A 258,200-nucleotide genomic window follows, 5' to 3' on the forward strand; every position below is an offset into this window, starting at 1 on the left:
GAACCGGCGGCCCACACAGTTGACCGCCAACAGGAAGTGCAGAGAAGCGTAACGTTGCTTGGAAATAGAGACGCGAGCGGGCACACATGCGCACGTCAATGAAAGACCCTGGAGGAAGAGGACGGTGTCCCGCTGTTTAGCAATGGGACAAGCTACCGGCAAAGGAAGGTGTTCGTCCCTGGCACCGATGGTGAGTGCGGGGACGGCGCTTGACACTTATTTTACGGTTAATAGAGGCTATAATTATTTGTTATGGTTTCAGTGTTCACTGTAAAATGGTCATAATAAAATGTTATCTTGATTTAATGGGAGATAGTTTAGAAACAACTAGTAATAAATGTAAATCACTGATGGATTCTTGTATATAAAAAGAATATGGCCACTCGAAAATAATTTACCTGACTGCTACTGAATATTACTAAATAAACAAGATGGAACATTCTTAGGATTTAAAACAAGATATTATGAATATGTTTGCCAAATGTATCAGCATATGCATCATTAAATTAATATGACTTTCATTATAGAGACTTCCATATTGTAGAAATAGTAGATTACCTTCACTATCAGGAATGGCTCTTGCCTTCCTGTACTTTGTCTCAGAACATATGACTGCTTCACAGACCGTACAAGGTATTTCAACTGATCAATTTTCCAACTGACAACATCCTGTAGACGCCTGTAGTACCTCACGTGTGGCATATCACAAGTATGGTGACAGTATATTCCTCCGTTTAATGAATGGCATGTTCTTAGACCACTAAAATATACTTGTGGCCAATCACTGATTTTTCCAGGGGACAAACTAGTTCCATTGCTATCCACTCCAAAGGAACTTTACAATAGGTGTATAAAGTGTTGTCTTCTAACTGAGGTTGCATTGACAATGGGCCTAATGCCTCCTCAGATAAATAGGCCCACAGCCAGGGCGAGGACTTCATTTTTATGTAGTTTTTTTTTGTGCACAACAGTCACCGCTGCTTTGATGTGGTAACCTCCCGGAAGGACCTGTGATGTGGCAGTGGCACGTGGGGCCAGAGAGGAGAAAGTCATTCTCCGGCAGTGGCAGACCTGCTTGTTATGGGTCATATCATCGTCATTTATTTAAATAGCGCCACTGATTCTGCAGCGCTGTACAGAGAACTCATTCAAATCAGTCCCTGCTCCATTGGAGCTTACAGTCTAAATTCCCTAACATACACACACACACACAGACAGACGGGGAAAGAGAGAGACTAGTGTCAATTTAAGATAGCAGCCAATTAACCTACTAGTATGTTTTTGGCGTGTGGGAGGAAACCGGAGCACCCGGGGGAAACCCACTCAAACACAGGGAGAACATAGTCATATGACTCATAACATAGGCACCCTGGCCTAGTTAGCTGGCTGTAATCACGTGGTGTGAATAGCCTGCCCCACAAAGGAGTGGTTAATTGCGGCGTGGGTGTCTGTTCTTCAGATTCCACAGTCTGTTATCGCCCTGCAAGAGAAGAAAGAGCAGCTGCAGCCTGAGCCATCGGATTTGCATTATAGTGGAGATGTGCCCCGGAGCACCGCCCAGCAGGAAGAGGCTGAAGATGGATCCCGCTGCTGTGCCTGTAAAGAGGGTGAAGAAAGAAAAGAAAACTTACCTTTCCTGCGATCCAGTGCTGTATTTTTCTTTTTCCGCAGTGAGCAGGTGAGCCAATCAGGACTCGCCTCCCCCTGCTGGCCAATCTGAGGCCAGATGGGTGAGCCAATCCTGGCTCCCCTCCGGCCGTTTAAATTATTGGCGGCGCTGCGAGCCAATCAGCACTCTCGGCGGCGCCAAGTGATGACGTTATTTAAGCCGCCGGGCGGCGCCATCTTGGCAGGAGTTCGCCGGCAAAGAAGAGAGGACGTCATGGCACGTCCAGAGAGAAGAAGACAGCGGAAGACGTCAGATGCGGCAGGGTGCCCTTGTCAGGTCAAGGAGTTACCCTGCTACTGAAGAAAAACGCCGGAGACGTCGCCAGTGAGCCTTTGTAAGGGCTAAGAGCGCCCCCGCCCAGAGATCAGCAGGAGACCAGCACCGAAGACGTCGGCGGAGAGCCCTTGTAAGGGCTGAGAGCACCCACACTCAGAGTGCAGCCGGAAGCCCCGCGCTGAACAGGAGAAGAGGCACAGCCGGCTGGAGGGTCTGGAAGACCCGGAAAAGAAGACAACGGGAACAAGTTTAATATCCTGTGCAGCGCAGGTAAGTATACTCTACGCGTAGATAGGTCGGGCACAAGGCCCGTGGCTAATGTTAGTGTGCACAAGGCCCTGGCGCAGGTAGGTATAGGTAGGGACTTATAAGGGCACAAGGCCATAGTTAGCTGGGCTCGGTGCCCATAGTCAAGAAGGGCACAAGGCCCTGTAGTTAGTGGGCTTTAAGCCCAGTGTCATTAAAGGTTACAAGGCCCTAGTAAGTGGGCTCAGAGTCTGATAGGGCACAAGGCCCTAGTTAGGGGCATAAAGCCCATAGTTAGAGGGGCACAAGGCCTTAGTTAGGGGGCATAAGGACCATAGTCAGGGCACAAGGCCCTGTAAGTAAGGCCACAAGGCCCTTAGTAGTTGGGCAGAGAGCCCATGGTGTAAGGCATAAGGCCCTTGGTAAAGAGGGCACCAGACCCTGTAGGTAGCGGGCATGAGAGCCCTGATCTAGAATAGGGTGCAGTCCCAGAGTTGTATTGTGCGAATCTAGGTGATAGTCCTAGGCATCAGTCGAGCAGAAGGCTCCTGTTAGTGCTATACTAAAACATCTGGTTAGATAGCAGAGGTGTGTATTCCGAGGTCATCCTTCCAGATGCAGCAGCAGAGTCTTATTCCGCCTGTGTGGTGAATACTGTATTGTGCATTATATTTGGTTGTGATGTGTGTTTATTTACAGGTGCAAGACGTCAGGCCCCTATTGAAGGTAGGCTCTTGTTTCCTTACTGTTTTCCTGTTATAACCTATGTCTGTGGGAACTAGGGGTAGTTAGGAGCACACACACAGTTAGGGAAGAACACACAGTAGTCTTCCCGTCCCGTAGGTCCCTGGGGTTACGCTGGTTTCCTGTGACATTGATTGGGCACCTCACTGGCAGTGCAGCCCAGCCCATTTGAGTTCCAGGGGTGCATCCCGTGGTTACATTTGGGTGCTCCAATCTAAGTTCCGGCAGGTTCCCTGGTGGTTCCAGATTGGAGCGGTGCTCCGCTTGGGTGAAGGCGGCCGTTTCGAGTTCCGGTAGTGATGACTGGCTGTTTCATGCGAAAGCTGCCACTCTCGTGGTGCGCTGCTCCAGTGAGCCTCAGTCGTGCAGGTAGTGACTGGTCCTTGGGATTCCGTGAGTGACCCCATAGTGAGAAGATAGTCTTCTCGGTACGACCTTAGTGAGGGTTTTAGGATCAGCCCTCCGGAGTAGAACGTAAACACCGGCTGGTGTTCCCCGTAGAAGGGGGAGGCTTACGGAGTATACTACACCCAGTTTATAGTAAAGTTGCATTCCTGACCATTAGTTAGTTGTTTGTTTTAGGGTCGGGCTGCCTGTTGTGTCAGTTGTGTGGGTTGTACATACTAGCCTCACTTGTAGAGTAGAGGGAGGCTGTGTTGTGTTTCTGTCTTCCACAGGTGATGGAGAAGAGCAGGAGAGAAGGGACCGGAATTTGGAGTGCCCGGTGAGTATATCGCTCTATTTCTACTTCTGGTTAGGCCCTCGCCGAGAGGTGAGTGGAGTATTTGGGACGGGACTGTTCCTGGTCCCAAGTACATGTAGTCCCGTGCCCTTAGCAAGAACAAATCGAGGTGGCGACAAGCGAGATTGACTCAAGTGTCTCTACTCATTGCCGTGGTCTCGGACAGTCCTTCCCTGGTAGGCATGGTCTTAATTTCTGTTTCATCTGTAGAGGGAGGTGGAGTGAGGTGACAGAGGTTCGGTTGCTGGTCTGCTGGGATAGGACAGCGGCTGGGGTGACTCAGAAGCGGACGGAAGGTGGTCATTGTTTGAGAGGTAAGTTATCTGTGTGTGACTGTCCTGTTCCCCACAGACGTTACATTATCTTTTTTTTTTATGTAATAAGAAAAAGCTGCAGACCCATTTTTTATGAAGAGGCACAGTCTGAAAAGGGGGTGCACTGTATAATAAGGGGACACAGTGTGATAAGGGTGCAGTGTGATGAAGGGGCACTATGTGACATTTTTCTGGACACTAGTTATTGCTGGGTACCACTACTACAGCAAGGAACTTCTGGCATATATTTGTCTGGTTTTTCACATGATCTCCAGTGAAGATCCTGAGTGCTGGTGACCCACAGTAGTAGTGCGACCCCAGCTATGCAGCAAACAATTTAAGGGTTCACATTTCTTTTCTATGCTTAGGCACTTGCACAGCCTGATATGTGCAGACAAACAGTGGGGCTAATGTAGAGTTGGTTTTACATGTTTATTTGCATAAAAACACCTTTAAGTACTGCAAATTTGCATTAATGTATACAGATTTTGTTGTATCTTATACTTACTAGCACCTCCACTGGGCTGGCCACATCTCTGGCGGGATGGCACTTCTCACAATAGACCCGTAATAATTTTCAGCCCCACGTAGCCCGTAATCTGGCACTGTTTCTAACAGATTGCTTTTTTTTTTGGTATTTTGAAAGGTCAGTGTCACGCGCCGGTCCTGTAGATAGGTGCCAGCATTGTGACTTTTTCCCTATGAACTATGTTTTGGACTTGTTCCCACTCAGAGACACTACTTTCATACAGGTGCTGCTGGTTGTGTGATCAGGACCTCCTCCGATTCTTATTGGTCTTGAGTACTATTTAAACTACCCATGACCTTTGGGTCATTGCCTGTTCTTCGTGTTACTCAGATTGCCTGGCTCCTGGTTACCATTACCTGTTCCTCTGTTTGGGCCTCCTGAGTCTATTGTTGCTGTGACCTGCCGGCTGGACTTACCTAATTCATCGTTACACTTGGTACCTGTAGTTCTACACTGTGCCCAGAGTTTGCTGCTGCTGCTGTTACCTGCTAGCTGGACTTCCACTTATGACATCTTCGCATCTTGTACCTGTAGTTCTACTACGCCAAATCTACTATCATGGATGTCTGCTGATTGAACTTTTGCTTTTACATCTATGCACCTGGTACCTGCAGTCCTCTGTGGTCCGTGGAACTTTACCGCTGTCAAGTTAGATTGGAAACATCTTCCGTGAGTTGATCGCTGCATATTCAAGTTGATTCTATGCAACTGTGCTGTATGTTCAAGCTGACTCCCGTTTAAGACTCTCCTGTGATTCTGCTCGCTATTCTACTGTGACTGTGTTCCATAGCGAGCTTGCTATTAAGTTTACTACTATTGAACTTCTTTTCGTGAACTTTGCTATATATTAAGATATCTCTGTGTTGGATTGTTGCTGGAAGATATTAGCCTTACGGGGCGGCATGCGGCTGGGATTCTTGCTTTTCTATTACTTCTAAGTAACGGACTGTTTAAGGGCTTTCTGCTCTATTTGATCATATTGGGATTGATATATATTGTCCAAGAATTATCGTGATACCTGTGACCACCTGCTATGTGGAATATACCATCTTCATGTCTGGACTATTTGCTATTTCATCCCATAACAGTTGCTCAGAGTTACTAACAAACTGAAGTATATATTGTGAATTGCATTGTTTGTATTCCATTGCCATGTATGCTTTCCATGTTATATATATTCATCCATTGCTATTATACCATCAGCATATATACCTGTTGTGTCATCAAGCAATATATCCTTCAATTTTATCATCTCTCCAGTGTCTTATTGCTACTGATATTCAATCTGAGTGTTGCCTCCACTATCCTCTGTCACTTTTGAGGTAGATCATTATAGACAGAGGCAACAGATCATTAAAAAACTACTCAAATCGTGACAGTTAGGCTTGGATATCATGATATTGTCTATATTCTAGGTAACATGAACTAAACCACAGAGTGGATGAAGGTTCAACATATTGACAACTGAGACTGCAGTGTTAATGTCTTGTGTTCCACAGTCAATAAGACAGAAAGGAAAGTATTAACAGCATCAAACTTCTTTTTCTCATCTCAGTGCCAAATTAAAAATGTGCAACATAACTAACCTATTTTTTTTTAATAGTAACTTTATCCACAATCTTTAATACAGTAGGCTTTGGTTGGTAATGTATTAAACTTACAATGTTCCTTCAATTTTTTTTATTTTGATATATGAACACAAGGTATTACTACTTTTTTTTTTTTTTTTTTTTTTTACATTTAAAAATGTACACACTGCATGGAAACAGCAGGTAGTATGTTAATCCAATCAATATCCAGGCAAGCAGAAAAGAAATGTACAATATATTTTTCAGCTGTTTGCAATATGCCTTAAACTGCATTTCTGTTTATGTAATGTAAATATTATCATGCTGTTAGCCTACAGTAAACAGTTACTGTAAGTAGAGTACATCTATACAGCAATATAAAACTCTTTGTATATGATTTATAGAACATATCCGGCACTAATATTCCATATAATATCTGTAGGACAATGTTTATCGCACAAAGCACATATCGTAAAACGGACATTTAGACTTTTACTGTTAATATGCTTTCAAGTAAAGAATCCTATACTGTTTATTTTTCCAGTGAGCAGATGTTTAAATTAATACTTGTCTGTGCAGTAGATTGAGAAAAATGGGTTTGAGTATTATTGGGTTGAGTTTGATTTAGAATATACAATATACAATTTAATAAGTATGATCCTCTGTTACTTTTGCTAAAGTTTTAGTAAAATGAAAGAGCCACATTGCAGGTTGAGGTGTCTGTATCCTTAACAAAGTAAGTGTAACAATTATATTATTTATTGCCAAAGGCATATTGAGAGAATAAAGCACTTCTATACAAATGAAAATGATTAAATAGGTTACAATACAGGAAATTACTGCAAGGGGCCTTGGTGCTTTTAAAGGTCTGTACACTTATGTACGCTTTGAACGGTTGTTAATAGAAGGATCATTTATCACTAATAGTAAATACTGTTTCAGCATACAGTACAGTGCTTGATGGATATAAAATAGCATACGCTGTGTTCCTGCTCTTATCAAGCATTCTTAATTTTTATTTCTGGAAATCTTTACTTTTCATTTTTAATATTTACCAATTGTCTGTACTTTAACTTTGCTGTTGGATGCTGTGCATAGAAAAAAAATCTTAGAATCTAGTGCGCAGCAGCTATTTTCTTTGCTGCACGTTTCCAATGCTAACTTTTGAACAACAACTGAATACAATGATAGTGATAAGTGATCCTTATAACAGAGCACATAAGATGAAAACACTTTAAACCTAAAAATACATTTAAAACTAATATTTTTGTTTAGCAGTCTTTTACATATTTATTTTTTCTCCATTACAATGTTCAAAATATGTATTTTTGGTTACGGTTTTTAAACATTACATTGTCTTTACTCTAGTTCTGAGAATATGCACAATAAAAATGTATATAAATGTGTCTTTTTAGTTATTTATTCCATTTCCTCTGTACTCCCGTTTCACGTAAACAATGTGTATTTTTTTTTTTCATTTGGTAAAATATTTATCCCAGAGACAAACAAATTTAACATCCAGCAGGGTGAGTGCCTGATCACCCCCACCTCTGAGACCGTTGCTCCCGCTGATGCTTGCTCTCTACTCTCAAAAGAGCAAAGGCCTCTTCTTATAAAGTGCCTGACAGGCACATGTGCTGGACCGCACATGCTTAAAAGAGCAGTGAGAAGGGCCCAGGATGTGACAATGGCACAGCAAAAAAAAACACCATATCTCTACCCTAACACTCTCTCCAGCTACCAACCCATTTTCCTCCTTCCCCTTCCAACTTACTTGAGTGGCTTTTATACAGCCGCTGAACCCACTCTCTCCACTCAATTGAGATTGCTCTCACCAAAGTGACCACTACTTCTACTCCTTGACCTTTCCACCGTTTTTGATACAGGTGCCCACCCTCTTCTCCTCCACACCATTCGCAGTATTGTTCTCGCCTACCAGTCTGAATGCTACTTCACCATCGCTACTACTACATCCTCTCCTACACTCCCTTTGAATGATGGGGTTTATCATGGTTCTGTTTTTGGCCCTCTGCTTTTTTTTTTTCTCTCTTTATGCCTCTTCTCTCTGTGAATTCATGCGCTCCTTTGGCCTCCACTACAAACTCTATACAGACAATACACAAATCTACCTCTGCTCCCCTGATCTCTTCTTCTCTCTTATCCCATATGTCCAACTGCCTCTGTCAGCTCCACCTCAATATCTCAATGTTACCTAAAGCTCAATATGTCCAAAATGGAACTCATCATCGTCCCCCTTACACCCTCGACCAGTCTCCCTCGTAGTTGACAATATCTCCCCTGTTCTGCCGCTTTGTTGGCATCACCTCCTCCTTAAAAAAAAACCTGTTATAATACATCGTTTTTTCACCTAGAATGTTACAAAAGCCCTGTGACTACTGAACCTCTTGCTATGTGGCATTCCCCTCACTAGTCACTCCCCTCTATAATCTGTCCTAAATGCAGTGGGTAGACTGGCTGTGAAGTGGTCAGGGAGAAAGATCACAGTACCTCCAGAATTCAATTCAAGATTCTCATCCTCACCAACTCCTCCCCTTCATACATCTCTGACCTCATAATGAAATACACTCTCTCCTCCCTTTTAACCACATCTTTCTTCCATACTATCCCACACTTCTGGAACTCCCTATCCTGCCTAACCAGACTCTCCTCTAAGTTTCAAATAGTCTCTTAAAACCTGCCTCTTAACAATAGCCTATCATGCCCCCACCTGATACTACTCCTTTTGCTTGTTCTACCAACTCCAGTCCCACTAGCTCCTATTGACACAGCATTGCCCTGTCCCATTTCGTATGAAATTTTATGATTTGTAACTGTCAGACACTTCTGAGTTTTGTAGTGCCTTACAAATCAACATTGATTGGGGAAGGGTGGAGAGAAGGTGACAAGGTGTTTGCCTTTACGTTGTGTGTGTTTAATAGCTACCCCAACCAAAATGATTCTCTCCTCTTATGGGAGAAAACAGCACCATGCAACTAAAAAGGAGTTAGAAAAGGCTATGGAGGGTAGTGTGACCAGTATACCATGGAATGCAGCTCGGGGACTATATGAAGTGCTCTATCTAAATTAACATTAAAAGGGAGTATAATAATAATAATAAAAAAAAAAAAGGGCAGTTCTTATAAATGTATTGGCCATGTACATTTTTAGTCTCACACAATGCAATTATGACTTATACCCCTAAAGTGTTTATACTAGGTTTTGCCAAGGAGCAAGGATCTTAAACTGTTTCCTTTCAGGGTCGTGACTTGACTGCCAAGATGTCCAGATTCTTTATTTGAGAGCTACAGTATCTCATTTAAAGAAAATCTGATATTATAATCTATCCAGCCCTACATGACCCAGCAAGACTGAGAATTTTCAATGATAAAGGACAAAAGAGGATTTTTATACTTATGTTAAATCCTTTTCTCTGATTCCATCTGGGGGACATTGCTACCATAGGGTTGTATGAGGGCACATGGAGTTGGCACTTAAATAGTTAAACTTTTAATGTAACGGTTGACAGAAGCTCCTCCCCTCTGCAACCCCTGTAGCTCCTCAGTGTAATTGAAAAGCCCCAAAGAAGGGAAACAGGATAGTTTGCACCCAACAAAAGCAAGAGAAGAGCAAAGGGCGGGAACGCAGGGTTTCCCAGATGGAATCAGAGAAAAGGATTTAACATAAGTACAAAAATCCTCTTTTCCCTTTCATCCAATCTGGGGTACACTGCTACCATGGGGACATTCTAAAGTAGCCGTTTGAGGGAGGGAAAGCTCTGTCAATTCGGGCTGCAAGACTTCGCAGCCAAAACTTGCGTCGGGAGACACAAAAACATGAAAATGGTAAAACAAGGTAAAGTGTGGACAGAGAACCTGGTTGGCGCCAGGCATGGCTACTCTGCCAATGCACAGTTCCTCCAAAGAACTGATGGAATGCACGGCGACACGTTTAAGTACAGGTAGATGAGAACTAAAATAAGCCTGCCCGACGGGGAACATTATCCACCTAGCAGCAGTTTGTTTTGTAGCCAGCCAGCCACTCTTGTGAGCATCATACAAGAAAAGGGAATCCGACATCCACATAGTGGACGTCCTGTCCACAACCATTCTTAGAGCATGGACCACATCCAATGAAGTTATGGATCACTTATCTGAAGAGGCAGTCACCTCCAGAAGACTGGGAACACAATCTCTTTATTAAGATGAAAACCAGACCACTTTTGGTTGAAAGTAAGGCATCTTGCAAAGTACAGCCCTGTCAGTATGGAATACCAGATAAGCTGAAGGACGAGAGAGCCCAAACTCTCATCACAGAAGCGATGGCTAGGAGAAAAATCACCTTCCAAACTAGGAACTTAAATTCAGTCAACACCAACTCTTCAAAAGGGGAATGATTTAAGGTCTTTAAGTACCAAATTTAAGTTCCAAGGTGCCACATAAGGAGGCTGGATGTGTAGAACCCGTTTGAGGAAAGTCCGCACCCCCGATATAACAGCTAGCCTTTCCTCAAAATATATCGAAAGGGCTGATACTTGCAGCTTCAGGGAATGAAAGCCCGCCTCTTCAAACATCCTGCGAAAAAGCTAAGAACCTGGAGAGTCGAAAGGTTGACGTATGACAAGTCCTGCATTCGCACCAACTGACGTAGGTCCGCCACACTATGATAATTTAGGGCAGAGACCGGTTTATTTGCTTTCAACATGGCATCAACAACCTTGGGGGTCAGGGTGCTGAAATGGCCCCTGAAGTAGTAGATTATCTCAATGTACAAGTTGCCACCCTTTACCGACTGTCATGTGCAGTACGTCCGCATAACAGGCTCGACATGGCCAATCAGGATCACTGGAATTCCGCAGTGTCTGATGTCATGTTCATGACATCCACCCTGCAAGGCAAGGAGTCTCTGGTCCTGGAGCAGAACCTGGGCACCTAGCGGTTTTTGGCGAGACGCCATGAGGGCCACATCTGAAGGTTCCCACTTCTGGACCAACCATCAAAACACCTCCGTGAGTAGACACCACTCCCCTAGCAACACTGTGACTGCTTAAGTAGTTGGCTTCCCAATTTTCTAAACCCAGGATACATATATATTGCAGAATTTGCTGGGACATACATTTCCACCCAGAACAATATCTGAAGAGTCTTCCCTTCATCCGGCTCCAACACTGCAGCACGGTGGCTAAGTGGTTAGCACTTCTGCCTTACAGCACTGGGGTCATGCATTCAATTCCCGACTATGGCCTTATCTGTAAGGAGTTTGTATGTTCTCCCCGTGTTTGCGTGGGTTTCCTCCCACACTCCAAAATCATACTTGTAGGTTAATTGGCTGCTAACAAATTGACCCTAGTCTGTGTGTGTGTTAGGGAATTTAGACTGTAAGCCCCAATGGGGCAGGGACTGATGCGAGTTCTCTGTACAGCACTGCGGAATTAGTGGCGCTATATAAATAAATGGTAATAAATAATAATTATTCAGGACCACGGGACAAAAGGACCGGCCCACGGTCAAGTGACCCGCCTCCAGCCAAGGGAAAGGCGCATTCTGGGAGACAACTGAGTGTCTGAGAGGCGAAGGTGAGATCCCGACTAGTTGAACAAGAGGTCCCACTGAACTTTGCAAGAGTGGAACCCTACGGAAACGTTTTGAATGTGGAGACCATCTCACCTATTAGTTTCATACATAGTAGGATGTAGACCTGAAGAAATTGCACCTTGTTGATTGGTAGAAACACCATCTACATTCTGGTGTCCAGTATAAGACCAATGAAACTCATCCTCTGACAGGGGACCAATTGGAATTTTTGTAAATTTTGGTTCCAGCACTTGTTTGAACAGCGAAAGATGGAGCTGGACGGTCTGATCCGAGTTAGCCTTTTCTAACAAATCATCCAAGTATGGGATGATGCAGACTCCCAGGGTACACAGTCGTGCTGCCCTGACCACCATGATATTTGTAAAGACTTTGTAAAGACTTATAGTCTCTACAAGGCACTTAAGGAGCCTTGGAAAGGCCTAACGGAACTGAAAGTGGGAGTCCCCCACTGCAATCTGTGATGGGACGAAATGAGCCATCTGGTTTGTGAACCAGGAAGAGGTTTAAATAGAAACGTCTGCCCCTTTGTCCATCCGGGACTGGGCAGATAACTCCCACATTAAGAAGAGAAGTCATCAACTATCTCATAGTCAATCTCTTTACTTTGTCTCGCAGAGTGGTGGAAAAGCAATAGTGAGGTGGCTGATTATGGAGGTCTATCATGTAGCCACATCGCGTGATATATGGAATCCACAGATCCCGAGTGAAAGCCGCCTATTGGTTCAGGAACAAAAGGCATCCACCCACAACAGTCGCGAGGTGAAGAGGAATCCCGGCAGGTTGCAGGTTTTTCAGGGTTTTTAGGCCCTGGACACCTGTTGGAATAGGACAGCCTGTCCTTCTGTGACTGGTCCCTGGACATGATAGACTTACCTCTAAGACTGCCCACGGTTTTAAAAGTCACCCTGAGAGTGTAGACGAAATGAAATCAAAACAAGGTCCTCATGAGAGGCTAGGAAACCTACACGGTACAATCAGTTTTCGGTCTGGCTGTTTCCATGCTGACTCATTGAGATTCGTCAGCCCTTCAGAAGGAGGAAGGCAGACTACACACCTCTTCTGCCTCTTTCCCACTGGGCCTCTGAACTAGAGACCACTAAGAGGATGAGCAGACCTATGCCTTTTACAGGAAGTCCAAGTACTTAATTATTCTGTACCAATGAAAAAGACCAAGAAATTATCGCCTGGATTTGACCCTGGGAATCAAGAGGAGTTAATAGGACAAAGGAACCTTACCCTGCAACCTTTAAAGATGTCGTAAGGGCAACAGTCTTAGAAGGCTGCACTGATACATTTTGAACCAGAGTGATAATCGCATCCACTGCGGGTATCTCTGCAGATGGGCGAGCAACTGAAATAGCGCTGCCACCTACTGTCCCAATGCAGTCGCCTATGCTGGATCCCCCATCTGAGAGATGCCTTCGTGTGCACCCGTCCTAGCCATCTGCATCACAGTCCACATAAATTGACCCAGGAACCTACTGTTCACTGGGTACTTTGGTTTTACATTTTGCAGAGGTAAAATATTCCACCTTGTCTGTTTTACCTTTGTCAGACATGTTTCACAATATTTATTATGCAACAGAAATAGGTAACGTGCAACTCTATATCAATAGTCGCAGTTACACTACATGTAAATTTATTTTTAATTTATATATATATAGTTGTGTTTATATAAACACACATAACCTAACTCTACAGGGATAAACCCAGAGTTGTACTCCCCAACATAATTTGTGTTAATATACATAACAGAAAAATCCTTACAATAGAAATAATCAGAAACAGTAAGAATGTGAAAGAATTAATAAAAGTATGTAAATATTCTACAGATATCTATATCTATCTATTTTAAGGCTCTTCTGTATGAATTTTTTTTTTACAATTCAGCCAAGGGATAAAACGTGATCAACTGTGGAAAGCCCAGTTGCCGTGTATGTGGTACAGCACTGCGAGTGCATTTTAACTTAAAATCACATTTCAAATGAAACAGTTTAAATAGAAAATGTATTTATCTCTATTAGTGAATTTGAACACATCAGCATTTTGCTTCTAAGCAGTCACCAGTACTGGGCATAGTTTTATCTTGGATTGATTGGTATCTGTATATCTGCATTCCGTCTTGGAACACCAGCACCTTGTATCCCTTCAATGAATCCCAAGCAGAATACTTTGTGCATGGTAAAAAGTGAAGATTTAGTCACATACTCAGCAGGATGTATGCTCTTTTTGAATAGAAGAGGAAGTGTTTTCACTGGTGGTAATTAGATATTTCATGATTATCCACCTTCATCACAGGATCATTACTCACTATGGGGAATTATGACATCACAGACTGTGTTTTATAAACATCACACTTAATAGCAGGAGAGATAGACAACAAAACTCTTTGTGAGAGCTTTAACTTGAATTGGCATGAAAGTGTCATAAAAAGCTGTAAGACAACTCAAAAATGCAAGCTATTATATACATAACATTTGTTGCATCTGCTGTTTCCATACCAGTAGTATGCCTACCGTAATAGTTGCCATCTCCAAACACTTAACTATGTGTGAGTTATGATTAAGTCTAGTGTTTGCAGCACTTCTGACACTCACTAATTTTAAGTGTTCTTACCCCATTTATATTTGAAGTACTGTTGTTTTTCGAAGTACTAAATGGAACATGCAAATTTACCAAAGAACAAGGCACAAAAAAAAAAAAAAAAAAAAAGACAAGTATGCAGCAATTTACCAAACTATCACCTAAATGAAATTGTGCTTGAGCAGAAAGTGTATAAATAAGAAGAAAATAAATATATATATCGGAGGAGATAGTCCTCTTTATAAAGTATTTTTTTTGTTGCACTGCAGCCTAATCAAATATTTTCTTCCAAGTTGGTTGTGCAGCTTTAAAGGTAATATAATTTATAATATAGTATTCATTTGCTTTATGAACATGATATGTGCACAGATTCATATTTAAGGTTTAATTTTTAAGCTCACCTGAGACAAGTTTAATTCCCATTTTCATCACTAAAATGTTTGCAGCCTATCACATGTAAGGTAATGCCTATAAGCTGTATATAAGTCAGTACACACGTACCTGCATGCACGTACTGGTATACCATTCTGTTCTATGTAAGATCTGTGCAGTGAATTGTTTCCTCTACTAGATGAATACGTATGATCTTTCTTTAAGATCACAAGGTGTAAACCATTTTAAACTAATTGCTGTAGTTCCAGCAACAAGTCATCCAACACATTTAGGACTGTTTACTTAGGTTCTAATTTATTATATTTTTTTTTGCAGAAACACCCCCCCCCCCCCAAAAAAACAACCCAAAACAAAAACAAAACAGCAGTCAGTCACCAATACACTTAGGTTTACTACAATTCTGCAACTGATAAAACACTATGGTGTTGACTCAAATTAGTTGTCAGCTCTAAAACAGGATGTTCCAAATTTCCTCTAATGAGATGTATGATAAAGGTAAATAAAATTTAAAGTAATATGTATTTTTCTTCCACTGGGTATTTGTAGCACCCTTTACCTACTGAAATATGCCAAAGAAACATTTTAAAAACTACTGTAGATGATGTAAGTATTTCTATTTTGTAAATGTATTGCAGATTGTTAGTGGACACTTGTGTTCAATGTATATGCAGATTTTGAGAAGTTCAAAATCATGTGTACAAACAAGAGTTCTGGAACATGGGTTTGCTGTAGGCAATTGCATGGAATTTGTCATTGTTATGTTATTTTGTAATTCACTTCAATGTCATTGATTTAAATTATTTATACACATGTCTATAAATCTGTGGTGAAAAGGTGTCATTTCTTAAGTTGCACTCCTGGATGGGCTAAAAACATAAACACATACAGCAAATACATTTAAATATAATTTATTTTATACAATGGAATAATACAGGATACTATCTTAATTGCCATGCATTTAGTAAATACAATGAAAAAATTGGGCAAATTATTTGACACAAACATTTGTTAAAAAAGGGTATATACAGACCATATTGCCTGTGCAAAATGCAGGTTTTAAAGTCTATTTTGTTGACTTGGTTTGCAGACATCAAACACAGAAGGACTTCTTTATACATATTATCCACAGTTTAGAGAACAGAATTACAGCTTCATTTTAAGCGCTATTTACTGTATTTATTGCAGCAGCACTCCAACCCCAACATAACTATATTAGACGTATTAGTCAACAGATGGAAACAGTCCCCAGGAAAACAAAATATTACAGGTTAATTCCATAGTCAGTGATTCCTTGGCGGTTCTTTAATAAAGATACAATCCCTACCAACATGTGTTATTTTATGTTTGGTCATTAAGTTTGTTCACTTAGAAAGCCCTAAAAGACAAAAATAAAAACAAAATATGTTTATGTTGTTCTAATAAAAACAGTACATGCAGGGCTTGGTTTTACTGTAATATATATTGATTTTATGACATCCCCCTTCAGGTCATTTTTTTTTTAAAATCAGAACACTCCCAGGTCTGGATAATAGCAACACACACACACTTCAAAGGATGCCAGAGTCAAAGTCTAGCGGCGTACCATATATATTGGTTTTATTTAATGATCAAGCTATATCTATCGCTAGCTATCTCTCACTATATATCTATATACATCTCTCTCCCTATATACATCTACCTCCTTATTTGGATTAATAGGATCAAAAGAACATTTACATACAATTGGCATTTAATGTAAATCACATTGTGCTATCACTCTCTTCTACAAAAAGAATAGTTTTTTTTTGTATAACTTCTATACTTGTTAATTATACAGGCACCAGACTTGAAACTTAGGAGCTGCTCTGACATGAACTTTGTCCACTTGCCATTCACGGAATTGGATTATCCAGTTAATATACTGTGATATGTAGTATTGGGAACATACTTCATACTTTATAAACTCCCATACATTGCATTCATAGTATAGGAAAAAAAATGGCAAGAACAAAAAGAATTTCTCAATCTTCATTTATTCAGTCCCTTTTAAAGAATGAACTGAATACCATAGCTATGGATGATAAACATAAGTTTAATGGTAAGTGCATAAACACATACTGTGGCATCTATACTGACCTTCACAATATCCAGAGGTGTTATGTTTCTTGGGAAAGGCTTTCCACGATGTTTCAGATAGTCAGTTACAAGTTCAGCAGCATCATCCAAACTACAAAATACAATAACATTTTATTATAGAAGGAATGTCCTCTTGAGAACAGGTTAAGAAAAAAAAAAGAGGAATTTTTGTATTGAACACTGGTTGTAGGAGTGTGTAAGCTGGAACCCTGGGTGCATTAAAATTTACTGCTGGGCATGGCTTGGTAGCCAAGATGGCCACACGCACTTTTCCCTAGCTCTGTCAGGCATGACCTTTCAATTGTGGCTGCAGAGAATAACAGCACTTGCATTTACACCAAAATTGAGTGCTCACCTCAAGTCACTGAGGATCATCCACTGGAGGGGCCAGCAGGCTGTGGATGAGCCCCCTGGATGTCATCTTCACGGTGCCACTCGTCGGAGCCCCACCTTCTCTGGCTGGCCCTGCGTACTCTTATATCGCTGACCGTTTGAGACTGACTGCAGAGTGAGTTTGCTGGAGAGGAGACATCTCCATCTCCTACCTTCCCGGACTCTGACATCAGCCTGAGGCAACAGTCTCTGCATACCTGGGAGGGGGCCATGTGATCGGAGGGAGAGAGACAGTTCTGCTGGTCACATTAAATCCTGCAATATCCAGCAGGGGCAGCAGCCGCAGTGTCTATGTGCTGCTCTAGTCTGTGACCTTGCGGTTCCAGTGCCAGAAGCTTACAGCTACTTCAAGAATCTGTCCCTTGGATATTCACAGGACATTCAGGGTGAGAACCTTATCCCATTCTATATTTGTGGGCTCAACCATCTTAATAAGGACATATCTAAGACTGCCTCTACCAGGAACATGAATGAGATCAATCATTTACCTATTGTGGGTCACCACTCTCATTGCCTGAGACTACGCTGCTCTCATTGGCATTTTAGATATAGCCGTGTTCCTCAACACTACACGCATTTGAGACTTTATCATCTAACTTCCCACCCCTGGAGCTGCACAATCTATTAAGCCATTAATTTTGTTATATGGAGCCATAATACATTATGTGGCTGTGTAGGAGAATTTGTTGTTTTACTGCCATCTAGTGACAGACTGTATTCAGGTCTTAAATCTTATTAACCTGATGCTCACCCCATATGTAAGTTACTATGTTTGCCTCCACTTGATCTTCAACATTCAATTGCGGTGTGACTGTGTGATGCTCTACTGCCATCTAGTGAAAGAAGCTGTAATTTCGGCCTTGGCTTTACTAACCTGTTTCTGAGATTCAATATCCACTGTACACCTTCAATCATAATGTAACCAATGACAACATACGCCTTTGAATCCAAACTCATGTAACTTGGAGACAGATTTCTATTTCTTTGGCTCTACTTTTCTAAGTGTTCTATAATGGGTAAGGATCAGAAGAACTCTTCAAAGAAAGACTTGGGGGGAGATGATGGGGCGCTGGGGAGGCCCTTCAGCGATCGGATCTGCGCCAATTCCTTAACATCTCGACGACATCTTCTACAAAAGACGACACTCCAACCTCCTCACCTTCCTATATGTCTTCCTCAAGCTCTTCCCCGCTGGCTACTTCTCAACCGTCTAATCTCATTAAGTCCGAAAAATAAGACTTTGGTGCAATTTTGTAGCTCCTTAAAAAAGAAAAAAAATTCCTTTTGGCGCCTAATGTGGCTATGGACACAACCCAAATCCATTTTTGGCCGGTTTTACATGTTACAGCATTCATATGCAGTATTAAATACTCCACATTTGGTTTATTGCAGTATTTCATTTTATACATATTCGGTAATTGTATTGGTTTTATGTGTTAATAAAGAATGTAAAATTATTCATGGTTCACAGCTGGTTTGTGGTCACATATTCATTGTAGCTCCTTAAGTCTCTTCCTACCAAACAAGAGTTGCCGACCAAGCAAGACTTTGAAATGTTAGAATTGCAGGAAACTGTATGCAAAAAAGTGGCATACCTAAAAGCAGATTTTGCTAAACTTGCATCCAGGCTGACTATCTTGGAACAACACCAGGAGAAGAATGTCTCATTCATATGCAATCCTCTCTGTCGCAACACACAAAGTAACTTCAGTTGCTACCGTCTATTGTTGATGACTTGGATAACAGGGGTTGCAGAAATTACTTACGCATAAGAAGCATTCCAGAGGAAATACCTACCCAGAGTCTCATTGATTTTCTCACCAAAATTTTAAACAAGATCCTAGAGCAAGATCCTAACAAACTCATATCCCAACCAACAGACCTAGAGATGTCATCAGTCATTTACAAAATTATACACAGAAAGAGGACATCGTTAAAAAATTGAGACGTCTGGACAATATCGATTTTGACAGCCATAGAATTCAAACATACCAAGATCTTTTGCGGCACGCCCTGCAACAGTGTAGGATACTTAGACCCCTAATGAAAATTCTTTGCAAAAGCAACATTAAACATAGATAGGGATTCCCGTTCAACCTTCAGGTCACACATAACGGGACGCTTCATATGTTGAATCTGACTTCAGACTTAGATTGCTTTTGCTCCACTACTGACCATCTTGAAGGTCAACCTTCTAGAATGGAAGGAATACCCCTGGTCCATGCATCTCATGATGGTGGAGCTTGGTGGTCTGCTAGATCTTCCAAAAAATCAACGAAGAGTCGACAAAGCTCTCCAGGAAATAAAGAACACCGTTTCATAACCATTTTTCTACTCCTGAGCACGTTTCTTTACAAGTTTTTCGTCCCTCTCTCCTACCTTTCCCATTTCTTATTTTTTTAGGTCTATGGAGACGGGTTCAATATTTCCAACAATGCGGTTTACAGTCATGTAGAGACAAATGCTAGGATAGTTGGTTATGCCACTTCTTGCAAAATGTTACTTTCAATTATTATCCTGATAATCCTAGATGTTTTAGTACTTAGATGCACTATGTAAAGTTTGTTTTGTTCATTTGGGTCTCTTTAGCATACAAACACTCTCCATAGCCAGCTCCCCAGGTAATTGATGGGGTTTTCCATTAGAGAACATATCTGGTTCATATGTTTATTCTCCAAGTCTCCATGCTTTATTACTGTTACATTATTCATTACAATCTTTTGTTCCTACTCATACTGTGGTTCTCATATGAATAAAGGTTTGTATTTTCTCCATAAGTTGTCATTGTCACTAATCCCCACTGACCCTTCCTTACCGTTTTTGTTCTCCTGAGGTTGGGTTTGATACATTTCTTCCCAGTCTTTTGGATGCCATTTTGAAAACACTCTTTAATTTGTTGTGCTGTTGTCCCCCCCTCCTCGTTCAGCTACCCTCTTCCTCCCCTTTCCTTTTAGCTTTAGATCCAGGTTCCATCCCAGTCAATTAGTGGTTTGCTTTTTTTCCCTGAGTCAGCCCTTGCTTATTAGTTTCACCATGACCACTAAACTTAAAATCATGTCAATTAACGCCACAACTCTTCATCTTAACCTGTTTGATTAATACATGTATATAGTTTGACTATGTAGGACCCCAAGAGATTAGGCTGTTGTGGCCTTGGATCCGGAGCTATCCCTATCAAAAACTCATCCTTTCCTCCCACTTCCATAGATCTTACCCATACTTGTGTGCGCCAATTTGCTCTTAACTCTCATGATAGATAGTGGATATTTGGGTGTAACGGACCTTGAGTTACTTTTATTACCTGAAGTTCACTGTGTTTGGTAGCAAAACCTCATAACCTGGTAGAGCAAAGGTGAGTAAATCATTCCGAACTTCAAAGTAACATTTAAATGATATTGCCTGGTTAGTATGCAGTACTTCCCACTGAATGTGATTTCTTTTTCAATGCTTTCCATTTACTGTTATGATGTCAATTTGTATGTTACATGAGTGGCCCTCAATAAAAAGTTATTTTACAACAAAAAAAAAAAACACACCAAAGTTTCCTGCTAAATTTCAGCTCCTCCTCCTCTATAACCCATTGACTGCCTTTCCAACCTCAGTACTTTTCTAACAAAGCCCCAAAAGACAGGGCAGGAAAGCAGAACAAGAGGAAGAAGAAAACTACAGAAAGGATAACAGTGAAAAACAAAAGAGCATAGGGAGAACTTCCAGCATCCCCACTGGATTCAGAGAAAAAGATTAAACAGAAGTACAAAAATCACATTTTCTCAGTCACTCTAATGGAGGACAATGGAATATTGGGGATGCGGGTGGTTCATAGAACTAGATGTGGTGTCAGACGTCAGAATCTTCTCCGAGGAGGAGAACACGTGAACTAAACCCTGTACTCAACTAGCCAGTTCCTGAGTTCAGATCGGCTGGTCACGTGGAGAAAAAGTGGAACCCGAAGGTTCCCGGGGGTTGGCTCAGGTGAGGAACTTGCCCTTGTCCCGCCTCTAGGCTTAGCCCTGGATGAACGCGCTTTCCCAGAAACAGAAAATAAGGGAAGATGAGAGAAAACAGTTACACAATTCAGGAGGATGTGTAACTGTACAGACACAAGCAAAATGCAGAGAAAAGCCAACAGACAACCGGTACATCAATGCCTTACCTATAAATCCCTGAGGCTAAAAGGGTAGAAGGAGAAAAATGACAGCTGCACCAGGCTACTTCAAAAATGGCTGCTGTCTCTTCTGGTGGGCTTGCCTAGCTAGGAAGCCCCACCAGGGAGGAGGTGCTGAAGGGATCTCACATCCCTACAGGGCCCAGCACCAAAGGTGGGACTTAGCCAGTTAGTGCCTAGTGAGGGACTGCTAGTAAAAGTAGTCCCGTCAAACCTGAAACCCCTGAACACCATTACACTATCTAAGTAGGCACCCCAACACCACCTGGCTCCCAGTGTCAGGGGGCTGCACTGCGACTATTAACTTGATCCACTTACCTTTTTTTCTGTGCTTTTTATGGTTTGTTGCCAACCCCAGGTGATGACACTGGAGGCACATGGATCCCAAAAACTACCTACTGTGGTAGTGGGGGGGGTTACCCTCACTGGACACAGGGTGTTGGCAGACAGAGGAGTCACTTACTACCCTTAAGCAGCCCTCTCCAGGCTTCCCCAGCCGTGGCTGAGGGATACCCTCCACAGAAAAAGAGGCTGCAGAGAAACTACTGAAATAAAGGAAATATCAGTAAAAACAAACTAAGTTAAGAGGCTGGCATGAAAATTAGCCAAACGCCTGTAGGCACATGAAAAGACTAAGGTTTGAAAGGCAGCCAATAGGGTATAGATAGGGAGGAGATGAAAGTTAGTGGTAAATTTGAATGTGCCCAATGCATCAGCTTCCACACACTATACTGAGTTCCAGTGTCCACTATCAGGATGACTGAGGGAAAAAAAAAAAAAAAAGACATATGCATAAACAAGGACCATACTATTTATAAAGCATGCTGGTGTTAGGTGTAAAAGACAACAAAAAGACAATTAAAAAAGTAAGAAAAAAAAAAGCATGAGTAACTTGTTAGCACAGTATAGTCATTTTAATTAATCAAACAAACATCCATTTGTGTGTATATAACTCACAATATAACACTTTCAATATAGGTCAACATTCTCCTTGTACACTCTTCATTATAGAAAACTGACTTGAACGATAATATCTATCTAAAATGGTGGAGGCGAACTAAACAGACATCTAACAGAGTAAATATATTAATAAAAATGACATATTGGGAATTGTGTTATATTTATTTGAAATTCACCTTTTTCTCCCCATTCTGCTAGATGAGGTCTATTCTTAAAATCTATATAAGCAGACAAAGTACTTCACATGGCCTTCATGTTTTTGTTCATTAGAGTTATGTTGCTGTCACAACCACATTATCAGATTACATTATTTTCAGCAACTTACCAATTCCTGTTTACCAAGTAATTTGCCAGTTCTTTCACTCGATTAGAATTAATTACTTGCATTTTCAACACATTATAGCAACTTGTTTTCACAAACTTTTCAAACTGTTCCTTCTCAATCATATTGTTCAAAATGAAATCTTTTATCTGCAACACAGCAAAGATGTTATAATGGTGAGATTATAATTATATATATATATATGTATATGTATATGTATATCTACCTCTATCTATCTTTAGTTTTCTGTTCAAACCATGGCCTTATCTGTGAGGAGTTTGTATGTACTCCCGGTGTTTGCGTGGGTGTCCTCCGGGTGCTCCGATTTCCTCCCACACTCCAAAACCTACTAGTAGGTTAGTTGGCTGCTATTAAATGTATGTGTATGTATGTATGTATGTATGTATGTGAATTTAGACTGTACACTCCAATGGGGCAGGAACTGATGCGAGTGAGTTCTCTGTAAAATGCTGCGAAATTAGTGGCGCTATATAAATAGATGAGGATACTGTACAAGAAGAAAAAAAAAAAGTCTAACACACACAGAAAATTTACTTTATTAGAATAGGGATGCCAAATAATTGGCCCAGATGGATAAACATTGCTCCATATGTAGAGGCATGTATTCCATACAAAATAAAATCGAAAATACTCTTCAATGTGTCCATATATCCCTTAATTGGCACATAGTATAGAGTGCGTTTTAGAACTGCTCATACACTATACAAATATTAGTTCTGAAACTCCATTCACTATTATTGAAAGTAGGAGCAGTAAAACGTCAAGTTTTAAAATATGGCCCAAAAACATCCATCTAGCTCCACTTTTATTAAAACATAGCTCTAAGTTTTACCTAGTATAAAATGTTCTACTCCCACTTATTTTCTTACTGCAGTAAACTGGTTTTAAGTCCTTCCAGGTATAAGCTATAGGAAAATCAGGTCATGCCTGAAGGTTAGAAACAAAAATAAAACAAAACATAGAACTACTCTATCGTGTATTTATTCAAAAGACACCTTTACAACAATTAGTAGTCAGTCCTTATGTCTGCTATTTAAAACTGGATCCTATCTAAACTACTTCTGTAAAACTAAGCATTATAACCGAAAACTATTTAGCAAGCAACGGAATGTTCCCATAGGACATAGGATAAATACATTTATATTAACAAATAGCACAAGTATACAACATACAAACTTAGTGTAATTATATTAATAAAAGTAGAGTTAACATAAAACTATTTTCTCTTGTAGCAGATTGGATGACACAGCCGTGGGTACAATTCATCCAACTTTTTTTTTTGTCATCCAGTGCTAAATAAGAGAAATTTCCTCTTTAACAGTGTGTTGAATATTACTTATAATGGGCTACTGTCAGTTACCCACCTGTGATGCAACACCTGCCACTTCTCCAGTGTTCATACAGTCCACTACTTGTAATAATACAGTCTCTGAATTGCAAGTACTTAGAAAACCCTGGCAAAAAAATAAATATATAATAAATGTATGCATAAGTAAACATAATGTGGAGCAGCAGGGAAACAGGGGGTTATAGAAAAGAGGAAGATTCTGATCTTTATTCAAGTGCTCTTCCTTCTAGAAGGTGGTTGTGTGTCACTCCTGTGTCCCCCTACTGCTGACAGAGAAAACAGAAGTATATTTTGCAAACACATGATTACATTATTAGTTTCAGCGAAAAATGATTTAAAACTATTTATTGGGGAATCTATCATAAACTGTTGTTTTATGGGACTAGACACTTTCTCCCTCCTAGTTTGTAGATGTTCAATACAATGCAACACCAAGCTTTAAAATAGTACATTATAATCAGTTGAATTGATCATAATATATTATTGAACAATTGCTATAGCACATAAGATTTCTAGGGGCCAATTTAGAAATTTGTTTGCATGTGTTTATGTAAGGACAGATCAAAGGAGACTGATGTATACTTTAATACAAAACAGTAACCCCAATACACTAAAATTTAATTTAGGCTCCTGTACAGCCAGGGCGTGTCATGATTGAACCTTACTTAAGCTGGCGTTCAGGTGCTGCCCCTGCACCCAAATGAAAACTCCCACTCACCTTCCAACACTTAACACTAAAGAATTACTTGCTTAGTTGTAACTATCTAAGTTGTCAGTAACAGATGTAAGTTTCATATTGCTAATTTGAAACTCCAGTTGATTTACAGCAATAATGCTGGAGCTGTCAATCAGTGCTATGAAGCAGCATGGGGCTGGAGCATCTACACTAAATCAAACTGCAGATAGTTGTTACTGGCAGCCAGTAATATTAGAAGAGGAGCAATTCTTAGAGTAGGATGTTTATTATATTCAAAAATATTTACTAATAAAATTGTAATTTAACATGGAGGTAGCCTTAGTATTGCATTATTAAAAATACATTTTATAAATGTTTATTAACATAGGCCTTCAGACCAGAGGCATGAGTGTACTTAAGGGACGACGGTGCAAATATTAACCACATAAAACAATCTGTTTCCTTTTGAAACTAGATTAGTTAACAAAAACTAGTAAGGAGGCTATATGTGCTTCCTAATTTTCTGGGCCACAATCCACTTCAAAACTCATGCTGATACTCGGCTCCTAGACTTGATATCCATGGCAACATAACACTGCTACCATATGCAACTGTAAGGGCGACAGCATAACCGGAACACTGCTAAAGGCGACAGCATAACCGGAACACTGCTAAGGGCGACAGCATAACCGGAACACTGCTAAGGGCGACAGCATAACCGGAACACTGCTAAGGGCGACAGCATAACCGGAACACTAAATACTGAAAGACATTTTGGAGAGTGCTCTAGAAGGCAGAATAAAGTCAACTACTAAACACTGTGGTCTCAGTTTGTGTCACTGACATCACGCATGGTTTAATGGATTACCTGAATTTGTTGCTCCCTTTTATCCACACGAGGAATCAAGAGCAGACACCCCAAAGTAAATGCCGGCAGATCAATTTGTGCATATTGTTTAGCAATTCCTACAAGATCCAGATCAGCTAGGACAGGACACCTTTATAAACAAGAAAACAAACTAAAACATACGGTATACACATGTTCTACTACTGCCTACTGTATGGTTAGATACATTTTAAGGTTTTATTAAAATTTAAATAAAGATTGCATATAGTATAAAACCAACACATAGTTATGTAGCCCTAAAATACTAGCATACTTTAAAAACAGGAATACATTTTTTCCCCTGTAAGAATCTTGAGATACACTGACCATGTAATAAAATGAATGCCAATGGAAAACTATTAAATGACATTACTGTGAAATTAATAAAAACCATGTAACAGTTTTACTTGAATGCACACCTGCACTAGAGGTAAATCAGCTTTTGAATCCATACCATTGATGGGCAGATTTGCACATTATTAAGAGATGCAGATGATATTTCAAAGGCGATATGGATTAATACACACACACACACACACACACAATAGAAATGATAGCTTTTAATGTATAAGTGTACATGCAACATACTATATTTCCTACTCACTTTATGAGCACCAGAAAAGACTGATAGCATTCTTCAAGCTGTGAGGGACTTGGGGGGCAGGATGCTACAAAAGAAATAATCTCTTAAACTGCAATAATGTGACGTATAAAACACATACCATTTTTAAAATATGTTACGAAAGAAACATACCACAAACAAATGGTGCCAGAATAACACTGCGCCATGCTCTGGTAAAGTTTGGTACCTGTAAAGAAAACCAGTTATTCAGATTGCAGTTGAAAGTTGAGACCATTGCACCCATATATTAGCAAGAGAGCAGCAGCATAGGTTAGTTTTTGTCTATTGTTAATGATAAACATACCTCCCAGAGGCAATGAATGCCAGTAAGAGCTATTAACACTTTTCTGAGGTAAGTCATCTGTGGGAAAAAATATTGTAAGTATTAACAAATTTGTTAAAGTAAAGAGTGAAAAATGTACTAAGCTATGCAGGTGTTGAATTGCTGCACGTTCCAGTAAGGAATGAGCCATTCCCAGCATTTCTATTAACTGCAATCCATTTGCAAATGCTTTCAATTACCAGAAGTATTATTTGTAACATTATTGTGGCCCAGTAAAGTTTTATTTCTCACAGAATCAACAATTAAGCTTATATAATCTGTACACATAAAGAGACAGCATACTTCTTATTAGCTATTAAAGAACATTTATATATCATAACTCATCTTGCACAGCTTAAGATGTACAATAGTTCTTTAGCACAGTGACCTATTTGGGTCTAATACATGTAAAAAAATAAAAGGATTTCAGTCAGTTAAAATGTTGTGATATCATTGGTCCTGATTTTCTGTATGAATCCACCAAACACCACAGTGCAGAGCAAGACTGCAATTCGATCACTATGCTGGCTCAGCATGCTATACATTGGAGAAGCATTGTCCTTCAAACATAGCTACTTGTTACAAAGTATTCTGTATTTTACATTTGTATGATTCAACAGAAACTTTATTAAAACATTCCTTAAATTTGATAGATGTGTACTTTTCTGGCACAAAATGGGCTAGATTTTATGTATAATGCAAAGGATTACTCTTTGGAGGTATTCAGTAATTCTGTTTTTAAACCAGAGCCTTTAGATTGTAGAAAATGAAGTAACACTTATTATAAGTTATAGCATATCTATCAACCATAACACTAACATATTCCTACATACCACTTACCATATTAAATCCAAGCAACTTTTGCAGTAATCCACTCCAGAGATGAAGATCATAAACTCGGTATTCTAAACTTAGCTCCGTTACTAATCTCACTGCCTGAAATACATTAGAAAACCATAAATTAAAAAAAACCAAAATACTTTTTCTTCTAAGTAAAATGCTTATGTGGCCAGCAGAAAATTCCAAGGTACCTCATAAATGAAAACAAATGATTTGCTTTACATCAAAAAAATTCAGATTAAAACTTTCCTGTTCAAGATCACAACAAATATGTAGTCTTCTACTGCCATTAAAAAATTAGAGTTAAGAATATACAGATACATAAAAATACAGAGATTATAGAGGAGCCACTGAGGAGTGAAAAAGTGAAGGGGAATACTGAACACAAACAATTGTACAACATACTTCTTTCTAGTATGTACTTAGAAGTCTACTGTCTACCTTTCTTGTGGGACACACGCTGCCTTTCCCCTTTCCCTATAATACAGTACCATTGAAATGAAGTGAAAAGATATACCGTAAATACATAAGACACATTTTATTTTTTAATTAATTTTTTTTGATTCCACATTAGGAGAACCACTTGCTTCCACAAGCGTTAACAGAAATAATATGAGCATAGATGTCAACAACCCCATCAAACAATTTCTAATTTAATTGGAGATTTATTGCTGCCACAAAATTCCATTTTAACATTGCAAAATGCAATAAAAAAAATATAATAACCTGTGAATTGGTTAAAGCCAATATATTTTAAGATTTATTTCATATTCTACTAAAGTACATTTATACTGGGCTGAGGTAGTAGCTCAAAAAAAAAAGTACAACTAGAAAGGTATATTTTCAATCAACCATAAGGGAGAACTACCCCTCTGAAATATGCCTACATGAAACTACCATCCTAGAAAAGTAACATGGTTTAGATCAGTGTTTCTTAAAAAGGACCCCAGCAGTGCATATTTTCCTTATTTCCTTGTTTTTAGCACAGGTGTATTCAATACTGACTGAGACATTGTAACAAATCCACAGCTGGTATAATAATTTCCCTTGTCACCTGGACAACATGCACTGTTAGGAGTCCAGAGGACTGGGTTTGAGAAACACTGCTTTAGATGATGGAATGCGAAAATAAGCCAATGCGAAATTTGAACCACTTTTGCAACTGTGATTCCTGAGAAAGTGTTGTAAATGTGGGCTCACAATCTTGAGACTAAAATCACCTTTAGTGTAAGGAAATATTAATCTAGTGTCTACACATATGAACTGGGTGTGGTGGATAAGTTTTAGGATATTTGGCCAGTATGGCTGTCATCTTGGATCCAACTCTAATCTTGTAAATGGGAACGCAGTCATGACATATCAAACAGATGCAGAATTTCATTAGAACATTATTTATTCAAGAGTTTTCTTTTGCAGATAGTGACATTAATGACAATGTTACTAACAAACAGAACATGTTGAGATCATCTTGTTAACTGGAGCAGAGGCTACAACCCCGCAGGCATCACTCCAGTGAGGGTTTGTCTCTGACCAGTACTACGGTTCTGTCTTAAAGATTTAAATAATGTCTCACCAAATTTTATATACACACACACACACACACACACACACACACACACACATAATATATATATATATATATATATATATATATACACATACATATACACACACATACACATACACACACATATATATATATATATATATATATATATATATATATATATATATATATATATATATATATATATACACACACATATATATATATATATATATATATACACACATATATATATATTTACACACACACACACACACACACACACAGGAAGAAAAGTATGCCCATATACAAGCTAGATAGTTTTTCTATGCCAATGTCAAAATTCACAACTGGTAGGGCCACATCTACATGTGTAATACTCCACTACTTGTCATAAAATACACAGCTTCCTCAATAAGTCAAATAATCCAGCATATAGGATGGGATGGGGTTGGAAAGTGGCCTAACGCTGTCTAAATTGATAGTCTTGCCCCTTTCTTATGGTGGTGTGGCAAGGAAACCCCCCTTTAAAAAAAAATATCTGTTTTTCCCTGCCTCCGGTATGTCCCTCCTATGATGCCATGGGATCTTAATTTGGTCTATCAGCTCTTCAGCTTTCTCCGTTTAAACTTTTGGAGACTATTAACTTGAAACACTTGACTTGGAAGGTGACTTTCCTTTTAGCCATTTCTTCAGCTAGTTCGGTTTCCGAATTGGATGCCAAGTCTAGCAGGTCCCCCTTCTTGGTGTTTTATTATAAGGCAGTCTTGTCTACTTCTATGTCCTTCCAGGTGGTGTCACGTTTCCACCTTAATCAGAAGATAGTCATTCCCTCATTTAGGGGGTCTGGTTCTTCTGGTCCGCCTGGATGTGGTCAGATTTACTTGGATAGGACCTCGGGTGTTCAACAGTCTGACACCCTGCTGGTTCTCTATGATGTGCAAAAGCACGTTTGACCGACATTTAAAAACCATAGCCAGATGGATCAGGTCCACTATTCAGCAGGCTCCATTTCTGGTCTGCAAATTTTGTAGAGCACTTTGGCTCACTCCACTAAGATCAGTGAGTACTTCTTGGGCGATGCATCACGGGGCTTCAACTGAGAAGCTATGCAGGGAGCCACCTGATCCTCTGTTTACACGTAAGTAAACAAAATAACTCTTATTTATGAAACTTGCAGTGTAAATAAATTGTTTCAATGTAGTATCTGCATTTTCTCTTACTTTAAAATAGCTCCCCAGTGTTTTGCGGAAATTTTCACATTCCATGTATTCACTAAAGAATAGAGAAGATAATCCCAGGCGTTGGTCACAATTGTTAGAACTATATTTATACTTTGCACAGTCGCTTTCCTCTAATGAGAATATGTTTTCTCAGCCGCTTCAACAAACAACTTACATAAATGCTTTTTGTGCAGTCCCAACAACCTCTTCATATTTAAAGTAGCATTTCACTTTGAGTCCTTTGGACTTTATTGATGGATGCTTTACTAAAGATTTCTCAGACTTTTCCAATGAAGGTGCTGGCAAAACAATGTTTTTATAGTTTAGAAAACGAAGAATGATTGAGTTTGCTATGGCAAGATGAAAGTTCATGCATAAAAGAGTTGGATATATTTATATAAATTAATGCGGTTCAGTTGCAGAGATTTAACTATTGGTGCTATACTTAATGCTAGATGCTACTATGTACTTATGCTACTTCAGTTATTAATTAACAAAGCCCAAATAATAGGGCAAAGAAAGAACAAGAAAAAAAACAAAACACGCTTTACACAAACATAACGTTAGAAACCATATAAACAAACCAATGAGCGTAAAGGGAGGGAGTGCAGTGTCCCCCAGATTGAATCAGAGAAATGGATTTAAGGCAAGTACAAAAAAGAGGATTTTTACTCACCGTAAAATCAATTTCTCTTACTACACTGGGGGACACTGTGTTACATTGGGGTATAGTAGGTGGGACTGGAGTTAGGCACTTATAAACTTGTTTGTTTCCCTGACTCCTCCCCCACTATGTCCCTCCTCTGTAGCTGACTTCAGTTTTGTATAACCAAGTCAGGAAGAAAGAAAAAGCAATTCAGAAAGCAACACCAAAGACAGCACTACTCTTTCAGAGCAAGGGAGGGCGCGCAGTGTCCCCCAGTGTAGTAAGAAAAATAGATTTTACGGTGAGTAAAAATCCTCTTTCCTCTATCCTACCACTGGGGGACACTGCATTACATTGGGGAGTTACCAAAGCTGTGTCCAAGGGCGGGAATGCTCTGGAACGGCTGTGCGCAATGTTTTGTGTCCAAAACCCTGCATTTGTGAATGCAAAGGCATGCAACAAAGAAACAATATGCAGCAGAAACAGACACTGCCACTCTGTACAACAGCGCCATTGAATGACGCTTTTGTGGCGTACAAAAAGCTGCAACCCTCCTGGAAAGTGCACTGTAAAAGTCACTGGAACCTGCAGAGGGGTACAGACAGAATGTTGGTCGTGATGTAGTGGCAAGAGACCACCTAGAACCTGTCCCCCCTACGCTCTTTAGCGTTAGAGAGGCTAAAGGGGCATTAAATTCCTAAACAGGAACTGTGCGAACAAGAGCACAAACTATCTCTTGTCAGAGAAACGTTACACAAAAAGAAGAGGCACAAGAATGATAAACTGCAATCTCTGTGTCAGTGGAATGCAGGCACTAATTGTCATAACCAATAATGTCTCGTACAACGCGCCACTAAGTTTCTGGTAAAGAAAATGAGGAAGAGCCATACACACTCTCGCCCCAGATCCCCTACGAGATGTGACATCCAAGAGAACAGCCTGCATTGAGCTAACAACTCAATCCACTCAATGATATCCAAAGGATCACCATATACACTGATGCAACAGCTTAAGCCACTCAGTGATATCTAAGGGAGCACTGATACAGTGCTGAAACCATTCAGAGATAAACAAGGGAGCACTCATTTCATGAGCTAAACGGCTTAACTAACTCAGCGATAACTGAGGGAGCACTCATATAGAGAGTTAACAACATAAGCCCGACATATACCAGGAAGCACTCATACCATGAGCTAAAAGCTTAACTAATTCAGAGAGTCACCGGAGGCCAAAGCAAGCCCCCTGATGACGAGAACTAGACTCCCTGGAAATTTACAACCAACCAAAAGGTGGCTGAGCATAAAGAAACCGCTTAAGCAAAACAACCTTCCGCTGAGCTAGACAGAGATCCACGGAAGCTGCACGCTGAAAGAAGTATGGCGGAGACACAATTGAAGCCAGCTGGTAAAGAAAACCTTTTAAAGATTCCTGAGTGGGACGTGTGAAATTCTAGGAATTTACATCAATCGAATCTAGTTTCTAGCCCACAGAAAACAGCTGAGGAAGAAGCTCAACGACTGAATTGAAGGTAGCAACCATCTCCCTGCAGGGATTCTCTAGCCGAAAAGGTTAGCCATCCGACGCCACAGCGTCAAACCAGATGATGAATACAAAAAGAGCCGAACTACGAGATGAGGCCGCTCTGGAACCGGAAAAAGAGGGACGACAACACAAGTCCCCTAAATCAGTAGAACACTGCTTTCAGAGACATACGGTGGACCACCAGACTAGCTGGGATGCGCCCCCTCTTAGAAACTCTTGAACCCCCACGAGGAAATTGGACCTGTGAATCACCTGTAAACCCCCTAAGTTCTAGGGAGACCTGACTTGGCTATGGACAAATCCACCTGAGGGTCATTAGATTGAGAGTCGATAGAGAAAACAGGTTAACATGTGAAAAGAACCTGGGCTCCCTCTAAGAGAGCCCTATGACCCAACCAGGAGAGCACAAAGGTATTACCCTGAGGTGACCCACTCTACCTGTTAAAGGATTGATTGCGAAGGCATTCAGCCCTCAATAATAATAAGTTGGTCTAGCTTGGCCCATAGTATGGCACAAGGAACACCCCTCCGACCATACACAGGTCGACCCCTATCCTGCATTAAGATACGGGAATTGCATAAGCGCTACAAATATGCAACAGCACTGCATTTTGAGACCGAATCTCTACAGGTTTTCTGACCTTCTGTACAAGAAGAGCAACTGACCCACAATGTGACTAAGCACCACCCGAAAGGTAAATTAGTGAATCAGAGCAAAGGGGTGCTATGCACGTCCAAAGCCATGAAAGCAGCCTTCCTTGATGAGAATCTCCCTGTTGAGACATGGGAGATGTTACGAATAAGGAGAGCCAAAGATACAAGTAGAAACTTGGTATCCTATTTTGCAAAATAGAAACTACTGTTACTGAAAGGAAATTCTGGCAGGAGCATTTTGGAACTGAGTAGGAGAGATGAGCGCGTTCTTCGGTAGGAAGCTACTGAAAACCCCAAACTAGAATATAAGGCATAAGCCAACGCTTCTAGTGTGGTAGAATAAGTGAAGAGCTGGGTAGGCTCAAAGTGACCACCTGTGAACCCAATAATACAGCCCTGCTGCTTGCTGAAAGGCTGCAAGTACAATATTCTGGCTGAAAACGTCTAGCTGTAAGCTAAGCGTTGGGTGTAATAAATAACTTCCACCTCCGGGGAATGTCCCCAAACCTATGGATGTTTACCTGATTGCCACAGTACATAAACTATAACCACCCCTGTAAGGCTAAGCCTGACTCGGAGTGTGACACCCTGACCTCAGATCAACAGAGAGGATCAACTGATTGAACACGTAAACATCATGGCCTGGTGTCGGTGACATAAAACAAAGAAAGCACACCTACCGCCAGAAGCCTTTGGATGCTCATTTGTAATAGTACAAATTGAGAGTTCCGGTATAGGAACGAAGTGCTGTAAGCATGTGGCTAACTATAGGTATCATAGCCGAATAGCTGTATGCCTACCAGCTATGATGCTGCTAGGTGAATACAAACCACCCCATTAACCCTTAATGTGAATAAATGCTAGAGCATTTATTCTGTCCGAAAGCCACTAGATAAACCCCTATACCAGCCACTGCTCTGTGTAGGAGGATTTCTTTGTCTGCTCCCGCCGGGGACAGCAGAACTGAAGAGCCACAGAATTGTCACCAACAGGGACTACCTCCCTTGTATTGACTCTGGAGAATTAGGGGAGGTGAAAATATAGCCAGTCTATTACTGTTTACCTGGTCTTTGACAAAAGACAGACACCGAGTCTAAGATATGAGGAAAAACATTTTCCCAACTAGGGTGTCACTAAGGCCTAGGTTGAAAATTGAAAACCAAGTATAGACTGTTGTCTTGCAAATGCGAAAACTGTGTACAGTTTAAGCTGAGATTATCCACCTCGTGAGTGTAATAAGCAAGAATATTCCTCTTGATAGTAAAACAAGATGGAGATAGACATCCTTCTGGTGAGGAATGAACTACATCCTTATTCTGGCTGTGGCAACAGTCAAAGATAAAATCCTCTCCATCTGTGAAAGATGGTGAACAGCAGCATTTTTTTCCGGATGGTTTTATACCTGAACAGCGTAATGCCGCTTCTGTGGTAGCGGACAGATATAAGCTGTGTGGGTGCTTAACCAGCACAGTGTAAACATGTGTAGAAGCATGAAAAAGTGTATACTCACGTACCATTTCGAACTTAAAAATCACCTTAATGTGTTCATCCACCTGAGCGACAGTGATTTAGACCAGACCTGTTTCTGCAAAACAGCTGACACCGAAACGGGAGCACCCTGTGTGTAGACCCTAGCCCTGCAGTCTGTGCCGAGGCATTCGGGCTAAGCTGTGCAAAAGATAATTCAAAAATTACATTTCGCACATATATAATGTCACTCCTATTTCCCAGTTGATCCGTCAGAAAACATAAGGAAATGGTAGGCAAAGTAACAGGAAATAATATTGTCTAACAATATATTTGGAAGACATATATACACATAAACATATATATATAAATTTCAGACTGTGCCAACCAGCGAGTAATCTACTCCTGGAAGAGTCACCTATTGTAGGCTGATATAATAGCAAGAAAAAAAAAAAACACAGAATAAATCTGTTCTATCTTTTAAACAGGTAATATATATATGTGCTATTATGGAAATTGAACCCACAACACCATGTAATCAAAACAGTGTATATATCAGATGATCCACAGCTCCTGATGTACACATACATATATACATTGACGCACACATATTGCAATACAGACCAACCAGCCTACCACAGGATAACACTGTATATTAATTTTGTGCCACATAAATAATGTAGAGCATATAAAACAGCGTGTTTATTACCCCCTAGGTAATTCCTGAGACATACCGCATATCTGGAAAACTGTATAAAAGTTACCCAGCCACAATACTTGGGAACTCAGGCTATACATAACAAAAGGGATTGTATATATACGGAACTCCCTTTACCAGACTTATGGAAAAAGTCCATCCACAGTCACCATATGGAATATCATACAGATATGTATTCCCATATCAATGAATATCTGCCTTAAATGCAAAATATGTCACAGGAGGATAGGAAACTACCAACATTGTCAAATAGGTAATCCTATGATATATACAGCAGTCACAGGATCCTGAAATAAAAGTCCTGACTGTGTGGCAAGCAGGCCGACAATCGTTTACAAATATAATTAAAAACGATCCAACATTACCAGGTGAAGAGAGGCCGAGTCGGGAACAGCATGCACTGATGTGTCTGCTCCGGATCCAAGATGGCCGCCATTCGCGCCATTAGGGAGAGAGAGAGAGGGGGAGGTGTACTCCCCTCCCATAATGTCCGCCTCTGATCACCGCCGCTCAGCCCATATCCTTTAATATGGCTGCAGCCGGGGGAAAGTGAGAACTGCCACGCTGCCATGCCCAGGGTGCGTGCGGTCTCACTGACTGCTTCATCGCCTCCACAGAGCGCGATACCTGTCCTTCTCTCCCGCTGCTCGTTGTCTAGGGGCGGAGGAGGGGGGGGAAGGCTGCCGGCAAGTCTGCGGGCGGAGAGGAGACACCCCTTCACTCCCGCCTGCATATCTGATTGTGGCCGCGGCCGTTCTATATGGCCCAAAATATAAAGATTTATGCTCCAAACGAAAAGTTTGCCTTTAAAGGCATAATTAAAGCAAATTAAACATGGCCCCTTTGCTCGTTCTTTCTAAGGGATGACTGCCGGCAGAGGTGCGAGGGAAGCGTGCTGAAGAGCTGCTTACCTGCGCTGGAACTCAGAGTGAAGTAATCCCCGGGACTATTCACTCCTCTGGGTCTTGGCATGGAGTCCAGCGCTGCACCTCAAAAGGAAGAAAAATAAAAACAGGAAAACCTAATACTAAACTAAGTATAGGCAGGAGCCTATACAGAAGTGACCTTTCTCCAGAAGGCACTTACAACAACTGAAGTCAGCTACAGAGGAGTGGCATAGTGGGGGAGGAGTCAGGGAAACAAACAAGTTTATAAGTGCCTAACTCCAGTCCCACCTACTATACCCCAATGTAACGCAGTGTCCCCCAGTGGTATGATAGAGAATTTCTCTTTTCTTTTTCATCCAATCTGAAAGACACTGCAACCATGGGGACACTCCAAAGGTAGGAGAGAGATCAGACACAGCTGTATGCAAAACCTTTCATCCAAAGCTAGCATCCTTTGATATAGAATCTTAAACTGGTAGAATTTTGGAAGGGTACAGATGGAGGATCGGACAGTTGCTTGACATAGCTTTTGGTCTGAGGTTCCATGCTGAACCACCCAAGAAGCACTCACTGATCTGGTACATAAGCAGAGATATTTTCAGGTGACTGTTTACCGGAACCTGATGTAAGCCTGATAAATAACAGCTTTCAATTATCTGGCAATAGTTTGCTTAGTCACTGGTCAACCACTATTCAGCACGTTGTAAAGGACTAGAAGAGAATCTGTCTTCCATAAATTCAAAGTCCTGTCCAAGTAAATCCATAGCGATCTGACCACATCAAGCAAGAAAAGAGGATTTATGTACTTACGTTAAATCCGTTTCTCTGATTCTGTCTGGGGGACACTGCTTACCATGGGTTGTGGAGGGAGCTTGGGGGAGTTGGCACCTAACTAGTTTAGTTTTAGTACTGCCGACAGACCCCTCCCCTCTACAATCCCCCTGGACTCTTCAGTTTATTAAAAAGCCCTAGGAGTAAGGCCAGTCAAACAAGAGCACACAGAAGAACAGAAGAAGGGAGGGATCGCAGTGTCCCCCAGACGGAATCAGAGAAACGGATTTAACGTAAGTACATAAATCCTCTTTTCTCTTTCATCCAGTCTGGAGGACACTGCTTACCATGGGGACGTTCTAAAGCAGCCCCTTAAGGATGGGACTACTCTGAAAATCCTGCTCGCAAAGCATTACGAGCGAAATCTGCATCCGTAGATGCAAATATATTAAATTGGTAAAATTTTGTAAACGTGTGGACAGAGGACCAGGTGGCTGCTCTGCAAAGCTGGTCCGCAGAAGCCCCATTTCTCGCTGCCCACGACGCCCCTACCGATCTGATGGAATGGGCCGTAAGTCTCTCTGGCACAGGACGGTTAGCCTTTATGTAAGCATGTCTAATCGTTGCCGTAATCCATCTAGCGATGGACTGTTTTGAGGCTGGCCAGCCTCTCTTATTAGCATCATAGAGGACAAACAAAGAATCTGTACGTCTAATTTGTGAAGTTCTTTTTACATAGATGCGCAGAGCCCTAACCACATCCAACTTTTCCATAGTCTGGAGATCAGATTGGGAAGAGGATGAAAAGGCCGGGACTACAATGTCTTGGTTAAGGTGAAAAGCCGAAACTACCTTCGGAACGAAGGAAGGAAGGGTTCTTAGGACCGCTCTGTCCTCGTGGAAAACCAAATATGGTTCCCGACAAGACAAGGCTCCTAATTCCGAAACTCTTCGAGCAGAAGCGATAGCTAAAAGAAAGAGGACCTTCCAGGTCAACCACTTTAATTCTGACACACGCAAGGGCTCAAAAGGAGGCCCTTTAAGCATTTCCAGTACCATATTGAGATCACATGGTCCTGTCGGCGGAACATAGGGAGGCTGAATATGCAGTACTCCCTGGAAAAAAGTCCTGATATCCGGTAAGTCGGCTAATTTCTTATGGAAAAAAACCGAAAGTGCCGATACCTGGACCTTTAGGGAACCTAACCTGAGACCTGCCTCCAGGCCATCCTGAAGGAAAGCTAACAAGCGAGTGAGGCGAAAGGAGGATGAGTGGCAAGTCCTACTTTCGCACCATCTAATATAAGCTCTCCAAATCCTGTGATAGATGCGAGCGGAAACTGGTTTTCTGGCTCGCATGAGGGTGTTCACCACATCTGGAGAGAAACCTGTAGCTCTCCAGAGGCTGGCTTCAACAGCCATGCCGTTAAACTGAGCTGAGGTAAATTCTGGTGTAGGAATGGACCCTGAAGGAGAAGGTCGTCTCGAGATGGAAGACGGAACCCTGGTCCTTCTGCCATGGAGATTATTTCCGCGTACCAGACTCGGTGCGGCCATGAGGGAGCTACTAGAATTACTGGTAGACCCCCCTGCCTGACCCGTCTGTGGATGCGAGGAAGCATGGAGATAGGAGGAAATAGGTACCCCATCCTGAACTCCCATGGCATGGTCATGACGTCTATTGCCACGGCTAAGGGGTCTCTTGACCTTGCGCAAAACCTGGGAACCTTCCTGTTGTGTCTGGAGGCCATGAGATCTATGTCTGGAAGGCCCCACCTCTGAACCAGGGACTGAAACACTTCCGGATGCAGAGACCACTCCCCCGGCATCATCTGGTTGCGACTGAGATAGTCTGCTTCCCAGTTGCGTATTCCTGGAATGAATACAGCCGATATTGCCAGAACATGAAGTTCTGCCCAAGACAAAATCTGGGCTGCAATTTTCATTGCTGCTGCACTCCTGGTTCCTCCCTGCCGTGGCATTGTCGGATTGAATTCTGACAGGGTGGCCCTGGAGGAGGGATTGTCCTCCTTTGAGGGCTAGGAGAATAGCCTTCAGTTCCAACACATTTATGGATAGGGATGATTCCTGAACCGACCAAAGGCCTTGAAGCCGGAGGTGAAGGATTACCGCCCCCCAACCTTTCAGGCTGGCGTCTGTCGTTGCTATGACCCACGCCCCCGGAGAGAAGGATCTGCCCACTGTTAAGTGATCCTGAATCAGCCACCACTGGAGGGATTCCCTGGACCTCGGGGATAGAGAGATCTTCTGTAGGTCCAGACGTAGGTGGGATACTGACCACTTTGTTAACAGATCCCACTGAAAACAGCGAGAGCGGGCTCGAGCAAAGCGAATGGTCTCGAAGGAGGCCACCATCTTTCCCAGCAACCGCATGCACAAATGGATTGAGGGTCTGGGAGAGGACAAGACCTGGGAGGTTATACTCTGAATTGAGGTGGCCTTTTCGACAGGCAGGAACACCTTTTGTTGGCTGGTGTCCATGATGAGGCCCAAGAAAACCATGCGCTGACACGGGACCATCTGAGATTTCTTCAAGTTGATGAGCCATCCGTGGCTCCTGAGAATCGCCAAGGCAAGGGATAAGTGATAACGCAAACAACTCTCTGAGGAGGACTTGAAGAGCAGGTCGTCCAGATAAGGCACGACCTGAATGCCCAGAAGGTGCAGACGAGCTGCCATAACCGACATGACTTTTGTGAAAACCCTCGGTGCTGTGGAGAGGCCGAAGGGGAGGGCCCGGAACTGATAATGGGAGGGTCCTACAGTGAATCTGAGGAGGGACTGATGGCCCTTCCAAATGGGAATGTGGAGGTATGCATCTTTTATGTCTATGGAAGCCATAAATTGATCCTTCTCCAATCCATTTATGACCGACCTCAGAGATTCCATCCGAAATCTGTCTACCCTTAGGTGTACATTGAGTGACTTTAGGTTTAAAATGGGTCGGAAGGAGCCGTCTGGCTTCTTCACAAGGAACAGGTTTGAATAAAAACCCTGTGTCTTTTGGAATTCTGGAACCCTGCAGATAACCTTCTGAGAGAGAAGAGAAGTGACACAATCCTGTATTGCTTGTCTTCTGGATGGATCTCGGGGTAGGGGGGTTACGAAGAACCGTTGGGGTCTGGGACCCAGCAGGTCTATCCTGTATCCCCCTGATATAATGCCTCGAATCCAGGGGTCCTGGGAGGACTCTGTCCACTGTTGAAGAAAAAGAGACAGACGACCTCCCACTGGGGAACCAAGTGGTCGTCAGGACGCAGGCTTCTCCTGAGTCCTGGAAGCCTGGCCGAAAAAGAGGATCTTCCTCTAGAGGAGGAGCCTCGGGCATTTGGCTGTTTACCCCTAAACGACTGTCCTCTGGACAAGGAGGATCCTCGGAAGGAGCTGAATCAGGGTTTTTTGCTTCTACCTGGGAAAACCGGCAAGGAAGTACTCTTGCCCCCCGTAGCCTGGGATATTAAGGTATCTAATTCCGGTCCAAACAAACCTGCTGCTGAAAAAGGAATGATTTCAACAGATTTTTTTGATTCTGCATCTCCTTCCCAGGATTTCAGCCATAGAGTTCTTCTAGCTGAAATGGATGCAGCCTGTATAGAGGAGGAGACAGCCGCTGAATTTTGAGCCGCCTTATAAATGTACCCCGATGCCTCTTTTAAGTGTAAGGCCAAGGGGAGTAATTCAGAACCCTGTTAGGCCTCTGCCAGCTGGTCTGCCCATACTTCCATGGCTCTAGCCACCCAAGCTGAAGCGAATGTGGGTCTAAAGGACGAACCTGCAGCCGCAAAGATAGACTTCAGTTGGGATTCAACCTTCCGGTCATTGGCATCCGGAAGGGACGCTGAACCAGGAGCTGGAAGTAAGGTGTGTTTTGCTAAACGTGCAATAGGCACATCTACTTTTGGGATACTTTCCCAACGAATTACCTCCTCCTCCTGTAAGGGGTACAAGGAGGAGAATCTTTTGGGAACTGAGAACCTCTTCTCAGGTTGTTTCCATGCTGCTTCAGCAATATCTACGAGTTCCCTATAAGGATAATAAAAAGTAAAAGAAAGAAATACAATTTTTTAAGATTACACTAGCTATAAAAAACGCTGCCCAACTCCAGGGCACCTGAAAAAAACTGAAGAGTCAAGGGGGATTGTAGAGGGGAGGGGTCTGTCGGCAGTACTAAAACTTAACTAGTTAGGTGCCAACTCCCCCAAGCTCCCTCCACAACCCATGGTAAGCAGTGTCCCCCAGACTGGATGAAAGAGAAAAGTAGATCCGGACATCCGAGGAGCCTACCTGGCATAGACCAGGAAGGTCAATCTCCTGGTTAAGGTAGACTCCCAACACCACCTTTGGCTGAAAAATCATAATGACAGGCAGTGGAATGATTTTATTTAGACAATTAGCTAGAAACTTAGCATATAGTTTGATACTTGTTAAGCAATGATATGGGTCTATAACTCCCACAGTCACATGGATCTTTTTTCTTCCTTTTGCATAACCAGAGGTATGGCTGTAATAAAATAAATAACCTTTTCTATGTATATTTCTTCATTAAGTTTCGGTCTGGTTAAGTGAGATAATTTGGGGAGTACTACTTTCTAAAGGAAGTTGGTAATGTCTTCTGCTGGTCCTGTGTTGTTTTAGGAGGTACAATCTTCGTTAAAAAGTTTGTAAAATAGGACTGGAATTACTGCCCGATTGTCTTGGTATTGTAGAAGAGTTTTCCTTTAAAATTTTTGATTGCAATTACATTATTTTGGGACCTCTTTGCCTTTAGTCAATATACTGTCCTCCTTGTCTCCCTTTTCATAAACTGTTTGATTTAACCATTTTAATTTTTTAGCTGTTTGTTTGGAGAGAAGAAAGTTCAGTTCTGTCCTAACTTTACTAAAGATTTCAAGATCTGCTGGATCTAAAGTTTGTTTATATTGCATTTCCAGGCCAAGATGGCTTATATTTCTTACACCTACCACAAATTACCGCTTTATGTGACCCCCAATGGGGAGGTTTCTGGTATACTATTGAGTTGAAAATATTCAGTGATGAAATCTTTAAATTAACTAACTGGGTCATCAGTACATTAATACCCTTCTCGACAGTAGCCTTTTTACATCAAAACCCCCAACAGCTGCAGTCACATAATAGATATGTAGTAGGGCATATCCTCATTGCTAACAATTGCTCAACACTGAAAATCTCTGTTGAATTTTTGTAATAATTACAGTAATTGGCAGAGTTATGATATGGAGTACTTATTATTCTGAACACCTAGCCCCATCACATTCCTCCCCATAACAAATGATGTTAACCGTTAGCTGCAATGTTTTGTATGCTCTCCAGTGAACATTCCAATGTCTAACCTACCCACACTCCCTTGTGGTGGTCTCTTTTCTTATTTAATTTCTGTTTGCCTGTTATTTTTATATTGCGCAACTAAGTAAAAGAAAAAAAATATATATTCAGCAAGGATAGGGTTTTAGTACATTACAGTCACATTGTCAATGTGATGCAGAAATGAGCTGCCGTTGCACAGACAATATTTAGCCTCAGTAATGTAACTGCCAGGAATTATCTCTTAACACCTGTCTATATTTACTTAGAACTTCTTTAGCACACACTCCACAGGGTTAATAATGATGTATGGCCATTTTTTCTTTTTAGCCATTACAGAAGATGCAGCAAATTAATTTAATACTTACAATATGATATTCAGACACAGCTATGAATCTAGGGCAGTGGTAGTGATCTACAGTTCTATATATTTTTTAAAAAAGTGAAGCATTCAAAAATCACAATCTAAAAGAACCAATAAAGAAACCCAAACACCGAAATATATTATAGCAGAGCAAAGAGACAAAAGGAAAGTTCCAAAAGCATTCCCAAATTACAAAGAAAAGCAATGTGCGGACAAACAAAACAATCATCTGGACATGATGCCTATTAATTTTGCTTTTGGTACAAAATAAAAACCAAGAAAAAAAAAAAAAATGCCACTACCACACCAAAAACAACAACTTCAAAGCTAACTGTACAATAGTTTAAACATTTAACACAATATAGCAAAAAGTTTTATACCCCCCCCCCTTTTTTTTTACAACAAAAAGACAAAAATTCCAGAGCTACCCTTACGATAGGCAGATATCAATCATGACAGCAGTCCAAATATAAACATATGTACCACCCACCAGAAAGGAGGTGTCAAATCATGGGCCTCTCCAGTTACATTGCCACACAGATGAAAAAGGTAAATTCAGTCAACTCTATGCTGGTGGTGAACAGCTTGCAAATGTTCCACTGTTCTTTTGCCACCATCTCTATGAAAGTACAATACTGATTGTTAATGCTGTACATTTTCTAACAAACCGCTTGATCTATCTGCTGTTTCCTTGTCTTTTACTGCACCTTCCAGATCTATATTGAATTTATCACATCAAAGTTTCACACATCCCCTATTGCTCTAAACATGAATACAGGTTGTTCTACCACAGCCTACTTCAAAACTGAGGACATCCTAGCCAACTTACAGACAGTACAATAAAGTGGTCAGGCCCTAGTCAAAACACATTGAAAAGGAATAAGCAATAACAAAAACCCCCAAAAAATTAAAAATAGGAAAAGGACATTTTGAGTATATACGTGCTGAGCTCTATTAGCACTACTGTCTCCGCAGAGTAAACATAGTTCTGACTTCGGAATCATGATTTTCTTGTGCAATAGTCTTAAATTTGTCTTCATACTAACCCTTGCTTCATGGCTGTGGTTTTTCCAAAGGCCTTTAATCATCCCCTCTTTGGGACTGCTTTGAAATGATTCAAGGCTGTATGGGATGTTCAAGATTTCAAACTCTGACAGATAGATGCAGCACTTCAGGTAATATCTTAGATAAAAAAAAAATACTATTAAAGCAAAACTTAAAATGTAAAAAGCACCTTGTAAAATTACCTTTAAATCTTCATGTCAAGTGATCCACCCATAAATCCCTCCCCCATCTTAGCTTAAGCAGAAAAGGTGCTGCCACAATTCGTTAAAGTTTGCAGCTATGCATAGATTATAATATAGTGAAAGGAAAGACACAAAACTTCTCAACACAAGCAATCTTTCTCACATTGTTTAAAATTGTTTTGCTTACTTTACTTGGTCAATAGGCTTTTTGACTAGTGATACCACAGTCTGTGTGTCAGCTAAGTGGATCAAACACTGAAGAGCTCGACTTCTATGTGCAAATGTCAATTTGATGTCCCCAATAGGCTGCAAAACGATGAAAGAAAAAATATAAGCACACTATAATTTATTTTACTATAAATAACATTTCTGAAAACACAAAATAGAAAAATGTACATTTAGAAAGTGAAAACTTTTGTTATGATAAAAATAAAATATTTTTTAGTAAAAATATGCAAAAGATTTACATTAAGATATAAAGAGCAATGCATCCTAAAAGGTCCCTTTTCCACTAAATCAGTCATATACAGTGTAACATCTCCAAAAAACTAAATAAATAAAAAAAAAGTCTGGAGATGAAAGTCGCCAGTTTATTATTATTCCCATGCAATAAGTATCTTTATCATAAGTGCGCACTAGACAAAGGTGAAACTTTTTGGCCAGAAATTTTCGGCACCATTCAAACTTTGGCATGAATGCTATGACGCAAATCAAACAGCACACCAATCAGTGGAAGTGGAGTATGGTGGTGTTAGCATCATGTTATGTGGATGCTTCTGAGTGGCAGAGACTTGCATTTGTTCCATACAAACCAATTACCCTCACCTGAAAAAAAACCCTGATAGGACAAGACAGGAGAAAAGTGGGCCCAATGCTTAAAAATCAGGGGTGGGTATGATGTGAAAGGGAGTGGGGGAAATGGCTGGTTGGGATGAGATGGGTAAACTAGTAGTTTTTAAAGGAGTGTTTAAAACTTTTAAGAATGAAGGAAAGTCTGATTTAGTGTGGAAGAGCATTCCATTAGTGGGGAGTCAATGTGCAGATCAGTTGCAGAAAGGAAGGGAGTGTATAATAAGATAAGGTCAGAGATAATAAGGCGGGTGGAGAATTGGTTGAGTGGGGTGGATTTGTATGAGGCAGGGGGCGTCACTGTTCACCTCCTCACATAATTTCTCTTCCTGTGAGTCAAAGTCAACATGCGATCACGAGTGTGAAGAGGACGAAAAAAACAGAGGCCTGCCATGTCTTGTTGTGGTTTGATGAAGATTAGCAGTAGCTGAGGTTTGAACAGAATAGTTTTGTGGAACAGCAGGTGATATAAAAGCAACAGGTATGGAAGCATGTTCAAACGTCTGCTTAACAGCACTTTTGAACCATTCCTGATATTCAAGTGAGAGAGGACATCAACTGGTCTGCCATTGGTTTCTATAGCATCATCCCTACTCCAGTGTAGTATCAGATAGGTCAGTGTTGGCTAACCTGTGACACTCCAGGTGTTGTGAAACTACAAGTCCCAGCATGCTTTGCCAATATATAGCAGCTTATTGCTGTAAGGGTATGCTGGGACTTGTAGTTTCACAACACCTGGAGTGTCACAGGTTAGCCAACACTGAGATAGGTTGTCACGTTTGAGATCCCTGAGGGAGCATGTACTCTCAACAGCTCGAAAAACACCACAGCATGAAATCCTTTTTCCTAAAAGACCACAACATTGAAATGGAAGAGAGCAGAAGCACCTACAGCTTCTATGTGGTATAAATTGATTAATGAAACTCTCCCACTGCAGAAACCCAGACGAGCTGCCATATATTTTTTTTGAAATGTGGATAAAACTGTCAATTAATAATTTAACTTTAATTTATATTCACTCTCTATTGGTGACCTCATGAGCAATGGTGTACCATGATTGGCTTGACATATCTTGCAGATTGGAGATGGCAGGACAGTAAAGATTTTATGTTATGTGTGCATATTTTGTATTCAGTGCTTCTCTTATGTTTTGTCATCTTTCTTTCTCTTCTGTACCCTAGTGTGCTCCTAATAGCAACAGTATCTATACTGTAAGAGGGGTCTGTTTTAGCTGTAAACATTATTCTGCCTCCCAGTTGTGAAGGAACAGGCATCAACTTTACTGCACTTAAATAAGGTTGTTAAGTTTTGTTTGTTTTCTTATTTCAAAGCAATATACAGATGAACGATCTAAGAAATGTAAAGAAAGTGATACTGGAGAAAGCGGATCTACAACATTTACCCTCAGATACAAAATGTCTATGTGTAAATAGAATTCAAGTGGGTGTCAGTGTAACTTAAAAGTAGCATCTGTCATTAGAACCCCCCCCCCCCCCCCCCCAAAAAAAAAATCAAGTAAGCACACATTAGAAAAATACTTACAGATGTCGTAGAAGTTGCTATTGCATACAACATTCTTGCACTGAAATCTACTGGGTATGGCTGAAGAAGATATATAACTCTGCAAAGAAAGAGGATTTGTTAAGTTCCGAAAATATTCTTCAGTGTTTTACAGTGGCCATGTGTTTATTAATTAGTGGAACTATCAACAAAATCAGCGGTGAAAATGCCAGTCATTTGAATGAACAAGTACCCAACAAAACAGATCAGACTGCTATCTGACTACTAAGCATATTCAGCGGGTATAAATTAAAATATCTTGAATCATAAACCACTCTCTGCACTTAAAGGTGGAGTGATTTTTTTTTTTAATGCCCATGAGAATGACAATATCATCATCTCTCTCCGACAGATTTTTCCACTGATTTTGCCCTAATCTCTCACCAGATATGAAAATGCCTTGTTGATTTAAGCATGTCATCTGTGTAAAGTGTACACTTTTACATCCACACAAATGTATATGCTGAGTATATATTTATTTTGCTTTTATTTTACATATTGTACATACAAAATGCGAGTCAAGTACTTTGTTTATAAAACCAGAAACATAAAAACATCAAACCTTCACAGGGAGGCGAAAAGAGGATTTTTGTACTTACGTTAAATCCTTTTCTTTGATTCCATCTGGGGGACACTGCTACCATGGGGTTGTATGAGGGCACATGGAGTTGGCACTTAAATAGTTAAACTGTTAATGTAACTTGACAGAAGCTCCTCCCCTCTGTAACCCCTGAAGCTCCTCAGTGTAATTGAAAAGCTCCAAGGAAGGGAAACAGAATAGCATGCAACCAACAAAAGCAACAGAAGACCGAAGGGCGGGAACGCAGTGTCCCCCAGATGGAATCAGAGAAAAGGATTTAACGTAAATACAAAAATCCTCTTTTCTCTTTCATCCAATCTGGGGGACACTCAGGGCCGGATTTACCACTAGGCAACCTAGGCAATTGCCTAGGGCCCAGCGGTCCCCAGAGGGCCCTCCCAGGGCCGGCGGTGTGACCAACCTTTAAAAATGGGCCGCTACTTATAGGCCAGTGTTATGTGCTTGCCCCCCTGGGCTAAAGTCTGCCTGCCAGCCCCTGAATAGGGGTATATCTTATGCTAAAAACTATAGTGCTATGGATTTTTTCAGGGAGGGGGCCTCAAACCAGTATCGTGCCTAGGGCCCCATGAGGTCTAAATCTGGCTCTGGGGACACTGCTATCATGGGGACATTCTAAAGTAGCCCTTTGAGGGAGGGAAAGCTCTGTTAATCTGTCCTGCAAAACTTTGTGGCCAAGACTTGCGACATGAGACACAAAAACATGAAAACTGTAAAACCTGGTAAAGTGTGGACAGAGAACCTGGTTGGCGCAAGGCAGAGTTAATCTGTAAATGCACCGTTGTGCGCAGGCCAAGAGGTTCTCCACAGAACTGAGGAAATGCACGGCGACACGATCAAGTACAGGCCGATCACAACTGATATAAGCCTGCCTGACGGGGAACATTATCCACCTAGCAGCAGTTTGTTTTGTAGGCAGCCAGTCACTGTTGTGAGGATCATACAAGAAAAGGGAATCCGACCTCCACATAGTGGACGTCCTATCCACAAACATTCTTAGAGCATGGACCACATCCAATGACTTTAAGGATCCCTTATCTGAAGAGGCAGTCACCTCCAGAAGACTGGGAACACAATCGCTTGATTAAGATGAAAACCAAACCACTTTTGGTTGGAAGGAAGGTATCTTGCAAAATACAGCCCTGTCAGTATGGAAAACCAGATAAGTTGAACAAGAGAGCCCAAAGTCCAGAAACTCTCACTGCAGAAGCGATGTAGAAGTCATGACTCTTTACCAACTTTCATGCGCATTAAGTCCGCATAACAGGCTCGACATGGCCAATCGGGTGTGTCACGAACACGCTCCCAGCTGCCGTGACTTTGGGGTGTTTGCTGTATGAGGTCACACACGATTTCAGCCCGCAGTCTCTCTACCTATCACAAAGGGTTATAGACCTACGGAATTGTCCCCAACACAGCGCTCTCACACCCCCAGACACTTCAGGTTCTGCCACCACCTATTGAGTACGGGCAATAGGACCCCAATATGCTGTCCCACACAGGCACACAGGCTTCTAGTTATCCACAAACTAACAAGACCCACACCAGCACACACAGGGTTAACTCTGCACACCTCCAGACTGTTACACAAATGTAAATACAAGCACACACAGCTTGTTAATCAAATGTATCAACAAATCACACACTAGCATTCCAAGGGTTAACCTGATTGCGCAATCTCTTCTAATAGGCGAAACCATGACTAAGCCGATCACGGCGAAACGTACGTCGGGTCACGTGTGACGCGTGATGTCACACACCCGGAAGTGTGAAGCCGGTCAGCGGAGTTAGCCGCGATCGTGTCACACTTTATCTAATGTTGTAGTTAATTTTGAATTTTGCAGTGCGCTTTATTTAGGGTTTTAACACCAGGGCAATACTGTCTGACAAACAGGAGGTGACTGGAGGTCCCTTAATATCGCTAGTCAGATCTTTACTATCAGTATGATTATAGGCAGAACTGACTCAATCCCTAATACAGCAGATATGTGTTAGAAGGAAATGCTCTGTGGTTATGATAAAGTTAACCTCTCTCTTTCACACATTGCATGAGAGGGTGCTGTGTTAGAGTACCAATCCTGATTTTTTGGAACTATACATACACTAATTTAAGTTCCTTTGTATGTCTATGTCAGACTATCACACCTGGTTTTGATAATTACAGTATTACACTATTTGATATTTTTTTCCTTTAATGCCACAAATTGGAAAAAAAACAACAACCTGCTTGGAAAGCATCACTACGATTGAATTTAAGTATAATTCAGTACTATTTTTGTTTTACTTTTATTTTATTTTTTTATCTGTTTTGATTTTATTTTGTTTTCTGTGGAAACACAGCGCAGAATTATTGACCTCTGCTTGTATTATAATTTTGAGACTTTAGTGTGTTGTCTCCGGTTCAATACTCTTGCTGCAGTGGTTTATGAAGCGCGGTAGGGGATTTACATATACCTTTTGTACAACTGGAATTTTGATCCGAGTTAGCCTTTACTAGCAAATTATCCAAGTATAGGCTGATGCAAAGTCTAGGGGACCACAACCGTGCTGCCATGACCGCCATGATATTTGTAAAGACTTATGGTCTCTTCAAGGCACTTAAAGAGCCTTGGGAAGGCCTAACAGAATTGAAAGTGGGAGACCCCACTGCAATCTGCGATGGGGCAAAAAAGAGCCAACTGGCTTGTAAACCAGGAAGAGGTTTGAATAGAAACTTCTGCCTCTTTGTCCCTCTGGGACCCGCCAGATAACTCCCACATTAATAAGAGAAGTCATTAACTATCTCATAGCCAATCTCTTTACTTTGTCTCGTGGAGTGGTGGAAAAGAAACGGTGAGGTGGCTGATTATGGAGGCCTATAATGAAGCCACGTTGCATGAATTCCGTAATTCACCGATTATGAGCGAAAACCGCCCATTGGTTCAGGAACAAAAAGAGCCATCCACCCACAACAGCCGCAAGATGAAGAAGAATCCCGGCAGGTTGCAGGCTTTTCCGGGTTCTTAGGCCCTGGACACTTGTTCGAATAGGACAGTCTGCCCTTCTGTGACTGGTCCCTGGAAGTGATTGGCTTACCACTGTAAGACTGCCCACAGTTTAAAAAGCCACCCTGACAGGGTAGACGAAAGGAATCAAAACAAGGTCCTCGTGGCTTCTGGACATTAATAGGGAGGAAGAAACGTTTTCCTCCTGTAGCCTGACTTATGATGTTGTATAGCTCTGCACCTAAAATAACAGAGCTGACATAAGGAAGAGATTCCAAGGACTTTTTGAATTTGTTATCTGCGTTCCATGAACACAACCACAAAAATCTTTTATCTTTAACGAATGATGCAAGACACTAAGGCTGCATTCCGAGCTGCCTCAGATATCCTGAGGCTTCATTCAGATGTAATGGCAGAGGGAGCAAATCAGAATGCTGTAGACCATCAGTAAGCTGATCTGCCCAGGTCTCTATCTCTCTAGCCACGGATGTGGAAGAAAGTATGGTCTTCAAAAGAACTTTCTATTTTATGGTGAGTGCTAATTTTACAAGTAGCCGAGCCAGGTGCAGAAAGAGAGTTAAGGCATGCCGAGCGTTATAGGTGTATCCACCTTATGACACCTGTTCCCATTGGGCCATCTCACCCAGCCGAAGTGAAAAGAGGCTAGGAAACCTACGCGGTACAATCAATTTTCTGTCTAGCTGTTTCCATGCTGACTCAATGAGATTCGTCAGCTCTTCAGAAGGAGGAAGGCAGACTACACACCTCTTCAGCCTCTTTCGCACTTTGGTCTGAATCAGAGACCACTAAGAGAGGATGAGCAAACTTATGCCTTCTACAGGAAGTCTGAGTTCTCATGGACTCAAGAAATGTATTTAAGTTTTCAAGTTTCTGTACTAATGAAGTAGACCAAGAAACTTCCACCTGGATTTGACCCTGGGAATCAAGGAGAGTTGATAGGATAGACTTCCCCTTCACAATAGAGAAGCAGCTCCTGTATAAATATAAATGCAGCTATATCTATAAAAAATACATATATCCCCTATGGGGTACTTAGCGATAAACAATGAGGAAGAAGCCTGAGGATCCCGAGAGGAGAAGTCAGCAGCAGTAACAGTGTGCCTCCAAACGACCCGTCCTGTCATGAAGGATAGGGAGCGAACACTTTCCGCTCGGGAATGTCTCACTGACAGGTTGGGAGTCTTAAACTACTCCCCCCTGTCTTATATGGCTTCACACCACTGTCGGAGCCTCCTTGAGCCTTTATTCACAGCTTTGTCAAACTCCGCTGTCACTTGGGTGCCCTCGCTCGCACCACTGTTCGGGCTCAGAGATATCCAAGACCCCCCTCCGCCTCAGGGGGGAACTTGGTATCTTCCAAAATATCCGGTCTCTGGACTGAGTGCAGCACTCTCTGCCTGTGGCAGCGCCGGACCCGTCGGACCTTTGAAGATGTCGTAAGAGCAGCTGTCTTAGAAGGCTGCACTGATACATTTTGAAGCAAAGTGATAATTGCATCCACTGCAAGTATGTCTGCAGGATGGGTGAGCAACTGAGATAGCGTCGCCACTGACTGTCCCAATGCAGTCGTCTATGCTGGATCCCCATATGAGGGATGCCCTTGTCTGCACCCGCCCTAGCCATCTGCATCACAGGCCACACAAACTGACTCAAGATCCTACCATCCACTGGTTAGTTTGGTTTTACATTTTGCAGAGGTAAAATATTCCACCTTGTTTGTTTTACTTTTGTCAGACATGTTTTCTCAATATTTATGATGCAACAGAAATAAGTAACCTGCAACTCTATATCAATAGTCCCAGTTACACTACATTTATTTATTTTGAACTTTATTTTATATATATATATATATATATATATATATATATATATATATATATATATATATATATATATATATATATAGTTATGTGTTTATATAAACACCCATACATATCTCCTAACTCTACAGGGATAACCCCAGAGTTGTACTCCCCAACATAATTTGTGTTAATATACATAATGGAAAAATCTTCACAATAGAAAGAATCTCAACAGTAAGACTATCTATGTGAAGGAATTACTAAAAGTATGTAAATATTCTACAGATATCTATTTGTACAGATATGTGTAATATAAAACTGATGGAAGGTCTCGTCCCTCCAGAACCAGGTCTAGGGCAGAGGTTTTTTGTTTTTTTCCCCTCCTTTATACAGCGTCTGAGGTAAAACTGCTCAGGAGTTTGTTTAACTGTCTCCAATTGTCACTTCTCCTGCACTGGCACCATGGAACATACCAATTTGTGTAGGGGGAGCAGGCCCGGCGCTCCCATTAGGCAAGGTTAGGCACTTGCCTAGGGCGCCGGGCTCTGGAGGGCGCCACAGAACTGGAAATTAATTTTAAAACTGTGCGGCGACCGCTGACCATACCTGTCACGGCCGCCGCACAGCATTCAGATGCACGGGGAGGGGGGGGGAAGAGGCTATTGCTCACCGTCTCCTGGAGACGGAGCAGAGAGGCTGCGGTGGTGAGACAAGGAGGAGGGAGCCGATTTTTGCGGGGGGGGGGGGGGGGGGGGCGCCGATTTTGCCTAGGGCGCCATGGACCCTAGCACCGGCCCTGAGGGGGAGCAGTCCTATATGAACATGACATGCTCCTCCTCAGGTTTTAACCACTATATGTGTATAATAGTACTTGTATCTGTCAAGTAAAATGTATGTGTTATTATTAAAAGGAAAACAGACAGGCCATAAACAATCACACCACAGAGATCATAGATAGTAGAACCACTTTTGTTTTGACCCTGGCTAATGCCTCAAAGCAGTATGGAAATATCTGGATAATAAAATGAACGTCTCAGAATAATTTAACTGAACACTCATGTAAAATACTGTCTACATTAACTTTAGAGCCTTCTATAATAAAACTCTAAACTGTAGTTAGATAGAGATATATATATATATATAACAACAACAATTGATATACTCTGGCGCTATCTACCACATCGGTCAGTATTATATATAAAGGTTCACAACACTATATAGTATCAGATATAATAATCGATAGTCCACAAACTGTCAATCCAGAAGAAAATAATCACTAGAACAAAGCACAGGCAGGGCGCCTCATAGTGTAATACCAGGACAACAAACGACAAATTGTGTAAATATATGCGTACCGTCAGGTAAAGATGTATGATCTAACTCGAGTGGATCCTCTTTGAGAGCTGTAACACTGGATCTCAACTCGGGACAATCCAGAAATGTGGAAAAAGGCAAACATTGCATAATATTGTAATGCACCACGTGAAACACCACAGGGTATTCAAAGGGTGTAGAGTTCAAATTCACCAGGGTATATATTTATATATAAAAAAGACGTAGCCCAGAAAAAAACACACAACACTTTATGTGTAAGGCAATATTCATATGCGTACCAGAAATATGAGCATAATAGCCAGAAGATGTTTTCTTTATTGGCAGGCTGTATCTAGTGCATGGACACCCTTCCAACGGCGGTATAATAAATGGAAGAGGATACAATGTAAAATGCAATACAAATTTAATAAACAAAGTAACACTGACTCAATCATATAGTTCACCAGGTACAGCTGATCAACAGTGAGGGCTCGACGCGTTTCGTCTTGATGATCACAAGACTTCCTCAGGAGCACAGAAATGTATAGCACCGGACTAACCGGCTTTTTATCGAGTCCGCGCGCCATTTTGGCGCATGCGCACAGTCCCGCCACAATGTGCGCAGGTGCGGGGATTGAGAGTTTGAAAAACTTTATTGTAAACAGCAACAAGTTCTTTGTGCAATCGCAACAATATCACTGAACCAACATACAAGATGCGATCCGTACACAGCGCCAGAGCATATGCCACATATAACCAAATAACATCACATCACACCACACATATAAGCGGCACAGAGAGTTAATCCCTCACGTACCGCTAACCTCACTAATAATACTATATCTCATAGTGTAGCAAAAGGATTATAGCATATATAAATTACTATAATATGCAGTTATATAAACAATGTCATCCTAAAAGTATATAATACAAGCGCTAGATGGTGACTTACAGAATCACAATCTACAACCATCTCTTATAAACCATGTCTTTATAATGTGCAACAACAGATTTGACATAAATATATACTAAGAATACTAAGTGTAAATACTCGTGTGCATAGAGGAATTCACTTAACTACACACACATCGAATAAATTGAAAAAGAGGTCATATAAATAAAGTGCAAATACATATAACAATAACATACTTAATGCCTAAAAGACACTAAATGCCAAGAAACCCATTACTATATAATAATAAACGCCTAGTATATTAAGCGACACAATCTATGAGTAGCTATCAAAAGCTATACTGTAAAATGTGAAGGAAACTTACATAACAGAGTTTACCTCTAATATCATTGGACAATGTAACAATAATACAAAATCCAAGAGGAGGGTTATACAGAGTACGGGAGGGGGATTGTTATTCAGAGTACCGAGAAACAAAAGGGGGGGGGGGGGGCTAAGGGAATGTACAAATTACAAAAAAGGGGCTAGTTCATAATTTTCATTAAGACCAGTTGGGGATAGGGTATCCAGTTCAAAGATCCAGTACATTTCGCGTTGTGAAAGTTGTGAAAGTTTTCTTTGTAAATCACCTCCCCTTTTTCCTAATGTAACATGCTCTAAAGCTATAAATTTAAGGCCATGCGGATCTCCATTATGTTTCAAATTGAAATGTCTAGATACAGAATGGCTTTCCATTTTATTCCTAATATTACGAATATGTTCTTGTATACATAATTTAAGAATACGTTTTGTTTTGCCAATATATTTCAGTTTACAAGGGCACACAAACATATATATTACCGAGGTTGTTAAACAATCCATACGGTCCTTAATAAAGAATTTTCTACTGTTATCCGAGTTAAAAAAGTGTGTTTTAACAGGGTCCATGAACTTGCAAATGTTGCAGTGGTTACATCTTACTGAACCTTTAGTATTTAATACAGGTGGTTTATGGCTTATAGTTGTTTTCTCAAATAGACTTGGAGCTATCATATCCTTCAAACATCGGTTTTTTCTAAAAACTACCACTGGTCTTTCCGGGAGTATTTCAGATAGAACTGGATCCCTTTTCAGGATGTTCCAGTGTTTAGTTAGGGTCGACCTTATAAGGTTTTCCCCACTACTGTATTCTGTAATAAACGGTATCATGTCCTTCTTTTCACCTTTAATTGAATACTTTAGAATCTCAGTTCTATTTTTATTCTTAATTTTCTGAGTAGCCTCATCTAACAAAGAGGCCGGATAACCTCTTTTTCTAAAACGATCTGAGTATAATGATAGTTGTTCTTCAAAATCTATCTCCCTACTGCAGTTCCTTTTAATTCTGTTAAATTGGGAAAAAGGTATGTTGTATTTCCACCGTTTCTGATGGCAACTCCTGTAGTGAAGATAACTGTTCGTATTGACTTGTTTACAGTATAGCTTTTGATAGCTACTCATAGATTGTGTCGCTTAATATACTAGAACTATATGTGAGTTCAGTGTTACTTTGTTTATTAAATTTGTATTGCATTTTACATTGTATCCTTTTCCATTTATTATACTGCCGTTGGAAGGGTGTCCATGCACTAGATACAGCTGCCAATAAAGAAAACATCTTCTGGCTATTATGCTCATATTTCTGGTACGCATATGAATTATTGCTTACACATAAAGTGTTGTGTGTTTTTTCTGGGCTACGTCTTTTTATATATATATATACCCTGGTGAATTTTGAACTCTACACCCTTTGAATACCCTGTGGTGTTTCACGTGGTGCATTACAATATTATGCAATGTTTGCCTTTTTCCACATTTCTGGATTGTTCCCGAGTTGAGATCCAGTGTTACAGCTCTCAAAGAGGATCCACTCGAGTTTAGATCATACATCTTTACCTGACGGTACGCATATATTTACACAATTTGTCGTTTGTTGTCCTGGTATTACACTATGAGGCGCCCTGCCTGTGCTTTGTTCTAGTAATATATATATATATATATATATATATATATATATATATATATATAGACAGTTTTCTCTCTATTACCACAAGGATCCTCATTAACTAGTTATTCCCCAGTGGGGTGTTTAGCTGCTGAGGACCCAAGCTTGTATAAGGATGAAGAGGGAAGGAGCCAGCCGCTGTAATTTAATAGCTGATGTCCCTGTCTTCTGTGAAGGGAGCAGTAAACTGTGCGTCTGTCATTTAGGTGTTGTGGGGGAGCCTCTCTGCTCTCACTCCCCGCACTGTTTGCGCTCTCATTTTTCTGGCCAGTGAGATCCAAGTTCCCCCCTCCGCCTCAGCCTCCATCTCCCTGTAATGGCCGCTCACTGATCAGGGCACAGTGCTCTATGCCTGAGGCAGCGCGGACCTGTCAGGAGAAATCAGTGTCAGCCTCGTCAGGCCGCAGCTGTCACTGCCTCTAACTAAAGAAATCTTCCAGCGTAACTGAAATGGACGGAGCGGTGCTCCGTTTAGTCCTATGGGTGTAGGTGCTGCTTACAGCACTTACCCCATCCTAAGTAAAAATAAACAATAATAAGAATAGATAAAAGAAAATCTATTTTAACTAACAGCAAGTACTGCAGAGCAGTACTGAGAACAGCCCAACTCCTTGGGCACTTAAATAACACTGAGGAGCTTCAGGGGTTGCAGAGGGGAGGAGCTTCTGTCAACAGTTACATTAACAGTTTAACTGCCAACTCCATGTGCCCTCATACAACCCCATGGTAGCAGTGTCCCCCAGATTGGATGAAAGAGAAATTGCTTATCCACATAATAACTACCTTTTCAGAATGATATAAAACCTGCTAACACAAGCACAAAGGAACATAAAATTGCACTATACAATCAGCAGCAGTGGTCAGGGTTGACACATACAGAACAGTGGGAGAGGGTTCAGATAACAACCAGTCTATAGAAATCAATGAGATGATATCAACAATGTGGGAGCATTTGTTGTGAGATGATGTATCCAAATAGAACAAACTTTACAGATCTTACTGTTTGCAGTTGAAGGGCAACATGAACAAAAGATCACTATAAAATGGAAAACACCACCTTTCCAAAAATCTTTGGTAATTGATTGTCTGTTTAAAATGTAAAGAGGTGGGGATCACGGGGGCAGGTGAGGTTGACTTCTAGCCCAATCAAAGATAAATACCCTGGAAGAAACCACCATGAGCAGCACATTCAGATTAAACAACTGCAACTACCAAGTAAAGTTTGAGAATCTGTCAGTGGGGGAATTTTGATGGGACAAGGCGTTATAATATTACTGTAAGTTTGCGGGTTTTATTATTCAAGTAAGTGGAATGTTTCCCCATGATTGCCAGATACCAAATTTTGATGTACAAATCACTTTATGGAGGGAGGGGGATCAAGTTTTTTTCAGTATCAAGCTACTAAGCATCTAGTAGAATTGAGAATTTGAGTACCCAGTTTAACAGAGGTATTATCCAAGACCTCATTTGGCCAATGCTAACATTGAGTGATTTTTTTTCCTTAAGTTAACAGAGAAACTCAGCCAAGACACTAGTGATGGGTAGTTCACGAATGATTAGTTCAAATGAACTAATCTTCAAAGTGAACTAAATCATTTAGTTCACAGCTCTGGCAAAGATTAGTTCACCAGGAACTAAAACAAGTGGGAGGAGTTAGATATAAAGCCGAGCAGCTCCAGCAGCCTCACTCACTGTCTTATTCACACTGGCTCTTTTGTTTCTATTCAGCTCTCTCATTTAATACTCATGAGTCAGTACCTCTATACTACCAAAGGTGGCACTGCTGTGCTCAGACATTGTGTGAGACTCTAGAGCTGATCACTGACTATGAGTCATTCTCCTGGCTCAGGAGTTCAATAGTTCATCTAGTTCATTTCACTCTCCGAATCATTTCACTCTCCGAATCATTTCAATCATTAAGATCATTTAGCTCATGAGTCACAGGAAACATTCCCTTCCCTGTCAGCTCAAGACACAGTGCACTTCTGAGTGCTGCATGCCATATACTGTAGTTCTGTTTACTCCACCATATATACAGGGGAGATGTATTAAACCTTCAAGAGAGATAAAGTGGAAACGTTACCCATAGCAACCAATCATTTTCTGCCATTTTATAGACTCTGCTAGATAAATGACAGAAGCTGATTAGTCATAATTGCCAACATGATGCTGGTTACATCTGGGAGTTCCTGGAGCGGGGTATGGGCATAGGGGGCGGGACTTCATGAATTGCGCCATTTTGGCCCCGCTCCCAGTGACGTGTACTCCCATCTGCCCCATTGTTAATCATGGCACTGGCGTGCATTCAGTGACATTAATGGTTGAAATTAGAAAATAAGATTAGGTCAAAGTTAAGTTGTTTTTTTTATCCAATTACTGTATTTTCAAAAAAAAAAAATGACACTTTACAATAATAATGAAAATGTAATTAACTTTGCAGAGCTCAACGTGTCGCTACTAGTTTTTGTATGAGTGACTGCCCTTTTTAAAATATTAAAAATGATCTTACATATTAAACTTATCTGATAATTTTAACAGGACTATAACTCATCTAATGAGGTAGTAGATATGCCTACAGTATGTGCAATAGACTAGATCTATATCTCCAATCACTTCTCTTAGCAGTGTTCCAGAGCCAGTGATCTAACTGAGCTAACTGAGCTAAATGAACTAAATGAACTACTGAGTCAAATGAGTGAAATGAAATAATCTTTTGAACTAATCTTTTGTGTGAACTAGATCAGAATGAACTAATGTTCAAAATGAACTAGATTTCCCATCACTACAAGACACCAGACGTGTATGTATGGCACAGTTTAACTGTTTATATACGGAAGATATTCAGTCATACATACCCACATACGCAGAAGCAGACACACTGTATACCAGATTAGCATATTGCATTACCTACTGAGGTCCTCATCACTTTGAATGTCACCAAATACATCTTTATCGCTCTGTAAAAATAAAAGAATTGAATGACGTGCAATATGTAAAAACAATGCTTTAACACTTATAACACAAAGAGTATAAAAGTCAATTAAACTATTTTGCGTTTCAATAGAGGAGATATGAGGTAAGCACTCATAAAATTCTGCAGGCACAGGGATCTTGATCCACAGGCGGAAACACATTTAGTTCAGTCATTAATGCAGCAAAATTGTTCATGTCTGAATGTTAAGAACCTCTAGAATAACTTCAAGCCTTACATGTAGCAATATTTTCAGGGACCATTTCTATAGTTCTATATAACTGCAAATGTGTTGTAAAGTGTCCAAACACGCTTATTAAAATTCTCAATGCATAACAGTTTGTTGATGTGATTTAGTAAATCTGAATAATGGAACTTTCTTATTCACACCTAATTAAAATAAGAAAACTAAGTGTGAAAAAGAGAAAAAGTTACAAAAATACAAACACACTTTATATATACACATACATACATACATACATACACACACTCCTAAACTAGAGGTGCACAGGCTCGGTTCCTCGAGAACCAAGCACACCCGAACTTCGGTGATCCGAGTACCGAGGCGGCTCGGTACTTTTGCGCACCCTCTTAATTGAAAATGAAGCAAAACGTCATCGGTTCTTGTGAGTTTTGGATTCTATAAGCACTGCACTCCACGACGATCCAGCGCCATTTCCCAGAGGGGCAGAGAAGGGGTAGCACGGTTCTTGCCAGTCTCTAGTGCAGTTGGGCAGCATCATAGGTAAAAAAAAGAAAGAGGAGGGGTAGCAGTGTTCTTCAAAGTCTCCAGTGACATTCAGGAGAGATTCATTGCTAATGGTCATTGCCGAAATAGAAATACTAGGGCTGGCAGTCTTGGTCTTCTAAATCTGCAGTCACATTGTACGGTGTTATCTAGCTAACACTAACAGGACAGCTCCATTGCTAATTGTCATTGCTGAAATAAAAAATAATAGGGCTGGCAGTGTTATTCTTAATCTGCAGTCACATTGTACTGTGTTATAAAAATGAATTCACAGTATTACACAGAAGAACAGGAGCACCAAGCAGCTGCTGGCACCAGTCATGATGATAGCAATTCCTCTACGTCATCTGCTAAAGCCTATGTCAAAGTGCAGTGTGTTTTTAAGTCAGGGAAACAAAAATGTAAAAAAAAACAAAAAACCAAACACCTTTTTACCTTGGAAAAGAAAAAAAGACCTGTAATCCAGGCAAAGTTATCTGCAGAAAAAAAATAAAATTGCCATCATGCCATTCTACACACGCACTGGCAAGGAAAGAATGAGGCCTTCGCCTTATTCTACGAGTGCTAGCTCTGCAACGGTCACTGAGGCATTTTCTTGTAAGGTCAGTCATGAAGAAGCAAGACCTTGTCATTCTGGCTCAAAAAGTGGTGCCCAAATACTTTTATGTGTAAAAGTCGAGCTGGAAGAAAACAGTAAGGCATTAGAGGAAAATGTATGGTCAAATTCAGAAAAGACATAAATCCCTGAGGAGAGTCTATCCACGAGTGCTATGTGTAAGCCTGACCTTTCTGATAGTGTACCCATAAAGAAGGCCCCTTTCAGCATTTCTGCACATGTGCATAGCCGGCGATACACAAATTGAGGATGCCACTTTGGAATTGCAACAGGATGAGGGGGATATATTTGTATAGCTGATGAAGGCGCTAATGAGGATGCTGATGAGGATGATGTTGTTTGTGCTCTGCACCAGTGGAAGCAGTTCTTGCACATGATAAGAAGAAGGCCATTGTCATGCTGGGCACACAACCAAAAAATCCACCTCTTCTGTGTGGAATTATTTTTACCCAAATCCTGACAACAGTTGTCTAGTCATTTGTAGCGTTTGTAAAGCCACAGTCATTAGAGGTAGGGACCATAACCATCTAGGAACCTCATCCATGTTACGCCATTTGAAGCGAGTTCATGGCAAGCTGTTGGGAAAATCGAAAACTTATGCTAAAAAAATAACAAGCAGCAGTCTTGTCATCAGCTAGGTCCCTTCTCTCAGGTAGAGCCCGACACCTGCAATCTACACCCACAACAGTCTTCATCAACATCCTCAGTAGCACACGGAGTTAGTCCTGCATCCAAGTTGCTAAGGCTAGATGACTCCTCCACTAGCCTGGATTCCTCAGAAAAATTATTAAGTGTTGGTCCCACTGCTGCTGCTGGAGGTGTATCTTCATCCCAGAAGCAGACCAAGAAGAATACTAGTAGTTTACAACAATTGACTGTTAAACAATCATTTGCAAGAGGAAGTAAGTATGAAAGCTGTCATCCAGTTGCAAAGCAGATCACACACGCCATGGCGACTATGCTAGTATTAGATCTGCGTCCGATATCCACTATTAATGCAGCTGGTTTTAGACAGATACTTGAGGTCTTGTGTCCCCGTTACTAAATTCCATCACGACAGCATTTTACTAGAAAAGCTATTCCTCATCTCTACCAGAAGGTTTGTAAAAATTTAATTATTGGGCTACAAGATGCCATTCTACCCACTGTACACCTAACCACAGATATGTGGACAAGCAGAACTGGGCAAACTAAAGATTATATGACTGTGACAGCCCACTGGGTTGGTGATTCGCATTCACCAGCATGTACCCATATAATTCACATTTTTCAGAGGCAGGCTACTCTGTGTACCATGGGCTTCACTAAGAGGCATACAGCTGACAATCTGTTACAAAAACTAAGGGATGTCATTGCAACATGGCTTATCCCGCTTGGACTCTCCCCAGGATATGTCATTTCTGATAACGCCACCAATATTGTGAGAGCATTACAGCTGGGTGAATTCCATCACATTCCCTGTTTTGTTCACACAATAAACTTGGTGGTGCAGAGCTTTTTAAAAAATGACAGGGACGTGCAGGAAATACTGTCTGTGGGCCGTAAAATATTTGGACACTTCCGGCATTCGGCAACAGCATGTAGGAGATTGCAACAGGTATAAGAGCAATTTAATTTGCCCTGCCACTAACTGAAGCAAGAGGTGGTAACAAGGTGAAAATCCACCCTGTATATGCTTCTGAGGATGGAGGAACAGCGAAAAGCCATGCACGCTTACTCCACAAGCCATGATATTGGGCAAGGAGGGGGATGTATTTTACTCAAGAGCAGTGGAGAATACTTTCCGTGCTGTGCAAGGTGCTAAAGCCATTCGAAGTAGTCACCTGTTAAGTAAGTTCAGACACTGCTAGCTTGAGTCAAGTGATTCTCTTAATTAGACTTCTGGAAAAGCAGCTTGAGAAACTAAAGGAGCAGATGAAACAAAGCAATTACGCCAAGTATGTCAAACTTGTAGATCAAGTACTTTATTTGCTTCGCCAGGATCCAAAAGTTATCAAATCTTGAAATCGGATCACTACAGGAGCTTCTGGTGAGCAAGATGACAGCTCAAGTGTTATGTAAAAGGACAGCGTCTCCTCCTTCATTTTCTCAATCAACTGCTAGGAAAAAACTTAGCTTTCCCAAGAGACCCAGGGATGATGCAGATGACTCAGCACAACATTTTGACATCTGATCTAGTGTAAAAGAATTGACCAAAAAAGTGACACCTCTGCCGTAACTCCACCTGATCCTACTATCAACATCCAAAAGGATGGTGGAGAATTATTTTAACGACAGCTTAGAAATGGACACATCAGACAGTTACTTTACATACTGGGAGGAAAAAAGGGAATTTGGAGATTCATGTACCAACTCTCTTTGCACTGCTTAAGCTGCCCACCCTCCAGTGTGTACTCAGAAAAAGCTTTCAGCACAGCCGGGAACCTTGTCAGCGATCGTCATAGGTGGCTACTTCATCAAGATGTGGAAAAGATGATGTTCATAAATATGAACTTCAAGTTCCATGAGGAAAGCCTTTCTCACCAATAACATCAAAATGCTAAGACTTCTGTAATAGTGGATTCCAGCGGTGATGAATTAATAATGTGTGAGGATGATGTACAAACTGATGAGGATGAGGAGGCTGAGGATGACAACATCTTGCCACAGTAGCAGCACTGTTACTTTAGGTGCCTTAAGCCCATTGTTAGCTTGTTTTGTGGGGGACCAAACAAACCAAGCACATCAGCCTCAAAAGTGGCACTCCTTGTGGCTGAAGTGCTTGGTTTGTTAAAGTGTGCATGTCATTTTTAAGATCCAACATAAGGGTGGGTGGGAGGACACAAGGACAATTCAAACTTGCACTATTTTTCCTTTCGGCTACCGCTGTGTGCCAATGTTACCTACATGTGCTATATACTGTTGTGTCCTTCGCAAAAATCAACCCATTGATGATGCAGATGACTCAGCACAACATTTTGACATCTGGTCTTGTCTAATGTAAAAGAATTGACCAAAATTAGTGGCATCTCTGCTTTAACTCCACCTGATCCTACTATCACTATTAACATCCAAAGAATGGTGGAGAATTATTTGGAATTCTTTTGAACAGTATAAAAGACAACAGTTTTATTAACAAAGAACAACGTTGCTTGCAGAAGTAATATAAGCATGGATGTCTAAATAGATGTGTATATGTATTACCTTCCACTTTGCTGCTGTTTCATCAGTATTGCACAAAGTGTTTGTAATCTGCACTTTACGTCAAAGGTAGCTAACTATATTATAATTTTTTGGGAATTGGGGCTGATTCGAAGCTCAGTGATTAACTTGATTTTCGCTGTGAATTTCAATGGCTCTTTTTAGTGCATTGTCTAGCACCCTGGTTTGGTCTCGGTCTGATAAAAGCACGCAGCCTGGCGGTGGGGAAGGGTCAGCGCTCGTCGACATCTGTAGAATTACCACCGTTTTCCAAGGAACGGGTGGAGCGATCAAATGAACCATAAATGATTTCATGATTCATTCTCAGTTTCACTGTACCGACTATGTGCTCAGGGTGACGGCGATCTTCTCGTCTTCATCTTCCAAATCTTAGTCTGCAGGGGTCAGTGACACACCCATTTATTTTCTCAGGTCTCTTAGCTGTTCTTTAAACTGGACATATTTATCGTCCTGCCTCAGGGCCTCCTCTGTAATATTCTTCTGAAGCGAAGTGTATCTCTCGTGTACAAGGTCTCTTAAATCCGGGATCTCATTCGGTGGGTCACGTTTTAACTTAAATATGGCCTCCTCAACTGCGTCTATATATTTGTTTAAATCTCTGTTCAATGAAGCGTATTCTAACATGAAAGATTCCATGCTGCCCACATGTTCCGTGTCACAGTCTGTCTGAAGCAGATCTAATGCCACTCCAGTTGTAATATCCATTCCTGTGTCTACATAAGTTTGGCAGTTCTTCAGGGATGAGAGGGAGGTATCCACAGAAAAGAAGGAGATTAAAGATGCAGCACCAGAAGACATAGTTTAAAAATGTAAAGTTCATTGACAGCACTGTTGGACTTAAGGCTGCTAAGCTATTGGTAGCTTGTTCTGTGGGGGCCCAAACAAACCAAGCACTTCAGCCACAAAAGTGGCACTGCTTGTCGCTGGAGTGCTTGCTTTGTTAAACTGTACATGTCCTTTTCAACATCTTACATAAGGGTGGGTGGGAGGACAATGCCATCTTGCACCACTTTTCTGCCACTGCTTTGTGGCAATGTTTCCTAGATGTGCTATGAACTGCTGTGTTTGTGCCATTGCTCTGTCGCTTAGCATCCAGCCAAGTCGCTGCAGTCTTTGTTTGAAAGTGTATGAAAATAATATTGTGATCTGTGAGGTGGTCAAAATTTACTGCAAAGGACTTGAAATTAATGTTATTGAGGTTAATAATAATGTAGGGAAAAAAAAGAGCAAAATGATGTGATTTTAGGAAAAAACAGGGATCTAAAACCAAAACCAAAACCAAAACACGCAAGGGCAGTTTTGCCAAAACCCGAAGTTAATCCTGATCCAAAACCAGAACAGGGGGGGTCAGTGAACATCACTAATATACACACACATACATACACTAATACATATTTGACACTTTCTTGAATGGAACTTTAATAAATGAAATACTGCATATGCTTCTAAACAACAGATTCTCATATTCAAACAGCGCCCGGGACCCAGCATCCTCCTCTCTCCCGCAGCGCGCCTGACATTTAATGACAAGCTGCGGGAGAGAGGAGGATGCCGTGCGGATTGGTAAGTTTTTTGTTTTTTTTCCCCCCTCTGGCTGGTCGCAGCAGAGGGGGCAGTGTGAGAGAGGGCAGAGGGGCAGTGTGAGAGGGCAGCTTGAGAGGGGAGAGGGGGCAGCGTGAGAGGGGAGAGGAGGCAGCGTGACTGGATGCAGAGGGGGCAGCGTGACTGGATGCAGAGGGGGCAGCGTGACTGGATGCAGAGGGGGCAGCGTGACTGGATGCAGAGGGGGCAGCGTGTGTGGAGATGAAGGAGGTCACAGTGTGAGTTAGCTGTCAATTATTCTTTGACAGAAATATAATTGAAAAAAATATATAAAAATATTATTTTTCCTTGGATTTATGTGTATTATTTTTGCATACAACTAAATAAGTATTTCTGTCCTGACCTAAATACTATTACGTTTTTTTGACCCAACTACTTATAAAACGGGACTGCTCCAATTATTTTGGAGGGGTGCTTTGAAAAAATTATGGAGACTCTAAGGGGCGTATTCAATTGTTTGCTGTGACCACCGAAAAATATTACCGTTTATACGATAATATTGCGCGTAATTACCGTTCATACGGTAATTACTCGCTCAATTTCAGCTCGCAGCTCCCTGAGCAGCGAGCTGAAATTGAGTGAGTAATTACCGTATAAACGGTAATAGTTTTAACGCGCTCGTTTTTCGGCGGTCACGGCAAACAATTGAATATGCCCCTAAGGGTGCCGCGAACTGCAAAAGTTTGGGAACCACTGGTGTTAGATATGGCTCTACTGCCATCTACAAGTAATGCCAAAACCTACATTATACGTGATGTATAACGTTTTGCGTTTTGTCTTTTTATATATTCATGAGGTATGAATGAGACAGAGCTATTGTGACAAAAACATATGTTCTTTGTGAATTTGTCAGAATCCAATTTCTACTATCCTTGTAAATCACAATTTTCATGACTGGAAAGATTAATATGCTACACTTACAGCTGCTTGTGGTAGTGTGGTTGGGCACAGCCATTTGTCAAGAAGAAGATCCCGAGTCTTGTTCATGCTCAAGTTGTTCACTTCACATATTTGCTTTGTAACTGTGTGTATGTCTAAAGGGAGGAAAAATTAATATTCATTCTAACATTTCCAAACAAAATAATGACTAAAAAAGAAAGGAAAAAAAACTTTCTAAGAGCATCAGGTGTAATGCAGGTGAAAGTAACAACTATTTGCATAATAAAACAAAATATTAAAACATAGTTAATTCAGACAATGAATATAGAAAGCAATTAATCGCCCTGCATAAAAATTGTATTTGTATTCTGAATTTAAATGCAAAAAAGGTGTAATTTTAACAAACACAAAGCACTGATAGAAGTGATAGTGTTCCACAAGCAAGATTAACGAGCTAGTTTTTGAAAAGCAATATTATTGGTAGCGATGCAGGCTGACTGTCTCTGTTGAACACAGATTAGCTGTTCAAAAGAGGGCATGCAACCAGAATTGCTAGCGTTTTTATACCAACTTCAGTGACTTTCAAGTGCAGCCACAATGCTTTGTGGTTTGAGCAGGTCTCTTGACTTGTGGACTGTATTTATTTTTTTCCTTTATGTGCAAAAAAAAAGAAAAAGAAAAAACAACCAACCTTTTTTGGGACCTAGATCCTCAATTTTAGTGTAATTATTTGATATATATGAGTTAATATATGAGTATATTTGGATGCTCTAATATATTTGTCTCACAATTTCTGCATAGATATTTTTGTTTTATTCAGGTGCAGTAAAGGTATATTATTGCTATGCACTCAGAGGGAGGGTAGGGGACAGCATGAGGAGAGAGAGTATAAGGGGGAGCTGCATTGTATGTTGGTCATCAAATGGGGAAAGGCACTGTATACTGGTAAATTCAGCACTACATTGTATACTGAGGCTATATAGCAGAGGACTCTGTAGACTGCATAAACTGTCCTAATATGTAAATAAGCTGTGTAAAATTTATACTACAGTTGGTGTGTTGAAGAGAGGGTATAACATACTAAAGAGAAATATGTTCCCAAAATTTAACTTCAATTGTCAGTCTAAAAAACACAATCAAGCTTGACAATGGGCCCAAAACACCTAAAAATAATTATATACTCCAGCAAGTATAGGAGCAATGGAGCCCCATTTAAGTACAAGTTTAAGTACAGGCAACTACAAAAATGATTTGTTCTCTCAAGAAGCATTTGGAAAACTGGGGTGTGGTTTACACCAAACATCAACATAGCAAACGACTGATCGTAGCCTAAGAACGTGCTGTGTCCTTTCATGCAAGTCCGGGAATGACAAATGTATCCAAATGTTTAAATAAAGACAGAGATGAAAGATAAAAGGTGTGCAAAACAACATCCATTGACTGTTTAGAACAAATTCAGAATCAGTCACATCTCAAAGACCATGTTTGGCCACTGAGGAATGGGGAAAGACCACAAACATAATTTGTCAAGGAGTTCCACCCTCCAATGGAAGACTGCACCTCACAATAAGAAAAAAATTGGTACTTTTGTATTTACGTTAAATAATTTTCTCTGAATCGAATGGGGTCTAAAGTGCTACGGCAGGTGCTTAGACACTTTAAATTTACTGGCAAAAGGGAGGATAAGCTCAGATCAGATTCCCTAGGCATTTTTCCCAAGCTGGCTCCTCTGATTGCAGCATTGGAGCTCGAAGACCCCTGTTCATATTTTACAGATCGGAAAAGGTCTGCACCCAAACTCCCCCAGTTAGAGGACAGTTTGCAGAGGAAGTTAGATACCTGTTAGTCACCTGGGAAAAAGCAGACAGCTGCAGAAGCTCCTCAATGCAGAGATTTCAGCTGAACCCCCCGACGGCCAATGCTGTGCATAAATCATCAGCCCCTGACTGGCCACTAGCCAACTGGAAAAGGTAAAACCACTGCTGTCCCCTTCCCATGCTCAGCTCATGACGTACTCCCCTTATCATACATGAGATAAAATGAAGGTAGATAGAGAAGACACATACAGTGTACGATGACCAGCTGACTGTGGATAGTAAAAAAGTCACAAACAGGCCCTACACTGCACTAGGAAAGAGGGAGAGCTGCCGACTGGTACTGTGTCTTCCTTTTTGACAGGCCTGACTCTAAGATGGAAGCCGTGACAAGGAGAAGGTGCTGGATAAGGACATCACACTTTCCAGAGCCCAGCACCAAGATGGTCGAGGTCCACATAGACACTCCTCCCCCCCAAACACCATTCTGTGCCCAATGTGCGGCTGCCTTGATTGGAAGCACCCACATGACCCCTCCAAATGGCTCCCCACTGCATGAGGGGCTGCTGGAGATGCAGGGATGCCAGTCATCATCTGCGTTGGGAGTGACCAGGCCTCCACATGGAGGCGTTTTCATGCTGGGAACTGGTGTGGCTGAAAGATACCTACTCTAATTGTACTCTAATAGAAAAAAGAAAACAGAAGTGGGTGTCATTGGTAGCCACAGAAAGAGCACCCAGCTCCGGCAAGCACTACAAGAGACTGAATTTCTCAGGCAGCCAATAGGGGTATAGTGGTGGAAGAGTTTTTCTGGCAAATTTGAAGTGCCCAAACTCCATCCTCAGCACTCTATGCCCCAGTGTATCAGAAATCACACTGAGTGAATAAGATGCATTCCATATGTATTTTTATTATTTTGCAGTTCAGTTAAAAACAAAGCACTATCTCATAACGAAGGTTTAAGAGTCAAAGAGACTCAAACATCCAAATTATCATGGTGAGGAGAACTGGTCCTCAAGAACAGTCAGCAAAGACTGCTGTCAGATTCAACTTCAGAAAAAAAATGCTCTAAGACAGTATCACAAAATACTTGATAAGATCATATCCCCAAGGATACAGACACCAAGAAGAATGACCATGCTACCATCACTATCATGTAAACTCTTGGCACACTTAAGAGTCCACAAACTGAAAATTAAGACAACTCACAACAGAATAAAGGAACCTGTAATGTTAGGAGGAAATGAGAAATATAAATGTTGCTATACATCTAAAAAGTTCCATAGCAGAGAGCACAAAAAATAGAATCCATTTTGGATTTGAAACCATAGACTAATTAGTTTATAGATCCAAAATTTATGGTAAGCTACACAGAAATAATCCAAACATGGCAACAGAAACAAGATCATTTGTAAAAAGGGATATCTCTTGTATGGTGCTGCAAGAAACATGGAAAATGTATTGCAAAATGGAGACATCAGCTCTTGGATACAGGTATCTTGAATATGACAAGTTAATAGACTTTGTAGCTTTACAAAATGCAGTACTACTAAATAGAAAGCAATATACAGTTACGTCACAGCTCTGTAAGCACGAATTGCTATGCAGTAGAACTGAACTGTATATGGCAAGTTCCTATGACATAATTTCTATTAATCTGGCAACCTTAATGTAACAGCTTGGTTTTCATGTCTGTCTTCATTGAACTTACAGTTCTGGGCCTGACAATCCTCAGGCTGCATAGCAGAAGTCTACAACTCGGAGATTACACAGCAGAAGGCAACGTGATAAAGTAATCAAAACTAAACTTTAAACTAAAGCACAATACTATATTTGCAAATGTGCACGTTTGAACATAATAGAATAAAAAGAAAAATTCCTTCATTGAAATGTCTAATGCAAAAATATGTGCTGCCACTCTGTTTAACTTTTCAGGATAAGTCTTGCTACATGGATCCAATATAATGGATAAAAAAAAAAAAGTTGTGGCACATAAATATATATAATTTTCTAGAATAAATATGCCAATGGCTTTCCTCGATAGCAATATTTTTTATGGACATTTATTCATTTGAGTGCCACAACTGTGACTTGTTTGAAAGGTAACATCCATTTAAAATAGATTTTATAACACAAACAACGCTTTATCATTTCTACAAACCTGGATAATCTCTGCCTGTTGGAACTTGTATTCTTTGCTTCACACTACTATGCTCATAGAGTGACACAATTAGTGTAGCTGGTTTACCAATCTGTTTCAATAATTCAGGAGTATTTAATTTGTGCGTTATCAGCACATTTTCTGTGGCCGATCGCTGGTATTGCACACTTAGCTTCTTTATTAATACTTCAGATCTTTCATGAGCATCTTCCTTAAAAGAAAAACAAAAATATCATTATGTTGTAAAAAAAGTAAAATGCTGTTCATCAGTAGCGACTTGGTCCTTTTAAGCCCATTTTTTGCCAATTTGCTCTAAAATGACAAACAATCTCCACAAAATCAGACTAGGATCAATTAATTACATGTCAGTTAGGACTGATTGCAATTCTGGTTGACTCAAGAAGACAGCTATGTCTGTCTGTCCGTATATCAACATTAGATAAACGCAAGAGATTCTGCACCCCTAGTCAAATTGCATATTTCAATAAATCTCGGAAGAGACATTTGTTCATGGAAAAGATAATCAAAACATAAAACATCTGGAGTATAAACATTAAACAAAATTACAGATTCTACAGGCACGCTATTCGAAGATGCAGCTACTCTTCCGCAAACATTTATACCCAAAAATGCTAAAATAACAAAATAACACAAGCAAGAGAGAGAGAATAAGGATCTAGCGCTTTCTTTAAACATCAAGGAACAAATAGTCTCGTAAAAAAAAAAAAAAAAAGTATTCTCTAAAACAAGAAAAAAAAAAAAAAAAAAAAACCCAAACAAAAATGAGTTAGTGAGGGGATTATGCGCCGAACCATCAAGATTCAAAAGAGCCCGTTTCTCCTGAAATTTCCTTGACATCGGCATACTTTCTTTCCATATTCTTCACCTACATGAGTTGCTTGGAGAAATGTGGACAAAACCGGATAAGAGCGGAGTGGATAGGAAAAAATGAATCTCCGCCAAAAGAGGATGTCTCTGTAGTTGTTTAAGACCACAAACATTTCTACTGTTAAACCATAGCAACTCAGCATTTTCGTTGAGTGCTGTGTATAATTGAATGATTCAAGAACCAATATGTACAAAACAAACCATCATATTTTGTGGGATTCCAAGTGCTTTATGCAGCTTTAAAGATTCATTCTAAAAAAAATTCATGTATAGAAACTACCTTATTTACCTTTGGTGATATGTTCTTTTTCCACTTTTCAGCCAAATGAAGACAAAATCTTAGTGCATGAATTTTATCATGTCCTAGAAGAAACGCACATTAATTTTAGATTGTGGGCAAAATTTGTAATTGAGACACATGCGTAACAAACAATTACCAAAAGCTAAATTACCTGTTGGAAGCTCTTGCGCAATCCTATGAGCAATGGCTGCTGCCCACTCTGGGTTACTGATAGACTTAAGGTATGACTGAATAGAGAGCACAGTTTTAGCAGTTTCTTTGTTAATGAGAGATGAACATTCATTAGTTTTCAGTTTCAGCACTTTGGGTCTCAAACTTTTCTCAAAAACATGCTTCACTGCTGTCATATATAATGTGTCCAGCGAAACCTAAAAATGGAAAATAATTGTTAAAGCAGACCTGTCACATACATACAGGTACACATTAACTTATATTTACCGCATATTACAACAAAATACTTCCTTCTAAATGTATATTTGTACATGTCTGCATAAAGTTAGCCACATTTTGGGTAGATCTGAACTCTGAATAGAAGTTTAATTAATCAAAATACATATATACACATGCCTATATACACACACACACACACACATATACACACATACATATTATTATTATCCTTTATTTGCTAGGCACCACAAGATTTCTGCAGCGCTGTACACCATACAAACAGTACACTATACAGGGTGAAACGGTACAAAACAAACAAAAAATACCAGTACTTCAGAAACTCCAGGCTGGTTAATGTAATAAACACTGAGCAGAAGAACAGGTAGGGAGACAGGAGGGAAGGGGGCCCTGCTCATGTGAGCTTACATCCTAAGGGAGAGGAAACAGAACAGGCACAAGGGGAGCCAGGTGAGGCAAGGGGAGAGAGCGAATGGAGGAGGTGCAGGGGTTATGCGGATGGTTGGTAGGCTTTAAGGAAGAGGTGGGTTTTCAGTGCACGTTTGAAAGAGCACAGAGTAGGAGAGAGGCGGATGGAACGAGGTAGGTCATTCCAGTGAAGGGGGGCAGCACGGGAAAAGTCTTGGATTCTGGAGTGGGAAGAGGTGATAAGAGTGGAGGGGAGGCAGCAATCATTGGTTGCGCAGGGAGCAGGCAGGAGTTTGAATGGAGAGGAGGTTAGAGATATAGGGGGCAGTAGAGAGGGAGAGAGAGCCTTGTAGGTGGTGCTGAGGAGTTTGAAAAGGATTCTGTAGGGGAAGGGAAGCCAGTGTAAGGTGAGGCAGAGGAGGAGCGGCGTGAGAGGAAGATGAGTCTTGCGGCGGTGTTGAGTATAGAGCAGAGGGGGGAGAGTCGGGAGTGGGGAAGGCCGGTGAGGAGGAGGTTGCAGTAATCCAGGCAGGAGATGATGAGTGCGTGTATGATAGTCTTGGTGGCATCCTGAGAGAGAAAGGGACGGATGCGGGCGATTTTGCGTAGTTGGAAGCGACAGGCTTGGGCAAGGGAATGAATGTGGAGGGCAAAAGAGAGAGAGGAGTCGAGGGTGACCCCCAGGCAGCGGAGTTGGGTGACAGAGGATATGGTGGTGTTGTTGACGACAATAGAGAGGTCGTGGTGGGATGGGAGTCTGGACGGAGGAAAGACAATGAGTTCCGTTTTAGAGATATTGATTTTGAGAAAACGCGCGGACATCCAGGAGGAGATGGAGGAGAGGCAGTCAGATACACGAGAGAGGACGGCGGAAGAAAGGTCAGGAGAAGAGATGTAGAGTTGAATGTCGTCAGCATACAGGTGATATTGAAGACCGAAGGAGGAGATGAGAGCACCAAGGGAGGAATTATAGAGCGAGAAAAGTAGAGGGTCAAGAACAGAGCCCTGCGGGACACCAACAGGTAGAGGGTAGGGGGAAGGGGAGGAAGAGAAGGAGCGGTTAGGGACACAGTCTGTAGAGCAGTTGGGCAGCAACACAGATAGAATTGAAAGAGGAGGGGGTAGCAGTGTTCAACAAAGTCTACAGTGACATTCAGGAGAGCTCCATTGCTAATTCTCATTGCTGAAAAATACAAATACTAAAGCTGGCAGGCTTGGTGTAATTCTGCAGTCACATTCTACTGTGTTATATAGGTAACACACAAAGAAGAGTGCTCCATTGCTAATTCTTATTGCAGAAAAATACAAATACTAGTGGCTGGCAGGCTTGGTGTAATTCTGCAGTCACATTCTACTGTGTTATATAGGTAACACACAAAGAGGAGAGCTCCGTTGCGAATTGTCATTGCTGAAATACAAATGCTAGGGCTGGCAGGCCTTTCTTCTGAATTTGCAGTCAAAGTGTACCGAGTTATCAAAATGGATTCACAGTAGTACACAGAAATGCAGGAGCACCAAGCAGCTGCTGCCACCGGTCATGATGATAGTAATCCCTCTACGTCATCTGTTAAAGCCTAGGTAAACATGCATACTGTTTTTAAGTTAGGGAAGCAAAAATTAAAAAAAAACACCTTTTACCTTGGTCAAGAGAAAAAGAGCAGTAATCCAGGCAAGCTATCGGCAGAAAAAAATAAACTTGCCAACATGCCATTCTACACACGCAAAGAAACAATGAGGACTTTGCCTTTGAGTGCGAGTTCTGCAACTGTCACTGAGGCATCTTCTTGTAAGGTCAGTTGTGACCAAGCAAGACCTTGTCATTCGGACTCCAAAAGTGGTGCCCAAATACTTTTATGTGTAAAAGTCAAGCTGGAAGAAAACAGTAAGACATTACAGGAAAATGTATGTTCAGATTCAGAAATGACACAAATCCCTGAGGAGAGTCCATCCACGTGTGTTATGTGTAATCGTGACCATTCGGATAGTGTACCCATAAAGAAGGCCCCTTTCAGCATTTCTGCACATGTGTGCCCGAACAGCCCGAGTGTAGCCGGTGATACACCAATTGAGGATGCCACTTTCGAATTGCAACGGGATGAGGGGGATATTTGTGTAGCCGACGAGGACGCTAATGAGGATGTTGATGAGGATGATGTTAATTGTGTAAGTCCTGCACCGGTGGAAGCAGTTCTGACACGTGATAAGAAGGAGGCCATTGTCATGACTGGATATAAAACAAAAAAATCCACTTCTTATGTGTGGAATTATTTTTACCCAAATCCTGACAACAAATGTCTAGCCATTTGTAGCGTATATAAAGCCACAGTCAGTTGAGGTAGGGACCTTAATCATCTAGGAACCTCATGCATGTTACGCCATTTGACGCGCATTCATGGCAAGGTGGGAAAATCAGAAACTTATGCTAAAAAATAACAACAAGCAGTACATCATCAGCTAGGACCTTCTCTCACCTACATCCGGACACCTGCAATCCACACCCACAACACAGTCCTTGTCAATATCCTCAGTAGCAATCGGAGTTAGTCCTGCATCCAAGTTGCTAAGGCTAGATGACTCCTCCACTAGCCTGGATTCCTCAGAAGAATTCTTGAGAGTTAGTCCCACTGCTGCTGCTGGGAGTGAATCTCCATCCCAGAAGCAGACCAAGAAGAAGACTATTAGTAGTTTACAATATTGACTGTTAAACAATCCTTTGCAAGAGGAAGAAAGTATGAAAGCCGTCACCCAGTCGCAAAGCGGATCATACACGCCATGGCAACTGGCTAGTTATAGATCTGCGTCCAATATCCACTATTAATGCAGCTGGTTTTAGACAGTTACTTGAGGTCGTGTCCCCGTTACCAAATTCCTTCACGACACCATTTCAGTAAAAAAGCTATTCCTCACCTCTACCAGAAGGTTCGTAAAAATGTTATTATTGGTCTACAAAATGCCATTCTGCCCACTGTACACCTAACCACAGATATGTGGACAAGCGGAACTGGGCAAACTAAAGATTATATGACTGTGACAGCCCACTAGGTTGGTGATTAGCCTTCACCAGCAGCAGCGTGTATCCAAGTACGTCACAATTTTCAGAGGCAGGCTACTCTGTGTACCATGGGCTTCACAAAGAGGCATACAGCTGACAATCTGTTACAAAAACTAAGGGATGTCATTGCAACATGGCTTATCCCGCTTGGACTCTCCTCAGGATATGTCATTTCTGATAACGTCACCAAAATTGTGAGAGCATTACAGCTGGGTGAATTCCATCACATTCCCTATTTGCTCACACAATAAACTTAGTGGTGCAGAGATTTCTAAAAAATGACAGGGACGTGCAGGAGATGCTGTCTGTCACCCGTAAAATATCTATTTTAGGCATTCAGCAACAGCGTGTAGGGGATTGCAGCAGCTTCAAAAGCAATTTAATTTGCCCTGCCAAAAACTGAAGCAAGAGGTGGTGACATGGTGGAATTCCACCCTGTATATGCATCTGAGGATGGAGGAAAAGCGAAAAGCCATCCACGCTTACTCCACAAGCCATGACATTGGGAAAGTAGGGGGGATGTATTTTACTCAAGAGCAGTGGAGAATACTTTCCGTGTTGTGCAAGGTGCTGAAACCATTCAAAGTAGTCACTGCTAGCTTGAGTCAAGCGATTCCCTTAATTAGACTTTTGACAAAGCAGCTTGAGAAGCTGAAGGAGGAGATGAAATAAAGCAATTACACTAAGTATATCGAACTTGCAGATCAAGTACTTTATTCGCTTCACCAGGATCCAAGAGTTATCAAAATCTTGAAATTGGATAACTACATTTTGGCGACTGTGCTTGATCGTCGGTTTAAGAGATATGTCTTCTCTTTGTTTCCAACTGACCCAGATCTGAAGAGATGCAAGGAGCTCCTGGTGAGCAAGATGACAGCTCAAGTGTTATGTGACAGGACGACGTCTCCTCCTTCAGTTTCTCACTCAACTGCTGCTAGGAAAAAAAACTTAGCTTTTCCAAGAGACCCAGGGATAATGCAGATGACTCAGCCCAAAATTTTGACCCCTGGTCTAAAAGAATTGACCGAAAAATGTGACACCTCTGCCGGAACTCCACCTGATCCTACTATCAACATCCAAAAGATGGTGGAGGATTATTTTCACGACAGCATAGAAATAGACACATCAGACTGGGAGCAAAAAAAGGGAATTTGGAGAGTCATGTACCAACTCTCTTTGCACTGCCTAAGCTGCCCACCCTCCAGTGTGTACTCAGAAAAAGTTTTCAGCACAGCCGGGAACCTTGTCAGCGATCAGCTTAAGAGGCTACTTCCTCAAAATGTGGAAAAAAATGATGTTCATAAAAATGAACTTCAAGTTCCACGAGAAGGCCTTTCCTGCCAATTACATCAAAATACTGAGACTTCTGTACTGGTGGATTCCAGCGGTGATAACTTAATAATGTGTGAGGATGATGTACAAACTGATGAGAGTAAGGATGAAGTCGAGGATGATAACAACATCTTGCCACAGTAGAGTTTATTAACAGCACTGTTACCTTAGATGCCTTAAGCCCATAGTTACCTTGTTTTGTGGGGGCCCAAACAAACAAAGATCTTCAGCCACAAAGAGTGGCATTTTTGTGGCTGAAGTGCTTGTTTTGTTAAAGTGTGCATGTCCTTTTTAAAATCTAAAATAAGGGTGGGTGGGCGGGCCCAATGACAATTCCATCTTGCACCACTTTAAATTTCAGCTACCGCTGTGTGACAATGTTACCTACATGTGCTGTATACTGTTGTGTGCTTAGCAAAAATCAACCCATTGATGATGCAGATGACTCAGCACAACATTTTGACATCTGATCTAATGTAAAAAAATTGACCAGAATTAGTGACACCTCTGCTGTAACTCCACCTGATCCTACTATCAACTATCAACATCCAAAGAATGGTGGAGGATTATTTTAATTTTATTTTGAACGGTATAAAGACAACAGATTTATTAATAAAGAACAACGTTGCTTGCAGAAGTAATGTAAGCATGGATGTCTAAATAGACGTGTATATGTATTACTTTCCACTTTGCTGTTGTTTCATCAAGTGTTTGTAATCTGCACTTTACATCAAATGTACCTAACTATATTATAATTATGTGGGAATTGGTGCTGATTCGAAGCTCAGTGATGAACTTGCTTTTTGCTGGGAATTACAATGGCTTTTTTTAGTGCATTGTCTGGCACCCTGGATTTGTCTGGGTTTGATAAAAGCATGCATCCTAGGGGGTTAGTGCTCGTTGCCATGTATTAGCTGTAGAATTACCACAGTTAACCAAAAAACGGATGAAGCGATCAAATGAACCATAACTGGTTCAAGGACAATTCCATCTTGCACCACTTTTCTTTTCTGTCACTGCTGTGTGCCAATGTTTCCTAGATGTGCAAGAAACTGCCGTGTGTTTCAGTCATTGCTCTGTCAGTTAGCATCCAGCCAGGTCGCTGCAGTATTTGTCCAAAAGTGTATGAAAATAATTTTGTAACCTCTGAGGTGGTCGAAATTGACTGCAAATTACTTGAAATTAGTGTTATTGAGGTTAATAATAATGTAGGTACAAAAAAAGAGCAAAATTATGTGATTTTAGAATATTTTCTAAAAATACAGATCCAAAACCAAAACCCACAAGGGCGGTTTTGCCAAAACCCGAAGTTAATTCAGATCAAAAACTAAAACACGGGGGTCAGTGAATAACACACACACACACACACACACACACACACACACACACACACACACACAATTAGGCTTTTACTCAGAGTGTGCTATTGGTGTTAGAGTTAACAAAAAATTGCATGCCAGGCATGTAATGTTACCTTAAGTTACAAATGCAGAAGGTTTCCGAAATGTTTTGCTTGCTATATATGATGTTTCTATGTCAAACCTTTGTGCTAACATAGACAATATGGTGGTGTGAAAGCTGCTCTTCAAAAGGAGTTTAGATACAATTGTAACATGTAATGCAAAACTCATAAGCAAACACACTGTTAACTGCTTTTTTACTTAATCTGACATGGAGGTGTACATCCTTTGTATCTGAATCCCAATCCTGGGTTTCACTAATTTAACTCGCTTTTATCACCGGATAACAAAATGGTTTAAGGGAGCTTATGGAAAGCTGGTGCACAGTAAAAGGCTTGTAAAACTACTCTCACTGCCATTTTACAAGTTCAACTTAAAAAATTAAAGCAAAGGTCTGAATTGTTGCTGCTGATTTCAGTACAGTTTTCATGTGCAAGTTTTCACAAACGTTCCTAAATATCCCGGGTATGGAGAGAATGAATTAATAAAAATTCACAATAAATTGTGATTAAACATATATGTAACACAATAAAAGTTGTATCAAGCTTATATCTGTAATACACAACTCAAATGTATTAATCATGTTTATTATCACTTATTTGTATGGCACCACACATTCCGTAGCGCCTGACATAGCAAGACAAACATGACGTACATGAAAACAGAAGACATAACAAGTACATGGGTACAGAGCAGAATAATAAATGCATGGATTCAATTAACAGAACAAATCGCATGACAGGGACAAACGAGAAAGACAGACTAGATGCACACGAGAAATTGGGTAGAGGCGCCTGCCTGTGAGAGCTTACATTCTAGAGCAGGGTTGTCCAACCCACGGCCCAGCATGCCTGTAAATGTGGCCTAGAAGGAGTTTTGGTTGTGGAAAGGGGGCAGCACTGTTAATGGAAAAAAAAATCCTGGAAAAAAAAAAGAAAAGAATGTCGGGCGTGATGTCATCACGCCCAACATCCATTGCGGAGCGCAGCACAGAGGAGTCATCCGCGCAAGAAGAACAATCAGCAGCACAGAATTGGAGAAAAGAAGAGAAGAGGACAGGAGAACAAGCCGATTAAAAGGTAAGTTAAGGGGGATTTTTTTTTTTATTATTATTTCAAGGGACGCTGACCAGTGAATAAAAGTCACCTGGTCCTGGAGCATCATGGACCTTATCTCCCTGCTACATACGTCTACTTGTAATACTAATGGGGCATTATATATTATTCTCTTTGGCCCATTATAAGTTGTTATCCCTTAACTAACATAGTGGTGTAATTAGCAAAACAGGTCACAATTTGTAATCACAGTGATGTACATGTCAGGTACCGCAGGCCTGGTCAGGGCACCCTGATATACAATGCCTGGCTTAAATGCACTTTATTGATATTGCATCAAAACAATACAAAAAGTGATTATAGTATAACAACTAGAGAGGATTTTTTTGAACAGGGCGATTGAAAGGTAAGTATAGGGGGATTTGAAAAAAAAGTGATAGATTATATATATGTATATATAACACTTTTTTTTCATATATATATATATATATATATATATATATATATATATATATATATATATATATATATATATATATTAACTATGTTTTGGATGATCAGTTATCGTTGTTAGTGTATCTTATGTGCGGCCCAAACCAACTTGTCGTCTTCCAATGTGGCCCAGGGAAACTAAAAGGTTGGACACCCCTGTTCTAGAGGGAGGTGAAAGAGGAGAAACAATAGGAATTAAAAGGACATTACAATTAGCAATCCAGGTGGGAAGCAGAGGTGGTGGAGGCTACACAAAGGAACTGGCAAGGAGGGTGGGTGGAAGTGGCAATAGACTAGGTTGAAGTAGGTGTGGATTCTGGGCTTGGAGATGAGGAAGAGAGGAACAAGGGAGGAGAGGAAGGAGGGGAGCGTGAAGAGGAAGATGGTGCAGTATTGACAGACATGTAAAGCAGTTAGCATAGTGTGGGTTAAGCAACATGGCAATACAGATGAACAGATTGGACATACTGAGAATTTAAATGAGAAACAAGGTTTGAAGTGATATTCTCACCAATGCTAGCATGACACTAAGGAGTGCCCAAAGCAGGTGCTTGTGGTGGACGGTAACAGAACTAACTGAAGTGTTGAATTTTGTCCTCCTGTAGAAGCAACCCAGGCAGAGTGTTCTCCTTTTTATCGCCTCTTGAGCTATGCTATATTAATCCTAATACACTTGTAGCGAACACACTTTGAACTAAACACACCAGCTATGCAGCCAATATACACTGATTATACAGAACATGGTTAAACACAGTGACTTCCATCAGCCCTCATTAAACTACCACAATAGAGACTAGCAATAAAACTCTTAACCAAGCAGTGAAACAACTGCATCCCATGCATTAAAAAAGCACTTTCTTAAAATCAGTTCTGACACTGGTGCAAACAGGGTATGGATAATTGCCATATATTAAACCTAAAAAGAGACAAGGCATATCTACATATATGTACTGCATTATATCCATGATGAGTCTACAATATGTGAATGTTTGCATATTCCTAGACAATGTTTAACTTAAACAGAGAAAGATAAAATCCAATGGGGGCCACTAAAAACTATGGGACATACCAAAGCTGTCCACTGAAGGAAAGTACACTAAACTGTCACTGTGCGCAGTATCTTACACTCAAAACTATGGACAAAAAAAGTAATAAACTTGAAGAATTTAGTGAAGGTATGAACAGACTACCAGGTGACTTGCCCAAGCCTAGTTGCCCAGCGGAGGACACGCCACCAAGAGACACCCACTGACCTGGTGGAAAGCTCCCTCATTTAGAGGAACAGACTGCCCCTCTCCAATGTAAGCTGGCAAATTACTGAAGTACTCCACTGGGCAATCCTCTTTTAAGTCTGACCAGCTTCTCTTACGAACATCACGAAGAACCAACAGTTCATCTGTCCTGTGCAAGTCCTTAGACTTACCTACATATGTTCTCTGGGACAGAACCACATTCAGAGATCGATTAGAGCCCACTTCCTATGGAAACTTATCCTAGTCCAAAGACAGAATCACAATTTCCTGATTGAGGTGGAACCATGAGACCAACTTAGGCTGTAAGAAAGGCTTGATCCCAAGCACTGCTCTATCCTTATGAAAAGTGAGAAATGGCGATCTACAACACAATGCCCCAGACTCGATACTCTCCTGGCAGAAGAGATAGTCAACAGGAAAACAGACTTCCATGTGAGGAATTTCAACTCCACCAAACCAATTGGTTCAAAGGGACAGTGCTGCAAGTCAGTCAGCACCGAACTGAGATCATACACCTCTCTAGTGGTTCTGTGGAGAGGCTGCATATGTAGCAATTCTTGTAAGGTCTGAATATCTGGCAAAAAGAAAACCCAAAGGGCAGAGTTTTAACCCTGTTAGGTAAAGTAATAGAGTCAAACTGTAATCATAAAACAAAAGAATCCCAGAGAGGAGATTGTACAGGAGTCCAGAGTGAAACTCTATAACTGGAAAAGCTGCAAAGAACAGAAGAGACTTTTAAACTCCAAAGTGTAGATTTAATTAGCCCACGCATTATTACCGTTAGTACGTTAATCTTGGCTTATAAAGCTGCAAGCAAAAATCAGCGGAGAAATTACCGTACTAACTGTACTAATGCGCAGCCAGTACCAAACAATGATTCAACCAAGTCAAGAGATAAAAACACCTTAATTTAATGAAACAGGTGCAATGAATCATGCCTACCAACGCTGAAGAGGTAAAATAAACATACACAAAGACTCGCCAGAGTTAAAGAGGTAATCCCAACAACCTAACAAAATAGGTTGGAAAAAGCCGTCCGGTTTCTGAACCAGGAAGAGGTTTGAGTAAAACCAAACCCTTTTATTTCTCAGGTTTATAACAAAACCCATCGCCGAAATGAGGGACTGCATGGTTTCTCAACGAGCCACACGTTTTACCCTGTTTCCTGAAAAACCTGTGGAAAAGAAGCACCTGGGAGGGGATGCTTGTAGATTGATTATGTATTTCCGATTGATGATGCCTCTCACCCAGGTGTCTGTAGTCGAACAGAACCACTGGTACCTGATGAGAAGCAGATCAGATCCATCACAGGAGTTCCCAGGTAGGCAACCTACCAGTCACTGATTGTTTGTCAGAGGGATTAGACGCTAAGGGGCATATTCAATTAGCTTTCGCGGTAACGCGCGTTACCGCGAAAAGTGCGCGTTCTTGCGGGTATTACGGTACCGCATTAACGCTGATTTTCGTACGCAACCCTATGGGCTGCGAACGAAAATCCACGTTATTGCTGTAACGTGTATTACGTTTCGCGGCTGTTCCGGTGCGTTACCGCGAATCCGAAAGCTAATTGAATATGCCCCTAAAAGTCTAGTTCTCTAGGCCTGTTTGCCTCCACATCCCTCTGCTCGATGCAGAGAATTGAGGGCTGGTCTTTTCTAATAGGGTTCGAAAGGAACAAAATTTTGGGCCTAGGTGGATTAACCAGAAGGAACGAGTTCATTCCCACTGTGGTCTAAGCCAGTGTTTGTTAAACCTGGTCCTCAGGATCCCTAACAATGCATGTTTATCATATCTCCTTGCTTTAGCAAAGGTGTATTCATTACTGACACATTGTAACAAATCCTCTGGTGGTATCGTTTTTTGCCTTGTCATCTGAAACCCATGCATTGAGAATTGTGTTTGAGAAACACTGGTCTAAGCGATGATTTTAAGGTTAAAATAGAACCTCACCAGGGTACAGCGTCCTCTTGGAGTTTATGTCCGCAATTCAAGTCCACAGCTATAGGGCACAGTGTGTTGCAATGGTAGAGGCTGAAATCCTAGCCCCACTTAGCCCCGTATGAATGTCAGCATCCCCAGAAACATCTGAGGAATATGCTCCATCAAAGTGAGCAAATCTGACTTTGGAACAGCTGACAGAGGGTTTGGAGCCCGATAGACCAAAAACCTTTCCACGGCCTTACCGACACAGGCAAGAGCCAAACAGAGTGGTGTGACCGAAAACGGCCGCTGAGTTTCTTTTGGTGGGCTTGCCAAAAGAGGAAAGCCAAACCAGGAGGAGGTGCTGGAGAAAGCGCTTCTCCATCCCTAATGTGGTACAACAGAGAAGATATTTCAGAATTTGTTCTACCCGACTAATTTGCCAGAGATCTATCTATCTGACCATTTTTCAAAAGCTTTACTGACCAATGCTGAAGCTAGAATAGGTCTAATAGGTATCAGGGTTGAGCCAGCGCCTAAATAGGTCGACTTAAAGATTGCCTCACATTTCCTATAAGTGGCGTCCTTAAGAAACGCTGCGTTAGGGAGAGAAATAGTGATAGGCTTAGATAAACGTACAATGGGAGTACCCACTGCAGGAAATGACGCACATTTAATTCTATCCTCATTAGGTGGAGGAAAAAGTGTTTGTAATCTATGCACAATCTTACATTTATTGTCAGGGATAACTTAAGTCTCACTTAGCAAGTCTAGCAGCTGAAGAGGGGACAGAAAAAAAATAGAATGCTTATTTTTCATTTAAAAAAAAAAAAAAAAAAAAGGACTGTAATAGTCAAGATTTTGAGGTTTATGTCTCCAACCTCCTGCTAAACCAGAGGTATCTTACAAGTCGGAGTCCTCTGGAAGCTCACTTTCCTCTGGATATGAAAACTCAGAATCAGATTTCCCACAGACATTAACTAAGGTAGAACGCCTCTTATGTTTGTCTTGGGAGCACAAGAGGACTGCAGCAGTTTTTCTAAAGGAAAAAACCCAAAACACACCCAGTTTCTTTACACCTACTATTAGTTATATCACATTGCTGATGCCATTATTGTTGAATTGGTACTTCTAAGATAAATCATAAATTGCCGGATGCGCTGAGTGTTAACTGCCTGTATTACCGCAGAGGTGGTAAAAGGAATAAAGATACAATTAAAGAAATCTCTATATTAAAAGACAAAATAACACTAGCATAGGCAGCAAGGCACATAAAACAACCCATATTAATATAATTATCATTTATTTATATAGCATCACCAATTAAGCAGTGCTGTATAGAGAATATTTCACACCAATCCTGGCCCCATTGGAGCATACTGACTAAATTCTCTAACACACACACACAAAGACACAAACCATGGTGAAATTTTGTCATCAGCCAATTAACCCACCAGTATGTTTTTAGAGTCTAGGAGGAAACCGGAGCAACCAATGGAAACTCACACAAACATGGGGAGAACATACAAACTCCACACAGAATTCATATTAAGTGCCTAACTCCTTGACCAGTCTGTATACACTATGGTCACAGTTTCATTCAAATGAAAGAAAGAGAATACTGATTTCAAAAACACAAAAAAAAAAAAATACATTTATGCCACTTGCTTAAAACAGAATAGATTCTCACCTTCATGAGTTTAGAAATGAGTAGCAGTGTTGGAAAGGACTCCTCACTCAGTTCAGCAGCTGGAATGAATGAAAAGATAATATTTCATCACATTTGGTAATATCAAGAACAGATACAGGTTTAGTATGTATAAAATTGTTTTCTATCTTTACTGTGGGTTTATTACTTTTATTAAATGTTGTGGTTTTAATGAGGGTGTGGTGGTTCATTTAACATTTTCTTTTGTGGAACTACAGGTCCCAGCCAGCCGTGGGTGTCAGGGCATGTTGGCACTTGTGGTTCTCCAAGTCCCAACATGTCCTGGTTGCCATGGGTATGCTGGTGCTTGTAGTTATACAAGTATCAGCATGCCCACACTGTTTATGGCACCCTGGCTGGCTGGGACTTGTAGATCCACAAAATAAAATGGCGTTTGTTTATTTTTTTAAACTTTTATCGCCATTATTACCCACGGGTGTAGGAAGAGTCCTAGTGCTTTTAGCACTTGGCTGGTTATCCCTGGAAGGCCCGCTCGTTTTGTTTGGCGGACCCCACTCCCTAGGGAATCTAGCCCAGCGCTGAACAGCCTGTGGTTGGTTGTCATTATGGCAGGGGGGACCCCTGCCGCGTGTACCCCTGCTATAGTGCCACCAACCCCGGCTGGTTTGCCTAGTGCTGGTTCAGTGAAAATGGGGGGGCCCCACGCAATTTTTTTCCCTGATTTAGTGAATAGAGGGGGGATCGCACGCTATTTTTTTTTTTTTTTTTAAACTTATCTATTTTTTATAGTTTTGACAGCTGCCAGGACCTCCGGCTATATGACAGGCAGTGTAACAGTGATGTGTTTACTATACATGCTGCTAGGATGCAGCGTGTTGTATCTAGCGTGTTTGACAGCAAACTCTCCTGAGTTTGTTTAATCGCGGCTTTATACATTTGAGACTTGTATAGCTAGAGTGGCAATCAGTCGGGAGTTTGATCTATATCGATTTTGGAAATAGCGCTTTTGACAGAACACATCTCTGGCAATTTTACATGAAATCTCAGGTTCATACATCTGCGAGTATCAACTCTCCCGAGAAAATCGCACCTTGATACATTTACCCCCTAATGTTGTTTATCATATGATTTGTACGATAATCGGGTGAAAAACCTATAGTGTGTACCTAACCTAATTGACAGTATCTAGATTGTAAGTTTGTTTGCAGCACCACCTTATCTCTTTGCTTGTTAATACTCAGCTATAGGATGAGGGTAGGGATCCTACCCATTTTATAATGATTTTTAATGGACTATAAAAGGACCTGCATTAAAGCAGTTTTTTATGCAGACTATATTTGTACATTTGTTTTCTTAATTCATTATTAGAATAAACAGTTTATAGTAGCTAGAATGCCTTACTGAATACAAATTGTCACCACACACATATTACAGTTCATCAAAGCTTAGTAAACTAATGTTATCTCTCATTCTAACAGTGAAGGGCTTAGTAGTCACAGAACCATGAAAGCAATAATATGGCCTTTTCAATGTAGGGAAAATCAGTCAAGGTTCTTAACCATTTCTATAAAGAATTCACCCATCTCTTTATCCTGCCAATCAAGTAATAAAAAATAATAATATGTAATTTGTTGCGATTGCCTAAAATGTCAAAAGTCAAAACGTGGTGCTACAAAAGGAAATAAAGATTTTTGTACTTACGCTGAATCTCTTTCTCTGATTCCATCTGGAGGACGCAGCTACCAAGTGGTTGTATGAGGGTGCATGGAGTTGGCACTTAAATAGATAACTAAATTTGCTGCTGACTCCTCCCCACTGCAACCACACAGACATCTGTAATACTAAATTCCCAAAAAAAGGGTTCAACGCCACAACTAACCGTAGAACAGCAAAAGGGAGGGAACGCAGTGTCCCCCAGTTGGAACAAACGTCAGGGATGAAAGCCAACCGGCACCAAAAGAAAATAGAGAGTGCAGAGACCTGAACCTTCAAAGAACTCCGTCTTAGTCCGATCTCTAACCCATCCTGAAGAAAGGCCAGAAGACGGCTAATCTGAAAGACGCAGGGTTATGACACTTCTTCTCGCACTACTCTACATAGATGCTCCACACCTTGTGATAGATCTTAGTTGATATAGGCTTTTGAGCCATTATGAGGGGTTGCCGCTATCCTGGAAGAGAACCTCCTCGACCGCCAGAGGTTCGGCTTCAACGGCCAAGCCATTAAAGCCAGTCGAGGTAAGTCCGGATGGTGTAAATGGTTCTTGACTGACAAGATCGGGCATGAGCAGAAGAACCCAGCCTGACCTTTCCACCAGAAGCAAGATGTTGGTGAATCAGAGCCGCCTGGGCAAATTCAGTGACACCAGAATGACTGGAAGACCTTCCAACATTACTCACCTTAGAACCAGCAGGATCATCGGAATTGGTGGAAAGTGATATCCTTAACAGGAGTCCCACCTCACGGACAATACATCCACCGCCACAGCCAGAGAACTTCTGGTTCTTGCGCAGAATATTGAAACTTAGTGATTGGGTCTGGATGCCATCAGATCCAGATCTGGCAGGCCCCATTTCCAGACTACGTAACTCCTGAAACACCTGAGGATGCAGTTCTCATTCTACCGGAAGAATTCCATGCCTGCAGAGATAATCCGCATCCAGTCGTTCACTTCGGGAATAAACCATGCCGAAATCGCTGGAACAAATTTCTCAGCCCACAAGACGACCTGTTTCACTACCTGCATAGCTCCTGCGCTTCTTGTTCCTCCTTGGCGATTTACATATGCCACTGCAGTGGCATTGACGGATTGGAGGTGGACGGGTTTTCCTTGAAGGAGAGACTGAGCTCCTTGGAGGGCTAACAGCATGGGCTCTTAGCTCGAGAACATTTATGGGCCAAAGCGCATTCTTGTCTGTCCAAAGACCCTGGAAACGAAGCTGGAGAACAACAGCTCCCCAGCCCTTCAGACTGGCATCTGTGGTCACCAGAATACAAGAGCACAGCACAAGAGATCGGCCCATCACCAGAAGTTCTTCAACTAGCCATCATTTCAGAGGTTGACGAGTCTCCCTGGAGAGTCTGATTCGTTGGGTCTCCAGATGAAAAAAAGGGTGACACAACCATTGTCTTAGTAGATTCCACTGGAACATATGAGAGTGAAAACGACTGTATGGGATGGTTTCAAATGTCGATACCATCAACCCTAAAATCCGCATGCCCAAGCGCATGGAAGGACTAGGGTGACTCAGGATTAACCGTACAGAGAGTTGGAGGGATCTGTAGAGAAGGTTCTGGAGACAGATCTTCTGAAAAGTGGTTTCCATCATTAATCCTAGAAACCTCATCCTCTGTGAGGGCATCAACTGGGATCTGGAATAATTGAGTATCCAACCATGTTGCTCCAGAATTCAAATAGGCAGGGCCAGATGCTGATAGAGAAAAGGACCTGATAAGGCTTTGAGGAGAAAAAAGTCCAAATGCAGAATAATGTTCACTACCAAGGTACGTAAACGTGTTGCCATTAATGCAATGATCTTTGTGAAAACTCTCTGGGCTGGGGAAAGCCAAAGGGGAACTCCCTAAATTGATAATGGCAGCTTCCTACTGTAAAAACAAATGCCTGATCCCATCCGAAACTTGTCTACTCATAGATGTTGGTTTAGCCCCTTGAGGTTTAGAATTGATGGAAACGAACCGTCCTTCTTGGGCACCAAGAACAGGTTTGAATAAAACCCTGCAGTCGTGTGGAGAGGAAGGTCCCAAAATGTGGATTATTTATTATTTCTTAAGATCTTGTGATTTGGACGTCTTTTGGAGTAAGCATCTCTACCCGTTTGAGACTATCCTCGTGTTGCAAGCACTATTGGCGGGCTGAACTTTATAGCCCGTGTTCACATGAAAAGATTTCCAAAAAGACCCAAGACACAGAGTTTGTGGTTTACGGACATTCACCGCCAAGAATGTACTTTTACTTCCGGTTGCTTGACTAATCATACTGTATAAAGTTTCAGTTAAATGCGTATACATAGACAGTCTTGTATCTATCACAAGGAACCTCATTAACTAGTTATTCCCTAGTGGGAAACTTAGCTGCTCCCTGGTCTTTTTGCCCCACAAGTAATTTGACAGAGCATTTTGAACAGGTATAAAATTCTGCACAAGTATTCTTGTTCTCATCAGACATGTATTTATTTTTTCTTTCTTTAAAGAAATACAGATTAGGCAATTTTCACAGAGAAAAATACAGTAAAATAATTACTAATTCTGACTCTGGCAAATAGCCTCAAAACAGTAATATAAATATCTGTGGTAATAGTAATATAAAATTGGAAGGTATTGTGAAAATTCACCTAAGTGCAGATAGAGTCTAGTTATGCCCTTCTTAAACACACACACACACTATATATAATATATATATATATATATATATATATATATATATATATATATATATATATATATATATATATATATATATATATATATATATTCTGCTGACATATAAAAAGCAACTTCCCCACTGGGGTACCTAGCTGCAATTGTCAAGGAAGGGAAGCCAGCAGCAGGTGGATTCTCCATTATTTCAATCAGGAGTCCGTCTGAGGCAATCTCTAGCTGAATTTTTCCACCTTTGGAGTGCACCAATCAGCAGAGAGGGGGCGCGGGGGGGGTCTCTCCGTTACACTCCCTGCGCTGGAGGCTTTTGCTTTGGGAAGGATTATCCTACCCACTCACTAGAGGCTTTTGCTTATTATAGCTCTCCTTTGTTTCTTTTGCGTAACAGCCTTTTAATCTGTGCTCAGATTCAAGTACCCCCTCCGCCTCAGCAAGAGACTTGGTATTTCCCTGAAAATGGCCGCTCCTCAGACGAAGTCCCCGCATTCTATGCTAGAGGCAGAGCTGGACATGTCGGGAGAACACAGTGACAGTCACATAGTGGCTGTCACTGCCTGCAGGCTGATTATTTTCCATTTACTTTTCTTGTTCTTTTTTTTTTTAAACAAAAACGAAACTATATTTCATTAAAAAACTAAATGAACCAGTGTAAAACATAACACTAATCCAATCCTAATCTCACTGACATGTCAGTAACACTAAGAAAATAATAAAAATCTAATCTAGCAGCAAGTACTGCAGAGCAGTATTGAAACAGCCCAACTACTTGGACGTAAATAAAAACTGGGGTCTGTGGAGTTGCAGAGGGGAGGAGTTAGCAGCAAACTTAGTTGTTAACTATTTAGGTGCCAACTTCATGGTAGCAGTGTCCCCCAGAGTGGATGATGGAGAAATAAAAATGAGATATTGAACAATGCTAGACAATTATATACTGGTTGCTAATTGCAAGAGTCCAAATGATATCAAAGAAAAGGGAAGGGGTGTTGGTAGCTCGATTTCAGAATAAGAGCGAATACAATTTAAACTCTATGCAGACTTTTTTAATGTAAAAAACATAACTTACATATGATGCCCCAGAAACTTGTTGAGGTTGTGAAGAAGAGCAAGTGAAAGGGCAGTCTTGTATGTGCAGCAGCAGACATTGCTATGCCATGCTCTAAAATGTATTGGTGCTCCAAATCAGCAGGAGGTGCAATCCTCTTGTAAGACTTAAGAAGATTAACCAAATTTAAAGCCTATAAGCATAAAAAAAACAGGAACACCACATCACAACATATTATACCAGGGAGAATATAAATGGAAAGGTTCATATTACAAATAAAGGAGATTAAATCCAGAGTAATTTGGGCACACAGGGCTATGCCTTTCAAACGGTAAACTGGTTAAATCACTGATGTGCAACCTGAAACACTTTGGGGGCCGAATGGTGGGGCCCTATATCCTTCAAAAGGACCTCACATTATCCTTAGTCTCAGTAATAAGTTAAAACAATACATTTACTCACAGAAAGAGACCCCTAGCTGTAAAAACATATGAGCAGGCAATTTAAAGAAGTGTTACAAGCTATAACAAACAAAGCTGACAATACACCAGGAAGGAAGTAGGCGCTGCAGGTGAAGGCTCGGAGAATCGCCTGTTGCCCATTACTGGGTAATGTGTTCTGAAATATAAAGCAGGATTTGTCTGCCATCAAGGGGATACACAGTTCTAATTAATTGAAAATTAAGCTGCTAGTAAGGGGTCACTTCATCTTCTACCTAATGCTTGACTGGAAGGGGTAATTGTAAGTAGCGTATTCAATATATTAGGAGCAGAATTGGACAGCACTCAGCACTCTTGGAATTCTGGACCAGAAATAAGTTTATTAGCTTGTCAGCAGCATTAACGCAGTAACAGGTGAAAAGTTGTGCCTGGGTCCATCAATACTCCATTAAAAATTTAATCGCGTTAAAATTAATCTGAGAGAAAGAAATTTTCTGCAAGTAAAGGCAGTGGATCAGACTAAAAACTTGCAAATGAGTGTGAACAGAAAAGGTGCCAATGCTTCTCTAAAACTGTTTGGTCTGCATGATAAGTCACAATAAAAACATTTTAACAATTTGTATACAAATCAAAATGAGAAGTCTTTCAATTGCCATTAATTGCTTTATCTTGGAGGCGGTTAAAGTCAGTGCAGGAAACTTGGGTGTCTTAATCCATCTGGAAGGCTGGCATGGATCTGGAGACTAGAAACCTATAGGTAAAAGGATCCACGAAAGTGTAGAGTGACGAGCACATGGCGGCTAACAATTTTGTTCCTGGGGCATTAACTAAATACCAATGAAGCAAATGAGTACCAAACTCAGACACTCAATAGTTCACAAGAAGGTAGTCCAAAGTTGGGAAAGAAACAGTATACCAAATATAGGCAGTCATAACTTGTCTGCCAGTCAAACTATGGAAGCACAAATATTATGCTGATGTGAAAAGAATCCATTTCCTTGGATTAAAAAAAAAAAAAAAAAGAGGAGGGCATAGGTACACAAAACCACACCTATTAAAGGAAAAGGAAAAGGAAAGAAGGAGGTGAGGAAGGAAAGGAGGTGAGGAAGGAAGGAAAGGAAGTGAGGAATGTGTTCTATTCAGCAAGTGCAAATTGGATTTGAATGCAATGATTCCTTGAAAATTAAGTGATCACTTATGTGCTCCATGTGGCTGAAATGATATTGGAATGATGTTCTCCACTCCAGTCTTTCCCTTTTTTTGATAAGGAAGAAGAGTTGGATAATCTGCCTGTCTGGCTGCAAAGCTGCCACTAGTGCAGTACCCTTGGCATCAGCAGTGTATGTCAAAAGTGATGAGAACCCACCCTGTAAATGGAGGTTATTGCAGCTATTATCTGTGTCTTAGAGGGAAATTAATACTGGAGCACCCACTATTACCCTGGAAAGTGATGAAGCATATGTAAAATTTCAAAAGAAAAATCCAGACAAATTCACTTTAAAATGTCATGGGCCTTCAGAACATAAGAACGATATTTTATTTTAAAACATAAATAATGAAAACAATGCTGTATTTTTACCTGGTTCAGTTGGATACTGGTATTCTTCTCATCAGCTGCCAATATAACTTGCAAAGCTCCCTCAAGAGTTTCATAATCATAAGGATCCAGCTAAAAAGTAGGATTTTATCAAAATAATTTTTGACACATTAAGAAAGAGCAATAAAAAATAACAAAATACTGCATTAAATGTATAATATATATTTATTGGGCAGAGCATAATATTCTTTATAGAAATTTCTGAAAATGTAACATATTGTATACCCTACGGATAGCATTTATAAAAGCCATTTGCACACAGTGTTGATGAGGTCATTTAGATATAAAGGGCCAGATGCAAAATTGAACTCGCCAGTTTGCGCAGTGTACATACAGTGCACACGTTTGCACTTTGCATGTTAACAAAGAGCTCACACGCATATGCACGAATGCATCTGATTCTCGCACGCATTATGCCTGGAGAGGCAGAACAGAGGAGGGAAGAGGCGTGCAAAGGCAGCCCAAGTACAGAAAAGGAGTGATCACGCAAATGCAGACTTGCAGGGACATGCACATACTTGTGAATCAGCTTATCTGTTGCGGGTGCCTGAGGGTTGGTACAAACAAATTGTAAATAACTACATACTACATTGTATCAAAGTAGCTCATTTTGCCACTACTAACCAATACAGAGTGACTTTCCCATGCTTTCACCAATCAGCGTAAAGCCACTCTGTACTGATTGTGACTGGTAACGGACCGGTGATTACCATTGTGGCTCCTTGTGGAGTATATCAGCAGCGTTCCATATGGTATATACATTTTCCAGAGGGTTTACTAAGCTGCAAGAAAAGAGGGAGGAAGGGTGGGTAGGAGCTGGTGGGGGAATGTTGACATTATTACAGTGGCCCATGCTGTGGGTTTCCCTGTTGTGGTGTCACCAGCCTGCCATAGACTAGTGATAATGATGATATTTGGCACCCCAAAAGCAGGATAAATTTAAAAGCATATCATCATGCTTTACTCATGCACACAGTTACACCTATATGTGGATTCGTGACTCAGCCTATAGTTGTAAAAACAATATTTTTGTCTGCAATTTTCCTTTAAAGTAAATTGCTCCATTTTGTGGTCGACTGAGTTTTTATAGAAAGCAAAGACATACAATAAAGTGCAAATGGTAGTAATATTTGCAATGTGTAATGCTTACCTTGTGGAGAATGCCGCTGAGACTAACAACAAGGTCCTGAGTGCTACTTAAAAGAGGAATTATCTCCTTAGCTTTAGCAACAAGCTGAGAATGCTGTTCAGGGTCCACAGTACAATCCCCATGATTATGTTTCCAACTTGATTCAGTCAGCAGTAAAGTTTCTATGTACAGTTGGAGAGCAGCATCGCAGTCCAACTTGAACATGCTGCAGAGCATTTAAAAACAAAAACAAGATAAACCCCAAAATCTCTTTTTCCTGTATTGTTAGCCTCTACATAGCGTTGCCTTAAGCAGTTTGTGAATACTAAGCAAATATTTACCTGCAATACTTCAAGATAAGTGCTGTATCCACATTAGAATTTTGAACTAATATAGAAATCAGCTCTTTCTTCTGCGGTGATCCCTGCCTGAAGGCAGACTGGAAGGATATCTGCAAAATAAATGTGCAGATTTCAAGTAATGTCTAAATTTTTGTTAGCTTATACAGCAGTGTTCTTTTTATAACATTAACAACTCCTATTACAAGGTGTCTTTATAAAATATCTATTAGAATGTATCAATTTCATTGTATATCACCTCTTTAGATCGTCTTGTTTTGATCTGTGTTCCATGCTGGTTGTGCAATAATGCAGAACTTTAGTATGAAGAAAAGAGACTAAACAAGAAAAAATAGTAATGATAGGAATTAAAAGGGCTCTACACCTTTGGAAAGATGCCTCTACATAATCACTATATGCCAACATATAATTGTCAAGATGTGGCACCTCAATTGGGACCCCACTATAACCATAAATAAAACTGTTGTGGATCCCCAACTATCACTAGGGAGATAGGAAGAGTAGGACATGTTCAGGAGGTGCTAGGGAGTGTCTTCATACTATGCATACCACCAAATTTTGTGAAAGGAGACCACTTTATTATTCAGTGAGCTGGTAATGTACTCCATTCTGGACACAAACCAAATGAGGTTTACAACTTCATAGCAAAAAGGGGAATTGAGGTTTTTCCAATTCCTAGCTATTTGAAATTTGGCAGCACAGGAGTTGTGCAAGATTAGTTTGTCAATACATTTGTGAATGCGGTGGATGGGTACACATATAAGCAAATTGGTGATGACCAGTAACAAATTGAGGGTGAGACCAGTAACATCAGCAATAAGAGTCAGAATGTTGGGTCCAGAAGGACACTATGACTGAGCAGGACCAACAGAAGTGTTTGAAGTCGTCTCGCAGGCAACTTTTCCTCCAGCACGAATCAGGATGTTTGGGAAGATTACATGTAAGCGGGTAGGAAAATAGGTACCATCTGGTGAGGACTTTTCCTTTATGGCAACCCTAATAGAGCAATTGGAGACCCAAGCATGATCGGTTTCCCACATTTTTATATCCAGATTAACCCCCCAGTCCATTATTTCAGCATCAGTTGGTGGGTGTTGTTGAGCAAGAACAGTGCGATAGAGAAAGGAAACAGCCCCCTTTGCAGTTGTAAACGCAAAAACGTTTGAAACTGTTAGAGGCGCCGGGAAGGTGTGGGCTTGAGGGATGTCTGTACAAAGTGGCGTATTTTGATATATTGAAGAAACTGTGTGTGAGGAATGTCTTTTTTTACATTTAATATATTGTACTTACTCCAAAATTACTGAGCTGGATACCCCACTCAGCATCAGTAGTCAGCTCCTGAAATTTCAGCCTCTCTTCATTTTCCTCATATACAAGTGCAAGCTGAGCTCCAACCACAGCTACTGCCTATGTAGGAAATCAAAAGCACCATGGTTCATTCTGAAAGCCATAACATGATTAAGTCTAGAGTATTAGAAATTATTCGTAACATACCAAAACCTTGTTGTAATTTTGCCATGTATTGTTAATGACATCCCATAGTTTTGCAAACACTTCTTTCTTAGGGAGAAGCGTGCAATAAGCCAGTGCAAGGTTACAATCCACCACACGACAATTGAAAACCTGTTGCCAAGAAAAGTGAAAAAATAAAATAAAAATCCTTACAAACATCATGCAACATTGAATCATATTGTTTACAATCAAGATTACTTAATAAAACTACATATACATGTTATTTCCTTAATGGCTGGTCAAAAGGAAGCAGATGTTTAACACATTAGCAAGAATGTGAAGGTTATGCCATTACGTTATTTTCAATACAGGAAAAGGCCTCCCATAAATAACCTGCATTCTTACCTTGTGTAATAATGCCGTAGCAGTGTCTTTAATCAGTTTTACTGTTTTCTCTCCCAATGTTGAAATGATTGCTTTGGTTTCTCCCATTACTTTTTCACCGTGTAACTAAAAAAAAAAAAAAAAAAAAAAAAGGTACAGCGTCTCATGTTTGTACACAATTTTATAACATGACTGTTCTGGCAGATTACATTCAAAGATGCTGAAGTAGTCTTGGTACATAAGATAACTCTAGAGCCCATTCTTTAAAGGCAGCATTATGGCTTAGTAGTTAGCATTTCTGCCTCACAGCACTGGGGTCATGAGTTCGATTCCTGACCATGGCCTTATCTGTGTGGAGTTTGTATGTTCTCCCCGTGTTTGCGTGGGTTTTCCTCCAAATTCTCCAGTTTCCTACCACTCTCCAAAAACATACTAGTAGGTTAATTGGCTGGTTTCAAATTGACCCTGGTCTCTGTGTCTGTATGTTAGGGAATTTAGACTAAGTTCCAATGAGGCAGGGACTGATGTGAGTGAGTTCTGCAGCCTTAGTGGCGCTATATAAATAGCTGCTGCTGATGATGATGATACATACTCAACCTCGAGTTGTAAGCGGCCACATAACTGACTATATGTCAATTTAGGAATATAATATTTGACAGCTAGGTATAATTACACAATGACACAGCAAATTGAATTGCTGTTCTGACAGCTTATGTTCAAAGATGCTCATGAATTCTTTGACAATAAATTAGTAATTGTAGAGCACTTCCTTTTAAAGGGACCCTGCACAATAGCTCAGAATTATGCCCTACCTCTCACATATTCTCACAAATAGAAAGCATTAAAAGTTTGTGAAATCTGTTGGTAAATGACACCGTAGCACTAAGGAGAGTCTACACACCTACTGGATTACTATCTCTATTCAGCTGCTGGACCAGTGAGAGCAGCTGTCATTGCTGTTGTCATATCTGTTCTGCTGCTGTTACTCACAGAGTTCAACTGACATTGCCATATCTAATCAGATTCTGGACCCACTGAGCTTAACTGTGATTACTATTGCAAACTCTGTTCAGCTGTTGGACCCCCAGAGTTCAACTGTGAGGGTCCTGGACCACATGTCCAAGCTGCAGAGGCTGCCTATTCCATTAGCATAGCCAGGGGCTGGCAAATGAGCCTCTGCCTCTCCTGTTGCCTGCATCACGTGGATCAATTGATACCACTTTCTCAGTACCCACCTCTAGCTAATCCACATCACTTCACTTACACTATTGCACCTACTTACTTTCACCACACTTCCCACAAACCCCTCTTCTCTCTCCAGGATCCTATTCCTCCCTCCTGCCATTATTTCCCTTTCACTAATTCCTTCCTTGCTAATCAGCACTAATCAACTCTCGTCTCCTGTAGAGACCTCACTCACAAGCCTACATAACCAGAAACAAACCTCCCACCAGCAAATCATCCTCGCATGTCCTGTTTCTTCTTATGGCTGTTGGCGACATTTCACTTATCCATGGGCCCATACAATCCACACTATCTGCTCATGCTCCTCAACCATCCTCTCTTCCCTTTTCCTGCTTTCCCGGTAGTAACAAGTTTCATCTATCATGATCTATTAATTTGAATAGTCCTCAACCTCCATGCAATTACAGAAACCTGGCTTATCTCTTCTGACACTACACCCCATGCAACTCCTACAAAGAGTGGGGGTTTGTTTCCTGCTCTCCCGAGACACACTTTCAGACCCGGAAACAGACAATGAGGCGGAATGGACACCCTAGTTTCTCCCTGCTGCACCTTTTGGATCATACTCTGGAACCCTTCTTTTTTTTGAAATTCACACGTTCAGTCTGATACTGTCAGTTATTAGCCATCGGGGTCCGGCTTTCTAATTCCTTGTCAACGTTACTGCCTGTCTCACTTATTTCGTATGCTTTTATCTGCCTATTTTCCTACTAGTCGATTTTAACATTTGACAACCACACAAAACGTCTTTCACTTTCTTTGGTCTCTCCCAGTGGACTACTTCTTCCACCCATTGTGATTAACACTCCCCCTTGACCTCGTCTTCTCCTGATTCAGTTCAACCTCTAGTTTCTAAAACTTGGCTTTCCACTCTCCGACCACAACTTCCTTTCTTCAGCCTCACTTCATGGCTCATGCTTCCCCCTGCATCCAAACACACAGAACACCACCTAAATACTCACTACCTGATCCACTTCTCATCTTCACTAAAACAACTATTCTCTCCTATAACAACCCTGTGCTGTCTTGGTTGCTTCTTTATGCAACAACAATTTCAATTCAGCCCTGAGCAATGCAGCTCCAGCCACCTGCAGTTTCCAATTATCCAAACCTTAACAAACAGACCCACAACCTGCAAAAAAAAAAAAAAAAAAAAAAAAAAAAAAAGAAAGAGGGGAAAAAAAAAGGAAGGTATTCTTGCAATTCACAAAGTGCATTAGAGGACACAAAAACTATGGGCTATAGATGCGTGTGTGTGAGCGTCGACACCTTAAGAAAATATAACTTAAGTCCTAGCTTCCCGTCCCGCATTTATACTCTACTCGACTGTAAGTCATTTTTTTTTTTAACTCTGCACCCCAATACAGGAGGGAGGGAAAGAGAGAGAGAAATGGAAAAACAAACAAAACAAGAGGCTTTGTCCTCCAACCACAAACAACTTGGGTGAAACAAAGGACAACACCAGAGCGTACAATGAGTAGTTGTTCTAGTGTTCCCCAATGGACATGAAGAAAAAGATTTAACAAAATACAAAAATCCCTTTTCATCATGCATCCATTGGGGACCCTGGAACCATGGGGACTTCCCAAAGCTGCCCCTATGGGAGAGAATGGTATGAAGTTACTGATCACTAAACCTTCTGAACAAAACTAGCATCTTTGGACGCAAAAATATTAAACCTGCAGAACTTTGTGAACATATAAACAGATGGCACAACTGCACCACCAACATATAAACAGATGGCACAACTGCCCCATGGGGCCAAAGAACGGAAATATGGAGGCTGGACATGCAGGACTCTCTCCCTGTTTGTAACTCCGGCGCCAGTGCCAGTCTTTCCTCAAAGAAGACCAACATTATTTTAAGAAACTGTGCCTCAAACCGCTATCCAAACCATCCTTTAAGAACTGAAGTATGATAGATAATGTAAAAAAAGAAAAAAAAATATAGATATAGATCATCCATACCTGATGGTAATTATTAGCCAAGGCTGGTTTTCTAGCTTTCTGCATTGTCTTTAAAAACAGTGCCAGAAAAACCTTTACCTTTAAGAATCATGCTTTAACAGGTACAATGTTAAAGCCAAACCAAGGTAAATCCTAAAGCAATAATCTTTGGCAGACCCGACCTTAGTGGAAGACACCATGACAGACATTTTGACTTTTTAGAACCTTCATGTGCCAATATCTTCTTGGCCAATATGATGCCATAAAAATGACTTAAACTACATCACTTTATCTGTTTGCAACCATTGGTGTCATAGCTTCCAGAACGAGTATGTAAAAATCAATGCGACAGACATGACGACTACTAGAAAAGCCTTTGGATCACACGTGTCCTTGAACAATAGCGGTAAACTTTGTTGTTCAACCTAGACATTATCATGTTGACATCTGTTTGACCCCACTTCTTGACTAACAGTAGAAAAACTTCTGAGAAGGAATCATTCTCCAGGATGTAGAGCATTCCTGCTCCCCTGTTCCTCACCACCAGAAAAAAAACTCCCTGTGATTTCTGGAACATTTAGTTTCGTTCAGAACCTAATGCTTTTTACTACTTTTATTGCCAGGGAGAGCTTGGTACCTCCCTGGTAGTTGATGCAAGTCACAGCTGTGGCTTTGTCAGAATGAATTTTTATTTGCTTTCCACTTAAGAGAGGCTGTGCTTTGTGTTGAGTGTTCAAAGATTGCTCTACGTTCCGCAACACAGATTAGAAATATTGACTACTTATGGGACCACAGTCCCTGTAGGAGGCACTGAAGGCCCACCACCCCCAGCTTTGAAGACTGGCATCCATCGTGACAATTGTCTTGTCCCAAAAGTGAAAGGACAACCTCTAATGATACTGTCAGCCCTGAGCCACTAAAGGAGTGAAAAATGTGTCTTTGGGGACAACCTTCTTCTAACATTCGTTGCTTCTTTGCCACCTGTACACCTCACATCCTTCTTCACATACTATGATTTTGCCACACACTTCAAGAATAAAATCAACACAATTTGAAAAAATGGTTCCTCATCTCTCCAACCTGTCTCTCTCCACTGGCACATTTCCATCCACATTTAAACATGCACTCATCACAACAATCCTAGAAAACCATCACTTGACCCTGACTCTCTTGCCAACGACTGCCCAATTTCTCTCCTCTGCCTGCAAAATACTAGATCTACCTTTCTCACTGTCTTTCCCCCCTCACCTTTGTCTATGTGCAATTAGGTTTCCACCACCAGTATTCCATGGAGATTGCACTCATAAAAGTGCTCAATCATCTCTTACAGCAAAGTCTAATGGGCATATCTCCATGTTCATCATCCCAGACCACTCTGCTGCTTTTGACACCTTTGATCACTCTTCTCCTGCACATCCTTCACTATATGGGCATTCTTGACAGTTTCTTTCTGGTTCACATCCTACCTATCAAAATTATCCTTCACTGCCTCAATCTCTGGCATATCCTCTCCTCCACTTCCACTATCTGTTTGGATCCCAAAAGATTGTTCTTGGCTATTCCTCACTGTACACTTCTCCTCTTGGTGAACTAACCTGCTAATTTGGCATCCAGTAGCACCAGGACACTACCTCTAGCCTATATCTTTACAATCATCTCGTATAACTGTCTATTTGCTATTTTTAAATGGATGGAAGCTACGTAAACATCAACATGTCCAAAACAGATCTCATCACCTTCCCTCCTCCCACAATCAATTCGTCCCCTCTCCCTCACTGTCAATATCACCATAATTCATTCAGTCCCCAAAGCCCGCAGAGTTGGTGTCAAATTTGGCTCTGCCATATTACATCCAGTCTCTCTCCCAATTCTGTCACTTTCATCATCAAAACATTGTCAAAATATTACTAAGCACTTACCCAAGATGCAACCAAAACTCTTACCTATTCTCTCAACTCCTGCCGCAGCTACTACAAACTTCACCTTTCTATCCTACCCCTCAGCTGTCTATCTTCTCTTCAATCCATCTAAAATGCCACAGCAAGACTAATCTTTCTTTCCTGCCACTCCGCATATGCAAATACTCTCTCCACACTTCCTCTTAGATCTCTGCCTAAAAGACTTCTCCGGCTACTGACTGACGGAAATCCCTGTCACACCCGATCAAATTCTCCTACAGCTTTCAAAATTTAAACAATCCCTGAAAAACTCTCTTATTAGGAACTACCCTATAAATATCTATAAAACTCACACTAACAGAACCTCACAACTGACGGCAAGGCACTACATACCCTTTTTGTTTTCATGACTGCAGCACTGGATAGCAGGAGAAACAGGGCTTACATAAAACATGGACATACAAGGTAGACAAAATAAATGCAGAGTACCCTGTACCTTACAAACAATTGATCATCAGAGTTGTTGGTAAAAAAACAGGTGCCATATAATTGTATATACCTTTACGGTCAAATGAGTATCCATATTATTTGAAAAACCATGCTGCAGACATGTACCAAATGCCCAGATCATGAGCTGCAAGGCAAGTTCACACTGGCTGCACTCTTGCAAATTGTCCAATAATGCAATTATGGGTGTTTTAGCAGGATACAGAGCATTTTCTCCTGTTAAATGACAAAAATTGCTCAAATCAAATGCACTGTACAGTACAATACAAAATATAATTTCTAAGTACAAACAAAACTTTACCAAGACGTCTAAGCAAATTAACTTGAGTAGTGACATCTCCTCATTACATTATTTCTACAGCATACAGTGAATACAGATATATAGTATATGTATAGTGTAGTAGGGTGTGTGTGTAATGTACAAACAGATTGTAATTTTAACAAAAATTCAGCCTTGGAATAGGTTCATGATATTGCATCAACGATTGGAAACAATATAATTTAGAAAAATGAAAACAAAATCAATATCCTCAGACCCCCAAATAAGAACAAATCTCCCAAACAAATCTGTCAATTGTGGGAATTTTATAGTACAATTGTCTGTACATGTTTCAGGTCTACATTACCTTTAATGTATGGACGGTTAGCCACATTTGCACAATCCAAAGGATACATTTTTCTGCCTGTGATGTAAATAGGTAAATTGATATTAACAATTGCAAAAAAACAAAAAATAAAACAAACATCAACAACAAAAACTGCAAACTTCAGAACAGTTTAAAGGAGAGGACCATCTTTATAAATTGAGACACCTCTTACCAAAACTCACCAGTACAATCATTAATAAACACTTGCATGATTATATATTACAGGGCTCAACAAAATTTGTTTTTGGCACCAAATAAGAACAGAGCTTTTAGTCTTTGCAAGAGACACATAATCATACTGTGAGACAAAGCTTAGCGTTACAGCATCAGACACAGCTGGCTAGCCTGTTTAAAGACAGTCCTCTCTTCCATTGCCATTTTCTCTTGAGAAACGGCTGTTTCCTACATTTTAGCCATAGTTGCTTACTAACTTTTGTCAGGTCCAGCGATAATATAACAAACATCTAGCTTTGTGACTATCTACCTATCTTTCTGTCAATTTTTATCTACATATACATACAGCAATTGAAGTGGAAATTTAGTAGTGGCAGTATGGAAAAACTAAGTGAATGGTATTTGAATATTTTACAACGAAGGCAGTAGAAGTGGCAGTACGCTCAACCACTGTATACAGGCCCACTTCAGAGTGGGTGTGTGTGTGTTTGTGTGTGTGAACAGAAGGACTAATTACCAGTTGTACTTGGCACAAAAGCAGTAGTTAAGTCATAGGCAACTGGTAGAACAACCAATGGATCAAGAACAATCCCATCTTCACTGAAGAAATCTTCATATGTCCATTCTTCAAAGTAGTCTCTTTCACCTCCAAAGCTTACATTCTGTAATTGAAAAAAAGGGCTAAAAATTACAATATTTAAAATTCAATGTGATACATTATAATACAGATAGATATTTAACAATAAATCGAATACACAGGTATATAAAACATGATGGGTTCATTCTCTTTCAAATAAGTTTTGCTGAAAGGGTAGCAAAACTATAAATTGCCAAACAGGAAAGTAGAAGAAAAAAATAGTTTAGATTGATTGAGCAACTTTCCTTTCTGTTTTGTTTGCTTGAGTGGCATGCTGAGGTAATCAGCAGCTGGTGGGGAGGGCTGGTGCTATACTGCCATTTGGAGGTTCTTGGGGTACCTCTTGGTAAGTAAGTCCTTATATGTGTTTTTAAAATTGAGAGCTCTCATTGATTAGAGTTAGGACCACCCTATTAGCAGAAGCTCCTATAAATTGATTGAGCAACTTTCTGGTTTGTTTGCTTGAGAAGTAAAAAACAGTTTACCATTGGGATGGTGAAGCAAGAATTCATTTTAACTTTAGGACCCATAAAGAGAATCAGCTAAAGCCAAAATTTACATTTTCATATATGAACCATGAAGGCAAAATGTACTTGTGAGCCTAACCATAACGTACTGCTGAAGCATTGTTACAAACTTTAATCAGCATACAAAGGGCTTCTGATAAAATAAAAAAATAAATGACAAAAACATGTCAGCTATGCTTGTTGTTACCCAATTGGCAAGGACTGTGTATGCATCCACAAATTTACAGTCTGTATAGAAAGGGATTACCACATAGGACCGTGGAAAGAATTACAATATTCTGGTTCCTGAGCTGGTCCAGAATAATACAAGATACTAAAGAAGCACATAAAACAAGGACTGCTTCATTTGGAAAACTACATATAGCAAAAAAAAAAATAATTGTGTTTGTGAAAGTATCTTTAATGTAGTAAGATGACTGCATATATGTGCATAGTGGCTTTACTTGCTCTATAAGTTATTTTCTACAAAATGAGTGGAGAGAACATTCCAACAAAAACTATATGACAACAAATTGTCTGGACCTGCAAATCACTTTTCCTCCTTCATACAGCACAAAGTGAGTCAGAAGGCCACAATAATATGTATAAGCAATCAAAACCAGTGCAAAAAACACAACATTACAGTAACATGCTGGAGTCAAACTACTGTATAAAGGAAAGATATACGCAGATGCCTGACCCACTAGCTGTGTGCTTGCGTAAGAAAATTAAGCAAGCTCTACAGGGGCAAGGAAACTGATGTCTCTGAATACAATTTGCAGACACTACAATGCTGTAGAATATGTTGGCGATGCATCAATAAACAAATAATAAAATGATATTAATAAATTGGTAGACAATTAATTGCTTAAAACATAAATAATTTAAGCAGATGTTTCATTAAGGTAAAAATAGACCATATCTGCCTGAAATAAGTGAACACCCTGCAACAACAACTTATCCTCATGGAAAAATGAGTAAAGGAGTCAAAGCAGTCACACACATATGAAACTAAAGTGGTCATAGAAGGAATGCCACCATTTAGGACAAATGGGCCAACTGTACTGGCAGAGAATATTCTGACAAATCACAAAGGTAAAGCAGAGCCCTGCCAAGATACAGTAGCTTGCAGAATAGGGGACAAACACAAACGTGAACTCTGAAAACGAGAGAAAAAAATATGAAAATGTACTGTCAGTGCTGAAACACTGAACTTCAAAGAGCCATCCGTCTCGTAACCCCCTATATTGTAAAAAGAGAAACAAAGATATAGAAAAGAAACAGGTAGGAAGACGCGAAAAGCAAAGGCACTCCAGTTCTCTAATGAATTATTTAAATACAGTTTAAAAATATAAATTTCCATTATTAAAAGATTTTTTTCTATATGAATCTATTCCAGATATTGATGTGGTGAAATATTTAAAAAAAAAAAAAAAAATAGTGTAAGAAATTGGGTGTAAAGTGATAGATATATTGTTAATAGTGTGTCTCTCACTGAAGTATAATCCTTAATAAAACGTATAGGTATATTGTAGACTCAATACGTGCAATAAATCTCTGCTCTTAAATTGGTCTGGATTACTACACAAGGGTTCATGATTTTCAAATCACTTCACACACAATTTATTACACTAATGTTTTTAACTATTTCGCCACATCAATATCTGGAATAGATTCATATAAATAAAAAAACGTTTAATAATGAGGAAATAAAACTAGATATTTAAACTGTATTTAAATAATTCATTAGTGGACAGGAGCTTTTTCATGTCTTACAATCAATTTCATTTCTGTAACTTATCTTTAGTTGTTGGAAGTGCACCCACCTCTGTGAAATATAGATGGAAATTTATCTGTGCTTATCACAAACAGCTGTTGGTCCTTTTCCCTGTGCAATTTCAATTAACTTTCACTAAGAAGAGAAACAACCAAGAAAAATAGAAACACACTAAAGGCCAATGATGCTGTGCAATATGAAAATGTCAGCATTGAAGAGCAGACTGTTTTGGAGACAAGATTATGAGACTCTGAATAGTATTTTTTTTCTCAGTAAAGCTTTTCAAAAAGATGAACTTACGCAGCATTTTACATGCTCATTTCATAAATATTAGTATTAAGCCAAATATTAGACAATATGCTAATATGTTTATGTGTTATAACCTATAATGATGATTCAACAAGATATTAATTAGCAAAGATTGTTTTAATGTACGGTTTTACCTGTTAGGATAACAAAGTAGTTTAATCTTTATAACCCTTGCATTCTGCATTATGAACTGCTAGCTTTGTACGTACAGTTAATAAAAGCGTTGTGACAAGACTAACTTTTTGCCTGAATTATTCTAGAATATTACTTCTCTGAGATGAGAGCGTTTGGGAGTAAGTCTAAACCTCAAGAAACATTCCATTAAAAGACAGTATTTTGAGGTTCTGATGATGGAAAGGATCATCAGGATATATTTATATAAATGGAAGACACAAACACATAATGGAAGAAGAAATAGAGGTAGGATGATATCTACCAATACAGAAGTTCCTTGAAACCAGCATGACATCTATTAAATATGCTCAGGATATCAAAAGATATATCCAAAAACAAAAATCCAGAAACACCATAATTGTAAATTTAGGCAGCTATGGCAACTGCTATCCGACCGAGTACATGGGAATATTGGATCAGCATAGATCACTGACCCCAAATTCTTAGTCTCTAAAACTTTTGTCATCTGCATCCAAACAATATGCAAATTCAGCAATCTCCAAAATAGTAATTATCTTGAGATTCTGTTTTTGAAATTACTGAACATAACTAGACAAGTGAAACGCTGATTATAATTGGTTACTTAGCACACTCATGCTCTGAAGATTTAGGAAGGGGTACCTGCCCTCTAACATGTCTTTGTGACATTCCTTGCCATTTCCCACTGCAATACAGAGCGGTTTGTCCTTTGAGAGGTAGATTCCTTATAACCATCAATAGAGAATTGTTACAATAATCTTAACAGATATTAAATAGCTGTACAGTGGCTAATAAAAAAAAAGTTCTACACGCTTTTATTGTAATTGCAAGTATTTGTGATGTAATCAATAAAAACCATGTGAGACATTTCCACCACCTTTATTATGACCAATACAATTGAGACAACTTACAGGAAAAGTTTAAAACAAAAACTGCATTACCCTGGCTGCATTTGTGCACATGCCTAAACAAACACTTTATGGAAGCACTTTTTGCTTTTATTATAGCAGTGACTTTTTGAAAAAGTCTAATTCGCACACCTGGACGTTGCAGTACTATTCCAATTTTCCCAGCAAAAAAAGTTCACGGTCCATCAAATTGTCACCTCTGATTCCTGTCTACAAGACTTCTCCCCTGCTGCTACTCACTTATGGAATTCCCTACCGTGCCTTATCACTTTCCCCACACCATTCAAATCTTTTAATGCACTCTTAAAAACCATCTCTTTATTAGATCTCATCTTACTCCCATTAATACTACTCACACTAATGCACCCCAACAACTGTCCCAATCTCCCAAATTAAGCCACACTCTCTCATCATTTCAGCTGTCTGGCTGATCATCCTTTGCAATGATGACAAAGAAAGGGTAGATAAGAACTTCTTAGAAAAAAACCAGTGAATATTTTCTATTTAATCAACAACATTTATTTAATAATAATTATTATTGCGCTAAATGCAAGTGCTGCGAGAGCTGCATGGATGTACTAAGGAGGGGGTCAGGCATAAAGTCCATACTATTATGTGGGAAAAAAAAAAAAAACACTTTATGCAAAAACGCGCATATTATATATATATATATATATATATATATATATATATATATACACATACACACTATTTGCTGGCGTATAAGACTACTTTTTTCCCCTGAAAAACATGCCTCCAAGTGGGGGGGTCGTCTTATACACCGGGTCCAGTATCGTGCGTATCCAGTGCGGCCGCGGCGGGTCATCAGCGTGGCTGCGGCGAGCATCAGCAGCGATACAGGGGTGCCAGCCTTTTTGGCGTGACCGGCCAGTTCTGCTGACAGGGAGGGCAGACAGGGAGCAGGGACCAATCCAATCAGGCTTTGTATACAGCCAACAGCCAACCACAGTACTGCACCATTGTACAGTACAATACAGCATAGAAAATGTCCAAACCCCTATCAACCCTATCATGGCACCAGCAAAAAGAAAGAAATATGATGCAAGTTTTAAACTTAAAGTTGTAAACTTTGCCATGGAACATAATAATTGTGCTGCTGCAAGACAATATGGAGTAACAGAAAAGATGGTTTGGGACTGGAAATCAAATGAAAAAGCATTAAAGATTATGCCAAGGGGTAAGTGTGCACTTGCTCTCTCCCTCTATTTGTTATCTTCCTTCTATCATTGACTAGTGAATTACGTTTAATAAGCTTGCACTGTTTTATGTTTACTGTACATGTTTGATAACATACAGCCTTGTGACAGTTTTCCTGCATGTCATAGGCATTCGAATATAAATTAACATGTTGAAATCAATTCTGATGTTCTTTTATGTTTTATTTGGTGTGTGGAAGGTGTGCGGAAGAGGGGGTAGTCTTATACGGCGAGTATATAACAAACTCTATATTTTGAGTGGAAATGTTGGGGGTCGTCTTATACGCCGGCAAATACGGTATGTATATATATATATATATATATATATATATATATATATATATATATATATATATATATATATATATATATATATATATATATTTCATGTTTATCTATATTGCCCTTCGTGTTTAGTGAGATTTGAATCGAGAGTTCAACTTGTCCAGAAAAGTTTCATTTTTATCACCGTTCGCATGTAACGAAAACAGACAGAAATGAGGCCTGAGCGGACGTTTTAAACGGACATTTAGCAGTGAGGTCAACGTCAACCTTTAATCATATGATGCTGCAAATTCATAATGCTGAAATTCCTGTTAGCCAGGAGCACGTAGTATTTTTTGCCTACTGTAGGGTTTCAGCTAATTTATATGTGCTATCTTTACACAAAGCTCATCATAGTGTTGTTCTAACAATGCCAACTTGAACTGTCACACACTCCAGCCAATGAAAGAAACAGTAAATGTGAACATAAATGTAAGTGTAATTCTGTTTGTGTGACTTCTACAGTCCTTAATGTGCACAGTCTCCTTTATATTTTAATACTATTTAAATGGTACGCTTTACGTTGGTAAAATTATATTTTTTAACACAAGTCACCAGAACGATGAAAGTAACATTTTACTGTTTTATGGCATATTACACATTTTCAACATAGTCACCGCCACAAGTGTACTTCAATTTCTATTACACATTCAGAAAATAGGATAGAGAACTGAATTCTCTTTCTCAGTGTCTGTAAAAAAAAAAAGGGGGGGGGGGGGGCGCAACTTTCTTCTCTTGCCTATAAGCCTTCGGTTTACAATTAATCTGGCAAAGGAAGAAAAGGAGCAAAGTAAAATAAAGACCATGCAATCATGGGTGGTTTGGTCTGTGACATGAACGCTGCGATATCATAGAAGTAATGACTGGAAATAAACAGTCGACTCTATGATCCGCCTACCAAAGATGGCAATCTCAATTTTATAAAATGTGTAAAAAATATGCATGGTCACTAGATTGCTTTCCTTCCTTACGGTTCAAAGGATAAGGGCACAAGAATAGCACTACAAATTCCTGGTTGATGTAAGCTACTGCGGTGGCACTCTGTCTATCAGGACCATGAATGTCTATCCCTTGTGTAGCCATGTGCAGGTGTTCACAGTCACATATATAACCAGAAGTTTAAGGATTATGATTGGCAAGATGGACTCATGAGATGAACAAATACATTTGTCATGCTAATGTAGAGAAATCTCCTCCTTACCACAGAAGACTGTGATACTTAGTCACTACCTTTCACACCAGAACGGAGAAGGGTCTCCTAGCCATCACATAGGAAAGATCAATCCACCGCCTTAGCCCAGGGGCCTCCATTCCCTTAATCCGGCCCTGAGCACATGTAACACCACAATAGTCTTAGTTATGCAGTACTGGATGCAGGTTAATCAGCGATGGGGATATTGGTTCTAGAAAATGAACAATCTCTGCAGAATAGATCATTGAAAGATGAGAGTCATCATCCAGATATGGGAAAATCATGACCACCTGACAATGCCTACAAACTGACACAGGGGAAGAAGTGGTGGACCTTCCAAATGTAGCTATGAGGGGAAGCATCGATGATATCCAGGGACACCAGGAATTTCTCTCAGACTGAAGAAAACCATAAATTTCTATCAGAAGGAATTTATCAATATCCAACACAGGTCGGAAGGAACTGTTCTGCTTGGGTGCAAAGACGATGTTGGGAGATAAAACCTAAATACGGGACATGTCATAACTGATGTTCTCGAATTTTAAAAGAAAAATCTTTTTTTGCGCTCTGGGAGTTTGGAAGCACATGAGATGAAAAAATGGTACCAGGAAGTACAAAAATGATAACAGAGATACACAGGTAACCATGAGTCAGATATGGAGAGCGACCTGGAGTAGATAAAGAAAGGACAAGCACATTCACACCCCAGGTCCTAATCAGAAGTCAGAAAGTGTTACTGCTATGACAAGTCTTTGCGTTCTCTTTGAAAGTCCAGAAGGGCTTTTCTGGGGATGCCTTACACCGGATTGGGTTCTTGAGACAGGTATCAGATCACTTGACATGCATTAATGCAATCCAATTTTCACAACTCTAAATCGCCATGGGAAAGAGGGTAAAGGGCTTCAAAACATCATGATGTGAAAACATTTCTCTGAATCAGCCCATTTCCATGATACCAACTGTGGGCTAAATAAATAGTTTTAATAAAGGTAGAAATGAAGGATGACTGGTTTTTTGAGCCCTGAATGTTTAGAGACATATGTACTGCCCTATGAGTCTGCTAATCTTATTGCGGGGAGTGCAACCACCATTAAACTTGGAACATTGCACAACAATATTTACATTTCTCTTTCCTACCATTGGGGGACACTGCGAGACATTGGGGTATAGTAGGTGGTCAGGAGTTCTTGTCACTTAAACTGTTAAATTCTGGGACTCCTCCCCTGCTATGCCCCTCCTCTCTAGAGAGATCCTCAGTTTTTTGTAAGTGACCTAGAGTTCGGTCACTGGAGTATAGGCTCCTGCCTATACTCAGTTTAGTTATAGGTTTTCATGTTTTTATTTTAATCCTTACAGGTGCAGCGCGGGATCCCTGTAGCCCAGCAGAGTGTAGCAGGACTTAGCTCTACGCACTCTGGGTCCCAGCGCAGGTAAGTGAAGCCTAGCGCTCATTTTACCAGCACCTCTGCCGGCAGTCTTCAATAGGGGCCATATTTTAATAGGAAATGACAGGCCAGTGTGGATGTTGGTGCAAACTGAGGACTGAAGGAGAGGGGTGAGTGACAAGCAGCTTCTCTCTCTCTCTCTCTCTCTCTCTCTCTCTCTTTAAACCGCTGGCCGGCAGCGCTAAGCTCCCCTAGTCAACGAGCAGGAGGCTGTGAGGGGGAGTACTAGAAGCGGCAGAAGCAGCGCTCACACTCGTGGAGGTGAGCGGCTGCCCTGCCGGGCACTCTGCGGGTGAAGAGGCATGATCCCGGGCTCTGGGGACCGAAAGCACTCCTGAAAGCCGACAGCCAGGTCATATTCCCCGCGATTTTCTAGCTCCTGGCGGCCATTGGAGGATGGCACCAGAGAGCTCTCGGGAGGCAGAGTATGACACTACAGGAAGGGGGGGAGTAACAGCGCTCCTTCCCGCGCGGGTGCCGCCATTACAGCTGTAGTTCCCGGAAAGCCTGCATTATATTAACCTTTGCTCTGCCTCTCTGCTCCCAGAAAGAACCTAATTGCCCTAATCGCTGCACTGTATCTCTAGTGAGCATTGGGAGGGATCCTGTATTGTGGGCTTGTATAATCTTGTGAGGTTTTTCTGTAAATCAGAGATTTTCACAGACAGTACTAATATTGGAACTTGATTGTATTTGGAGTGGTGCTGTTCAGAGACTGCCTAACACAAATCTCTTCAGTTTAGTCGTCTTAAGTTGTCTGCATTACTTTTAAGAATTATTTTAAGAAGCAGAACAATGGCGGAGAAGGGAACAGCAAAAGGCAAGGGTGCTTCTGCGCCGGCTGCATTGTATTTTGCCTGTTCAAAATGTAACAATAAACTTTCTGTTGCCCACACAGACCGAGACGCCCTTTGCGCAGCTTGTTCGGCTGACGCTCAGAGGCAGGATGATTCAACCCAGGAGGGTTCCTCTGCAATGGTGGAACCACCCTGGATGCGGTCCTTTTTTTCGGCTATGGAGAAAATGACGGCCGTGATGCTGCGACCAATAGAGGTACATGACAACACTACCACACTTACACTTGCAGGCAGCCAGTCTGCCGAGAATATTCACACATCACAGGCAGGGTCCTCTCACGGGCAAGACAGGCCAGTATCTATTCCCCAGAGGGGTAAGAGGGCAGTTTCTGACGCAGATCTGGAGATAGATCAGCTTTCGTATCACTCCTCAGCCGAGGAAGGTGAGGTAGATATTGACCCCGAGGGCGAGGCTATCTATAATGCTGACTCTGGCTCCACAAGTGTGGATAGTCTTATTTTGGGCATCAGACATGCCTTAGGGTTAGCTGACCCAGAACCCGTGGTACCTAAGGATCGGTGGTGGAAATCCATGACCAATCTCTGGGTTCGGGGAGTTGTGTCCCGGGGCTATGTCATAGATCTAGCCCACCACCCTCCTCACAGGTTCTTCGTCACTCCTCTCCCCTCTTGCCCCCGCAGACGTGTAGGCCTTCAGGAAGCCATGCTAAAGCTCCTGGCGGCTCAAGTAATAGTTCAGGTTCCTCCTATAGAAAGGGGGCGAGGTTTCTATTCAAACCTCTTCCTGGTGCCAAAACCAGACGCAACATTCCAGCCCATCCTGAATCTTCGGTCCCTAAACAGGCAGGTGAAGGTTCAAAAATTTTGCATGGAATCCCTTCGCTCTGTAATAGCAGGAATAGAGAAAGGGGAGTTTCTGGCATCATTAGACATCAAGGACGCTTACCTTCATGTCCCTATCTGGGAAGGACACCAAAATCTCCTTCAGTTCGCAGTAGGAAGGGCGCACTTTCAATTCAGGGCTCTCCCCTTCGGCCTAGCTTCTGCGCCCAGAGTCTTTACCAAGATCATGGCGGTCATGGCAGGTCTATTGCGACAGAAAGCCATTACAGTGGTTCCTTACCTAGACGACCTTCTGCTGAAGGCACCGTCTGCGGTTCAACTATCCCAACATATTCAGACTGTCACGCAGTTTCTACAAAGTTACGGTTGGGTGTTGAATTTTCCCAAGTCATCGCTAGTACCAGCTCAGCAGATGCGCTTCCTGGGACTGTTGTTCGATACTCAGTCTCTGAGGGTCTATCTGCCAGCAGAGAAGGTCTTAGCCTTACAGATAAAGACCAGAGCCATGCTAAGGAAGAGGAAGGTCTCGGTTCTCTGTTGCATGAAGCTCCTGGGGACGATGGTCTCAGTATTCGAGGCAGTTCCATTTGCTCAATTTCACTCCCGTCCACTTCAAGCAGAGATCCTGCGGAAGTGGTCGGGATCCCAGACGAATTTGGAAAAACAGATGGTTTGTCTATCCACAGCCACGAGGCTATCTCTGGTCTGGTGGACGTCTCGGTAAAACTTGGAGAAAGGCCAATCCTTACAGGTGTGGTCGTGGACTCTAGTCACAACAGAAGCCAGTCTGTTGGGTTGGGGGGGAGTAACAGGAACCCTGAGGCTTCAGGGTCTCTGGTCCCCTCAGGAAGCTCGTCTTCCAATAAACATTCTGGAGCTCAGAGCAGTGGACAACACCCTGATAGGAGCACAGAATTTTCTAAGAGGAAAACCTCTTCAGATTAAGTCCGACAACGCCACCACAGTTGCGTACATAAATCATCAGGGCGGCACTCGCAGCGCAGCTGCTATGCGAGAGGCCACACGCATACTAGCATGGGCAGAGCGTCAGGTTCCCAGGATCTCGGCCATTCACATTCCGGGGGTGATGAATTGGGAAGCAGACTTCCTCAGCAGACACACCCTACATCCCGGGGAATGGGCTCTAAACAGTCAGGTATTCTCCCTGCTGGTGGGGTCGTCCGGAAATAGATCTGATGGCGTCCAGGCTGAACCATCAGGTGCCGCGCTACGGCGCAAGAGCACGAGACCCAGGGGCAGACATAGTAGATGCCATGTCAGCCCATTGGCAGTACAGGTTGGTGTACATCTTCCCACCCATTCCAAAGATTGCACGGGTGCTGAAGAAGGTAAAGAGGGAGAAGGTTCCCGCGATTTTCATAGCTACATTCTGGCCACGCAGAGCGTGGTTCTCCGATCTACTGTTATTAGCAGGAGCTCCTCCATTTCGGCTTCCCATACAATCAGATCTGCTGGTTCAAGGCCCATTCCTTTACCAAGGTTTGGATCAGCTGAGTTTAACGGCCTGGCTATTGAAACCCTAATACTTAAGGCTAAAGGCTTCTCTCAAGAGGTCATCAACACCATGATTAGAGCTAGAAAGCCTGCGTCATCTTCCATTTATTACAGAGTATGGAAGACGTATATTGTGTGGTGTGAGTCTAGAGGGTTTCATTCGTCAAAATTCAGGATTTCCCGGGTCCTGGATTTTCTTCAGGACGGGGTGCAGAAAGGTTTGCGGCTCAGTTCCCTCAGAGCCAGATATCCGCTCTGTCTATTTTCAGAAAAAGATCGCTGAATATACAGACATTAAGACTTTTTTGCAGGGAGTGTTGCGGTTACAGCCTCCATTTTGTCATCCTGTTGAGCCCTGGGACCTAAACTTGGTTCTGCGGGCTCTTTCTAAACATCCGTTTGAGCCTTTACAGTCTGTGGACTTAAGGTATCTTACATGGAAGACAGCATTTTTATTGGCCATAGCTTCAGCACGGAGGGTGTCTGAGCTTGGGGCTCTTCGCTGTGACCCTCCTTTTCTGATTTTTCACACAGACAGGGCAGTTCTTAGGACCAAGCCATCCTTTGTTCCCAAGGTGGTTTCGAGATTTCACCTGAATCAGGAAATTGTTGTCCCGGCTTTCAAGGAAAGAAGGGACTCTTCAGAAGGGTCTACGCAGCTTTTAGATGTGGTGCGGGCTCTACACATTTATGTAGACCGTACAGCGCAGGTTAGAAAGACCAGAGATCTTTTCGCCTTATACGATGCCAACAAAAGAGGCTGGCCTGCTTCTAAGCAGTCTATTGCTCGGTGGATCACGTCCACAATTCGTGATGCTTATGTTTCAGCTTCTCTAGCTGTTCCACAGACTTTAAGGGCACATTCTACTAGGGCAGTGGGTGCCTCCTGGGTGGCTAGGCATGGCGCGTCGGCAGAACAGTTGTGTAGAGCGGCGACTTGGTCTTCCGTCCACACATTCACTAAATTCTACAGACTTCAGGGCTTTGCATCGGCTGATGCAAGCTTTGGTCGCAGGATTATGTGTGCAGCTGGTCCAGAGCATGCCCACCCTTGAGGAAGCTTTGGTATATCCCCAATGTCTCGCAGTGTCCCCCAATGGTAGGAAAGAGAAAAGGGGATTTTTACTTACCGTAAAATCCGTTTCTCTGACTCCATTGGGGCACACCGCGCACCCTCCCTTGCTATGTATATAGTTCTGTGTGTGAAAAGTTTGATTATGGTTCTTTGTTTTAAGACCTATTTAGGTTATGTTACCTCCTTAACTTCACTCTTGGTTATTCAAAACTGAGGATCTCTCTGGAGAGGAGGGGCATAGCAGGGGAAGAGTCCCAGAATTTAACAGTTTAAGTGACAAGAACTCCTGACCACCTACTGTCTACCCCAATGTCTCGCAGTGTCCCCCAATGGAGTCAGAGAAACGGATTTTACGGTGAGTAAAAATCCCCTTTTTCATTATTGCTGCAAACATGTCAAAACTTGATTAAATCCTGTAAAAGGTTTTATCCTCTGTATTTAGCTCATTCAATGGGATAATAATCCAAACTTCACAGGGTCTTTATTTTAAACTACAATGCCAACCATAACTTGGCTCCTCTCTAAATACTTGACCACATCCCTAAATGTACCTCACACATACCCTCCGAATACCATAATTAATAATGTATGTATACAATATTTTGCTTAAGAACATTACAAATTATGAATATTCTACGCTTTTAAACCTATTCACCACAAAATATTGCTAAATCTTTTCCTTAAATGACCACTAAACTTGTAACACAGGTTGATCAAAAATGAGAAGGCATCTTATAACATTAACCAATATTTACATCAATCACCCACAACACTAAAAGTGAATAACATTGATTATCTCGTTACAATGGCACCTGTCAAGGGGTGGAAAATATTAGGCAGCAAGTTAACAGTCAGTTCCTGAAGCAGGAAAAAGCGTAAGGATCTAAGAAACTTTGACAAGAGCCAAATTGTGAAGACGAGACAACTCCAAAATGGTATGTCTTGTGGGGTGTTATTAGTATGCAGTGGTTAGTACCTACCTAAAGTGGTCCAAGGAAGGACAACTGGTGAACCAGCAACAGAGTCATGGGCAAACAAGGCCCACTAATACGTGCGGGGAGCAAAGGCTAGCCCGTCTGGTCCAATCCCACAGAAGAGCTACTGTAGCACAAATTGCTGAAAAAGTTAATGCAGGTTTTAATAGAAAAGTGTCAGAACACACACTGCATCGCAGCTTGCTGCGAATAGGGCTGCATACCTGTCACAGTGCCCATGCTAACCACTGTCAACCATCAGAAGCGCCTGCAATGGGCATGTGAGCGCCAGAACTGTACCAAGGAGCAATGGAAAAAGGTGGATTGGTATGATGAATTACATTATCTTTTACATCATGTAGACGGCCGGGTGGGTGCGTGCGCCGTTTACCTAGAAAAGAGATGGCACCAGGATGCAGTATGGGAAGCTGGCAAAGGCAATGCTCTGCTGGGAAACCTTGGGTCCTGGCATTCATGTGGATGTTACTTTGACACAAACCACCTACCTAAACATTGTTGCAGACCAAGTACACCCATTAATGGCAACGGTATTACCTGATCGCAGTGGCCTATTTTAGCAGCATAATGCGCCATGTCACACTGAAAAAAATTGTTGAGGAATACTTTCAGGAAGATAACAGATTTCATGGTGTTCACTTGCGTCCAAACTCCCCAGATCTCAATCCAATCGAGCATCTGTGGGATCTCCACACACACACATACATACATACATACATATACACACACTATTACAATTAGTTAAAATAAATCCCGCAGGTCTACTTACTTTAGTTATAAAACCATAGTTTTCGATTTGGCATTGTCTATAAAGTTCCATGGCTATTTGAGTATATTTACATAATTCCAAAGCATCCAGCAGGAGATCTGCAAGAACGATAAGCATTATATATTAGTTTTGTCTGTGACAAATAAAATATTGATTACATGTAATGATGTTGCACACCACATTAACTTGAGATCCACTATCATGGCAACTCAGTATACATAAATATCAAAATTGTGATACTAGCATCAGATGTTAAAACATATTTACCACTTTCAAAACATATCCAATGGATACACACAGAAAATTCCACACTATTTATAGAGGGGGTGAAAAAGAAAATGGTTTAAAAAGTGTGGTGTTAGAAAATGTCTTGGGGCTCAGTCTTTCTACTGATGAAATGTCCATACTTTCAAGAACTCCCAAGGAAGTAGAATTACTTGGGTGTGATTTTAATCGTCTTATTTTAAGAAAACAATTTTGTATTTAGATTAGTTTGTAATCAGCATTTTTCTTTAACAAGCATTATGAATTTTTGTCATATTTAACTCTATTTTGTAATTGTCTATATACGATAGACTTGATTTCCATAACGCTACTTTTGTGCAGGGAATGGTCTGGCTCACAGTGTCTAAATTAGGTTGTGATTGCAGTTTGAGATAGGCAGGGAATAACTAAAGACTTTCCAAGAGTTCCAATAATTTTTAGACAGACTTTGATTTACTTCTAACTTCAAATTTATCTAGCATGACTCCAAAGAAACCTACTGGTTTTAACTAAGGGATGTGCCAACACCAGGGATAAGCTCAATACTACATCCTATTATCAAAGGCCCAATGGAATTTAAATCCTAATTTGCATATTAAGATTCAACATACCATCTGTAAGGCTAAATGGCCAGACCACTTTAGGTGTCACCAGTGCTTGTTAATTCTGTCAGATTATAATAAACATAGAGTAATAGCGATCATCTTCTGACTGGATTCACCAACATGCTTGATGATGATCCCATCTATTTTTATAATTCATAAGCAGAATGGTTGCCATACATCTTGACATTATAATGTCTGCAGCCATCTTATAATAACAGGGAAAAGAAGATTTTTGTACTTCCCATAAAATTTAATTTCTATGTATCCATTTGGAGAAAACTGCTAACCATGGGGGCACGGTGCTGGAGTAGTAGAGACTATTGAAACTCCGCCCTCTCTATAACGCTCCACCCATATCTCCTCATTTGTTTTTTTGCCAACAAAGATAGGACTGAAATAACAAATGACAGACGAACGATCGATCAAACCTAGAGTGGTTTGCTGTTGATGGCAGATGCCTATTCGATTGTAACAGGTGTCAGCAGATGTGAGTTAGGAGGTTAATCCACACGTTGTCCCTTACTTAAAAAGTTTAAATAAAGTCAGTACTTTCAAGTAATTTATATTTCCACTATATGCGAATAAAAAGCTTTATACAAGCCCATACACAATCGTCCAAGTTGCGCTCCCCAACACCCTTTGAAAGGCATTGTATTTACAACCCGGGCGGCCGTGGCTGCATATCGATCATGTACAGTTCTCTCGTGTCCTCCTCATCCCCTCCCACGGAACCGTTTGAACGGGCATGGAAATAGGATCTTGGAGTAAATTTGGACGAGGAGGGATGGTCGCTCTTTTGTGAAAAGATTTCAAGGTCTTCCATTAATACAGCCATTCGAGAAAACTCATACAAGATTTACACTAGTTAGTACATGGTCCCTACAAGATTACACTCTATCTTCCCCCACGCCTTAGACCTTTGTTGGCGCAATTGTGGTTATGTGGGATCTTTCTTCCATATTTGGTGGGACTGTCCTCTAGTATCTAGATCTTGGGATGAAGTAATGTTATTGGTACGAGACAGGTTACTTCAATCAATGCGCCTAAAAACCCGCTATCGGTGCTACTGTATCAGCCTATCAAAGGGATCTCTAAGTCATCGGATAAACTTGTTCGACATATATATAATGCAGCTAAAATACAGATAGCCAGTGAGTGGAAGAAAGCTTCACAACCCCCTAGAGAGGCTGTTATAAATAGAACCTGGCACACTGCTTCCATGGAATATGTGACAAGTCTCCTCCATGATACAGGTCCCAATTTCCACAAAGTGTGGGGTCCTTGGTACAGTTTTAATAATAGCAATATGCCAGGCCATTTGTAAGCCTTACATGCTCACACTCTCTGCTTCTTTTTGAATTCTCCATCTACTTACCTCTGGGTCGTTCTACTTTCTCTATTCTGTGTCTACCCCTTTCTTGTTCACTAGCATCCTGGCGTATAGGGCTCTAGGCTAGAGATGTATTTCCAATTTGGAAATCCCCCCCCCCTCCCCCATTTAAAAAAAAAAGTTAAAAAAAACAGCAGTTTGTTCTATTCGTTATATATATCCAACCTTACATGGTCTATCTTGGGTACGGGAAAAGTCCTCATTTGTACACTCACCACGTAGGCCGTTAATTCCCAACTACCACTTGGAATGTATCATAGTATATAATCTATATTTATATAGTCATTTGTATTTTTGTTTTGTTTCCTCCCCTGATGTTTATATTGTGTAACCTTGGTTCTTATTTAATGCCAACAACATGTATGGTTGTGCTGTATATTGATATCAATCTGCTGTTACAAATAAAAAGTTTAAAAAAAATAAAAAATTAAAAAAATAAAGTCAGTACTCAATATCAAAAGTGGAGAGAGTACAGTGACCAAAGACAAAGGCTAAATATTGTCACACTCAGCAACCATAACAGGAGGGTACAGTGGCAAAACACAATTGCCAAATAAAGTCAGTACTCAATATACAAAAGGAGAGACTACAGTGACCTAATTAATATACATACCATGAGAGTACAGTGACCTAATACAAGGCTAAATAAGTCAGTATTAAAAAAACATAAACAGAGAACACTGCTATTGCATATAATAGACAAAAACAAAAAAGAATCTAGACTGCCTACGCAGAACAAAATTACATGTCCTACTCCATGGGCACTAAAAAACTGATAAGACATGAATGAATGGGTACATAGAGAAGGACGATAGAATACAAACAAGTTTCAGTTTGAATAGGGCCTACTACTCCAGCACAGCACGCTCTATAACCAGCATGGTTAACAGTTTCCCCCATGCGGGAAGAGAGAGCGAAAGATTGACTGAATTATAAGAATTCATCTGGACCACAATCATGATAAAAGCCCTTAGTAATTAGCTATATCCCAGCAGAACTGGATACAATATACTTCATTGTCATTGGTATGAAGTTCTGTTGTTGGCTTTAAATTAAGTGGATATATTGAACTGCATAGACTCAAAAAAAAAAAAAAAAAAAAAAAGGGGGAAGAGAAGAACATTTACATCATAAGTACAATTACATACATAAGTACATTACATCAATAAAGATTTGTATGATTTTGATATAAGTTCATAGTGCTGGATATTACCTGGACTGCATATTGTGGATGCTTGACAAGCTAACTGATACGTGACAACGGTTAGATTCATTCCTGAAGGAATTACCATAGGAGTATTTGCTTCCAGCATTTGACACAGTTTTTGAGAAATTAGAAAGAGTAGATGTGCAGTTTGAGCATTGCAGTGATGTTCATATAAATCACTAACAAGAATAAATATTATTGTTAGATAGGTTTTACACATGGTGAATTGTACAGAATACCTTTTGCTACAGAGTTTGCAATCTAAAACAATCGGGACGAATATATACACATTTATCAATACAAGATATTAAAGTGTATCATCATGAAATGTTAACTTCATAGAGGGGAAGGATTAACCCATTGGTTTGTGTCCCCCTATTTTAACAAATCAAAAACGGTTTTAAAAATGTGTCTATTTTACAATCATGTTTCAAATCTATAAAAATGAGCTATGTTAAAAAAAAAAAAAAGAAACCCAACAAAATACTTACAGACAACCAGGTTTTAAAAAAATGTGAGGGAAACATCAACAAAGGACACACACTGATATGAATGTTTCAAGAACTTCTGAAGCAGAACTAAATATGCTAACACTTGTCACAAAATAAATATAATCTTGAGAAAATATAATGTTACATTATAAACCTCAAATGTTGCATTATACCTGCATATCTGCAGTGCTTTTTCAACCTTCCCAGCAGCTAAAGCTCTTAAGGCCAGTTCAGCACCAAGCTCCTGCTCAGTGACTTGCAAAAGTAATGCAAGTCTGTATAGCCTGGACTCTGTTGATGGCACTTTGGAATTCTCATCATGGCTTGGATTCTGCTCCGGTGCCTTTTCAGATTTAGTCTTGGACTTTGTAGTCTCATAAGCTATAATATGTTCTTCTCTAAGAAGAGAAACCAGTAAGCGATTTTCATATTCTTCTAGTGAAAGGAATATTTCAAAATCTTCCTGCAATACAAGTAAAATCGATAAATGATTAAAACTGTACTAATAAAAAAAGTTAACTAAAAGGTCAATTACCAGCTTAATGTCAGTTAACTTATAAACATGTCATAAATGTTAAAGAGAGTGTAACTTGACAATTTTCTGTGATTATTTCATTTTGTCTAGCACAAAGGAAAGTACATGAAACACGCTTTAAGCTATCCTTAGTGCAGGTTATGAGCAAAGTAAGGAGGATTGTATTTTTTTACCTATTTCTGCTACTGGCAAACCACAAAACATTGTAAACGACCCCAATGATGGATGACACACACATCACTTGCCACTATGTCACGCTAGCAAGCTTTTGTATGACAGACAATTACTACTCAATAAGAATAAAATAAGAACTATGGCATTAAATAAAAGGACAATGGCAAATTAACTGAATAGTGAACTTTGCAAGCTGACTAATTAGCACCAGCATAGAAACTAGGTAACACCATCTAAAAAGAGTAAAGGAAACATTAAGAGATGCTTTTTTTGTTTTTATATTTTTTTATAATAGACCCACAGGGAGAAAAAAAAAAAAAAAAAGAAATAGGTGACTGTCTTTAACTAACAAAATGAAACACCTAAGCAGAAATGTTGAGACCTTACCTGTAAATTAGAAATTGCTTCAAATATTTGTAAGTTTGCTTCACAAATCTCGCTTTTCAGAAGATTATCTGCAAACAGACATTTATTTTAACACATATATCCATATTTCATTATATCTATCTCTCTCTCTCTCTCTCTCTCATAGATTATATATATATATATATATATATATATATATATATATATATATATATATATATATATATATATATATATATATATATCTATATCACCCAAAAAGTTCTTTAAGCTAACCAGCGCTTAGTAAAAGTGACCACAGTGAATCATATAATGAATTTATACTTAATTGTGATAGGCAGCTCCCCAGTCAATCAACACCTATCTGCAAGTGTTACACCTAAAAGATAAAATACAAAAAGACAGGGGGCGCCACACAGTGTATTAAAAGTGATAAGCAATATAGAGGTATCTCCACAGATAAGAAAACCCCGTACCAGATATGCAAAAAAATTGAGCAAATGTGATGATCAGGCTGACCGTACTAGGGATCCACCTCAGGGCTGGATATCAGGATTCCACGATCATGAACCAAGTAATAAAGGACGATCTGCGGACTCAAATATAGCCACAATAGTGTAATATAGTATAGAAAGAGACCAATCAAGTCTCAAAATACCACAGATTTAATGGCACCACATAAAAAATACAAATGCCCGTACATTGAGCACAATAAAACAAGCTTAACTGTCCGCTGGCACAAACGTGGAGGAAAAGGGTAGCAGCCGGCAACACCTCAGACATCCAGTAATGAGCACAGGGACCAAGAACCTTTCCAACGCGTTTCGTCTTGTAGGTAAGACTTTATCAAGGAGTAATGAATCCAACATGACCACGGGCTCCTAAATACTCGAGTCCTTCTACAGAAAAGCCAATGCAAACACGATCTCGGAATGTAGGCGGTAACCTCCAGCTCCCGATACGTCACATCCGAAACTCCGCTTCCGCTATAGCAATTTTATGTGAAGACGGATTTTGTGTTTGAAAAACGTCAGAAGGGGACATTCCCAACACCGAGCCAGAATATCTGTGATAGGAACTAAGTACCGATACATCACATCCGGTTGGTCATCAGTAGTGCATATATTATAAGAGCTGGTATTTTGAGACTTGATTGGTCTCTTTCTATACTATATTACACTATTGTGGCTATATTTGAGTCTGCAGATCGTCCTTTATTACTTGGTTCATGATCGTGGAATCCTGATATCTAGACCTGAGGTGGATCCCTAGTACGGTCAGCCTGATCATCACATTTGCTCATTTTTTTTGCATATCTGGTACGGGGTTTTCTTATCTGTGGAGATACCTCTATATTGCTTATCACTTTTAATACACTATGTGTGGCGCCCCCTGTCTTTTTGTATTTTATCTTTTAGGTGTAACACTTGCATTCAGGTGTTGATTGACTGGGGAGCTGCCTACCACATTTAAGTATAAATTCATTATATGAGATTCACTGTGGTCACTTTTACTAAGCGCTGGTTAGCTAAAATAACTTTTTGAGTGTCCCATTGTCACTGTCTGCACTTTAAGCTGAGCTGCTAAAGTTCTATATTACAATATGTTTAGATCTGAAAATATTGCTAATAGAGAATTGAATATTGTCAAAAGATTTTTACCGATATTGACACTTTGTCCACTGAACAAGAATCACTAGATAACTTTTTTGGGAATTTAGAAAAATTGCTAGCCAAAGAAATAAGGATTTGGTGGGACATAGCTGGTTTGGAAGAATATATTAAAACCAAACGGGTCCCTAGAGGTTTGAGAATTAAAAAAGTCCCCTCTTTTGGTATAGATAATCCGTTGTTCATAAAGGAGTGGGATAGGACTCTAGATGAATGTTCTATTAATCTTATGAGGTTGATTGTTTCTGAGAAACAAAAGCAACTTACAACAGCCCAAATAGAAATAAAGGATAAAGAATCCAAGGCTGAGAAGCTTAAATCTAAGGAGGATTATAAGATCAATTAGAAAGTGTTACATAAGAAACTTGATAGACTTGAATCTAAGGTGGTAGAAAGGAAAGAAAGGAAATACATCAGAGATAAAAGAGATTATGTGAATAACCAAGTCTACAGCTGGGCTAGACAACAGATTAATGAAGGGCCTAAGGCTGGGGAAAGAACACAAGTTGATGCAAATAGATTTGGGTCAAGATTTAAGGATAGAAGTGATTGGATTAGTGTACCCCATAAACATCGGAATTCCTTTGATACAAGAGTACCTCAACATCTAGCCCTTAGGAACAGATTCTCCCCACTACAGCGGGAAAGATTTTGGAGTACAGAAGAAGATTTTTTTATCCCCTGTTATAACACCCAAGGAGGACACGGTTTACAAAAAGTTCCACCTAAGAGAAAATATAAAAATAGCTTCTCCTATGAAAAGGAGATATATAGAAGAAGAGGCAAACGAGGTGGATTCAAGAGAAAGAAAAAGGAGGCATTACTAGAACAGACTTCTGCCCCTTTACAATCCCTTGATCCAAAATCCTTGGGTATATTCAATCTTTCTGACTATACTCTTACTCAGGATGAACTGCAACTACTTAGCAAAGGTCTCTCTTTTGCACCCACGAATATATCTAATGATTTTCAGCTATTTCTAGGTCTAAATAGATTCACTAGAAATCTTACACTAAAAAGACATTTCTTGAAGAAAAACGAGAATGCTACTGAATTGGTAGATTCTAAAAAATCAACAACAGGTCTTAAGTTACCTTCAAAGTTTTATCCTCTTGAATCTAGGGGTAGTAACATAGAGATGTTTTATCAATTGGTTAAGAAAGATCTTTGCCACAGAAATGTTCCAGTGAGTTCTAAAAAGAACGTTTCACTTCCTGAGAAAAAAGCATTGGATGCTCTTATGAATAATGACAAAATTGTCATTAAACAGGCCGACAAGGGGGGAGGGATTGTGGTCTTAAATAGGGAAGATTATATTATGGAGGCTGTGAGACTATTAGACGATAGAATCTCTTACATTAAGTTAGAACAGGATCCTACAACTGAATATGTGGAGGAGTTAAGGTTAATTCTATATAAGACATTAAGATTGAATACATTGTCTCGGGATGAGTATTTATTTTTGTTGCAGGAATCACCAGTAATCCCGATATTCTATTATTTGCCTAAAGTGCATAAGTCTCTAGAGAATCCCCCTTGGCGACCTATTGTGGCGGGGATTGATTCCCTTACGTCACCTGCGTCACAATATGTAGACTTCTTTATTAAAAAGTATGTGGTTTCTTTACCTGCTTATCTAAAAGATTCCACATCTCTGTTACATCTGTTGGGTGATATACAGTGGAAACCCAGCTTTAGATGGGTTACAATAGACGTACAGGCCCTGTACACCTCTATTGACCATACTAAAGGTATAGAGGCTGTTAATTACTATCTCCAGTTGGATAAAGATCTAGATGATGGGCTCAAACTATTCATTTGTAAACTTATCAGATTCATTATTTCTAGAAATTACTTTAAATTTAGGGAGGACTTCTATCTGCAGATATGCGGAACGGCAATGGGGACTATTTTTGCCCCCAGTTTCGCCAACCTGCTTATGGGTAGATGGGAGTCTGAATTCATATATGGCGATAATAATCCTTTTTCCACTGTCACCATTTTCTACCGTAGATATATAGATGATATCATCTTAATTTGGGATGGTCCCCTTCAGACTTTGGAAGAATTCTTGAGCTATCTGAATAGAAATGATTTTAATTTAAAATTTACATCTAAGATTGATGATAGCTGTATAGAATATTTGGATTTAGTTTTGGAAAGTAAGGGTCCTGAAATTCATACGAAAACCTTTATTAAGGAGGTCGATACAAATAGTTACCTACACTATGATAGTTGTCATCTTAAAAAATGGAAGGATAATATTCCTAGGTCACAATTTTACCGTATTAAACGCAATTGTTCGGATGAAAATTCATATAAGGAACAATCCCTTATCTTCGCAGAAAGGTTTAAGGAGAGAGGGTACCCTGACCCTATTATTATTTTAGAAGCGTTACTAAAAACCAATAATGTAGACAGAAGAGAGATGCTGGTATACAAGAATAAAAAACAGGAGGGATGTAAAACACTAGTCCCTTTTATTACGGAGTATAGTAAAGATGAAAGGAAGATAAAATCTGTCCTGAATAAACACTGGAGTTTAATCTGTATGGACCCAATTTTAGGTCCGGTAGTTCCGTTAAAACCGGATATTATTTTTAAGAAAACTAGGAATCTAAAATCTTTACTGGCACCAAGTTTACTTAAAGAGGTAAAGGGTAATAAGACTACATTTCTGAATAATCTGGGAAAAGGCTCCTTCAAATGCAATAATTGTAATATGTGTAAATTTGTTTCCCCTTCGAGTAAAGTCTTTTATGATTCATTGCATCAGAAGGAGTATAAAGTTAAAGATTGTATAACCTGTCTCACTACGTCAGTTATCTATCAATTAGAATGCCCCTGTGGAAAGGTATATATAGGTAAAACTAGGAGGGCCCTTAAGATACGTCTTCAGGAGCATGTGAGGGCGATTAAAAATAGATCAGATCTACATACAGTATCTAGACATTTCACTGCTTGTCAGAATGCTGACCCTGGTGGTCTTAAGTTCAAAGGAATTGAACATGTGGTGTTGGGTGCACGAGGTGGAGATCTGGCAAAAAAAACTTACTTGTAGAGAGATGTATTGGGTGTATAAATTGGACACCCTGGCACCTAGAGGTCTAAATGAAGCATTTGAAATGGCTTCATTTTTGATATAATCATTTATTGATTTATATATTAATGCCGGTTTTTCCTTTCAGGTATTTCTCATGGAACTCCTATTATGGGGTATTCTAGTGCTGATATATTTGTGTACTAGATAGAGTCCATTGTCTCTCCTATAGCCCATCTGCTGGGTACTGAATATCTATTTGTCTCTTTAAGGGGTTGCCCATATGCTGTTAAATACTCTATTGTAATGATTATATACATGTCTGTTCCATTTATGATCTGGGAATATGTAGAGATGTATATAGAATTGTTTGTACATTTTGTGATTTTGCTGATTAGTTAGATGGATTCTGTACTAGATAGTGAGGCGTTTTTCTTCACTCTATTTATATGTACTATTTATTTGTGTATTTATTTTTATGCTGTAAAGTCTCATTAGGCTTTTAATTGTGACTGTATGTATCACTAAGGCTTATGACTAAGAATTAGCTCTTATAATATATGCACTGCTGATGACGAACCGGATGTGATGTATCGGTACTTAGTTCCTATCACAGATATTCTGGCTCGGTGTTGGGAATGTCCCCTTCTGACGTTTTTCAAACACAAAATCCGTCTTCACATAAAATTGCTATAGCTGAAGCGGAGTTCCGGATGTGACGTATCGGGAGCTGGAGGTTACCGCCTACATTCCGAGATCGTGTTTGCATTGCCTTTTCTGTAGAAGGACGCGAGTAATAGGAGCCCGTGGTCATGTTGGATTCATTACTCCTTGATAAAGTCTTACCTACAAGACGAAACGCGTTGGAAAGGTTCTTGGTCCCTGTGCTCATTACTGGATGTCTGAGGTGTTGCCGGCTGCTACCCTTTTCCTCCACGTTTGTGCCAGCGGACAGTTAAGCTTGTTTGATTGTGCTCAATGTACGGGCATTTGTATTTTTTATGTGGTGCCATTAAATCTGTGGTATTTTGAGACTTGATTGGTCTCTTTCTATACTATATTACACTATTGTGGCTATATTTGAGTCCGCAGATCGTCCTTTATTACTTGGTTCATGATCGTGGAATCCTGATATCCAGACCCGAGGTGGATCCCTAGTACGGTCAGCCTGATCATCACATTTGCTCAATTTTTTTGCATATCTGGTACGGGGTTTTCTTATCTGTGGAGATACCTCTATATTGCTTATCACTTTTAATACACTATATGTGGCGCCCCCTGTCTTTTTGTAATATATATATATATATATATATATATTTTACACACGCACTCAGTGCCCATTTTAGTAGGTACGCCTTTCAAGTACTGGGGTAGGAAGAAGCAATACATGCCATAATCATATCCAAAAGCTGTTAGTCCAGTTTCATCACGACAACAGATATGGATGGCATGGTAAACAAAAATAAAATACTAACGTCCGACGATGGCTATATGCACCGATAGCAAATTATCATACTACCAGAATTTGCATACTGACCAATCAAATCGGAGAGTCTCAGATTGCATTTTCGACATTCAGAATGATCATTTGCAAACTGCATTGAATTAATTTGGGCAAAAGCTATGAAACTGGACAACTTCTTTTAAACTTATCAGATCTTCCCTAATGCTGTCATATGTGTAAAACATAAGAAACAGTGTTGTCAAAATAAATCCATCCACTCCTTCTGCTTCATTTGTATAAAACAATTTACATGGGTAGAAAACAGTAACACATTAAAAATATCTGATCATTTTCTATGAACGCAGTTCATTTTGAGTCAATGATATTTTATCATTTTACATTTTTAATGAGCTAATAGCATAGCAGCTCCAGCTCATTTTAAAAGATGCAGAAAAAAATTTCTCTGCAGATTGTCTACCATATATGTGGCTACAAATTTAAATAATAAACGATGCTAACAAAGTGAGGGGTGCGTTAGAACACCAAAAACACATGGGGTCTCATTTCACAAAATCTTATAAAGCAGAAAAAGGACCAAGTGAATGCACTGTGCTCACAAATATTAATCCTTAGTAAGAAAACAATAGATGAGAAAAGTCTACCTCGTTGAATGTCAAAAATTGCCCAGAACTGGCACAGAGACTCCAGCTCCAACAGATATTAGCTTCAGTTTTTAATTAGCAATGCCAAGATAAGGAGCTATGAATGAAAAAATGTAACCATTGCAAAAATATACAAAAAGGTAGGATAGCCGCCTTCAAATATGGATTTACAACAATGACATATCTGTCCAGCAACAAAAAAAACAAAAACAAAAAAAAGACAAAAATTACAACACCACATACTTTTCTGTAAACGGCTACATGCGAGTTTAGACAACTGGGCATGTCTCAAAGATGCCACAAAATCTGAGGGAAGATATAATGGGACATTTTTACCTTACTTTAAAAACGTTTCTCTGCAGTCCAATGAGGGGGACACTGGAAATATTGGGGTTTTTGAGGTGCAATAAAACGAGCTTGGGCACTTTAAATCTCCCACAAAAATGTTAAACCCCCTCCCTCTATTCCAATTAAAGACTGCTGGGACTACTGTATTTTTCTAACCAAGCCCCAAGGACAGAAGGACAGAACTCGAGAGAGATGACAGTAATGATCTTAACAAGGGAAACAGAAAGATCAGAAACAAGAACCAAAGTGGTGGGAGTCCAGTGCCCTCATTGGACTCTGAGAACGGGATTTAAAGTACAAAGATCTAAGTTTCTGTTTCACCAGTGGGGTACATTGGAAACACTCGAGACGTCCCAAAAATGTTCTATAGGTGGGTACGCTCAGGAGTAGGAATCCGCAATGCCTTATGTCTATTTTTGTGAACTTATATTCGGAAGATCAGGTCGCTGCCTGGCACAACTGTTCAGCTGAGTTCCAGTGCCACACCATCAAAACGGCACACATCTGGTAGAATGTGCCGCCACATTTTCAGGTGCAGGCTTTCCTACCCCAATGTAGGCCTGGTGATTTACCAAAGTAATTCACCAAGCAATCGTCTGCTTAGATGCCTGTTAAACTCTCTTGTAGAGGGCCAAAAAGGTAATTTGTCCTATGCAAATAGGTCCTCAAAGCTCTGACGACATCCAGAGGGTGCAATACTCCATAGATTTAGCCAGGTGAAAAGCAGGGACACAATGTCCTTATTAAGATGGAAGTTTGAGCCCACTTTGGCCTGAAAGAGCCTGCAAAGAACAACCCTGTATTGCTCAAAGATGAGAAACTGAGATCTACCACACCTCAGCTTCGAAAGAATCCCTGGATGTGGAGTTAGCAATGAGAAAGGAATATTTACAGTTTCAATCTGGAATTCCCATGAGTGAAACTGTGCAAAATGTTCAGACTTGAAGATAAAGACAGTATTGCCTAGGAATTTCAAGCAAAACTGAACAGACACCACTCTGCAAGATAACAGGGACTTCACTACTCTCCACGTAAGGAGAGGATTATCTCCTGTGGCAAGAACACCATCTGCTGGGCAGTGTCGAAAGCAGTCCCAGGAAGATCATACACTGGGAAGGAGTCAGGCTGGATTTATTGCAGTTGATGATGCAACATAAAGATTCTAAGGATTAGGCTCTCTCTCGAACATTCGCTTGCATTAAGGCGGGGAGCCCACATTGATCAGCAGATCGTCCAGCTTGGGAATAACAGTCAGCCCCCTTGATCTGAAAAGGGCAGCCATCACTGAGATACTCTGGGTGAACACCATTAGTGCTGGGAACAGGCCGAAGTTTAGAGACTAAAATTAAAAATTGTGGGACCATACAGCAACTTTGCGAAGACACTTGTGTCAGTCCCAGACTGCAACATGCAAGAACGAGTCCTTGATGTCCATGGACGCCACAAATTTGCCATGTTCCATACATTTAATGACAGACCTCAGTGACTCAATCTTGAACTTGTTCAGGTATTTCAGGTTTAAATGGGCCTAAAGGTCCGCTCCAGTTTCTGAATCAGGAAGAGATTTGAGTAAAACTCCAATCTATCTCCAAAACCGATTATCAAAAACTGTCTGCACGGTGACGTCAGGAGACCTAGGATGCATCTGCGACTTACAATTCCATTCACTCAGGCATTTGATGTGAAATTGAACCACATGTCTTGGAGAAGCATCCTAACCATGGAATGTAGGCAACCTGCCAATCATGCTGTTTGTCTGAATGTCTAGTACTGCAAACACCCCAGTTACCAGGCATAATTAAAAGGTGAGGAAAAACGAGAATACAGTTGCAGTGAACAATCCCAAGATGGATGTGTAACTGCAAAATAGAGTACCAGAGACTCTGCATCCACTCCTCTCATGTAGGCCCCTGGGACTGACCACAACTAAGGGAAACAGTGCCGGCTTCTTCTGTACAGATGTTGATGAAGGCAACTCACTTTAGGCATTTAGCAGCTACTATGTCTGTGGAGATACCGGTAATCGTGGAAAAAATAAGACAATGATAAAGATTAAAAGATACTGGCTGACATGGTAACCTAAAGAAAAACATGCTGCCAGCTCTGGCAAGCACTTTGTAAAAACGAAAGTTCTGGTAGCCTATGGTGGTATACAGGGGAGGAGCAAGAACTTTTGAAGGAAGAGTTAAAGTGTCCAAGATCCTGTTCTGTTACCTCTATACCCCAGTGCTTCCAGTAACCCTGTGGATGAAAGAGAGAGAGAAAAAACAAAAAACAAAAAAGCAATTAACAATGGAAGAACTCTGCAAAAAGACTGCCATGAGGAGGCCTAGCAGTGTAAACAAGTCAACTATGAAAAGGAAATCTGGCACACAAAACTCACTTAGAAAGATTACCGTAATAAGGTCAATGTAAAGAATAAAAGAAAAAAAAAGGCACCCCAAATACTCTCAGAGTATCAAAAGCCTTCAAAGCATGGATTAAGAGAGGATATATCATGGAGAAAAGGAACAATACAACAAAAAAAGATACGGACATGAAAGTCCCGGTCGAACATAGATCCAGGACGATGCAAGCAATGGTCTTGTTTAAGTGTTAGAGACAGTATTACATGACAGTCACAAACGGAAGATGTTAAAACTATAAGTCAGTAAACAGTTTTAGATTCCTTCTCATAGGTCACATCTACAGGCACACTTAAGGTGAATACGTCACCTGCACCAGTAGAAGTATCCAATTTGTGAGCTGAAGCAGCATGCAGCTTTGTGGTCAGTACATTCTATTTTTGGACCTTAACTAATAATCTTAACTTGGAGGGGGAATATCTGCAAAGCATGTCCTTCTTACAGAACATGCAATAAGGAAGACATTGATAGTCAAACTTAAAATAAAAAGTAACCTAATGTACAAAAACCTAGAAATATACATGGAAACAACCAATAAATTCTATCCTGACAACTTATACCAATGCTAATTATTTTAGAAAGTGGAGTCAATACCAAAAGGGGAGAAACAAATTGAGGCACTTCATGTTGTACTGTGTCTGTGGTGAAGGAACAAACACCACAATTGTCTACTTTGGAGTTTCACGGGAAAACACAATTTTCATTATTTATAGTTGTAAAATAAAAATGTGTGCTGCCTTCCGAGTGAAAAGAACATTTTAATCAAAGACTGACTATAACTGAACTAAATTATCTATGACTATAAAAAGACTGCCTAGATCTGAGAAAATCTGATTTACAGCAACCCACCATTTGGAGCACACGCTTGGAACTTGAGAATATCCACAAGAGTCCTTGCTATCATTTTCTGATCTTGTTTGCACTGAAACAAAAATATATTTATATGTGTTTTATGCATATACAGAACCACAATTATAACTATATTTATACATCACATACAAAAACATATATACAAATACATAAGCGCACACACGTTAAAAAAACACCTAATTGCCATTATAATTAACACACATTTTTTTTATATATACATATACACACACAACTCCATTCTGCGCATTCTAATAGTACCCACATAATTGCAACAGCAGTAAATAAATCTGATTTCATTGTGAACAGACGATGGTGATAAACACAGATAGAAAAGGGAGACACAAAGCAATGCAAAAATGTTTAGTAAAAGTTGCAGGAGGAAATGAACGCTCCAAACAAATGTATATAAAGTGTAATCGGATAAATAGTTGAAATCTAACATGGGAAAATTACTAGTACCTCACATCCCTTCTTGAATACTGCAATATTTTGACTACTGCAACCCACCAAAGTTTTTCTGAAAATAAAAATATACTAGGAAACTTCTCAGAACAGAAAGATTAAACAAATCATTCTTCTAAAAATTACCTGTTCAGAATAGCCTGGACTCTCCTGTAATGCTATTCTTGCCCACAATGACAGACGTTCCACTGTTATTTCTACTTCAGCAGGAGAAATAGACTTCAGAAGATCCAGGCATTCATCTCCCTGAGGATACATTATTTACAGTGCTCAATGTTTTAAAACACATCTGTTGAGAAAGCAAAACAAAACGAAAACACACACACCACTACAAAAAATATAAGAAACAAAGAAATGTGAAAGCACTCCAGAATCTCAATCTTAAACCTCTACTAAAATCAGAAATTGATCATAGCTAGTAAAAGAATTTTAAATTAGATTTGTTGAAAAACAGGCAACTAATTAGAGACAGAGTTGTTTAGCAGAGGAAGAACAATGTGTAAGGAAAATCAATCTAGATGCAGTATGCAAAACAGATTGTAGGAGCTCGAGTCTGATTTTGGGAAGACCAGTAAGGAGGAAGTTGCAATAGTCAAGGCGGGAGATGAGTGCATTAATTAAAGTTTTTGCAGTGTCTTGTGTGAGATATGTGCATATTCTGTAAATGTTTCTTAGATGCAACATGATTTAGATAGAGATTCGATGTGGAGAACAAAGGATAGTTGTGATTCAAGGATTACACCTAGGCAGCGAACTTGAGGGGTGGGATTTATGGTTATGTTACCAACAGAAATAGAAATGTCAGGCAGGAAGCATCTCTTTTTGGGTTGGAATATTATTAATTCTCTTTTTGAAAGATTGAGTTTGAGATGGTGAGCGGGCATCCAAGATGAAATGGCAGAAAGACAGTCAGTATCGTGAGACAACACATATGGTTAAAGATCAGGAGAGGATAGATAAATTTGGGTATCATCCGCATAGAGATGATAATAAAATCCAGAAGAGCTTATTAGTTTTCCAAGAGAAGTGGTGTAGATAGAGAATAGCAGAGGACCTAGGACTGAGCCTTGTGGTAACCCAACCGATAAAGCAAGCAGAGTGGGGGTTGTTTCAGAGAAATTAATACTGAAAGAGCAATTAGATAGGTAGTATGAAAACCAGGATAGGAGAGTGTCTTGAAAACCTAGGGATTGTAGCATTTGTATGAGGAGAGAGTGGTCAACAGTGTCAAATGCAGCAGTGAGATCCAGGAGAATTAAGACAGTAATGGCATTTAGTTTTAGTTGTGATCAAATCATTGACAATCTTGGTCTGTGCAGTGTAGAGCGCGAAAGCCTGAGGAACCAATAGGTTGTCTACAAAAAAAAAAAAAAAAGGAATGTGAGGCGAGTATAGGCAATTCTAGAGAAGTTTGGAGGGGCATGGGAGCAAAGAAATGGGGTGGAAATTTGAGAGAGAGTTTGGGTCAGAATTTTGTTTCTTCAGAATCTATGTGATGTTAAATAGTTTTGTGTCAAAAAAGACAGAAGTATTATAGGAGTGATACCATTATTGGCTAACCAAAAGAAATTATTATATTTGCTAGCTTTCAAAACAGAGGCCCCTTCATCAGGCAAGTTTACAAATGAATGAGAGAAAAGGGTACAACATTTAAGAGATGTTACATCAAGCAATTTGTACAGGGACAGGGGGGGGGGGGGGGGATACATCAATAGAAGCTTAAAGTAAAAAAACTGGGGTTTTCGTTACGGATGGAAGAGTGGAAGTCCTAGGAGTCCAGAGATCTGGAGTCACTCTGTTGTGGGATATGAAGCGTGTCCATGTAGTGGGTCATAAATTCATGTGCTAGATTGAGTCCTTGAGTCAGTGACTGGAATGTTTTTATCAGCTTGAATTCACAGATTTTTCTCTCCCTGTAATTTTTTTAAAAAATCTTTCAGTATTAAGACTTTTAAATCTGTCATACTGTGTCCTGGTCCAGAGAAGTGTTTACCCACTGGGGTGTCCAGAGTCTTCTTTATTGTGTGTCTGTGTAGATTCATCCTGGATTGCAGTTTCTGCTTGGTTTCTCCAATGTAAATTCCCTCAGAAAATCTTGTACACTGTACCATGCACACCGCATTGGAGGATGTACATGAGAATGTGTCAGTGATTTTATATTACCGTTGTGTGTTGGGTATGTGGACTGTTGGTCGGACATGGGTGCAGGTTTTGCATTTTTTACTTTTGCAAGGGAACGTGCCAGTCTCTGATGGTGATGGGAGGCCACTTTTAACGAGGATATTTCTTAAGTTCGGAGGTTGTTTGTATGAAAGGAAAGGTAAATCTGGGAATATTTCCTTCAGTCTATTGTCTTTCTGAAATATGGGCTGAAGATCAGCAGCAATTTTCCCCAAGTTGTTCATTTGGGGATTGCCAGTGACCACTAGGGGCACCCTGCTGTTATCCTCCTTTTGATTGTAATCCAGGAGGCTATCCCCCTTGGGATTCTTGTGGCTCTGTTCATCTATAACTATTGGATGGTGTCCTTGTTGTAGGAATGTATTCCTCGGTGATAGCAGGTGCTGTTTTCTGTCTTCACTGTCTGAACAAATCCGAATGCATCTCAGAGCTTGGCTGTAAATGATGGACTTCATGTGTCCTGGGTGAAAGCCGTTTCATCTCAGATATGCAGGGCGGTGTGTGGGTTTATGATAGACTGATTTTTGTATAGTATTGTTTTTATTGTATAGGGTCATGTTCAGGAAATGTATCGGAGATCATGAGTACTTGAGAGTGAGTTTAATGGTTGGGAGAAATTTGTTGAAGGAAAGTCAGCAGCTCATCTTAAGAGCCAGTGCAGATTGATAGCAAATAATCAATATAACGCAAGAATGCTAGAGGTTTAATTGTGCAAATTGATAAGAATGCCGCCTCTAGTTTAGCCATGAAAAGATTAGCATACTGAGGTGACATCTTACTACCCGTGGCACCTCCCATACACTGCAGGTATATGGTCTTTTCCAAAAGAAAAGTAATTATGATTGAATACAAACCTGATCATAATCATCATTAATTTATATAGCGTCACTAATTCCGCAGCGCTGTACAGAAAACTCACTCACATCAGTCCCTGCCCTATTGGAGCTTACAGTCTAAATTCCCTAATATAGACACACACAGACATAGACACACAGACAGAGAGGGAGGGAGAGACTAGGGTCAATTTAGATAGCAGCCAATTAACCTACCATAATGTTTTTGGAGTGCAGGAGGAAACCGGAGCACCCAGAGGAAACCCACGCAAACACAGGGAGAACATACAAACTCCACACAGATAAGGCCATGGTCGGGAATAGAACTCATGACCCAAGTGCTGTGAGGCAGAAGTGTTAACCACTAGGCCACTAGTAGTGGCCTAGTGGTAGTGTTGGCATGCGGCTATGCCATCCTCGTGGGGTATGTTTATGTTAGAGTACAGAGACTCCACCACATCCATAGTTGCCAGTATTGAGCCTTCTGGTAGCGGACCCAGGGCAGAAAGTTTGCAGAGAATGTCTGTGGTATCCAGGATATAACTAGGTGTTTGTCTCACCAAGGGTTTTAGAACAGTCTCTATCCAGCCAGAAATGTTTTCGATTAGGGTCCCAATACCAGAAATTATAGGTCTCCCTGGATAGCCTTTTTTATGTATTTTAGGTAAAATGTAGAAGGTACCCATTATGGGATTGCCCGGTAATCTGTCCAGTAGAGAGGATTATCCAGGGTTGAAACCATTTATAATCTTTATCAGTTCTTCTGTGTGTTGTTTGACCATAATCAGAGAGTAGTATTTTTTATCCGAGAGCGATCTGTGTGCTTCCTGAATGTAATCTGATGTGTTCATAATTACTACAGCTCCTCCTTTATCTGCTGGTTTAATGATTATATTGTTGTTAGATTTTAATGATTTTATAGTATTCCTCTCCTTCATATTGAGATTGTGTGTCACTTTGTGGTGTTAGTCAAAAATCTCAGATTTTACTTTGTTTCTGAAACAGTCTATATAGTGATCCATGGGGCAGCACGGTGGCAACGTGGTGTTGATGTACCATTAAAAACTGCACGGGTAATTCAAGGGTACCAGCACTGAATAATTTGGATCATACAGGCTATGCTATGTTTGTTTTTCTTTTTTATATATTCATCTAATGGATACATATGGAACGGATTAATTGAGGAAAGGAATTTCTCCATCTCATCGTGAACATATGTTTTGTCACGTATATATTTAAGAACGGGACGTTTATTTGAACATCAGTCAACTTACAGCTATTACCATTAGCGCCTTCTTCCCTTTAATTTGTTTTTATGTATTTGAATGGCATTGTTATAATGCGTATGGTGAAGTTTTGCATAGACTGTTGCAAATATTCTGACTTGGAAGATTAAAATGGTTGTTTTAGAAATACTTAATTAGAAAGGGATATTTACATTGTAGTAGTGGATAAGATTGTGACTTAGGAAGGATAGTTCAATATACTTATGTGGAATTGATATAGAAAGTAAAATAGTTGAACTATTGCAGATTTAAGTGTAACATGGGAAGAGTTAAGCTCAGTCAGTATATGTGGAATTGGAAAGGAATGAGAAAGTTTTGCATAATTTGTACAGTGTAGTTTTGCATAGACTGATGGTATAAATAGTAGCAACGTCTATGGGGAAGCAGATTGCATGGAAATTGTAAGCAGTGTAAGTGTATATTGTTTATTTAGACTGGAAAGACTTAAACATACAAGATGAGAAATTGAGTTGGTTAATATGGCATCAATATAAATTACATGTTTTCAAGAAGGCTGCCACTGTAAGTTAAAGTGATCATCATAATTAGACAAAATGGCTACGGTGTGAGGTAAATAATATATCTGCTGTGATGCTAAAAGTTTTCATGTGAACGAAATGTGGATAGTGCGTAATGGCTGAATAACTGGTAGAAGTATACATGTGAAATTTTGTGAAATGGATAAGAGTGAAATGTGTTTTGAATGCTTAAAATGGAGTCTAACCTGAGGGTCTGTCTCATTCTTCCCCCAAAACTCTAAACACACACACACACACACACTACAAAAGTACACCGTTCATAACAGGCACTGACTTATACTATGCCCGCCCACCATACAGTTATACACCTTTAACAATAGGTAAAACGAACTTGTGTATTTATAAAAACAGGCGATGTATTGTATGAACATCTGTGCTATACCACCCATGTTAATAGAGCGAACGAAACCTGCTGAATTTATATAACATACTTTGTTATACTGTTTTATAAAATATCTGAGTTTTACAATTAGAATGTTAATTAAGAATACAAAACATTTTAAGTTAAGCTACATTTGTGTGCTGTTTTTCTTGAAGATATAAGCATAAGTTATTATATAAATATTTGTCCTGTGAAATTAGGAAGAGTAAGAATTATATTTCTTAGATTAAATCAGAATTAGCTTTGTGAGGAGCGGGTTAATGATAATAATCATAAAAAAGTTACTAAATGGGTATCAACACATTTGCCAGACTACACTTTTTTAGTTACATGCTGACAGTTAATTTTGCTGTTGGGTGGCTCTAGCAAGACCTCTAAATACTCAGTTTAAACCACTACTAATGTACCCCCCCAAAGTGAATTTGGAGCACAGCAACATCAGATGGCTTTTTGGCATTGGAAAGACTATTCAGAAAATAGAATGCAGAACAACAAATTTTGCAGCAGAAGCCATGACCACAATATTGAGTCATGGCTTCAAAGCAGTTCTGACTCTGCACTTGTACAACCCACATGATGTCTACCATTCTAGCACATCTACTCAACTCTAATGCACTAGATTACGCCACTCCAAGAACCTTCAAAATGTAATTCATCTCTCTCATCTAGATGAGCATGTTGGTTTAGAAAAACATATCCATTTCTAGGTTTCCACCTTTTTTGGGTGGATTTAGGCGACATTTTGGAAGATCTTAACGTAGCATATTCCAGGCCCCTCTCATCATTTTTAAGGTATTCATCATATCAAACCCACTGAATATGTAATTGAATTGTTTCCAATGAGCTACTTCAAGCACATGACAATCAAGATACCAGCAACAACAGCTATCACTGCAATTCCTCAACTGCCAACTAGAAGGAGAACAATGATAATGGTAGGAGGGCTTATTTCACCATTCTATTTAACATTTATTTTTTAAAGAAAAAAAAAAAAGAAACCCTCCATCCCAGTTACTCTACTGTAAGTGAATGACCATCTTACTTGATACCTCACAACTCTCCTGCAATGAGGTCAAGAAGAAAACAGCCTGGGAGAGAGCATGCTGCTTAAAGATTCCACAGTCCAGTTTAGTGGGGTTACAGAGCAATTTAGTTTTATTTTGCAAACTGTTTAATAAATAGGTATAAGATATACAACATGGTAAAAGAGAATATGATAAAAACAAGTGTATTTCAATGTTTATATATGCCTGACATATCCCAGATACTGCATCTTGAGAAGGCTTTCAACTACTCATCTAAAGTTGTTCCTGCATTCCAAGTATGTAAGTTTTCAATATGGCTTAGAGATTCAAAGTGTTGAAAGCATGATTAATTCAACTCCCTTATCAATGTGCTTAGAGCTTAAGAGGCTACAGCTTTCTGCTAAATCGCCTATTATTCTTTCATCGCAACTGAAGACAAAGCAGATTAATAATGTACTTCCTTACAGAATGTTCTTCTATAGTTACATCCCTGTTGTGCCATTTTTATTTTCTTTCGCATGCGAGTGCTGATTCTTTACCACCGTATAACGTCAAGACATGTCAAAAAACAAAAACAAACCACAAACTTACCCTGTTCATGTAAATTAACTGCACAATCCTGAAGATGTAGACTTCTACTGTAGGCAACCTATATGCTTGTGCGATCTTTAATACATCTTCCAAAGATGAAGGGGAATCTTGTTTTAAAATGTATTTTATCAAACCCTTCAAAACAAGAAAAAAACAAATGAAACCACAGACTATCAATTACAAGTAAAAATATATTTCTGGCGTAATGAGTAGCTCACCATAATTTGTTTATCATTTGAAAAATTAAAACCCCTTATTCCATAGTCTCGCAGAAGTTTGTTCATCTCCATGAGTCTATAGCTCTCCTGTAGCAATTTCACTCTTAACAAGAAATCAAAACATTAGCCGATATAAAGGGAGAATATGATTGCTCTTCATAAAGGGTTCATTACTGTCCATTGCCAGCTGGACAGTAATGTTCTCTTTAGGAAGCATTGCAAATATTTGTTAATAATTACAGATGTTAGAAAATGTAAAATGGTAAAATTAACGAAAAATATTTTACAAGTGATACTTTATGGTTTCATTATCTAACCTTCTAAAAAGAAAAAGTGGAGGTGTTGCCTATAATAACCGATCAGAATTTAGTTATCATTTATCTGGTACGTTCTAGAAAATAAACTAGAATCTGATTGGCTGCTATGGGCAACACCTTCACTTTGCTTTTTTTTTTTTTTTATTTTAGAAGGTTGGACAAATCACAAACTTAACATGAACAAACATACAGTATAAATGAAAAATGCACAGAACTTGCCAAAAGATAGCCAAAATCACAGATATATTTGCCCATTTATGTGTGGTTATATTTGATACAAAGCCTATTGCTTGGCTCTCGAGTAAAGCAACAGAATTGACCCGTCTGTCTTGTAATATGCACTATAAACTACAGGGCTAAGCTATCATAATTCCTCCACTACAGTTAAAATTCATAGAATATTATGTACGCACTACAGTTCTATTTCTTTAACAACAATGACTACTCAACAAAATACTTTTTGCATTGTTATATTGTTTGAAGAGATTCAAACACAACCCGATTTATATACTTAAAATTATAGTTGCAGTTTCTTGCAACATTAGCTTGTCAATGGATTACTAATGTGTCATGGATGCAAGTTCCAACCCACATTATTTTATGTAAAAGTAATAAACCACAATGCAGGCAAGAAGAGAAGGCTTGCTTTACCAGAACATACAATAGGGCACATGCATTGAGAAATAGAATTGGACAAGTTATGAAAAAGAATATATATTTTTTAACCATATTTTACATCAATAATAATTGATAGCAGTTGTTAGATGTGTTTCTTACTTAGGGTGATTCATCTCCAAATGTTGCTTGACAAGCTGCTCCACTGCATCACTCCAGGGCACCACAGCACCATACATTATTTGAAGTACAGCATCAAATATTAGCTGCAAACAAGTTAATATATCACACAATGTATGAGCATTTTTAAAAAAAATTGAACAGCCAATTTTGTCAAGAGTGTGCCAAAATGTGAGTTTACTTACATCTGTGTCTGACATGCAACGAATTACAGCCATCGCCTTTGCTTCCCAAGCGGTTTCAAACAATGACGCAGAGCGTGAACTGCAGCGCTCCAACAAGTCCTAATGAGCGAGAAAACAAGGACAGTAACAACACACACTATGTGAATTTCATTTCAAAGCGATAGTTTCAATCAAAATTTGACACACTGAAAAAAGGTCACACATTCACATTCACATTCAATACATTTTATCATCCAAAATAATTTTAATGACAGTTGTATATGTATGACAGGGGTACTTTATATAAACAAACAGAAGGTAAACAAAATAATTAAATCACTGTAACAAAGTGTACATGCAAACATTATCATCTCACACACGTCAGTAAGGCTCTGGTATACAAACACTGATCATTATATAGCGTTGTACTAGCCTAGAACGTCTGACAACAACAGTGTCTGTATCCTGAGGATACGTAGTAGCTAAACTGAAGCTGTATTAAATGTGGTGGTAAGCATATCCGAAAGCATCTTCAGTATAAAGAAGAGGTAGAAAGAACAAAACACACTATACCCATAGTGTGTTTCCCCCAATTCTACATCATGTGGGAAATCATGCATACTTTATTTTCTGGTAATTTGATTTACCTTAATGTACTGAAGTAAAAGTTCTTCTTCCTGGAGGTTATGCTGATGCATATAGGGTCTAATGACCTTTACTAAAGTTGATGGAATAAGCTCAGGGGCCAAAACTTTATCCAACATACGGAACACAATCGTAGTTGTAGTTTCCTAAAATTTCCAGAGTAGTATCAGAGTTCATTACAAAGAAAAAACTGCACTAAATAGATATGATCTGAGGCCACAGAATGTCATTTACCTTTTCAAAATCAGACAGGGCGAGTTTACAATTATATTTCCTGTACAGATCAACCAACTCTTGCAGGCTTGTGACGAGCTTCATTAACTGTTGTACTTCCTCACAATCACCATCCTCTTTCTAAAAATCACAAATAGTAATATATGTATTCCAAAATTCAGAAATTTAAAAACATATTACAAATATTTACCTTTTTTACAGTATGAAAATGCAGCACAAATGTTCACACACAACTATATATAAGAAGTTAATTGGATATGAAAAGTAGTAGTAACAAACACCAAAAAGTAACAATCCTCACTCACCAATGGTATCCAAAGCCAAGAGGCGGCTATGCCAAGTTCTGCAGGATTCTTAGATATAAAATATACTTCTGCCATCTCATAACCATTTTCTGGCCAGTTCACCTACCAAAGAGAAACAATATTTCAGGAAAACATTTAAATAAATTAAACAAACTATTTGCATAAAGATTGAATTAAAGCAGATTTACTTCAAGATACCATTCTGCACAGGGAAAACCCTGTCCCAACAATCAACCACGAGAATACCAGAACACACATGAACAATGCTAAAAAGAGCAATTCCACCAATTTAATAAACACTTATAGAGGTTTATCTTTTATTCGTAAAATACAGCACTTTGCAATGCAGGTAAAATTAAAAGGATATTTATCCCATATTTAGTAGCGACATTTTTAAGACATTTTTTCTTTCTCAAACCTTATTCAAGCTTGAAAAAGAGACCCCAGTGGTCTTGAAAGGTCCCTACTATATACAAAATAAATAATTTTTACATTTTTCTGGAATAGTCACTTGTACTGGCACAGCTTAACCTCCACCCACGACAAGTCTTGGCTCAATTGCAGGAGTGGCTACTGCTGCAACGACGAGATTACTGCCAAAAGCCTACATACTGATAAGACTGGTAACTATTGCTGGATTGGAGAAGAGGCAAGCAGTAGGGAAAGTTATGTCATTGTAACGGAAACTTTAGAAATCTACATTAAATAACTATTGTTTGAATTCTGTGTATGGAAATCCTTGAGTGCTGCCTCTTATGGACTTTATGAACAGCTCTCTTGTGTATAGGTACAAAGGAAGCTAAATCAGAGTGTGAGGGGATGGAATCAAACAAAAAAATAATATTAATGCCACACACTTTCAATATCTATTAAAAATTGGCTCATTAAAATGTATAATATACCGGAAACAAAATAAACAAATCATTTAAGGGCGCAAAATATGACTTAACCATCAGCAATAGTATGTATTTACCATGAGGAAAATTAGTTAATACATAGCTGGATGAAAATTGACCATAAATAAAAGATTTCATTAGTGATGCCTGATCCAAAAGATATTTGAAAACTAGTATTTACAACTGAAAGAGTGATGCAAACAAGTTCTCATACACTTATTTTATATTACAAAGTCTCAGTAGACTTATTTTATTAGGAACAGTCCCGCATTTCATAGTATCGTAACTCTTACATTAAAGTCTGGAAATTAGCAGCAAAGTAACAGATGGAATATCCAAATCATTGTAAATGGAAACAGTAATGCTTTAAACATTCGGACAATTTGCCTCTCTTGGAACTAAAATGGACCATCTATAATTCAAAATGATATAATTTATGATGCTTATAAGCAGTATTTGAAAAGTGGAATAGCTGAGGAAAGAGGAAGAGCAGGAGAACAGGTCATATAGAAACGAGACTACATAATGCGCTATAGTCTAAAACTGCAAACTCCCTCTCCACTTATCTCGGGTACCTCTTTAAGCACATCTTGCTTCAGCTAACAGAGAAGAAGCAGCTTATGGACAGAGCCCACAGAACTCTTGGAGCTAAACCAGTGGCTGATCAAAACCCAACAGACAACAATGTCTGGCTACATTACTTCGCCACCAAAGTCTAAGAGAGGCTCACTATACTTCATCCATTGAGTCCAGATCAAAGACTGTTACGCAAATTTTATAAACACGACTAAAGATACAGCAGGGACATGCCATTTTTAAATATCTGCAGAGAATTTTAGACATTTTTTTGCGGAAAAAAGCCACGAGGTACTCTCAAAGACTGGAACTATTCTAGAAGGGTGAATAAAAAACCGAAGGGACTCAGTCACTTATCCTACACTTTTCTCTCCCAGACTATAATTATTACTGCACTTCTTAAAACGACAAACCTTTCTTTAAAAGGCCATAATGACTAACATAGTTCATATGTTCATCAGTTTCCTGTTCCACTGTTAGGAGATCTAGTGCCCTCCCATCCACACATTTAGTTACCTCTTCACTTCTATCCAACTTGGATAGTCTAGTCTATCAAAAGAAGAATTCTATTTACCATTAATTAATTTTCCTCACGAAGCTCCAGTAAAAAAATAAAAATGCCCCCAAATAGTATATAGTGCATCTCGTCCACTTCACCTGTCTTTGAGCCACTTCTCACGCTGTTCCTTAAATAAACAAGCACAAAAATAGCGAACAACATGGAAGGGAATATTGGCCTGCTATTGGTTATTTCAAGGAAAAGGAATTAACAGTAAATATAGTTAGCTTTTTTCATCTTTAATCTCCATGGCAGCTATTTACAATGGGATGTACCAAAACAATAATAGTAGGGAGGGTAACAAACATTACACCAGCCATATATGAGAATCAAAAAATGTTAAGTAGCTGTTTGAAGAAACTGTCTAACAACCTGTGCACCAGCATTATAACAGATAATGTCTGGTAAAGGTGTGAATATATGACCATGTAGTCACTTTGCAGAGAACTACTGTTGAGACCGGAGTCCTATGTGGCCAAGAAGATGCACTGATCTTGTTGAGTGAGCTTTCAGGATTTCTGGCACATTATATCTATTTCTCTTGTATACAGAGAGATCCCCCAGCACACTGCTATAGCCAGCAACATATCTGCCATTTCTACTGTAGATAAAAATGCAAAAGTCACAGTTGCACACATTTGCAAATGTATGTTAAAGCCACCCGCCACTGCATGGCGCTTTTGCTAATAGGGCAGTCTTAACTCTAAAAAAATGAGAGTCCCATATATTTGGGCCAGGCTTCTGGGATACCTCTTTGGTAAGTTAGCTCTCAATTTAAAAACACATATGTATGGCCCAAATATATGGGACGCTCATTGTTTAGAGTTAGGACTAACCTATTAGCAATAGCGCCGTGGAGTGGCGGGTGGCTTTAACATACATTTGCAAATGTGTGCAACTGAGAATTTTGCATTTTTATCTACAGTAGAAATGGCAGATATGTTGCTGGCTATAGCAGTGTGCTGGGGGATCTCTCTGTGTGTTTGTTCCTTTTAGGATAACCCCACCCTTTCATGCACCTACTATAGCCTATAAATTGATTTGAGCAACTTCCACTTCTTTATTTCTCTTGTATGCCTGCATAATGACTTCTCTGATTCACAACCATATCATCTGTTTGGGCTATCCCTTTCCAAAGTCCTGTCGTGATCACAAAACAGTAATTCCAAGTTCATCCAGCTCTGGATATATACAGAGAATGCTCCCGCTAAACCCAATGAGTGTAGTTACCATACTTATCAGTTGGTTGCGAAAAAAGGTGGCAATGATGTCTTGAATAATAGTGACATCACTTTTGGCAAGAAATAGGTAGCCCTTTAGCGAGTGTTTTTTTGGCCCACAAATTCTCCATTTCTACAAGCAGAAGTTTTTCCCACTAGGAATATCTCTTTTGTAAACCAACATAGAGAAACTGATGCTAGCTTGGTATCTAAAGGTATAGATATCTGCACTCAGTATCTTTCTAGAGTTGAGAGGGAAAGAGCTTTGCTAAGGCCATCTTGAAGAAAGTCAAAAGTACATTTAACAATAGCCAAAGCTGTATCCACTTTAAGCTCACACCACATGATGAACGTTGTACAAATTTATTTATTTATTTTTTAGGGGAGGGAGGGAAGGGAAGACATACCCTAGTTGAAAGGTCCATGGAATTGGCAGGCCATTTATTTCCTCAGTTCCTGAAACTATGTGGATAGAAAAGTGATGGCACTCTGGCTCTGCACTTGTCATTTCCTTAAGTTTACTTGAGGGAGGCCAACCATTCTTGTTAGCAACTGGAACATATTGTAAAGCAGAGCCCACAATCTAGGATGAACTTGTTTAAAGATGAGATAACTGGCTAGGATATTCAGTCTGCCACATATTAAGTGCCAAGAGCAAATTCAGCTTTCCCTCTGTCCATGACATGCCTTTTCGTAATAACAGCAGTGGCCCTGGTTCCGCCGTTGCAATTTATGAATGGCGACTGCAGTCCTGTTGTCCAAGAATAACCTGCAATACTATCTCTGTAAAAGATGATGGAACCACTGAATAAATTTCCAGAATGCTTGCATTTCCAGAACATTTGGGTGTTCTTTTTATTCTGTGATCATGCACCTTGTGCTGCTGTTGACAGGAATGAGAACCACATCCTGTGTTACTGGAGTCTGTCATGAATATTATCCAATCTGTTTCTGAAAGAAACACTCCTTATTCTATTAAATTTGTATTTGTTAAGACTCCCTTGTGGTTCTTGATAATGGGATCACGTGACGTAGAGAGATTGGCATGTGATCCCACTAAGACTAACTGTTTAACATGTGCCATTTTGCCCAAGGAACAATGTAAATGGTGGAGGAAAGCATTCCAAGAAGGTGAAGACACCTTTGTTTGTAATCTGATCTTGAATGTGACAAGCCAAGGACTAGATGCGTCTCCTTTTTGGTAGAGATACTCTTTTCTACAGAGTCTATTTGGATATCCATAAATTTTCTGCAATAGCACTAGATGCTTTGTTTATGATCCACCCATATTGATCTATCCTGGATTAGAAAATGTGCTGGGAGTTCCCAAACACTAGAATGTTGTCCACATAGGGTCGGTTTCGGCCAATTTTTCCACCAATATAATTAATAACTTGGTGAAGCTCATTGCAGATGTTGTCAGTCCAAAGGGAAAAGAGATCAACTAGAAGTGCTGTCCCAGGTCACAGAACCTGAGGAATCTCTGGTGATAAGACTGCAACAGTGATATGAAAGTAAGAATCCAGAAGATCTATGTATGTGAGAAAATCCTCTTCATTTATAGCATTGAAGTTACTCCATACGTAAAGGTCTTGCCTGGACAGAAAGATTGAATCTCTGATCTTGCCACCCATAGGTGGGCAAAGGAAATATTAATTGCAAAGTCATCTAACCTGATCTCCCATCTCTAAGCAAGAATGCCCGAAAGGGTTGTTTGGATGCACTGGTGACACTTTGTCTGGTGTATTGTCTCACAGGCTTACTACATCTTACATATTTAAAGTGTTAAGATAAGGAAGGGAAAATCTTTAGAAAACTTGTGAATCAGGAAGTCTTCAAATAATTTATCACCAGACTATTTTTTAGACTGAGCGTCTGCTGCTCATCGAGGCAGCGAGAGAACTCTTCAAGCTATTGTCAGGGAAACCGTATTTTTGGCTTAAAGTTTCATGGTATCCAACGATGCCTCACAAAGGAATTCTATTCCACTCTGCATAACTTCAATGCTGTTTATCAAATCTTTTCTATTAAATATTTCCCTGGACATCTGTATAAAGAGTCAGACTGACACAGACTAATTGCTCTGGCCAATGAAGTCATAGCCACCTGTTTTCAATGTAGTTCCAGACTAAGTACAAAGCCTTTTAAAACAAATTGTTTCATCTTCCTTTTCATAGGATCTCATAAAGGACCACTGTCTTCTAAAGAAAGTGTGTTCCTGGCTGATAAACCAGCTACCGCTGCCTCCTTACTGTACCTCTTTATTACTGAAGGGATATATGCATTCTAAAATTTTCAACTCAGACTGACATTTTTCCACTTTATCCCATTCTTTAGGAATTAAATCTTTTTCTACCTTATTTACGGAAAAACTCTCTCTTAATACGATCCTCCAAAATGGACATCTGGATTGTAGTGGAGATTGATGCTTCATTCCAATAAATTTACATATGTGCCTAAGAAAAATCCTCAAAATTACCCTAATTAAATAGTCTGGGTTCTTCTTTAATAACCACAGATCCACTACTAGAGAATTCATCCACGTATTCAAAACAAACAATTCTGCCCTCTCTCCACAATAATTTGAATCCCTTTTGCGGACAAACTTTTTCCAGCATTTATAGATCAGGGAGGCCTCAGAGAGAGCCGGCCCGAAAAGTATTGAGCAGAAATCAGTGACAAAACATTCTTTAGCTACATTTTCATAATAATAATAAAATAATTTACACAAACTATTATACTGTTAGGAATAAGTGCACACAAGACTGCACAAGCTCCAGCCAAATACCTTAGACAGGTGTTAGAGCGGCAGCCCAGCAGAGGTTTCATTGCACCACATATGGCGGCATTGACTAAAGCTCTCTATATTCTTGCAGGACATAATAAAATGTAATGAGACTCCTTCAGTATTACATATCCATAAACTCAGGATACAATTATAGCGCATTGCAGATATAAATATGCATTATAACTTTCTTGCCGGTCCTCCTGGCCCACAACCCTCCTTGTTTCCCTCTACTCACCATTGCAAAAGCTACATCATACCCTGTGCCACCCTTCAGTCTACTGTAACAAAAACGGATTAGCTCGTCTTGGGGGTATTTTTTTACTCTTTATTTAAAGAGGAAACAACAGGATAAAATACAATCAACATATTGAACATAATAGTATCAGTATTAATAGGAGTAAGAGTATTAATATACAAGGTGTCTATGTTTTATACATTTATATTGGTGGGGTAAGGGGCAGAAAGGATAGAAAGGAGAGGAGAAGGAAAAAAGGGGAGTGGGGGAGTGGACAGGACCAGCGGGGGCACATCTGGTCTGTGATGACGGCCAAAAAAGTCAAGGGGCAGTGCCAAGGGCAGGGAAGTGCCGGGCAAGGGCAATATACCCATTATGGGGACGTGGTCCGGAATACAGACAGAGAAAAAGGCCTGGGAGTACCAGCCGTAGAATGTGGACATCCACATTATCTCCCGGCCAGGGTCAAAGAAACTGTAGAGGAAGTCAGATAGAAAAGGAATGTCGTGAGGGATGGGGATCAACTACTACCCAAGTCCAGAGAACCGGTCAAACAGAGAGAAATAGAAATGGGGGCAGTAGGTGAGTAGCAAACTGAAACAGTAAGAAAACAATGAAGTGAAAACACAGAAAGTTAGTAAGGAACAGATTAACCCAACAACTTGTGCCTATGGCACCCAATTCCTCCCAATCTACATGAGGATAACCGAAAACTAGCGGTCAGTCATGTAGAGAGAAGGTACATGGAGCGGGGTGGCTCCTGGAAAGAAAAAAAAAAGAAAGAAACACAATGAGCATATATCAAGGTGGTGGAACAGTAGCAGATGGCTTAGCGGTTCTTGTCACAGTTGTCCACTCTGTAGCTGGGAGCTTCCGGGAGGCGGATGTGGGTCCCAGAGATACTGGCACTGATCCTGATGCCAGAGGGTGGGCGAGGGAGGTCGGGACCGGGAGACCCAGAGTCTCAAGGGGTTGGACGGATTCCACCATTGAATGAGCAGAATGAAAGCTTGTTATGATGCCAGACTAGAAGATGGAACGGAAAGCCCCATCGATAACGAATACGGTTGTCCCTGAGGATAGATGTCAAAGGCTTCAATTCACGCCTCTTAAGGAGAGTAAGCAGAGCAATGTCCTGGAAAATTTGCAAAGAGGCATCCTCAAATCAGATCGAGTCAGTCTTGCGAGATTTCCGCAGGATCGCTTCCTTGGTGGTGTAATAGTGACAACGAAGGATGACATAACGAGGTCGATCCATCCGCCTTCCTGCCTCCTTTAGGCATGGTATACTCAAGGAAGAGACCACAAGTCGATCAAACAGGATGGGCTATTGTGGAGGTTTCTATGTTTAGGTTAGAGAAGGAGACAGCTTCACGACATTCCAGTAAGAACCCTGGCTCAGGGGCCATGCGGGGCATCGTAACTTAGTCCATGTCGCGGCTTATATTAAAGCAGAATCATGTTCAGCCAGGCCTCTCCTTGTTAAACATTTATCAGTGCTGGACTAGGAGGGGTTGGAGAGGAGAGTGAAGATGAGCGGTCCTTCCACAGACCCTCCCCTGCTAGATGGCCTGTCTGGACTAGTCTTGTGAGAACAATGGACATAGTTTTCCCCCTCCGGTATCTTGATACCTGTTCCCTACCTATAACCCCCTGGCTTCACTTTAAGGACAATGAATAACAATGTCACTGCCACATCAACAAAATACAATATACATATTTACAATGAGCTGCAATGTCCCCTTCACCACATGTAATTAGACACTGCAGTTGTAGTCTGTTAAGCTGGGGAACAAAAGCAAAGGCTATAAGAAGTACTTGCTATAATCCACATTTTGTGAGAAATGAGGAACAGGATGGTTACAGTGTTATCAAACTCGTTTTGTCACAATCATCTACTGATCTTCTTAATAAAATGTAGAAAGAAAAAAAGTAATTACTATATACTGGGTGTTAAATATATGTATAAGTGAACCATTAACATAGTATGTTAATATAATAAGTTACAGTGCTTAACAATCTAAGAAATCAAGTTCATATTATATCAATAAGGATATCAATAAAACTATTGACTATCCCCCTAAGTAGTTTTTCTTTCTTTCACTCTCTTATATAGCTGGGATGTCTCCTGCCTCCGTATCGTGGTGAAATGGATGGTAACTCTTTTCCTGACCAGCAGAAAGAAACCCAGGAATATTTTTACTTATTTTGGGAGAGTGAACTGATCTACTCCATCTACATTTGTGAATCCATAATGCATCATATAGCAATTTACAAACTGTTATGTGATTTTTTTTCTCCTTTAGGAAATAGAAGATTTTGCATCATGTATTTGGAGGTGAAAGATTCTCACTGGTGCATACATATATGATTAAAAGACCAAAAGGAATAGGGAAGCTTGAATCATATACTGAATTATTTCACCTATTGTATGCAAGTGACATTACACATGATTACACATTGACATTGTTTTTAAATGTACAGAGGGCACTACATATTTCTATTTTCATTTAGGAATCCACATCAATGCTGGGCTATATTTATGTGGTTATATTGAGGAGTGGACCCCTTAAATTTAACACAGTAGAGATTTTTTATTTATTTTTTAAATGGAAACCCCTTTTAAGAGATATTTGGTGGGCATGCTCACAATCTTAGAACACTTCATGTAGTCTCAAAGAGAAAAGGAAATACATTAAACTATAATCCATTTTGCTCTCATTCAGACAGAACAGCAGCAATACTTATGCAATGTACCGATGCTGTGTAATAGAGAGGGCAGAATAAACTCAGCTAGACATGCTGGAAAATAATCATTTATTTGAAAGTTGAACTAAGAATAGGTTTTCCAACTGAGCATCCAACGTGGATGTGATATCTAAACAATAATGACTATGGAAAGCTGTGCTGCCGAAACATGAGCCTTGCTTGCCTCAAGATGCTGCCACTGCTCACGTTGAGTGGGCATTGATGACCTCTGGCACCTTAAAGCCATTACTCTTGTAGGCAAGTCTACTAACTTCCTGATCCAACTGGAGAGGATATGTTTAGAGGCAGCATACTCACTTCTGGACCCAGCCGTAAGCTCGAGGAGCTATTCTGTCTTGCTGAGACAGATATGGAGATTACGCTCACTAGATCCAATTAATGCAGTTATCTTTCACTTTCATCTTTTGGATGCGGATAAAAAGGATGACAACACTACTTCTTGATTAATATGAAATCTAGCAACCATCTTAGATAGGAATTCTGGATAAACTCTGAGCACTACTTTACCAAAGAAATAATTGAGAAAAAGCTTGTTGCACTATAGTACTTGCAACTTCCCCACTCTTCGGTGAAGATGTAATTGCTATCAAGATGACAACTCTCATTGTCATCCATATCTAGGCGACTTTCTGCAAAGGGTCAAACATCAGTGCATTTAAAACTAAAGATCAAATGCAGTCACGATAGGCCTAGTAGATGGATGAATCCTATTGGGGTCATGGAATATGCTTGATGTTGACACTTGTTATTTAAAAGTAAATGCTGCATGGCCATTCTGGGAGGAAGTCAAGGATCTGTGGAATGGAAGCTGCTACTAGATTCAAGTTAGAGCCACGCCAGGCGACAACCCTATTTCAAATCGTGTAATAGATATCTGGAAAAGTCATCTTACTTGCCTGTAATAAAGTATTGATTACCTGTTCTGACAGCTTATTTGTTCTGATCAGGCTACACTCAGTTTCCATATCAAATCCAGCCTCCGTGGATTTGGATGTAGAATTTATCATATGAATAGTAGATCTGGTCAAAGAGGAAGTGGCAGGCCTGTTCTCTGAGTATTTCCCAAGCTACTGTAAAACCACGGACAGAGAAGCTAGAATGGAGTTGCCATAATTTCTGCATTCTCCTTTTGGATCTTTCTTAGCATTTGAGCAACCAGTGGAAACAGGGCAAGACATTATCCTGCTGGAATGTCTATGGAATTGTCAGAGCATATGTCCCTTCTTTTCGATCCCTGAGCCGAGATAAAAAACTGGAAACCTTCACATTTATTATTGTCACCCTGATGTCCACCTGAGGAAGACCATAACTTGTCGCCAGAAGTTGGAATACCTCCTGATGGGTAGAACACTCCTATGGGTAAATTTTCTTTTGGCTGAGGTAGTGTACTACCGCATTCTGTTCCCGATATGTATAATGCTGAAAGCGTCCTTAGATTCTATTATGCCCAAAACATGACTTTTGCTACTTCCATCATCAAGCCTTAACTTCTGGTGTCTCCTTGCTGATTTTTGTAGGCTACCACTTTCCATACTGCTCTCATTTCCAAGATGTTTATATTAGGACTTATCCCGTTCTGTAATTACTTGCATTGCACTACTTGTCCTTGCAGGTGAGCTCCCCAACTTGTAAGACTGGCATCTCCTGTTAGTCATCCCCTCTGGTTCCAGAAGAGACATTCCTTTGGTTCTTGACTTGGGCTTAGCTACCACCTGACCACTAAAAACTTGCTTCAAGGAAGACATTCTGTAATTCCATTTCCTTATAAGTCCTAAATGAAACGTCATCTTGAACGCAGGATTACTTTTATGGTGGATGAGAACATCCCCACAAATCGCACACCTTTTTTATTCAGCCTCATATTTGAATGAACAGCTGATGTGCTAGGGACAGGATCCTGATACACCTTTTCGATGATTACAATATTTTGTTCTGTATGGTGTCCATCTGAACCTCCAGAAACTGAATCTGCTGTGATAGGATAAGATCACTGTGTTCCCAATCCAGGCATGACGATCCAGAAACAGTATTACTTGAGTAATCTTGCAATTGACACTGCGTTCTGAATTCTCTAGCACAAAAATATTGTTGAGATAAGGTCATATCCTGACTTGTGCTTCCTCAGTTCTACCAAAAGTGTGAATGTCCTCGGAGATGTCACCAGACCAGAGGGTACGAACCTTATCTGAAAGTACTGGCCCAGTAACAAAATCTGAGAAAACTTCTTATAATGAACCCCCACAGGGATAAGAAAATAGGATTCCTGAAGATGTATGAACGTGAGAAAGTCACTTTTGACTATGGACATGAGGATATAATTTATAGACTCCAGGAGGACATATGTTATGGACATTACTTGTTGAGTCTTTTCTAACCAGGAGAGTCTGTAGCAATAAAAACAATACTGTCTTCTATACGGATGTGGTTTTTTTTTTACCTGTCTCTACCTAACATTGAAAAAAAAGCGAGAGAGCGCGCGATTTTGGTTGTATATTAGAATAAATCTATATTATATAAGGACAGATTAACGGAAAAAATATACAGGTAAATTAAGCATATACTTACATATAACTATGCATGTATTAATAAGTTTTACTTTTATTATTGTTTTTTTATAATTTGAAGAGACCCAGGCTTGTTTGCTCAAGCATTTGTTGCACATAAACACACCAAACGCATCTCCTAACGCAGAACAGATATAGATGAGGTTCCGAAATGACAGGAACACCTACAGGAACTAAAGATACTGTAGAAGACCAGAGATGGTGGGGAAGAGGGGGGAGAGATAAAGATGGGAGGAATTGGGTGGGGGCCTTGAGCAGAAGAAGCACTTCAGTGCACTGATTAATGTCTGAAATTCCCAGCTCGAAATGTATGCTAGTCAAAGTATCAAACAAGGGATTTGAAAGCATGATTATTCAAAAACATAATAAGTTATAAAGATTAGGTGCAATTTTTGTGTATAATGAATTGATGCCCAGTCACCTTGGAAAAAAAACATTAAGACCATGTGCCAGTAAGTGACGTGACAGCTGGAGGTGGTATGAGAAAATAAACAATGTAACATAGCTAGACAGCTGTCGGTTATACATTAAAGATTGAACAATATATATATAACATGGTGTACAACATACATGCACATCAACAGAACTTAAATTCACTATAATTAGTTACCTTATCAGTTAGTTCTAGAGCTCTTGCTCGATGTTCCAGCCATTTTGCAACAACTTTCTAAAGAAGAGACCAAAACTATATAAACATTCTGGTAACTGTAAACACAAGGTTATGATTATGTGATGACTGCAAAACAAACATAGCTGTTCATCATATCATTTATTTTTCTCCTCACACTGAATTAAGGGTACAAAGTATTTCACAGTAGAAGTGAACAGAAAAAAGTATCTATTTTAAGTTTTCAACTAAACGACATCTATTCCTGTAAGTGACATGAATGAATGTCATTGCCCACTTACAACTTTTGGTATTTAGCATTTGCAACAAAGAGGGCAGTTCGGTGTTATATATGCTGAGAGCAAAGACAATTCCATTTCTGTTTAATTCACTTTGCTTATCTTTTTAAATTTCACTTTCTTTTTTTTTTAAAAAAAAAAAAACAAAAACCTCCAAACAAAACATTTAACTTTAGTGCAAAAAAAAAGAAGAAAAAAAAAAGAGGCAAGCTAATTTGACAAATCTACAATAACATTTATTGTTTCTAGCAATTTTGCCTTTCCATTTATCCAACTCTCTTGGTATGGGAGGAAACAATTCTTAGCAATATAGCAATGTGCAATTAACAGTTCCAGAATGGTAATACAAGTAAACAGACTGTCAAGGGATGCACCATATCCTTTCATCCCATCTACTTCTCTACTTACCACCATTTTCATTTATTTTTAAAATTATGTTCCATTTCAAAACTGCACTTCCAGCCTACTAGATCATTTCAATTAACATTCTCCCTATATGGGGCAGCTCAAGTTTTCCTCAGAGCTCCAGAGAAAACCCAAGTCTGTTATACTGGGGGGAAGGTAAAGAGAAAAAGGGAGAGAGTGTGGGCTTCTGTGTAGATCTGCTCACACAACCCCTCCGCCCCCATTTTTAAGTGTCAAAATGAACAGATATGACGGAGCCGCAGGAGCTCTGGTGAGAGGAAGAACGAGGTTAGTAAATTTAGAGTAGGTGATAGTGCAGTTTAAGGAGCCCAAATCAAAATACCTGTCCTCTTGGCACAATTCTTCTTACAAATGGAATCAATATGTTTTTAAACCAAAGACACAACTCTTGTGAAGGGATATTTGCAGGAATTGTGCTCAGGAGATTCTCTAGCATCTTCTCATCAAACTTGCTTTCAAACTCTGCCTAGAAAACAATGAGATTAATGTTATAGACACATACTCAACATAGTAATAACTTAACTTTGAGGTAGCATAGCATGGCAGTTTATTAATTATTTTACCTGATGCCTTAGCCACAGATATTGCGCACAAGATAAATTCATCTCTTCCAGCTGAAAGAGGATGTCTTTTAGCACATCATTGTTGTTTAAGAATTCTATCCATGCAATGCCACTAATGTTGGAGAAGGAGGTAGAACAAAGCATGTTAGAAATTAAATTACTGCATATTCTTAAATGTAAATACTAAATCTAAAGCAATTAAAACAAACCTAAATTGATCAGGTCCAAAGGCACCATAAAATGTAGTCAGTCTTGCTTGGGCTTTTAATACCTGAAAAAGATAATAATTTGAAAGAAAAAAAAACCCAGCAAACTAACAATACAAATCAGAGCAACAGCAAGTATGTACTTTAACATAAATTAAATTATATTTTATTACATCTGTAACAGAAACTGGAATTTCATCTGATATTGCTGGTATAGCCTTGTCCTCCTTTCTTTGAATCTGAAAAAAATAAAAATTAAAAAAGTTAAACTGCTAGATCTTTAAAGCTCATTTTCTCATGAAACGAATTACCATTTATGCCAAGAAATGCATATACTTATCACAACTGTTAAATACCTAACAATACTAGCATCAGATATGTTTGAAAAAGTTATTTTAGATTTAAAAATAAATAAATAATAAAATCTTTAAAATATTATTAAAACTTGTTCCATGTTTGGCAATATTTGATATTCATTTCCCTGCTAATGCAGACGAGCACCAACTTTACAGGAAATCTGTAAGTATTACGAAGCCTCTGGTATTACCACTGAATACATTTATTGGGACAGGCACAGCAGCACAAAGCTGATATCAAAAGTTATGTCTAGATCACATATATGCATATACATTAGTCACGTAAGTCCTACGAATTTATGTTTTGGCATTGTGAGCTGCAGAATATTAGTGCTATAGAAATGAAGGATAATATTAATATTAAAAATGTATATATTTTTCTGCATTCCCCCCAAAAATAACTGTACTGGAATATATTTTTGGTGTGTTTGACTAGGTTAGGAGCCCTTTTTATTCACCTCTTGCACACTTAATTTGAAGTGGGCAGGGTCAGAATAACATCACAACGCTCACATCAGCACAGAGTATTTCATGAGGTATGCTGAAAGGCAGTAGACTGTTCATTTGAGATTGTGTAAGTGAGGACAGAGCTGCATGTGACAATGGTGATATTGTGGCGCAGTAAGGAAGAATGCAGGAAACCATAGGTGCTTTTCATCCCTGTTTTACTGTTATTTACTTCTGCTAACTTACCATCAACTTGGTTCAGAAAGATTGTGGTGTCAAACACAAGAATATGAAATATAACAAAATATATTTACTGCTAATGCCTTTCCCTCAATATATTCCATGGCAACTGTTATGATACGTGGTTCCAAAATCACTCAGACACGGTATTAGAGGAAAAATAGAAGGATGATTTATTCTGCAGAACAGGATTAAATACAGCACAGCCCCTTAACAATAGCAGGTCCAACAAGTGAGGATATCAGTTTAAATAAATCCAATGAGAAAGGTTCCACAGCACATCTCTGGCAGAGCATCACCTCTTGGCCAAAGTCAGTCACATTCATCTCCAGCTCCCGGGGTAGTCTCTTTTATCACCTCCTAATCCCACGTTGGAAACTGCCTGCCCAGGGTTGTTGCAAATGGTCTCGATTGGTGGGCTTCTCACACTATCCAGCCCCCTCCCCTACCTCCCAGGTGTCCTCCCTCAGGTGAACCCTGCTGGGTCTGGCTCCTGGCTTTCTGTAGAGCTCACTAGTGAACAATAGGGAGCAAACAGAAATAACAATGGTAGCTTAATTCACTCAAACCCTGAGTGTTCCCTGTGGAGGTGGAATTTAACCCCAAAGTACTTTTCCAAGGAGATCTAAGACACACCTTATAACAATGGATATTTGAGGCAACACAAGCTGAATGACTTCTGCGGTCCTGTTATTTTCACACAATATGGCAATATTCTTTATATTTCTAATACACACAATATTGCAGATAATAGCAAGGCTAAAATGTACCCAATAACATCAAATAATAATACACATAATACACCAATGCTCAGGTGTATATACCTAGACTGGGCCAAGGATTAAAAAGTACATTAAACTGTAAGAAACGGGTTATAAATTAAAAGTTCTCAGTCCAGTAGTACCCCGTTTCGTGACAGCAACTATTATGATTGTTAAATTTCTTTCTAGTTTAGGAAAAGAAAGGCTAAACACAAACACTCCCATACAGTATATAATAACTCTTCCCATGCATTGATGACTTATTTCCCAAGCGGTCTCCGAAAAATATAAATATATTGTACATGGGTGGGAAACTAGGCTAGCTTTTACTTGCCACCCAGCTCTTGAAGCCCAACAGAGTCCTATTATAAAAGAATAAACCATTGTTTCTCTTATTAGAACAGGCAGCATGTGAGCACTACTGCCAGCAGTGTGGGCTAGACCACTGACCACCAGTCTAACCAGTCCAGGCAGGTGTGGGCAATAACCTCCAACATTTTTCAATATTATAGCAAAGTATTACAATTGCCCTCACCCGGTTACTTTTTAAAGGCCACCTGGCTGGGAAAAAATTCTGGGGAGAATACAGAGACTTATGCTGTTTGCTATATGCAGAAAGACAACAGTGTTGCATCAACTTGGCTAAAATACATGGGTGCAGAAAATCTGTGTGACAATACAGTCAAGAATAACTCCAAGACAATGTTAAATTCTGATTCAAATGGTTGTTTCAGCTTTGACAAATTGTGGTCTCCAATTAAAACATTTTGATTAAAATGGTTGATCAAACACATCAGCAAGTTTAACAGTAGACAAAGAAAAAAAACAAAAACAAACAAACAAACAAAACACACGCAATGACTTACTCTAGTCTTCGAATAATTCAGCATATCAAAAGTTGTTTCATAGGTTGGCCATGGGGCACTGACGCAGTATTCCACCACAAAATTATCATCCTGTGCATACAAAATGTGTTAAACCGGTCATAACTAAAGTCCATGGTGTCATTATTAGTTATTTAATTTTGTAACACATATTACATATCTATACAAAAATAAACACTGTTGTGACTAAAAGTACAATACTCAAATCAAAATGCAGATGCAAGTGCACACAGTAAGCACTAACAATATTTATTTATAAATATCCCATTTTCCCTTTCATTCAATTGAGGGACATTGCCATCTTGGCGACATACAAAAGCTGCCCCTAGAGGGAGGAGATAATGCTGCGTGCAAAACTTTACATCCCAAAACTAGCCTCTTTGGCAAGATTTTAGCTCTTCAGTGTGTTTGGTCCAGAGTATGAACTGAACTGTCTGACACAGCTGCTCAGCTAAGGGTTCATGTCGTGATCGATAGGTCTAGTAGAATAAGCTGTGGCATTTACAGGAAATGGTTTCCTGCTCAAAACACATGACTGCAGATTACTTAAAAAAGTAATCCATCTGTCAATGCTTTGTTTGGCTGCTGGCCAAACCCTCTTTTGAGCATCATCTAGGACAGGTGTCGGCAACCCCCCGGCACGCAGCCCCCTGAGTCCTGGCACGCCGTCCGTTCTCAATGACAGCTCACTCCTTCCCCGACACTGAACTGCTGCGTAAGCGCAGCAGTTCAGCTCTTCTCCGGCTGTCATTTATTAAAAATGACAGCCGGAGAAGAGCTAAACTGCTTGCGCAGCAGTTCAGTGTCGGCTGCACAGTTCCTCCCAAGCACCTTTGCGGACCGGATCACGCCTGGAAGAGGTAAGTATAAACTTATATATTTTTTTATTCATTTATTTGTGTCCTAAAAATTTATTTCATGCAATTCTGAGGCCATAAGAGTCATTGGGGGCATTTTTTCTCCATCTACAAAATTTTTGGGAGGCACTTTGAAGTGTGAAGAGAAGGGGGCATTACTGAGACATAATAGGTATTGAGGGCAACTGTGACACACTATGTGTTTCTGGGGGCAACTGTGGCATACTATGTGTTTCTGGGGGAACTGTGGCATACTATGTGTTTCTGGGGGCAACTGTGGCATACTATGTGTTTCTGGGGGCAACTGTGGCATACTATGTATTTATGGGGCAACTGTGGCATACTATGTGTTTCTGGGGGCAACTGTGGCATACTATGTGTTTCTGGGGGCAACTGGGGCATACTATATTTATGGGGGCAACTGTGGCATACTATGTATTTATGGGGGCAACTGTGGCATACTATGTATTTATGGGGGCAACTGTGGCATACTATGTATTTATGGGGGCAACTGTGGCATACTATGTGTTTCTGCGGGCAATTGTGGCAAAGTATGAATTGGGGGCACAACTATGTGGCATAAGATGAATTGGGGGCACAAATATGAGGTATGATGTGAACTGTGGCACTACTGTGCGGCATAACATTTTATTTTATTTTTTTGCTGGTCCCTTACTGTTAATATGATATTAGCCTCATAAAATGAGAAATTATATATATATATATATATATATATATATATATATATATATATATATATATATATATATATATTGTCGAAGTCAGCAAATTGGATAAAGTCATTTCAATTAAAGTCTAGCAAACTTGGTTGCCTTTGTCTGAAAAGATGCGTACGGTACGCTATGACGTACAAGGGCACGCTACGGCGTGAAAGGGCGTACGCATCCACTACACGTGGCAGCAACAGTAAATCGGTCTTTTACCATACATTCGCACAAACACGCATACTTATAAAATAGTACACATTAATGGTAGTTGCAACACATAGTCAGTTATGTCGAAATATAGTAGTATTTATATGTTATATCAGAGTTACATGCATATTAGTGAAATACACGGAATGGGTTAAAGGAATAACATCATGAGTGGTATCATAATGAACCTTATTACATATCCTACTGTTTGGTTCACTCTGCGAGGGAATTGCAGAGTGCATACGCAAGTTATGAATGATAGGGAATTATGAACTACTTAAGACTAAGGAATCCGGGCGGGAAGAGCAGAGCATACCCCCTGCAGAGATGACCCCCTCCTTTGGATTCCTTAGGATGAACCAGCCAATGATTGACGACCCCTTGGACATTCCTGAGACCCGGACCAATAGATGCAAGCCATACCATCTTCATTGTATTACTGTATTTGATTGTGTATATAAGCAGCAGCTTGTGATCCAGAGTGCAGACATCTTGTCCCCAGACTTCAGGATTGAATGACTGCACTGGATCCAGAGCGCCTGCGATAAGTAACGGCTGTATTTACTATTACTTCGCTTGAGCATATTTTTCCACTTATTGCGAATAAATGTTTGTGCTTTGGAAACACAAATCGAGGGTCGACGATCGTTATTGGTTAGCGACAAAACGCACATAACAATATATATATATATATATATATATATATATATATATATATATATATATATATATATATATATATATATATATATATATATAGCGCCGGGAGGGGACGGCTGCAAATGAGTTCCCTCTGGAGACCTAATTTTGAAAAAAAAAAAAATATTTTAAAAGTACTTTTTTAAAAAAAAAATTATTGAGTGCAGGGGGATCGGTAGTGGCTAAATCCCCTTCAGCTCAGGTACCTTCAGATGCCAGGTCATGTAACTGCAGTGATCTCATGGTACTCGGCGGGCTGCTGGATATCTTCCCATGCTGTGCAGTGGACAATAAGGTAAGAAGAAGGTGTGCCGGAGAGGGGGCATTTGTGACTAAAGGTGATGGAGAGGGGCATGTGTCACTAAAGGTGCTGGGCAGAGGGGGGGAAAGTGTGATTAAAGCATGTGGGCAGAGGGGACATATGTGAGCAAAGCTGCTGAGCAAGGGGGCATGTGTGAGTAATGCATTTTTCTGTAAGAGGGTGGCCTGGTACTTTTCACCTGCTAGACATGCCCCCAATGATGTACTGCCACGCCCCAAAATTGTACGACCACTTGCATGGTAAAAAAATGTTGTGCCGCGGCGGCACAACATTTTTTTTAACTATGCTTAACTATAAGGGAGGACACATGAAGTTGCTGTACTGGGGCCATGAATTTCTCTAGGCAACTCTGTATGTATGTATGTATGTATGTATGTATGTATGTATGTATGTATGTATGTATGTATGTATGTATGTATATATATATATATATATATATATATATATATATATATATATATATATATATATATATATATATATATATATATATATATATATATATACACACACACACACACACACACACACAACTGGCACACCTGGGCTTGACTAGATTTTAGCCGGCACTCCGATAGACAAAGGTTGCCAACCCCTGATCTAGGATTAATAGGTCATTTGTCTTTCGAATAGCTTGAAGTCCTATCCAAGCAGACCGTCAGAACTCTTGACAATATCCAATAAAAAAAGGGACCGTACCTATTTAGGATATCCACTCTGCCTTGATGTCAGTATAATATATACATACTGATTTAAGTGTCATATTGACACCACCTTAGGTTGAAAGCAGGGCTTTCTTCACTGAACAAACCTGTCTTCATGAAAGATTTCATATGAAGGTCTGCATAACAGCTCCCATCTCAGAAACAATTCTCCCAGAAAAGGTCCCCAAGAGAAAGAAATTCTTCCATTATTAGAACTATAATTCAACAGTCTCTAAGGTTGAAATGGAGAATGTTGTTAAACTCTCAGGACCAAATTAAGATCCCAAGGAGCTATTGGAGGAACATATGGAGAGTGCACATGCAGTACTTGCTACAAAAAAACCCCCCAAAAAATATTACTTTCAAATGAAATTGACCAGAAGACAGACAGGACAGAGATCTGAATTTAAAGTCTAAAATCGCTGTCAAAACCCTCTTGCAAAACCAACAAAGGTCAGCCTAGTTGAAAAGGAAGATATATAAATTTTTCAGACTCCTACATTTTGGCTGAAAAAGGCTTTCTAGCTTAATGCATGATCTCAGCAATGTTGTCGAAGAGAACTATATAGCTTTAAGACTCGTGGACCTAATAGGGACCCTGACTTAAATGATCCCTCCTTAGCAGAAGCCAGCACAATGGGCCTAATGCCATCTTCAGATTATCTGTGTGTGAAGGCCTTCTTGGCCCGTCTGGTGCCACTAGGACAACTAAAACACACACTCTATCATTTTGAGAACCCATTGAAGCATGGCTATTGTTGGAATAAGTAAGAGAGTTCAGATTTCTATGGGACCGACATGGCTTCTATTAGACACTCCTTCAAAATAGCTGGATCTCGAGCACAAGTACCCCACGTCTGACCCCACGTTTCCACAATCTGAAGACAGACATATAGGTGAAGGGACCAGTCCCAGGACGTAAAAAATGTCTCTTTTGGAAATCCAATTCACCATTTTCCAACCCCGGAATGAACAATGATGAGATTGTTGTAACATTTTGTTCTGTTCAGCACATTGTTTTGGTGGTTTCTTTCAATGCCAGGGAGCTCTTGATACCAACTTGATGGATTATGTATGCCACCTTACTGTCAGATTAGATCTTTAAGGCCTTCCAACAAAGAAAAGCCTGTCCCTTTATTAGATATTCAATTTTGCTCCTAATTCTAGGCAGTGTTGAATGCTGTAGACTCCACCAGGGACCAGGGTCGCTGTAGGCGACAGTGTAGAGTCACCACTCCCCAGTCCTGCAGCCTCACATCAGTGATTACTATCGTCAAGTCCCAAATGGTGAAAGGATAATCCCTATTGCTGGCCCTCAGCTACCAGAAGAGAGAGAGGAGCCTATGGAGTCTGTTTGATCTGTACCAGATGGGACAGAGATTCCCTCACTGCCTTGCATTACACTAGCTCCCCTTTCCCTACAGAATCTTTATCAAACTCATCATCACCCTCACCTACAAGGCCCACCCCACTCTACTGCCTTTTATATCTCTAATCTCCATTCACACTCCCACTCGTTCCCTGCGTTCGGCCAATGACAGTCACCTCGCCTCCACACTGATCACCTCATCCTACACTAGAAGTCAAGATTTCTCTAGGACTTCCCCAATCCATTGGAACAACCTCCCTCACTTCATCCGAATGTCCCCTAATCTGCGCACCTTCAGACGGGCACTTAAAACTAATATGGTCCTCAGTCTAGCCAGGCATCCACCTAACCTTCTCCAAACTTGTTCTCCTCGCCTCCCTCTTACCTGTGTGCGCTCTCCTTCTTTGACTTCTCTTGTGCCTGCTGTCTGATTGCCCTCCCTTTAGTATGTAAGCTCCTACGAGCAGGGCCTTCTTCCCTCCAGTCTCTATACCATTTTTTTTCCTCCAACTTCACTGTACTAGCTATGCTTGGAGCTATTGGAGTCTTGGTTTTATTCATTTTGTCCTGTACTGTTGTACCATGTTTGGTCTACCGTTTGTATTCTGTACGGCATGGCTAAAATCTTGAGGCGCCTTCAAATGAAAACGTTCAAATTGCACTGCCTCATAAAAAGGTGGAAACCATTTTCCACAGGACCCTCGTACATAATTGAATTGACACCACATGAGAGTCTAGGGAGATCTTATTAGTGTTCACAGCGTGAGAACCTTGTCCTCTGGCTAGAACAAGCTCTGTACTCTGCAATTGAGCAGAAGGTACTAGAATAGCATTCTGGTAGTTTATTATCCAACCATGGGATATGCATCCTGGTTTGATTAGAAAGTTCTCCAGGTAGGGGAAATAGTAATTTCTCTGGGTCTTAGACCATCATGACCTTCGTGAATACCCTTGGCGCTGTTGCTAGGTCAAAATTTAGAGCCAGGAACTGATAATGTGAGATTTGAGGAGGCACTGTTGGCTCAGATATGGACATGCAAATATGTATCTTTGACCCTGATCTATTCCCATTTATGACTATGACTGGAACCCATACACATGAACCTGGGTGTTTAGGGATTTAAGATTCAAGATTGGATGAAAAGACAAGACTGGTATTTGGACCAAGAAGAGATTAGAATAAAAACCCAATCCAGAACGGAAATCACCACTACGGAGAGCTAACGGACACTAAGCCAATAAGTGTGACTGCAGACAATTCATAACTGACATTCAGAACCCTCTTCAACTTCAGAACGACTACTGGAGCGCCATGCAAAGTAAAGGTGTCTGAACGCAGATGTGGCCAATTCAAGTCTTGTGTTTGTCGTACGTGCACTTGTTTACAACCGTATCTTTTACACCCACAACAGGGCAGGTGTAAATGTCGGCTGGTAGGGATAACATACACTGCATAGTCTTTAAATTACACGTGTGTGCTAGTAGCCATCATATAACAACCTTATATAACTATGATATACTATATAAATGCATTGAATATACTGAACGCATTGAAGTTATCTTTGTTTAAGTAACTGAATGAGAAAAGAAAAGAAAAAATTAAACAAGAGATTCAATCAAAATTAAAAATAAAGTAGTGATTATATTCCCTACATCCAATTGAATTACACCTACAACTAGGTCTGTAAATTCTAGTTATTTCATCAAATATTAAAATAACTTATCAGTAGCATAATTTAGAAAAGTAATTTCTAAATATAATTTATGATCAAATAAGATTTTATGCGTTCTGAGGTGAACTTTTATTGAACATATGCATGTGTATTCTGCAGTTTGTTATGTGTGTATACGAGCTCTGTTTAGACAGAGCGCGTGAAGGGGGAGCCGCGGGTTACAGGCGCACGCGCGCATGTATGGGGAACTTGTGCGTGCGTGTGCACGTACCGAGTACAACTGCGCATGCGCGAGTCGCATAGTAGAATCCCAGTGTGTGCCGACTCAAGTCGGCACATACACGGTGGGGAGAAGTCATCACCCCTGGACACACAGGAAGCTCCACGTGTGTGTGTGGTGAATCACCACACACACGCTGCTGCTGGGGAGGCTGGGAGTTTCCAGGTCTGACTATAAAAGTCCAGACCCGGGACTCCCCCCTCTCTCTTTTGCTGCCACCTGCCTGCCCCTGGACAACGAGCACTACACTACAGAAAATACACTACACTACAGGAAAGGGTAAATAGGAACAATACACTAATAGGGACACACTACACTACAGAAAAGATATATATCTATATATATATATAATATATATATATATATATATATATATATATATATATATATATATATATATATATATATATTTATTTACACTATACTATTCTATAGGATTACATTACACTACAGAAAATATATATATACACATTATACTACAGAAAAAACCTACACTAAGCTACAAGAAAGGATTATGTTCTACAGGAACGTTCCCTACACTGTAGATAAAGATTCAGATCCAGGATACAAGGACTTGATAAGTATCATTAATATATATATATATATATATATATATATATATATATATATATATATATATATATATATACATGCAGCATAAAACTGGTCATACTAACCCTTTCTACTTTTAAATCCTTCTCCTTGACATACTCCATGGCAGCCATTACGATGGGTAAGTGCACATCTAGATAAGGTTGAGTTAGGATAAGCAAAAATGCCATCAGACACTATATAATGCAGCTAAACCTCTTCCTCCTATGTCTTTTAGTAACTTCACAAATTTTCTGTGAAAAACAATCATAAGTAGTATAGGTGGGACACTGGGCAGCCATAGATTATTTTGAGAAAAAAATAATTATTTTCCTTTTCAATCCTGCATGGAGCCATTACAATGGCCGACAGCAAGACTTGCTGATTAATGTGCAATATAAACACAACCTTCAGCAGAAATATTGCGTTGGCCCCAAGTACCACTTTACCGCACAGATATTCAGTAAGGGTTCCTTCCACCATAGTGCTTGCAATTCTGCAGACACAAGTAATCACCACCGGGAACCTACTTTTGGTGTCATCCATCTCAGAAAAAGAAAATAATGATCAATTCCTCTGACGCTAATTTGGAATTGAAGACACTCAGTGACGATACCTGTACCTTGATTGTAGATAAAGCAAGACCTTTGCTGAATCCATCCTAAAGGAAGTTAAGGATATGTGGAATAATTGGTGTGAGCACAAGTTCAATACAACTGCACCATGTGATAAACCTCAAAATTTTATGATAGATTGCTCTCTTGTAAAGTGCATTGAACACTGGCTCAGAGACTGCTTTCGCTTTGAGTAGCTTCCACTCAAACTCCATGCTTAGTCTCGCCAGATTTAGTTGAAGAATCGGTGCTAGAAAAGATAGAGACCATGGATGTTCTTAGAGCATCTCACTGGATTGCTACCACTTCTGCCTCCTTATAAGGATTCACCAACCTACTCCAGACTCCGTTTCCTCGCCTCCTAGGCTTGCACTGGCTGTTCTCTGGCCAAGCTGCTTCCAGGTGACAAAACGATCATGTGACCGCTGAGATGGGATTTTGAATCTGCTTCTAATCAAACTGGCTCAGAACAGTGAATCCGTGTCAGAACAAGAAGAATCCTTCCCCAGCGTCTGACTTTCAGTGATCCTACCCTATTCAGTCCCGGATGGCTGACTACAAAATTGGACTCCCCCTCTACTGCCTTGTCTGTTCACGTACCAGACTCCGATTGTTGACTACATTTGCGGCTCACGCTGCTATCTCTTATCACGTCAGAGAGCCATTTCAAGTTTTGCAACCTGCGAACCTTTGGCTGCAAAGCCCATGTTGCCTTGCAGTGGTTCTTGGTGAAGTGCTGGGGGCTCGTTAGATTTCACTCCTCGGTACAGCCGGTGTAACTCTATATGATAGTATCCTCAGTTTTGCTTTACCTGGGTTTTTTTTTACATCTTTTTTTTTTTTTTTTAGAATAGTGGTAAGTGGAAATAAAAAGAAGACATAACCTCGATGGAACGTACATGGAACAGTCAACATAACAATTCCCTCTGTCCCTGGACCTTTATGCCAAGAGAAAAACCTAGGCAGATGTTCAAATTCCAGACATAACTCTTTTTGCAAGAACATCGCATGAGATGTCCTCTACTTAAGCCCACAACAATGAGAAAGTCTTTCCACAATTTTATAACAAAGAACGTCTAGAATAAAATATCTCAGCCTTCCTGACCTGATGAAACATAATAAAATGCCTGAGCTTTTCTTAAAGTTTGCACACCGTTTTGAAAGGCTTCCAACTCTGCTAGGGTTGATGGAGTCCTGTATGGGACAAAGAAGTTTCCCATGGGATACTGATGGAACTTTAGCTGTAACCATTTCAGACAATGTCGAAAACCATTAATCTGTGAAAGAGTAGGTTCATATTTATGCGTATTGTGTGATTCTGCTCCCTAATGGTATTAAGGAGGACTGAACCTGGCAATAGTCAGGAACTAGTGTTTAATTTGTCTCCAAATAGCATGGACCCTTCAAATGGGAGATCGACTATTTTTTGACTAAGCTCCTGCTGCCCAAGTGGGCAACCAGAGGGCTCTCCCAGCCACTGCTGCCATCGATCTTGCTGAATAAGCAATGATGTGGAAAGTTGCTTCACACTTATTCTATACCTCTAAATAACCATTATACTATTGCCTGCACACTTTCTCTTGGACATCTGCATTAAGAATCTCTCACCAGAGTATGATCTCCCTGGCCACTACGGCTATCTACCCATGGGATCCCTTAGGAGACTGCAGGTGCATCCCCTTTTGTAATCAAGCTACACTTCTGTGCTTTCTCATCATTGAACAGATACATACACTACATGGACAAAAGTATTGGCCACACCTTTTAATTATTGAATTGAGGTGTTTCAATCAGACCCGCCAGAGGTGTATAAAATCAAGCGCCTAGCTATGTAGTCTCCCCATTTGCAAACATTTGTCATACAAAATGGGTCATTCTGAAGAGCTCAGTGACTTCAAGCAAGGTACTGCGATAGGATGCCACCTTTGCAATAAGACAAGTCGTAACATTTCATCCCTGCTGTATATTCCACGGTCAATTGTAAGTGATTTTATTAGAAAGTGGAAGCGTTTAGGAACAATAGCAACTCAGCCACAAAGCAGTAGAACACATAAAATCACAGTGTGCGCTCAATGACTGGCGCATGGTGCGTAAAAGTCGCCAAATTTGCTGATTCAATAGCTGAAGAGTTTCTACTAGCATTAATTTAAACACAAATACTGTGCGGCAAGAGCTTAATGGAATGGGTTTCCATGGCCGAGCAGTTGCAGACAAGCCTCACATTACAAAGACCAATGCAAAGCATCGGATGGAGTGGTGTAACGCACACAGACACTGGACTGTGGAGCAGTCTAAACGTGTTCTGTGGAGTGACGAATCACGCTTCTCTGTTTGGCAGTCAGATGGGCGAGTTTGGGTTTGGTGGGTTCCGGGAAACCGTTACTTGTCTGACTTCATTAGGCCAACTGTGAAGTTTTGTGGAGGAGGGATAATGGTATGGGGCCGCTTTTCAGGGTTTGGGCTAGGCTCCTTATCTCCAGTGAAGGGCAATCTTAATGCTTCAGCATACCAAGTCATTTTGGACAATGCTATGCTTCCAACTTTGTGGCAACAGTTTGGGGAAGGCCCTTGTCTATTTCAACATGACTGTGCTCCAGTGTACAAAGCAAGGACTACAAAGACATGGTTTGATGAGTTCGGTGTGGAAGAACTTGACTGGCCTGAACAGAGCCCTGACCTCAACCCCATCGAACACCTTTGGGATGAACTGGAACGGAAATTGCCAGCCAGGCCTTCTCATCAAACATCAGTGTCTGACCTCATAAAGGCTCTACAGAATGAAAAAGGCACAATCTCCAACATCTTGTGGAAAGCCTTCCAAGAAGAGTTGAAGCTGTTATCGTAAAAGGAGGACCAACTCCATAATAAAGTATATGTATTTGAATTCAATGTCATAACAGTCCCTGTTGGTGTAGTGGGTCAAGTGTCCAAATATTTTTGTCCATATAGTGTACTGTCCTAATCCTTTTGAGTTGGGTTGATTCTTTTCCACCTGCACCCATTCTTTATGAATAAGTTATTTCACAAGCTGTTGTAATGGAAATATCTACCCTTCTCACTATGAAGTTCAAAAAGTAATAAGCCTCTGTGACAGTCACTTCTTCAACCATACCCATAGACTTGTATATGTGTTTGAGCAAAATTTCCACATCATCTAGAAAAAAAATACATTGTAGGTGTTTCTTTAATCACCCTAGATTCATTACTAAATGAGTCTTCTAAATTTCCTAAAGAATCCCATTGACTGAGAATATCTATCTTCAAAATCCATACTTGTCTGAGACCTTGCTCTCGCCTTCATCCAGGCCATAAGTTCTTTTAACGGTCATGGGGGGGAAGATTTTCTTCCCTTGGCTTGAAAGCTACATATTGTACAAGGAGAGCTTAATCACAGACTCCATAAACGTTACGTTGCTGTACTTTTCTCTACTTCTTTCCCTCCACAAACTCTACAAGATTACTGAAACAACATGATATTACTAACCAAGTACAATGGAGATGCAGGAACAATAAAGCACCCCTAACTTAGGGACTTACATAGAGTGCATGTCCTTCGGTTGTTTAGGGTTGGCGCCATTCTGCTGCTTGTACTGACAAAGAAGATGAAAGTGCTCCCTCGGAGAACACTGAAAGCAGTTCCGACCTATACTTGCCTGGTTATCCATATTGAACCCCTGTGACCTATGATAAGGTGCACAAATACGCAGAACAATGTAAGATAACTGGCGCAGGATTTGAATCCAACAGATCTGCTCCTGGAGGTAACAGACCAGCGTCCTCCGGGTACCCAGACCAGTCCTTGGCTTACCACAAAGCAGCCCAGACGCTGAAGGGACCACAAAAACTGCACACAGAAAACAAACAAACCTACTGATACTACAGACAGGAAAAAAAGGTCTCTATATAATCTCGGGGGGCATATTTTGCTTAACCAATCTATCTAATCTAGAAGGGAATGTACCCCCATTGTAATAGCTGCCATGGAGGATTAAAGAGAAAACAAACAAACATTTTTTTTGTCCATTCAGCACACAATATAATGCATCAGTTAAAAATATACTTAGCAATCATTGGCATACATTAAATATGGATTCCATATTAAATAATAAATGGAATATTAAAAAAATAAGCGCATACTGATACATAACAAAAAATGCATGCCTCAAATCTCGATTGTTTAAAATTGAAAGCCATTGAACATGTTTAACAGTATAAAATAGGTGGAAAAAAATTGAATTATCTAAACGAGAAACCTTTTTTAAATTATAATTGTAAATACTCTGCATTGGTAAGGACTTAATGAAAAGTACTAGATCACCCTGTTTTTATCATTGAAATGAATAGCTTAATTTATTGCGCAAGTCCTGTTTTCAAGTGTATTTTCATTACAAGAATTCTAATGTAACTGTTAACATACATGTCACATACATTGTATACCAGAGTTTCGATTTCTGGTGTAATTTTGTTATTACATCCATTAGCCTATTATGTTTTCAAGTGAAGTGATTAAGGGATAAAGAAGGCACATTTCATAAAGAAGGCCTTGAGTTCCAGTCCCGGAGAAGTTGATTGGGCAGGGTCATCTTTATCTGCAATTTGATGTCATTTTAAGGGATCTGTTTATTTCATGATCCCCTCAATGTACAGGTCTGTGTAATTTGAATGTGTTTTATAAAGGATACACACATACATACCTTTATTTTATGCAGATTGTCTTTAGCTTCATCCACAAGTTCGTGCCAGAAAACTTGGCCAAAACTTCCAATGGATGCGGATGCCAATTTCTCCAGTACAATATTCAGCTTCACTTTATATACCAGCTGCAGAAAAGATGAGAATTTTAGAACATTCAACCAATAGAATGCCGAGTAGTATCCACACATTAATAAAGTTACGAATCATTAAACAACTGACTTCAGATATCACAAAAGCCAAAGCAAGGATTAAAACTTTACCTCAACATCCAATCCAAACTGAATAGCAAACTTCTCTGCTTCTTCAAATTTATGCTTGTGCAGTAAACGACTTAATCTGGAAAAAGGAATCAACACCAGTAAAAAAATATGAACTTTATACACCTTCTTGTGTATTTTACAATTTACATGGGTATACCTGTTTTCTGGTAAAGCCTCTGTTAAACATCTCATTGCAAGGACAGTGACTGAACACTCAGGAGACCTGGAAACAATGATTAAATCATAAGTCTTTGAATATTACAGATTCCATAAGGAATGACTAGTTAAGTTGTGAGAATATACCTTTCATTGTGGTCATATATTCCTTCAAGAAGGTATATTGTATCCTAATGCACAAAGACATAAACTATATTACACATGTAAACCAACCGGTCTAAAAATACATATTTTAATTATGCAAATTGTTTTCTGCAGGGTAACCGTCTTAAAATATCAGCAATACTTAACTTCCCTGACATCAAACTAATGAATATACTGGTCTGATGCGGAGAAAAACGAAACAATGATGCAGAACTAATTCCATGTAATAAATCCATCAGTACAAATGGTAACGTCGTAAAGCACTAAAAACATTATACAAACATATACAAATAAAAAGTAAAAAAAAAAAAAAAAGGACACTCACAAAAAAAAAAAAAACACACACACGCACAGAATATAAATCTAAAAATACAAAAATTGAGAAGCACAAGACCACACAATTTTCTTTCCCAGATAACTTAAAACAATGTGGAGATATTTTTTGCTTAAAGCTACCTTTAAATGTAATTTGGCAACACCCAGGGCTTCTACCCTTATAGAGCTATAAATGTATTTCTAAACATACCATTGTGATGCCAATTTGAACAAGAGTGGACACATCCGAGACTTCAATTGAATATAGGTGATTCATGGTGGGTAAAGAATAAACTGCAAGACTTCTCATCTGAAGATCAACATACATAGAAAATAACAGCAATGAAATAACATTATTAGGATACTAACCACATGGAATTAATTGTGCTGTAAATGAAAAACTTACTTGTTTATCATTAGGAAACGTCAAAGCTATAAGTTTAAGGTTAACATCTCGCTGCCTGGACAAAAAAAAAATTATTCCAACATTTTTACACTTATTGCTACCGAATTAAGTCACCATATTAAAAAGGTAAAACATTCATGACTATACCGTGTAACTGAAGATGAAGAATCGCCTTCAGTTGTTAATAAAAAGTCTGATATGTGACAGGAAGGCCAATCCCACACCAAAATTAGAGTGTACACATCCCATACACTCAAAATACCCTGAAACAGAAACAGATTTTACTCAAATAGATGAAATTAATAGGAAATCTTTGCAAAGAGAATCAACAGTAATTATATACTGAGCAAGCTGAATGCACTATGATGCGTGAGTTTAATCTAAATGTTATTGTGAAATATGTTAATTTCAGTGTTAATTTCCATTTTCAAGAATGCAACCTAGTAGCATATATACTAAATACTATTAACTGCAGTTGAAACAAGCTTGTTCGCAAGAAAAGGCATGCAAGCCATTGCATGTTCCATTTAATTCACGACAATTTATAAAATACTTACATCTTCATCCAGAATAAACAACAAGTTGTCCAGAATCTGAAGTTTTCTTGCACCTTGGCACAAAAATACACATACAGATATGAATATATAATGTAAATAATTACTTTAAATAGTATCAATTGTATAAAGCATTAAATATAGTGGTGTAACACAATGAAAATATATAAGACATATGCTGAGTAAACACACCCATATAATCTGAAGTAAATCAGTAATATGGTTTTGTAGATAACGCCTTGAACTGTATGTTTTACCTTGAATCATACTGGAGTCAACAAGATTTTGAACAGCAATATGCTTTTTTACAGGATCCATCTTCCATTTTGAGAGAACATAGTCACCTCTTCCCTAGTAAGCACAAACACAACAAAATAATCAGTGTCCGGGATGAAGTTATATCTCTGATCCGACAGGTCACCTCAATTAACGTGCCTAACAATCCACTCTCGGTGCTCCTTTACCAACCTATCAAGGGCATTACTAAGACATCAGATAAGCTGATCCGACACATTTATAATGCAGCTAAGTTACAAATAGCTAGTGAATGGAAGAAGGCCTCACAACCTTCTAAAGAGGGAGTTATGAAAAGAACTTGGCACACGGCATCCATGGAATATATGACTAGTCTCCTCCATGACAAGGTCCCCACGTTCCACAAAATATGGGACCCTTGGTATAGCTTTAACAACAGCACTATGCCAGGCCTCTCATAAGCCTAAGTTGCTTCTTCCTCTTCTTCTCTCCTCAATCTCGGTAACTCTCTTTCTCCTATTCTCCTCGTGCTCCCTTTATCCACCTCTCCCCCTCTGTCCCTCCCCCCTTCCTCCTCTCCCCTCGTACCTCCCCAAAAAAATAAAAAATCATAGCAGTATGTTCTATTCTCTAGATAAGTACAATGGTATAAGTTGCACCTCTGCTATTGTGGGGAAAAAAAAAAAAAAATTCTAACTCAATTGTCCACTTCGCAGATCTTTAACTCCCTCCTGGAATGTTTCTGGATGAGAAAGATGTATTTTTATTTTGTCTGTCACTTTCTTTTGCATTTCTCATTTTTCTTATCTGGTGTCGTTATATCTAGTAATAATGGTACCTGGACAAGATGTATGATTTGTACTGTTGTGCTGTATACATGTATCTGCTGTTATAAATAAAAAGTTATAAAAAAAAAAATAATAATAATCAGTGTCCTTGAAGCAAGCATTGCCTAGCACAGGGGATCCCAAACTGTGTGCCGCTGCAATTTCATAGGGGTGCCGCAGCCAGGGCCGGTGACAAGCATGGCGGGGGGCTACTTGGTAATTATTTTGGCTTAGGGGGTGCCTTGTGATCCACTGGCCTAGCATAAGTTTTAATCTTGCCCCTACAGATATTGTATAACAGTTGGTGTAATAGAAAGTGGGAGAGGATTTATAGTGTGGCGAGACATGGTTGCCAGATTTAAAGCAGTAAGTTACAAAATAACGTACATTATTTTCCTGATAACAATAACCTTTTCTCTTAAGGATGTAGCACATTTTATCCATCATTTGCTGTGGACCACATGTAAGTTTTGTTGACTAGGGAATTATTTTGTATAGTGTTGCCACAAAACAGGTACATCCAGGAGATAAAAAAAAAAATTGGAAATATTTCACTAATGTAAAAATAGCCAAATAAGAAATTCAGCTCAGTGCATGGAAAGAGGTCTTAGAAATGAAAACATAACAACATGACAGGGGGGAAAAAATAAATAAAATAAAAGATAAAATAAATAAATGCAGCTGTACACACATTTCAATGGTCATCTACAGCCTACTACTTTTATTTCTACTTCCCCAGCACCTTAAATTGGGCTCATCTTTGGGACTAAAAAGGAAATCAGAAATTGTATTGTAGGCAGTGCGTGCAGTGCATAAATAGTAAAACTACTGCCTATATAATCAACTTGGGTACATGGATAAATGCCCTTGTTGGCAGGACTCATTCAGACCACAAATATTTTAAAAAAATTAGCATGTATAGCATCTTGTTTTTAAGTGAATTATAAAATATTTTCAATTTTAAGATGAAAAGGAACAGATCAGCTAATGTGGTAAACTTCCTATGCGTTTACATTGTTTAGAGAAATAAGTTTTCCAAATTGCAAATTGGTGAATCTAAGATCAAACTGAATTTTTCAGATAAAGTGCAAATCTCTACATGGTCACAAGGCTTAAAACCAAAAAGTAGCAGAACTGCCTATTATTGGCAGTAAACAGGGATGTAGACCACAAAGGGCAGACTTGTAGAAGTATTTAACAATAGAAGAAAGGTTTTCTCCAACAGTTTAAATTCAGGTTTGTAGTCATCAAAAAATTTAGTGGAGCACAAAACACAGCTCACTAGGCCATTAGTTTTGTGGACTGTAGGAAGTAGGACAGATAGAAGATCTAATTCACAATGAATCAGGTCTCACTGTGGCTAAAGAAGGAGGGTGGTAACTTAACAGTCACAGTGAGTCCTAGCATTCAATGTACAACTGAAGAGGATAGTCTCACAAGAGTGCTGCTTGAGAGGACATGTAAGTAATGTGCACCTAAGCAAACTAATTGGCTTAGTCTAACAATTCCCTCAAAGAAATGACAAATACTGATTGTGGGTGCCTGCAAACTTTTATGATCACAATTTCGACTGCTGGATTGACAAAGCCCATGTGCTCCCCCGTGGATTAAACAGACAAAACAGAGTTTGTTTTCAACTGCCGGGTCCATTGAAAATGGCAAAGAAAAAAAAAACGTTTTGAAAATGCAAAATAAATGGGTTTGTATGTTTCAATATAATACTTAGGCAATGTTTGTGAGACTCAAATAATAGACAACTAAAAAAACTGCTTACCCCTATAATTAAATGTATGTCACTTGTCAGATCACCAATTACCAAATTTAAACAACCATTTGTGTGATACTCTTCTGTTGAAATAAAGCAGGTCTTAATTTTTCCTTCCAACTGTTGAAAAAAAAAAAGACAATTCTTCAATAAGCAGTTGTTGAAACAATTAAAAAAAAAAGTTTATGATAAAACACAAAAGTCTTCACCTCTTTTGCAGAATTGATGTCCATATTCTCAATTGCTGAAAAAATGAAATTAGTCAATAAACCATTCTGATTTTACATATTTGAATAAAATGTAATAAAGATGATTCGCTGCATTTCTTTCCACAAACAGGCTCATGTCTATAGATGTCTTTTTGCACAAAAACAACAAAAAAACACTAGTAAAAATGCTTATTAAGCATGTGTGTTCCATGTGTGTTTTTAAAACATTAAAAAAAATGCATGTAAAAATCCAATGGATATGTGGCCTACAGCACTGAAGCAATAATTTTGTAAACGATGATGATTGGTCATGAAATATTTTATTTTTGTTTTATTTTATGAAAGAAAAAGAATTAAAGAAAATTGTTTTACATCTTTGCACGGTGATCCATACCGCATCATAGGATTTATATTACGAAAGGTTACTTATATAATAGGCTAGTTAAGTTTAGATATGTGGATAATGTCTCATGAAAAACGAAGTGTATTGACTGTAAACAGGTTTTACAATAAGAGCTAGTCCTTCATATTTGAAACATGTCACATATTATTTCTTAACATTCAAGACAACAGAAGAAGCAAATAAATCATTGAGAATGTAAACAGGAACCATTAACATAACAGAATCACACACCACAGAACGCAGAAACGTCCAATTCATCATCTAGCGCAAAAGACACTTAATACAGCCTATGATATTAGGGAGGAAACGTGGCTGGGAAGTGGCATTTGCCTGTAGCCAATGAACAGTAAGAGCGTGCCAATCTAGAACGCACACAGCAGCGTCCCAGTCAATCTCTGGGCATCTCTAGACGTCTCAAACGTCCTTGTATTTTAGCTGCATCTCTTTTTCCATCTACAGGTCTAGTCTAAGTGCCGATTACTGGTGAAGCTGACAGCTGTGGATGGAATCTAGAACATATGTTTGCAATCAGGAACAACTACAAAAATGTATTTTAAGTACAGTAGACATTAATTACATCATAATAAATGTATTTCATGGTTAAAAAAAAATAAAAAAAAAAATAGAAAATGTTAACATTAAATATTTTTTTGTGTTTACATTTTCTGTGCATAGTTTTGCAAATTTATATTTTTCATATGTACTGGACGTAGCCTGCAATGTCCTGTCTAGTAGAGCAGAACTACACTCATTTATCACCACACGTGTCTGCACATCCGCTCCTTCTTGAATTCGGACATGCATATACCAAATTCACATGCGTTTTTTTAAACAAATGTACATTACGTCCAGTATGGGAGGCTTAATGAATTGGGCCTAGTGTGTATTGTGGTATAAATTTTATTTATACTCTACATTGAGCACTACTACTATAAGACGACAACTATTTTAGATTGCGAACGTTTGACTTGTTTATTTTACATTCATAATTCACCTGTTAAAGGGGACTAGTTAGTGTGATCATTTAATTTTATTATTTTTTTTGTACACAGTATACAATGATATGAAAAGCAAGATTATTTGTAAAATAACAGTAACAATCAGTGATTCACAAATTTGACCTTCAGGTGCATTGGCAATTCTAAAAGGTGCATATTTTATACTTTGAAACTGCAAAGTTAGAAACACAAGAGAAGAGTTATTGAACATACCATCATTTATCCTTGCAAGATGAAAGTACATAATACAATAGAGTCCTCCATTTGTTAAAAGGAACATATGGTAAATACCTAAAAGAAATCATTAGTAAAATGTTAATCTATTGATAGCAGATACTGGAGGCATCATTATGTGTGAAATAAAGAAGTCAAATATGTGAACCATAAAGCACAATAACTTCATTATAATATAGAGAGAGCGGGTCGCGGGACAGAGAGAGCGGGACAGAGAGAGCGGGACAGAGAGAGCGGGACAGAGAGAGCGGGACAGAGAGAGCGGCCTGCTCTTCACATCTATAGATACACACACACAAAACACAAAGAAATAAAATGTTTGCAAATCACTTTTGTGTACTTGACTATTCCTTCTGACTAGATTTTCCTATTTTCTTGGGCTTGTTTTGTTTGGTTCATTTAGGCTTTGTTTTCCGGGGGCAGTTACCATTTGTAACAACCTTTGCTATTCCAAATTGACTCGATTTTTTATATTTTTATTTTTTAAGAGGCAGGAAAAAGACGAAGGGCAGAGTGGGATAAAGCCTGACGACAAGCTATGACCAAAGAGAACACGAACGTTATAGTCAACGGCACGCAAATCTGACTCCTCTGCAAATTGGCCATCACAGAGTAAACAATCGAAGAGTGAACAGGACAGAGGTAATATCACGTCAATGCCTACAAAGTCAGCAAACAAGATGCCACGCCATTCTTGATGTCGGCAACTTTGACAAAACAAATACTAATGCTGTGGTCTCAGGAACAGTAATTGTAAATTTTACCATGCTAAGAATTTTGTAGCTGAGCAGCCATCTGCCAGACTAGTCAATCAATGCTGTCACAAGATTTGTCAAATTGGGTGCAAAAGGGTCCAACATGATCTTACTATTATTTTTTTCCCTCATTCTGACAGGCTTTTAACTAGTATAAATACTCTGTGGATAATGTTTAAAACACCAACATGTTAGAAAAAAAATCATTTAATTGTCATATATTTCATGACTCCACAAATACTGGCGACCAGTTCATCATGGTGTAAACTACACCCTGGATAGGAGCAGTGCCGGGCCAATACTAAACAGAGAATTACAGGAAAACACTAGAATCAAGTAATTTGTTCCAGGAGACTAGATGCTTCAACACATTTGGCTCAAAAGGCACAAGATGTGTCAACTCTCCATGAAATTAAACACTCAGGCTTGCTTGTAGGAATAAAACGTCAGCAGTCTACCCATTTGCTGCCGAGGACAAAAAAAACTATATTAAGTATATAGGTGAGATGAGTGCAATGTGGTAGCTTATAAATCTTGACTAGTTGAAGTTTGTCTCTCCGATTGCAGAGGCGAAGAAATTTATTCAAAAATTTAAAATGAAAGAGAAAGAGAAAATATACACAATATACTTAAAAAGACTATCATTGCCAGACTAGGCAATAAATCATTAAGTAAATACATTTTACAATAAACGTGATGTGTCAGCTTTTAGCTTACAAACAGATATAACTTAAAAAGCTGACAAGAAAGTGCAGTACTAGTGAGTTTACATTATTTGCAACAATATACTTTTTTGTTTAGAAGATAATAATGCAAACCTTCATCTGAAACATCCTTTTCTAGGAGCAGCTTTTTAAACGTTTGCTCATTGCTTGTTACAACACTTTGTACTAAAGCCTAAAGGAAACAATAAGTGAAAAATCACGTCAAATTGAGTGAATTGAAAAGGCCTAAACATTCTGAAATCTTTAAAAATGTTACATGGTTATGTTACAAGTGAAAATAGAGAGAGGAAAAAAAAAAAAGTTAAATCAATCGGAAATGTGATGATGTGAAGAATGATACAAGTTCTCTTGTGTGAAAGGAAATGTTGAAAAAAAAAAAAAAAAAATGTTGTTACACCATAACCTATTTGTATTAGACTAATGATTGCAGTCTTCTGGATGTCTTCTCAACTGACAATTTTCCAAAAGTTACTGCCCGAACTGTCTGATTCACTAGGAGGACAGTATACTACCTTACCCAAATCCCAGGCCATACACACAACAGAAGGAGGGAGGAGGGAGGGGAGTTTGGCAAGGAAGAGATGTATGGTACTGGCCAATTGGTTGTGTGAATAAAAAAATCTAACCCTATGATATATTAGGATTTCCCTCTTTAGTAAGGAATGTGTGTCCGGTTATCTGGCCAAACCCTGACCATGGTATTTTATGTCAAGGCCCAACCAAACTTCCTTCCCTGGGTACAGCTTTGTGAGTTCTTCAAGCCCCGACAGAGATGGGTGCAAATCCATGATGGACTAAATTCACACAAAGACCAGAGAGTGTTATTTTAAGGACAATCAGGTTCACTGAAACAATGAAATCAAAACAAAACATTAAAATTTATTAGTTCCCCCGCCCCCCCCCCCCCCTCCCCCACTTCTCTTCTACCTCTTGCTTTGCTTTCTTTTTCTTTTGGCGGCCTGCCACACCACCTCCTAATCTATCTTGCCCACTTTTCTCTGACTATCCTCTCTTTTCTGTCTCTTCTTTCTTCTATTCTTATAGTTAAAACTTGGTCAATATCAAAACTCTTTTTATTATGATATACAATGATTGTATTAGTCCCTGAACATGCATAACCTGATTGTAACAGATTTTGTCTTGGACTGATGCTTATTATTGACCTTCTCAAAAATAAAACTTTAAAAAAAAAAAAATTATTAGTTCAAGATAAAATCTTATAGACCTAGTGTGCAATAGAAATATAGATTAATTGTGGAGAATTATATAAAAATAAGAACTGATGTTTTCTATGAACCCGTTGCTAGGGATAATTCTAGTGGGATTTGTAAATGTAATCCTGACCAATTCAGAGTGACACAGTGTGTTACTAATTGAACTCTCAAATCGACTTGCTATCTTACTATAGCTCTTGTAATATTTGCGTAACAGTCTAGCTTTGCACTATCAGTTGATTGATTTTACCATGTAATGTAGACCTAGTGGTGTCAGTAGTACATCGCTATGTACTGTTATTTACAATCATGGTATGGCTATATTAGAATCACCTCTAATATGCTTGAGAACAAAATGCTCTCATATTTAATATTCATCTCCACAATTAACCTATATTTCTATCACTATCTTTAAAACAATATTTTACATTTACTAGGTGTCTAAACAACTTTATCTTGAACCAATTAAGTTTATATTTCATGTGAATTCAGCTTGAATAAGTGTTAGGAGAGCCCCCACACACAAATGCTAAATTGGGCAACTATTATAAGACATTATTTGATGGCGAGGGTACGGTCCAATTTCCAGCAAGGACAAATTTTTATTCAAGGTTTCTGGTCCAATCCATGACTGAGTAAGCTCTTCTAGAAGTACCTTTAGAATAAGGAAAGAACAACTGTGAGCAAAGCCACTGATTAATCACCAAAGGTACAACTTAAAGACTAGAGTTGGATAAAAGCTAAAGAGCACTCCAGTCCATTCATTTACAAATTTTCTTATAAACACAAGAGTTTTTTCTTTAATATATTCGGTAGCTCAGAGGCAAGGGTGAATAATATGAATTGGATTCTGGAGCACAAAGGGAACCAGTTTAGGGATTTGCAAAGTGGTACAGCAGATGCGGAGCGGCGAGAGAGGAAGATCAGTCTTGAAGTAGCATTTAGGATGGATTGAAGTGTGGATATATGGGTGACGGAACTGCCAAATAGCAGGAGGTTGCAGTAGTCAAGATGGGAGATGATGAGAGAATGGATAACAGTTTTAGTAGCATGTTGAGTAAGAAAAAGGCATAATCTGGCAATGTTTTTAAGGTGGAATCGACAAGACTGGGAGAGAGTATGGATGGGACGAAAAAAGCAGAGGGGGAGTCAAGTGTGACACCATGGCAGCGGGCTTAGAAAACTGAGGAAATTGTAGTGTTATTAACAGTGAGGGAGATTTGAGGGAAGGTGATGATTCTGGCAGGAGGGAAAATAATAAGCTCTGTTTTGGATATGCTGAGCTTTAGATAGCCTTGAGACATCCATGTGGAGATAGCTGAAAGACAGTTGGTTACACAAGATAGTACAGAAGGGGAGAGGTCAGGGGAAAAGATATAGATTTGGGTGTCATCAGCGTAGGGGTGGTACAGGAGGCTGAATGAGCGAATTAGTGCAGCACAGTGGCCTAGTGGTTAGTACTTCTGCCTCGCAGCACTGGGGTCATGAGTTTGATTCCCGACCATGGCCTTATCTGTGTGGAGTTTGTATGTTCTCCCTGTGTTTGCGTGGGTTTCCCCCGGGTGCTCCGGTTTCCTCCCACACTCCAAAAAACATACTGGTAGGTTAATTGGCTGCTATCAAAATTGACCCTAGTCTCTCCCTCTCTGTCTGTCTGACTGTGTGTCTATATTAGGGAATTTAGACTGTAAGCTCCAATGGGGCAGGGACTGATGTGAATAAGTTCTCTGTACAGCGCTGCGGAATCAGTGGCGCTATATAAATAAATGATGATGATGAGTGTCCTAACAGAAGAGGTGAACAATGAAAAAATTAAGGGCCAAGAACAGAGCTTTGTGGAACCCCAACAGATAATGGGAGTGAAAGGAAGAATGTACCAGAGATAGAAACACTTAAGGATAGTAGGAAATGAACCAGCAGAGAACTGTGTCACAAAGGCCAATGGAGTGAAGGGTGTGTAGGAGCAGAGTGTGATCAACAATGTCATAAGCAGCAGAGAGGCCTAGGAGAATGAGTATGGAGAAATAACCATTAGACTTTGCAGTAAGTAGATCATTGCTCATTTTTGTGAGAACAGTTTCAGTGGAATTTTCAGGACAGAAGCCCGATTGCAGAAATTCGAGAATGTAGAGAAAGTGAGACAGGCGTTTGTACACTAATCGCTCAAGTAGTTTGAAGGTAAAGGGGAGGAGAAAAATAGGATGGTAGTTGGAGAGAGAGGCTGGAGAGAGAGGCTGGATTGGGAGATGGTTTCTTTAGAATTGGTGAGAAGCGCATGTTTAAATGAAGATGGAAACAGCATAAAGAGAGGAGTTAGAGCTGGGCATGCAGTGGAGCAGAAGCAGCAAAGAAGTTGGGAGGGAATAGGGTTGAGCGGACAGGTTGTAGGGCGAGATGAGATGAGTGTAGAGACATCATTTCAGTTACTGCAGAATTAATTAAGGGTGTATTGGTGAGTTTGGGTGAAGGTGGGTAGTGTGTGAAATTTGGCATGAGGAAATATCTTGTCGAATGGAGACAATTTTGTCTTTGAAATAGGTGGCAAAATCATGGGCTGTGAGTGAGGAAGGAGGAGGTTCAGATGGGCAGAGAAGTGAGTTGAAGGTGGCAAAAGGTGGGTTAGAAGACTGGGTGGATATTAGAGATTTGAAGAATGTTTGTTTGGTAATTGAAAGGGCAGTGCTGTAAGGTGAAAGGTTGAATTTATAGTGGAGGAAATCAGGATAGGAACAAGATTTCCTCCAGTGGCACTCTGCAGCCCAGGAGCACAGTTGCTGGTAGCAGGTTTGTTTGGTGTACCATGGTTGGGGATTCGATCGTCGGAGACTATGTGGTAGCTGGAGCTGCATTGTCTAGGGCTGCAGTGAGTTTTGTTGTAGAAAGAGGAGCTCTGATTATGGCAGGACAATATAGACTTAGGAGAAAATAGTTGTTTTAGTGAAGATGAGAAGTGAATTGGGTTAAGGGTACTTAGGCGTCGTCGTGTACGTGTGGATTCTGGTGCAGGGGGAGGGCATGAGGTAAGGAGAGACTGAAGGGAAGGACGCTGTGGCCGTAGAGTGGGAAATGCTAAGTTGGTGAAACTGGAGATGAAGCAGTAGCAAGATCAAGGGAGTGTCCATCACAGTGGTGGGAGATTAGTCCACTGGGAGAGACCAAAGGAGGAAGTAAGTGAAAGAAGTTTAGTGGTAGAAGAGACAGTGAGATTATCAATGGGGAAGTTGAAATTGCCTCGTATGAGAGTAGACATGTCAAAGGATAGGAAATAAGTCAGTCAGGCTGCAAAGTTGTCAAGAAATTGGGAATCTAGACCTGGGTGGGACGATAAATGACATCTACACAAACTTGATTAGGATAATATAGACAGATAGTGTGGACTTCAAAGGAAGAGAATGAAAATGAGGGTTCAGAGTTGGAAGGTGTATCTTTGAGAAAGTAGAATGTCTACTCCACCATCTTGTCTGTTTCTGGATCTGGGGGTATAGCTGAGGGAGGGTCCCCCATAGGAGAGAGCTGCAGGGAATTTAGTGTCAAGACGCGGTGGCAAGGAGGTTGAGGGATTTAGAAATTAATAGATATGGATGGATGTAAGTTTGTTACAAATAGATCTGGCGGTCCATCGTGCACAGGAGAAGGAAAGAGAGGGTAGTGGAGAGATGTGGAGAAGGGTGGCGGGACTGAAAGTACGGGAAGGATGGGGATTGTACGAGGTCCAGGGTTAGATGAGATATCACCAGCAACCATGCGAAGGAGCAGGGTGAGGAAGAGGACATGCAAGGAGGATTTTTGGATGTGCTGTTTATTTCTATTTATGTAGGGTGGCAGGTGCAGAAGACAAAACAGTTCATGTGTGCAGACTAGTAGTGAATGAAATCATAATAGGGGAGGGAGAAATAATATGATGGAGAAAGAAGAGAAGTGTGGTGATAGTAAATAGGGCAGAGTGTAAATTGAGTAGGTGCATGCTTGAGACATGTGAATGATTTTGCATTAGTTGGGGTAGGTAACATGAGAGTAGAAAGGAACAATTGATCCAAATAGTGCAGGGCAATGGATGAGGTTAAAGATACTTTACCGCCCTAGCTGGGGTTAATGGAGTGGCTGACACAACAAGGTCACAACAAAGTCCAGCAGGATGCTGACAGTTGGGTGCAGAGGGTCCAGCAGTCAAACAGAGATGGTAACAACAATCACAATTGAGCTCAGTGGGCAGCTGAACAGATGTTGAAACAGCAATGACAGATGAGCTCTGTGGGTCCCACAGTTGGACAGAGATAGTAGTACAGTAGATCCTAAAAGAGACTTGTTTCTGGTATGAAGTCGATCAGCGCTGCTGTGACGTTGCAAACACTATTTAGAATATCCAATGCTTTACTGTGCGAGAATAAGAAAAAGTGGGAACTTGGGCAAAGAGCTGAGCAAGTGTACAGCTTACTCTAACTTTCTGCCTGTCCCCCCTCCCTCTTTCTCTGGAAAGTTTCAAAATTGAAAGGGAATCCCTTTCCCATCAGTTTGTTAAGTTTCAGTTTCTGTATAGGAGGGTTGTCCCATTGTCTTAGTTTTGTTCACTTTTTGGGTATGGTTTTTTTGTGTAAATTATGAATGCGGTACAAAAGTAACCGAACATCACCGTCATTTTTTTCTCAACTAAGAGACAGAACACCATGCTGATTTTTTTGTGGTAGTAAAATATATCTTTGTTAAGTACCTAAAAAGAATTGGGATCTCTCATATTGATTTTAACTTACCATCTCTCTAATTCTTTTCTAAAAGCTTGGATTTTTGCTAACTCGGAACGTAGGGCAGATAATTTGGTTTGAACTTTTGGATTGGGAGGAAAAGTTACACCTTAAGGGTCCAAATGTCGTAGCAATTCCTTAATAAACACCCGTGATACTTCAAATAAATTGGAGTAAATAAAATAAGCCGCAATTAGTAAATAATTTAATACATTGAAAAATCAATATTTTGAAAACTAATTGTCAGACAGTCGAGGTATTTAGCACAAATAGTTTATTGGACCATTCTTTAACTAAATTATTATTTTTTTAAATCTGAGATGGGTGGTGGACACACCTGGTTGAACTGATGTGAATTACTCTGCTATTATAACAATATATGCACCGTCTTCTACAATTGGAAGCTTTCTGCATTCCCTATCCAGCACACTCCATTTTTACCAAGAAATACATTATTGTATGCTATTGTTTAGAAGTGTTGATGTGCAATTGTATGCTTCTTTATTCCATTCCATAAGTATCGTGTCATGTCACCTGTAAATTTCTGGTGCGATAAAGTAATACCCATCATTCCATTTGGGTGACAAATGAAACCATTCTAGGAAACTATCCACACTTTTGTTCAATTTTGCTATATCAAGAGTGTGAAGTACAGGAAAACCAAGCACTGGGTGCAAAATAAGGCTGGGTACACTACAGGAAATTTCTAATGATGCAATATTTTTAGCAATTCTACCTGCGACTGAGAATGCCGACACACTTTACCACGACTAAAAAAAATAGCGATTACTATAAGAGGTACAACTGCAATGGTGGGACCCGCTGCCTGTATAATGTAATGCAGGCGGTGGGTCCGGCCATTGCTGCTTTAAAAGCGGCATTTTCAGTCTGACCATTACAAGTGATGTAATTTCTAAGTGTAGATTTTTCTCCAAGTCGCGTTTTAAAGATGGATGTAATTATGGAGGTATTTAAACGTCCCTGAAATTCTCCCTGTCTATTACATGTTAAGTCGATATTTCTATGTCAGTCTTATAGTAATCGCCATTTTTTAGTCATAGTAAAGTGTGTCAGCAGTCTCAGTGCAGATGAATTGACTACCGCCGCCTGTGTAAACACTATTGAAGTTTTACACTGTTAACCGTCAGATCTGTGCTCTTCATCATAAGCATTGGCTGAAAAGACCCGGACTCTGCACACCCCATACAGATCTATGCACACTGCATTTGTGAATGCATACACACTGCAGGATTGGAACGACATCCTTCCATCAGCTTAAAAATCTTGTTCAACAATACGATGGGCTTTGTAATGATAGTCGTTCAATGTTGCAGCGTACACACTAGTGCAATATCGGCCCAACTGGTCGTTTATCATCTGATTGGCACGATTATCGGCTGAAAACACTGTAGTGTGCATCAAGCCTAAATATAGGGGGGAAAAAGGAATTATCCTGAAAAAAAACAGAACATATAGGAGTCATAATCAAAAGCTAGAAACAAGGGATTCTATAGAAGCCTTGGTAAAGGAGATGTTTTATCATTGCAGTGTCTCCCTCATCTATGCCTCTCTCATGGCAGATGGAAGCAACATATTGGGCTCCAGGAGCAGAAAAATTTCCACATATGGCTTCCACCTTTTCTGCAAGCTAGGGAAAAAACAAAAAAACATTTTAATGAACCACCTTATGTCCAGATGAGCTGCTCCTACATATCCACCCACAGGAAAAACTGCATCTAGTCTTGGAGATGCGATTCAAGCATTAAAAAGTTAGCGAACAATAGAAGTAAAAAGAAAATTTAAATCAAAACTGGAATGTGCCATATTCCAATATGATCTGCTATTAAGATACTAAATTGGAGACAATGAGTCAACTGTATGAAGTAATGCGTATATAGTAGGCCAACTGAATAGAAGGGTAAGATAAATATGGTTTACGTAGGCACTGTTTACCTGGCACTGTTGCCTCTCAAAGTGATATAATTAAACTGGTTCCTCATTGACAGGGACTAAATCATTCAAAGAATAAAAATGAACTATATCATGAAAAAAACCCAAAAAAAAACGTGTTTCAATGTAGACTTCTCCATATAGAATATGCAGAACTTTTTGGGGAAATCTTTCTCGCAAACGTAAAAGGTTTTGCTAAACATTTAGGAAAAACATTATCAGTCCACAGTAAAACGCGGTTTGAGAACACTTATGAGGTAGATAAATATGTTATTAAAATACACTTACCTTAGTAATGAGGATCTGTCTAGTTAGTACATGAATAAGATGAATATTGCCATTTTTCTCTCCAACCAACATAAACTGTCCTTCATGGCACAGGCCAACAACATCTACTTCAGTATCTATAAAAAGTTGAAATTATGTTACTGCAAGTTTTGTTTACCAATCTACCTTATTAAGTTCTTGAAGCATGGATAAACAATGCAGTGTTGTGCTTTGACACAAACTTCTCCATGCAATTTTGTTAAGAAGTGGGTATTTCTGCTTCCAATTCCTTGAAATGGAGCCACCAATACATTGGCACCGAACGGTGCCAATTTAGATGGTGGGGGGGGGGGAATAATTTATATCAGTCTAGTATATAAGCTATTCCTGTCGAACTTGCTGTGATATCATGTCAGTTATATGTGTGATATAATGTTAAACTAATGTATTTAATTAAAAATAAAAAGGTGACTGGGTTCAGTCTGGGTGACTAGTAACAAAAGCCAATTCCTTTCACAGGTGACCTCCATCTAACTTAAAAACGACATTGGATGTCCCTATCAAACTAGATGCTCTCCCTGTCATAGTTTGGGGACATCTCTGTTGTCAAAGTAAATGCTGACAAGTCAGAAATTCTATTTAACAATACACTCTGGGTAACACAGAAGTTTATTTTACTACAATTTGCATTTGCTAACAGAGAAAAACAATTTACCCTACAAATGAATCAACCTCACATATCAAATCAAACTACCAGTATAGTCATCCAAGCACTTGCCTTCCTGAGACCTTAACAGTCTCTTTGGAAACAGAGGACTCTGACCAGACTTCCATATTATTTTCATTAGTTCCAATGTCAGACAAATAGATCAGGCATATTACTAAAATACATTTTTAACTATAAAATATCCAGTGCCACAAATATCAATATAATAAAATATTTTTATGGATTGGAAAAAAAACAAACAATTGCATGTCTTTTTATGGTATATGCTGTAATTGCCACGCGTCTAACCATTCCTTAGTGGTTTGGAAATCTCTGACGTTAAAAGTAAAGCTGATGCCTATTGACACCCCCTCTTTACTGGTCATATTTCACATCCCATAATTCTCCCCTGAATTGTACCAGACTATGTTAACATTGCATATAAAGATTAAATATGAATTTTACTTAATTCCCTTCATTCTTCTTGGCTTTCGATGTAGCAAAGGAGATCCAGTGGCAGCTCTAACAGTATTTAACAAGTAGCATTTGAATCATGCATGTTTAAAGCAAGTAAAAATGCACATCAGAGGTGTTCAATATGCATTTTTACCCACATTAAAAAAAACATATAGCCGTTACGTATGTGTGCCGGGGATCCGCCGATTGAACAATTGACCTCCGAGAAGCTGATTTTGATAGGGAGCGGAGGGTGCTGGCCTGCGTCCTTGGGCTCATCGTTATACTTACCTGTTCCTCAAATATTTACAACCTATAAAAGTCTCTAATCCTAGTCATTGGAACATAAGGATAGCTAATCAATTTTATCATTATATCTCTATGTTTATAAACACTTTGTATGTTTATTGTGCTCATTGTAATTAATGTGCTTATTGTTATTGTCAATCTCATAAATAAAACTGTTAAAAAAAAAAAAAAAAAAAACATATAGCCAAAGGCTTTCATTTAGATATGCTACATTGGATCTTGAGCATCATCAAAGGAGATTGGCAAAGGATCAGGCAGTGTGTCAATGTGTTGACACTGCTAAAAGAAAACAACAACTACTATGTAGTTGTTCTATCCCTTAGATTGTACGCTCCTCTGAGCAGGGCCATCTCTCCTCCTGTTTCCACCACTTCTAACTCTGCTCTCCAGCTACTTAGCCCTCCACCCCACGTCCACTCTCGCTCCCTCCTCCCCCCTGGGGGTCTCCCTGTCTTCCGCGCCCTCCTTCTTGGGCCCCGTCGTTTGCGGATCCTCCCTCCCCCTTCCCCGCCCTCTCTAGCTGTGCATTGAGCTTACTGAGTTGCTGTGTTTACTGTACTGTGCTGTCTCCCATTGTATTGTAATTTTGTTTGTCTCTGTACGGCGCTGCGGATGCCTTGTGGCGCCTTATAAATAAATAATAATAATAATAATAATAATAATAATAATATGGGTCATTGGGGAGCGACCAAAGTATGATTATTAAGAGGGGAGGTTTTTAAGTAAAAGTGATGATAAAAAACAGGATTTATACTTACGATAAATCTTTTTCTCTGAGTCCATCTGGGGAACACTCCTTAACCATGGGGTTGAGTCGGGGGGAGGAGTCTGGCACCCAAAGAGTTAACTTTTTTCAGCTGACAGCATATCACCCCCGCCAATTCCCAGATACCTCAGTTTGATTACAAAAGCCATTAGGAAGATAGCCCAATCAACCAAGACACACCACTCAACAGAGGGGGGAGTGAAGACAAAACAACGAAAAGACGGGGGGGGGACGGGGGGGGGGGGTCGGAGTGTCCCCCAGATGGACTCAGAGAAAAAGATTTATCGTAAGTATAAATCCCGTTTTCTCTTTCATCCATCTGGGGGACACTCCTTAACCATGGGGACTTACAAAAGCAATCCCTCTGAAGGGTGGGACCGCTCTGATCTCCTTGCACGCAGAACACTACGGCCAAAGGAGGCGTCCCCAGACGCAAATATATTAAATTGGTAGAATTTCGTAAAGGTATGGACCGAGGACCAGGTGGCTGCCCTGCACAGCTGGTCCGCCGTGGCTCCATTACGAGCCGCCCAAGACGCCCCAACAGACCGGGTAGAATGGGCAACAATACGTTTCGGCACAGGGAGATTAATACTTTGGACATAAGCCTCCCTGATAGTCAGGGTAAGCCATCTGGCAATAGTTTGCTTAGATGCTGGCCATCCCCGTTTGGAAAAGTCAAACAACACAAATAGAGACTCTGTCTTACGTATCTTTGCAGATCTCTTAACATATATACGTAATGCCCTCACTACGTGCAAATATTTATTTGTCTTTGTTCCAGGAGTCTGAGGGTCCTCTCTCTACGGGACTCTGTAGGGCAGGTTTTACCTGCAGCCCCAAGGCCTTGCTAGGACGTCCCTTACCAGTGGATCCCTTGTTCTTGCGCAGAACTCTGGGACTTCCCTGTCTTTTGTTCGGTTCTTGTCCAGCAACCACCAGCTGAGGACCTACCTCCTCCACTGGTACCTCGAACACGGGAATGCTCCTCTGGGGTGAGACCCTGCCCAGGGAAAGGTCGCGAAAGATGTCACCATCTTTCCCAGCAGCTTCAAAGACCTGGCTACTGACAGCCTCTTGTCTGACAGGATCCTGCCTGTCCACTCCATCTAGGACCTCAACTTGTCCTGTGAAGACAACCTTCTGCTGCGTACCAAGTCCCTCATTAGTCTCAAGAAACTCATTCTTAGACAAGGGATTCTCTGTGACCCTTTCAGACTCTAGAAGTTCGGTCATAGACTGAACAACTCGTCTAGCCTTAGCACCCTGAATGGGTGTGACTAAAACCTTTTCCCTTACTGGAAATTCTAAGCCTGTATAGCTTCGTCTGAACGAAGCAAATCGACAGCCCTGAGCTCTTTCTGATTTGACAGAAGCCAGCGAGGTAATTTTTTTCAAAACCTGAGGTGAGCTGGTCCCATGAATTCTATCACGATATTCTGGACCTACTCGTCTACCGAGGACCCTGTCTGCTGCCGGGGAAACCCAAGCAGCCGTCCTCCCACCCCACCCTCTGGAACCAGATGTGGGTGGTAGTCATGCTGCTGGTCTATCCGGCAGCTTGGCGGAAGAAGCTCTCCGCGCCACAGGGGCAAAGGATGACCTTCCCCTACGGGACTGTCTCCTGGATTCCACGGCCCCTGGACTGGTAGTCTGGCCTCTGCCAGACCAGCCCCCGTAAGGAGGCTGTCTGAAAGAACTAAACCTAGGCCTAGCCCTAGGTCTTGGGAGTATTTACAGGCAAGGACGTCTTCTTGCCCCCTGAAGCCTGTAAAATCCAAGAGTCTAATTCTGGACCAAATAACATCCCACCCGTATACTGGATGGATTCTAATGATCGACTCTGAATCCGCATTCCAAGCCCTTAACCATAACGCCCTTCTAGCTACTACAGCTGTAGCTGAAATAGACGAAGCTATGGAGGCCGAATTATGGGCCGCTTCATATACATAGACTGCTGCCTCCCTTAGCTGCATGGCCAGAGGCAGTAATCTGAATCCTACAAGGCAGACTAACTGCCCTGCCCAGACTTCCATGGCCCTAGCTACCCAGGTAGAGGACAATGCTGGCCTGAGGCTAATACCGGCGGCCGAGAAGATCGACTTCAGCAGGGATTCTAATTTCTTGTCAGTCGCGTCCTGTAAGGTCGCTGACCCGGGTACAGGTAGTGTAGTCTGACGAACCAATCTCGCCACAGGTGTATCTACCTTTGCCACCTGTTCCCAATGGGTCATATCCTCCTCTTGAAGGGGATACAATCCGCCAAACTTCCTTGGCATAGAGAACCTTTTATATGGATATTTCCAAGAGGCCTCTACAATATCCCTCAATTCAACTGAGGGAGGGAACCTGACCACCTGCTTAGAAGCCTTCTTAAAGAGGGAGCAGTCCAAGGACTTTGTCTCCTCTACTTCAGCAAACCCCAAGGTCTGACGAACTGCTCTTACCAGGTCGTCCATACCCTGGTGCCTAGAGTTTCCTTCTGACTCTATAATGGACACATCTGAATCGTCCAACAATTCCCCCTCCTCCTCTGAGGAACTCTCAGAGTCTGACACTGACCACAGCGCTTTAGCTGTTTTTCTACGTCTTTTAACACTACGCTTGTGTCTGGGGTTCTCCAGTAGATGGGTAAGCCGGTCTAGGCTTTTAGCCACCGTTGACCAACCCACCTCTCCCATCTGGGAAACCCCCGGGAGGGCTGGGGAGGGAAATACACCGACCCCTGGGGAAAATGACTCATCTGTCATTCCTACTGTTATACCCTGAGAAACCACAGATGTAGCTGGGATCTCAACTGGTTTAGAGAACAGATTTACAAGGGTATTAACTCCCTGTGTTAAGGCAGCCGCCCACTCAGGAGGATCTACCGTTATGGTGGAGGTGTCTATAGGCTGTTTCACAGGAGCCACAGTGCAGGCTGCACAGAGCCCACCCCTGATCCAGCCGTTCACTTGTTAGTTTAACATTACATTTTGAACAGACATTATGTTTGGTACGTGTTGTTTTGCTTTTATCTGCCATCACAAGATAAGAAAAACTAAATCACATTTCAAAATTCACAAACACTTCTCCAATTTATCAGAAAATACAGATTAGGTTATATTAACATATAGTATTTCTGATTTAAATAAGACAGGCTTGGAAAACTTTATAGTTTTCTCATAAACAACAGTTCTCTCAACACATCATTGTCTTATAATATACATGTCTACACATGCACACACATACACACACAAGAAATAAAAGTGATACTCAGCGGGGAAGATATGTGTCAACAGTGCACTTCTCTTCAAATGACTGCTGCAACTGTCCTCCTTTTGAAGCTTGGCGCCAAAAAGGGATCTTCCACTTGCTCACTCAGCGGGGGAGGGGAAGAGGTGCTTCTCAACACATTCCCCTACCACTGGAATCTCCTTCTGTGTCTCTGTTAACAGCGATTTCCCCATTCTACTTAGGTGAAATCCTGTTGCTTTATCTTTCTCACATTTTGCTACCACACCACAAAATACAGGTACATATTTATCTATGAACCAGTCAAAAGATAGTATTTCTGTTCCTTTTCCTCTATATAGAGAGTATAAGGTATAATTAGTCAAGCTGAAAGGCTGCAGCAGGTTTTTCAGTAATGACTGCAATTAGCACAGAACACCTGGGCCCATTTAGCATTACATTTGGAACAGACAATATGTTTGGCACGCCCAAACGCTTCCACAACCTTTATCAGAAAATACAGACTAGGTTATTTAACATATCATAGTATTTCTGATTAAGGAAAACTATAAAGTTCTCCAAAGCTGTCTTATTTAAACACAGTTCTCTCAACGCCTCATAGTCTTATAATACACATGCATACACAGAAGAAACAAAGTGATACTTAGCGTGGAAGATATGTGTCAACAGTGCATTTCTCTCCAAATGACTGTTGCATCTGTCCTCCTTTTGAACTTTGGCGCCAAAAGGGATCTTCCACGTGCTCACTCAGCAAGGGGGCGGGAGTGGTGTTCCTTAAACACATTCCCCTTCCATTGGCTCTCCTTCTGTGTTGTTTACTTTAACAGTGTTTTGCCCTTTCTCTTATTTTAGGGGAAAACCTGTTAGAATGTGTTCCCTGCTAGCGCTATTCAAAGCGCGCCATCCTCAAGAATTCACTACCATCCCCATGGGAGGAGGAACTTTGTATACTCCAGCTGGCTTCCGGGGAACCTCAGCAGTAAAGGCGCTCTCTGCCTAATGGCAGCGCCCGTCCTGCATCAGCGGGAAGAGTCTCTTGCCGACTGCTTCCCGCTGTGAGAATCATCTTTTCAGTTAAACATCAAGTAAAGGCGCTATTTTACATTAGTATATGAGGGGTAGAAAAAAAAAAAGTTGGCCGGAGGATGAGATTTTGCTTTGTTAAATATAAAGGCGTTTGACATTTTATATTGGCTCCTAAGTTTTTCAAATTCTTTTCCACTCCTGTAATATATAGTAAAAGTTGTGCATTACTGAGCTGTATAATATACCTTAAAGTATTGAAATATTTATAATATTAGGAATAATATTTATAATAAAAAGCCCATCATACTATATGTCACTCTCCACAGCAAGTTGCTATGTTGGGGAGAGCTGCTTACCTAATAGAGCAGCAATTTGACCAATAGTTTGCAGACATGTTTTGCGTAAATACACTATGTGAATTGGGCGATTCGTAGGGGGGCAGTGTGGCCCACATTTTTATTTACCCTCATGGTTCAGACATAAAATTTAAATTTTACCATTTAGTGGTCCTAAAAACATAGTGAATGAGAACAAAGGAAAATCCACAGTGTGAAAATCAAAACAAGAGATATAGATAAATATATAACCATGATTTGAAGGGGTAGGGAAAAGTGCAGAATTCATGGATGAGTCGTTCAAAACATAAGGGTTGAAAACAATGTTCATCCGTTGAAACCTAGACAAGTTATAGCCAAATATTAATAGTCATTGGCTATTTCATTAAGATACCAGGGGGTAAATGTATTAAGCTGAGAGTTTTCCGGTGGTTTAAAAAGTGGAGATGTTGCCTATAGCAACCAATCAGATTCTAGTTATTTTGTAGAATGTACTAAATAAATGACAGCTTAAATCTGAGCTCGATACATTTACCCCCAAGGTCCATAATTTGGACTCCATTTTCAAACTATGTACTATTTATTGGTCTTGTAAGTGTATTTAGCATAAACTGTGAGAGATGTGTGCATATTGTGAAAGTTTCATTCCCTTAACAGGGATATTCAGTTTTTTATATACCTCCTGTATATGGCTCAGTTTACGGTTTAACATTAAAATATACAGGTTTAACAAAATATTGCATGCCCTAAAATTTAAACTCACCAAACTGTAGCTGAAGCTGAATAGACTGGCAAATGCTGTCAAGAAGGCATATAGATTTGTCTGCAACAATAATACATCCTTCACTTGAATTGCAGGCAAAAAGTTTTGGATTAAATGACACCTTGAAAATGAAAAAGCAGTGATTATTCACTTATTCAACATATTAACTAACATGACATTTTAGGTGTTGGCATAGTAAAACAAAACGCAGTATTGAGCACAAGGTTAAAAAAAAAAAAAAAAAATTAGGGGTCCGATTCAGAGCAAGACATATGTACGTTTGCATAGCGTATATATACATTGTGCATGCTCAGAAAGTGAACATATGCAACTGCTGTGGCTTTTCAGACCTGCGAGATTTTGACACTTACAAATCCTTCCACCTTAAAACGCGTGACAGGGGAGGGAAGGGGTGTTCTGACGTAGGATGATACAATAATGGTGTGTTCGAGCAATTGCGTACATTTTCAAACATAAACATAGTCACAGATATGACTGAAAAACTTGTTTTGTTTGCAGGTGGTCCAGAGCAAGGGCGAGGAGGACGAGGACCACCTGAAATAACCTACCCCTTGTAATTAGAGGTTTGCAAACGCTTATTGAGACATTAGTAGTCACTCAACCATAATTAAGATTTTCAAAATTTTCAACTCTGAATCAGGCCTTGATGTTTTTTTCGTTTCTACAATTCTTTTTTAGATACTTCCAAACAAACAACTGTCTTTTCTACTATGCTTTGGTAGATACATGTATTAATCATTTAAGCAACAATTTCTAAGGTGTTGTAGCTCTGAACTGCATAGCATCCAATGGATTGGATTGCATAACACTGAATTAAATTCTTTATATATACACACACCTGACAACAGATGTCACCATAGCTCAAACACGCTGCTCTGCCATTTTGTGAGGAGGGACATTTGAATAAGTCCTCTTTGAAATGTTTAGATACCCACCGGCAGGCAAAGAGGAAGACTCAACTCTGGAAACAAACCACCTGTAAACAAAACTTTAAAAGACTTCTCTTCTGATATAGAAGTCTTATTACAAAAATCTGCAGACAAGCTATCAAGTGAAGTTCACATGAGTGTTTTATGCGAAACATGTAGAGGAGTAATGAAGAGGATTCACTAAAGCTTGCGGGCAGACGCAAAATCATCATTGAAGTATACTCTCAACATCATTCTGTAATCAATTGGAAATTATTTTCTGATAAACCAACCTGGTGAAATAACCTTAGTATACATGATATACTTGAAACGGTCACTAATTTGGAAGAGTGCATAACAGCGCTGTTCCAACCCATTTTCCAGAAATGGAAGCTGGTACATTTGAATTAGACTTCATAAATTGGCCACTGTAAGGGGCTCGTACTCCCTTCACAAGTTGTTTTCCTGTCTTCCCTACTTCAGATCAAGGGGAGGCCATCCTCCCCAATCTAAAACTGGAAATATCACCACGAGTGAAGCAGAATATATACTTCACACGGGCAGCCCTTTTAAACACATTACCCTCAATCTCAGTAAGAAGATAAAACAAAACATTTAATCAAAGAGACACCTATTTGTAATAATATGCAGGTATTGTAAACAAGTGTAATAAGCTATAATAAATAAAACAGGGAGGAGCTGGGGGCTGCAGACGAAGGATAGAAAGGCCATATGTGGCTCTAGAGCCGCTTTTCTCCCATCATTGCGTTATGCTAACCCTATTAAAAAACATTCAATATAAGTCTATGATACCATGGTCACCACTTCCTCTAACATCAATATAGGAGACTGTCTTAAACCTATACTTGGGAATCCTCATTTTCTTGACTGTCTTTCTCAATGTGTCCTTCTTGACAATTCCACATATGAAGACTTATTTCAGTGGTCAAGGAACAGGAGTAAATTACCCCAAATGGGGTAAAAATGAAATTCCTGGGGATAATGCTGCCAATTCACATGCTGTCAGTTGGATTGTAGACCCCTTTAAATGTGAAATTGCTGTTGTACCAGAAGAGCCTCACGGGTTGGCAGAGGCACTTCTTGAGCTTCGATGCAATAATGAAGCACGTATTGCATTTGAAAACAAAGCAGATCTGTCATATTTTTGGATGTCAACAGCATTCAAAATTGCACATGAGGAGGCAGTCAAAAAGTTGCTGCCTTTTGCAACAACCTACCTTTGCGAACAAGGATTTCCACTCTAACGAACATAAAAACAAAGCAGAGAAATCGATTGGATGCTGAAGACTGTATCTAAATTGCTCTGTCATCAAAATGCCCCAATATTGATGCTCTCGTATCAAAAATGAAGCAACATCATTTCTCCAAAACCTGAAGTTTTGAAGTTGAAGCTTTCAAAGAAATTTTTAATAGATTCAATAAAATTTTGAATTACAAAAATTAATAATATAGGATTTCCTTACTTTCAAATCAAGGGGGTAACGTCGGCGTATCCAAATATATTTAGGTGTAAAGGGTAAAAAAGTTCCCTGACCCCTGCCCTACATTATACTAAATCTCTGTTTAACCTGCCAGATCCTGCATCCTTAGATGCGCTCTGTAAGCCTATTTTGTGAAAAGTCTCCTACTACAACAGAGTGATTTAACACAACTAATGACATCCAAACACAGTAATGCAATCAGACAAGGCTTTTTTCAGTCCTATACCCATTCTGCTTACCATATCAGCCAACTACATAAACCAAAATATTTGATGAAGAATTATCAAAAATAGTCTGAGCAGGAATGTAAGAAGTTGGCTAAATCTTCTTTTAGGGATTGTGTTGAACTTGGAGAGGCTATTCATATGTACATATTCACAATTATTATGGAAAAGAGGATTTTTATACTTCTGATAAATCCGCTTCTCCGACTCCATCTGGGGGACACTGGAGTTGGCACTTAAATAGTTAATTATTTAATGTAACTTGTTGACAGAACTCCACTGTTCTACCCCCTGTAGTTTCTCAGTGTAGTTAAAAAGCCCCACGGAGGAGAGGAATAAAACAAGCAACCAGCAAAAGAGTGGAAGGGAGGGCACATCCGCCTGCAGAAAAGTCTGCAGCACAGGCATATCCGCTTTTTTTTTTGGGGGGGGGGGGGGTGAAACCTGTCCCTTTAAAATAACTGAGGCCAAGGCCCACATCCAAGCCATCCTGAAGAAAAGCTAGGAAACCGGAAAGCCGTAAGTAAGGTAGCCGCATGGAGCATTCTACACTCACACCACTTGATGCAGGTCCACCACGTCTGTCAATAGAAGTGGCAGAGAATGGTTTCCTGGCCCACAGCATGCTATCCACTACTCTGTCAGACAAATCCTTGGACCGTCTGGGTTTAACGGTGTGGCTTTTTTTGAGGCCAGTCAGACGAGGAAGGTCCCGTTGTCGAAACAGGTCGACGTGAAGAGGCAAGCGACATCCCGGACCAACTGCCATTAGGTGAAAGTCTATGTCCCAAACCAGACAGGGCCAATTGGTGTCAACCAGGATCACTGGAAGTTCTCCTCACTTGACCCGACGGAAAACCCAAGAAAGCATCGGGATGGGAGGCAACAGGTATCCCAACCGAAACTGCCACGCATGTTCATGACATCTACCACAATCGCCAACGGGTTCCTGATCCTGGAGTAGAACCTGGTGATCTGGCGGTGTAGATGAGACACCAAGAGGTCCACGTCTGGATGGCCCCAATTTTGGACCAAACATTGGAATATTTCCAGGTTCAGAGACCACTCCCCTGGCAGTACTGCGTATATGCAGAGGTAGCCTGCCTCCCATTTGTCCACTCCTGGAATGAAAACCACTGTTGTTAACACTGGAACAAACAGTTCCACCCAGGCCAATATCTGTGCAATCTCTTTCATTGCTCTGGCATTCCCAGTACCACCCTGTTGCTTGACATATACAATGTCCATGGAATTGCCTGACTGAAGGCAGACCAGAGAACCTTGGAGTAGTGACCTGGCCCCCCAAAGAGCTAGAAACATGGCTGAGTTCCAAGACGTTCATTGGCAGAGAGCTCAAGCCCACCAAAGATGCTGTAGGTGGTAAAGGACCCCAGAGCCCCGGCCCACAAGGCTGGCATCAGAGGTGACTATGATCCAGAACCACAGGGCACAGGACCTACCCACCAATTGATCTTGCACAAGCCACCATCGAAGAGAGACGTGCCTTGGGAGACAATAGGAGCTATTGGGAATCCAGGCGGAGGTGTGAGTTCGACTTCTTCTTCAAGAGGTCCCACTAAAAGGTTCAAGAATAGAACCAGCCACAAGGGAGCGTCTCGGAGGTAGAGACAATCTGCCCTAGCAACTGCATGCAGAGGAGCACAATCCTCCTCACCATGATCTGGAGTGATCACATCTTGCCCTCTGGGAGAAAGATCTTCTGTGCCTTGGTATCCGGGATAAGAAAAAGCAATTTCATGCACTGGCAAGGAACTAATTAGGTCTTCGGAAGATTGATAATTGGACTGTGTTGTTCCAGCACGGTGATGGCGAGAGAAAGATGGTGTCTCAAGAACTGACCTGAGTATGCATTGATCAATAAATTGTCCAGGTAAGGAAAGAGGATTACCCCCAGGGAGCGCAAGCAAGGGTCATAACCGCCATGAACTTTTTGAAGACCCATGACCAGTGGAGACCAAACGGAAAATGGGGGCCCCCCACAGCAAACCTGAGAAGGGACGGATAGCCCTCCCAAATCCGAGAGTTGCCTGCAGCCGCACACTATATTCTTGTCCCTGTCTGCTTAGAAGGAGGCAGAGATCCTGCCTGGCTGCTTAGAGCGGCCTGGCAGCATCCTTTGCCTGGTCTCTGCTGACAGGAACATGTATATATTGTGTTGACGCAGACAGTCCACACCTGCTAGAAGAGAAAAAGGGGGAGGGGGACTAAATCCCCCCCCTCCTCAGAAAACCTATCTATCTCCACCCCTGCTATTGGGCAGACCAATTGTTAAAATATATGCACCAGATCAAATTACCAATGCTGCCATCTGACACCAGGGAATACCTTTATACTCCCACTACATTGGAGGAGATAGATATGGCAATTGCATTATTCCCTAATGGTAAAACACATTTCATTATTAGCCACAGATGTTGAATATTGGAATAGGTACTGATATTATCTCTTGCTGCCACCAAGGCTTTTGACTCCATGGAACAGAGACACTTGTGCCAAATTATTTAATTAGATATAGGTCCAGAGTTATTCAAAGGATAAGGCTGTTGTACTCTGGGCCCCACAGCATGGCAGCGTGTCAATGGTTTAGGCTTGGACGGGGGATACGGCAGGGTGGTCCCAAGTCTCCTGTAGTGTTTGAACTTGCTATTAAACCTTTGGCAAGTATGATTAGATTAGATTTAGGAGCTTATAACGAAGAAACAAAGACTATACCATTGGTCTATAAGCAGACATTAGGCTACTATTATTGGCAGACATGCAGAACTCTCTTAATGATCTTCTGCAGGTGGCTGAGGCAGTTTTCAGTCATTAAGATTAACTAGTTGAAATCAAATATATACACAATAATGCAAAGTCTACCACAGGAGAATGGAGGGAAACACTCCCTGCTGTGGACGAAAAAGAAATTATTTGGGCATATCGATAACTGACATTTCAGACCACATTTCCCTAAATATATTTCCAGGCACTGAGTATCTTAAACCAAAAATCCAGAAAGCTACCCCTTAAAATGACTGTAAAGGTGAATTTTATTAAAATGGTTGTGTAGCCAACATTTCTATATCCATTTCAGCATGCAATGATACCAAAGCATGTTTTCCAGAAACTGGACAAATATATTTCTCCCTTGGTCTTGATGGGAATAAAATTACCAGTATTTTACTTCATATTTTATGCAAAAACAAAGCATTTAGATTCATTTCCCTCCCCAACTTTAAATTATACTACTTGGCTGCACCACTATCATATGGAGGAGGCCCTCATCACATACAATCTGTTAAAGTTAATGTTAGAATTTCACTTAAACAGAGGTCATGTTGTACAATCATGAAATACTGATGCAGAGAAGAAATAACAGATTTAGGTAGAACCTGGATTGTCGCAGCCACCATAATTGGGTAGCCCTGGTTAAATGACAGAGTAGGACACAAGCTTTTTGTTTATACCGGAAGAAACTTTATACAAATGGATATAGTAGAAACTGGCAAAATCAAAGTATGACCTATGGACTCTAAATTTCCATGTTATGTACTAGCTATGCCTGCTAAATATCATGCACAATAATTAATATATACAGTATCTATCGCTTGTAATATATGAGGAGGTTAAATTGGTAACAGTGTTTATATTTCAATGCAGAAACTGGTACTGTTAAATTATTTCTTTAAAGCATTTTACGTAATGGAAGTACACAAGACACCATGAGACTTCAACGAGTGAACTATTCATTGTTTTTCTTTCTGAGTGCAAAAACAAATTTTGATTTTTCAGAGACACAGTGCACAACTCCACTTCAAAAGGAAGAAAGATACATAATGCATTTATTGGTAGATGGACTTGATTTTTCTGCTTACAAATTAAAGCAGCAACATGTTATCTCCTTAACATTTATAAAGATGTGTTTTATTACTGTATACAGTATGCTTAACTATTTTAAATAAAATTTGAAAGAAAAAAAAACAAAACAAAAAAAATACACGTTTATTTTTTTGCACTTTCATTAGGCCATCACATTTTCATTTGAGTTAACTACACGGTCTTACTTTTTCAGTTGAAGAGATTTTAAGTAGAGTGTCCACTTGGTATAAGGCTGTGCCACTTTCCTGCCTTGAATCAATATTCAAACGGCAACTCCCAGTATCATCATTTGCCAAAAGCTCAATATCATTCCACATGTTGATGGCGTGTTTACCTGTAAAAAGTTATATCACTTATTCATAAAAGCACAAATCTTTCTATAGCAATGTACAAGTAAATCAAAATTACAAATGACAGAGGGATAGGCTTCATACACACAGAAGGTAATTTTATGCAATTATACGTATACGGTAATGCCTATTATATGCCATATAAGGCAGATTTGAATAAATAATGCTCGCTAAGGGTTCTGTACCCATACACACATTTCCTGACAAGCATTCGAGCCAAATGCAATGAACCATGCAGTGTTTACACAAGTTAACGGACAGTAAAATATAATGGAATATTATGGAATCACTCATTAAATACACAAAATGCTATTGGGAATCTTTGAGAACACACTTGTAATGCTCTAATAGTGAGGACGAAGTACAAAGTTTTGCCTACACAAGTGGTCCCCAAACTTTTTCAGTTCACGGCATCCTTAGGGTCTCCATATTTTTTTCAAGGCATCCCTTCAAAATAATTGCCGAGCCTTCCCGTTTTATAAGTAGTTGGGTCCAAATAACATAATAAGTATTTAGGTAAGAACAGAAATACTTAAAGTTGTTTGCAAAAATAATACACATAAATCCAAGGGAAAAGAATATTCTTATATATTTTTTTCAATTATATTTCTGTCAAATAACAATCCACAGCTACCAGTAAGAGGAATAAGATCAAACAAAATAAAACAATATGTACAAGAATCATCATACTTTGCCCCTTCACCATTACACTTGGCCCATTCACTTTCACAGTGTGCCCCTTTACGCTCATCACACTGTGTCCTACTTCATTGCTGTTTCCCATCACCATTTCCCCACCTTCCTTTACTTGGCCGTATTTCTTATAGCTCCTCTCTGCATGGCTCCTCACTGAAATGGAGGATGCCGAGTTCCAGGCACTGATGGATCGGCAAGCAATTTTTTTTTGTTCTGGCTGCAGTACCCATGTGACAGCGCCATGGCACCCCAGGGAGCACACTTTGGAAACCATTGGTCTACACCACTATTTTCCAATGTCCATTATAAAAATAAACTGAAAATGTACAAACTGGCAATTGATAAACACTGAATAAATTTAGAATATTAAACAAACTACAAAATTGGGTCAATAAAAAAAATTAACGTAGGTGAAAGTGCAGACATGGATATAGCTTTAACCTAATTGAAGTGGTGGACATTGATGGAACATTTGAAGAATGCTAAATTACGAGAGTACACTTAAAGAAGGTGCAGTTCGGACAATGTGCTAGAGACATGAGTAAATACTATATAACATAAGCTTTGGGAAGTAGAAGTAGAAATATGTTTTGAAAGCAGTGTTTCCAGCCAGTGTAACACCTGCAGCATATTTCTGCTGATTAAAACACTCCGTTTGAATTTAATTGCCCTATTTATCTGGGGGAAAATTTCAACATCCGGTGAAAGCTGCAGTTTTCAATGCAGATAGGGAAAATGATAAAAAGCTCCATCAATGGATTAACTCACTATCCCCAGCAGTCATCCTGTTTTTACTGTTGCACCAGAGCTCTATAGTGCCGGCAAAAGAGCACAATTTATTATTTTGAGTGAAACTTTAAATCCCCAAAAAATACATTTCTGGAGGGCATTAACTACTATAGAAAACAGGATTACAAGCCCCATCAAAGAGGGCCTGAAATCCACCTTCACTGATATTCCTCCGGCCCCAAAAGTGCTTCACTCCAAGATAAATCGCCTTCTTAACAAGAGACAGCCCACCCTAGTCTTTCTCCTGATCCAAAAGGCCACAGGAACAACAGAGGTGCTCGAAGCCTATCACTCCCTGCCAGGTTTGTGAGGAGCTGCAGAAAAACACTCAATCTGGCACCCAAGCACCTTAATATCTGTCCTTCAAACTTTTACCTGTACTACTGACAATTATCCAGCGACTGATCACTCCCAGAAAAGCTCTTTACTGCCAAAGTTAACTTTCCTGCTACAGCCCTAACCAGGGGTCAGAGCGGAACTGGCAGCCCCAAACAACCTGACAGACTACAGCCCGAACGCTCAGCTGCACCCTTTCCCGATCAGCCACCGCTGTATGTTTCCCTGGCCACACTACCCAGCTTTTCAACTTTGGCCTTCAAGCACTACACAGACGAATGACAAAAATGCCGGTCACTATATTACTTTTCTAAACCTGCCCCAACTTATTTGAAGGGAAATTTGAACTCACAGCAACCAGGTCTGTAAAATATATCTTATCTGCAGCAGCTTTGAGCGACTGTGTAAGCTAAACACCAGAATAGCACTCAGAGGTCTCCTCAACCTGCCTACTATTATTGCACACTAACTAATCTACATTTTCTTAAGAAAACTGCAAAATCTACATTCAACAAGATCATGGCAATTGCAGACTTTCAACGTATAACACAATAGCACTTTCTAGTGGCTGAAAGTTAGAACTTTGTAAGACTGCAACACTTTTAAAATCACTATAGCTTTTTTTCTATATTCTCCAATTTAACTTATTGCAAATATATCTGAATGTGTAAAGCAGAATTATAAACATACACCGGTCTGCACCCACCTTCTATCCATTGTCTACTAATAATCTGGAATATTCTCACATTTAAACTAGACTACATACAACTTGCCTTCCCACGGGTCTATCATCCATCCAATAAACCCCTAATTAACTTGCCCCTCAGAACAGACTTGCCGTGCAATACCTGTGCATCACCCTAATTAATCATCTTCGCACAGAAGGAGCAGAATACTGTCATAAAACACATCCAACTCAGCTTGCCAATGGCTGTTCTGCTGAACTGTACAATCTAATCCCTCAATTACTCTAAAATGTCTCAAAGGAAGAAATGGTCTCAGCCACAGACACCAATCATGTTTAATAAGGAGGGAAATCAGAATTCCCTTTGTACCAAACCCAAGGCTCTCCAGAACATGACTTTGAGTCACCCCTACCAATCAAATCATGAAACAGGTAAACTGTACAAGTTATTCTGAGGTCTTCGCTCTATTAGCAGAAATGAAAACCAAGATCTCAGTGCTTGGATCCCACATATGTAGGCATCAGGAATTCACAGAAAACTACAACACAAATAATAAGTCCTTAACAACAGATGGAGAATCAAGAAAAATCGATAGTCAAGAAATAATATTCACATTAAAAATATCCTGATCTCCCTAGGGAATTGAGAGATCATTTTAACGAACATGTCAACATTCTGAATGTCAACCTTTTAATGGTGTTGATATTTTAACTGTCAACATTATGGTGTCAGAATTTTGTACCCAACCCAACGAGATCACATATGTCCATCTCCTACGCTGAAACAGTCCTCATTTTTGAAGACCTATCACAACCAACAGTGATGAGAGACGAAGATGAGAGATCTTATGGAAGTTACCAAAGTAATTTGATCCCATGATACCTGTTACAGATGGGGCTTCCCTTTTCAACTGTCATTCACGCATGCCGGTAAATCCTTCTCTATGAAATCCCCGGATTAAGGTATATACATTTTTACATTTTTCTAAAAACTGAACCTTGAGATACCCGCCTCCATGACCTCACCACCGCCTGCACCTTAGAAAAGACCTCCTCTGCCAGATTGTTCAAAAGCCTAAATCTACTCTTTTGGAACATTCAATATGAGACTTTCAAAAGCAAAGTACTCTAGGAGTTTTTTTCCTGACTTTTAGGCCTGCTATTCAAGATGGGTTCTCGTTTCCCATTTCAATATTTGCTGGGTATTAGTATTTGCTAATAGTTATATAGTCATCAGGAATTGGGAATATGGATTTAATTGTTACCTTCACTAGTTTTCTGCAGGGGTTTTCAGATAATGTATTTGCCTGGCTCCCAGTTCTTCAAGGACTCTTACCTTTACAACTTTGATTAAGTCTTCAACCATACTATTATACTGTTTTATGAATTGCATTGAGCTGGGAGAGTAACTTGTAATGATAGTTATATTTTCGTTCTCTCTCAATTTCTGTTTTTCATACTGTTGTTATAGATTTGTAATAGGATGTTTTCACCCATACTATTAAGAGGTCGTGCATTACTGGTATTCACTTTTCTCATATTGCCTCACTACATTAGAGCCTACAAAACACACCCCCTACAATTCCAGTAACTTTGTTGTACCAAAGATCTTCATCTAGCTCCCTTACTTAGGGACATATTCAATCAGCCATGGAGGGTCTCTGGACCGGTCGCGGAAGGCACTCCGCTGCGATGTAACATTGCAGATTTCTCTTCGCCGCAACCACAAAAGATAAAATATCTGGGAACTAAAAAGTATAACTAATACAACTCAGCAAACGACCCTCCCCTACACTATTGAATCTGAACATGATAAATGGGACAAGTTATTAATATCATGTATAGGTTGGATTTCTTCACTGAAAATGATTATCATGACATGCTTTTTATGCCTCTTCAGACTCTCCCGTACCTGTTAAACACTCCAGAAACTAACTTCATTTTCTTGGTCCAGCAGGAAATCAAGAAACCATATGGACCTTTGCACAAACCGATATGGAAAGGAAGTCTTTGAGGCCCTAATTTCTTGAAATATTATAGAGCCACCCATTTAACCCAATGTGCCTTATTACACTCTCCCAAACCACAAAGAGTCATATTACTATGGCTCAAACCCCAAAGACCGACACAAATTAACCTGCTCCTTACCACAGCTTTCTCTATGGCACTCTGGAACTGTAACCACTACCATGTACGACCTAATTCCTTATTCATGTTACGTGATCCCAATTTGGAACAATCCTCAATTTCCCCTAGGTTGAATTCTCTCCGATTCCCAAAATGGATCCGCCATGATACCAGAGTTCTATCTGACTTGCCCCCACTTCAATAATTTCCATCTTTTGAGAATATTCAATTCCTGTTTCGATCAGTATCTTCTGCTCAGACACTTAGACAACGTCTAATCAGCATATTTCTAATGCTTACTAAGCACAGATGTGAAACAAGCCTTGCATATATTATTCTAGCAGCAGTGTTTGATTGACAAAAGGAAGGAGTAACATTTGAAAATCCAATGCAACAGTATGTTTGCAAATAACAAAAAAAGTACACATTTGATGGCTCTATAGTTTGAGTCAGATTACAAATGGACATACGAATGCAAACCAGGACAATACTACTGAACATAGTTGCCAATTCCGCTTATAACAAGCGGAATAGAGCTTGTTTTATTTTTAAGTTGGGGTTTTTTTCTGCTTGCCGCGGGTTGCGGGTTTTTGGGGCTTTACAAGCTCAGGTTTATCGCTATCAAAACACTTTTTTTTTCTTTTCAAGCTTTATTGCCTTGTTGTGTGTAAGAACGCTTCAGTGTTGGAAGCTGCTGGCCTCTTCTTAAGTGGGCATAACATCAGCTGTTGGCAGGTGTGTGTGTTAGCAGGAGCTCTCAGCTGAAGGAAGCAGCAGAACTGGGAAGAGGTGAGAGAAGCCTGGGGATTTAAGAACGTGTGAAATCTGGATCTCCTGGTGTGGTTTAGCGGGGAACCTGTGCAGGAATGCACGGGGTGGGTATAGCTGAGGGCCCCAGTAACCAGGGGGATGTAAAATGGAGTCAGTACATCTGTCTGTAGTATGCATCTTATACCGAATATTATCTCTTTATACTGTATTTTATATTTATATGTGCTCTGTCTGTATGCAGAATATTAGTATCACTGAGCCTGGCAGATGTACGGCACAGCCGGGACCATTCCAGGATTTAAGATGTGATCTCATTTAAGGGTTAACATATTAACACATTAATTGCCTAAGGTGAAACTGCATGTCCTCTGACTGCATGGAAACTGAGTATTATTCTAATTACATTCACTTTTAATCTCGTATTTGTCCCTGACTGGTCACCATTCATAGTAGATGAATAAAGTATTGGAATTATTATTAACTCTCATTCACTGCATTTTAATAGCAGTGAGTACACAATTGATCAATGTTTTACTGTACCAGATGCTGTATGAACCATGGAATAGTATTTTATTTGCATTTTATCCAATGTTCTATTTTCGGAAACAATGAAGACAAATTGTAGAAATCTTTATATGTATTTATTTAATAATGAACAATAAACGTTGTGGTTTTCAGTACACTAACACCCCTGTCAGTTGGGCTTTTTAGGATTGGTTTGGGCTTGTTTTTCTTTTCAGAGTTGGCAGCCCTGCTACAGAACCGTCTTTGAACACGTCAAAAATGCAATGAGCTCTCTGATGCAATCTATAAAAATAAGTAGATGAATAACGATATAACACGGCGGTTCCCAAACTGTGCGCCACGGCTCCCAGGGGTGCCGCGGCGCTGTCACTGGGGTGCCGCGGGCCAGACATACAAAAAAAAAAAAAGACACAGAAACTTACCAATCCGCCGGGCGCCGGGACCCAGCAGCCTCCTCTCTCCTGCAGCTGTCACTGAATATCGACGTCAGTAACAAGCTGCAGGAGAGAGGAGGTTGCTGGGTCCCGGCGCCCGACGGATTGGTAAGTTTATGTGTTTTGGGCTTTTTTTTATGGCTGGCGCCTGGCGCGGGGCAGAGTGAGAGGGATCGTGGCAGAGGAGGGGGACAGAGGATGGTGACAGCGGGACAGAGGAGGAGAGCAGAGGATGGTGACAGCGGGACAGAGGAGGAGAGCAGAGGATGGTGACAGCGGGACAGAGGAGGAGAGCAGAGGATGGTGACAGCGGGACAGAGGAGGGGGACAGAGGATGGTGACAGCAGGACAGAGGAGGGGGACAGAGGATGGTGACAGCGGGACAGAGGATGGTGACAGCGGGACAGAGGAGGGTGACAGAGGATGGTGACAGCGGGACAGAGAATGGTGACAGCGGGACAGAGGAGGGGGACAGCGGGACAGAGGAGGGGGACAGCGGGACAGAGGAGGGGGACAGCGGGACAGAGGAGGGGGACAGAGGATGGTGACAGCGGGACAGAGGTTGGTGACAGGATAGTGACAGCGGGACAGAGGAGGAGAGCAGAGGATGGTGACAGCGGGACAGAGGAGGAGAGCAGAGGATGGTGACAGCGGGACAGAGGAGGAGAGCAGAGGATGGTGACAGCGGGACAGAGGAGGGGGACAGAGGATGGTGACAGCGGGACAGAGGATGGTGACAGCGGGACAGAGGATGGTGACAGCGGGACAGAGGATGGTGACAGCGGGACAGAGAATGGTGACAGCGGGACAGAGGAGGGGGACAGCGGGACAGAGGAGGGGGACAGCGGGACAGAGGAGGGGGACAGCGGGACAGAGGAGGGGGACAGCGGGACAGAGGAGGGGGACAGCGGGACAGAGGAGGGGGACAGCGGGACAGAGGAGGGGGACAGCGGGACAGAGGAGGGGGACAGAGGATGGTGACAGCGGGACAGAGGTTGGTGACAGGATAGTGACAGCGGGACAGAGGAGGAGAGCAGAGGATGGTGACAGCGGGACAGAGGAGGAGAGCAGAGGATGGTGACAGCGGGACAGAGGAGGAGAGCAGAGGATGGTGACAGCGGGACAGAGGAGGAGAGCAGAGGATGGTGACAGCGGGACAGAGGAGGAGAGCAGAGGATGGTGACAGCGGGACAGAGGAGGAGAGCAGAGGATGGTGACAGCGGGACAGAGGAGGAGAGCAGAGGATGGTGACAGCGGGACAGAGGAGGAGAGCAGAGGATGGTGACAGCGGGACAGAGGAGGAGAGCAGAGGATGGTGACAGCGGGACAGAGGAGGAGAGCAGAGGATGGTGACAGCGGGACAGAGGAGGAGAGCAGAGGATGGTGACAGCGGGACAGAGGAGGAGAGCAGAGGATGGTGACAGCGGGACAGAGGAGGAGAGCAGAGGATGGTGACAGCGGGACAGAGGAGGAGAGCAGAGGATGGTGACAGCGGGACAGAGGAGGGGGACAGAGGATGGTGACAGCGGGACAGAGGAGGGGGACAGAGGATGGTGACAGCGGGACAGAGGTTGGTGACAGGATAGTGACAGCGGGACAGAGGAGGAGAGCAGAGGATGGTGACAGCGGGACAGAGGAGGAGAGCAGAGGATGGTGACAGCGGGACAGAGGAGGGGGACAGAGGATGGTGACAGCGGGACAGAGGAGGAGAGCAGAGGATGGTGACAGCGGGACAGAGGAGGAGAGCAGAGGATGGTGACAGCGGGACAGAGGAGGGGGACAGAGGATGGTGACAGCGGGACAGAGGAGGGGGACAGAGGATGGTGACAGCGGGACAGAGGAGGGGGACAGAGGATGGTGACAGCGGGACAGAGGATGGTGACAGCGGGACAGAGGATGGTGACAGCGGGACAGAGGATGGTGACAGCGGGACAGAGGATGGTGACAGCGGGACAGAGGATGGTGACAGCGGGACAGAGGATGGTGACAGCGGGACAGAGGATGGTGACAGCGGGACAGAGGATGGTGACAGCGGGACAGAGGATGGTGACAGCGGGACAGAGGATGGTGACAGCGGGACAGAGGATGGTGACAGCGGGACAGAGGAGGGGGACAGCGGGACAGAGGAGGGGGACAGCGGGACAGAGGAGGGGGACAGCGGGACAGAGGAGGGGGACAGCGGGACAGAGGAGGGGGACAGCGGGACAGAGGAGGGGGACAGCGGGACAGAGGAGGGGGACAGCGGGACAGAGGAGGGGGACAGCGGGACAGAGGAGGGGGACAGCGGGACAGAGGAGGGGGACAGCGGGACAGAGGAGGGGGACAGCGGGACAGAGGAGGGGGACAGCGGGACAGAGGAGGGGGACAGCGGGACAGAGGAGGGGGACAGAGGAGGGGGACAGCGGGACAGAGGAGGGGGACAGAGGAGGGGGACAGCGGGACAGAGGAGGGGGACAGAGGAGGGGGACAGCGGGACAGAGGAGGGGGACAGCGGGACAGAGGAGGGGGACAGCGGGACAGAGGAGGGGGACAGCGGGACAGAGGAGGGGGACAGCGGGACAGAGGAGGGGGACAGCGGGACAGAGGAGGGGGACAGCGGGACAGAGGAGGGGGACAGCGGGACAGAGGAGGGGGACAGCGGGACAGAGGAGGGGGACAGCGGGACAGAGGAGGGGGACAGCGGGACAGAGGAGGGGGACAGCGGGACAGAGGAGGGGGACAGCGGGACAGAGGAGGGGGACAGAGGATGGTGACAGCGGGACAGAGGTTGGTGACAGGATAGTGACAGCGGGACAGAGGAGGAGAGCAGAGGATGGTGACAGCGGGACAGAGGAGGAGAGCAGAGGATGGTGACAGCGGGACAGAGGAGGGGGACAGAGGATGGTGACAGCGGGACAGAGGAGGGGGACAGGATGGTGACAGCGGGACAGAGGAGAGCAGAGGATGGTGACAACGGGACAGAGGAGGAGAGCAGAGGATGGTGACAGCGGGACAGAGGAGGAGAGCAGAGGATGGTGACAGCGGGACAGAGGAGGAGAGCAGAGGATGGTGACAGCGGGACAGAGGAGGAGAGCAGAGGATGGTGACAGCGGGACAGAGGAGGAGAGCAGAGGATGGTGACAGCGGGACAGAGGAGGAGAGCAGAGGATGGTGACAGCGGGACAGAGGAGGAGAGCAGAGGATGGTGACAGCGGGACAGAGGAGGAGAGCAGAGGATGGTGACAGCGGGACAGAGGAGGAGAGCAGAGGATGGTGACAGCGGGACAGAGGAGGAGAGCAGAGGATGGTGACAGCGGGACAGAGGAGGAGAGCAGAGGATGGTGACAGCGGGACAGAGGAGGAGAGCAGAGGATGGTGACAGCGGGACAGAGGAGGAGAGCAGAGGATGGTGACAGCGGGACAGAGGAGGAGAGCAGAGGATGGTGACAGCGGGACAGAGGAGGAGAGCAGAGGATGGTGACAGCGGGACAGAGGAGGAGAGCAGAGGATGGTGACAGCGGGACAGAGGAGGAGAGCAGAGGATGGTGACAGCGGGACAGAGGAGGAGAGCAGAGGATGGTGACAGCGGGACAGAGGAGGAGAGCAGAGGATGGTGACAGCGGGACAGAGGAGGAGAGCAGAGGATGGTGACAGCGGGACAGAGGAGGAGAGCAGAGGATGGTGACAGCGGGACAGAGGAGGAGAGCAGAGGATGGTGACAGCGGGACAGAGGAGGAGAGCAGAGGATGGTGACAGCGGGACAGAGGAGGAGAGCAGAGGATGGTGACAGCGGGACAGAGGAGGAGAGCAGAGGATGGTGACAGCGGGACAGAGGAGGAGAGCAGAGGATGGTGACAGCGGGACAAAGGAGGAGAGCAGAGGATGGTGACAGCGGGACAGAGGAGGAGAGCAGAGGATGGTGACAGCGGGACAGAGGAGGAGAGCAGAGGATGGTGACAGCGGGACAGAGGAGGAGAGCAGAGGATGGTGACAGCGGGACAGAGGAGGAGAGCAGAGGATGGTGACAGCGGGACAGAGGAGGAGAGCAGAGGATGGTGACAGCGGGACAGAGGAGGAGAGCAGAGGATGGTGACAGCGGGACAGAGGAGGAGAGCAGAGGATGGTGACAGCGGGACAGAGGATGGTGACAGGATGGTGACAGCGGGACAGAGGATGGTGACAGGATGGTGACAGAGGATGGTGACAGCGGGACAGAGGATGGTGACAGGATGGTGACAGCGGGACAGAGGATGGTGACAGGATGGTGACAGAGGATGGTGACAGCAGGACAGAGGAGAGCAGAGGATGGTGACAGCGGGACAGAGGTTGGTGACAGGATGGTGACAGCAGGACAGAGGAGGAGAGCAGAGGATGGTGTCAGCAGGACAGAGGTTGGTGACAGGATGGTGACAGCAGGACAAAGGAGGAGAGCAGAGGATGGTGACAGCGGGAAAGAGGTTGGTGACAGGATGGTGACAGCGGGACAGAGGAGGAGAGCAGAGGATGGTGACAGCGGGACAGAGGAGGGGGACAGAGCGCAGAGGAGGGGGACAGAGGAGGGGGACAGAGCGCAGAGAAGGGGGACAGCAGGGCAGAGAAGGGGGACAGCAGGGCAGAGAAGGGGGACAGCAGGGCAGAGAAGGGGGACAGCAGGGCAGAGAAGGGGGACAGCAGGGCAGAGAAGGGGGACAGAGCAGAGGAGGGGGACAGCGGGGCAGAGGAGGGGGATACAGCGTGAGAGGGGCAGTGGAGGGGGACACAGCGTGAGAGGGCAGAGGAGGGGACAGCGTGTGAGAGGGCAGAGGAGGGGACAGCGTGTGAGAGGGCAGAGGAGGGGACAGCGTGTGAGAGGGCAGAGGAGGGGACAGCGTGTGAGAGGGCAGAGGAGGGGACAGCGTGTGAGAGGGCAGAGGAGGGGACAGCGTGTGAGAGGGCAGAGGAGGGGACAGCGTGTGAGAGGGCAGAGGAGGGGACAGCGTGTGAGAGGGCAGAGGAGGGGACAGCGTGTGAGAGGGCAGAGGAGGTGGGGACAGCGTGACAGAGGGGGCAGTGTGAGAGAGGGCAGTGTGTCTGGATGCAGAGGGGGCATTTTTGCATACAACTAAATAAGTATTTCTGTCCTGACCTAAATACTTATTACAATTTTTTGACCCAACTACTTCTAAAACAGGGCTCAATAATTATTTTGGAGGGGTGCCTTGAAAAAATTTGGAGACTCTAAGGGTGCCGCGAACTGCAAAAGTTTGGGAACCACTGATATAACAGATAACAAGGGAAACAAATTCTTATTCACAGTACGATTCTGGGTTTCTGCTTTTCCTATTTACTTTGCAGTGCTATAAACTGGGCTAAGTTATTTTATCTGGAAAATCAGAGTATTAACACAAACAGAAAGGTATCAGGTCGGCAGGTATTACATGCTTGTGTGGGCAATGTTACCACTAAGTGAGATATAAATTACTAACACTACAAATAAACCAGCCTCAGCAGACCCTGACACTCAGCAGGAGCCCACCATACACCCACATATGCGCCCACCTGCCCGTGTCACCCTCTCACCAGGCTCGCAGGGACCAGCAAGTTCGCGGCTCCTTCAGACACTTGAATTTGGCGGGACGGGGTCCGTGACGTGGGGATGTCTCCTGACGTCAGAGTGCCTACCCGGCATGCTCTTCGGCTACTTTCTTTGTGTCTCTTCATACGGGCATCTGGAGAACCCCGCCCGCCTCGTTAGTCGACGTTGCTGAGTTTTCACCCAGTTGTTCGGAGCTCCCGTGGGTCGTGCTCAGTGAGGGAAGCCAGGCAGGACGCACCTTCGCCGCACAGATGGCGGTAAGTACATAAAAAAAAAAAACATTATAAAAAACAGGACTAGCGTCCGCGTCGATGCTGGAGAAAATGGCGCCGCGGCTCCGCCATGATCGTTGCGGCCTGTGGTGTATCCCGCATCCATGGCCTCTAGTTCCTGCGGCCTCCGTCCGCTGATCCAGCCTCTATACAATAACTATAATAATAATTAATGTATTTTATCTCGGACTACCATAGGCAACGTTTGTAAGCTGTGTCCTTTCCCATCGCAGTAAGTACGGCGTCGCACCCCGTACTGATACCCTGTATCTGCTCATCTGTAACAGTGTAGAGGGCAAAAGGAAAAAAGTAGGCACTTTACTAGTAATATGGGAAACTCTAATGCAAATTGAAGACGGAGTATAAGGTGTACCAGTAATTACTGTACGTATGATCGTAAACCTCCATCAGCTGGAATAGATCATGTTCACCTTAAACAGGAACAATTGCATTTATAAAGTATTCCAGAGTGCAAATTATATGTATATTCACATTTTAGGATACACCATATTGAACTGTTATGATCTGTGCGGTGGGGGAAGGGTGTCTAAAACGTGCAATATTTAGTGAAGAATTATGAAAAGGCAAACTACTGGTTCTCTTAGTGTATATCAGCGCTTAATGAATTTGCTTAATGGAAGTAATTTTGAACCAGGCTACTATGCAAGTCCAACTCTACAAAATCTTCTGTTGTATGAAGACTTAGAAACTACCTGAACTGGAACTCTCTTCCAGCCTTGTTGCACACAAGTCACCAACGTTACACACTGACAGTTCTTTGAAACATATTCTGGTTCACTGCATTATAGTGGAGTTGATTTAGGCTTCCTGGCCACTTTATAAAAACTTTTGAATAGTATTTTATTTAAGTGCACTGTTAAGTGTATTTGTTAGAACAATTATTTTCGACACTTTCTTTGTCATTAAGTTACTTCTTGGGCTACAGAATGTAATGGGAAAGCTAAAGTCTGTTTTGAATTGTTATTTTTCTAATGGTCTCAGGGGGAGTCTATTTTTTTTGTTATAGCTGAGTGTTTAATATTGTTCTACCGTTGCTTGAACATAGTAGTATGGAAGTGTCTATTTTTGGTTTTAATATCTGCAATGGAGTTCAGATGAATTAAAAATGAGAAAAGCAGTCTGATAAATAGATTGACATCACTCACCAGACCCACAAGATGTATAAGTCTCAATGTAAATCCTGAACATCCAATACAAACAATTCAAAAAGGCAAGACTGCATCAAATGGGTGTATTTATGTTTACAAATAAGGACATACCTATTTGATTGCATGCCTTCATCATCTTCACACAATAAAGAAAAAACTTCCTGGGAATGGATAAAAGCAAGAGGTGTAGGCAAATAGTGCAATGGCTACAGAATATTGGACAGGATTGGGTTAGATGCCCTTCTATAATCTTAAGACAACTGCAAGGCACCACAGAAAAGATAAAAAACAGCAACACTATACTGGAATTTGAGAAAGGGATCTTACCTTTGTCTTGGAAATTCAGGTGCTCCACTGAGGGTTCACATTCTGTTTATCCATTGATTGGTTTATACACCTTGTTAATTTTGTGAATGACGTTAATCTACTAGTGAAGTACATTTGTTTTGTGGACTCATTTCAAGTGCTTCCCCCCTCCCCTATATGGTAGTGCAACTTCAATTATGGTTAGATCAGTCAGTGATGAGAAGCAAAATAAATTTACTCTCCCCTTGCTTAAGTTAGAAAATGTGATTTTAAGTTTCGTTGTGCAAAGTTCTGTAAGGTCTTAGTTTTGGGCTCTCTAGTACAATACTTTCTCTTTAAACATGCTGCTTAAAATGCTGACCAAAATTGGTTTATAACAAGAGTGAAGTAACACAATGAATACATTTTAATATATTTTTGTGAAACAATATGCCTTTGCTCTTACATGGGTAAGTAAGGGTGGCATTAAAAAGGGGAATGATATGAGGGAGCACTGCATTTGCAAATTAAGCATAATTTGTATCCTATGTTCTTTAGTCTAGCGATCCAGAGCGAGATGGAGGCTCCCCTGAGAGTTTATCACCAATCCTAGAAAAGCGAATGGACCATTGTGATCCTTCAAAGTCCCCTAGGACTTATAAGCATTATTCAAGGTCCCGTTCACGTTCAAGAGAGCATAAACGAAAGACTGGTAAGATGGTCCTGAATGGTGTTTTAGTTTTTTGAATATGAGGAATCTTGAGATCTGTTTTCTTTCTTTGTTGAAATGAGGATACAACAAAATGACATTAGTACATTCAGAGAAGAGCAGTGGGTTCAATTAAGCAGGATAATGCATGGATGCAATTACCAAATTGCATGGCATACAAAAACATTAAAGCACAAGTCAAACCAGGGAAACCTTGTGGGCATATACGGAACATAGTAGAGAACCCTGCCCATGAGAGCTTACATTCTAAAGGGAGGGTTAATAAAAGGCAAAAGGAGCAACTGAGAACAATAGGCATAGTGGGGTTCACTGTGGTGCAGTGGTCTGCAAGATACTGAGGCCATGATGTAGAGAGATAAATACAGAAAAGATGGAATTGACTGTAGCGCTTCACTTGGTGGGCTGCCGAATAAGTTTATGGAGGGGCCACTAGCCCTCTATAATACAATACATAGAAACAAGGGATCATATACATACATCAAGCACTTCCTCCAAACAACATAGAGAAATAGTCCTCTTCAGATCCCCAGGTCAATATTGCTGGATCTCCTGATCTTAATAACTGTATCACAAAGTGAGATCTACAAAAAACATTTGTCATAACATAATGTAGTATTGCTAAAACACAATTGTCAAACATAAAGTCCTTTCCACCATCAACAGTGACGATGAAGTCCCAACGTGTCACCCGTGATCACCACACGTTCGTAAGCCATATGGGTATATGCTTACAAGATTTTCAGCTTATTCAGTCCTTCAGATCAAATCCTCACTCCCGATAGTTGGTCGTCAGTCATTAAGCCAATTAATCGTGAGACCAAAAAAACAGAAGTGGATAGTATCTAGTGCATTAAAACTTTTAGAAGAAGACTATTTCTCTATGTTTGGAGGGAGTGCTTGATGTATGTATATGATCCCTTTTTTCCATGTTGTAGAGAGTACTAGGTGGAGCATAGGCCATGATGGTGTCGTGGCTCGTCTAACTTACTCAACTATATCCAAATGCTCAATTTAGTAAAAATAGATGGTACTGTAATGTACTATGACATAAACGCTAGAACAAAAGAGAACTGATGTAAGCTTGAAACTTACTATATTGATTTACTTTCACAGATAATGACGGAAAGAAACACAGAAGTAGGAGCAGAAGCAAAGAGGTAATTAATATTTTGTAATGTAACTTAACAATGTTTTTGTGTATGTTATAGGAATTGTTTTTACTAAATGGTAAGTATGTGGCTAAAATGTATGATCTTTATTGAACACCACCATATTATTGTATATGGTGCACTTTTAATATTGAAAATGCTAACATTGCATTTATCACAGCTTCAGCAGTATCTAAATTACATTTAAACTGTTTGCTGTTAGTAGAACATATTGTTCATAAGCAGCAGATGAATGGGTAATTAGTTTTATCTTTATTCCTCTAGTTGCAAGTTCAGGAAACTTTTTTTTTGCCTTCTCCTCATGAGCTTTGAGGATAAGGGAAAAATAAATGTTGGTACAGAGCATTTGAATATAGTTTGGATGCAAGCTCATTCCATTTTTATCTTTCCCTATCCATTTGTAATGTGGATGCTCATTTCCCTATAAAATGTTTTGCTGACAATGGTGCAAGGATGATACTGCAAGCTGGAATAATCTAAAATATTTGATCGCTTGTAATAGGAAGCGTTTATATTAAAAAATGATTATTGTGCTTCGACCACATGATAACATTTCTATAATGAATCATACTCAGCGTGCTAAAGCACGAAGAGACTGAACTGAAGACGCTGCAGACTCAGATAGCAAAATAATAAGCCTACTTCATGATAAGGTAACTATCAGTCATTCAACCTCCTACTTGCCTTCTAAAATAACTTGAGTGAACTGTTGAAAGGGGAACTCCATGTTTAGACAAATGGTCCTCTAGGCAGATGTGTTTCCTCTTGAAGCCTTGATATACACCAGATCTGTGTAGGTGCATATTTGCCATGCAAATTTATCTGTTTTTCAAGGACAATGAACCTAAACAAATCTTACTGGATGATGACGTTGCCTGACGAGGGAGTTCCCCTTTAAGAAAAATATATTTTTTAAAGTTCTGTATGACAATTTCATTGATGTCAATGTACTATACGTGGAGATTTCATTATTGGTTACACATTTAAAGAGGAAGTATCGCCCCCTCCCTTCCCCCACCCAAAATGTGTATTCGTAGCAAATCATGCCTAATGACGATGTGATATTCCAGAGATTTTCTTTAGCATATGTGAATTTTAAGAGTTAATTGCTTCACCTCCATTGAATGATGGAATAGTACAACAGAAAGTGTGCAGGTTGGCGGGTTCAGTTAAAATGCTGAGACACACAATGAATTTAACTGATCACTGGGGTGGTGGCACAAAATCTAATTCAGTGCAGTTTTATCTGTAAACCTTTTGTATATATGATCCTCTAAGCTTGATCGTTTTTAAATCCCCCATACATGGGGAAATATTGTATTGCTTTGGGCATAGTGAACCAACAGTTAAAGCTTTATTGTGCATGCTCACAATCTCTAGAATATCATATTTTGATTATTCTATCTATACAAATTTAAGAACTGGACCTTTAAATTAATACGATTATTATATATATTATTATCTTAAGGTGAAGAACCAGAGCACAGCTCACATTTACTTTTCATTCCTGCATTTTAATCCATGCTTCCGGTTTCTCATATTATTCACTTACATGGTTTCCCACTCTTGTACAACCCCTTCTTGAGTCCAGTACGTAAAGCAAATATGGATATTAATTGTGACTTAAAATGAATAGTCAACTTCCTAGTATTTGGTTATTGTATTCACACACAGTAATCTGTCTATAGCATTTCATTAGAGCGCTATGAATGAATGAGATTGAAGTGATATAGACAGATGGCATCATCCCGGCACTGAGAGCCGACTCAATTTTTGAGAGGCATATGTAAAAAAAAAAAAGTGTCTGTATGAGTGGGTGTGTAAAAATAAATAGTGTGGTTGTGTAGAAATGGTATTTGCTATATGTACTGTCTAGGATTGGTTAAGAAGGGGTTGTTCAAAAAGGATAACCACTTAAAATAACTGCAGAACCGAGAGTCTTGTTGGCTCAACTGAGGTAAGGAGGAAAGGAAAAAGGAATCATGAACTCCTCAACAATTAATATACTAGTACAAAGGGATACTTCCCCTTTACTGTCCTAATTACTGACCATGCAGTTAAAGAAACTGACCTAAATAACAGAACCTATATTAACATTTTTCATGAGAAAAACTGTGGGTGTAGGGCATTGTTTTTTGCTGGGGTTTGTTAAAGACATTATTAGGCGATCCTCAGTCAAATTTTTGGGCGAAGAATCAGCATTATTATGATGAAGTTTATGGAAGTACCTTTTGTTGCTGCCTGAGATTTAAAGTATTTAAAAATGTTTTCAGCTTACGTATACATGTATTTGTCAGAGGTTTAAGTAGAAAAAGGTGTACTTCATCTTGCTCTTCAAATTTGTTATAATTTTTCAATTTTCTGTTCAAGCTTACACATTTTCTTTGTAGAATTTTATGTGTATAATGTTCAATTTAAGCATAAAGCAATTGTCAGATATTTTCATAACTGAACAGAAAGATACTATTGCTTGAGAAGACTTGAGTTTGATGGGCATTAGGCACTGGTGAAGAGCCTGTGTATTTCCAGCTGTTGCAACTAATGGTCTTTAGCAGTCTCTGTTGTTTAATTTGTTGCAACTGTCTGATGTGCATTGCAGCTTGAGTCATAGGTTGTTAGCCAGGTAATTTCTTATCCAATAGCATAGTGCTGGATGAAAGAACACTTTTTCTTTTTTGCTTGGTTTTTTTCAGGAAATATATTAGAATTGTTTTAAATTAAAATTACGTTTAAAGTACCACTAAACTTAAAATATGGCTGGCATTTATATGAAAGAGCTGCTGCAAACACAGATGCCATACGTTTGCAAAATGCCTCTTCTCTTTCTTGCTTTCTGCCGAGACAGGAGATGAATTCATACATGAGCTGAAGGACAGATGATCATTATTATCCTTTAATTTAATAGCACTAACATATTACACAACACTTTACTAGAGCATGTTTAGTCACATACATCAGTTCTCTGCTCTCCCCAGGACCTATTTTCCTGGTGCTCCATCCAGCTGTTTTTACTTGGAGTTCAATAAGTCCTGTTATAACAGGACAAACCATTGTTTATTCTATTATAATAAGCACTGTGTGAGCATTTCAGCCAGCAGTGTGTTAAACCACTGACCAGTCCAGGCAGGCAGAGGGTCAGGTGTCGGGCATGATAAATATTAATTCATTTGGGGGAGGGGGGATAAGTGTCCAGCCAAAGAGCGGGCAATAACCGCAAGAGTCTTTGTAAATAGGTGTTGGTCAATAACCTTCAACATTATTTTTTCATTATTATTATTGCGATCTATTACACTGCCCTCTACCTGCTGACAACATTTTCAGGGGAGAACACTGCAGTTTCTGCCCAATTAGAGCCTACAATCTAACTTCCCTAGCACACACACACAAGAGTCAACTTTTGTCAGAAGTCAATTAAACTTACCTGTAAGCTTTTGAGCTGTGTGAGGAAACTGGAGCATAAGGGAGATAACACACCTGAACACGGGATAATCCTGCAAACTCCACATGGTTAGTACCCTGGTCTAAATGGAGCCCATGGCCCCAGCGCTGTGCTGTAGAAATGCTAATCACCGCTCTGCCCCACATTATGTTAAATCATGTGTGAGGCCTCCTTTAGCTACATGCATAATCAGGAAATCAACATTTGCAGGAGTACTTTTAAACATATATTCACAAAAGTTTCATAATGTTAATTTTTAAACGTTTGTTTTAGGTTTAGTGGCCCTTTAACAATTTGGTGCTAGGTTATTAAATGTCAGTGTAAAGGGTGACAGTCAGCATACAATCATTGGGCTTTTTGCTCCTCCCTTTTGAAAGCCCTTTATCTTACTTAAGCATTCTGCACTATTGTCCTAACACTGAAATGTTCATATCCACATCCCAAGTCTGCTCAGATTTTTAAGTTGTAGCTGTTTCTTTAGCATAATTCTTAATGCACTTAAATATAAATATTATAATTTTAGCGTTGTAAAATGGGCGATTGTGAATTTCATAAGTCTATGTTCACATGCTGTGTGTACGATACAACCTATGGTCCCTTATGATAAATAAAATATTTGAGTGCATATGATATTTTTTTCTTCATATCAGACACACGCAGTATGTGCTGATAAGTTCCAAATTTTGAAGCCTTAGTTTAATATTTTACTAAGGTTACAAAAGTTACATCACAACATATGTCAATCATTTGACACTCATACTAACTCTCTTTGTTGCACTATTTTCCTGAAAGAACCAACTTCTTCTTAAAACAGGCAAGAAGACACGAGTCCAAAGACAAACCCTCAAAGAAATATCATTTATATGACAATATTGACAAAGATCATTCTGACAAAGTGAGAGAGAGGCTTAATTCATCAGAAAATGGAGAGGAAAGACATAGGCGGAAAGAACGGAGATCATCTAGAGGAAGAAGTCATTCCAGGTCTCGATCACGTGAAAGGTAAGTTGTGTGGGTGTTTTTTATGTGTTTTTTATTTGTGCTCCAGCTTATGTAATTGTACTATATTCTAACTATATTTGGTTTTGTGTAACAACAAGTGTATGGTGCCTGGGGGTAGGTGAAAGGAAAACTCCAGAGGATTTGATCATAAGGTGAGATTGTATTTCTGCTTCATTCACATCTGGCTTCTGAAATCAACCAAGCTGGAATAAATTATCACCTTTTTGGTCAAATCTAAAAGTATCTGTATACAGAGATTGTTAGTGTTTTGTTAAATAGAACAAGACTCAAATATTGTAAAGCAAACTGCCAGTTTTACGGCTGTTTTTCAACACTGTTATAAAGTTATATTAAGTGTAATGTCTTAACTGACAACACCTCTAAACTCTCGAAAATGTTGCTTCATACTCCTCAAAGTTTTGGATTGTAGTTAAAGGATTGTCCAATGTTACAGACGTCATCGTAGTAAAAGTCGTGACAGGAAAAAGTCCCGCTCAAGGAGCAGAGAGAGAAAAAGACGCCCCCGTTCTCGATCCAGATCCAGACACCGGCATAGGAGCAAGACCAGAAGCAGGAGTCGGTAGGGCTCATTCACTAAACTTTCACCTTCATAGCTTGACACCTTGTATTAAGCAACTTTTCTGAAAAGCGGTTTGTTTTATATTAAGTGAAAAAAAGAAGAGAATTGAAAAACCTAGAAGGCATAGTAGGAGCCCAAGTCGTACACCACCAAGTCCTCCAGCTTTTCGGGGGAGAAATACAGCTATGGATGCTCAAGAAGCTTTGGCTAGAAGGTAACATTTCATATTCTTATTTGAAATACTTCACATTTTTCAGTTTTTCTTCAAATACCACTTATTTTAGGAGTATCTCTGCACCAGTTGATTAATGTGAACTAAGATTTAAAGCACTTACAAAGTTAAATCACTATATACCTTACAAGCTTACACAAGGAAAGCGGTGAGAAATTATGTACTAGATTACACAGCGATACTATGTAGGCTCTGCAGGACATGAGCTAATATAAGTGCTATGTCCCATGTTTGATTTTAGCACATGGTAATACAGCCATATATCTTGTCTTCCAGGTTGGAAAGAGCAAAAAAGCTGCAGGAGCAGCGTGAAAAAGAAATGGTTGAAAAGCAGAAGCAGCAAGAAATGGTTGCAGGTAAAATTAAATGAATATGTTTTTCTATTAAGAACAAATGATTTACTTTTTCATTGTTTTTACTCACGTTAACCATGTACAGTCATGTGAAAAGAAAGTGCAGCCTCTTTCATATCTTTGTATTTACATAGCGAGACACTTGACAATCTTGCTGAGTCCTGAAAATTGATCAAGCTAATCTTGTGTCAAATAACACATAAGATTTCACTTAGTCCTAATTTTTTAAATACAAATTAAGCCAACAGAAGATGCCAGGCATGAAAATGTATGTATACCGCTACAGCTTCCATATCTATAAATAAGGTTAATAGAGCCAGCTGCTGCTAATCAGTTGCACTTCATTATGTGATTTTCAGCTATCACCTCTATATAAAAGCAGATCCTTTGCAGCTCAGTCTGGAGGATTCAGGTTTGTGTTAACACCATTGCTAGTGTTTGGTAAGCCTCTCCTGGTGCGACTACCTGCACTGTACTGCTATCTTTATTGCTTGACAATGTTGGAAAACACTTGTTGAGGGATATTGGGCCAGTCCTCCATGCAGAACATTTTGAGTTCCTTGATATTCTTGGGTCATCACTTGAAGAGTGCAGTCCACAACACACACCACTGATTTTCAATTGGGTTCACATCTATTGCACATACAGTTAGGGGACACTGCTCACATCACATGGGGTATGGAGGACACTGTGGAGTTAGGCACTAAAAATACCTGTTTGGCCTCCTCCCATTCCCTCTATGCCCCCTCTCACCAGAGATATCAGTCTTTATTTTATTGTTGCTGGAGTAGGTGTGTATTTCTTTCACTTAAGATTTTTTTTAAAAAAAATTCTGACTGCGGTGTTCATAGCAGGGAGGGAGAGCGCGCATACAGTGCTTAAAGCCGCACTTTCCCCTTCAAAGACTAGTTCCAAGTCCAAGGCTGCTGTTACCACTTTGGTATCAATTTTTTCTTGTTCAAAGTGCCAAACAAAATTACCTTGTGGACGGTCAGACCCGAATGCTCTATGCGCGACTTGCAAGTTTGGGGACCTGGGATAGCGCTCATCTGGGGAGGCCTCCGGCGTTACTGGAGCAAGACTCACAATCTCTATTATGGAATTATGGAGCTCATGCAGGACACCATACCGTCTGAGACGGTAGGTGTTAACAATCCTAACTCATCCTATGGACTGTGGACACACTTCACTCGGGACAGGCGTCGCAGCAACTCCAAGCGATGTCAGTGATAGCCATTGCACCTACCTGGATGCAAGACCTGGAAAGATCTGTACAAGAGTTTCTTCATCCTTTGAAAGAATATTAGGGGCATATTCAATTAGCTTTCCGGTTTGCGGTAACGCGAATCCTGCGCACTATTGCCGTTAATACGGTACCGCATTAACGCAGATTTTCGTTCGCAACCCTATGGGCTGCGAACGAAAAATCAACGTTATTGTGGTACCGTGTATTGACTACGCGGACCGGAAAGCTAATTGAATATGCCCCTTAGTCTTCTTCCTCAGGTAGGCAGCGTAAACGCCAAGTTCATTCCCAGGCTCAAGAGCTGCCAGAGTCAGACACTGACCTCTCTCTCTTATGGAGGATGGTGAACTTGTTGAAGACTCAGACACTGAGGATTTATCTGCCTGGCAGGATGATTCACCCAACAGGCAAGGAGTGGAGGATCTCATTCTAGCAGTAAAACAAGTGCTAGACATTTCTTGAGAAAGAACAGATGACCTCTCTGGTATCCATGTTTAAACAAAAAAGGAAACACAATTTATTTTCCATCCTCCTCACAATTGTCAGAGATTTGGCAAGAGGCCAGAATGAAACCAGTGATGTCATGGTGGGAAAATCACCAATTAAAAGATGTCACCGATAGAAAATGTGAGGGCATCCTGAAATCCATATATTTGGCTTGGGGGCTTCCCTTTGTCCCGTAACGGCAGTAGCATGGGTGATAAAAGCGGTGGAAAAGTGGGCCTCTTCTCCCAGTGATGGCCTTCAGTCGGGAGTTCTAGAGCTAAACTGTCTTCCTTGGTTGACCACATTAAGAAGGCGGACGAATATTTGAGAGATGCAGTACTTGATGCAGGTCAGGGATTATCCCGGACCTCCTCCCTGGCAGTGGTGGCTAGACGCACACTGTGGTTGAGATCATGGGAGGCCGATGCTGAATCCAAAAAGGCTTTGGAGGCATTATCATATGATGACTCAGCATTATTCAGTCCACCCTCAGAAAAATTAATCTCCTGGCCCACTGGGGGAAGAAGTGCGTTTCTGCAAGTGACTGCTCCCAAGACAAAAGGTATGTGTGTTTGCTCCTTTCGTTTTGCAGACAGATCCAGAGGCACCCCCACCAGAGGTCATTTCCCAGAACCCCGGGGAGGCTCACAGCGAGGTAGGCAGGCTTGGACAGGGCAGCGCCTAAATCCAAAGCCAGCAGATAAGCAACCTGCATGACTCCACCACCGTCATTCTTCTGGCACCCGATTGGCCAGAAAGACCATGGTACACGGATCTTCTCACCTTCACAAAGGACGCACCTTGGAAGCTTAGCCAGGGTCCGTTTTTCATCAGCATAGTTGGCTTTGACGGCCTGAAGGTTGAAACCTTAATCATCCAACGTAAGGGTCTCTCAGATAGGGTTATTCAAACAATGATAAAGGCTAGAAAACCAACATCTTACAGAAATTATCAGTGTCTGGAAGACATATAGGTTGGTGTTGGCAGAAAATTGTGTCAACCTCTTCCTTCTGTATAGCCACAGTATGAGCATTCCTTCAGGACGATTTGGATAAGGGCTTGCGACTGGCATCCCTTAAGGTACAGGTGTCGGCCCTGTCAATTTATTTTCAGAGGCATCTGGCTCTGCTGCTAGAGCTACAGACTTTTCTTCATTGGGTCTTACGTATTCAGCCATCCTTTGTTTCGCCTGGTGGCTCCTTGGGACCTAAACTCTCCCGCAGAGTTCCCTTCTTGGTTTTTCATAATGACAGGGCTGTCTTGAGGACTTTCAACCAGAAGTTGTATCCAAATTTCATATAAACCAGGATATAGTGATCCGGACGTTGTCTAGATATCCTTTATCCAACATTCGGGGCTCTCTGACAGCATTGGATGTGGTCAGAGCCTAATGGACCTATGTGGATCACTCGTCTTCAGTTCACAAGACAGACAGTCTCTTGGTTCTGTATGATTTTCGAAAACATGCCTGGCCAGCCACGAAGCAAGTTTTGTGTGCAGCTCAGGCTGCGTGTTCCCACCCATGAGGGGCAGCTTTTGGATTGTCCCCATGGTGAGCAGTGTCCCCCAACTGTATGTGCAAGAGAACAAGATTTTTGCACTTAGCGTAAAATTTCTTTCTCTTAACACAGTTGGGGGACACTGCGATCCCACCCTTGTTTGTTGTTTCTAACGGTTCGAGTGTTCTGTTGATTGTGTTGCACCTCTCTTGTGGCTTTATAAGATAAATAACTGATATCTCCTGTGAGAGGGGGCATAGAGGGGAGGTCTTTTTAGTGCCTACTCCACACAGCACCCTCTATACCCCATGGTAATCAGTGTCCCGCAACTGTTTTGAGACATTTTGCGGTAAGTACAAAAATGTTCCTGTGTTTTTGTGTTCCTGCAACCATTTCTGTGGATTTTCCACCAACAACAAAGTTTCAGCTCGCTGGTAGAGGCAGACCTATTTTTAGCTTAAAATCTCTTGGTATGCAGTGAAAATAATCCATCAATTTTAGCAAGAGCCCCTGTACCACTAGCAGAAAAAAAAGCCCAAAGCATTAATGATCCACCATCATATTTGATAGTGGATATCGGGTGTTGTTCTTTTTATGCAGTATCCACCCCCCACTGGCCGGGGGGCCCAAACGAGGTTGAGCTTATGGCATTTGCAATGGAAATAGTAAATAATGGATTCCATGCCTACAAAATGCCACACATAGTTTTTAAGGGCTGATATAGTAGGGGGGTTCAGGTTTTTCCAGTGGTTGACTATTAAAGATTTATCAGCTGAGTGGATATGACATGTCAATTTACTAGAGGGGGAGCTGTCTTTAGACATAGGGCAGGAGAGAAGAAAAGTCCCAAGAAGTATATTTTCCAAAATGTGGGTTTGAAAAAGTGGAGATGTTGCCTATAGCAACCAATCAAATTCTAGTTATTTAGTACATTCTGCAAAATGATAGCTAGAATTTGATTGGTTGCTATAGGCAACATCTCCACTTTTTCAAACCCACAGTTTAGTAAATATACCTCCAAGGATCCTTCGATAACGAGGCGAGGACCGACAGGATCGTGTCCCAGAAGGGGACTGACTGTGTTGGCAGGTCCACCAGATATGAAGGAACGTACTCCTCTGTCCACAGTTCTGCCAGCAGCTCCGAATATAGGTGGGGAACATTTTGGAGAGTCTATCAGAGGTGTAGTACCACCTGTAAAACACTTTGTAAGCTGTTTCTTTAATTTGCATTGAGATGATGCTAGTGGCAATCCCCTCTCTGACCTCCTCCCAACAGGACTCATCTGGAGCGCGGGCCCCAAATCTCTCTCCCATTCCCTCTCGTGACAGCCCTGGGAGTCAAAGGTAGTCTCAACCAATTTTAGATAGAGGAGATCATACATTTGGAGAGCGGAGAGTGCGTGCATAGCTGTTCAAAAACGGTGGGGACTCTCATGGAATCCGCCAAGGGGAGGGACATGAGAAAGTGATGGACCTGGAAAAATTTGAAGATGAATGGGCAGAACAGGGTATTGGATATCAGATAGAGAGGCCAAGGCAGGGCCGGTAGCCAGATCGTGGGCCACCCTGATCCCAGCCCGAATCTATTTTGTGAAGTGAGGGGTAGAGAGGCTGGGAGTTGTTCCATAGTGGCACCAGGGGGGAAATTGGAGATCAAAAATTAAATCGGAACTTGCAAAAATCCCACATAGACGAGCAGAATTTCAGGAAGGAGAGGGAGGTGGCCATAAGAGGTTGGTCAGCCCTGGGGAGGCCCCAAAGTGACGCTAGGGTATAGACTTCAACAAAATATGTTTATCGCTATGGTATTTGATTGCGCTATATAAATAAATGTTGATGATTATATGTTTCCAAGACCACCCAAGCTATGGTGTGGTAGGGAGCATAAGCTTCCTCAAGTGAGATACATAATAATAATAAAGCTTGACATCAATCGCACCCTCTGATCAGGGCAGTGATTTTTTTTAGCACACCAGCAAATATCCAATTAAGTCAGTCAGACCTCAACTTTATTGAGATGCTGTGACAGGACAATAGAGCTGTGCATAACAGAATACTCCAACATGCGTTAACTAAAGCAGTGTTGTAAGGAGGTGTTGAATAAAATTTATCTAGATTGTAAGAAACTGAAATTCACAAAGAAAAAGATTCAAGTTTTCTCTTTCATCCAGGCTGGGGGACACTGCTTACCATGGGTTGTGGAGGGGGGGAGTTGGCACCTAGCTACTTAACTTTAGCACTGCTGACAGACCCCTCCCCTCTACAATCCCCCCGCCTCTTCCGCCTCAGTTTTTTTTTTTAGGTGCCCATGGAGTTGGGCAGTGTTTTAGCTTACTGCATTTTTTTTTTTTTTTTTTTAAATTTACTTTATTTTATTTATTTCTTACTTTTACAGGTGGCAGAACTGGAGTGTGTTCTATTATAGAGAACACACTCACAGCACAGCAGCGCAGGCACTACCCTGTCAGATGAGAGCCAGAGGCTCTCACTGACGGAGAGAAGAATAGGGTGCCTGGATTGTGCGTGACAAGCGATCTCTCTGGACCGCTGTCACTCCTGGAGCCTCCCCGATAACCGGCGCTGCCACTGCAGGCATAGAGCGCCGGTTATCGAGATTACAGATGCCGGCGGCCGTTTTGGATCCGCGGAGGATAGAGGAGAAACGATGAAGGGGGCCATACCAAGATCCCCACTCGTACATAGGAGGAGGCATCGGGTACTAACCGCTGCGGAGACCTCAACTCTGGAGGTCTCCACTACTCTGCCACATATCCATTTTTATTTTTTACCTAACATGAGGAAATAAAGAGAGACGGCATATTAGAGAGGGGGGAGCTAAAACATATAGAGCACCCCCGCTCTCCTGAGAGAAGTGGACAAGCCCGGTCTGGCACCAAGCAGAAGCCCGGGAAAAGGACACAGACCAGAGGGAGCATGCACCAGAACACTGCTGATGAACTTCTCCCCTGTTTGGCCTATGGGCTAAGTAAGTATCTGACTCTTTTTTTATACACAATTTTATTAATTTTTGCTGTATACAGAGTGGGCTAGTAGAGGTTATATTGTAGTTCTTCTACCTGCCAGGATATTATATTGTGTTTTAATGTAGTACAAGTACAACTTTTATACAAGATTAGTTGATTACTTGTTTCTCACACTATTCTCTCTACAGTGTCTCTCTCCTTCTCCTCTATAACAGCTAAATTTTCAATTTAAGTCTGTGTGTTTGGTGTGCCTTCCTTTATAAAATGACAGATAAAGGAAAGGGCCCTTTAAAAAAATATTTCACATGCTCAAAATGTAATGTTAAACTACCGTGTGGGCAGAAAGACCCGTTGGCGCTCTGCTCTGTTTGTGAAGCAGGGGTCCCCTCTGCGCAAACCCAGCATATTACAGCCCCACTGACGGAGGAACCGGCCTGGGTGGCCTCCCTGACAGTCAGTTTCCTCCTTAGCACAGATGGTTTTACAATCAAATCAGTTGCTATCTAGTGTGGCAGCCTCCGTGGTGGTTAATGCTAATTCTCCTGTGGGCCTCCCGGCTACCTCGGGTTCTATGGGAACGTCTCAGTGATTACGGACCAGGCCCCTGTTACCACAGAACCAGCATGGTCCGCAGCATTTATTAAGGGTTTGGATAAACTAAACCAGTTACTTGAATCCCCAAACATCCCGCCTGTTAAAAGGAAGCGGCCTAGATCCTCTAATACCCTTATGGTCCTTTCAGACTCTGAGGGGTTTTCAGAAGAGGAGGGGGGAAATAAATTCTGATCCTGACCAGGTTCAACCTTTGGAACAGGAAGAGAACACTAAAAAGCCAATTTATTGAGGAATTGGTTTTAGCGGCGTTGGACCTCCCAGAACCGGAGGATCCTACTCCTAGAGACAGAAGTCTTTTTAAGAAGGCCAAAAGGAAGACTATCCGTTTTCCACCTTCTGTAGAACTTAAGGATATTGCAGAGGGAGCCTGGAAACAGCCTGATAGAAGGTTCTCTGTTCCCAGAAGGTTCTCTTCCCTGTATCCATTGCAGGAGGAAGATGTGGCTCGCTTGGAGAGTATTCCAAAAGTGGATATTCCAATAGCCCGTTTGGCAAAACATACTTTACTACCAGCCCCAGGTTCAGCAACTCCCAGGATCCCAATGATCGTAGAGTGGAATCCCAGCTGAAATCTATATTTGCGGCTGCGGGTTCTTCATTTAGACCCACATTTGCTTCAGCTTGGGTTGTTAGAGCCATGGAAGCATGGGCAGACCAACTGGCAGAGGCCTTACAGGACTCTGATTTACTTCCCCTGGCTTTGCATTTGAAAGAGGCATCGGAGTACCTTTTATGAAGCGGCCCAGAACACAGCATCTGTATCCTCCTCTATTCAAACTGCATCTATTTCAGCAAGAAGGACGTTATGGCTGAAATCCTGGGAAGCAGATGTGGAATCAAAAAAGTCCATTGAGACCATCCCCTTTTCGGCAGCAGGTTTGTTCGGCCCGGAATTGGATACTATATCACAGGCGACAGGTGGCAAAAGCACTTCCTTGCCGGTATTCTCTATTAGGGGCCGGAACCCTCGGGTCAGCTCCTTTCGTCAGCCCTTTCGGGGGACCTCCTTGCCTAGAGGACAGTCCTTTAGAGGTAGACAACCTAATGCTCGAGGCTCCTCTGTCAGGGGAAGATCCTCGTTTGCAGCTAGGCGCCAGGCCTCGAAGACCCAGGAGAAGCCTGTGTCTTGACGACCACTCTATTCTGCAGGAGGGGGCACCAGTGGGGGGACGTCTGTCTTTGTTTCAGGAACAGTGGGCAGCGTCCTCAAGATCCGTGGATTCGCAGCATTATATCAAGGGGGTACATGATAAACCTGCCCAGCACCACATCGTTTCTTCATAACCCCACTACCGCGAGATCCATCAAGAAGACAGGCGATATAGGATTGTGTCGCCTCTCTTCTTTTGCAAAGAGTCATCTGCAGGGTCCCAGACGACTAGAAGGGACAGGGGTTTTATTCAAATCTGTTTCTGGTCAAGAAGCCGGACGGGTCCTTGCGACCCATCTTAAACCTAAAGAGCCTCAATGTGCACTTACGGGTGGACAGATTTCGGATGGAATCCCTGAGGTCGGTAATAAACGGCTTAGAGAAGGATCAGTTTATGGCTTCCATAGACATAAAATACGCATACCTCCACGTTCCCATTTGGAGCGACCATCAGTCTCTCCTAAGATTCACAGTAGGGTCCTCCAACTATCAGTTTCGGGCCCTTCCCTTCGGCCTCTCCACAGCACTGAGGGTTTTCACGAAGATCATGTCAGTGATGGCAGCGTGTCTTCACCTAAAGGGAGTTCAGGTTGTGCCTTATTTGGACGATCTGCTCATCAAATCCTCCTCAGAGATTTGCTTACGTCAGCACTTATCCCTCACCTTGGCGGTTCTCGAGAGCCATGGGTGGCTGATAAACTTAAAGAAATCCCAGGTGGTTCCGTGTCAACGCATGGTTTTCCTAGGGCTCATCATGGACACCAGCCAGCAAAAGGTGTTCCTGCCTGCCGAGAAGATCGGTTAAATTCGGCGTATAACATCTCAGGTCTTCTCCCAACCCCTCAATCCACTTGTGCATGTTGCTGCTGGGAAAGATGGTGGCCTCCTTTGAGACCATCCACTTCGGTCGAGCTCATTCTCGATGCTTCCAGTGGAATCTGTTGACGAAATGGTCAGGATCCCACCTACGCTTGGATCTCCAGAGGATCTCGCTGTCCCCGAGAGCGAGAGAATCGCTCCAGTGGTGGCTGAGTCAAGAACACTTGGCGGTGGGCAGATCCTTTGCTCCATGGTCATGGATCATAGCTACAACAGACGCCAGCCTGAGAGGTTGGGGGGCAGTAGTCCTGCACCTCAGGCTCCAAGGGCTCTGGTCACTACAGGAATTATCCCTACCAATCAACACGTTGGAGTTGAAGGCAATTCTTTTAGCTCTTCGGAGGGCCCAGACTCTCCTTCAGGGCCACCCAGTCAGAGTTCAATCCGACAATGCCACGGCCGTGGCATATGTCAACAGACAGGGAGGAACCAGGAGTGCAGCCGCAATGCGGGTTGCAGCTCAGATATTCCTTTGGGCAGAACAGTATGTTCCAGCAATATCAGCGGTGTTTATTCCAGGAATAAAAAATTGGGAGGCCGATTTACCTCAGTTGCAATGCAATGATGCCAGGGGAGTGGTCCCTCCACCCGGAAGTATTTCAGTCTCTAGTTCAGAGGTGGGGTCTTCCGGATGTAGATCTCATGGCCTCCAGACACAACAGGAAAGTTCCCAGGTTTTGCGCAAGGGCAAGAGATCCCTTAGCAATAGCGGTGGACGTGATGTCCATGTCATGGGAATTCAGGCTGGGTTATCTATTTCCCCCGATTCCCATGCTTCCCAGAGTACTCAGACGAGTGAGGCAAGGCGGCCGGCCGGTGATTCTAATAGCTCCCTCATGGCCGCGTCGAGTGTGGTACGCAGACATAATATCCATGGCGGTGGGCCAAGGATATCGTCTTCCGACACGAGACGATCTTCTTCTACAAGGTCCTTTTCGTCACCAGAATTTACCTCCGCTCAGTTTAACGGCATGGCTGTTGAAGCCCGCCTCTGGAGGGCTAGGGGTTTTTCATCCAGTGTAGTGAACACTATGAGAGCTCGAAAGCCAGTTTCGGCTCGCATCTATCACCGAATCTGGAAAGCTTATATTAGATGGTGTGAAAATAGGACATGTCACACATCATCCTTTCTTCAGGATGGTCTGGAAGCAGGGCTTCGTTTAGGTTCCCTAAAAGTTCAGGTTTCGGCACTTTCAGTCTTTTTTCACCTGAAATTAGCTGATTTGCCAGATATCAAGACTTTTCTTCAGGGGGTCTTACATATTCAGCCTCCTTATGTTCCACCTACAGCACCATGGGATCTTAACCTGGTTATGGATATGCTTAAAAGGCCTCCTTTTGAGCCTTTACTGGAGGCAGATTTTAGGTGTTTGACCTGGAAGGTTGTTTTTCTTTTGGCGATTGCATCGGCACGCAGGGTGTCGGAATTGGGAGCTCTGTCTTGCCGGGAACCATATCTGGTTTTTCACGAGGACAGAGTGGTTTTGGCTGATCTACAGTCTATGGAAAAGTTAGATGTGGTTAGGGCTCTCCGCATTTATGTTAAAAGAACTTCGCAGATTAGACGAACAGACTCTCTGTTTGTTCTTTATGATTCTAACAAAAGAGGCTGGCCAGCCTCAAAACAGTCCCTTGCGAGGTGGATTACGGCAACCACTAAGCAAGCCTACATAAAAACTAACCATCCTGTGCCAGAGAGACTTACGGCCCATTCCACCAGATCGGTAGGGGCGTCATGGGCAGCAAGAAATGGGGCTTCTGCTGACCAGCTTTGCAGAGCAGCCACCTAGTCTTCTGTCCATACATTTACCAAATTCTATCAGTTTAATATATTCGCATCCTTAGGGGGCTGCTTTAGAACGTCCCCATGGTAAGCAGTGTTCCCCAGACTGGATGAAAGAGAAAAGAGGATTTATATACTCACGTTAAATCCGTTTCTCTGATTCCATCTGGGGGACACTGAGATCCCTCCCTTCTGCCTTTCCTCTGTATGCTCTTGGTTGATTGACCGATCTCCTTGGGGCTTTTTAAATAACTGAGGCGGGGGGATTGTAGAGGGGAAGGGGTCTGTCAGCAGTGCTAAAGTTAACTAGCTAGGTGCCAACTCCCGAGCTCCCCTCCACAACCCATGGTAAGCAGTGTCCCCCAGACTGAATCGGAGAAACGTGAATATATAAATCCTCTTATCTACACAACACTGAATCATAGGATGTACCTGTTTTTGTTGCATGAGATTATATTTGTAAATGTTAGCACTTGGCAAGGACTATATGATTATTAATTATGTCCTGGTGTATAAAAACAGATAAGTACGTGCTTTGTTTTTCACATGACTGTATTTTTTAGAGATTATTTAGAGAATTTCTGAATATAACTAGAACGGTCTGTTTGTTTTTAGGGTTTCCTTTTAAAATCAATATCTTCATATTTAATTAAGCAACCTTGAGCTTTGCCAGGAATAAGTGCCTGCAGTACATCACATTAGAGAGGTCTTCTGTAATCCCTTAGCTGCTTTATAACTGTTGTTACTTCTTGTTTTTTCAGTTGCTGCTGCAGGTGGGGGATCTGTGATCAATGTGGCAGCTTTGTTGGCCTCAGGGACTCAGGTGACTCCACAGATTGCAATGGCAGCACAGATGGCAGCTTTACAGGCCAAGGCATTAGCAGAAACTGGCATTTCCGTTCCTAGCTACTATAATCCAGCAGCTGTAAATCCAATGAGATTTGCAGAGCAAGAAAAGAAGCGGAAGATGCTTTGGCAAGGGAAAAAGGAAGGGGTAAGAAAACTCGGTTCTTCCAATGTGAGTAGTTTTACGGTTTTCATAAAATACATAATTGCATAATAATTGTATAGATTGTTTGTTTGAATATCTAGAATAGACACCCTGTATGTGGGAGACTGAGTTGTCAGATCTCAAAGTTCTTAAAAAAAAAAAAAAAATATCTTGGATAAGAGAAATTAATTCATGTATTTATCATTTTATGGTGTATACAATTCATTAGATCATGATTAACAAGAAACTGCCAAATGTAAAATGTTAAGCCTTTGTAGGAATATGTAACCCTCTATTAAATTATCACATACCCTATTTGGATAACCGGAAGAGGAGTCACAGCTCTCCGACGCCTCTTTCATCTCTCCTCTATAATTCTATCAGGGACTCTATAGACACCTGGTTTTATAGAGTCCCCTATAGGACGGTGGCACTTTAAATATCCCAAAAGTGTTAAACTCCCCTCTCTTCCATATCCTGGATCAATCGGAAGCAGTTTTGAAAAAAATAAAAATGAATGACTGTCAATCTTTACAATATACATTAGGCTGCTGCAGCGGTTCTTGGGGACTGCGGAGCTCAATACTCGTGGAACATTTAACACTCTTGGAACATTTAAAGTGGCAATGTTCTATAGAATAGACTATATACCCAAGGTTCAGTGTCCTCCAATAGATTCATAGAAATATATTTTGTAAGCCTAGAAATCGTTTTATCATGATTTATTAACCTCTTATATCAAACCTCCTTTTCTTCCTTTTTTTTTTTTTTTTTTTTTAAATTAAGAAAATATGGAATTTATGTTTGTTTTATGCCTACAAAGCGCTCTCGACTGTATAAGTGATGCTGGGGTTTTTTGTTTTTTTTCTCAAAAGGTTTTTAGTAAAAGAATATGTAACAAACATAGCAGTTACCACAGAATACAGTACATAGTGTAGATCCAATAAATCAAACAGAACTGCCCATAAACCATCAAAAAAAGTAACAAAAAACAAGTGATGCTGTTTTAAATAAGTAGCCTCATAACCATCTGAACAGAGCAGATTTTGTCATCTTGATGGAGAGTTGTTAGAAGTAGCAGGGTGGATGATATTTTTATTGTATTTTATATAAAGAAAATATACTATCAAAGTGGATATGAACACAATACTTAGAAGATTATTAACAGCAACAAAACAAAATGCATTGCTTTTTATAGCATTTGTTTGTCACTTTAGGATAAATCTCAATCTGCAGAAATCTGGGAGAAACTCAATTTTGGGAACAAGGACCAAAATGTAAAATTTAGGAAACTAATGGGAATAAAGGTGAGTTGCAATGTTTTTTTTTAACCATTTTTAGTTGTAACAGATTATCTTAGTTATTTGCCCAAATCTTCATACATCAAGCCCATTGGTCCTCTGCACTTTTACATCTGTAATATCAGGTGTTGAATTGTCCAAACTTTAAATCTATTTTTTTTTCCTTGATCTGTTTTATTGATTTGGAACTTCTTTCCTTAGACTAGCTCAGCCATTGAGACACAGAGAAAAGCTACAATAACTGCTGCATATCCAACAATAAAACTGTATTCCATCGTAAATACTGTATTTAAAGTATACATTATAAACATTTTTGATGGTATTGTTTCTTTTAATATACCTATAAAAATATACCAAAATAATGTAAGGTTTCTAGTAGCTGTTCTTTAAAGCACTGACCATATATAAGGCCTGATTAATGGCAGCATTTTTTTTAAAACAAACAGGTATATTGCATACGTGTGTGTGGTAGTTGTGTAACTTATATGTTATGATCATTTTTACTGTGTATATATACTGCAAAATATAAGCAATTCTAAACAGTTATTGTAATAGAAATGACTAATGATTATTTTCTCATTTAGAATGAAGAAGAAGCTGGCGCTAGTGCATTAGATGCTGAAAGTTTCAGAACCTTAAAGCAGCAAGAAGAGGTTTTCAGAAACCTGGATGCTCAATATGAAATGGCAAGATCACAGACCCATACCCAAAGAGGCATGGGCTTGGGTTTTACATCTTCAATGCGAGGAATGGACACAGTCTAAACGAAGAAGAAAGGGATTAATTCAAGTCTACCACTTGGAACTTGTCAATACTTCATGTTCTTGTAACCAAAAAGCTAGAGTTCTAGCTTGCATGGATGTTGCATTGACTTTAACTTATTAAAACAAAATAATTTTGTAAATATATCAGTGATACTGGTGTTAGTGATGTTATCAGATTATGTAAATTTCCATTACATGACAATAGGAGATTTTTTTTTTCCCCAGTTTTTAAAGTTTCTTTAGACCTCTAAATGATGTTCATCGCTGTTTCCTGTCCTATTACACCAAGCAGGTCTGATATCTTTGCTAAACATAAAAATGTTACATTTTCCACAAACAAAAATTGTCTCAGAACAGTACCGGATGTTAATAAAATGTTAATGTGTTTTAGGAAAGTTTACGTTTTTGTTTAGATATCCTGACAAATAGCACATAAATGAATATACTTTTGTTCTAAACACTGTAAACTTAGATGAAAAACAAATATCCTTCATATCCGTTGTGGTCTTTTTATAAAAATTGCATTCTTTATAACATCATATTTGTGATAACATTTATCTGGTTAAGTTAACCAAAACTCTGGTTGGCTATGGTGCATTGTCAGTAATTGTAAATGGTTATTGTCTATGCATTAAATTGCTTGTATATTCTAATAATCTATGGCCAAGCAAAAGAACAGAGTGTTGTAGAATAAACAAACACAACAATACTATCCGTTGCCACATTTGTCTATATTTTTGTGCTTATAGATCTTAAGTTGACTTTCTTAAGCAGCGGGCACAATTTGAATCCTCTACATTATGGCTCAATTATGATTTAAATAATTTGCAACTGTAACTTGGATGTTCTGTTTTTATGCATACTTTTATATTTTTTCACTGGGAGAATGGAGTACATAACTTCATGAAAGGTGTCTTGAAAACTGACTACAATCAAGTTCTTATTTGTACAGCGATGTGGAATCTGCTGGCGCTATATAAATGTTTATGATAACATATAAACTGAATTACTTAAATAGATCTTCACATGTAACAATAATCCTGTGTCTGAAGCAAAGCTTTCCTAGTTTCATCATTCACAGTTTTAAATGGAAATCTAAAACTATGAAATGTATTATCTGTAATGCTTGGGATTTGAGTTTTTTTCTCTACAGTATTTTTTTTTTCCTTTTTAATTTCCTTTAATTTGGAGCAGCATTGCCTAAAATCTAAATCCCCACATGGCCTTTATCTCCATCTCACTCATTTGTTTAGCATAGCTCCTCTTCGTATACTCTGCATGTATGTAATATTAAAAAGGAAAAACACCAATTATTTTCTTTAACTCTTCCAACCCCCCCTTGATAAGTGTAAGTGTCTGGATATGAACTTTCTGAATGAGACAATCTCATACCCACACACATTCCACATTTTAAACTATTTAAACACATACTTCATCATCATCACCATTTATTTATATAGCACCACTAATTCCGCAGCGCTGTACAGAGAACTCATTCACATCGGTCTCTGCCCCATTGGAGCTTACAGTCTAAATTCCCTAACACACATAGGACGGACCGGACAGGCAGACAGAGACTAGGGTCAATTTGTTAGCAGCCAATTAACCTACCAGTATGTTTTTGGAGTGTGGGAGGAAACCCACGCAAACGGGGAGAACATACAAACTCCTCACAGATAAGGCCATGGTCGGGAATTGAACCCATGACGCCAGTGTTATAAGGCAGAAGTGCTAACCACTTAGCCAACTTAGTTGAGATTGTTTCAGAGAAGTTCATACAAGATCAAATTTTATATTCTCAACAATAAACAATGTAGTCATTGCGGTAAGTGAACTGGTACTTGACAAATGCTCTGATCAATTATATAATTGCACCCTGTTACTATGTATGTGTACAAATGAAGTGGAAACTTCAAAATGCAACAAGTGAATGCTTATGAGAAGCCATGACACTTGGAGAGGAGGCAATCACTGTTCTCTAAATATTAACTAAAACTCCACACAAAAGCATGGGCTTTTTATCTAGGTGCTGCTGTGCTTCAATTCAGCTGCAGTCCTGAAAGCACACAACAACTCACTTTTATGACCGTAGATGCTAATGGCTTCTGGTTACATGAGTATAATATAAAAAAAAATATACAGAAGAAGCCTGTATTGAAAGCATACCATTAAAATAAATGCATACTATTACCCTAATCCAGGATTGGCTAACCTGTGGGGCACTCCAGATGTAGTGAATCTACAAGTACCAGCGTACCCTTCCAGCAATAAGCTGCTATATATTGGCAAAGCATGCTGGGGCTTGTAGTTTCACAACACCTGGAGTGCCACAGGTTAGCCAAGCATGCCCTAATCAATACTTTGGTGGAAGCTAATTTTCTCATTTATCCTATCTGGGGGACACTGCTACCATGGGGTTGTATGTTGGGAGTTGGCACTTAAGTTAATACATTTGTTTATACTTGCTGACTGAACTCCTCCCCTCTGCAACCCCTCCTTGCCTCAGTCTATTTTAAGTGCCCAAGGAGTTGGGTTTACTATGGCTACAGGCTCCTCTCTTTTATGGCACTGATAGTCCTTGGCTTGCAGGAGCAAAGTACTTAATGAATTTTCTTGCATAACTATATATATATATATATATAATATATATATATATATATATATATATAGTCGCTATTATGTTAATCTGCAGCTATTTCATGTAGATGAATAATGCATTATACAGTTTATATACATTTTGCTGTGCATAGGTATATGAGATGCTCTGTTTATTTAGTGACATATTGTACTACACAGTTTATATACAATTTTGCTGTGTACAAGAGTCCTGTCTAGAGTTATCCGGAAAAAGAAGTATACCCTGACCAGGTGCCACATACTTTTCTCTTTTCGTATTGAGATACTGTTTAGGCTGAGAGCTAAGGAAAACCGATATCCTCTATATTAACTCATTCTGCATCTTTATAACTGTTGCCTGCTAAGGTATTTAAAACACAAGGAACTGGTCAGTACCACAGTTACATGAGCAATGGCGGCGTTAGAGTGCCCGGGTAAAATGGTTTACTGATTATAATGTAAATATTAGTCTCCTGATGTGGACTAAGAACCCGGGGATAATAGTGCAGACTAGAGAAGTTTACCTGTGGGCGTAAATCCAGGGTAGCACGCCTCCCCAAATGTGTGTGTGTGTGTATATTTTAATATATATAATCAGTGTGCGCAATTGAGCGGATACAGTCAATAGCCCAGCAGAGATATAAGCTAGAGCCGGGGCCCTTTCCATTACTGTATTCCACTCTAAAGTGCACAGGTACTGGTCCCAAAATTAGATGCTGGCCTGGGCTTGCTTGGTCACATAGCAGCAGGGGTCCTCCCTGGAGAACCCGATCACTCCATGGTTGATTAAGGTCTTAAGCCAATTGACCTGGTTCCTGGTCTTACCCACACTGACTCCACGAATGTAAGTGTCAGGAGTCTCCTCAAGTTTGTCCCTGAATTCTGTCATCGACAAAAGGTCTGTAAGTCAGAAGAAAAGTATGGAGGATTCTGGTACAAATGCTTGTGGATCTGGATGTGGAAGGCCACCTAGCCTAGGTTCTAAAATGGAAACATACAAAATAAAAAAAATAAAAATTACGCATAAGACTCATAACATTGTGACCCTTATTCCCTGCAGCGTTTAGGTATTGTACCACTGAAATCCGGTGCTTACGGCAGACATATCTAAGGCTCCATATAAACACATCACGGCCCTCGCTCATCACTGGGTCATCAGGGCGGTGGAGATGTGGGCGGGCAGCGCAGGTATCAGGCATTGGGGAGACGCTGCTCCCTAGGGCTTACCACTGTCTGAGTTTTGGGGTGACGCAGACTGCAACCTCATTTCTTTGTAAATTTGTTGAGGGCCACAGGACCAGAAACTGACATACATTAAATAGTAGCCCACTGGAGACGAGTACCCTCCTCCCGATGGATATTCTGACAAACTCTGTCTCGGAGAGTGAATTTGCTGTCCGGCCTCTCCGGGGTGGTTGATCTGACTAAGGATCAGTAGTCCAGAAGCAGCCCCTTTGGCTATGGTCCATCCCTGGGGGGAAGCTGATTTTCTTTATCATAGAAGGCAACCAGAGACCTTGCTTCCAGAGGGTGTCAAAAGGTTGAGTTGGAGCCTACTTGACTCTGTACCGACTCTACTACTTGGGATACCACAACAGATCAACATCCCTAGCCAGACAGGCTGGTCAGTCCCACACTCTCCCTACTAGCCCTCATCCTGTATCTCTTCTCGAACCATGGATTTTGATCTACTGTGGTCTCCGTTTATTCATTGATATCTGATACACCCTTGTCTGGGAGCAGTATAGGAACAGGATTGGTACTACAAGGAGATGGTAGAAGAGCTTGCTCTGGCTTCCCCAAGCTCTGATCTGGTATGGCAGTACTCCCAGGAATGGAACTCCACTTCTTAGAATCGGTTACTTCCAAGTGAAGTCTGTACCGGTAGGTGAGAATGGTCATGAACCACATGAGTCTCTGGCTCTCAGCATTAGGAGAGATGCCTTCAACATTACAGCTCCATCTGGATGGCTTTTCCACCTCTTCCCTGTTTACATCAGGGCCCTCACTTCTCAAGTCTGGCCTTTCATGTGAGCAAGGTCAAGTCTTACAGAGACCACGGCAGTGGTAGCCGCCATCTGCGCCTTGGCTGGTCTTTGTCAGCCCTGGATGACATTATCAAGGCAGGTTATAATATATTTACTGCATTAAATTGACAAAGGGTAGATTGTACTGCTCCTGGTGTAGTAGCATATAATATTGAATACTGCTCACATAGTAATACACTGGGTTATAGTCTCTCTGCCAGCAGCCGCAGAGGCCGCGGGCACTGCCGCGACTCCCTGTCTCCTCTTAGTGTCGTCCCTGCCGTCTCCATGATGACCGGCTCATCAAACAGCCGGGCGCGCATGCGCAGGGCTGTTAGGGCTCAGCCAATTAAAGGCTGATTAGGTTAAAACTTCATGGGCACTCTGTTCTTTCATTGGCCGCAGGGCCAGTAATTAATTATGCTAGCTCTGGGAGCACTTGCAGGGCTTTGCCCTGATTGGCCCTTGGTACTATTTAAGGCAGTGAGGACTGAGCCTCACTGCCGGTTATAGTGTTCTGTCTCAGTACTGCTGCCTGCTTCTGTGCTGTGTTGGTGTTTAACCTTAGATTGTTTTTCCGTGTATTAGCTCTGCCTATTCCTGGACTTTGAATCTGTGCCTGTGACCCTGACCGCCTGCCTGTACCCGGACTCCGAACCTTTGCCTGTGGCCCTGACCCAGCTAGCACCTAAGGTCTCTACCGGTGCTCGATTCACTCCTCAGATCTCTGGCCGGTCCCTACTCCGTGTATTACCTCCTGTACCTGTGCGCTGCCGTGTGAACATAAACTTGTACTACACCGAGCGTAAGTGCTGGGGGCATCCGAGTACCTGTGAGCATAACCAGTCTCTATGGGAAAGGCGGCTGCTATAGGTGAAGACCTCTTCGGCTATAGTTCTACAAGTTTATGCCGCACTGGTTGCCATAACACTCTCTCTCTCTTGTTGGCACCAGTCTTCCACCCACAGCACAAGTCAGCTATTTATGCTTCCTCTCAAGCACTGCACTAGCTGATTCCTTAATTGATTAGGCCCAGGTGCTCCACCTGTATTCCTGTGGTGTGTGTGTGTGTGTGTGTGAAAGTGTAACGAGTTAACCCTGTCTGCATCCTCAGGCTCCAGATTCCCAGGGAAACCACCAGTCTTTTCTCTATTATTATGTGGCAAATTGCCCCTATTGCCACATACCTCTCCCTTTAGCTTTGTCAACCTAAACAAAGCAGATTACGCTTGGAGCGCGAAACTGCCCTTTTTGTCACATACCCCTCCCTTTGACTTGATCAACCCAAACGAAGAGGGAGGCACATTTTTATGGGAGTGGGCATCCGCATTTTTAAGTCTTGGCCCAGGTCTATGCCCTCTCAGACTGGTAGGCCCAGGAATAAGAGAGAAAGCGTCCCTGTCTTAACAGGTATGTCACTGCCTTCTGTCCTAACAGCTATCAACGAAGAGAGAGTACTCTCCTCATGCCAAGTTTTTAGTAAACCGACATGATAAATTTGTCGTTTTTTACTTCTACCCAACTGGCAGGCTCTATAACTCATTGGGTCAACTGCCTTTTTGACCTCATAAGGTCCCAGCCAGTGTGCAAAGGTCTTACTCATCTGTGTGAGAGTACGAACTAAAGCTTTGTCACCCAAGTTGAAAACACGAACTACTGCCAGCGTCTCATAATGCTTTTTCAGTCGGTCCTGGCAATTCTCTCAATTTGTCTCATCTTTCTATACAAGAATGGGGCCCTGTAAGCAATACCTTTTTACAGCACTATGTATTCCTGGCCAGTAACAGTGTAGTAGTACTCTTTCCCGAGTCTTATCCTCTCCCAAATGACGTTTGCTTTCAATACTAAAGGTACATGTACCTCCAGTATTAACAGCTGTTCAACTTTTCTTTCCTGAACAACCCCCACTCTATACAACAAATCCACTTTACTAAAGAAATATGGTATACGCTCTGCCGACCTGGTAGCTCTTACCACATCAACTTTCACCACAGATTTAAATGCACCTTCTAGGGCAACATCTTTATGTTGATCTCTAGCAAAGTAATCTAATGAAATGAGCCTTGGAATTGGGGTACAGTACTCAGCTTCCTCTGGGTACCCCAAAGTCTACATGACAATGTCACTGGCAAATGATTGGCTCAGTTTTCCCTTTAATTCCTTGAGTGAGACTTGGGCCGAGTAGCGATCGTGGACCTGTATTCAGAATCTTTCAATGACAGTTCTGTTATCTCTCTCTCTTCCCGGGCCCAGTGAGAGTTGGACAGGTTCCTTTAAGATTGCTATAATATGATAAGATAGCGCAAAACTCAAATCGATATAAAATTTATTACAAATACATGTGTATCAACATTAGATATGATAGGCAATGTTTCAGTAAATTCTGGTTAAATGGATAAAATATCAGAGGAGACTTAACAATCAAGAGACTAAATCATTGGCATAATCTAATTATAAATGTCATAGTAGAAATATATATATATTATTAAAACAGTATCACTTGAGACTTATAAATTATATCCCACATAGACATATAACCAGGTTCAAAGAACCTTCAAAAGCTGCTGAATGTCATCAGCATCATGGAATTAGCCATTATGAGGTTAATATTGTAATTAACGTTATACAGATGGTTTTAGACCTCATAGAGAAGCATCTGTTATCCAATTGACCGCATGCAATAGACAATGAAGATATGCAGGTAATTCCGAGTGGTAAAGCGTGCTTAGATAGCCTCCAGTTAGAACATCAATTGAAGTGTAAGTTCAAGGAAACCGCAAAGGATTATTGCCTCTGAGGAAACGGCAAGCTAGTGCCGAGAAACGCGTCAGGCGGAGTTCATCATATCTATTGGAGACTTGGAGACGTGGCATCTTTTCATTCATATCCCGGGGTTGGATAAAGTTTATTCTACTTGTTGACCACACACCCTTTTTTTTGTGATCAATCTGAAACGGATGCCGATACGGCATTATCTGCAGGCGGAGGACACTGAACCTCACTTATATATACCATTCTCTTTGATCCTTTTCAATGGACGCTGATACAACCTAAACCGCGGCTGGAGGATACTGAGCCCGACGTGCAGGTTTGATGTTTATATCTTCACCCACATTATTAATTTTTTGCTGGCTACAACTTTACTCTTAGGAGCATCTAGAGCCGGGAACAGCTGCTGAATTTGCTCATTAATCAATTTCATATGCCTCCTTTTTAGTATGTTACACTTCTTTTATTTACTTGGATTTATCTATGTTATATGACACTCTAAGGAGATTGACTAAACTGAAGTGCACATCTAAATCAGTCTGGAAATTAATCTAACGAGACTGACATTCAAGTGGAAGCCCTTTGCGGTTTCCTTGAACTTACACTTCAATTGATGTTCTAACTGGAGGCTATCTAAGCACGCTTTACCACTCGGAATTACCTGCATATCTTCATTGTCTATTGCATGCGGTCAATTGGATAACAGATGCTTCTCTATGAGGTCTAAAACCATCTGTATAACGTTAATTACAATATTAACCTCATAATAGCTAATTCCATGATGCTGATGACATTCAGCAGCTTTTGAAGGTTCTTTGAACCTGGTTATATGTCTATGTGGGATATAATTTATAAGTCTCAAGTGATACTGTTTTAATAATATATATATATTTCTACTATGACATTTATAATTAGATTATGCCAATGATTTAGTCTCTTGATTGTTAAGTCTCCTCTGATATTTTATCCATTTAACCAGAATTTACTGAAACATTGCCTATCATATCTAATGTTGATACACATGTATTTGTAATAAATTTTATATCGATTTGAGTTTTGCGCTATCTTATCATATTATAGTAGTCTTTATATTATTGACGGGTCCAGATCCCGTCTAGACAGCTGCATCTCGATCGATTGATACAGGATAACTAGCGCCCCATATATGCGTGTTTGTTTTGGATCCTTTAAGATTGGACTTTCAGCCAGAGTATCAGTTGCCGAAATGTCCAGCTGGATCCAGTCACGAAGAACCTCCTGGAACAAGAGAAAGTCTTGCCCCAGGATAAAGGGATACGGTAATGGTATCCACTATTACAACTGTTTGGCCTTTTAGGGTAATTGAAAAGAGAGCCTGCTCGTATTACTTAGTAGTTCCATGAATGCACAGCACATTCACCTAAGGTAACCTTGCAGACACCTCTTTTGGAACCATAGAACTGAAGACTATTGTCAACTCACTTCCTGAATTCACCAGGGCCAAAACAGCACACTTATTCACCAGGATAGTTACTCAAAATGATGATGGACTCTCCATGGAGGGGGACATTGCGCAGCAACTAGGAAAAGCTTATCCCCGCAGAGCCATAGTACAATCCATTGGTTCCTGTTAATTTGGACATTCAGCATGGAAATGCCCAGGTTCATTACATTAAAAATAGACAGTTGGAGAAACATTTCTTACTGGCTCCGTCAGCCGTGGTGTCCACTTTTGCTTGAGCAATAGCTCTGGATTCCCCTCTGGAGCCTTAGACATGTGTTGCAGTGCTGAATAATGTTCTATAGCCATAACAAGCCTGTGGATCCCCCATCTCTGTAAGCTCGTATCACAGCCCACAGACACAGTAGTCAATTGCCAGTATCTCCACCATTCGGCCAGGTGAATTGGTATTTGGCTGCAACCAACTCTTTATCACTTTAGAGAGTTCAGCCAGCTGTGAGCGAACTGCTTTTCGTTGGCGATAGCGCCAGTCATGATAGCGCTGATCTCTCCCAACTCCAGTCATACCTATTCGGGCCAAAATCTCAGCCTTTACTTGCTGATAGACATCAGCCTGCTCATCAGACAAATCAACATAAGCACACTGAGATTCACCGCTCAAATATGGCGCCGGTTTTTCCTCCCAGATTCCTGTCGGCCATTTAAGTCTTGTGGCGACTTTCTCAAAGGCTAAGAGATATGCCTCCACATCATCTGAGGCAGTCATTTTCTGCAAAACAGACATCTCAAACATATTATGCACCTGCCTCACTTGAGCTAGATCTTTACGCAAGAGTTTTGTATTTTCTATCTGGGCTTCTGCAACCTGCAGCATTTGGGCCTGCTGTGCTTGTTTCGTAGTGGCTACATCCAGCAATGCCCCCTGCTGCTCCTGCTGCATAGTGGCCACATTCACCAAAGCCCTGAAGAGTTCCTCCATATTGCTGTTTTGGTGTGACGGAAAGTGACATTTTGCTTCCCTAAGCATAAATTAAAGTTTTGGTTGTGAAAAAAGTTTTATGTCACCTGTAGTTCACACTCACAACCATCAAGCAATTTTATACACCAGCTTTGTGATTAAGGTCCTCACATTTGCAGATAATATTTTTATAGTAAACAGTTTTACACATTTTCTTTGTGATTAAGGTTTGTGTCACCTATGCATTCCTCACATTTGCAAATATCTTTATAGTAAACAATTTTTCCACTTCTGGCAATCCTCAAAAAAATTCATGCATTTGCTTTGTTTTTAAAGATTGCAACACATTTGCATTTTCTCAGATATGCAGCAAATAAACATTTGTAATAAGCAGCTTTTTGCACTGCTTGCAACTGAGAAATGTGATTTTGCTAAGCTGATGCCATCTTGTTGCCTTATAGCCATTTTGTTCTCTTATAGCTTAAAGACAGATTAGATACATCTAGTTTATAGGTGTTATTCATTGTTTGCAAGAAACTATGCCCATGACCTTGAATGTGGCAGAGAGGAGATAAACCAACTCCCCTCTGGGGAGTATTCCTGTGTGAAAATGAGAGAATGTAGCAAGATCTGTGTAGAGGAAGCATGAGTGGTTAAAATCTTTTGGGGTGTAGTTTTCTGTAATACGTGATTTTGTGCTATATAGATATGGACTTGTAACTAATAAAGCAGAGCTAATTGTACACGCAGAACTTGCAGTGTCTCTTATTCTCTCCAGCTGATGAGCTCATAACTGATAAACTGACACTTACAGGTGAACAATCTGAATTAGATTCGACAGCATTGGAGGTTGATAGCAAGACTGCTGACCTGAGCCAAGGACAGAAAAAACTGGAGGTTGTCCTGGACTCTGACTATAACCCGGGTGAGTAGAGTTTTCTACTCGTCAGGCTCCTCTGTTTAGAGCTTCCTCATGTCTGTCTAAGGTATCAGGCACGCAGGTCTGTAAGTCTCAGATTTATAAGTAATTACTAACTCAATTTTTTGTTTACTATAATTGTATTGGTAATTAGATTTCTGAAAGATGAGTGAATTTTGAGTGCATGTGTGATACACCAACACCATCCCCAGAACTTTGTCAAGAAGTTAGATGAATTTGGCAGACCTTCGTCCCAGATGCTGTCAAGCGATGCTGCAAAAAGGGCATCCAGTGCACGGAGCCCACAGAACCGGACATCCAAAGTTTGGAGCCCACAGAACCGGACATCCACCCCAAGGTGTCCACAGAATGGGACTTCCACTATTGGGACAACCCACAGAAACTAGATCAGAGTCTCTATTGGGACTCAAAAGTACTGTCAATATAGGGGAATATAGACAGTAAGCAGATAGATGACAGCAACCCCGCCCCCCCCCCCATAGAAATCATGCGCAGATTTCTAGGATGTGGGGGGAGTAGAAGGTCTGCAAGTAATTTTTTCAAGAAAGTGGGGATAGCCAAAGAAGGAATTGACATGTGTGGATGGAGAAACGATGGTGTTTCCAAGTGGTAATGTGACAAGAACATAAGGGGTACTGAGACCAAAGAGATTGTTTGAGGTGGCACAGGAAAGTTAAGAGATCTGGAAAGTCGCAATATATGTGGATATGCTAAATGTATCAGAAGCTGAGTGATATAATTACTAAAGTAATGAATCAAGTAGGTTGTGTACTATAAATGTATGTTTGATGCTGCGTAGCTGAAAGAGTGAAATGTGCCCCTCCCTTATTCTATGTAAAAGATTTCAATGTGTTGAGATAAGAAGGACTCTGTATTTTGTTATCTGGCAATGTATGTTACATTGATAAAAAGGTTATTCAAGTATGCTTCAATAATTTGGTGATAACACGTTGAAGCTAACTTGTATTTAGTCTAATGCTGGAACTTGTAGTTCCACAGCAGTGGGCTGGAAGTTAATTTTTCTTCCCTGTATGTAAGTTTTGTCTCCATCTTACTGCGTGTGAGAGAGATCCGTGTCTGTCTGTATTGAGTTTTACAAGAGACATGTTTCAAGGTCAGCAAAGTTGTCTATTTGTAAATGTAATACCTGCATTGCTTAATTGTAAGCTTTTGAAGAAATGCAAAAGAAGTTTTAAAATCTTTGGTTTGTCACTGCACGATTCAGTGAACGGACAAGACTGTAAATAATGTACAGATAGTGTCAGAAGATAACTGGCTGGGGTCCAACAAGCCGTTTCAGTATTTGAACAAAATAATTTTGTTTCTAAAGTTGAGAAAAATAACTTTTTCTTTAATGAAGTTGAGAATTGTGGGAGTGAGCTTTTATATGTAGATATAACAAGCGGTTTTAATCTGTGTAAAAATGGCGCTGATGAATGTTCTCAGAAATCAGGAGGGTTTGTTATGCCCATAAAGAAATGTTACGAGATAAAATTCCGTCTGTGAGCGACACTTGTTTAAGTAAATATATTTGTACTTTCGACACATAAATCACAGAATCTGGAAATATGTGTGAATATTTGGTGATGGGAGATTTTGTTGAGAAAATGTTGAGTGATTTGTAGACACAATGCGAGGGGTCTAACGAGAGTACACTGATTTATGAGAGAAGCAATGTTGCTTTCAAAATGGCTGAATGCCTAGAACCGATAGAGATTACAGATTGAATGTAAACCTGGAAAACATATTAGTGTCATTCAAGGGGGCTGTACTAGGTGATGATGAGAAAGGAGTGGCTTTGAACACTTACACAGGTCACGTCACTTTGACATTCCCTGTTTGTGAGATTAGGGACTGCCCCTTTGCGGAAATCATATTTTCATGGCATGGAACGCATAGCGTCACAGTTAAGTTACACAGAGAAACATATAAATAAGTGTCTTATTAGCAGTTCATTGCACAAAAATGTTTACTGGTTATCTGATGATGGTGTACAAGTGTATTACATGCAATAACACACACTAATTGGGATATGTGAATTAATGATAGTTACTGTAATCCCTAATGAATAAATGTTAATCTCTATGCAAAAGTTTTTTTCTTCACAGAAGGTATCCAGCTACAGAGAAATCCAGATTGAATTTATCCAACTTCCAATGAATAGAAGTTTGCAATATGTTTTGGACCACAGCCACAACAAACATAAGTAGAAACTAATGAAGGATTTAAATAACGTAGACTCTGCTGAATAATGATTACTGTGTTTTGCAAAGAGATATTAGCCTTTATGGGCTACTTGCATAGCAAATGCATGAACTAGGTGGTTTTTATGTCTGTCCTGAGGTATGTCTTTGAAAGAAAAGGAGAAATGGACCAACATAGTTGAATATGAAATAGTGTTTGGGTTTGTTTTTGTTTTGTTTTTTTTAAACCAAATTTTATATTAGATGGTTTGAAAGAAAGTACTGCAATGTAATGTCAAATTATGGTAGATAACAAAAGGATTTTATTTTTATCCTCATAATAGTTTTGAGTCAATCAGTGTTGTAAAGACATTCACTGCCCTTATTTACTGTTCTATAATCATTATATACTGTAAATACCTCTTTATATCATGGGTATGGTAATGCATTGATGGGAATTCAATGTTTGTACATAAATGAAAAAGCCTTAAGACTTTTTGAGCTATTATCTGTGCTCCTGCATTAGCACTTCTGGATGACAGCAAGCCATTTACACTCTCCTCTGAGCAGAACCAAATGTTTAACCAATTTTAAGCTTAAGCAACTTCAGTGCCAGCACTGACTTTGCCAGATTATGACAAGCCTTTCACATTATTTTGTTATGAAGTCAGTGCACATGCACAAGGAGTACTGACACAGATGCATGGTCACAAGCGAAGGTCACTTGCATACTACTCTGCACAATTAGACCCAGTCATCCGAGCATCACCTACATGTATTAAAGCAGTGGCTACATCGGCCAAAGTACAGATATTGTGCTAGGGCACCCAGTAACCCTAATGGTGCCACATGCCGTACACTTCTGAGCAGCCAGACTTACCAAATATGAAGTAGCACTGCTAACTCCCTGTAACGTTACACTTAAGCGGTGCACAATGTTGAATCCTGCTGCCTTATTGCAGCAAGTTTTGAAAGTTGGGAGAAGTACCTGTATATATTGGGGTTCCCCTAGGGATTTGGGGAATCCCATCCCAGCTTGAACTGGAAGAAAAAAAATGCAAACACACAATTTTTCTGACTATGATTGTGTAGAACTAATGAGACAAGGATCTTTGGTTTTATCTGACATGAAAGATACACCGCTACCAAATGCAGACATCTTACGCTACCACATACACGGTGTTCCTTTTACAGGGTGTGCTGTAACCACACACACAGAAATAGTGATTCAACAGACTCTACCGAGTCACGTCAGCACAAGAAGTTGAACTGAAGGCCCTGACACTTGCATGCATATATGCAAAAGGACAAAGAGTAAACATTTACACTGATTCAAGTTATGCGTTTGTAAGTGTGCATGATTATGGTCCTATATAGAAAAGTAGGGACTTTATGGGTTTAGCAAGCAAGCCAGTCAACATGCTGAATATATCAGGGCACTATTCACTGCATTCCAGCTGCCCTCCAAACTGTCAGTGATAAAGGTGAAGGCACACACAGAGAAACTACCCCCGAAGCTAAGGAAAACAGACTGGTAGACAAGGCTGCACGAGAAGCCGCCATAGCCCCAGTACCCCAAGGAGAGTCTATTTACACAGTGACCCCCTGACCCCAAGTTTGACCGTACCACATTCCAACTTATGCAGAGACAAGCAACAGAGAATGAGAAAAAGACTTGGGCAAAATATGGAGCACTAGAAGTGCAAGGAGAGTGGTGTAAAGGTCAGCGTTTGTGTTATCCATTTACTTTTGTGTTTAAAGATTGCAACACCTTTTGCATGCAGAAAATATATTTGCAGTAAGGAGGTTTTACATAACTCACCACCCTAGATTTTTTAGCATGGGGGACAGCAAGATCTAGCTGTCCTTTTGCACAACCCAGGATGTCACCATTCGTGAAAAGCACGCCAAACAAACTGCTCCTCACACAGGTTTTGCTGAACCACGTTGCTGATCATTTTCTTGTCGATATGGATAAAACAGCCTCTGCAGTGTGTTTAGCAATCACACCAAACACATTCAAAATATTTACAAAGTCCCATAGCCCGAACGCTGGCTATTACAGTTAGATCCCTAACTAGACACTGTACACTTGTTGGCACCAGTCTTCCATCCACAGCACAAGTCAGCTATTTATGCTTGCTCCAATGTACTGCACTAGCTGATTCCTTAATTGATTAGGCCCAGGTGCTCCACCTGTATTCCTGTGCTGTGTGTGTGTGTGTGTGTGTGTGTGTGTGTGTGTGTGTGAGTGTGAAAGTGTACCGAGTTAACCCTGTCTGTATCCTCAGCCTGCAGATTCCCATGAAAACCACCAGTCTTTCCTCTATTATTATGAAAGAGAGAGGAAGAAAAAGAGAGAGAGAGATCCTATCAACATAGCATTGCATTTGTTCTGTTATACTACTGTTGACTTAGTCAGGGATCAGTTAGTATTCTTAGTTCATCATTCTGTGTCTTGTGTGACTGATACTGTTCTACATTATACTGTACTGTGACCCAGCTCAGAAAATGTCTGACAAAGGGGAAAGCACCCAGAGAAAAATGCTTTACTTGCTACAACTGCAAAGTTGAATTACCAAGTGGACAACAGGACCCAGGGGTACTCTGCGTGGGCTGCGAGTTGGGGCCCCATACCACGCAGAGCCATGTTAATGCTCCACATTTAGTGGAGGAACCGGTGTAGGCGATGTCTCTGGCACAGTTGGTGGCGACTCTGGTACAGCTTCTAGACCAGTGGTCAAGGAACAGGAGTAAATTACCCCAAATGGGGTAAAAATGAAATTCCTGGGGGTAATGCTGCCAATTCACATGCTGTCAGTTGGATTGTAGACTCCTTTAAATGTGAAATTGCTGTTGTACCACAAGAGCCTCAAGGGTTGGCAGAGACACTTCTTGAGCTTCGATGAAGCACGTATTGCATTTGAAAACAAAGCAGATCTGTCATATTTTTGGATGTCAACAGCTGCAAAGGCATTCAAAATTGCACATGAGGAGGCAGTCAAAAAGTTGCTGCCTTTTGCAACAACCTACCTTTGCGAACAAGTATTTTCCACTCTAACGAACATAAAAACAAAGCAGAGAAATCGATTGGACGCTGAAGACTGTATCCAAATTGCTCTGGCATTAAAATGCCCCAATATCGATGCTCTCGTATCAAAAATGAAGCAACACCATTTCTCCAAAACCTGAAGTTTTGACGTTGAAGCTTTCAAATAAATTTTTAATAAATTAAATAAAATTTTGAATTCCAATAATTAATAATATATGATTTCCTTCCTTTCAAATCAAGGGGGTAACGTCAGCATATCTAAATATATTTTGGAGTAAAAGATAAAAAAGTTCCCTGTTCTAGACCATCCAACAGAGATTCCAGCATGGGCTGCGAGTTCTCCCTCTACCTCGGTAGCAGTTGCACCCCCAGCTGCGACACTGCTACCAGCAGTAACTGAGAACGCAGACTTGGTACCGGGTGGCCCTTCATCCTCTCTCACTCTCCAAGGCCCTCCTTTAGGGGAACCCGCATGGTCCACATCCTTAGTCAGAGGCATAGACAAGGTAAACCGGTTATTGGACTCACCAAGACCTCCTCTGTCCAAAAACAAGCGACACAGGGCTATCCGTCCTCTACTTTCAGTCTCTGATTTATAGAGATCATCTGAAGAGGAGGGAGAACTCATGGATGAGTCGCACTCCCCACAGGTCACGGATCTGGGGGAATTGGGGAACTTGTCCTGGCAGTCAGGCGAGCCTTAGACTTCTTGGACATACACGAGCCCAGAGCAGTGGACTATGGACTGTTTAAAAAAAAAATCAACGGAATTGAAGGAAATTGCAGAATCAGCCTGGACACAGACGGACCGCAAGGTCGTAGTACCAAGGACATGCATTGCCCTGTAACCATTACAGGTGGATGATCAAGCCCATTGGGAACAGGTACCAAGAGTGGATACACCGGTGGCACTACTGACACACCACAACACTCTCCCAGTACTGGGCACAGCCACCCTTCAGGATGGCACTAACCACAAGGTGGAGGGAATTTTAAAATCCATTTACGTGGTGGCGACAGTAACCCATGCTGTCATCAGCATGGGTTGCCAGGGCCATAGAAATAATGTCTGACCAGCTGGCGACGGGGTTACAGTACTCTGACCAGCTTCCCCTCACTCTGCACCTGAAGGAGGCTTTAGGATACCTGTATGAGGCTGCTCAAAATGTAGCATCAATGTCATCTACAGTGTCTGCTTCGGCTGTGGCAGCTAGAAGAACCGCTTGGCTTAGATCCTTGAAAGCCAACACCGAATCCCAGAAATCCCTGAGCCCCTCCTTATTCGGGCTCTGTACTTTTCAGCCTGGAACTTTACATCATTTGTCAGGCCATGGGTGGTAAGTGTACATTCATTCCGGTCAATGTGCCTAAACCACGGATACCGAGGTTCAGCTCTTTTTTTGCCAGCCCTTTTAGGGGGCTCCCTCTGCCAGCGGTCAGGTGAGCAGAGGTAAACCTTTTAGATCCAGAGGACACTACCACTCCAGTGGTAAATGTATAAAGTAGCAGTTTCTGCAAGTCGCCGGAGATACATTTACCCCCAGAGGTTATTCTCCGCCAGGTGTCCCACACCCGAGCGTCCGGAAAAACCGACATCCTGACTCACACCCTCCTCTCCTCACGGCTGCGGGAAAGGGTGGACACCTTCGGTTGTTCAAGCAGCAGTAGATAGTGTCCTCTCCAGATTGCTGGATTCAAGAGATCATGACAAGGGGCTACATGATTGATCTCTCTGGTCGGGTCCCTCGTTGGTTTTTCGCCACTTCCTTGCTCCTCGACCCCACATAAAGACAAGCGATGTTACTCTGTGTAGCTTCTCTGCTTTCCGTCATCTACCCAGTTCCAGCAAGCCAGAGATGCCAGGGTTTCTACTAAACCCTGTTCTTGGTTCCCCAGCCGATGGCTCCTTCGAGCCCATTTTAAACCTAAAGACTCTAAATCTGCAGCTAAGGGTGAACAGATTTCGCATCTAGTCTCTTCGCTTGGCTATTAACCAGCTGGGAGTGGAAAAATTCCTGACGTCAATAGCTTCACATCCCTATATGAGGGGGACATCAGTACCTGCTCCGCTTCACCGTGGGAGCTTCCCCCTATCAAATCAGGGCGCTCCCATTCGGCCTTTCCACTGTGCCCAGAATATTTATATAAATCATGGGAGTCATGGCTGCCGTCTACGTTTCAAGAGGGTGAGAATAGTGCCTTACCTTGACCACCTTCTCATCAAGGCCACTTCGGATCAGCTTCTGCTTCAATACCTAGCCCTCACCATCAGGGTTCTGGAGCTCCATGGCTGGATTATAAATCTGCAGAAATCACAGTTACTCCCATGCCAGCGTATGATTTTCTTGGGTATCATCATGGACACCAGGGAGCAGAAAATCTTCCTTCTAGAGGACAAGGCTCGGTCCATGCAAGACATGGCAGACTGGGCCACAGCCCATTCTCCTTTGCATGAGGCTTCTGGGGAAAATGGTTACACCATTCGAGACAATTCCTTACAGAAGGTTCCATTCCAGATGCTTTCAGTGGGACCTCCTGACAAAGTGGTCAGGGTCTCCCCTCCGTTTGGACTCCCAACCAAGCCAGTTATTTCCCGAGGTTTGGTTGCCCCTTTAGTGGTGGATGGTGCAGGACCACTTGGGTGTAAGCAGGTCCTTTGCAGGTCCTTTGCCCCGTGGTCCTGGATCATTGTCACCATGGACACCAGCCTTCGAGGCTGGGGTGCCATGGTCGTTCTTCTTCGCCTTCAATGCCTTTGGACAGAACAGGAGGCCTCCCTTACAATATACATTCTGGAATTGAAGGCCATGTTGATGGCCCTGTGAGGGGCTCAGGCCCTTCTTCAGGGCTAATGAAAGCAGAGTAAAGCCAGCGCTCTCCACTAATGTCAATAATGTACAGCTGCCATGATGATAAGAGGAGATCCCTAATCCTCTCAAACGATAATATAAAGAAATGAATAAATCCCCTGCGCTATGTGTATATATAAATCTAGGATTGTAGAAATTAATCTGATATTATAACAATATTTATTGTAGGATAAAAATAAAATAATATTAATGCTGTCATGGCAAACACTGCATTAAATTAAACCCAGTATTTGGCCCCTTTTGTCATCAGGAATTGCCTCTGGTGGCTTTAATGGCATGGCTGTTGAAGCCAGTCTCTGGCGGTCCAAGGGGTTCTCCTCCAGTTTTGTGAATACCTTGTTGCGGACTCGGAAAACTGTTTCAGCTCGCATCTACTACAGAATTTGGCGCACCTACATTAAGTGGTGTGAAAGTCGGGTCTGCCACACAGCGGCATTTCATCTGCCCCAACTGCTGACTTTTCTCCAAGATGGATTGGAGGCGGGGCTACGTCTGATTTCCCTGAAGGTTCAGTTCTCGGTTCTCTCCATCTACTTTTAGCTGCGTCTTGCGGACATGCCGATCATACAGACTTTTTTGCAGGGATTTCTGCACATTCAGCCCCCCTATGTTCAGTCCTCGGCTCCCTGGGATCTGAACTTGGTTCTCACCATGCTTCAGAATCCCCTCTTTGAACCCTTACTGTCAACTGACCTAAGGTTCCTGACATGGAAATTGGCATTTCTGCTGCCCATTGCTTCGGCTCGTAGAGTGTCGGAGCTCAGAGCCCTTTCCTGCACAGAACCATACCTTGTTTTCCTGTGTCCAGTCGCATTGCCGCCCATTCCACCCATTGGGTGGGGTCTTCTTGGGCTGCGTGTAATAGGGCCTCTGCGGACCAGCTTTACCGATTCCATCTTTTCGTGTCTCTAGACGCCAGCTTTGGCCATAATGCTTTACGTGCCGGACTGCCAGAGTGGTCCCTCCCTTAAGGGGCTGCTTTTGTCCGTCCCCATGGTAGCAATGTCCCCCAGATTGGATAAAAGAGAAAGGACGATTTTTATACTTACGATAAATCCGTTTCTCTGATTCCATCTGGGGGACAATGCATTACCTCTCTTCTGCTCTTCTGCCGTTTAGTCTTTTGGTGTTTTACTCTCCTTCCTAAGTGGTTTAGAATTACACTGAGGAGCTACAGGGGGTTGCAGAGAGGAGGGGGCTATATCTGAGTACACAGGGGAAGCAGCTGAATAATTGTGTATGGTGTTTCTTCATTTGAAGACATTATGAAGTAAAAAACACTGAAATACAGCAGTAATAAACAAATGCAATATTTGTGTTTTCTCCTTATCTAATGAATTTGAGCACAAGCAGCAGTTCCATCATTTCAAAATATCGGAACAGCAACCTAGGGCCTTTGTATCAAGGTGTGAAGAAAAATCTTGCACTGTGAAAGCTAAAATTTATAGATCATATTATGACATTTTCAGAAGATGAATAAAGAATACACAGTTGGGTAAAGACAAATAGGAAAATACATTTATCAATATATCTTTGCAATAGCACATTTACAATGTTAGATAAAAATTAAAAATTAATTTTTGGCCAGTGTCAGAGTTACACCCCAATAGTGTAACTTATCAGCTCTGGTACCTGTACAACATATGGGTTATCGATCGATAGAGAAGAGACACACTCAGTCTTTTAGGGCTGAATGAGAATCAATTCTGACTGCCCCCTAGTCAGAAGGCTTTATTTATACATGAAAAGTGTGCTCGCAGGCACATTCGTTATCTAGAAATTATTGCATTTTCTCAAGAGAAAATTAGACATAGTCTCAACAGAAAGAGTCTATACATCTATTATTTCACTTCTCAGGGATGCTGCTGTAAATGTCAAGGCCTGTAACTCCTGTAACTTCTTATCTTCAAGGACAGTCCATAGCCTTAGTCTCCACCACGGCCTCTGGGCGTATTGCCAAGCTCAGCATATTCACATGAGAAAGAAACAGAAAAGCTGGTGTCAATATCATGTTCAGAAAAACAAAGAAAAGCATCTTTTATTTTACAAGTTTGATCAATATATGTACTTTTTACCATAATGACTCTCACACCAGTTTTTCTCTTCTAATAAAAATATATAAAGTTATATACTGACATGCCAGTAATTCACATGGATACACAATTTAATTATGAAGTTATTTTATGTTTAATTGGCACACAGCAAAACTATAAAAAGTGGCCTTGGCATAAAACTTACTATGGTCAACAAGAGTTTATTTAATAAAGCTTTAAAGCAGAAGTGTTACGGGCACTAGGAGTTTCTACCCAGGATTCACCAGGTGTGATTATGCTTACCAGAGGGGCGGAGTTTATCACAGCGATCCTCTGGGCAGTATGGTGAATGGTTGGAACAGTAAAACAACTTAGGATAAGGAATGTCAATGGAGATTCAGTGACTTGCAGCTATGCAGCAAGAGAGTCAGCGACTTGCATCTATAATGCGGAGGTAGGTATAACAACTGATGTGCAGTGAAGACTCGTGCCAGTGCAGGTGGGTAGCGGGGAGCGTCAGTGGTCTGCGGATAGCAAGTTGTACCACTGCGGTGATGGGAAGACTTGTTCAGGTGCAGGTAGGTAGCGTGAGCGTCAGTGGTCTGCGGATAGCAAGTTATACCACTGCGGTGATGGGAAGACTTGTCCAGGTGCAGGTAGGTAGCGGGAGCGTCAGTGGTCTGCGGATAGCAAGTTGTACCACTGTGGTGATGGGAAGACTTGTCCAGGTGCAGGTAGGTGGCGGAATAGCGGGTAGTTTGTAGCGGCAAGTATACCACTGATGAGCAAGGGAGACTTGTCCAAATGCAGGCAAGCAGCTGAATAGCAAATAGTCTGTGGCGGGTACGTTACCACTGATGAGCAGAGCAGGCTTGTCTAGGTGCAGGTATGCAGCGGAATGGCAAGCAGTCTATAGCGGGTACGTTTACCACAGAAGAGCAGATAAGGCTTGTCCACATGTAGGCATGCAGCGGAGTAGAGGTAGTCTGTATCGGGCAAGTTTACCACGGATGAGCAGAGAGGACTTGTCCACAGCAAAACCGATCACACGAGCAGAACACAGGAAACACCTAGGAGTCTCAAGGGAATGAGAACCAAGAACAGGCAACGATACTAAGGACACAGGTGCCTTAAATAGTGAGTGGTGATTGATTCACCAATAGGATTAAAAGCAAGGTTTTAAGTTCAAGAGTCCTGCACATGCGCAATCCAGTCAAGATGGTGGACGGCCGCGGCTTAGGACAGGCACCGGCAGGAATGAGAGAGAGCCACGTACCAGACCAGAGGCACTAACTGTCCGGTGAGTGACAAGAAGCACAACCTGGTGCTTCTAAATTATGTCAGATTTGCAGCCTGCAAATGGGTAGAAAGGGAAAAGGAAAGAGAAGTTCTGTGGAATAAAGGAAGCATAAGTGGGTGAAACAGAAAAGAGAAATAAAATACAAAATTAAAGAGGTTCAGGATTGTTATCTCCCAAGC

At 40.8% G+C, this 258,200-nt stretch overlaps 2 protein-coding genes across 5 annotated transcripts; one reads left to right on the plus strand and one right to left on the minus strand.

Annotated features, from left to right (window-relative positions):
- Positions 1–15,758: 15,758 nt before the first annotated feature.
- Positions 15,759–212,937, minus strand: KNTC1 (kinetochore associated 1). 2 transcript variants are annotated; one of them, XM_075177790.1, is made up of 64 exons: positions 212,865–212,937; positions 200,820–200,968; positions 194,101–194,221; positions 186,527–186,642; positions 178,429–178,507; positions 176,835–176,912; positions 175,221–175,255; positions 175,021–175,131; positions 172,422–172,515; positions 172,168–172,220; positions 171,758–171,873; positions 171,611–171,665; positions 171,416–171,514; positions 170,872–170,915; positions 170,726–170,791; positions 170,569–170,644; positions 170,308–170,433; positions 157,552–157,641; positions 155,055–155,120; positions 154,885–154,946; positions 154,676–154,787; positions 154,435–154,578; positions 153,391–153,447; positions 141,174–141,275; positions 140,869–140,988; positions 140,637–140,780; positions 140,011–140,109; positions 139,808–139,911; positions 138,714–138,816; positions 138,496–138,630; positions 131,785–131,904; positions 131,176–131,248; positions 120,779–120,846; positions 119,856–120,145; positions 119,198–119,370; positions 115,726–115,823; positions 101,763–101,907; positions 101,051–101,107; positions 100,477–100,640; positions 94,850–94,954; positions 94,487–94,615; positions 94,283–94,399; positions 92,975–93,084; positions 92,655–92,859; positions 91,487–91,576; positions 89,489–89,660; positions 84,049–84,107; positions 71,130–71,346; positions 70,967–71,040; positions 69,790–70,000; positions 65,857–65,969; positions 58,705–58,754; positions 46,125–46,203; positions 43,921–44,039; positions 43,533–43,668; positions 27,326–27,421; positions 26,468–26,524; positions 26,296–26,350; positions 26,146–26,209; positions 25,524–25,653; positions 23,996–24,085; positions 22,614–22,759; positions 16,771–16,861; positions 15,759–16,030 (listed from the first exon to the last, which is right to left on the minus strand). In XM_075177790.1, exons 2-64 carry the CDS (start codon positions 200,949–200,951, stop codon positions 16,007–16,009), a joined length of 6,666 nt encoding a protein of 2,221 aa, XP_075033891.1. In that variant the 5' UTR covers positions 200,952–200,968; positions 212,865–212,937; the 3' UTR covers positions 15,759–16,006. The 2 variants fall into 2 exon arrangements, with proteins under 2 accessions (XP_075033891.1, XP_075033881.1); XM_075177780.1 differs by having other exon boundaries at positions 212,886–212,933.
- Positions 212,938–212,993: 56 nt separating this feature from the next.
- Positions 212,994–236,541, plus strand: RSRC2 (arginine and serine rich coiled-coil 2). Of its 3 annotated transcripts, none has more exons than XM_075177835.1 (10): positions 212,994–213,158; positions 215,186–215,339; positions 216,471–216,514; positions 220,780–220,967; positions 221,422–221,547; positions 221,636–221,761; positions 222,056–222,135; positions 233,538–233,794; positions 234,985–235,074; positions 235,653–236,541. In XM_075177835.1, the coding sequence occupies exons 1-10, from the start codon at positions 213,153–213,155 to the stop codon at positions 235,830–235,832; spliced, it is 1,251 nt and encodes a 416-aa protein (XP_075033936.1). In that variant the 5' UTR covers positions 212,994–213,152; the 3' UTR covers positions 235,833–236,541. The 3 variants fall into 3 exon arrangements, with proteins under 3 accessions (XP_075033936.1, XP_075033945.1, XP_075033954.1); XM_075177844.1 differs by having other exon boundaries at positions 233,538–233,770; XM_075177853.1 differs by lacking the exons at positions 212,994–213,158; positions 215,186–215,339 and adding an exon at positions 217,102–217,179 and having other exon boundaries at positions 216,480–216,514; positions 220,758–220,967.
- The last annotated feature ends 21,659 nt before the right edge of the window (positions 236,542–258,200 follow it).

Source organism: Mixophyes fleayi, chromosome 1 (assembly GCF_038048845.1).
Source record: "Mixophyes fleayi isolate aMixFle1 chromosome 1, aMixFle1.hap1, whole genome shotgun sequence".
Classification (NCBI taxonomy): Eukaryota; Metazoa; Chordata; class Amphibia; order Anura; family Limnodynastidae; genus Mixophyes; species Mixophyes fleayi.

Bases quoted from the DNA above. Each gene is read 5' to 3' on its own strand.
- RSRC2 (XM_075177835.1), top strand. The intron at 216,515-220,779 runs GTAATTAATATT...TTCTTAAAACAG, and splicing joins GTAGGAGCAGAAGCAAAGAG to GCAAGAAGACACGAGTCCAA. The intron at 221,762-222,055 runs GTAACATTTCAT...CTTGTCTTCCAG, and splicing joins CAAGAAGCTTTGGCTAGAAG to GTTGGAAAGAGCAAAAAAGC.
- KNTC1 (XM_075177790.1), bottom strand. From the start codon at position 200,951: ATGTGGAATGATATTGAGCTTTTGGCAAATGATGATACTGGGAGTTGC. The intron at 186,643-194,100 runs GTGAGTTTAAAT...AACTTTTTATAG, and splicing joins TCAGCTTCAGCTACAGTTTG to ATACTGAAGTAGATGTTGTT. The intron at 154,579-154,675 runs GTAAAATAATTA...ATTGTTTTCTAG, and splicing joins ATCTGTGGCTAAGGCATCAG to GCAGAGTTTGAAAGCAAGTT.